The 269,968-nt window shown below is 39.9% G+C and overlaps 2 protein-coding genes across 7 annotated transcripts; both read right to left on the bottom strand.

Annotated features, from left to right (window-relative positions):
- Positions 1–55,980: 55,980 nt before the first annotated feature.
- LOC124718958 lies at positions 55,981–134,753 on the bottom strand. Its single transcript, XM_047244626.1, has 10 exons — positions 134,585–134,753; positions 107,962–108,097; positions 104,605–104,737; positions 98,499–98,647; positions 89,051–89,293; positions 80,629–80,832; positions 71,930–72,118; positions 61,176–61,341; positions 60,798–60,963; positions 55,981–56,270 (listed from the first exon to the last, which is right to left on the bottom strand). The coding sequence occupies exons 1-10, from the start codon at positions 134,662–134,664 to the stop codon at positions 56,144–56,146; spliced, it is 1,593 nt and encodes a 530-aa protein (XP_047100582.1). The 5' UTR covers positions 134,665–134,753; the 3' UTR covers positions 55,981–56,143.
- A 15,604-nt stretch (positions 134,754–150,357) lies between these two features.
- LOC124718888 (1,5-anhydro-D-fructose reductase-like) lies at positions 150,358–250,222 on the bottom strand. Of its 6 annotated transcripts, none has more exons than XM_047244528.1 (8): positions 249,981–250,222; positions 246,602–246,809; positions 214,157–214,324; positions 206,261–206,461; positions 191,674–191,930; positions 169,878–170,037; positions 161,309–161,406; positions 150,358–150,572 (listed from the first exon to the last, which is right to left on the bottom strand). In XM_047244528.1, the coding sequence occupies exons 2-8, from the start codon at positions 246,674–246,676 to the stop codon at positions 150,530–150,532; spliced, it is 1,002 nt and encodes a 333-aa protein (XP_047100484.1). In that variant the 5' UTR covers positions 246,677–246,809; positions 249,981–250,222; the 3' UTR covers positions 150,358–150,529. The 6 variants fall into 6 exon arrangements, with proteins under 6 accessions (XP_047100484.1, XP_047100489.1, XP_047100486.1 ...); XM_047244533.1 differs by having other exon boundaries at positions 246,602–246,766; XM_047244530.1 differs by lacking the exon at positions 249,981–250,222 and adding an exon at positions 249,876–249,952.
- Between the last annotated feature and the right edge of the window lie 19,746 nt (positions 250,223–269,968).

Raw genomic sequence — 269,968 nt, 5'->3', positions numbered from 1 at the left:
TGGTGCTAGGCAGTAGCCATGGGCGAGGTGTAGGCCCTCAGTTGGAGGAAAGTGTAGGGGCAGCATACCAGGCCACAAATATCTTCAAGCAAAATGCAGGGCTAAGTCAGATGACCTAGGGTCTTTATGTAAGGACTTTACAAAAGAGGACAATGTAGTGGTAGTGGGTGGGGCAGGAAACAGTTTGGACAGGGATGGGGAATGTGACATAGGTGGGAACCGGGACAAATAGCTTCCCTCACTCATGGCACCAACGTACACTTTGTTGAGCTGTTCCGGCGTCATGATCGACCACACCTTGATGGAGCTGTGAGGCGAATCAGCGTGGGGATAGGGATGGCTCTGACGACGGCCAACATTGCTCATGTTTCTGTGGTGCCTGTAGGGACTATCAACAGATGGGGTTTCACTAGGCATGGCCTGCACTTAAACAGGACTGGGAAGAGAAGATTAGTACAGCTGATTCATGAAAGCATAAGGGGTGGATCTCAGTTCACACATGGTCAAATACCTGTTGTCTTAGGTAGGAAAAGTAGGTCTTTTTAGGATAAATCCAGACAACAGGTTCCCCTGCCTAAAGAGTATCTCCAGCAATTTAAAAAATACTGCAACAATCACTCACAAGACAGATTGTAACACTTCAAATATCACACATACCAGATGTCACAAAGAAAAACAAACTACTGGAAAGAGTAACATGGGGCATTTTACAGACTTAACAATCCTCCATCAAAACATGCAATCGATAAAAAATAAAATACAACTATTAGAAGTTGAGCTCCAATCTTTGAACTGCTCAGTAGTTTGTATTACTGAGCACTGGTGTAGAGAGACAGAAATCCAACACGTAGTATTATCATTATGTGAGAGGACAAACTCTTACTGCAGAACTACTTCAAGAGGTGGGGGATAATTAATTTACATCAGAAAAGGAACATAGTTCAAATCAAGACATGACCTCAGTACAGTAAGTGAAGACAAACTCTTTGAAATATCAGCTATTGAATCAATAGTGCTTGATACCACCAAGAATTTAATAATTTGTGTGTGTATAGATCTCCCAGTGGTAGTGTGGACACTTTTTTCAATAAATTAACGAGAGTTCTAGGTAAAGTCTCAAGTACAAAGGTCAACATAATTTTGTGTGGGGTCATTAACATCAACATTAATATAATAAATGAATCCAGCAGCACCTTCATAAACATCCTTCAAAGTTCTGGCATGTCCCTATTGGTCAATAGTGCAGCAATGGTTACTACAATGAATGTATCAGTAACTGACCATGTGGCCACAAATATGGACAGGGAAAAATGTGATGTAGCTTTAAAAGATCTCGGACTATCAGACCATCTCTGTCAAATAACAACAGTAAAGTCAGGCATCAAATCATTCCCTGTTGTTATTCTTATGGTTCTTTTGTGCATTCCGCTGGGATGAAGTGTATCAGGAAACCAATGTGAATATGAAATCTCTAAGTTCTCCACATTGTTTAAATTGAACTTTGAAAAGGCATTTCCAAAAGTATGCAAGTCTGTATCAACATCTCACAAAAACAGATGGATAACAGCAGCTATTAAAAGGTCCTCCCAAGCACTTAAACAGCTAAGTTTCATGAAAAAGGTTTGCATGATTCAAAAATTTCTATCATATCTATAGGAAGGTGATGATTGCTGCAAAAAAGTCATTTAATGACAAAATAATATATAATGCAGAGAATAAATGAGAAGCTGTCTGGGATTTTATAAAAAAGGGCATGGGGAGTGGCAAACAAATGCAGAAAAACATGTAGAAAGACAGTAAGCTTAGATAAAGTACCAATGTGTGTACTGAAACAGCACATAGGGATTATACAAGGCCTCTTAAAAGAAATATAATAAATGAATCCTTCATGTCAGGGACATTTCCAGAGCAGTTAAAATAGGTAAGAGTTGTACCTTTGCTTAAGAAAGGTAATACAGAGGACATAGCAATTACTTTCCCATTTCCCTACATGGATACTCTGCAAATCACATTTAAGTGCCTGGCAGAGGGTTCATCGAACAACCTTCACAGTTCTCTATTATTCCAATCTTGTATAGCGCGCATTTGTACTCTCTATGTCTCACAGACTTGGAATTGTTTAAACTGAAGAAGATTTATTATTTCAAATGTCGCTCTTCACTTGCGACAAATCTGTATAATTGCAAAAGTTATTCATAATGCTTCGAATTTATTTAATAGAATCTTGTGATCAACGATATCAAAGTCCTTAGAAAGATCCAAAAATATGCCTGTGACACTCATCTTTATCAAGAGCATCAAGTACAACTTCTATGAATTCTACTATAGCTGACTCTGTATTTTTTCCATGTGGGAAACTGAACTGTGATTCGCTTAAATGATTGTATTTATTCAGGTAATTCATTAATCTCTCTTTCATAATTGCTTCTATTGTTTTTGAAAATGGTGACAGTAGATGTAGATGATTTTACCTTATTAAGAAAGATGAGATCAGTGCTTTAGAAACTATGATTCATTCGCAAAGCTAGTCCAATATTTCGTTTTTTGTTCATTAGGTAATAGTGACGAATTGTATCGAATGTCTTCTGTAACTCAAGGAACACCTCAGCACTGTCATCTGCTCCGCAAAGGTCAATGACAGCGAGTCGCGTTTCACAATATCGGAATCCATGTTGACTCCTACACAGGATCTTCCCCAAAAAGGGAATATGACCAATGCTCTTTTTTCTGATCGCTTTAAATCTGCCTTTGTTTAAAAGAGGAGACATCCCATCCAAGTAATCTATGTAGTGTTATGCAGCTGTAGCAACATGTCGAAATGCCATTCCTCTCTTGAGCGAGTTGAACAGATTTTCTATTCCCCTAGCATTTGCCTCAACATATATGGTATCTTTTTGAGGTTCTTGTTATGACTGAAACAAGAAATCTATTCATGATATTAATATAATCTGCAAATTCTAAGTTATGTTAGACACTAGATTCATTAGAGACAAGATAACTGTAATCATCAATCAGAGTGTCCTGATCACTGTCCGACAAAACCAGATCTATATCGTTATGCTTCAATGGAGTTAGAATTTGCCCTGTCTCAGGTCGACCATCTGATGTATCAAGATTGTGGTCAACTGACGCTCTTTGGCTACCTTCCGACGGGAATATACACTGTATGCAAAAATATCTTTGTACAGCTATTTACATCCACCTTATACAGGTTCCTTTGATCACTGCCTATTGAATCTCCTCAGTAGAGTTTGCTGTATCAGTGAGCCCTGCTTCATAACTTGGCTCAAATCAATCAGCACAATGGTCAAAAAACTTGGTAGATGTCTCGATAACACAGTGTAATGCCTTCCTAATAACCGCAATTTGACGAGGGAGAGATTCCACTACACTCCATAACGAACAGTGTGTTATTTTAAGGAGGCAAGTAATATTTTGACCAGTGAGCTTACGTTGCTATAAGGCACAGCCATGTGTGGAAATCGCATGCTACATGGCAGACGTCAAGCAGCATACATCTGTATCCGCACTACAGTACAAATGCTGAGTGTAATCGAGAAATGACAAGAAATGAGTGAGAAAATTTGATAGCGCGCTGTAAGTGATCGCTAAAATTTATTGAATAAACCAAGTGGTGTGTGTTACCTGTGTTGAGAATTACTCCTTACTTCAAATAAGAAAGTAAATCAAAGATAACAAAATGGAAGTTATTAGAGTGATATGATTTCACTCGTCAGTTCATATGTATTTTTAGCGAATTTTGAACTTTTGGTGAAGTTTACGTCGTTAATGAAACAAAAACACGATTTAGACCCTGCTTTGATTGGTAAAACCGTCAGACCCATCACTGCAAGTTAGTCATTTTTACTTACATTATTTCTGCAACATCTTTGTATGCTGTGGCCTAGATACCATCACAGTTCACAAATTCCATTAATAAGACAGAATCACATCCTTTGTTTCAATAATAACTTCACATAGAGTAATGACATAGATTCATAGTTTGTGTATATGCAATGTGGCCATGCTGACTCAAGCCCACTTTAGCTCGTGCCCTTCGGGTTCTTAACATGAAGGAGCAAGGAACTGTCTGCATGCAGAGGCAATGACAATACCAAGATGTTGGGGAAATAAAAAAATGTGAGATGGCTGTGGCAGGAAATTAAATAATACAGCAATATTATAGTCACTGAGAAAACAAGAGAACTCCCTGCAGAAAAAGCAAATAAAACTCTCAAGGAAGATTATGATTGGTCAATAAGCAATAAAGTGACATTGAACATAAAGAAAACTAATGCCATGAATTTCAGTTTGAAGAGGAAAAATGACAATGTTAAATTAAGTGTAGATGGCACCTCTGTAGACTGTGTAACAAATGCAAAATTTCTAGGAATGAATACTGATTCTCAGTTGAAGTGGTGTCATCACACAAAGGTACTTGCAAACAGAATGTCATCAGCATGTTATGCCGTTAGAATTCTATCAACAGTGTTTAACATGCACTGTCTTTTAGCTACATATTATTCATATGTACACTGAAGTCTTAGCTATGGCATTCTTCTTTGGGGAACAAATGCACAAAATATGAACACAGCTTTCAAACTCCAAAAAAGAACCATAAGAATAACAACCAAAAATACTAGTAGAGCTTATTGTAAAGATCTGTTCAAAACACTGGGGATTTTAACTGCTCCATGTGAATACATTTCCAGTCAGTTGTACACATCAAAAATAATGTTGTTAATTACTGCACAAACAGCTCTGACCATGACCATGACCATGCAACAAGGGATAGACTCAACTTACATTTACCAAGAAAAAATAAACATAAAACTCAAAACAGCATTTTCTACCAAGGAATAAAACTGTACAATAAATTAACAAAAGAGTTTAAAGAAATTGCAAATATACACTTATTTAAAAACGATAAAACAGAGTAGGTGTTTGATAAAAAATGTTATACAAATAAATAATAATAATAATTATAAAACATCCAACATTCCACATAATATCTTCACTTTATATTTTTTTCCATGTTTTTTCCGTTCTGGAAATACTTAACCCCAAGCTATGGATAGCACAATACTATCACCTCTTCCACTTTCTGAGCTCAACATCTCACTCATTATGGAGGGATGCTGACTCAATTTTTCAGTGTGTGTGTGTGTGTGTGTGTGTGTGTGTGTGTGTGTGTGTGTGCTGTGTGCGTGTGTGCGTGCTTGTGTGTGTGTGCCTTCTACTTTACTACTAAAGCAAATCAATCATTTGATGTTTTCATCACTGATATCTGCAATTACAAAAAGACCACATGTTACTGCATTCAGCCAGAAATTTTGATCATACAGATGATCATTTTTCCTTCCTTCGTGCTCTAATTTTACTGATGAAGATATGAAGCCAACTCACACTATCATATCATGACATGTCGAAACATTAGCATTTACACAGGTCTTCAACATTATGTGACACACATGATATCACATCACATCCCTGTCAAGATTTCTTAGGAAGAAAGTTTTGATAGTGATGTTGATGAAGCAAAGAGTATTGTCATCTGCTGGCATCAGTCAGTCAATTAATCTCGTTATTCGCCCATTGCCGATATATGTTGTTTGGATACAGTCATCAGTAGTTAACCAATCTCCCCTGTCTGCACCCAGTAGCTGAATGGTCAGCATGATGGATTGTAATTTCCTCTGGGACAGGGTTCGATTCCTGGGTGGGTCAGGGAATTTTCTCCACCCAGGGACTGGGTGCTGTGCTGTCCTCATCATAATCCTACCATCCTTTTTGACTGCAGGTCACTGAAGTGGCGACAAACTGAAAGACCAGCACCCGGCGAATGGCCTGCTCAACGGGGAGCCCTGAGCGTATGGTTAAATAAATGGAACCAATCTCCCCTGTACTCACCTTAGTTCTGTAAGTTATTTTGAGTTTTATCTCTTCTTAATCTTTATTTTATTATTTTGCTTTATTTATGTGGCAAATTACAAATGTTGCATGACAACTTGGATATCATGTCATGTCATGTCATTTTGTTTAGGCCAGTACCAAACAGTGAAATTATGTTCAGAGACGCCATCCATTACACAAAAAGTGTGAGTGCACTATCGAAATTGAGAAAATAACAACGAAAGAGTTTATTAATGACCAAAGCAAACTTCATAACATATATACTAATGATTTTGTGTGGTAAACTGCTTAGAAGTGAAACATCATTTCAAAACAATGACTTGTATTTGTCTTTGAATATGTATACTTATATACACATCAAACAATATGTATAAGAGGTAACTAGAACCTGTGTACCTTATGCATAATTTTTTCAAGAGCACCTAATACCATCATAAACAATTGTATTTTTTCTTCCATTAGAGCTGACATTTTCACTTTGAAATGTTATTTTATACAAATTGCTTCATCAACTTATGTGGTTATTTATGAATAGTGCAGGGGTTATCTCAGGATTTGTATTTGTATTTCTTTATTTATCCTGTAAATTGTGATTTAGTATATACTTTGTACAAACAACACAGGTAAGTGAGGTTTGATACAAGTTTTATTTTGAAAAATCATTCAATAGATGTTGAATATTGGTAGCATAATTATAAAAACAATAAGATGATTGAAAGAATACTAATGTTAATGATATGTGATCAGTTACATTATATTTTCTTGGTATTCCAAAAAGTCAGAAACAGCGTAGAATCAGTTATCCGACACATATTCTTTCCATTTCACTTTAAACTTACATAAATTCTATATCTGTTTCAGATAGGATGGCATATAGTTATACAACATAATGCCAGTATGATACACTCCTCTCGTATAAATGTTTGTACTTATTTTATTGAGATGCATGTAATGCTTCTGCCTAGCATCGTTAGAATACAGTCCACAGTTATGCTTGAAGGTATTTTCTCATTTCAATGTGCTTTCTTTTATGAAGATCAGTACTTCGTGAATAATAAAGCCAATTCACACTGCCGTCATGGTTTGTCACCTTTTGGTATTATCACATCAGAGTGTATTCACATTGTCCATCACATCACGGCACAATAATTCAATTACAGTAGTGTTACTTCTGGCATTTCTAGATTTTTTTGGAATATGCCATTCATGACTGATGAGTTGAAAATATCTGTTAATTGTTCTATGATAAATACTACACTTGATTTCAAGATAATATCTGGTATATCATCAGATTCAGCTGAATATTTATTGGGTAGTCTATTTATTACTATAGATAATGTCTCAGGTGTTGTAGGAGATATCAATAGTGTTCTCATATAAATTATTGAAATGGAATGTAGTGCATTGCTGTTGGTTGTGAGTTGTGATGTTTGGTAATTATGTATTGTGCTATGTGTGAAAAGTACTTGTTCAATTTACTAGCCACTACTGTAGGTTCAGTTATTTTAGTATATTTTCATGAAGTTTTATGTTGTTGTTGTCTAATTATAGAGAATCTGTTTCTGTTGTGATGATATTCCAAGTTGTTTTGATCTTGGTCCTGGCCCTGGAATTTTCTATTTATTTGCAATTTTTCACCTCCATTGCTTTGTATATAACTTGTCTAAGTATTAGTTTGTATTGTTTAAACTAGTAAAAAACAAAATTTGTGGCTTGCTTTGAAGTTTCATGTAATTTCCTTTTATTCTAGCATGATATTTCTATTCCTGTTGTGATTCAATTAATTCGACGGCCCACAGAATCTATTACTGATGTTTGTTTAGAAAAGGCTATTTAAAAAAGTTTGTATGTGGCCCTAAAATTTAGCAAACTTGTCATTTGTGTTGTTTGAAGTGTAAACATCGTTCCAGTTTGTTCTTATCAAGAAAGAACACAAATAATCTACTTATTTATCATAGAAATTCTTGACATTACCTCTAGTTTTCTGGAGTCCATTACTGTAAAAACTAAATAATTTTTTTGCTTTTATATATCTGAACTTGTTAATGAAAGAATACACAATCCAAAAATTCCAAATCATCACAGAACATTAGTAGTTTGCGACTAAAGCAAAACAAAGTAACAAAATGAATAAATTAAAATCAATAAATACAAATAAAACTAATAGAAATAATTAATAAATCTTTTGAAGAAGACCACTTTCTAGATGCCCTAAACTATGTAGATGTAAAACATGTGTTTGGAAAAGTTGAAGAGAAGAAGTGGTAATGCAAGAAATGGTTATTGCACAGTTTCATGGTTAACTGTGAAATTTGAAGTATCAGTAACAGATTTACATTTATTAGTTTAATAACCATATTTTCAACAGAAATTTAAAGTCTGTGTTCAAAATGTTCTCCGCCAACATCCAAGCAAAGTTGTGCACATCGAAGCATGTTAAGGAAAACACTTTTCAGTACTCTTTGAAAAATGTTCGAAATTTCTTCATATATGTCGTTTTTTAATGTGTCAAGTGTTCTGGGATTGTTGCGGTAGACTTTAGCCTTTAGAAATCCCCAGAGGTAAAAGCCACATGGTGACAAGTCGGGAGAGCAGGGTAGCCACAAGCCCTTACTAATGGTCCTCTCTTATGTAAAAATCAATATGTATATGAGCTAAGGACATATCCAATGTATGAGAAGTTGCCCCATCTTGCTGGAAACATGCACAACATTTTTCGTTCACAGTTAACGGAGCAGAAAATTCATCATAGAGGTGCAGGTAAATATGTGTGTTGACAGTTTGATTGAAGAACAATGGCCCGATAATTCTGTTACCAGATGCAGAACATCATGCACCAATTTTTAAATTGTGTAACCGAGTTGCAGTATGCTATGGGGATTCTCTGTAGCCCACTTTTTTTTGTTTTGTGAATAAACTTAACCCGACAGATGAAAGCAAGCTTCAACTGTCGAAAAAAGGAGGAACGGATCAAGATGCCCGTTAGCGACATTTCCAGCAACCAATTACAGTAATGTGCACGCTTACCCTTGTCTGCTTCTTTACTCACATGATAAGGTTTCATTTTTAAGCCATGAAAGACGCGTTGACATTACCTGTGTGATATTCCACATTGCTATGATAATCGTCATGTTGACTTGTAGGGACTTCATTCAGTGTGTGCAATCACCTTTGCCACAACTTCTGGTGTATGTACAGTTGGTGCCTTATTTCTCTTTGAACTAAGAACACTGCCTGTCAAACACCACTTTCTCACTAGATCCTGAATCGTCGATTTTGCAGGAATATTACATTCAGGAATCTTTTCATGGCAAGTGTATGAACAACTTGATTGGATTTAGATTGCACATATTCTTTGACAATGAACACTTGTTCTTCAGTGGAGTAGGGCATGACAGTGAAGTAATGGTTTATAAAGACTACTTTCCATATGTACTACTTACCATAATTATCACCTTAACATTGTGGGTCACTATTAAATCAACATTAATTATCCTAGACATAACAATATTTATAGACTTCTTCAAAAATACCGAAACTATAATTCAAGCAATTACCAAGAAATAACAATATCCTTAGAAAAATTATATAATATACCAACATTCAATATTATATTAATAATAATTATTATTTATTTATTGTTAGCACTATTAGCAGTAATTACTATTATTAACCAGGGGCCTTTTCGTAAAATAAGATAATTTACTAATGAATAAACCCTTATGATTAAGACATGCTTTAATTACAATTATTAACAACTCTTTAGTTGATTTACCCACTCCAACAAATATTTAATTTTGATGAAGTTTTGGGTCCCTACTAGGATTGTGTTTGGTAATTCATATCGTAGCCGGACTATTTTTAGCTATACATTATACATCAGATATTGAAATGGGATTCAGTAGTGTAGTACACATCTGCCAGGACATAAATAACGGTTGAATTATTCGAACTTTACATGCAAATGGAGCATCTATATTTTTTATTTGCATTTATTTGCATGTAGGATGAGGAATTTACTATGGATCTTATATATATATATATATATATATATATATATATATATATATATATATATATGAACACCTGAATAATGGGTACAGTAATTCTATTCTTAGTTATAGCAACTGCATTTATAGGATACATTTTACCTTGAGGCCAAATATCATTCTGAGGTGCAACAGTAATTACTAATTTATAATCAGCATTCCATACTCAGGAACATATTTAATTCGATGAGTGTGAAGAGGATTTGCTGTTGATATCGCAACATTAAATCGATTCTTTACATTTCATTTTGTATTATCATTTATTATTGCAGCTATGGCAGCAATTAACTTACTCATCCTCGATCATACAGGATCTAATAACCCATTAGGGCTAAACGAAGATATCGAAAAAATTCCATTTTACCCATACTTCACTTTCAAGGATTCTATCACATCTGAAATAATAACATCGTTATTAATTATGTTATGTATAATTAACCCCTAACTTCTAGGAGACCCAGATAATTTTGTACCTGCCAATCCATTAGCAACACCAGAATGATATTTCCCATTTGCATATGCAATTCTATGATCAATTCCTAAGAAGTTAGGAGATGTTATTGCACTATTCTTATCAATTAGAATCTTAATAATTTTACCATTCTATAACAAAACACCTCTCCGAGGTATCCAATTTTATTCTATCAATCAGATCCTATTCTGAATTATAGTAGTTGTTGTATGTTTATTAACATGAATTGGCAAACGACCAGTTGAAGAACTTTATACCATAACAGGACAGAACATAACAATTATCTACTTTACATACTTATTAATTAATGTCCATGTTGCAAATGCATGAGATAAACTAATTAAGGAATAAATAAGTTAATTAGCTTGGGAAAAGCATATGTTTTGAAAATATAAAACTAAAAGATTAACTCTTCTATTAACTTCTCTTAAAAAATTACACTAAATAAATGAGATATTTAAAATCTTTAAACCAACAAAGAAAATAAAAAATTTAAAGATAAAAGTAGAAAACTTTTTCAAGCTAAGTATATCAACTTATCATAATGCAACTGTAGTAAAGTACCTCTGACCCAAATAAAACCAAAAGATATAATAGCAAGGTTAATAAAAAATATAAAAGAAAAAAATCACCTCCTAAAAAATTAAAGCTAACAATATTCTTATAAAAACAAGTGTAGTACACTCAGCTAAAAAAATTAAAGTAACACCACCTGCACCATATTCGATATTAAAGCCTGAAACTAACTCAGATTCACTTTCAGCAATATCAAAAGGGGTACGATTAGTCTTGGCGAAACAAGAAGCAAAACAAGCTAAAGCTAAGAGAAAAGAAATAATAATATATCAGCAATAAAGCTGATAATTTATAAAATCAAACATGTTAAAACTACCAATTAAAATAATTAAAGACAACAAAATCGAAGCTAAACTAACTTCATATGAAATTGTTTGAGCAACAGAACGGAGGGAGCCTAATAACGAATAATTGAATTAGAAGATCATCCAGCAATTATAACAATATAAACACCTAATCTAGTACACCATATAAAAACAAAAGCCCTAAGAAAAAAACATATATGGGTTAAATAAGGAAAAATTACTCGAACAGCCGAAGAAATCATTAAATTAAAAGCAGGAGAAAAATAATAAAGTAAATAATTAGATATAATAGGAATAGGCTGCTCCTTATTTAATAGCATCACTAAAGGGCTGTGGAATCCCTACAAATCCTACTTTATTTGGGCCCTTACGAATCTGAATATAATCTAAAACCTTTCATTCCAACAAAGTTAAAAAAGCAACACTAATTAAAACACTAATAAGTAACAAAAGAAAATTTAAAATAAACATAAATAAATCAAAGTATCAATGCTATTTGTGGAAAAATCTACATAAATTAATTCTAAATTGAACACAATAAACTGTCAAAATAGTAAATTAATTAATATTAAAAATATATTTGAAAATATTTTAACCATATGGTCTTTTCGTACTAATATGGATTAATAGTCTTAGGATAGAAACCGTCCTGGCTCAAGCCTGTCTAAACTCAGATCATGTAAGAATTAAAAGTCGAACAGACCTAATCACTGGGCTCCTACACCCAAAATGTTTCTTAATCCAACATCGAGGTCGCAATATGCTTTGTCGATATGAGCTCTCAATAACAAGTATGCTGTTATCTCTAAGGTAACATAACATTATGATCATAAATTATGGATCAAAACAACAAACATATATTATGAAACGTCCCCTTAGAACAATTATACAAGACTGTGCTTAAACTGACACACAATATTTTTAGCGCAACGCAATCTGTCTTTCAATAATCCCTACAAAAGAATGGCCCTGACTAACATTAACCTATAGATAGCAAATGAAAGATTTTAATAGAGAACAAACAATGTATTTACCTTAATAGTCATAATATATATAGCAGTTCATGACATCCAGTCTTACAAATTTCAAAACTCCGCCATCTGTCTCCCCACATCCACCACTACTGGCGGCTCACCTCCAACTGCGCAACACTATGCGCTGCTAACATCCAGCTGCCCAACACTACAATGGCAGACAACAATGCAAACTAGCCACAGACAGCACACAGCACAGCCAGTGATTTTCATACAGAGCACTGCGTGGCGTTACCAATAAGAAAACCTAAACAGCCTACTTACAATATCAATGATATAATAATGAAGAGTTTATTTATTCTTCATATCACCCCAACAAAACATCATCAAATATAGAAAGGTAAACAAAAAACCATATAAAAGTAGAATGTTAAGCTCTATAGGGTCTTCCCGTCCTAAAGAAGAGTTTAAGCCTTATGACTCAAAAGTTAAATTCAAAAATTTATTAAGATACAGTTGATTTCTCGTGAAGTCATCCATTCCAGCCACTAATTAAGAGCCTAATAATTATGCTATCTTCACACGATCAAAATACCAGGGCTCTTTAAAAATGAACTCAGTGAGCAGGCCTGACCTCAAAATATTTTCAAGAGGACATGTTTTTGATAAACAGGTGGAAATAAATTTTGCCTAGTTCCTTGTAATAAATTTACAAGTTAAGAATTTTATGCAAATAAATATACTAATTCTATTATTATTACAATGATTTCAAAATTAAATCAAGAATCTTAATAAAAAAAAACCTAAAACAGTTATAAAATCAAAATATAAAATAATGAACTAAAATGTAATCGTAAAGATAGCTGGTTTAAAGCTTACTATTATATTTTTAAAAAATAAATTATAGGTTAATAACTCCAAAGCTTATCCCTTAAAAAATAAATAACTTAATATTTATAGTGAAAAAATTAAATAAAACCAAATAACCAAAAAAAACTTAAATTTTTTTTTTAAGAAACAAGATATCTTAGGAAACGATTAACATCTCAGTTCTATAAATAATTTAATAATAATTATGATACATTAACAATAAATTATTTACAAATCAATCCAAATCAAGACAAGTAAAATAAATACTAAAAATTTGATAAAGCCTGATTCAAAAGGTACAATAATTAAAATCGACTTTAAAAAATTTTAAATAATATTTCATAAAACATTTACATTGGCAATATACAATAATTTTAAAAATCAATTCTATATAATGCACTAAGACAAAACCAACAAATTTATTTATATTAAATAATTAAATAAACAAAAAATTAATATAATAAAATAAGTAATCAAGACATCCTGTTTTGCACAGAAAAATTTTCTGTGTAAGTGAAACACTTTACTAGTAAGTTATATCTTGAAACTCTTCCTAGATACACTTTCCAGTACATCTACTATGTTACGACTTATCTCATCTACATTGAAGCTACTTTAAAATAATCAATACAGAATAATCAATAATGAGAGCGACAGGCGAAGTGTACACACCTCAGAGCCAATATCACTTAAATTAAATAAATCAAACTACTATCAACTCCACCTTCATCAACAGTATTTCACCATCAAATCCGTTATAAACAAAAATCAATTGTAACCCACCTCCTCTTAACTATAACCTGCACCTTGACCTGAAATTTTTATAATTATAAATCTTGATAATTATAACTCTAAAAAGATTCTCTGATAACGGAGATAAACAAACAAATAAATTAAGTAGAGTAAATCGTGTATTATCAATCATGGGGTAGTTTTCTCTGAATGGAATGTGAAACTGCCAAATTCTTTGGGTTTAAAGACCTTAAGTAATAGTACCCTGTTAAATATAATTAACATTTAAAATAATAGGGTATCTAATCCTAGTTTATTATTTAAATTTCACATACTCATAAAAACAGCGACAAATAAATTTTAACAATTCACAGTAAAAATTTATAATTTGACCCTAATAATATAAACAACTCTTTAAACCAATAATATTCACTTGTATTAATCGTATACCCACGGCTGCTGGCACGAATTATGCCGATACTAAATCAATTGCTAAATCAAAAAACACTTAATAATTAAATCAAATTACTGTAAAAAGAACAGAACTTACATATAATACTAAGAAATACATAAAGAAGCAAGAATAAAACCTTTAGGAACAAAAAATAATCAAGTTAAAGATTAATCAAAATAGGCAAAAAGAAAAGGTACAAAATATTTAAAGAAAAAGAAAGAAGAAACTTACAAATAATAGCAAAAGAAGAGAAACAGACCCCCTTTCATGACCACAACAACTTCTCTATTATATATATATGAAGAAAGATATGGAACACATATACCAATAAATGTATTGTATTCTTTCTTATTTAATCTTTCTTTTCACTAATATTAAAGAAAGATTGAATAATTAAAAAAATATATTTGATACAGTATGTAAATTAATGTAATAAGTTGTTAATATAAAATTAACGATATTAAGTTACCTTAAATATTAATTAATTAAATAATCTAATTATAGATAATTATGTCATTATTTTATGATAATTAATATAATTATTGATATTAACATGAGATATTATACTTAATATTATTTATCTTATGTATTATATCCAATTTTAATAATATTTAATATTAATTTATATTATTATTATATACTTATAATACAATAATTTATTTTAAGGTAAAAAGATAAGTATCTATAATCCCCAGTAAATAAATGTATTAAATTAATCACTTAATAATAATAAGATAAACTCATAGATATTTATATTTAATTATATGTAATATATTAAATTAAACTATTTATTCTATACATATTTATATGTACTAAACGAAGAAAATATGCCTAAATCGAAACAAGTAAATTCAAAATTACCAAAACAACACACAACCTAATTAAAAATAAAACTTTTAATTTATATATTAAATAAATGAAGTGCCTGATTAAAGGGTTATCTTGATATGGTAAAATAAGTAAATAAGAATTTCCTTCATTAAACAAATTACAGAAGTAAACTACCTCCTTTAGTATCAAAAACTAATGTGCATCATACACCTTAATTTAACATGGTAATCTAATCAAGCTAATGGGTTCATACCCATTTACAGGGGTATCAATCCTCTCCTTTTTAATGACCAACAACTCTACAAAACTTCACTTCCTATCAACATTAATGATAGGAACGATTCTGTCCATTTAATCAAATTTCTGTTTTGGGGTTTGAATAGGACTTGGGATCAACTTACTTTCACTTATTCCACTTATAACTTATGTAATATATTAAATTAAACTATTTATTCTATACATATTTATATGTACTAAACGAAGAAAATATGCCTAAATCGAAACAAGTAAATTCAAAATTACCAAAACAACACACAACCTAATTAAAAATAAAACTTTTAATTTATATATTAAATAAATGAAGTGCCTGATTAAAGGGTTATCTTGATATGGTAAAATAAGTAAATAAGAATTTCCTTCATTAAACAAATTACAGAAGTAAACTACCTCCTTTAGTATCAAAAACTAATGTGCATCATACACCTTAATTTAACATGGTAATCTAATCAAGCTAATGGGTTCATACCCATTTACAGGGGTATCAATCCTCTCCTTTTTAATGACCAACAACTCTACAAAACTTCACTTCCTATCAACATTAATGATAGGAACGATTCTGTCCATTTAATCAAATTTCTGTTTTGGGGTTTGAATAGGACTTGGGATCAACTTACTTTCACTTATTCCACTTATAACGAGAAATAAAAATATAAATATAAATATTTTACTGTCCAAACAATAGATCCGACAATAATATTATTTTCAATTTTGTTCATTCAAATAAAGTACCCAGCAGGATGGGAAACAATCAGATCTAGATTATTATTAAAGACTGGAGCTGCACCCTTTAATTTCTGATTTCCAGAAGTCATAGGCGCTTCAAGCTGAACTAACTGTTTAACATTAATAACATGACACAAAATTGCCCCAATAATGGTACTATCACATTGTATTCAACTAAGAACCTTTATTTGAACCATTATCATTTTAAGAATTGTTATTGGTGCAATAGGAGGTTTTAATCAAACATCTTAACGACAATGTCTAGGATAATCTTCAATTAGACATTTAGGGCAAATAATCAGATCCTTAACAGTCATAGAAAACATCTGGGAACTATACTTTATTATTTATTCTCTACTAAGACTAATCATGGTCTTATTATTGAAATAAATAAATTTATTGTTTATAAATGAGATTTAGTCAGTTAGAAACATAAAAACTGAAATTAAATTCATAATATTTTATCCCTACTATCTCTAGGTGGTTTACCACCATTTCTTGGATTCCTACCAAAATGAATTGTAATACAATCATTAATAGAAAAGAACACAACAACGATTATAACTATTATAGTGGTATTAACTACAATTAAACTTTATTATTACATACATATTAGATTCTCGGCTCTAATTATGTCATATACCGAAAATTCATGATCTACAAAGATAAAGTCTCAAAAATAGAGAATTATTCTTCCTATAACCGTAATAGTTTCAACAATAGGATTGATTTCAACATCAACCCTAATCTCATTGTACGAAGAAGTTAAGTATATCAAACTAATAACCTTCAAAGTTATAATTAAAAGAATAATCTTTTAGGCCTTAGTAAAACTTAACACCTCTAGAATTGCAGTCTAGAATGATAATTGAATATAAGATCAGAGTATAGATAGAGTGCAAATGTCTCATAAGTAGATTTACAGTCTACCATCTAAAATTCAGCCATCTTACTGCAAAAATGATTATTCTCAACAAACCATAAGGACATTGGCACTTTATACTTTCTGTTTGGAGCATGAGCAGGAATAGTAGGAACATCAATAACAATACTTATTTGTGCTGAACTAGGTCAACCAGGATCTCTAATTAGAGATGACCAGATTTATAATGTTATTATTACAGCCCTCACATTTGTAATAATTTTCTTCATAGTAATGCCTATTATAATTTGTGGATTTGGTAATTGTCTTGTACCATTAATAATTGGTGCACCAGCTATAGCATTCCCACGAATAAATAATATAAGTTTTTGATTAATACCTCCCTCATTAACCCCTCTTCTTACATCTTCTATAGTAGATAATGGTGCTGGTACAGGATGAAAAGTTTACCGCCTCTAGCAGGAGCTATTGCACACGGAGGTGCATCTGTAGATCTATCCATTTTTTCACTACACTTAGCAGGTGTATCATCAACTCTTGGCACAGTAAACTTTATTACAACAGCTATTAACATACGATCAGAAAGTATAACTTTAGACCAAACACCTTTATTTGTTTGGTCTGTAGCTATTACAGCCCTTCTTCTTCTTTCACTTCCCGTTTTTGCAGGAGCTATTACTATATTATTAACAGACCGAAACCTAAATACATCATTCTTTGACCCTGTGGGAGGAGGAGATCCGATTCTATATCAACACCTATTCTGATTCTTTTGGCACCCAGAAGTTTACATTCTAATTTTACCAGACTTTGGTATTATTTCACACATTGTATGTCAAGAAAGAGGAAAAATTGAATCATTTCGAAGGTTAGGTATAATCTATGCCATGTTATCAATTGGATTAATAGGATTTATTGCATGAGCACACCATATATTTACAGAAGGAATGGATGTTGACACACGAGCATACTTCACATCAGCAACAATAATTATTGCTGTACCTACAGGAATTATGGTATTTAGATGATTACCTACATTGTATAGGACTACATTCAAGTTTAATCCACCATTATTATGAGCTCTAGGGTTTATTTTCCTATTTACAATTGGTGGACTAACAGGGTTAGTACTAGCAAACTCATCACTTGACATTTTATTACATGACACATATTATGTAGTAGCCTCCTTCCATTATGTCCTATCTATAGGAGCAGTATTCGATGATACCCACTATTTACAGGATTAACTACAAACAATAAATGATTAAAAAGTCAGTTCACCATTTTATTTATTGGAGTAAACTTCACATTCTTCCCTCAACACTTCTTAGGATTAGCAGGAATACCACGACGATATTCACACTACCCAGATGCTTATACATCATGAAATGTAGTATCAAGAATTGGATCTACAATTTCTATTGCAGGAATTATTATATTCATTGTAATTATATGAGAAAGAATGATTACAATCCGACCAATTATATTTAGAACTAATATAAGAAGATCAACAGAATGACTACAAAATAACCCACCTGGAGAACATAGTTACTCAGAATTACCATTAATCTCTAGATTATAATATGGCAGATTATTGCAGTAGATTGAAGCTCTACAAATAAAGGTTTGACCTTTTATTAGAAAAAGCATTAATGGCAACATGATCAAATTTATCCCTTCATGATGGAGCTTCACCATTAATGGAGCAACTATCATTCTTCCCTGATCATACTATGGTCGTATTATTATTAATTACAGTAATTCTAGGTTATGCCCTAAGTTATATGGTATTTATTGTCTATAAAAACCGAAACATACTTCATGGACATTTAATTGAAACCATCTGAACAGCATTACCAGTAATTACCCTAATTTTCATTGCTCTCCCATCGCTACGACTACTTTATTTACTTGATGATTCAGTAGTTGCAATAATCACAATCAAAACAATTGGACGATAATGATACTGTAGAAATGAATATTCAGACTTTATAGACGTAGAATTAGACACCTACATAAGAACAAGATCAAGATTTAGAAAACGACGGCTTTCGACTTTTACATGTAGATAACCGAACCATTCTGCCAATAAATACAGAAGTATGAGCATTAAGAAGAGCATCAGACGTTCTTCATTCATGAGCAGTACCTGCTTTAGGGGTTAAAATTGACGCCACGCCAGGTCGACTAAATCAAGGAACATTTACAATAAACCGACCTGAACTATTTTTCGGCCAATGCTCAGAAATTTGTGGGGCAAATCACAGATTTATACCGACTGTAATTCAAAAAACTTCAGTAAATTTATTTATCAAGTGATTATCTAAGGCGTTAGTTAAAATGTATAACATTAGAGTGTCAATCTAAAATAACTAAACAATTAGTATACCTTGAAACATCAGATGACTGAAAGTAATGGTCTCGTAAACCAAACAATAGTAAATTAACTACTACTTCTGATGGGGAAATTTAAATCTAAATTCCTCAAATATCTCCTCTCATATGATTCTCCCTATTCATTATATTTTCAGCTACCTTATTCCTACTCAAGCAAATAAACTTTTTCTCATTTAAACCTAACCTCATTAACAGAGCAGAAAAAAGATGAATTGAGATAAAAAACCTAAATTGAAAATGATAACAAAAGTATTCTCAACATTTGATCCACCAACTAATATCATCAACTTGTCATTAAATTGAACTAGAACATTCTTAGGACTATTATTAATCCCATCAAAGTTCTGACTTACGCCATCACGGATTAATATTATCCGAAATAAATTAAACCTAGCTTCACACAACGAATTTAAAACATTACTAGGACAAGTATTATTTAATGGTACAACATTCATCTTCATCTCAATCTTAATTATAATATTATTTAATAATTTTATAGTACTATTCCCTTACATTTTTACTAGAACAAGCCATTTAGCATTAACATTTGCAATCGCTCTGCCTATATGATTAAGATTTATATTATTTGGATGAATTAATCATACTAACCATATATTTACACACCTTGTACCACAAGGAACACCACCTGCATCAATATCAATTATAGTATTAATTGAAACAATTAGAAACCTCATTCAACCATGTATACGAGCAGTACAACTAGCAGCAAACATAATTGCAGGACACTTATTATTAACCTTATTAGGAGACACAGGACCATCTATAGCAATAAATTTAATTTCACTACTAATTATTGGACAAATACTTCTATTAATTCTAGAATCAGCAGTAGCTATAATTCAAGCTTATGTTTTCTCAATTTTAAGAACTTTATATTCTAGAGAAGTATACTAAACCTATGTCTACAACTCACTCAAATCGACCATTCCTTGACCACTAACAGGAGCAATTGGAGCAGTAGTCCTAGTATCGGGATTAAAAAATGATTCCACCTATTTAACATTAATTTATTTATGATTAGATTCGGAATTACCTTATTAACTATAATTCGATGATGACGAGATATAGTACGGGATGGAACCTAACAAGGATTACATACAGGAATTGTATCAATTGGATTATGATGAGATATAATCCTATTTATTGCATCAGAAATATTGCTCTTTGTACTATTCCTCTGAGCCTTCTTTAGAAGAACACTAGCACCAAGAGTTAAGCTAGGAATATTATGACCCGCAATAGGAATTTAACCTTTTAATCCTATACAAATTCCATTACTTAATACAGCTATTTTTTTAGCCTCAGGAGTAACCGTAACATGAGCATCACAGTTTAATAGAATCTAACCACACTCAAGCATTACAAGGATTATTCTTCACATTACTATTAGGATTATATTTCACAATTCTTCAAGCATATGAGTATTGAGAAGCACCTTTCACTACTGCAGACGCAGCATATGGATCAACATTCTTCGTTGCAACAGGGTTCCATGTAATTATTGGAACAATCTTCTTAACAACATGTCTACTTCGACGCTCAATAAACCAATTCTCACCAAGACACCACTTTGGATTTGAAGCAGCAACATGATATTGACACTTTGTAGATATAGTATGACTATTCTTATATATTTGTATTTATTGAGGAGGTAGATAATTGTTTTTCTAGTATAAATAGTACATTTGACTTCCAATCAGAAAGCTTGATATAAATCAAGAAAAGCAAACTTAATCCTATCTACAAGAGTTTTTATTAGTTTTATTATTCCAATAATTGTTACAATCCTTGCAACAACGTTATCAAAAAAATAAATCTATGACCAGGAAAAAATCAACATTCGAATCTGGGTATGATCCAAAAAGATGAGCACGAATACCGTTCTCCCTTCGATTCTTCTTAATTGCAGTAATTTTTCTAATCTTTGATGTAGAAATTGCATTAATTCTACCAATTGTAATTATTTTCAAAACTTCAGACATTATAATCTGAACAGTACCAACAATGTTTTTTATTTTACTTCTATTAGGCAGACTATACCACGAATTATATCAAGAAGCCTTACAATGAGCAGAATAAAGGGTTGTAGTTAACTATAACATTTGGGTTGCTTAAAAAAGTATTGATATAATCAACCAACCTTAAGCAGAATGAGAAGCAAAATATTGCAGTCAGTTTTGACCTGTAAGTTCGGTAAATAATATGCTCTTATTCTTATTAATTTAAGCCAAAAAGAGGCGTATTACTGTTAGTAACTATTAAGTTCCAATTAAGGAAATGTATAGCCAAAATGAAAGCTGCTAACTTATATTAGCGGTTAAACTCCATTAACATTTCTAAAATTTATATAGTGTAAATAAAACATCATATTTTCACTGTAAAAATAATATATTCATATTTATAAATACCTAAAAGTAAATATACTTCCTTAACATCTTCAGTGTCATGCTCTAATTATAAGCTATTAAAGTTAAGAAAAGTAACATCACTAAAATAAACACTCAAAAAGTAAAAGTTAAAGCATTAATCTTAAAGTTAGAATCATATCAACCCTGGATATAACCAATTAAATAAATAAATAATCTATATAAACCCTGACCACCAAATAACACCTCAACCATAGTCACATGATTTTGATGAATAATAATTCAACTTTAAAGGAAAAAATCTTGCAAACTTAGTTGAAAGGAAATGTATAAATCATATAGAACCAGCAAATCTAACAAAAGAAAGCATACTTAAAGAAAATAAATTATGAGATAAATCAAACTTAGACATAAGATAACCTAAATAAGCACCTAAAACAACAACTGTAATCGTCAAAAACTTTAAACAATAAGGCAAAGCATTCACATGAGGAATATGGAATATCAACCAAGATAAAAGACTACCACCAAAAACAGCAACAAATAATAAACCAATCATACCAAATGAAATATAATAACTCTCATCATCAAAAGAAAATCTAGAATAATAATTATTATCCCCAGATATTGAATAATAAAGAAAATGAAAAGAATAAGAAGCAGTTAAACCAGTAGAAAAAAAATTAAGCAATTAATTCATCTTAAACAAACCATTTTAAGAAAGAAGTCCTTTGAATAAAATCCTGAAAAAAAGGTATACCACATAAAGACAAACTAGAAACATTAAAACAAACATAAGTTAAAGGTATAAAATTAACAATTGAGCCTATAAAACGAATATCCTGAGAATCCTTTAAATCATGAACTATTGAACGTGCACACATAAATAATAATGTCTTAAACAAAGCATGAGCCAATAAATGAAAGAACGCAAGCTTTGGATAAGCTACAGCCAAAATTTTTATTATTAAACCAAATTGTCTTAAAGTAGAAAGAGCAATAATTATCTTTAAATCAAATTCAAAATTAGCACCCAATCCAGCCATAAATATAGTTACACATTCAATTTAAAGTAAAACTCAACCACAATTATAAGTATCTAATATTTGTCTAAAACGAATCAATAAATAAACTCCAGCAGTAACAAGAGTGGAAGAATGGACTGAAGCAGAAACAGGAGTTGGAGCAGCCATAGCAGCAGGAAGTCAAGAAGAAAAAGTAATTTGAGCTTTTTTAGTTATAGCCGCCAAAACAATTAATATAGTAATAAGCTTTATTTCAAAAAATTAGAAATAAAATCATAATAATAAATATAATTTCAACCACCAAAAATTTAATATTCAAGCAATAGAAACTGAAATAGCAACATGACCAATACGATTAGAAAGAGCAGTCAATATACCAGCACTATAAGATTTTACATTTTGATAATAAATAACTAAACAATAAGAAACCAAACCTAAACCATCCCATCCTAACAAAATTCCAATCAAATTAGGACTAATAATTAAGAACCATATAGAAAGAATAAATATTGAAACAAAAATAATAAAACAATTTCTATTTTTTTTTCTCCTGATATATAATCCTCTCTATAGTAAATCATCAAAGAAGAAATATGCATAACAAAAGACTTAAAAATAAGAGATATTCAATCCAAAATTATAGTTATAACAACTATAGAGCCATTCAACACAAACTCTATAATCAATTATTAAATAATAAATCCCTAAATTAAAAATTACAGTTCTTGGAAAAACAAAAAATCTCAAAGAACAAGCAGAAAATAAATTCATGGCCTAAGATGAAAAACTTCTAATCATTGATTCCACAAAACAATATTTTAAATTAAAATGCTTAAGCTATTTATATAAAGAAATACTCACCTGTCAAACAAAGAATATTTAAAGGCAATCAATAAAAAAGTAAAAGATGATATTCCTAAAAATAGCCAAGAGAACAAGTATAAATACCAGAATAATAATTTCCATGCTGAAAATAAGAATATATATACAAAGTATAAACAGCTCTAAAAAAAATAAAAAGATTAAAGCAAAAATTCTAAAACAAGATCAAGACAAAATTCTATTTAATAATCTAAGTTCATCTGGCAAATTCAATGATGGAGGAGCAGCTATATTTGATAATAATAATAGATAAATAAAACAATCCAGAAGAACATAAACCATGACCAACAAGTAAAGAAAGTGAACCTATACGACCCCATCAATTCATAGTTATCAATCCACCAATAACCATTCTTATATGAGCACCAGAAGAATATGCAATTAGAGGCTTCAAATCAACCTGATGAAAACAAATAAATTTAACCAGAAAAACCTAAAGGCAATCAAAAGTAATTAAACTTTAAACCAAAATAAGAAATAACCTTTATAACACGAAAAATTCCATAACTTTAATAAAACATCAGTAAGAATTATTCTACCTGAAATAGGAGCCTCTACATGAGGCCTAGGAAGTCATAAATGAACCAAAAATATTGGCATGTTAACTAAAAAGGCCAGAATTATAAACACACAAAATATAAAATAATAAGAACCAAAATCAACCAATAAAGGGAAATATAAAATCATAAACCTTAAAGAAAACCAACAATTAAGGCATTCCAGCAAAGAAAGTATAAACAATTAAATAAACAACAAGCTGCAAACACTCAGGTTGATAAGGTCAACCTAAAATCAAAAGCAAAGTAGGAACTAATCCAGCTTAAAAATAATATAAAAAGAAAGAAGACTTTATCTAGCAAATGAACAATAGAGCATAATTACTAAAATTAAAACCATAAAAACAAAAAAATTTGAATGATAAGAACTTAAGATAAACTGAACCTCTATCAGCAATTATTAAAGAGCCAACTCAAAAACTCAACAAAATTAAACTAAAACAAAAATAATCAATACCAAAATAATATCTAATTATATTTAAATCGGCATACGAATATACACAAATTATAAAAACAAAACTCGACAAAAACATTAAAGAATGAACCAAACACCTACAATTAGTTAATAAACAAAGAGGGATCAAATATAGTTATAAATAAATAATTTAGCATAAAGATAAACCAAAGGAATTAGAAAATCATTACCATGAGACCGAATTATTGAAACCGAAATAGAAAGAAACAAAACACCTTCACAAACAGAAAAAACTAAAAAAGTAACAGAAAAGAAATAATCATAATCAAATTCAATAAGAAAAACAATAATTAATATAAATCAAGAAAGAACAATATACTACAATCTCAGAAGAACCATTAACAAATGCTTACGTTTAGAAGAAAAAACATTGACACCTGAAAAATATACCAACAAAGAAGTAAAAACAGAGAAATAAACAATAGTTTTAATGGTAAAAAAACAGTCTTGTAAACCGGAAATAAGTCTAGCCCCCACTTTTAAAACTTCAGAGGTGGAAAGGTTCCCACAGCTGCCGTTCTCTGGGCCAGAACATCGAATAAGGAAACAGTTGTACAAATCTTCAATAAAAGTTATCTTATGTAAAAATGCTGTTTCATTCTACCTCATACCCGAGCCAAGGAAGAACCCACCCTGCCCACATGTTATTAAGAGAGAAAAAGTAATTAATTTAGTATTTTCACCCTGACAGAATGCTTTAGAATCAAATGCCCTTTGCAGTAATCCTCATCCTGGCAATTGACTAGCATCAAAAGGGAAAACCCAGTTAGTTTTAGTGACAGAAGTGTTACAATTCTTAGTTATAGCAACTGCATTTATAGGATACGTTTTACGTAGAGGTGAAATATCATTCTGAGGTGCAACAGTAATTACTAATTTATAATCAGCAATTCCATACTTAGGAACAGATTTAATTCAGTGAGTGTGAAGAGGATTTGCTGTTGATAACGCAACATTAAATCGATTCTTTACATTTCATTTTGTATTATCAGTTATTATTGCATCTATGGCAGCAATTCACTTATTCTTCCGCTATCAAACAGGATTTAATAACCCATTAGCGCTAAATGGAGGTATCGAAAAAATTCCATTTCGCCCATACTTCACTTTCAAGGATTCTATCACATCTGAAATAATAACATCGTTATTAATCATATTATGTTGAATTAACCCCTAACTTCTAGGAGACCCAGATAATTTTGTACCCGCCAATCCATTAGCAACACCAGTTGACATTCAACCAGAATGATATTTCCCATTTGCATATGCAATTCTACGATCAATTCCTAAGAAGTTAGGAGGTGTTATTGCACTATTCTTATCTATTAGAATCTTAATAATTTTACCATTCTAAAACAAAACACCATTCCGAGTATCCAATTTTATTATATCAATCAGATTTTATTCTGAATTATAGCAGTTGTTGTATGTTTATTAACATGAATTGGCAAACGACCAGTTGAAGAACCTTATATCATAACAGGACAAATCTTAACAATTATCTACTTTACAAACTTCTTAATTAATGTCCATGTTGCAAATGCATGAGATAAGCTAATTAAGTAATAAATATGTTAATTAGCTTAGGAAAAGAATATGTTTTGAAAACATAAAACTAGAAGTTTAACTCTTCTATTACCTTTTCTTAAAAAATTTCACTGAATAAATGAGATAAATAAAATCTAAACCAACAAAGAAAATAAAAAAAATTAAAGATAAAAGTAAAAAACTTTTTCAAGCTAAGTATATCAACTTATCATAACGAAACCATGATAAAGTACCTCTAATCCAAATTAAAACCAAAAGATATAATAGCAAGGTTAATATAAAATATAAAAGAATAAAAATCAACCTCCTAAAAAAATTAAAGCTGACAATATTCTTATAAAACCAATTCTAGTATACTGAGCTAAAAAAATTAAAGTAAAGCCATCTGCACTATATTCGATATTAAAGCCTGAAACTAACTCAGAGTCGCCTTCAGAAAAATCAAAAGGAGTACAATTAGTCTCAGCCAAACAATAAGCAAAACAAGCTAAAGCTAAGAGAAAAGAAATAATAATAAATTGCTGCTGTTTGAAGGTAGCAAAGAGACTGACAAGCTAGTAATGCTACTCACACATTCGCAGTCTGGTTTGGGCCGGTTTTATGTGCAACACTCTGTATATTCAAAAATGTACAGCATATGCCTGCCCTAATTTTTGTGACATTTATGTAACAAAGAAATTAAAATCGTCAGAAAGTTTTCGAGATTTTTGCTAAAAACACTTCCATATTAGTACGATATACATTAAAAATGTGTACTCTATCTGAACTTTCATACGAGTATTGTGTAAACATCTGAAGTAAATAGGTCAAGAAACATTCAAGATTTTTGTAACAGTGTCAAACTGCAACTTGCCTCTATACATGCATCAAAAAAAGTTTTGCATTCCCGATTCCCCAAACTCCTGCAGACGTTGACTGTGGATTTTGTATCACAGACATAGTCCCTTTCACCTTTCTGAGATGTCACTATACCCGCCCAAAGATGTAAACCACTCTGCATGAGTAGTACCTATTAGACAAAGGGGGTGCGACAGCCGATCAGTTCCTGTCATTCCACCAGGAAGGAGGTACACGGCTGATGTTGTCTGTAGTTCAACCATGCCTGTACGGTCAATACCGTGGTTCGATCGCGTCCGCGTCCTTACTTTGTGCTAGAAAAGGCTCTCAACAAGGGAAGTGTCCAGGCGTCTCGGAGTGAACCAAACCGATGTTGTCCAGATGTGGAGGAGATAGAGAGAGACAGGAACTGTCGATGACATACCTCGCTGCTTCTGCTGCAGTGGATGACCGCTACCTCCAGATTATGGCTCGGATAATCCCTGACAGCAACGCCACATTGTTGAATAATGCGTTTTGTGCAGCCACAGAACATCGTGTTACGACAAACTGTGCACAATAGGCTGCATGATGCGCTACTTCACTCCCGATGTCCAAGGCAAGGTCCATCTTTGCAACCAGGACACCATGCAGTGCGGTACAGATGGGTCCATCAACATGCCGAATGGACAGCTCAGTATTGGCATCACGTTCTCTCCACTGACGAGTGTCACATGTTCCGTCAACAAGACAATCTTCGAAGATGTGTTTGGAGGCAACCCAGTCAGGCTGAACGCCTTAGACACACTGTCCAGCAAGTCCAGCAAGGTGGAGGTTCCCTGCTGTTTTCGGGTGGCATTATGTGGGACCAACGTACGCTGCTGGTGGTCACGGAAGGCGCCGTAACGGCTGTACGATACGTTAATGCCCTCCTCCGACCGATAGTGCGACCCTATCGGCAGCATATTGGCGAGGCATTCGTCTTCATGGACGACAATTCAGGCCCCCTCATGCACATCTTGTGAATGACTTCCTTCAGGATAATGACATCGCTTGACTAGAGTGGCCAGCATGTTCTCCAGACATGAATCCTATCGACCATGCCTGCGATAGATTGAAAAGGGCTGTTTATGGATGACATGACCCACCAGCCACTCTGAAGGTTCTACATCGAATCACCATTGACGAGTGGGACAATCTGAATCAACAGTGCCTTGATGAACTTGTGGATAGTATGACACGACGAATACAGGCTGCATCAATGCAAGAGGACGCGCTACAGGGTATTAGAGGTACCAGTGTGTACAGCAATCTGGACCATCACCTCCGTAGGTCTCGCTGTATGGTGGTACAACATGCAATGTGTGGTTTTCATGAGCAATAAAAAGGGCGAAAATGTTTATGATGATCTCTATTCCAATTTTCGGTACATGTTCCGCAACTCTCGGAACCGAGGTGATGGAAATTTTTTTTGAGGTGTGTATAATAGTATACATTACTTATTCCATAATTTAATGGCAGCTTATACAAAAATTGGGCTAAAAAGTGTCGAACAGTTACCAGTCAGCAAAATTATGCGAGACCATAAAAAAAAGCGAAAAATAAATACACAAATATAATGTAATGGATGGTATTTTCACTAAAATTTGGCAAACTATGTTTTCCAGGACACTTTCAAAGGCAGTGGGCTACCATCTACTCGTTTTACAACGCCTACAAAGCTATAGATTATTAGGACAGCTTCAGCAACAGAAAAATGATGCCATATAAATCTGAAAATTAGCACTGATTGTAACACAAATAAAAAAAAAGGTAAATTGAGCTATGACACTTGTCTGAAAAACAAAAAAAATGGGCCTTATTTTTTATACTCAAAGTGAAGAGTCTAGTTTTTCTGGGTATCGAATACAAATTTTATGGTGTCTACAACATGCCTGTACCAAATATCATCACTTACGAAGGGAATCAGTCTGTACTAGTGATGTAATGATATTCTAAATGTACTGGGCGCTTTACAGGCAAACTAACACTGTTCCAAAACCACATGAACATGGTACCAACGTATGTTGACAACACAATATTGGCCTGTGCCTCAGAATGCTCACTCCAGAAATATTTCTACTGTATGGTCGATTCCATGGAAGATGACACTACAGACTTATACGGTACTTTGCTTTGAAGCCAGCCCTGCAATGTTAACTATCCCAAAACATTAGCAGACAGTTGCTTCCTGCTCTTAATTCCTATCATGTGCATGCAACAGCTGTTTTAAACAGAAAATGATACAGTGCTTTTGTGAATAAAAGTGTCCGAAAGGTATTTTGTGACGTTTCTCTGCATTGAAGTGCATATTTCATTCCGTAATAAGATGTATTTCACGTCGTTTTTGTTATATATTTAGGATAACCAATAAGAGAAGTGTGTGATGCTTAAATGAGTCCACTTAAGGGAGGATGTACATGAAAAACACATACTGTGTTAATATGCATCAAATCCACAATTTTCAAGATATGGTACTTAAATTTTGTACCATGCTTCACATGAAATTAATATGTTTACTGTTAAGTTGTTTGGATTATATATAATTATCTTTTTTATAGGGTTTAAAAATTTTATTTTCAGTAAATAATGTTCCTCACACCATTCAAGAGATTTCTACAAAATTTTAGCAGCTTAATCTCTTTGAGGTTTTTTTTAATGTATCAAACAGGAGAATTTTAATAATTAGTATTATATAACAGTCAGTGGTCTTGTGGCATCAGTAACGGTGGTTCCCATCAGATCTCAGAGGTTAAGCAACATCAGATTTGGCTAGAATTTGAATGGCTGTCTGGCCAGGTCTGTCGAGCACTCTTGGATGACACAGCGGCCAGTCAGTGCCATCTGGCCTTCCGAGGTCTGTTCGGATGGAGTCAATTGTAAACAACATTTAGTGGATTTGCAGAAACAAGTGTACAAAATTTCATAATTGTAACCATATATTCGAAGGAAAAGGTATGTAAACACTAAAAAATTAATTTTCTGGAAATGCAATATGTAGTTTTTTCTTAGGTCAGCTCTTCAGACGGACGCCAATTTGTACTCGGGATCCTCTTTCCCTTCAAGACCTCTGTTTTGATTTCTTATTTTCTGTTTTCTTTGCCTTACCAGATCTCATCTACTTTTTAGCTACAGAGTGGCCCTGTTAATGTTTTTTTCAATATGTCTTGGGTGAAATTTCCTATCTTAAAGCACATTCTCTCTAATACCTTCAAATTCTTTATTTGTGTGGCCATAGTTGTTTAAAATTCTTGATTGTATTTTTTTCTGTCATTGCAACTACAAAAATGCGTGATTTTTTTCACCAGAAACATTTCGCTTTATTGAGGTAAAAAAAGATCATGCATCCTTGTGGTTACAATTGCAGAACAAAAATACCTTCAAGAACTAATACCTTCAGCTTCCCTACATTCCCACCATTAAAAACAAGAGCTCCATCATAAATTGCAATTCTGGATGAAATCCATCAGTAGCGTAGCCAAAACAGGAATTTCTTCTTCATAAACAAAGCAGCTGGTTTGTTATTATTCCTAAGATGAAGGAAAGAGTCATGCGTGATTTATAAAACCAAAGAATATTATCACAGCAACCAGATAGCCATAGAATGCTTGAAGGTAGTCCTTGGAATTATTGTTCACTGAGCTAGTATTAAAGTGTTGCTTCAAAAAGCGAGTGTGGCATGAAGGTCGCATCACACAGTTGTTTTTCAGGTACTTCAGATGCGATTTCATTACTGAAATTTTGAGATCTTCTAGTCCATTATATTTTCGGTCAGTTTTATGAATGTCCTCTCTTAAGAATGAAATGTGAGACCTTCACAGTTTAGACTATATTTAGAACAATTAGTACATTCATAAACGACACAGTCTGGCATTTTTGATCGAAACACTTCCACCAGAACCTAATGTTCAAAACAACTGACATGGCAGATGTCACCTTCAGGTTTGTGACACGACAACTCATATTATACCTCCATGGTCGATTCCATAGAGTAGAAATGACTTTGGAGTGAGCATTTCGAACAGATTACACAACACCACGATGAAAAAAGTATGTGACATTTGAAAGAGTTCTCTTAAGTGAGGACACTCATTGAAAACACATATTATTTAAAAGATGCACCTTATCCACACTTTTGAAGATACAGCAGTGAAATTTTGTACTATGCTCTACATGACAACACATTTACTGTTAAGTTCCTGTAATTATATAATTTAACTTTATGGAAGTTAAAATTTTATTTTCAGCAAATGTAACACCATTTGTTCGAAAGCAAGGCTGCGAAAAAGCTGGAAACACCCATAATCTCTCTTAATTTCGAATTGAGAATGAAGCCTAATTGAATCGTATGTATTTGTATTCTATAGAAGTACGATATTCTAGTTGCAGTCATTTATTTTAACAACGTATCTCACATAGCTTTACTTGTACAGCACAATTCCATTTCTCTTCAGAACAATTTTGCAGCCATTTCGCGCTCCTGTTTTCCTATTTTAAAATTCTATATAGCTTGATGCCTTTTGCTGAGTTGGTACAACAGTTTGGTGCAACATGTAGGAATCTTGATGAAAACAGTAACGAACACAGACCTTGATAACCGCCAAAAATTTCATTTTCGAAGATAATACCCAAATACCCACAATACCTTCAACTTGATGTGCTAACGATTGTGTATTATGTCACTTCCTGTGTTTTGTTGCAGGAACAGTCTTGTTCAGTGGCCTGGATATTAGAGATCCATGAAGATATAACAAGGAATATTGTAGATGTCAAAAAGTTTAAGCTGACATCCACCATGGTAGTCCCCCAAACATTAGCTCTTTGGGGAAATGTGTTGATTGAAAATGCCAGCTTGCGGCATTTACTGTTGTACTAATAATTCTCGTTATAGTCTAAAGTGCAAATTAATTACATTTCAATAGTGAGTGGACTTTTTCCAAGCGTTATTTGCTATTATATACATGAAATTTGGCTGTGCTGTGTCTTTTTAATGTAGCAGTTTTGTTCTTGTTATTTGGCTTTAGACTTAAAATCAGTTCATCTCGAAAAGCTCCCTGGATGAACTCTGAGAAGGGAAGATTGGAAACTGGCCAAATAAAGCGAAATACGATCTCACCACTTTCGGCAAGAGGGCATAAACTGAGCATCAGCTTTGGTAAAACGTATTAAGGAAAATGCTGGATTGTGGAAGTAAACTTCTCGTATCACATACTTCTCTTCCTTGTTATTCGACACTTATAACGAAAAGAAAGTTACATTAACGAAGCGAAATGTGTCTTAGTGAAGGATCAAATATGGATTTAAGACTAGAAAAAGTCTTAAAATTTCTTTCTGGATTTTTATTATTCACAACAGCACTATTAAAATTTCTAGTCAAAATATTTAGCATGTACATCACAAACATCCATGCCTGAGGCAGAATTCGAACCTGCGACATAGCGGTCTTGCGGTTCCAGACTGCAGTGCCTACAACCGCTCGGCTACTTCGGCCGGAAGTAGGATTACTATATGGTGCTGGAATCTCAGATTAATCGGTAAGAATTTTATGTTATTGTTGATTTCCTTGAATTTCCAGTTTGCTAGAATGTATTTTTCAAATGCGTTTGTCTCAAAATGACTTCACATTTGCGTGCAGTCTAACTCAAAGTATAAAAGCGATCATTATGAAAATTTATAGTATGATTCTTTATAAAATTACGTATTATATAAATCAACTTGTCAGATGATATCATGATTTAAGGGTATTTTTCTTTGCATAATTAGAGGTGAAAATCGAAGTAAATTGTTCCAACTCCAGCAAAATTTTTAATTTTCATTATGTTCACCTGTATTTAGGTTCATATTCATAGAAAATAAGTTATTAATGTAAAATCAATATCTTTTCGGTTTCAGATGAAAATTGGAATGGCTACACTGCACGCAATTGGAGAACTACACTCACAACCTGAAGTAGACAGCACAGCATAACTTATTTTTAGCTGAAATTATTCAAAAAAATTCACAAAAACTGTTCGAAATATAAATTAAATGTCAAAATTTGATTAAATTCTAATTAAAATTTGATTAAATTCTAATTAAAATTTGATTAAATTCTAATTAAAAATCAGTGTCCAACTGCCTCCTGATGTGGTTTTCCCCATTAAGGTAATGTACAGCATGCGGCTGCATTTACACGCACAAGAAAACCATTGCAGTTGCCAGTTGGAGCTCCCAGTTTTTAGTGGCGCAACTTCAGCCACACAACTTTTGTCACGCCACAAGAAGTACAGCTTGGATATACACTCCTGGAAACGGAAAAAAGAACACATTGACACCGGTGTGTCAGACCCACCATACTTGCTCCGGACACTGCGAGAGGGCTGTACAAGCAATGATCACACGCACGGCACAGCGGACACACCAGGAACCGCGGTGTTGGCCGTCGAATGGCGCTAGCTGCGCAGCATTTGTGCACCGCCGCCGTCAGTGTCAGCCAGTTTGCCGTGGCATGCGGAGCTCCATCGCAGTCTTTAACACTGGTAGCATGCCGCGACAGCGTGGACGTGAACCGGCATCATGGTGTGGGGAGCGATCTTCTACACTGGCTGTACACCACTGGTGATCGTCGAGGGGACACTGAATAGTGCACGGTACATCCAAACCGTCATCGAACCCATCGTTCTACCATTCCTAGACCGGCAAGGGAACTTGCTGTTCCAACAGGACAATGCACGTCCGCATGTATCCCGTGCCACCCAACGTGCTCTAGAAGGTGTAAGTCAACTACCCTGGCCAGCAAGATCTCCGGATCTGTCCCCCATTGAGCATGTTTGGGACTGGATGAAGCGTCGTCTCACGCGGTCTGCACGTCCAGCACGAACGCTGGTCCAACTGAGGCGCCAGGTGGAAATGGCATGGCAAGCCATTCCACAGGACTACATCCAGCATCTCTACGATCGTCTCCATGGGAGAATAGCAGCCTGCATTGCTGCGAAAGGTGGATATACACTGTACTAGTGCCGACATTGTGCATGCTCTGTTGCCTGTGTCTATGTGCCTGTGGATCTGTCAGTGTGATCATGTGATGTATCTGACCCCAGGAATGTGTCAATAAAGTTTCCCCTTCCTGGGACAATGAATTCACGGTGTTCTTATTTCAATTTCCAGGAGTGTACTTTGTTGCGCCACTTTCCTACTACCACTGCTCCCTGGTGGCACTGTTTCGAAACACGAGCATTCTGTCGCAGTTACCGTGTAGTAATTGCTGTTTTACTCCATTAGATTTTCGCGTGTTTTATTTTGTTTCTGTAAAAAATGGAAAGTATAAACCAATATTTGAGTAATACACTTGAGAGAGAGAGAGAGAGAGAGAGAGAGAGAGAGAGAGAGAGAGAGAGAGAACATATAGCCAGAAACGCGAGTCACAAAAACTTCGTAATTTGTAAAGCCAGACATTGGATAAATTGTTAATTACATGGAGGAAAAAGCTGTAGTGTGTCATGTCGCAGCTGTTAAACCAAAAATTAGTTATTCGAAATACCTATATCAACGAATAAATAGAGTGTAAAATCCTGGAAAATTTGCGTGTCTGCAAATTATATTTACATGTCAGCTATGATGTTGTCACTGCAGACAGCATTTAAATCTATGAGAATTATTTCTTTTATAAATGTCTTTTTGTTTCCCCCCAATTTATTCCTGTGTGGATCTATTTTCAGATCCAGCATTCGGATTTCGTCTTCCTTTTATTTAACTCTTGTCGCAGCACTAAGGCACTATAACGTTCATACCCGCGCGTATGATTTTAGTTGATGTCGCTTTGCAAGCTGTGCAACCACGTAGAATTTGTGGCGTCCTGTGTGAACGGTAGCTCACGATGCCACTACACCAAGCTACAAGCTGTGGCGCCACATTAGATGCGTGCGTGAATCTGGCTTATGTCTGTAGCACTGTGCACCATTATTATATCTCCATTAAACATCACATCTGCATCTCGCAGATGTCAGATAATTCGTTGCTCATTGGCTGGAAAGGAGAGGGAGGGGCGAGAGGGAGGGGCGAGAGGGAGGGGCGAGAGGGAGGGGCGAGAGGGAGAGGCGAGAGGGAGAGGCGAGAGGGAGAGGCGAGAGGGAGAGGCGAGAGGGAGAGGCGAGAGGGAGAGGCGAGAGGGAGAGACAAGAGGGAGAGACAAGAGGAAGAGACAAGAGGAAGAGACAAGAGGAAGAGACAAGAGGAAGAGACAAGAGGAAGAGACAAGAGGAAGAGACAAGAGGAAGAGACAAGAGGAAGAGACAAGAGGAAGAGACAAGAGGAAGAGACAAGAGGAAGAGACAAGAGGAAGAGACAAGAGGAAGAGACAAGAGGAAGAGACAAGAGGAAGAGACAAGAGGAAGAGACAAGAGGAAGAGACAAGAGGAAGAGACAAGAGGAAGAGACAAGAGGAAGAGACAAGAGGAAGAGACAAGAGGAAGAGACAAGAGGAAGAGACAAGAGGAAGAGACAAGAGGAAGAGACAAGAGGAAGAGACAAGAGGAAGAGACAAGAGGAAGAGACAAGAGGAAGAGACAAGAGGAAGAGACAAGAGGAAGAGACAAGAGGAAGAGGCAAGAGGAAGAGGCAAGAGGAAGAGGCAAGAGGAAGAGGCAAGAGGAAGAGGCAAGAGGAAGAGGCAAGAGGAAGAGGCAAGAGGAAGAGGCAAGAGGAAGAGGCAAGAGGAAGAGGCAAGAGGAAGAGGCAAGAGGAAGAGGCAAGAGGAAGAGGCAAGAGGAAGAGGCAAGAGGAAGAGGCAAGAGGAAGAGGCAAGAGGAAGAGGCAAGAGGAAGAGGCAAGAGGAAGAGGCAAGAGGAAGAGGCAAGAGGAAGAGGCAAGAGGAAGAGGCAAGAGGAAGAGGCAAGAGGAAGAGGCAAGAGGAAGAGGCAAGAGGAAGAGGCAAGAGGAAGAGGCAAGAGGAAGAGGCAAGAGGAAGAGGCAAGAGGAAGAGGCAAGAGGAAGAGGCAAGAGGAAGAGGCAAGAGGAAGAGGCAAGAGGAAGAGGCAAGAGGAAGAGGCAAGAGGAAGAGGCAAGAGGAAGAGGCAAGAGGAAGAGGCAAGAGGAAGAGGCAAGAGGAAGAGGCAAGAGGAAGAGGCAAGAGGAAGAGGCAAGAGGAAGAGGCAAGAGGAAGAGGCAAGAGGAAGAGGCAAGAGGAAGAGGCAAGAGGAAGAGGCAAGAGGAAGAGGCAAGAGGAAGAGGCAAGAGGAAGAGGCAAGAGGAAGAGGCAAGAGGAAGAGGCAAGAGGAAGAGGCAAGAGGAAGAGGCAAGAGGAAGAGGCAAGAGGAAGAGGCAAGAGGAAGAGGCAAGAGGAAGAGGCAAGAGGAAGAGGCAAGAGGAAGAGGCAAGAGGAAGAGGCAAGAGGAAGAGGCAAGAGGAAGAGGCAAGAGGAAGAGGCAAGAGGAAGAGGCAAGAGGAAGAGGCAAGAGGAAGAGGCAAGAGGAAGAGGCAAGAGGAAGAGGCAAGAGGAAGAGGCAAGAGGAAGAGGCAAGAGGAAGAGGCAAGAGGAAGAGGCAAGAGGAAGAGGCAAGAGGAAGAGGCAAGAGGAAGAGGCAAGAGGAAGAGGCAAGAGGAAGAGGCAAGAGGAAGAGGCAAGAGGAAGAGGCAAGAGGAAGAGGCAAGAGGAAGAGGCAAGAGGAAGAGGCAAGAGGAAGAGGCAAGAGGAAGAGGCAAGAGGAAGAGGCAAGAGGAAGAGGCAAGAGGAAGAGGCAAGAGGAAGAGACAAGAGGAAGAGACAAGAGGAAGAGACAAGAGGAAGAGACAAGAGGAAGAGACAAGAGGAAGAGACAAGAGGAAGAGACAAGAGGAAGAGACAAGAGGAAGAGACAAGAGGAAGAGACAAGAGGAAGAGACAAGAGGAAGAGACAAGAGGAAGAGACAAGAGGAAGAGACAAGAGGAAGAGACAAGAGGAAGAGACAAGAGGAAGAGACAAGAGGAAGAGACAAGAGGAAGAGACAAGAGGAAGAGACAAGAGGAAGAGACAAGAGGAAGAGACAAGAGGAAGAGACAAGAGGAAGAGACAAGAGGAAGAGACAAGAGGAAGAGACAAGAGGAAGAGACAAGAGGAAGAGACAAGAGGAAGAGACAAGAGGAAGAGACAAGAGGAAGAGACAAGAGGAAGAGACAAGAGGAAGAGACAAGAGGAAGAGACAAGAGGAAGAGACAAGAGGAAGAGACAAGAGGAAGAGACAAGAGGAAGAGACAAGAGGAAGAGACAAGAGGAAGAGACAAGAGGAAGAGACAAGAGGAAGAGACAAGAGGAAGAGACAAGAGGAAGAGACAAGAGGAAGAGACAAGAGGAAGAGACAAGAGGAAGAGACAAGAGGAAGAGACAAGAGGAAGAGACAAGAGGAAGAGACAAGAGGAAGAGACAAGAGGAAGAGACAAGAGGAAGAGACAAGAGGAAGAGACAAGAGGAAGAGACAAGAGGAAGAGACAAGAGGAAGAGACAAGAGGAAGAGACAAGAGGAAGAGACAAGAGGAAGAGACAAGAGGAAGAGACAAGAGGAAGAGACAAGAGGAAGAGACAAGAGGAAGAGACAAGAGGAAGAGACAAGAGGAAGAGACAAGAGGAAGAGACAAGAGGAAGAGACAAGAGGAAGAGACAAGAGGAAGAGACAAGAGGAAGAGACAAGAGGAAGAGACAAGAGGAAGAGACAAGAGGAAGAGACAAGAGGAAGAGACAAGAGGAAGAGACAAGAGGAAGAGACAAGAGGAAGAGACAAGAGGAAGAGACAAGAGGAAGAGACAAGAGGAAGAGACAAGAGGAAGAGACAAGAGGAAGAGACAAGAGGAAGAGACAAGAGGAAGAGACAAGAGGAAGAGACAAGAGGAAGAGACAAGAGGAAGAGACAAGAGGAAGAGACAAGAGGAAGAGACAAGAGGAAGAGACAAGAGGAAGAGACAAGAGGAAGAGACAAGAGGAAGAGACAAGAGGAAGAGACAAGAGGAAGAGACAAGAGGAAGAGACAAGAGGAAGAGACAAGAGGAAGAGACAAGAGGAAGAGACAAGAGGAAGAGACAAGAGGAAGAGACAAGAGGAAGAGACAAGAGGAAGAGACAAGAGGAAGAGACAAGAGGAAGAGACAAGAGGAAGAGACAAGAGGAAGAGACAAGAGGAAGAGACAAGAGGAAGAGACAAGAGGAAGAGACAAGAGGAAGAGACAAGAGGAAGAGACAAGAGGAAGAGACAAGAGGAAGAGACAAGAGGAAGAGACAAGAGGAAGAGACAAGAGGAAGAGACAAGAGGAAGAGACAAGAGGAAGAGACAAGAGGAAGAGACAAGAGGAAGAGACAAGAGGAAGAGACAAGAGGAAGAGACAAGAGGAAGAGACAAGAGGAAGAGACAAGAGGAAGAGACAAGAGGAAGAGACAAGAGGAAGAGACAAGAGGAAGAGACAAGAGGAAGAGACAAGAGGAAGAGACAAGAGGAAGAGACAAGAGGAAGAGACAAGAGGAAGAGACAAGAGGAAGAGACAAGAGGAAGAGACAAGAGGAAGAGACAAGAGGAAGAGACAAGAGGAAGAGACAAGAGGAAGAGACAAGAGGAAGAGACAAGAGGAAGAGACAAGAGGAAGAGACAAGAGGAAGAGACAAGAGGAAGAGACAAGAGGAAGAGACAAGAGGAAGAGACAAGAGGAAGAGACAAGAGGAAGAGACAAGAGGAAGAGACAAGAGGAAGAGACAAGAGGAAGAGACAAGAGGAAGAGACAAGAGGAAGAGACAAGAGGAAGAGACAAGAGGAAGAGACAAGAGGAAGAGACAAGAGGAAGAGACAAGAGGAAGAGACAAGAGGAAGAGACAAGAGGAAGAGACAAGAGGAAGAGACAAGAGGAAGAGACAAGAGGAAGAGACAAGAGGAAGAGACAAGAGGAAGAGACAAGAGGAAGAGACAAGAGGAAGAGACAAGAGGAAGAGACAAGAGGAAGAGACAAGAGGAAGAGACAAGAGGAAGAGACAAGAGGAAGAGACAAGAGGAAGAGACAAGAGGAAGAGACAAGAGGAAGAGACAAGAGGAAGAGACAAGAGGAAGAGACAAGAGGAAGAGACAAGAGGAAGAGACAAGAGGAAGAGACAAGAGGAAGAGACAAGAGGAAGAGACAAGAGGAAGAGACAAGAGGAAGAGACAAGAGGAAGAGACAAGAGGAAGAGACAAGAGGAAGAGACAAGAGGAAGAGACAAGAGGAAGAGACAAGAGGAAGAGACAAGAGGAAGAGACAAGAGGAAGAGACAAGAGGAAGAGACAAGAGGAAGAGACAAGAGGAAGAGACAAGAGGAAGAGACAAGAGGAAGAGACAAGAGGAAGAGACAAGAGGAAGAGACAAGAGGAAGAGACAAGAGGAAGAGACAAGAGGAAGAGACAAGAGGAAGAGACAAGAGGAAGAGACAAGAGGAAGAGACAAGAGGAAGAGACAAGAGGAAGAGACAAGAGGAAGAGACAAGAGGAAGAGACAAGAGGAAGAGACAAGAGGAAGAGACAAGAGGAAGAGACAAGAGGAAGAGACAAGAGGAAGAGACAAGAGGAAGAGACAAGAGGAAGAGACAAGAGGAAGAGACAAGAGGAAGAGACAAGAGGAAGAGACAAGAGGAAGAGACAAGAGGAAGAGACAAGAGGAAGAGAGAAAGGAAGAGAGAAAGGAAAAGGGAAAGGAAGAGAGAAAGGAAGAGAGAAAGGAAAAGAGAAAGGAAAAGAGAAAGGAAAAGAGAAAGGAAAAGAGAAAGGAAAAGAGAAAGGAAAAGAGAAAGGAAAAGAGAAAGGAAAAGAGAAAGGAAAAGAGAAAGGAAAAGAGAAAGGAAAAGAGAAAGGAAAAGAGAAAGGAAAAGAGAAAGGAAAAGAGAAAGGAAAAGAGAAAGGAAAAGAGAATGGAAAAGAGAATGGAAAAGAGAATGGAAAAGAGAAAAGAAAAGAAAGAAAGAAAGGAAGGTAGGTGTGCTCTGTGCCACCTGTTGAGTTAGGTAAAAAGAGCTCCACTGGCATGTAAACTGTTAACTGTCTTCTTAGCTTCTGGCTTAACTGCACCTTCATAACTTGCAACAACCAAATATCCTTAAAAGCCTTTGCAGTTTCACGTTTTATTAGTTCATTCCTAAGAGCACAAATCTAATATTTCAGAACATATTCATACTACAATAACAATAAAGTCCCAGAATCTATTACAAATGTGAAGACGGAAAACATGTATTAGCAGGACGTGAAACTACCATCGGCCCACAGCTCTAAGCCTATTCATTGCTTTGTGATGAACACACGATATTTTCTTTCACCTTACGTTGTCCTGAAGGTTTTTACTATCGCTATGTCAATAACTGACATGTGAGTAAAACAAATCGTACTAAGAGTTGCCTTAAAATGGCATCATAATACGAAAACAGCAAAATACATGAAACTAATATCGCTTCATCACATTTCGTGGTCCCACTAAGTTGCAGTACAGCATCACTCATTTATGACAGAATATGATCACATAATAATACCCATTTTTGGCTTTCCTAAACTGTTTTTCGCAGTAATTGCGCACCTTGGGGCGGTTGTACAACGCCCAGTTAGCAGCCGGTTAAGCTCTAACCCCGGAATAGCGCGAGAAACGCGTTGTACGACCCCGAGCTAACGCCTAACCTGAGAATAAACTCGGGGATGGCTTAGGCGGTGATTTCTGGCCGGTCAGCGAGCTTAACCACGGAATAAGTTTTAAAGAGGGCAGGAATACCCATAGATTCAGACAGCGGTGACGAGTTTTTGGCTGAAGTGTTCATAACAATGAGGAAGGAGAAGAAAGTGAGACGCCGCCCGAATTATTTTGATGAATTCGACGACTCAGAATTTATCAGTAGATTTCGCTTGTCAAAGGAAGCCGTGCTTCGTCTTTTCAATCTTGTACGTCAGAAACTGGAAACATAGGGTGGAAGGTGAAACTATTTCGCTGTTTTCTAAGATAATACTGTTAAACTGTGTAAAATGTATTTCCTTTCCGTACTTCGTGAATTCCACTGTGTTATTTCTCTAAATTAGGTACATTAAAACGACTATTCGTGCCAAAATAGTCTTGCATATCTGGCGTGTGTTACAGTTGTTGCAGTAGTAGAAAGGATTGACTCGTTTTATTGAGAAGACAGTCCCATAATAGACTTAACGAAATCGAAAACCCACACCACTTATGGGTACTATTTGTATGGCAGTTTTAACAAAACGAAGATTCTCATGTTGCAAAACGCTTTGATAAGACGGTAGTGTCCCAATTTCAGACACATGACGTCAATATTTATACACAATTTTTTCTATTGGAAATGATTCTTTTTGTAAATATCACAGCAGTGTCAGAACAACTTTATTTTTTTATTTATTTATAAGTTAATAAGGGAGACGAAAATTTAATAGTCATGGGTGACTGGAATTCGAGTGTAGGAAAAGGGAGAGAAGGAAACATATTGATTTAAGTGTCAGGAAGTCATTTCTGAAAGTATTCGTATGGAGTGTAGCCATGTATGGAAGTGAAACATGGACAATTAATAGTTTGGACAAGAAGAGAATAGAAGCTTTCGAAATGTGGTGCTACAGAAGAATGCTGAAGATTAGATGGGTAGATCACATAACTAATGAGGAAGTATTGAATAGGATTGGGGAGAAGAGAAGTTTGTGGCACAACTTGACCAGAAGAAGGGATCGGTTGGTAGGACATGTTCTGAGGCATCAAGGGATTACCAATTTAGTATTGGAGGGCAGCGTGGAGGGTAAAAATCGTAGAGGGAGACCAAGAGATGAATACACTAAGCAGATTCAGAAGGATGTAGGTTGCAGTAGGTACTGGGAGATGAAAAAGCTTGCACAGGATAGAGTAGCATGGAGAGCTGCATCAAACCAGTCTCAGGACTGAAGACCACAACAACAACAACAAGTTAATAAGAACAACTTCAGCCTTTAGTGAATATATTTGGATGAGAGGCCCATTTTTGCTTCAGAGCAACAACATTGAATCCCACCATTCTTCACTGAAGTCTGAACTATTTGCGCTTACTCAAGCCAAGTTGAACACACTAATATTATCAGGAAACTATGGAACATAGCTGTTGTGTTTCTCAACATTAGTATTATCCACACCAGCCCATCTGAAAACATCTTGACTTCTTCAGTTTATCTGTATATACTTTATATGACTTCCAGATGGGTGAAGATAAGGTAGCTGTCAACAGCTGTTACGTATTTGAAACAATGCATTTTCTTGCCATCAGCTGTACATTGTAACTTTATTCTCTGCTAGATTCGGTTTTTTCAACCATCATCAAGGAATAAAAGTAATACACACGGATGGTTGAAAAATACATTGTGTAATTACTGTGTTGTTATTACAAAATCTGCAGTGGTCAAACAGCTGATCATCAAGAGTAACAAACACTGCAGATTTTATAACAACACAGTCATTACACAATGTATTTAAAAAATTCCATTCCAGATGTTAATTTCTAAATTAAACTCCGTGACGCCTGTGTTGTCGGTGGTTATTGCAGTCTCTGAAAAGATGACATGACGTTCATTATTTCAAGAAGCTGCTTGCCTTTCAAAATAGTTGCTACATTATCTGCCTACGAAAAATTCATCATCTACCATATTGGACGGAATATTCTTATCTAGAAACGTTGCATCAGAATCAAAATGACTAGTGCGGCCATCTGAAGAAAGTTTAATTAAATTGTGTATTTTTGTATACACAACTACAAATTTATGTTCGACAAAAGGTCCACCGCCAATCTGGAGCCTATGCTGCCTTAATGCAGCACAATATTTTCTGGTCTCTTTCTTTAGCGTGTCATTTCTGTCGCAGCTGATCACTGGTTCTGCATGATGATGATGATGATGATCGTTAATTATAGAGATCGCATACTTTCTCCCCTGCTTTGTTCTGAAATTTGGAAAGATATCTTATTGGTCAAACAACGAAAACCTAATCATTTAACCAGTTTCAAGAGATATTTCATTATACACACATCACAAGCTTAGTTAAATGTTTTGACTGACCTTTTCACTACAAGATACTGCATGCGTTTTCTTGTTCTCTATTATGCTTCTGAAATCGTGAACGATATCGACAAGCTTTAATATATCTTCCAGGGAATAGTTTTGGGCTCTCGATCATTTTTCACTAATTTTAATCGAGCTCTTTTTGCAGATGACTAGACGTAAATAAACTTCAAAAACGCGCGAAAACACCCAGAGTGTTCTCCTGCTGTCGCCAACTTAACTGAACGAGATCGCTATTCCAGGGTTAACCAACCAGAGAATAAAAAGGCATCGTACAACCATGGAGGTAAAAATAAGAGGAGATGTCATGACGTCGCAAACTTGAAGCCAACCCAAGTGAAGATCCGCCATGTTAGCTACCCCAAAGCATTCGCTACTGGTGGTTTGATTCCGTGTAGTCGTGAAGTGTTTTGATAAATGACTGCTACATCGCTTACGGGTGTACTAATCGTTCTAATTGCAGTCTAAAGTTTAAACAAATCACATTTCATTCGTAAGTGGACATATTTAAGCGTTATTTTCTTATATGTAGTACTTGAAATTCTGATGCACTGTAAATTTGTACAGTATGGTTTTATTTCTATGAATTGACTTTAGATTTCCTATCAATCCTACGCAAAGAGCTCTCTGGAGGTGAGCTTGGTTTTCATTATTTGGTTATTCCCAAGTAACTGAAAAGTCCTGGCAAGAAATATCCTGGAAATGGGGGCTAATGTTTTAAAATGCGATAATTTAATATAAATGTAATGTAACTACATGTAGTTAATTAAATCTTCAGTAAAATGTGTGGAACACCTGTTACAGTGGTTAAATTATAAGTACTTAAAGGGTTACATATTTGTTAAAGCAAAGTTCCCTATCTAAGTCCAGGCAATTTAGATAATGACAATCAGTGTGCGGTCGTGTTACCCTGTAAATTGCTGTTATTTGCCACACTGAATGTCACTTGGTAGGTACAATTTAAAAACCATGCAGATGTGTAAACTACAATGGGCCTGACAATCTTAAATTCCGTTCTTTTCCATCGTAATTTAACGAATCTTTCACTTTGTTGACGTGACAGCTGGCTTGTTTATATCATCCCTGCATACATCTATGGGACTTGCAAAGGAAGTAAGATAAGTTTCTTGCAAATTTGGACATTTAAAATTTGCATTTGACTTGGAAATGCAACGATTACAAATTGGTGCCTCTAAACTATCAATCATTGCTTTTGGTGTTCTGGCTTTATCAATCATCGACACAAACACAATGAAAATGAATTCAAATGGATTATGAAAGCACGCTTTCCATAGCTCATATTTCTCTTCTCGGTTATTCCAAGTGTATAAACAAAAAGGAATTACAGTACTGAGGACAGAAGCGACATATTTTCGTGTCGTATTACTGTATCGATTACGCATTTAAGACCAGAAAAACGTTTAAAGTTGCGTTCCTTATGCTGTGTCGTTCACTAAAACAGGTGTAACATTTACTATATAAAATAAATATCGCGTGCACACGACAGAAATAACGAAGAAGAAGCAATTGTAAACACTCGTCTGCTAATGTTTTGGGGGATCCAAGATGGCGGCAGGCCCCGCCCACTGGCTTCAAAACAACGTACAGCGTAAGTCTGTAGCGCCATCTCCCCTTATTCCACCTCCATGCGTACAACGCGCTGTCGAAGTTATACCGTGGTTAGCTAACCTTTGATTTAACCGGGCGTTGTACAACCGGCCCCTTACAAGATATTTCTCAACCGTTATAACATACGAAGCACACTGAAAATTTAATTTACACAGAGTGAATTATATAAAACTTGGACCGCAAACATTGCAGAAATGGAAAGTGCTATTCATGTGCGATTTCCACAGAACGGATTGCTAGTCAGAGGCTTGTATTGTTAGCCCGTAGAGTGTCTGTAATAATTCTTGGAAGTGTATTTTTCGTGCAAACACACACTTTTTTTGAATGGAACAACGAACACTGACACCAACAAACTAAAAGTAGGGTAAATTGGAATTTCAGTGGTGTTTGTTGAAGGATTCTAGTGCGAGTCATTTACGAGATACCGTATTTTGAAAAGTTCCCACTCCAACACCTACCTAGGGTAACCAGCGTATTTTGAGTGAGGATCTGCACACGCGACATGTTGCCACTAAATTTGTCGCGCCTTCCCACATGACAGAAAAAAAAAACCGCGCATGAATGTGTCAGGACTTCAAAACAGAGAAAGTAATTAAAACTTTTTGAACAAAGCCATTACAGGTGATGAGAGTTGGTGTTACGGATATGACACGAAAACCCAGCAAGCGACAGTTTGCGGTCGAATGTTCAGACGATGGTCGTAGTACCTTTTATGTACATGAAATTGTGCATCGAAAATTTGTACTTCCTGGCAGAATGTCAGACTTAAGTATTTTTTTCGAAGTTTTAAAACATCTGCAAGAGGATTTGTGGAGGAATGCTGGAACTTATGGCTATCAAGTGTATAGGAGCTGCCTTTATCATTTATAACTTTATTCCAATTGGCCCCAGTGCTTTTCCATTTTTCACAGCTTTACAAATTTCTTGCGAGGTTATCTGTCGTGGACATGGATATTTATCTTCTTCCATCAAGTTTAACATGTCTTGTATAAATTGGCTTCTTTTCTCTGTGAGCAGCGCTTGGTAATACTTAACCCACTCCTAAGCTTATAAGAGGAATCTCAGCACTTTTCGAACCATCACCACCATCACCACCACCACCCTGCTTGCTCTACTACCATCTAAGTTTTTGTTTATATCCTCTCTGACTTTCAGCACACCTCATTTTATGCTTTAGTAATGGCCCTTTGTGTTTCTTTCTGTTTAGCTTCATATGTTTTATGGACTTCATCAAACCAAGTGCTGAGCTATTTATTATAAGCCTCCTTTTTCATTTTCACCAATTTCTCTCCTATATTCCACCATTGATTCCTCCTTTCCCATCACCCCCCCCCCCCCCCCCACCTTTACCAGTGCTTCAAAGGCCACCTCAAGTATAATTACTTTGGCAGACCAATACATACTTTCTACAGCATCATCCTTGATGTGTAATACCCTGGCTGCCAATCTAGGTTGATAGAGGAAATGTGTTGATCTTGCTTCAGGCAGATTCTTCACAGTGTCAAGTTGCTAACATTCTACACCTAGTTACTGAATTAAAAGTAGTAAATTACCTGGCTCAGCTTGAAAAATAAGAGCCTTATTAAGTGTCATGTTTCATTTTTAGAAAAAATGTGAAAGTTTTATGTAAACATTTTTACATTCACAGTTAAAAAAATTATTAAAGTTATCTTAAAAACTAGTTGCCAAATCAAACAAACGAAAGAACATATGAAATAAAAAGCAATGGCTGCTCGTTTAATTGGTCAACATAAAACAACTTTCCTCTGATAAATGATGTTCTGCAGTCCATCAAAATGACAGAGATATGTAGAATTCTCTTCATGTTTCCAGAAAAATATATATGTATTACATACAAGTTAATTTTTGTATAAAGTACATAATTTAAAAAATTGACATGGAACGAGTGACTATACAAAAAAAGAGCAAAACCAGTCAAGTGAGATCGAGGCGAGAGAACGAGACTAGCTGAAGTGAACTGTGAACAATGTTCCACAGAATGAGACCAGACATGACAGAAGAGAACTACGAAAGAACATCTCCCTAGTTGTTCCTTTGGACCCATTTGTTCGACTCTACTGGATGCCTTTAGACATTGCGTGCTACAGGAAATTTTGATTCCTGTACTTAACAGAAATTTAAATTTCGTGATCCAAAGCTCAGATAATAATGCAATTTGCACCAAACTACACTCACACATATTATGTTTCTACCTCCTTTGTCATCACTGCGAACTACTATGTTCCCAGAACTGTTAGATACTACAAATAATCTTGCCGAGACACCATTTGAACTTGGTATCTACAATTGGAAGGTAAACATATGTTACATGCCGCACAGAAACGTTCCTTTTATTTTTCTTTCTTCACATTTTTAGACATAACGCATATCAACAATCCCATGCCTCACAAAAGAGGCTGAAAAAAATGGTTTTAATTTCCAAGGACAAAACACTGAGGACCATCAAGAACCAGATTGACTGCTTAAGATGAAGGAAAAAGATGAAAACATTGAAAGTTTTGTTAAGCATGCTTGCTTTAATTTTAATAAGCAGGTTGATAGGGGGGAATTTTGTCTGCTATTCAATTATGAATATGCTCAGTACTTACAATTCGTAACTGAGCAGAACTATTATTTTGAGAAAACAATTTCTGCCATATCACTGACAAATACTGAAATGAAATAACACACTTCAAATCAAGCAGTATCCAAGAAGTCTTTAATACTGATTACAAAATAGGAGATGCTGATTTCGACTTTCAATGTACCAATATATCCACAGCAGAAGAAGAATACAATTCATTTGGAGACGACAGTGACAATAAAAGGATGCACAGCAGACTAAAATCACCGAGCTCCTATCAAGATTCCACTGAAAAGTACAGAATGCATGAAGTTTTTTTTTTTACTTCTGAGCATCAACTATTGAAAGAGAACTGTCACATGGATTATGATCAACTTTTCGTTCCAACTAGTATCAATGATGACAAAAACTGGGCCGCCAAATATTATGTAAACAATAAGGGAAAGAAGAAAACCATCCTTCCAAACATAAGCATATATAAAGTTCATTAAATATTTCAGACCAAGAGTTCTTGTATATAAAAAGTATTAAGCCAACCACGTAAAACTGTATTCAAAATTGTTTACAGAAGAGGGCAGGATATTGATGGTTTCTAATTACTGGAAGACAGAGGATTTGTCTAAGCAAACATGAATATATCGTAGGCCATACTGTTGAAATAAAACATCAGTAGAAGTATCCTAAGAAAGACAAAGGATAACCCTTGTTTATATTTTTGAAATAATGGACAACAACTGAGTGTCTGAAAGTTTTTATTACATGCATGCTTTGATATTAACTGACAATTCAACTTTGAAAAAATTAAAGGTGAATCTGCAGTAGATCTTCGGGACAAACAAGATAATCCTTTCTCAGTTGGCGGCAATGCTAAAAATTACATGCACACACCTATTAAATCAGTCCCATGCATTGAGAATCATTATCTACCAACGCAGAAGTCCCACAAGTTTATAGGAGGAAGAACTATAGCAATTATCTATGGGGACAATGCTAATCTCTCTACATTTTCAAAAATATTCAAAATTAAATTCAATACATCTTTGTGGCCAACACAGATTCAAGCGAGTTTGCAGAACTTACAATATCACAATATTTGACTATAAAGTGAAACAAGGAACTTGCTGTATGTGGCATGCGGAAGATGGAAGTGAAGGGAAATTTCAACACCCATGTACAAATTTATTGTAAAGATGGTCAATTCACATTTAGGAGATTATGCAGACTTTATATTTTACTCAGACAATTCTCATCCTTTAAAAAACTAAATACTTCATGAAAGCAATATAATGGAAGGAAACATTCCACGTGGGAAAAATTATATATAAAAACAAAGATGAGGTGACTTACCGAACAAAAGCGCTGGCAGGTCGATAGACACACAAACAAACACAAACATGCACACAAAATTCAAGTTTTCGCAACAGACTGTTGCCTCATCAGGAAAGAGGGAAGGAGAGGGGAAGACGAAAGGAAGTGGGTTTTAAGGGAGAGGGTAAGGAGTCATTCCAATATGTCTTTAAACATGTCTGCTTGTGTCTGTATGTGTGGATGGATATGTGCGTGTGCGCGAGTGTATACCTGTCCTTTTTTCCCCCTAAGGTAAGTCTTTCCGCTCCCGGGATTGGAATGACTCCTTACCCTCTCCCTTAAAACCCACTTCCTTTCGTCTTCCCCTCTCCTTCCCTCTTTCCTGATGAGGCAACAGTCTGTTGCGAAAGCTTGAATTTTGTGTGTATGTTTGTGTTTGTTTGTGTGTCTATCGACCTGCCAGCGCTTTTGTTCGGTAAGTCACCTCATCTTTGTTTTTATATATAATACTTCATGAAAGAGCGTACAAGAAATGGAGATGAGTATATTTGCCAAATGAAATGGACATGAAGTTAGGAAGCAATGTCTGTTTCACATCACTGTTCAGTAGATTACAAGCATGAAGAAAAATCCACAATTTCATGATGTCTTTGCATCATCATACGATTTCACTGATTTTAAAAACCTTTTGCGTAAACTAGAGAAGCATTTCATGATGAACAGAGATCTTAAAAAAAATCCCGTTGAAAATTTAAAACAGTTCATGATTCATGAAGACCCCTTCAAGTTATTGTAAAATTTTTTTAGTGAAGATTATCAAGCCGCAAAAATATTCCAAAGAGAAGTCGACAGAAAGAAAATTGAGTCAAACCATGAAAGGCAGAGTAAACTGAGGAGATAGTCATGAAATACAAAAATATAATCTGCTGGAAAATAGAAAATCATTTATTACTGGAAAGTTGTGCAAGCCTCCAAAATACCAACAGAAATATCTAACAAAAATAATGACTTAATTTCTCTAGTCAATGGAAAATATGTTCAAACTCTTCATTTTAACTTTTCTGGTCCTCTCAGTGTCAACAAAAACTATTTTTTCTTATTAATTGTACAAGCAATGTCACCAAAGTGTTCAAAAATTTTGTCGAATTTATAACATTTAAAATGTGCTGTAATAGTAAGGAAGTTTTCAGTTTTTATACTATAAAAATTTTTGTACTTCAAACATTATCTGTTTTCACCAGCACACCAGGCAGCAGAGGTTGCGAGATCGATCGATAGGGGCAAAACACAGACTCAAGAAATGCGCCGCCAGTGTAGATCAGTCAGTTCCAGTCTGTCATCTAGTGAGTCACCGAGCCAACAGTCGCAGCCCAGGGGGAGTCGCAGTTGAATAGATTAGTACTTGTTTCATAGATCATGAATATGACACTTCGTAATGATGTGGAACATGTCAGGTTAATAAAAGGTGTCTATACAAGATGTTTCATTACACAAAAAATTACATGACACTTAATATTTTTAATTTTTTTTGTGGGGGTTGGGGAAATTACCCGCTTGCTATATCCAAAAATTCATCTAATGAATAGAAAGAGCTGCCATTAAGAAATTCTTTTAATTTCCTTTTAAATGCTATATGGCTATCTGTCAGACTTTTGATGCTATTAGGTAAGTGACTAAAGACTTTTCTGGTAGCATAATTTACCCCCTGCTGAGTAAAAAAAAAAAAAAAAAAAAAAAAAAAAAAAAAAAAAAAAAAAAAAAAAAAAAATTTATATATATATATATATATATATATATATATATATATATATATATATATATATATATATATATATATATATATATATATATATATATATATAATGGAAGGAAACATTCCACGTGGGAAAAATTATATATAAAAACAAAGATGAGGTGACTTACCGAACAAAAGCGCTGGCAGGTCGATAGACACACAAACAAACACAAACATACACACAAAATTCAAGCTTTCGCAACAAACTGTTGCCTCATCAGGAAAGAGGGAAGGAGAGGGGAAGACGAAAGGAAGTGGGTTTTAAGGGAGAGGGTAAGGAGTCATTCCAATCCCGGGAGCGGAAAGACTTACCTTAGGGGGAAAAAAGGACAGGTATACACTCGCACACACGCACATATCCATCCACACATACAGACACAAGCAGACATAATATATATATATATATATATATATATAAAAAACACAGATGATGTGACTTACCGAACGGAAGTGCTGGCAGGTCGACAGACACACAAACGAACACACAAAATTCAAGCTTTCGCAACAAACTGTTGCCTCATCAGGAAAGAGGGAAGGAGAGGGAAAGACGAAAGGATGTGGGTTTTAAGGGAGAGGGTAAGGAGTCATTCCAATCCCGGGAGCGGAAAGACTTACCTTAGAGGGGAAAAAAGGACAGGTATACACATATTGTGAGTCTACAGTGAAGATCTCTAGCTCTTTAAATAAGTGTCTGCAGGATGATCTCGGATGAGCTCCAACAATTATTCTGATTACACGCTTTTGTGCAATGAACACTCTTTTACTCAATTATGAGTTGCCCCAGAATATGATGCCATACAAAAGCAAAGAATGAAAATAACGCCTATTTTCATTCTTTGCTAAGCTAATTCACTGAGATGTATATCGCCAAAATTTGCAATGACCCTAATAGCATAAGTAGCTGAACTCAAACATTTCAGCAGATCTTCAGTGTGTGTGTTTTCTAGTTCGACCCCTCATCAATGCATACACCTAGAAATTTTGAATATTCTACCTTAGCTACAGATTTCTGATCAAAGTCTATATTTATTAATGGTGTCATTCCATTTACTGTGTGGAACTGTATGTACTATGTTTTGTCAAAGTTTAATGAGAGCCCATTTGCAGAGAACCACTAAATGATTTTCTGAAAAAACATCGTTTACAATTTCACCACTTAATTCTTGTCTGTTGGGTGCGATAGCTACACAGGGTGGTCCAAAAGTTAGGAAACACCCTCACAACATTCAAATGGAGTAGCAAACAAGGAAACAGAGTCCCTACACACGAGGAACAGGAAGGGGGAAACTTTATAGGCTATGCCACAAACATGGCGGCGATCTTGAAAGCCGCCATCTTGGATTCAACTCCAAAATTTCAAATGGGAATGTGGTCATGTGACATATCAAACAGATAGAGAATTTCACCAGAAAAGCAATGCCGTTGTTATTTTAAACATAGCTCTATTCATTCTCGGGTTATAGCCCGTTACATGTGGCTGCGGTGGGACGCTCGGCAGCGTGTGTGTTATGTGCCGAAGAGACATTACGCCGATGCTACATAGTCCTGAGAGACCACCAACAGTCATAGGAATGGCTCGATATGTTGTCCATTATGTTGGATTGTTAATGCTATCCTCTGAACCCAGTCCTGATGAACTTTGACCAACACATCTGGCTGAATTTGACCACACGCATCAACAACGCGCTGCTTTAGATGATGCAAATCCCGTATTTTCACAGAATAAACCAGTACTTTGACATGATCTCAAAGATAAAAATCCAAAGGAGTCAAATCTGGTGAACGTGGTGGCCACTCCACAGCACCCCTACGACCATCCACTTTTGGGCGAACAGCATATCCAGGTATGCTCGCACATTGTGCCCATAATGCGGTGGGGCTCCATCATGCTGGAAGAATTCCGGAAATGTCCCGTCCTCCATTAACGAGGGAAACACTTCTTCAACCAATAACCTCAGATAATCGTTGGCTGTTAACGTACCATCAATAAAAGAAGGTCCAACGACTTTGGTACCCTACACCAGACCATCACTTTTTGAGTCGACCGTTTTGGAAGCATCAATCTAGTGCGGATTTGTGTGGGACCAGTATCTGTGATTCTGCTTGTTTACTTCACCACCGCCGGCCGCGGTGGTCTTGCGGTTCTAGGCGTTGCAGTCTGGAACCGCGGGACTGCTACGGTCGCAGGTTCGAATCCTGCCTCGGGCATGGATGTGTGTGATGTCCTTAGGTTAGTTAGGTTTAAGTAGTTCTCAGTTCTAGGGGACTGATGGCGTAAGATCCCATAGTGCTCAGAGCCATTTGAACCATTTATGAACTTCACCTGATAGGGGAAACGTGGGTTTATCTGCCCTGCTGTGTCACCCAGTCTGCGAACTGTACCCAACGGTCTGGGTCATCCTTGTTCAGGTGTTGGAGCAGCTGAATTCTGTACAGGTGCCATTTGTGCTGCGTTAAAATTCGCAGTATGGAGGTACGGCTAACCCGACATTCTTGTGACAGGCGACGAGTACTCTGTTGCGGACTCTTGCTAAATGATGCCAACACGCTCACTGTTGTTGCTTCATGGGTGGCAGATTTTGGTCTTCCAGCCTTAGGTTTATCTGTGACAGAACCTGTTGCTCGGAATTTGGCCAAAAGCTTGGGAACTGCTCTGTGAGTGACGGGCTGTCTGGTTGGGTGACGACTGTTGAAATCCTCAGCAATGACCTGTGTGCTTCTTTCTCCTGATATCAAGATGATTTCAATGCGTTCTTAATGTGTTAAGGACATTTTGTAACCTGTAAATAAGGAAACAATGATTAAAACGTTAGCACGAGTAAATTATGCCTAACAGTTAAACACATGTAACATATGGGACAGTCACTTTGCAATGTTTCAGACTCCATTTTATGACTTCTCAGTACGTAATACTCACGCTGCCGAGCGTCCCACTGCTGCCGCAAGTAATTGGTTATAACCCGAGAATGAATAAAGCTATGTTTAAAATAACTGCATTGTTTTTCTGGTAAAATTCTCTATCTGTTTGGTATGTCACATGACCACATTCCCATTTGAAATTTTGGAGTTGAATCCAAGATGGCGGCTTTCAAGATAGCCGCCATATTGGTGGCATAACCTATGAAGTTTCCCCCTTCCCGTTCCTCGTGTGTAGGGACTCTGTTTCCTTCTTTGCTACTCCACTTGGATTTTATCAGGGCGTTTCCGGACTTTTGGACCACCCTGTACTTGTATCATCGGCAAAAAGTATCAGCTCCGCATCTTCATGAATATAGAATGGAAAGTCATTAATATATATTAAGAACAGCAGAGGACCCAAGACCGAACCTTGCGGCACCCCATTCTTGATTGTTCCCCAGTTTGAGAAATCACCAGTTTTTTGCATATTATGTGAACTGCTTATTTCAACTTTCTACACTCTTCCAGTTAGGTATGATTTAAACTATTTGAGCACTGTCCCATTCATACCACAGTACTTGAGCTTATCTGGAAGTATTCCATGATTTACACAGTCAAAAGCCTTTGAGAGATCACAAAAAATCCAAACGGGTGACTTCCAGTTACTCAGAGCATTTAATATTTCGTTAGTGAAAGTATATATAGAGTTTTCCGCTGAAAATGCCTTTCTGGAAACCAAACTGACTTAGCTCAGCCTCTACCTAGTGACCAGAGCAGTGTATATAGCGGACTTTTACGTCACCAGCAGCGAAACTAATGTGGACTATTGTGGAGAGCTTGTACCACAACACCTGGACTATCTTGAGTTGAGTAATTTTCTATTCTTTTGAGTAAAGAACCCAACTAATACTTGTGGACAGTTTGTATTACAGAAGAGGATACCAGCCACCAAACAATATCCCCTCCTTGCTTCCCACGGTATGTGCCTACAGTGAGAATGAGATGACACAAAAAATTTTATTTTAACTGTTATTTTCAAACTGAGATAAATTATGTAACTTCCATATTAATATTACAAATTCTGAAAAATGGTGAGTATACTTACTTGTTACAGACAGAGGGGCCACATTGGCAAAATCGACCAGTGCTACTGTTGTATTCATGTTTAGGATAAACAGTTGTTTCATTACATTAGAAAGTCTCTCAATTATTTTGTAAAGTCCCATAGTGCTCAGAGCCATTTGAACCATTTTGAACCAATTATTTTCACATTACAATTAAAAATGTATCAGGATACTGATTTTTTCATATTACACAGTAGTCAGAAAAACAACAATGGTTATTTGAAATTCTCTTTAATACAGTTGTGGAAATCAAGTGGTTTAGCACTTCAGCTCTTACACCATCCAAAATTTTAGTGAAACCGTTACAGAGAGTTTCAAAGTTTTGTTCTGCTGAGCCTATCAATTTATTGACGGGGAAAAGTTACAACCTCTAAAGTTTTAAACTTCAAATAATCCATCCATATTACAAAAACTTATGTATACACATATGTATATTCCACATCTCCTAAACCACTGGATCAGTTTCAACCAAATTTGGTACACACATCCCTTACTGTCAGGCAACAATTGCTGTGTGGGTAAGAACCACCTACCTATTACAGTTCAGGAGTAAAATGCCATACACATTGAGATGGAAAAACGGTCACATCATGCATGACGTTTAAATTTATTATAACTAAATAGCTGAACAGATTTCATAAAACTTGATAACAAGATAGCTCAAATCCTGAGGAAGGACAAGCCTTATTTACAAAGTTTACAGTACAAGATACTTACCGACTAAGAATCTTACGTGAATTAGGGGAAAGTATTTACTCTTTCACTTTTGAACTTTATCATTTTTGTGAAAATGCTTGTGTTAATCAATTTGTGCTACTTGATAAAATTGAAAGAAACGAATACAGTGCTTATACAATATTCGATGTGTTTAATCCATACTTCCAAACTATTTGTTGCATAATATGTAGCTACTATGCTTGCTATCCAGTATTTGCCAACGCGAGTACTTAGTGACTTGCAACAAACTTTATACTTAATTTCAAACCGTTACTCAATTTTTTCTGACTTGCAGCCCTCACAAAATTATGAGACGAAAAAAGTTATCACATACTACATTTTGCAGTTCATGCAGTTAAAATGTCACATCAGGCATGATGTTTAAATTGATTACTACTTTGCTGCTAACTCTATTACCAACACATTTAGCAGACAGTATTCACATTTGCTGCTGAATGTACCACAGAGGGAAGGGAGGGGGCAGACAAGGACGGGGTGGAGGCGACAGATGGACGGAGAGGGGTGGGAGCATAATGAGTCGGTGTGTGTGTGTGTGTGTGTGTGTGTGTGTGTGTGTGTGTGTGTGTGTGGGAGGGGGGGGGGTTGCATACACAGGCAATGCCACATACTCAGATACTTACATATATGAAATCACAGTTGTGCATCGGTGCATTGCAAAGACCATTACTATGTAGTAGTATATGAAGAAAGTAGTTTATTTTAATTTACATATTGCACAGATAAATGTATAAAAAGCTATAACTCAACCAGGTTCTTGCAAGTTAACAGAGCAACATAACTTCATATTGTTTTAATACTTAACAAAAGTTATCTATAAATAAATTTGTAAATCCTAATTTTCAAATATGATTTCCCCACAACTTATTCCTTCATTTGCTTTCTTTCCAAGAAAGCTGTTACACGATCCCAGTGTGCTGTATGCTGCAATATGTTCTTTCCATTTACAACCATATCTTCTGGAACACCTGTCTCAAATGGTTGTTGCCACCTAAAAATAGAAATAAAGTGCTTTTTGTGTTGATTACCCACAGCAACAAACAGTGGATGTAAGTGATACAATCAGCAAAGAACTACAAGCACAGATTCACAGGACATCACTGGCAGAAAGAGACTTATGACACTGATATCCAGCTACACATGTAACAATAAGGACAAATAAGATTAGGCATTAACTCACATGTACATGAATTTTTTATTGGATAGTCAGTTCACTAGAAAGGGAATCACATATTAAATAAACTGATAACATTCATCTACTTTTTCAAACAGACTGTCAGTAAATTAACGTGTCCATTAAGTCTAAACACTATCTAATTCCTATAATGAAGAACAAGTACAAATACATAACCACTTAAGATGGATACACATTCATGTTCGGTGAGGAAAATCAACCAAATTTCACAGTAATCAACTACAGTGGAGTCACGCAAGGAGATCGCTGACAGTGGCAACTGACTTGGTGCACCTGCTTTCCGCATGTACACAGTACCTCCGTGTTGTCAGTGCTCTACAGACGATTATGCTCGGATCACAATTACTCAATAGTTGACGTCTGTCACTTGCTGCTACAGTTTTGCCACATCGGTTGCCGGCTACCGCTCTGATACAGGCGGCACAGAAACACAGCGGGCTCGCTTCTCGAATGCTGTTATTGCGTAACGTAGGGCAATGTCTGAAGCGGTTGGCACGAGATAAGACAGCAATAGGAGATGATCTGTCCACAGCTGATTTTAAGTGACACACGACTTAATTGCACCAGAAGGATCATTGTACAGCCCTGAATTTAAACTTGTGTCCTAAACTAAACAAAACCCAGTGATTTGCAATGTAGCCAACAAAGTGGCAGTCAACAATCTACAGCAGAAGTAAAGTCACAATCACTTTTTTCACGGCTATTAGAGTTAACCTCTACAAGCAAACTCTAAGACCGAAAAACTCCAGTTTCAGTGCTAAAAGCAAATTGTAAGTTCTCTCTCTGACTGATTATCTGAAACCATCCTCTCACTGCCTACACCAGCTGCCGTATTACCAACTGATGAGCAGTCCTGTTTGGCACTCAGTTGCAGGTTATAGACAGCACAAGCAGATTTCAATGAAAAGGGAATGATAGGAAGAAAAACAAGTGCAAATAGATTAAGTGCAGTCTTCAAAAATTCTGCTTCATGCAATGTCACGCGAAGCTTGTCTAACATAAGCTCGTCTCTAGGATTATAAAAACTGTATACGTAACGCTGAATTGCGCCTTGTGTATCAGGTATACTGAAATACAAAATAAGAGGGTCAGACTCAGGATTCGGGATCTGAAAACACCATCAGGAAAGAAAGCCAGACAAGCACTTGGAAGTGAACCAATTGCTGTTGCAGTTTGGCAACAGTGAATGTGTGTGACATTGAGCACTCCGATTTCAGGAAAGCAGATACAAAGCCAGAAGTGTCAACTAACACATAATTTTAATCATACTATAGTTTCCACCAGTAGTTCCCATGGAAAGCTGGCAACAGTCCTCCCAGCAATCATCTGTTGCCAGCCACTCAATGCCTGTTGTGTGTGGTGAGTAGCACTATCTCCTTTCATATTGTCCATGTTCCATCCTGGGTTTTCTATCCTTTGAAAATTTGCTCTGACTGAGCTATTTTGCACAGATGAATTTGTATCCTGCATCAAACTGTAAGGAATCTGGCTATTACTTATACATCTTTATCCAAATGATTTGAAGGTTTCTCTCTAAATTACAATCTGTCTATCATACATATAAAACGCAATGTCGTGAATGACTCATCACACCCAAACCAAACTGCTAAAGACAGGATCTTTAAATCTGGAGAGACTGTTGATCTTATACTGAAGGCATTGTTTAGGAAGGGATTTTTGAAATCCCACGCATAATAGAAGGAAAGCTTTTTGAAAATATTAGCTATTAAGTCGATTTCGAAGATAGCTCTAAAGAACTCCTGAAGTTTCTTTGAAGCTACAGCTATGAAAATTGGTATTTGTCTTCTTGGTTATAGACATTTTTTTTAACAAAATCTGTGTTACAGTGTTTTTGGAAATTACAATGCTAATGTGGCGAAACAGAGAATGAGATTTTTTTTACGCAAATATTTCATTATGAACATATTTTAAAGCTAAATCTCAAAACTGCAATTTGGCTTCTCAGTTAGAAATTAAAAAAAATAGCTGTTACACTGTTTTTGGAAATTCAACTCCTTAGGGGATGAAACGAGAGATAAAAGTGTGTAAGAAAATATTTTCTTGTATTAAAAAAACATTTTAAAGTTAAAAATCTGAAAATTGGTATTTCACTTATCAGTTACATATAAGAAATGTGTCTTAGGGATGAACATTTATATGTAAATGTCTCCACAAGAATGCAAAAGGCATGATTAATGCCCATCTTTGACTCCAGCTAAAAGAATCACTTTTTGGTAAGAAGTACATTTGGGAAAGACCATGCTTCTATGGCCTTAATTAGCATGAAAAGTTTAGAAGTTAGTGCAATTTGTGAACATAAAAATTCAGTTTTAAAAAATCTGTGCAGAGCACACAGCCTGAGTGAGTGAAGCGGCAAATGCTAAGCTGGTAATGAATAAAACTAACTTTTACATGTAAATTATCTTTCCTGCAGAAGTTAGAATGGGTTAGACTTCTGAATAACTTAATCATGGGACTTTAAATTTAGATGCTTCATTACCAATATGAAAAAAATGGCAAAAAAAATTTTATCCTCCGAGTTTTCTCCTAAATACCCAGGTTTTTCTCAACCCTGTAGAAGATGTCACCAGCAAGGAGCTGGAAAGAAAGGAAGAAAGAAAGAAAAAAGAGAGAGAGAGAGTGAGAGAGTTATGGAATCATTAGGTTAAATGGTAACCTAACAGGAAGCAAACCTTACAAGATGGTTTAAAAACCACTGAGAACAAACACGTGGGCCAGGACTGTTTTTTAATATTAATCACATTATAAGGCTGCTGCACAACCATGCCACAATAGTTTGGAATAAATTTAGTAGAATGACAATATCAATTGGGAATTCTATCTGCTGTAGAGAAGGAATGCAAAGTTTGTAAATGTCTCGGAAAGCACTAGCACATGTTCACGCAAGTAGGACCATCTAACCAGAGCTTCATAAAAGATGCCTGTGAAACATGTCCTGTTACCTTTAGTTGCTACTTGCTGAGAATTTCCTCACTCATTGACAGCATTTGGGAGATTCAAATGCATTATTAGCAAGTTTCTTCTTCTGAGTGTATTGTACCAGAGTTCTTGAGAATTTTATTTTCTTACAAATAAGTGTACATATTGTGAGTCAGAATAGCAAAATATGAATAGAATGTGCTGTGTATCAGTAAGTTAGTGCATCCAGACCATACCTGAATAACAACAGAGAACTATAAACAGTGCAGATCCAGGTAAGGGTACACGTAATTCCAACAGAGCAATATACCTGTATGGTAATAGCTTGCTACCTATGCCACTTTTCCTGAGACTATTTTAACAAATGATACTGGAAATAATGTGTTTTGGACAGATCTTTAATGTGGGATACCAATCTGCACATTTCATTATACAAAAGCACAAGTAAAAAAAAAAAAAAAAAAAGGCACATTATCTTCGCATATATTTCAATTCAAATTCGGCACAGTTTGCTTCTGTCAGCCAAACACAGCACAGGACATGTGATAAAAAGTAACACCACTATTTTATCACACATACAGATTGAATACATGCAATGAGCGTTAAATGTGTAATTCAGGATCAAAAACTGCAAAACCTTTAAGATTGCAACAGAGTTAACATACACTGCAAAAGATCTCTTTGAAACATTTTCCGCACAGTCTACTGCAATGAAGTGTTGAGAAATGTGCTACCTGTAGATCTCATCTTGCAGTTAGGTCTTTGTATCAGTAGTTAGGAAAGCAGACACAGTCTAACCCATTTAGGGAGCCCTGAACCAAAATTACAAATGGTAAACGTCCCAAACCTTCCCTGGTGTGGCAACCGTAAGCAGCATCGGAGCTCTACTGGGCGGTTTAATGATTATGTGTGTGTTCTCTTCCTGTAGTCTTGGAAACTGTCATATTATACATTGGTTATAGAATACGAGCCATGTTGTAAGAATATATTCCAATCACAAGTAAATGAGATGAACAGTGAGAGCACACAAGATGCCACATATACCTCTCATAGAAATGAAAACAACAAACTGGTGAACAAAGGAATTCGAATCAAAACTTCCAAAACAAAACGCAAGAGTAATAACGTGTGATACTTGTGTAGAACAAATAGGATGTACGTACTCCTGGAGGTCCCTTCCTCACAGCTTGCTGTTTCAAACTGACATTACACCATGACACTGCAATAAATACTTCTAAATATGTATGTTACAGTTTTTGTATTCTGTAGCATAGCAGCCAGTCAGTCCACGAAGATATGAATTTTGTTATTTCAATTATTTAAATCAAGATTATACACTGGACATCAATTGAAATATAGAAACATACATTTGCTGGAACTTACCATACAGCAATGAGGTCTCTTAATGATTGAACCAGTTGATCATTATTAGACAGTAAAGCATCCATATGTTCATTCCACTCACAGGTATTTGAGAATTTGTTGGAACTTTCAGATTCACGTGTTTCATCCGAGTGCATGCCAATGAGATGCTCTAAACGAGGATCGTCTGAAAATTATTTTTGTTTCATAAGCCACATCAAAGTTTCATCATCCTAATGATTTTACAGGTGTCACTTTGTTCTATTTTATTAAAAATGCAGCATTTTGCAGAAATTAATTCAGCCAGACCATCGTGAACACAGTTCTTACAAAGTTCTGGCACATAAATTGAAAGACCAATCATTATTTGCAATGTTTTTCCAAGTTACCATTTCTTACCTGCGAGGGTAGACATTTCAGGTAAACTTAGTGTCACATGTCTTGCCATCCTCTTTTGCGCCACAAGATCCAGTATATAGAACAAGTCATTATATGCTATACCAAAGTCCAATGACTCTTGTAAAGTAGAATCTCTGTTCATCAGTGATACCATGGTTTCATGCAACTGCAATCAAAGAAAGATTGGAGGCACAGTTTGGATATTGCAGTTCTGTCATTAACACCTCAAATAATAATAATAATAATAATAATAATAATAATAATAGCTCCTGTACACAAAAAAATTTTAAAAAATGGCAGCCTCGATTCTAAGAGAGATGAAATCATTTATTACAGAAAATCTATTTCATTCACTACAGGACCCTCTTCAGTGCAAATACTAGTTTTAAAATTTGTGCAACAAAAGCACATATTATAACTTCAACATGACCTCAACACACAAACATAGCAGCCAGTGAACAAATATTTCTTCTGTTTCTGGTCACGTTGAATGAGGATGATGATGACTGGTTTGTGGGCTGCTTAACCGCACGATCATCAGTGCCCGTACAGTGTCCCAATCTTTACACAGTCAAATTTTAGCCACGGTCACAAATAATGATGATGATGAAATGATGGCGCAACACAAACACCCAGTCCCTGGGCAGATAAAATGCCCGACCCAGCCGGGAATCGAACCCGGGACTCTGTGATCCAGAGGCAGCAACGCTAGCCACTAGACCACGAGCTGCGGACGGCCATGTTGAAGTTGTTAGTATGTACTTTAATTACACGAGTCTTCAATACTTATTTTTGTACTGAAAATGGCCATGCAGTGACTGAAATCAATTTGCTGTAATAAATGATTTCAAATCTCTTACAACTGAGGCTGCCATTTTTCTTGTTTACAGTATTAATACCGTGGTAGTTGAGAACATGGTTCCCAGAGGAATCCAACCTCAATAAAATAATTTACACCTACAGAAACGAACTTACAAAAATGAATCTTAAAGGGGAAAAAAAAACATTTTCTCAGCTTCCGGAATGCGTTCGACACAATTTCATACCTTTGACAACAAAACAGGAGCATATGGAATATTGGACAAGCTGAGTGATTGGACTGAAGATTTTCTAGGTAACAGAAAACAACATGTCATTTTCAATAGGGAGAAACCTACAGATGTACAATAAATAAATGTCCAAATGTTGAAAGTACCTTGAAGATTTTCATGGAAAATACTGTTGTTTACAGAGATGTTGCAACACTAGGAAATTTAATCTAAATCCAACACAATCTGCAAATGATCAATGCTTGGTGCAGGGATTGGCAGGTGACCCTCAACGTAAAACAAATTTAATGCATTGCAAATAAATAGGCAGGAAGACCCACTGCTATGTGGCTGAACAACTGCAGAACACTCACTGGATGCAATCACTCCCATAAAACATCTAGGAATGTATGTATGGAGCACTTTAAAGTAGAATGAACACATGAAACTTATTGCTGAGGCTGACACCAAACAGACTCATTGGAAGATCCTGAGGAGGTGGAGGCGACCCACAATGCAGGCAGCTTACAAAACCCTTGTTCAACCAATACTTTGTGAACCTCATCAGGCTGGTTTCTGTATCAGATAGGAAAGACACAAGAACAAGGGCATACAAAGCAGAACAGCACATTTCGTTAAAGGTTCATTTAGTAAGAGAGTGAAGATGATGCTCAGCCAATCCCAGAGCGACGCTGCAAGAGAAGCATTCTGCACCACTGTGCACTTTACTGTCAAAGCTTCCAAGAGCATACATTCCTAGAATATATATATGAAGATAGTAATTGTACTCGAGAGAACAGATACCATTGATGACTGTGCAGCTTCTCTAGAATGAATGTTAATTAAAACCTTCAGCTGCCTACAGGTGTTGTTGGTATACCTCAATGGGGAATGCTGGAAATGTGTGCCCTGATCGGGACTCGAACCCGGGATGTCCTGCTTACGTGGCAGACACACATTTTCAGCTGTCCCCACCGAGGTATATCAACACCTGTCGGCAGCTAAGGGTTTCAATTAATTATCATTTATTCTAGAGAAGCTGCACGGTGATCAATGGTATCTGTTCTTTCGAGAACAATTACTATCTTCATATATATAGTTACAGGCTACCCAGCCATTGACCTCCGTCTGTGCGAATGCGCACAGGTTGCCTGAACTCTTATGGGAACCGACAACTTCGTGTGCGAGACTAATGAGCGAAAGGGCAAATACCTATTAGGTACATTACGTATATAGACGGTGGACAGTTGGGAATGTGGGTCTCACGGGAAGCGTGCAAGGGATAAGTCCCTGCAGTCGCACTATTCGTCTGTACCCTCGGTGGCTCAGACGGATAGAGCGTCTGCCATGTAAGCAGGAGATCCTGGATTCAAGTCCCAGTCAGGGAACACATTTTCAGCTGTCCCTATCGACGTATATCAATAACACCTGTCGGAAGCTGAGGGTTTCAATTAATTATCGTTCCTAGAAGAGTTACTAGTATATTGCTTCCTACAACATATACAGGGTGTACATATAGTCCAGGAACACTTTCAATTATTTATTGCACAAGAACCAAACATTGGACAGATATTATACATGTCATTTTGAAGAGAAACCCTGAAAGTTTTTTTTTTTCATGTATGCCGCCACAGCGTAGTCTGGTAAGTTGCTGATAATCAGTGCTAGTCACAAATGTAGCGCGTTCAGGTGCAGAGCAAGCTTTCTGTGTGTTGGAATTCGAGAAAAACAAGTGTGCTACAGCTGTTCAACGATTGTTTAGAACCAAGTATGGCAAGAAGCCACCAACAAGGAAGGCCATTTACCACTGGCACAACAAATTTGTTACGACGGGTTGCTTGTGCCCGACAGAGAGGCAGATGTCCCAGTGTGAGTGAAGTGAATGTGGAGCATGTATGAGAGACATCTGTAAAGAGTCCAAAGGAATCTGTCAATCATGCATCCCGTGAACTCTAAATCGCTCCTATGACAGTGTGGAAAGTCCTGTGACAGAAGCTGTCTATGAAACCATTCAAATTGGAGCTAGTCCAGAAGCTCAATGACGACAAAGACAAGTTTTGTTTACAGTTGCAACAATTGAATGAGGATGGGGATGGCATTGTTGATCACTTAATTTTTAGCGATGAAGCCACTTTTCACACTAATGGGAAAAAGTGAACAGGCATAATTGTTGAATATGGGGTTCAAAGCATCCACATGAATGCATTGAATTTGAGCGTGATTCCCAAAGGTAAATGTTCTTTGTGCTGTGTCGCATCAAAAACTGTACAGGCCACATTGTTCTTTGCCTAGAGCACTGTCACTGGATATTCCTACTTGGACATGTTGGGGCAATGGCTGATGCCTCAAATGCAATCAGACTCTCCGTTCATCTTTCAGCAGGATGGAGCTCCACCCCGTTTTCATCGTGAAGTTAGTCGGTACCTGAACACTGAGCTGCTGCATCGATAGATCGTCCTTGCTACAAAAGGGGACAGGTGTTTCGTGAAAGGGCCTTCCCGATCACCAGATCTCACTCCGTGTGACTTTTTACTGTGGGGACACATTAAAGATCTAGTGTATGTACTGCCTCCACCATGTGATTTAGCAGAGCTCTGGGAGAGAATACGGGAAGTGACTGCCGCAGTCGATAATTGAAAGTATTCTTGGACTTTATGTACACCCTGTATTTCGCGAAAAGACCATGGAGGTAAAATTAGAGAGACCCCTGACCTCACATGAAAGCTTATCAGCAATCTTTCTTCCCACGAATCATTTGCGAATGGAATGGGGAAGAGGGTGGGGTTGAGACATGATACATAACGTACCATCCACCCACACCTGACTTTGCTTTGTGAGTATAGATGTAGGGAATGGTGATAACCAGCTGACTGCACTTACTTCCATGATCTCATACATTACTGAAATAATTTCAACACAATTTAACCATTGTATCATAACGTAAGCGCATAATCCCTCCTCCATTCTAATATTTTTATTGAACAAATTTTTGCATGTCTTCATGTAGCTTAGTCTACCAACAACAAGTAAGGCACTCCTTCCTTTCTTTGGTGTATGAGGGTGGTTTGAAAAGTTCTCGGAATCACCACAAGAGGTCAGCACCAGCACAATGAGTGTTTCACGTGATATTCATTGGACTGTTGTCTGTAAACAGGTGTCATGCTCTTGGAAGAGAGCTGTGGCTGTGAAGTGGCTCTGTTGTTCCCACGTAGTGATTTGCAAAGATGGGAGGAAAAAAAAAAATAAAATAAAATAAAAAATGAAAGTTCAAGATTCGAGCAGTGATTAAGTACTTTGTAAAGAAATGTATGAAAGCAAAGGACATTCATGCCGATTTCCAGAATACACTGGGGGACAATGCTCCTTCATATACAACTGTTGCCAAGTGGGTAAACGAATTTACATTTGGTCGAGAGATCTTAGATGATTAGCACAGTGGCCGGCCAAGACGTGTCACTACTCCAGAAATCATTGCATAAGTGCACAAAATGGTTGTGGAGGTTCGCCCACTGAAAGTGCGTGAAATTGCTCACACTTGCCAGATATCATCTGAAAAGGTATATCGCATTTAAACTGAAGAATTAGAAATGAAAAAATTATCTGCAAGATGGGTGCTGCGACTCTTGACATGTGCCCCCACACGTGCCGGCGGCATGGCAAAATTACACGCACTAAGATATAAATTGTTGTCACACCTACTTTATTAACCTGATATGGCTCTGACAGACTTCCATCTGTTCCCAAAACTAACAATTTTTCTTGGTGGACGCAGATTCACTTCAAATGATGAATTGATAGCTGGAATTAACAATTATTTTGCAAGTCTGGAGGAAACTCATTTTCGAGATGGGATCAAGGCACTGTAACATTGTTGGACCAAGTGCATTAGTCTACAAGGAGACTACATTGAAAAATGAAAAAAGTTTCAGTGATGTAAGTACTTTTTTTCTATTCCATTCTGAAAACTTTTCAAACCATCCTCATATCTTAATTAAATTTCCAGCTTCTAATAAAATGCCAAGGTGTTCCTTCCACTTAGTGACACCTGCAACACTTTCTAAAATCTAACAATATTATGGAAAGGGCAGCTGCTTCTCATCATATAGCACAGGTGCCGAGTTGCAGAAAGGAACAAGAAAAAAACTGCCAGAAAATCAGCTTTCAGCCAACAAGATATTTATCAAAAATATGCTCCCCCTCCCTCTTCTCCACACACAAATACAACCTATGTTTGTGCCTATCTGCAACTCAGCATCTCCGGTATATGGTGAGAAGCAACTATCCTTTTCATAATACTGTTGCATTCCAACCTGGATTTTCCATTGCTTGACTTTCTACAATCTCTTCTTCATTAAGCACTAACCTCCATACTATTAGGTTGCTGCGTAAGTTCATAGCATTTGTGCCTAAGCTTATTAAACACAACAGATACACATAACAAGGATTTAGTCATCACTGACATATTCTTCTTCAATATTTACAACAGTCTGCCAATGCCAGGGTAACTTTTCAATTCAACTGTAGGAATCATGTGGCTATCAGGTGAAGAACTAGTCGAGCCATGCTCAGACGGCGTTTTCATCTGGAAAGGGAGTACCTTGAAGGCTGTTTGATAGAGCAGAGAATGTGGAAATCTGAGGTCACAAGATCAGGTGAATAAGGTGGGTGCAGAGTGACTTTCCAACCCAGCTACAGTACTACTTTTCAGTCCTGCAGAATGCAGGAGGACATTACTGTGGAGTAGCATCACATCACGCTATCTTCCTGGTCATTGTTCTTGGATTGCATTTGCCAGACATTTCAGTTGTTGACAGTAAATGTCAGCAGTAATGATTACACCTTAGGGAAGCAATTTGTAGTACACCATACCGTCATTGTTCTACCAGATGCATAACATTATCTTTTGTGGATGCATGCACATCTTGTACAGTGAGTAGATGCTGTGTTTTTCTTAAGTTAGCATAAAGACATCATTTCTCAACAACAACAACAACAACAACAACACAAGATACAAATGGTCAGTGTTGTTCATGAGCTAATTGATGACGCAAGCGGAGATGCATATATGGCCACCCACTCATTTTTGTGATTTTGGCTTGGGCCATGTGCTACCCAAACATCTAATTTTTTTACCCTTCCCCACTGCATGCACATATCTTCTTGTTGTCTTCAGTCCTGAGACTGGTCTTACGCAGCTCTCCATTCTACTCTATCCTGTGCAAGCTTCTTCATCTCCCAGTACCTACTGCAACCTACATCCTTCTGAATCTGTTTAGTGTATTCATCTCTTGGTCTCCCTCTACTATTTTTACCACCCATGCTGCCCTCCAATACTAAATTGCCTTGATGCCTCAGAACATGTCCTACCAAGCGATCCCTTCTTCTAGTCAAGTTGTGCCACAAACTCCTCTTCTCCCCAATCCTATTCAATACCTTCTCATTAGTTATGTGATCTACCCATCTAATCTTCAGCATTCTTCTGTAGCACCACATTTCGAAAGCTGCTATTCTATTCTTGTCCGAACCATTTATCATCCATGTTTCACTTCCATACATAGCCACATTCCATACAAATACTTTCAGAAACGACTTCCTGATACTTGAAATCTATACTCTATGTTAACAAATTTCTCTCCTTCAGGAACGCTTTCCTTACCATTGCCAGTCTACATTTTATATCCTCTCTACTTCGACCATCATCAGTTATTTTGCTCCCCAAATAGCAAACCTCCTTTACTACTTTAAGTGTCTCATTTCCTAATCTAATTCCCTCAGCATCATCCGACTTAATTTGACTACATTCCATTATCCTCGTTTTGCTTTTGTTGATGTTCATCTTACATCCTCCTTTCAAGACACTGTCCATTCCGTTCAACTGCTCTTCCTAGTCTGTTGCTGTCTCTGTCAGAATTACAATGTCATCGGCAACCCTCAAAGTTTTTATTTCTTCTCCATGGATTTTAATTCCTACTCTGAATTTTTTTCTTTTGTTTCCTTTACTGCTTGCTCAATATACGGATTGAATAACATTGGGGATAGGCTACAACCCTGTCTCACTCCCTTCCCAACCACTGCTTCCCTTCGATGCCCCTCTACTCTTATAACTGCCATCTGGTTTCTGTACAAATTGTAAATAGCCTTTCGCTCCCTGTATTTTACCCCTGCCACCTTCAGAATTTGAAAGAGAGTATTCCAGTCAACATTGTCAAAAGCTTTCTCTAAGTCTACAAATGCTAGGTACATGGGTTTGCCTTTTCTTAATCTAGCTTCTAAGATAAGTAATTGGAGTCAGTATTGCCTCACGTGTTCCATTACTTCTTCGGAATCCAAACTGATCTTCCTTTTCCTACTGTAGAATTCCAGTCACCCATGACTATTAAATTTTCGTCTCCAGTCACTACCTGAATAACTTCTTTTATCTCATCATACATTTCATCAATTTCTTCATCATCTGCAGAGCTAGTTGGCATATAAACTTGTACTACTGTAGTAGGCATGGGCTTCGTGTCTATCTTGGCCACAATAATGTGTTCACTATGCTGTTGGAAGTAGCTTACTCGCACTCTTATTTTTTTATCCATTATTAAACCTACTCCTGCATTACCCCAATTTGAGTTTGTATTTATAACTCTGTATCCACCTGACCTAAAGTCTTGTTCCTTCTGCCACCAAATTTCGCTAATTCCCACTATATCTAACTTTAACCTATCCATTTCCCTTTTTAAATTTTCTAACCTACCTGCCCGATTAAGGGATCTGACATTCCACGCTCCGATCCGTAGAATGCCAGTTTTCTTTCTCCTGAGTCCTCTTGAGTAGTCCCCGGCCAGAGATCCGAATGGGGGACTATTTTACCTCTGGAATATTTTACCCAAGAGGACGCCATCATCATGTAATCATACAGTAAAGCTGCATGCCCTCGAGAAAAATTACGGCTGTAGTTTCCCATTGCTTTCAACCGTTCGCAGTACCAAAACCTTCAGGAACCACATGTTTGTCTGGCCTCTCAACAGATACCCCTCTGTTGTGGTTGCACCTACGGTATGGCTATCTGTATCGTTGAGGCATGCCAGCCTCCCCACTAACGGCAAGGTCCATGGTTCATGGGGGGGATTTATTCCAATACTACAATATATATAACAGTACAACTGCCTACGAGAGCATAGGCTTTCACAGCCTTTGTCATCTTCAATAAAACAGTTCTGGGTGTAAAACTGTTATGTTGATGCCACTATACTCAGAACCAGTTTATTGAAGAAACAATAGTTTAATCTACAGCCAAAGATAGATTTCGTCTTATGTTTCCAAACACAAGCTGTAACATTTCTTCTGTAACAGAAGCAGTGAAACTAGATATTGCAGTTTTCTATTCATCGATGGATTTTGGACAGTTGCTTTTGCTAAACCCCAGAAGAAGGAAAAAAAAAAAAAAAAAAAAAAAGGTCAGGTGGTGTTACGTCAGGCGATCGTGGAGGCCAAAGTCCCTGTTAAATAATGCGATCACCAAAAACATCAGCAAGCAGTGACATTGAAACGCGAGCTGTATGTGAAGTTACACCATCTTGTTGAAAATAACTGGTTAACAATCATACGGCACTGCGGAGAGACTTTTTGAATGTTGCGAGAGTCCACTTGATGGGAAGTAACCCAGACAACAAACTGTGTGCGTCTGCACGCGCGTGCGCCCCCCTGTATGTGTACGCACTCAATTGAGTCTATCAGTTCTAGTGGGCGCCTGTATAACACTCGTCATGTGGTGCAAGGAAAGATGAACATGACAGAATAATATTAAGTAGTAACAAGTAAGCCGCAGAACATATACTGTGCATGGGTGCTTTCATGTTTGCAGACATTAAGCGGGCAGTGTGGAATACAAGGAAACGGCAAGAAGTGGTGACAAATTGCTTCACCCGCTGTGGGTGGCACATTTTACGTTTTGCGGTGGTGGCTTGACTGTCAAAGAGCAACCACACTCTCCAAAAATGAACATGAGAGAGAGGATGGTTTTGCAACAGTTGAAATATACTGCAATCTGGACTGTCATATTGAGCCTTCAAGGCATATGTCTTATGAAAGTTGTGTTCTTCTCTAATTCATGAATATCACTAATGAGCTGTACAACTACTCAAGGAAATATATGTCTGACACTAGAGGACATGCTTTTTATGATATGAGTCTAAGTTTTCTTCTTTTGCTTCAGTAACTTCAGAATGTTAAGAAGTCAAGCCTTTCCACAGGATTTCAGAGGCACTGATTAGCAGGACCCCTACTTCAAGAGAATCAACTGTAGCACTGGATTAAAAGGAAAAGGTAAATACTTCAGATGTTACGTCGGGTAACAGATCTTGTGAAGTGTTGTGACTCGGTTTCAAGTACAAGGTGCGAGCCAGCAGCTACATGAAACCCTAAAACACCAAGAAAAACACTTCAGTGTGCGTGCTCTTGTGAGATCAGACTGAAGTTTAACAATAAGGATGATGGGTGACCTGTTAAACACTTTCACTGTACATCAAACTTTGGCACACTAATGGTTTAGTCGAGTCATCACATGGATTTATGAGTGGGATCCTGAGAAAAAGTGGAAAAGTAAGGAGCGGCACACAGACATCTACTTGACCAAAAAAAGCTCAAATAAGCAAATCAAAGATCAAAACAAAGCAAATTTGCTTTTTTGACAGTAGGGCTATCGTGCATAAAGAATTTGTTCCTCCAGGACAAACTGTCAACCAAATGTTTTACAAAGCTAATGTTGAAAGGCTCAGGAAAGAGAGAATTATTAACTGAGACTGGACATTGCACACAAGTGGATGCTGTTCGTGACATCGCCCCATGCCATGCGGCCACTTCCATCCTGGAATTTTTGACTTCAAAAGGCTTTCATGTTGTTCTGTGGCCTCCTATTCACCTGAACTGAGTCCTTTTGATTTTTCCCCCAAAATTGAAAAAATGTCTTAAAATGACATCATTTTGGGATTCAGGAACATTCAGAAGAATGTGACCAAGAGCACTGCAACCCAGAGTGGAAACAATGACTACCAGTGTATAGTTGCCCAAGGGAGTTCCCTTGGGCAATATTATTGACTGAAAAAATAAAAACTATGGTACATAAAAAAATCAGTCTCATTACTTTTCTCCCACATCAAATATACAGAAATGATTGTGTAACTACATATGCATCATGCAACGTGAAAGCTATACAAGATCTGAAACTTCCTGGCAGATTAAAACTGTGTGCCCGACCGAGACTCGAACTCGGGACCTTTGCCTTTCGCGGGCAAGTGCTCTACCAACTGAGCTACCGCAGCACGACTCTCGCCCGGTACTCACAGCTTTACTTGTGCCAGTACCTCGTCTCCTACCTTCCAAACTTTACAGAAGCTCTCCTGCAAAGCTTGCAGAACTAGCACTCCTGAAAGAAAGGATATTGCGGAGACATGGCCTAGCCACAGCCTGGGGGATGTTTCCAGAATGAGATTTTCACTCTGCAGCGGAGTGTGCGCTGATATGGAACTTGCTGTGAGTACCGGGCGAGAGTCGTGCTGCGGTAGCTCAGTTGGTAGAGCACTTGCCCGCGAAAGGCAAAGGTCCCGAGTTCGAGTCTCGGTCGGGCCCACAGTTTTAATCTGCCAGGAAGTTTCATATCAGCGCACACTCCGCTCCAGAGTGAAAATCTCATTCTATACAAGATCTGCTTATCTGCATGGAAGAGGAGAAGGAGATACTTACAGCTTTAAGTTCCTCTGCTGAAGCTCTTCTCAATTTGTTCAATAGTTCTGTGAGACGATTTGGTGCTTCCTTGGATTCTATGTCTAGCTGTGAGCGTTTCCTTCTAGCTTTTTCCGCTGCTTCCTCAATATTGTGCCAGCTATGAGACAAATCACTAGCTAAATTCATTAATTCCTTTTGAGCACTTTTCTGGAAAAAAAAGGCCGTACATTAAAACAATATTCATTTCAGCTGTTGCAGGTATAGAGGAACAGGAGTTATTTCTTGGCAAGTATTACATTTCTTCAGCATCAATGAATGTTGATTCTATTGCACACACAGTGTGGCCTTTGTGAGAAAGCATTAACCACAGGACAAATAGCAATCACAAACTTTACACAGTTACATAAGACATAATATGGCTGATATGATTTTACTTCATTTAAAGAGTTTTGGGCAGATTGGAAAAATCCCTATCTTAAACAATGTAATATTTATTCATATAAAAGGTACCTTTTTTCAGCAATTATTGGGAATAAAAATTTGAAGAAAATATGCCTTGGGTTGCACATTTCTAGCCACTGACAGAGGTATTTCTGAAAGTATTGATTATTTTTAAGATAATTATATTTGTGAAAAGTAGACAAACTTTCTACACTTTTCAATGTGCATAAGGCTAACTTCTTTGAGATTTACAAAATACGAAAACCCCCGTGTTAAAATATGCACAATACTCCAATGAGTATACCCCATAATTTTGAACAAATTCTGGTTAATAGAAACTGAGAAAGTACACTTTTTTCTTGAAAAATACAACTTAAAGAAAACAGCCATTAAAGTTGTCAATGCCTCCCAGCTCCATACATTGGGTTGTCTGCATCCTCTTCCATTTCATCTTGCAATATCCTTTTTCCTGCCTGTCTTGCCATTGTTTCAAAGTCTCAAACAGTTCTCAGACACGAAAAGCCTTTCTTTATCTAAATTTAACATTTGTTTTACTGCAAAATGACGAAAGGTTTCTAGCAGCCTTTTCAGTACTTCATATCTTGTAACATTTCCTTCACTGAATGTTGTCACTGCATCCAAGACACCAAAATGCAGTATACTGATTGCCACCAACACTCTCGGGAATTCTCTCCCGGATTACACTGTTTATGGACTCATTAGGATTTTGGGAGTGATTTTCGTCAGTGGACTTACATCTGACAAATCCTTGGAAGTTTCTTTCAAGATTTCTACTAGCAAAAGAAATAGCTGGTTTGTAAATAGGATCACTTTCTGGAAGGCCTATGACTGGGTTTATGGTCTCTTGAAGAGGTGAAACAAAACTGCCCACACAGCTTTTCTAATATCTTCTATGCTACTGCTATGCCATAATAGTTTTGAATTCTTTCCACGACAGATTTTTTCATGTCTATTCTTACCATCTAATCGTCAGCCATCTTCCAATTTCTTTCCCTTATATGCAGTTTTCAGTCCTCATAGCCTCATACCCTTTTGCTTTTTTGCACTCCTGCTTGGTGATCGTTACATTTTCTCCACATAGCTCCTCTTCCTCAAGTGTTTTGAAAGCTACTGAATCACTACCTCCTAAATAATTGCTCTCAGAGGTGGGGGATTCAAAAATCAAATTTCAATCTGAGAACTATTACATACGAGGGGCATCTGAAAAGTCCGTGCAAAGTCCAAGAGATGGCACCACTGGCCTGTATCGAGGTCATGTTCAGTTAGTAGTATGTTTTCAGCCATATTGGCCTATTTCTTTGTGTTTGACATTCGTGTGAATCAAGGAAGTGGAGTGATTGTCAAAAAACGGACAAAATAATTTCGTGTGGTGATTAAACATTACTTTATGAAAAGCAAAACACCTCAGGAGACTAAAGAGAAGCTTGATAAACACTGCGGTGACTCTGCATCTTTGATTAGAACAGTTTATAAGTGGTTTCAAAATTTTCGGAGTGGCTATATGGGCACAAGTAATGCTGAACATTCTGGATGCCCTGTGGAGGTTACAATTCCAGAAATCATTGATAAAATCCATGATATGGTGACGGATGACAGAAGAGTTAAGGTGCGTGAGATTGCTAGTGCTGTAGACATCTCAAATGAATGGGTACATATTATTTTGCATAAATATTTTGACATGAGAAAGCTATCCGCAAGATGTGTTCAGCAACTGCTTGCGCTTGACCAAAAACTGAATTGTGTGAAGCATTGCAAGGATGATTTGCAGCCGTTCAGGAAGAATCCGCAGGACTAAGTGTCGTTTTGTCACTGTGGATGAAACATGGATACATTACTATACTCCTGAGCTCAAACAACAATCTAAACAATGGGTTACCAAGGGAGAATCTGCACCAAAAAAGACGAAGACCATTCCTTCGGCTGGAAAGGTAATGGCGACTGTCTTTTGGGATTCGACTATCTGGAAAGGGTAAAATTATTACAGGTGCATATTATTCATCGTTATTGGACCGTTTGAAAACCGAGCTGCAAGAAAAACGCTGGCGATTGGACCACAAAAAAGTCATTTTTATCACGACAATGCACCTTCACACACCTCAGCAGTTGTGGTCACAAAATTAATGGAAATAGGATTCCAACTCATTTCACATCCCCCCATTCTCCAGACTTGGCTCCCTCTGACTACTATTTGTTCCCCAATTTGAAGAAATAGCTGGCAGGACAATGATTTTATTGAAACAAGGAGGTTATTGCAGGAACTAATAGCTGTTTTGCTGACTTTGATAATTCCTATTATTCGGAAGGGATCAACAAATTAGAATCACATTGGATGAAGTGCATAAGTCTAAAAGGAGACTATTTTGAAAAACAAAGGTTTACCCCAAACACATAAGTAGCTTTTATTTCTGCACGGACTTTTCAAATGCCCCTCGTATACATGGTTACTCGCACAATGTTTTGTTGAAACGAATGAATAAACCAGAACTAAGGAGACAATGTGTGTTTTATTTATTATTGGGAATGGTAAATTCTGTAGACCATGACCAGAGAAAAAAAAATGGAAATTAAGATATCAACCTGTCTGGAGCCCCTTAAAATTATGGAAATGATAATTTTCTTATGCTCCTTCAGATATCGAAAAACAGTTGTTTACTGTGTGTTAGAGGATATACAGTCATTGACAACATATTCATTTCCAAGAAAGTCATACGTGGAAAACATGATCCATAATTAATCAACAAACTGAGGTTAGTGATATAAATATTCAGTGTGTAATCACAGGTTTTTCATTGTTCCACAGGTCTGTGATCAACTACTTTAAGAGAGGCTACAGGTATTATCTAATAGTTGTTTCATAATGTCCACGGGACCCTCATCCCCTCCTCCTGACTCTTAGTTTTCCATTCCACAAACGCTCCTGCTTACACATGTCACATGCATGTATGTCAATGTGTGCGCGGAAGTGAATGTGGAGAACATGTGATCTGAGTAACTGTTTATAACTCTAGAATTTTCCCATCTTCCATTTTTGTGCAGTTGCTATCTACAAATGATAAATTTGATCCATTGGTGGATTTCACACAGGACCAAAACTTATCCTTTGACAAACTGGCAATGCAGGTTTCACTTTCAAAAGCACTAAAGACATCTTGCACAGCTGATCTTATGTCTGCATGAACCTTTTTTTGGTTATGTTGCATTGCTGGCGACCCCAACAGGAAGAGGCACACAATCAGAGCTCCACAGTTTGTTGTTTTGAAGGGGGTAAACTCAGTCCAGTGTTTTGAGAATGAAAACATGGTCCAAGTAGATTGTATTCTTTTTATTATCCTTGGGTCATGTTCAAGCACCCATAACACATTCAGAAATGGTGACATTGAAACTTCCTGGCAGATTAAAACTGTGTGCCCGACCGAGACTCGAACTCGGGACCTTTGCCTTTCGCGGGCAAGTGCTCTACCAACTGAGCTACCGAAGCACGACTCACGTCCGGTACTCACAGCTTTACTTCTGCCAGTACCTCGTCTCCTACCTTCCAAACTTTACAGAAGCTCTCCTGCGAAGCATGCAGAACTAGCACTCCTGAAAGAAAGGATATTGCGGAGACATGGCTTAGCCACAGCCTGGGGGATGTTTCCAGAATGAGATTTTCACTCTGCTTCTGTAAAGTTTGGAAGGTAGGAGACGAGGTACTGGCAGAAGTAAAGCTGTGAGTACCGGACGTGAGTCGTGCTTCGGTAGCTCAGTTGGTAGAGCACTTGCCCGCGAAAGGCAAAGGTCCCGAGTTCGAGTCTCGGTCGGGCACACAGTTTTAATCTGCCAGGAAGTTTCATATCAGCGCACACTCCGCTGCAGAGTGAAAATCTCATTATGGTGACATTGGTTTATACGTCAATTGTTGACAAGATCTTGCACATACATACACTTCATAACCCAAGTTATTTACATATCTTATGCTTCCAGCTTCTTTTCACACTCCAATACATTGTTGATACATGTGAACAGGTGTGCTTCTTATTTTGGTGCGTATGTGGCACTAAGGCAATACAACAATGTATGTGATAACGTCCTTTAGCTGACAATAACAAACTTCCTATGTCATAGTATAGGCACAACTGTTATGGTATGACTGAAGATGTTTACAATCTTATCTGTGGATGGTCAATAACATTAGGTACTGGTGAAATATTCACTGACATAAGCTTGTTATTCTCTCACATGCTATCTTGTTGGAAGTAAAGGATTGAAACTCTTACATCAGATATTATGTCATGTGTAATATTAGAAATTGTGGTACAGTCCAACCACAGAGGCCTTTTAATGAGGTGTACCAGTAAGTTTAGGAAATAAAATAATACTGATGTACTAAAATAAATATCTCTCGCTCCCTCAACACACACACACACACACACACACACACACACACACACACACACACACACACACACACACACACACACACACACACACACAGAGTAGGTGAATCTTTTTTCACCATGCAGTGTTATAATGAAACTGGAGAACCATAGTTGGATTACACCATGTCATTAGTCATTTCAACAATATATTACAGTACAGATATTTGAACCTGCAAGTGTTATGTGAAGAAGGGCCCTACTTTGGATTGCCTGTATGGACCACCTAAATCACATTACAACTTTATGCGAAATGGAAGTAGTAGCTACAGTTTTGAGGAAAATATGATCCTCCTGTTAATAATTTACCAATGGAGATTTTAGTTTTTAGTGTGACTAATATGCCCCATGTCTATGCCCGGCATATTTTTAGAGGTATTAATATGACAATGAATGTTACATTTGTACATGTAACATGACATCATGTAAGAGCTATGAATCAGCTGGTACTATAAGACTTTCAAATATAAGCTGTAAATGAGGCTATCTTCCACAAAACAGTAGCTAATACTTCCTTTCTGCATTGACTTTTATAGTAATTTAGATTCCTCATATAGACAATCTAAAGTAGGTCCTCCTCCCTCAGACAACACTTGTAGATTCCAACATCGGTACTACAATATATTGTTGAAATAACTGTACTGACTATGGTATATAAAATTTGTAACTGGTTCTAATGTACCATTTGTTACTTAGTATTGCTTGCACCTTGTCCCGCACCTTTCACAGGGTTGGAATGGTGACTATCTGATTTGGCCGGAGGCTCTTCCTGCCGCCACCCCCGTAACCCCCCCCCCCCCAGGACAGAATCAGTGTACCCCAGCTGTCTGCATCTAGTGTAAATCATGAAAGAGTGCAAACACGTTTCAAATGTCTGCGAGTCTTAACTGAAGCGGGTCGTGGGGACCAGTCTGGTTTACACCTAGTGGGATGTGGAAAACCTCCTAAAAACCACATCCAGGCTCGCTGGCACACCAGCCCTCATCGTTAATCCGTTGGGCAGATTCGACTTGGGGCTGTTGCGCCTACCTGAGCCCAGGAAGCAGCGCATTAGCACTCTCTGCTAACCTGGCGGGTCATACCATTTGTTACTACATCAGTATTATTTCATTTTCTACACTGACTGGCACACCTCATTAAGAAGCCCAACATAATTTTCTGTAGATGGACTTTGTACTGTAGTTTCTAATATTACATGCAGCATGTCGTATGATGCAAGAGTTTCGATCCTCTACTTTTAATAAGATAGCACAAGTGAGAATAACAAATATATGTCAGTGAATATTGCACCAATAGCTTACCTAATATCATTGATCACCCACAAATCAGACTCAACATCTTTGGTCATGCCACAACAGTTGTGCCTATACTATGACGTGGCAGCTTCCCAGTTTTGTCAACTAAGGGACCTAATCATCTACACTATTGTATTGTCTGTGCCACAAACACACAGAAATGATGCCTACCTGTCCACATGTACCAGTGATATATCAGAATGTGAAATGAAGCCGGAAGTTTATAGCAAGTAAGTATCTTGGATTAGGAAGTATATGTATTTGCAAGAGCTTGTAGAGAATTGACAGATAAACCAACGACACCATTTTTGAATGTATTATAGGTGCTTTAAAATCACCCACGGTTGAACTTAGTCAGTTTCACAGATGATAAGAACACAGACTACTTGGACCACGTTTCCATTCTCTGATCACATTGAGGCTGTGGGGACTGTGTGTAGCTTATCTGATTTCTGTAACTTTTGAAGTCTGCTGTAAATGTATTTTAATATCTGATCACTATTTAAAGATGTGATGTTGCTTAGTACATGATAGGAATTTTGTGAAAAAGGTCATTCCAAAGACTTCTAAGAATCAGCATGTACTTATTACAGAACAACTGCAGTTTTATGCAACAAGCAGTATAATCATTGATATGTCAGAATCAGTACTGCAAAATAAAAAGCAAATTTCCATGATTTTTCTGTTACTTTTTTTAGACAGTCCCTTCTCTGGTTGGGACAAACAGTTGTGAGAGGTACAAATCTCTGTTTGAGAAAATGGAGGAGTATTTTGTAAAATCTGCATGAAAAATACACAATATAAAATATACAGGTGTTTGTGAGTTAGTTAAATGCTGTCTATTTCAAACCATACTCAATTCCCCCCATTATGGCTAACGTGGGAATAAGTACTGAAAGGAGTAATGATACAGTAGACCTTACAAGGAATCACAAAAAGCTAAAAAGTTGAATATTTCAATATTTACAGGCACTGGATTACTCAAGTGCATGACATCATCCCAAATCTAACATTTGCCGTCTATTCAGCAGGAATGATGAATAAATTCAAAAGTATCGGCACTGGTGCAAATAGCCTCTCACCTTTGATTTCTTTTAGATTTCATAAGCAGTGTAACTGGAGTAATAAGAATGGCAACATTGTTGATGGAGCGACAACACTTTACCCTCCACCTCCCATAACAACCAGAGGTAGCAGCACAGTGGATGCAAAAAGAGAGAGAGAGAGAGAGAGAGAGAGAGAGAGAGAGGTGAGGCAATACTGACCCTACGACATATCTCAGAAGATAAGTTAAGGAAAGGCAAACCTACATTTCTACCATTTGTAGACTTAGAGAAAGCTTTTGACAATGCTGACTGAAATACTCTCTTTCAAATTCTGAAGGTGGCAGTGGTAAAATACAGGGAGCGAAAGGCTATTTACAATTTGTACAGAAACCAGATGGCAGTTAAAGAGTCTAGGGGCATGAAAGGGAAGCAGTGGTTGGGAAGGGAGTGAGACAGGGTTGTAGCCTCTCCCTGATGTTATTCAATCTGTATATTGAGCAAGCAGTAAAGGAAACAAAAGAAAAGTTCGGAGTAGGTATTAAAATCCATGGAGAAGAAATAAAAACTTTGAGGTTTGCTGATGACATTGTAATTCTGTCAGAGACAGCAAAGGACCTGGAAGAGCAGCTGAACGGAATGGACAGTGTCTTGAAAGGAGGATATAAGATGAAGATCAACAAAAGCAAAACGAGGATAATGGAATGTAGTCAAATTAAGTCGGGTGATGCTGAGGGAATTAGATTAGGAAATGAGACACTTAAAGTAGTAAAGGAGTTTTGCTATTTGGGGAGTAAAATAACTGATGATGGTCGAAGTAGAGAGGATATAAAATGTAGACTGGCAATGGCAAGGAAAGCGTTTCTGAAGAAGAGAAATTTGTTAACATCGGTACAGATTTAAGTGTCAGGAAGTCTTTTTTCCTAAAAATATTTGTATGGAGTGTAGCCATGTACGGAGGCAAAACATGGACGATAAATAGTTTAGACAAGAAGAGAATAGAAGCCTTCGAAATGTGGTGCTACAGAAGAATGCTGAAGATTAGGTGGGTATATCACATAACTAATGAGGAGGTATTGAATATAATTGGGGAGAAGAGAAATTTGTGGCACAACCTGACTAGAAGAAGGGATTGGTTGGTAGGACACGTTCTGAGGCATCACGGGATCACTAATTTAGTATTGGGGGGAAGCACGGAGGGTAAAAATCGCAGAAGGATGTAGGTTGCAGTAGTTACTCTGAGATGACTACGGTTGCGTAGGATGGAGCAGCATGGAGAGCTGCATCAAACCAGTCTCTGGACTGAAGGCGGCAACAACAACAACAACAACAACAACAACAACAACAACAACATTTTGAAAGAATAGAAGTAAGTATTTGGAAATACAGACCACTCAGTGCTTTAGTAGTTACTTACTAGAACTATGCACTGCATATGTCCAATGGTATATTATTTCAGCTTACATATGTAATGTGTGTGTAGGACAAAAGCTAATACTTACATATCTTTCATCAAGTGCATTAAGTTTCTTTTCAGCATCAATTAGAACAACACGGAGGAAGTCTCTGTCGCAACGAAGTGAGCTACTACGAGCCGAAATGATTTCCTTCAGTGAATGGCAGACTATATCACTAGTCTGTCTCGTAACTTGAAGCTTTGCCCATTCTCGTACAACTTCTCTGTCTGCTGAATCTGATAATGCGTGCTGAAAATGGACAGAACATTTACATTGCAAAAAATTCAAGTATATAATTACAAATTGATTTGCTTTCTTTCCAGCTACCCTGCTAAATATCTGACAGAGTTGCAACATCCCTGGTGTAAGGACAGCTGTCACTGCCCATAAAACAGTCAAACAACAACCTTATCAGTAGTATTAGTCAAACAATATTATTGCACCTGAGAGTGACGGCACTGTAGTCAGCTTATCATGATATTTCATGAGGACATGCTGAACCACTTGACAGTATATGCACAACTGTCTTAAAGCAATTCACAGTGTGATGCACTTTTCTTAATCACGACTCTAGTTGTTTACTGTAACATCACTGCATGTTTCCGGTAATGCCTACAGGAGGTCAAGTGGAACAATTTCGTGGTCAGGTAGCATAATCCTGTAAAACTACGGTAATTTTAAAAGCTAGCCAGTTACGGTGCTGACCTAAAATATATCGATACTAAATATTATCAACTCTTGTTCTCAAAACTTAATCCACATGCACTACAATCAATCCTGTCTGAGGAACATCCACAACTGAGAATTATACCAGAGGTTGAAAATACTGCCACAGTTGCAAGGTTGTTTTATTTAACACATGACCACTTTTGGGCTCTTATACGCCTGTCTTCAGGTGTCGTACTGAAAATAGGAAGTTATAGGAGATAATTTTTACAAGCAGCAAACATAAAAAGTAAAACAAAAAAATCCATAAATTTGAAAACATTTATAAACTGTTGGTTGGGCTAGGTGCTGTGAAACCTAAGTCAATGCCAAAGTGACAAGACAGTACTATGGAACACTGCCTGGGTAAAGAAATATGCACAGAATACCAGAACACTTACACTCGGTGCAGTGACCCCGAGTGCCACAGTGGCGAGTACAAGATGCGGTGTGCTACCAATAAGCGCAGAGCTAGGAGTAGAGCAGACACGAAGGAGGAAGCAAACTGGTAAATCGGAGTGGCAAAAGTACTGCCTTCTATTGACGGGAAGAAGAACGCGAGGCCACTAGCCCAGCCATTCACAATCTGAATTGGTGATTTACATTAAAAAACATTACACAAAAAATGTTAACAGTGCATTATGCATGGTAAAGAAAGATGTTGACCAAGGCAGCACAGAACTGTAGTAAAACTGAGTGGAAACTGTGACATAAAATTTATGTAATGTATTACCTGCGCCCGTTGGTAGCACACCACGTCTTCTACTCGTCCAACACGGCCCTCGGGGTCACAGTACCGAGCATAAGTGTTCTGGTATTATTTACACATTTCTTTACCCAGGCAGTCTTCCGTAGTGCTGCCTGACGTCACTTTGGCATTGACTTACGTTTCACGGCATCTAGCCCAACCGCCAGTTTTTAAATTTATGGATTTTTTGTTTTCTTTGTGTTTTCCAAGTGTAAAAATTATTTCAAATCTCTTACTGTTTTCAGTATGACAACTGAAGATGGGCATATTAATAGCTCAAAACTGGTCTTGTGTTAAATAAAAGACTCTTACAACTGTAGCAGTATTTTCAACCACTGGCCACATGCATTAGTCATGACTGACAGTAATAATTGTTCAGTGACATGTTTTTATTATTTTGTATATGATTTCTCCTGTGAATTTGTGCCGACTCAGAAGAGCAGTACACATTAATTATTAATAATACAGGGTGAGCCAAGAGTCTTAACACTTGAAAATTCAATACTTCACAAAATAACATAGGTAGTGATGTAAAAATTTACACATGCTTGAAATGACATAGGGTTTTATTGAAACCAAAAAGTGTGCAAAATAACCAACAGATAGCACTTTGTATGATACAAAAGCAATAATTAGGTTGTTAGGCAAGGTTTCAGAGGCAGAGGCTGCTCCTCTAGGCAGACGAACTGAAGGGGAAGGAAGAGAGGTGAAGGAAAAGGACTGGAGAGGTCTAGGAAAAGGCATAGATTTGGGGAAAATCGCCCAGAACTGCACGCCAGGGAAGACTTGACGGACGGGATGGAAAGAAAAGATGCCGTGTTCCATCTGTGTTCTGCCATCGGTTGATGAGTAAATCTTATCTATTCAATTACATTACATTGTCAAAAATTGATTGTTTTCATTGTTATAAAAGCAATAATTAGCATAACAATTGATTTTCAGTAAAGATGATGATCTTTATAACAAGCACTCAAGATTAATCACATACAGTTTATGTTCCTCACCTTTATCTACAATAATGATATAGGCTGAGGCAGAAACATCAACTTACACGATGTACAGGCAGGATTAATCCCATTTCACTCACTGCCAAGGCACTATTCCAATATTGGAGAGCCTCTGCAATACTGATGCGAGTTTAGAAGTGGAATAGCAATGGGCTGAGGTGTGAACTGCAATTTGTATATGGGAGGGAGATTACAAGAGTATTCACTGCAGCTCTGGTAGCAGCGGCAACTGTGGCACAACAGTCAACACATCTGCGGAGTGAGCAGGAAACCCGGGATCGAATCCCAGTACTGGTAAAAATTTTAGTTCATGGCTTTAGCCTGCAACATTACTGTAAACGCTCAACATGTCAGCTGTCTCATCAACAATACCTGTGGTCGATGGACTGTGTCGTGAACAGCACTGTACAGCATATCAGTAGGCACGGTGAGAAATTGCCGTCTGATTGTACCACAGCAAATTATGAGGGTGGTTTGAGAAGTTCTCAGAATGAAACAGAAAAAAAGTACTTACATCACTGAAACATTTGTTATTTTTCAGTGTGGTCTCCTTATAGGTTAATGCACTGGATCCAATGATGTTCCAGTACCTTGATCCCATCTCAAAAATGAGTTTCCTACAGGCCTGCAAAATAGTTGCCAATTCCGGCTATCAATTCTTCATTTGAAGTGAATCTTCATCCACCGAGAAAAAGTTTCAGTTTTGGTAAGATATGGAAGTCTGACGGAGCTACATCAGGTGAATAAGGCAAGTGTGGCAACAATTCGTGCCTCAGTTCGTGTAATTTTGCCATGGCGATGGTACATCTGTGCGGATGCGCACTGTCTTGATGGAAGATCACTTTCTTCCTTCCTAACTTTCTTCCTTGGCCTTTTTTCGCGTATCTATTGTTGCAGTTTGTCCAGGATGTTAGCATAGTATTCTCCAGTAATTTTTTGCCCAGTGAGGAGATAATCTATGAGTACAAACAGGATCCCCTTTGCATCCCAGAACACTAATGCCATGACCTTTCCCACCGAAGGAATTGTCTTTGCTTTCTTTGGTGGCGGAGAATCAGCATGTTTCCACTGCTTTGACTGTTGCTTTTGTCTCTGGGGTATAGTAGTACACCCAAGTTTCAGCTGCGGTAACAAACCGGTGAAAAAAATCCTGTTCGTTTCTCCTAAAACAGGCCAAACAATGTTCTGATATGTCCATTCTCGTGCGTTTTTGATCCAGCATTAAGAGTCGCGGCACCCATCTCGCAGATAATTTTTTCATTTCTAATTCTTCAGTTAAAATATGATATGCCCTTTCAGATGACATCTGGCAAGCGTGAGCAATTTCACGCGCTTTCAATCTGCAATCCTCTGTGACCAATTTGTGTGCTTTTTGTACTGGTTGTTACCTATCTCGTTTCTTGATAACTGAATGATGTGGAATCTTACGCGGTATATTGTGGTAGGACCACATTCGCACCACGTGTTTGTAATTGATAATAATACGAGTAGTTCCAGCACAATTTCAGCAAGGCTTATTTATTAGTAGCTGCTGAAAGATTACACACTGCAGTTCTCGTTTGTCTAGGGGTTTTGTCTGCAAAACATTACTCTAACAAGCATGGCCTGGGTTCTCTTCTTGTTTGAAATAAACACTACCGGATTCGAATTACTTTCGGCTAAAATAATATTTATTCGTACTCTTTGTTTAGTAACTACAATATTTTCACTTCGAACATTGATACCCTAAAAATGCATTATACTGTACTGGTCACTTAAACACGTCCATCTCCCTCCAATACCGACAAAGAAGTGGCGGGCAAGCCAACATGTGCCCAGAAGTTGCAGACATTCCTGCATTCCAGATTCTTTGGTCTTCTGACCTTAATACACTCCAAAGACACATATAAATAAATATATATATAAATATACAACATTTATCATCTCAAACAAATCCATTATTTATCATAAAAGAAAATATTCATAAATAAATAAATTAAACACATTGTATGGCAACATAATGAAGTTACCTTAACTCTCTACTGTGGGCATCGTACTTTTCGCATGAGATAAAGTTTATCTCTGACAGTTAATTACATTACATTTTGCAATTATTTTTGGAGTAGTGACATCTCTGCCGACCACTGCGCGGATCATCTAAGCTCTCCTGACCAAATTTAAATTCATTTGTCCACTTGGCAACTGTTGAATATGAAGGAGCAGAGCCCTCCACTGTATTCTGGAAATCGGCATCAATGCCTTTGCTTTCATACCTTTCTGTACAAAGTACTTAATAACTGCTTGAACCTCAATTTTTCCTCTTCGCAAATTACTTTGCAGGAACAACAGAGCCACATAACCACCACAGTTATTTCCAAGAGCACTGATGTGGCACGTGTTTAGAGGCAGCAGTCCAACGAATATCATGTTAACAACTTGTTGCAATAGTGCTGACCTCTCGTGGTGATTCCGAGAACTTTTCAATCCTCCCTCGTATTATGAGTTGTCATCTTGCATTGAAAGCGTAGCTTGGCATGGAGCTGTGAGGAGAGCAGATTTTGTTTCTCACACACACTGGCTACTGGGCCATTTCGAGCCGTGTCCTTGACTAAAGCTGCATGCAATACATTCCTCATTCCTCATACCCTCTACGAATCTGAAGTAGTACTATTAAATATTAATCTATTCCATACTTTGTATACCAAATTCTATTGATAACAACGGTAGTGTTAAATTTTCAAATCGATAACCTCCATACTTCCGGAGATACAAATTTTTATTTAAAACAAACAATAATGGTGCTGGCATTGTGAAACTTAATTACGGACTGTAAAGTATTCATCTTTTGTATCAACTGAAACTACAGCCAAGAGGACATGTTCACATTATCTAATTTTCTGGAATTTTCTTTAGTTTCATTACCACAGATTTCTTACATAATTAAAAATACTTAAAAATATTATTATTTCATCGTGTTTTGGTTGTGTGCGTGTTTTGAGAAGGGGGAGGGGAGGGGGGGGGGGAGAGAGAGAGAGAGAGAGAGAGAGAGAGAGAGAGAGAGAGAGAGAGAGAGAGAGAGAGAGAGAGAGAGAGAGAGAGAAAGAAAATGGATGACATACATACGCTGAGAATGTGGTATTTCATTAGAACTATGCAAATAAATGCATGAGAAAGTTTGTGCAATAGGGGAATTTGCAACTTATGTCTGAGTGAGCTTGATTTTGTCAAAGGCAGCCAGAAGAAGCGTTGAGTATAAAGTTTGTTAATAATTTGTTTTGTGAAAAGGGATCATATTTTGTTTTCATTCAATTTTATTTAGTTGCCACCATACAACTGCGTTCTGAATGCGATTGAGTCAAACTGAAACGACAATTCAGAGAACAACATGTTATGAGGATATCTCTGCTGGGGGAGGGGAGCGGGGAGGAGTGAGGCAGGGGGGCGGCACATTTGGGGTTGATTTGGGGGAAGACACCAAACAGTGAGGTCATCGGTCTCATTGGATTAGGGAAGGATGGGGAACGAAGTTGGCCATGCCCTTTCAAAGGAACCACCCCAGTATTTGCCTGAAGTGATTTAGGGAAATCATAGAAAACCTGAAACAGGATGGCCGGACACAGGACTGAACTGTTGTCCTCCCAAATGCGAGTCCACAGTGCAAACCACTGCGCTACCTCAGATATCTCTGCCGGAAACATGTCACGTCTCACCAGTGCGATCACCGAGGACTGGGAACCTTCCTATCGAAAGATGTCAGGACTAGAGAAATATTACTGGAGGCGAGTTGGTGTGATGCAAATTGCCATTGACAACACTGTCGTTAACACGTGTCCAGCCAGCACCGCCAAATCTGTCGACTAGAATGGACACAACCATGGACAACTGCAGTGGAAGTGACTAGTTTTTTAAGGTTTTAGTTCTACCTAGACATTCTTCGTCGTTTTTGGAAGTATTACTTATATTGTAGTAATAACTGTTTTCAGTTACTCAAACATTAAGCTGATGCTTATTCCATTTCTTATAAGCTGCAGCTGTAAGCTGGCTGTCCTACGAGAAGGAGGTGGGGCTTGTCGCAACAGCCGATGTGCTACGAGCTGAATGCGAGCCTCTACTCCCAGCATTCTCCACTCGGGAGCCAAGTGAAAGTGTGCAGTCAGTAATTGCCATTTGTTTTATTTGCTGGGAATATGATCAGGTCTGGTATTATAATCTCCACAAAAAATTGCCACGATCTAGTTCACTTACATGCAATGAAGTCAAGTCATGAAACAGATGCAGGAGTATCACGTTCATACTGATAGAAACTGGTTGAAGTATGCTCCTTTCCTATGAGATTCACAATACCTTTCCTATTCCAAAGAACTGCATCTGTAGTACGATGAATGGAATAATGTGTTGTATACACTGAAGTATTTATTTCGAGACTCTAAATAGTCATAACATTGTTCCGGTGCCAAAAAATCACTCTCTCAGACTTTTGTAACATCTCAGACTCTTTCCCCTCTGTGAAACTATGTGTGTCTTCCTTAGCACAACTTATACTGCAGTGAAGTACTGAGTACATCACATTTCTTCTGTTTATAAACAATTTGTTTCTTGTCTGGGAGAAAGTGATAAATTTTTGGAAATAAAAAAGGAATTTCTTACGATTTAAGATAAATTTAAGGGTTGGGAAGTCTTTCCTGTACATATTCATCTGGTGTGTAGCATTGTGCAGACGTGTAATGTGGTTTGGACGAGAAGGAAGATTATGTGGGCAGATCAAGTAAGCGAGTAACTATGAACAAAATTGGAGAAACAAGAAATTTGTGGCACAACTTTACTAAAATACCGGATCAGTTGTGTCGTGTCCCACTAACGTGTCCTGAGAGGGAGTGGAAGGACTGCGCTGGTGCGCGTCAGAGAACTTACTTGGCATGAGGTCTCGGTGGTGTGGGCCGCCAACTCCTCACTGCTCCGTTGTAGAGAAGGCTGCAAGGTGAGATAGAGTACGGAACTCGGATAGGATCTTAGGGAAGCTTTCATGTATGAACACTCGATGTATAGAATGATTATACTGGAAGTACCCCTGGCACTTGTGATTTAAATAAGATTCTATATACAGTCTCCAATGATTGTCTGTCTGGCTATGCAGTTGCCATCCCTAACTTCCCAAACCTAAGTCCTAATACAGCAGAGGCGAGCGCACCAGACTAAGTGTCAGCTGTGTCGATTCAGCCTAAGTCCCTACTTGTTGCTGTGCTCAATACTTTCCTGCAACTCTTGCAGCATCCCGACGCAGACTAACGTGGACCAGCGTCCTAAGTACCTCACCCCGTCACTGTCCTTCGATCTAGTGGCTATCCGCTTTTATAGGGGGTAGTGCACCCGGCACCATTTGTTCTAGAAGGTTCTAGCACCCCCGAACTATGAGCCCTGAGTAGGCTAGTCACGCGGCAGCATGTGATGCCTACGTGATGAACTAGCCATTCTCCACTGTTTGCTGTGTCCAAGGGTTGCCACTAACTGTGCTTGAGCCTCGTGATACTGCATATTCCGCTCTTGTTAGTCTAGTACACATTACACATGAGATAGTCTGGTCACGTCCGCCTCACTTGATCTGTAGCAATAATTTTCCAGCCTACAGCCTACATGATTTTAATTCTATCTTCTACTATTCGCGACAGTTGGTAGAGCACATCCTGAGGCACGGAGGGATTGTCAATTTGGTAATGGAGGGAAGTGCGAGGGGTAAAAACTGTAGGAGAGAACAAGGGAGGACTACAATAAGCCGGTTCAAATGGATGGAGGCTGCATCAATTATTTAGAAATGAAGATGCTTGCATGGGATAGGCAGCTGTGGAGAGCTGCAGTAAACTTATCTTTGGATTAAAGACCACAACCATAACAGCACAAACATTTAAGTAATTTTTTCAGATTTTCAGTGACAGGGTGATAACATGCTCTCTGTTAATATGACAACTGTCCACATTTCTTTGGGAACTATTCACAAAAAGTAATGAATCTAGGAAGTCTCATAGTAACTTACCATAGTATTCTGCACCAGACTATCAATGGCCAGTTCAATATTAGATTCATTCTCTTTCAACTGCTTTTTCAGGGCTACATTGTGAACTTCTGCCTCAATCAGTTCAGTATACAATCCTACATCCGGTGTCGGTTCAGGTGGTGCCGAGATGTGAGACTTTGCAAGATCTGCAATCACCACCTCCTGTTCTGCTATAAATTTTTCGACCACGCAAGGAGTTTCTGATGGTGAAGACTGCTGCTCCTAGTAACAGAGAGTGAAGTATTATTGTAAGTTCACAGAATTATTAGTACGACAACAGAGACAATTATCCATATTTTTCTTCTTATGTTACCAGTTGCACGTATCACTTATATCAGGTTGTTCCAGGTCGTCGGCTCCGTTGTGAGCCGCGGAGCGCTCCCTGCTCCAGGGAGCCGTGTTGCTCGCTGTGACCATTCAAATGGGCCGGCACGTGGCAGGGCTGGCTGAGGCAGGCGGCAAGGCAAGCGTTCTGATGTGCCAGCTGCGTCTTACAAGATCGACAACGTCATACTTTAGCTGCTAAGACGTGGTGACATGCTACACCAGGAAATACGATGTTCAGGAAATAAATAAAGACTGCAAGCCAAGCATGTGCGGTGCTTTCGTCAAGCGCTAGCGAAAATGCAACAAAGCTCTGCGCCTTTTTCGTGAGCTGTGTCTCTAAATCCACTGCCATGTCCACAATTCGACGAGACATTGTTTGCTTTGACAAGCAAACCCCTTCAATTGCCTGCACCTCCCTTGGAAACAAACATTCTACAACTGCTACCATTCACGATTTTACGAGTGGTCCCACCGAAAATGGCTTGCCACTTGTCGCAATGATGTGGGCGACCCTGTAGCTTGCTTGAATTGCAGATTCAGTAGTGTTTTCTCCGCTCTCGTTCACCTGAAAATTATAAACGCATTACAGAACACGAATTATGTTGCTTGTTTTGATACCCTCCGTATTACGAAACCGTTTTTAAACTTAGATCTCCTGGTATGTCATTCTTAAGCCTGGCTACCAGTTCTCTACGTGCAACGCCTTCTAACTGATCGTAGTGCGCTGCGTGAAGACGAGTATAATGTCGTCGTATATTGTACCTCTTCGCAGAATTAAATACTTTATGACATACAAGACACTGCAGACGACCATCCCTCACAGTGAATAGAAAGGTATTCCCCAATAGAGGTACAGGGCTCCCGCAGCTAGTCATAGCTGTCATTGAACACGGATTATTGCGTCAGTTGCGGCTGCATGCAGCCAGGGGGCAGTGAGTATGCTTTCCCCCTCCACGCCGGCTCCGAGCTGCGGCAGTGAGCGCTCCGGCTCCATGGAGCTCGGTTGGAGCAGCCTGACTTATGTACAACAATGTACCAACATAAGGCCATTTTAAACGAGCGGTCGCCATAACTTCGGCTATCTGAACACACTTCCTGTCCAACCAAAACTCCCAGCTTGTCACTCATTACTGCTACAGCAGTTGAAATTTCAGGAATATTGATAGTTCTGATGTGAAAGCCATAAATCAATTGTTACCTGTGTTCTGCCTCAGTTAATTTGTAGTTAAATTAGGAATGAGTTGAAAGGGTACAGGAACCATAATACAATTACCTGAGATTCCCTTTTGCTTTGCTTAGGTCAGCTTACCTTAGCTTAGCTTCTTCACAAAACATTGTAATATTAATTGGATATTGCAGCAGGAAACACTTCTTTTACTACATTTCTGTCCATAAACATTAACATTGTTCACATTAAGTAGTCTTTCCAATTTATGAGATAGACAACGTATTTTCTGCTGTCCTTGTGATGTCATCCTTTTCTGTTACGAGCTTCAGCGTTCTCTGGGGCAGTGCTGTCTGAGAAGTGGTGAATCTCCACAGAGTGTTGTATTGTGGTAACCAGTTACTTGCGGAAACAAGATGTCCATCCTCCCGATTTCGTGCACGTATAAACGAATTCTCTACTTCTCACTTATTACCCACTTAACAAAATTCCTATGTGCTGATGACCATCACTCACGGGAAACATAGCAGGTGTATAAGTACTGTATGTCACTGGAATTTGGCTGCAATAATTACACATCTGTTTGAAACTGACTGACAATATTTCATTCAAAGTAATCTCTATTGCTATTTATCGATTTCTCCCACCTCTCCAGCAGGCTATGAATGCCACGCCAAAAAAAAATAGTTCTTTCAAAGAGAACCAGTCAGCGAGACATTTTCATTTTCATATGAATTGAAGCGTTGTTCAGTGAGAGTGTCCCAGTGATGCAAATAGATGTTAATAGGACGAAACCAAGTCTGAAAACTAAGCAGCATGCCCTAGTATTTCTCAACTGAATGCCTGGATCATTTCCCTGACCCATTTTGCTGTGTGATGGGGTGTTATCATGGAGCAATACGACTTGTCTTTTTCCCTATTCTGGTCATTTTTTACTTAATGCTCGAATTAAATAGATCATTTATTGTTGGCGGTGACCAGTGTGAATGGCTTCACCAGATTTTAGCAGCTCATAATAGATGACATTCTTCTGGTCCCACTAAACAGAATATTGTCTTTTTCCAAAGCGATTTGGTCTTACACTGGATGTCTATGGTTTGCCTGAATTCACATATGATTTACAACACTTACGATTCTAAAAATTATCCATTTTTCATCACCTGTCACTATTTGATGGAGGAACGACTTACTTTTTATCTGATGAGTAGTATTTCACAAGTGGTCTTTTGATCTGCTTTCTGTATTTCATTCAGTTCATGCTGAACCAATTTCCTCACTTTCTGCATCTTTCACACAGCTTTCAACCAAAGAGAAATGGCTTTCTGAGTCACATTCAATTGTTCTGTGAGTTCCTGTTGAGTTTGATCATCATCATCATCCTCATCATCATCCTCATCCTCATCATCCTCATCCTCATCATCCTCATCCTCATCATCATCCTCATCATCATCCTCATCATCATCCTCATCATCATCCTCATCATCATCCTCACCACCCCCACCCTCATCACCCTCACCACCCTCACCCTCCTCACCACCCTCACCCTCCTCATCACCCTCACCCTCCTCATCACCCTCACCCTCCTCATCACCCTCACCCTCCTCATCACCCTCACCCTCCTCATCACCCTCACCCTCCTCATCACCCTCACCCTCCTCATCACCCTCACCCTCCTCATCACCCTCACCCTCCTCATCACCCTCACCCTCCTCATCACCCTCACCCTCCTCATCACCCTCACCCTCACCCTCCTCATCACCCTCACCCTCACCCTCCTCATCACCCTCACCCTCACCCTCCTCATCACCCTCACCCTCACCCTCCTCATCACCCTCACCCTCACCCTCCTCATCACCCTCACCCTCACCCTCCTCATCACCCTCACCCTCACCCTCCTCATCACCCTCACCCTCACCCTCCTCATCACCCTCACCCTCACCCTCCTCATCACCCTCACCCTCACCCTCCTCATCACCCTCACCCTCACCCTCCTCATCACCCTCACCCTCACCCTCCTCATCACCCTCACCCTCACCCTCCTCATCACCCTCACCCTCACCCTCCTCATCACCCTCACCCTCCTCATCACCCTCACCCTCACCCTCCTCATCACCCTCACCCTCCTCATCACCCTCACCCTCCTCATCACCCTCACCCTCACCCTCCTCATCACCCTCACCCTCCTCATCACCCTCACCCTCCTCATCACCCTCACCCTCCTCATCACCCTCACCCTCCTCATCACCCTCACCCTCCTCATCACCCTCACCCTCCTCATCACCCTCACCCTCCTCATCACCCTCACCCTCCTCATCACCCTCACCCTCCTCATCACCCTCACCCTCCTCATCACCCTCCTCATCACCCTCACCCTCCTCATCACCCTCCTCATCACCCTCACCCTCACCCTCACCCTCCTCCAATAAAGCCTGCAATTGGTTCTTTTTTGATGGTTTCCCACACTCTTTTCTCACATTAAAAAATGAATCCTGTCCATAAATCTTAGTTTGTAAGCAAAAAACTCGATATGTTTACAGGTTTGAAACATAACAATGTATGGAACTTGGGTTTGTGTGTGTTGACATTCATCATCAGCTGTTACAGGAAGCAGACGGCTCTGCAGACGCGGTCTCACAGGCCCTACATTGATGCCTAGCACGATCTATAGGGGAATTCCTGTTTCATACTTCTACACCTGGTAGAGGTAGAAAGTTATCACTTTTATGAAGTGATATGTTATACTAAGAAAAACATCATTAGCTTTGTCCGGTTGCAGTTGTGCAGAGGAGAAAGAAACAGTAAGTGAAATGAAGGAAACATCAAGACTAAATGGGGATCTGCCCCATATCTTTGCATGTGAAGCAAGGCACTTATCCACATAGCCACACCACCTGTTTTTCTAAACAAGCATTTCTCTCTTACAACTGAACTAGATTCTCTCAGAAAATGCTCCCCGTAACAGAACTCAAAATACCGGTCCAGAATGCACTAGCCCTTGTTCCACATCCACAGGCTTGCTCGACTGACTGCATGCTCCACCTGCTACGGCCTATCTGCGACTTTCTCACTGCCTTATATTGTTTATCTGTTCTTAGTCTAGACGGCACAGAGTGAATTATTTACAGTTGTTGTTGTGGTCTTCAGTCCTGAGACTGGTTTGATGCAGCTCTCCATGTTACTCTATCCTGTGCAAGATGCTTCATCTCCCAGTACCTACTGCAGCCTACATCCTTCTGAATCTGCTTGGTGTATTCATCTCTTGGTCTCCCTCTACGATTTTTACCCTCCACGCTGCCCTCCAATGCTAAATTTGTGATCCCTTAATGCCTCAGAACATGCCCTACCAACCGCTCCCTTCTTCTGGTCAAGTTGTGCCACAAACTCCTCTTCTCCCCTATTCTATTCAATACCTCCTCATTAGTTACGTGATCTACCCACCTTATCTTCAGCATTCTTCTGTAGCACCACATTTCGAAAGCTTCTATTCTCTTCTTGTCCAAACTGGTTATCGTCCATGTTTCACTTCCATACATGGCTACACTCCATACAAATACTTTCAGAAACGACTTCCTGACACTTAAATCTATACTCGATGTTAACAAATTTCTCTTCTTCAGAAATGCTTTCCTTGCCATTGCCAGTCTACATTTTATATCCTCTCTACTTCGACAATCATCAGTTATTTTGCTCCCCAAATAGCAAAACTCCTTTACTACTTTAAGTGTCTCATTTCCTAATCTAATACCCTCAGCATCACCTGATTTAATTCAACTACATTCCATTATCCTCGTTTTGCTTTTGTTAATGTTCATCTTATACCCTCCTTTCAAGACACTGTCCATTCCGTTCAGCTGCTCTCCCAGGTCCTTTGCTGTCTCTGACAGAATTACAATGTCATCGGCAAACCTCAAACTTTTTATTTTTTTCTCCATGCATTTCAACTCTTACTCCGCATTTTTCTTTTGTTTTCTTTACTGCTTGCTCAATATACAGATTGAATAACATCGGGGAGAGGCTACAACCCTGTCTCACTCCCTTCCCAACCACTGCTTCCCTTTCATGTCCCTCGACTCTTATAACTGTCATCTGGTTTCTGTACACATTGTAAATAGCCTTTCGCTTCCTGTATTTTACCCCTGCCACCTTCAGAATTTGAAAGAGAGTATTCCAGTCAACATTGTCAAAAGCTTTCTCTAAGTCTACAAATGCTAGAAATGTAGGTTAGCCTTTTCTTAATCTAGCTTCTAAGATAAGTCGTAGGGTCAGTACTGCCTCATGTGTTCCGATATTTCTACGGAATCCAAACTGATCTTCCCCAAGGTCGGCTTCTACTAGTTTTTCCATTTGTCTGTAAAGAATTCGCGTTAGTATTTTGCAGCTGTGACTTATGAAGCTGATAGTTCGGTAATTTTCGCATCTGTCGATACCTGCTTTCTTTGGGTTGGAATTATTATTTATAGAAACCTTTAGAAAGCACCTGTCTGCACACAAATCCTTTTTATACTTTCATGTACATACATATTCAGGCCACTACAAGGTGTATGGTAGAGTGTACCTCGTACCAGGGTACTGCAATTGAAGTGCAACTACTCACAGAGGTCCAGTTTTAGCTGTAACTATCATATAGCAGTGAAACTTTGTTGCTATGCTAATGCAGAACCAATTTATATTTGAAAAAACTTGGTTCCATTTTTGGCCACCAGGTGTAAATCTGGCACTGTACCTTGTACAACAGTATGGCATCCGTGCCATATTGACGGGGTTGCTGTTTTTGTAACTGACCGTGCAGTATATGCCCCAGGTGGTGCTAGCACTTGGGCTGTGCCTCGAAAATTGTCTATCCCATGGTCAACAGTATGGAAAGTTTTGCATTCCATTTTACACTAGTATCTGCACAACATCCACACAGTGCAGTAACTGGAATCTCACAATCTGCAGCAACTTTCTGAATTTGCTCTTCGGTTTCTGGCACAGACCAAATTTTATGACATGTGGCCTATCATCATTGGAAGCGATGAGGCACATTTTACACTACAGGGTGCAGTGAACGCACGGCACTGCTGAATTTGGGGTACTGCTAAACCTTGTGTTGTACACAAGAGCCATTGCCCTTGTATGAGATTGTGTGATGTGGATTCATGAGTACCTATACAGTGACATCTTCACATTATCGAGATGTCCTCTTACAGCACGATTCCTGCTTTGTGAAACAACTCTGTGAAATCCACTGTTTTCATGCAAGATGGAGCAACATCTCATGTCGCTTGCCCGGTGAGAGATCTGCTTAATGCAACCTTCCATCATCGTTTTATGTCTAGAGGTTACCTACAGGGTGTTACAAAAAGGTACGGCCAAACTTTCAGGAAACATTCCTCACACACAAATAAAGAAAAGATGTTATGTGGACATGTGTTCGGAAACGCTTAATTTCCATGTTAGAGCTCATTTAAGTTGCATCAGTATGTACTGTACTTCCTCGATTCACCGCCAGTTGGCCCAATTGAAGGAAGGTAATGTTGACTTCGGTGCTTGTGTTGACATGCGACTCATTGCTCTACAGTACTAGCATCAAGCACTTCAGTACGTAGCATCAACAGGTTAGTGTTCATCACGAACGTGGTTTTGCAGTCAGTGCAATGTTTACAAATGCGGAGTTGGCAGATGCCCATTTGATGTATGGATTAGCACGGGGCAACAGCCGTGACGTGGTATGTTTGTATTGAGACAGATTTCCAGAATGAAGGTGTCCCAATAGGAAGACATTCAAAGCAACTGATCGGCGTCTTAGGAAGCACAGAACATTCCAGCCTATGACTCGCGACTGGGGAAGACCTAGAACGACGAGGACACCTGCAATGGACGAGGCAATTCTTCGTGCAGTTGACGATAACTCTAATGTCAGCGTCAGAGAAGTTGCTGCTGTACAAGGTAACATTGACCATGTCAGTGTATGGAGAGTGCTACGGAAGAACCAGTTGTTTCCGTACCATGTACAGCGTGTGCAGGCACTATCAGCAGCTGATTGGCCTCCATGGGTACACTTCTGAGAATGGTTCATCCGACAATGTGTCGATCCTCATTTCAGTGCAAATGTTCTCTTTACAGATGAGGCTTCATTCCAACGTGATCAAATTGTAAATTTTCACAACAGACATGTGTGGGCTGACGAGAATCCGCACGAAATTGTGCAATCACGTCATCATCACAGATTTTCTGTGAACATTTGGGCAGGCATTGTTGGTGATGTCTCGATTGGGCCCCATGTTCTTCCACCTACGCTCAATGGAGCATGTTACCATGATTGCATACGGGATACTCTACCTGTGCTGCTAGAACATGTGCCTTTACAAGTACGACACAACATATGGTTCATGCACGATGGAGCTCCTGCACATTTCAGTCGAAGTGTTCGTATGCTTCTCAACAACAGATTCGGTGAGGAAGACCAATTCTGTGGCCTTCACGCTCTCCTGACCTCAACCCTCTTGACTTTTATTTATGGGGGCATTTGAAAGCTCTTGTCTACGCAACCCCGGTACCAAATGTAGAGACTCTTCGTGCTCGTATTGTGGACAGCTGTGATACAATACGCCATTCTGCAGGGCTGCATCCGCGCATCAGGGATTCCATGCGACGGAGGGTGGATGCACGTATCCTCGCTAATGGAGGACATTTTGAACATTTCCTGTAACAAAGTTTTTGAAGTCACGCTGGTACGTTCTGTTGCTGTGTGTTTCCATTCCATGATTAATGTGATTTGAAGAGAAGTAACAAAATGAGCTGTAACATGGAAAGTAAGTGTTTCCGGACACATGTCCACATAACATATTTTCTTTCTTTGTGTGTGAGGAATGTTTCCTCAAAGTTTGGCCGTACCTTTTTGTAACACCCTGTAGATGCGTGGCCTTCAAGATCACCTGATATGAAACCATGTGACTTGGCTCTGGGAAGATCTAAAATAATGTGTTTACCTGGGACACATTTGCTCTATACGTGCTTTGAAGGCCAGTATACAGAAACACGTTGCTCAGATTTTACCAGAACTGCTGCGGCCAACTGTCGATCGCATCATTACACAGACACAGCATCTCGATGTCTCTGGCGCTCATATTGAACAAATTGTGTAACTGAGATTAAAAATAAAAACAGCATTATGATTTTCTCACTTGTTTGACATTTTCTGACCATGTCTCATTCCTAATGCATTACATACGGATATATTTCTATACATCTTTCTAACATTAACACCACCACATTTGCGTATGGTGGCCAAAATTGGAACTAATTTTTACAATGCATAAATCCATTCCATCTTAACACATTAGCATATCTACCAAGTTTCACTGCCATATGATGATTACAGCCTACACTGGACCTCTGTGGATAGTTGCAATTTGTTAAGTCATTCCCTTTCTTCTTGCACTCTCAAATGGCGGTAGGGGCAAAAAACTGTTTCCGTACAAGCCCTGATTAACCTCCTCTTAGTGGCACTTACACAAGAGGTATATTGGGGGCAGTAGGTTCATTCTCCCATTTATCACAAATTCCAATTCTATAATCTTTCTCAGTTGTGATTTGGTGAAAGAATGCCTCCTTCCCTCCAGGTATTCCAATCTGAGATCACAGAACACTTCCATAATACTTGCCTGTTAATGGACCGATGTCAAAGAATAGCCATGTGTAAGGTTCTATCTGCATATGAAATCTCTCTGCAGTGCAGCCTAATTTTATATAATGAAATTGCTCTATGAATCTAAAAGATATGGAGGGGGGGGGGGGGGGGGAAGGGGAGATTTCTTTTGTGAAAGTACCCTCTGCTGGCACACTGAATGTGCAAATAACTTAATGAATGCAGCAAGGTGATACCCTCAACAACCAAATACGTACAGTTACATTAATAACAAAATGAATGCTACAGCAGACCTCTTCACTTACCTGCTTAGCATTCTTGCTGTACGATGTGATGCAATTACTGTCACACATTAGCTTCATGCCATTCTTAAGCTGCTGAGATGCTGCATTCACAGTCAAAGTTAGGTTGTTCAGCTCACGAATTTTATGTAGCAAACTTGAAGCTTTTTGATCTGAAATAAAACGGATGTCTACTATGAGTAACTGGAATCTGTAATACTGTGTGTCCTATAATAACCACACTTCCTCCTAGACCAGCATCATCTACCCCAGGATTCTAAACTCTACACACATCAATCATGATTCACTCATGTTGTGAATGAAATATGCTGTTTAAGGAAAAGAGAGAAATGCTCTCTAACTTAGCTGCTGAACAATTGCAGGAGGAAGCAAAATTTCTTTTACACATCACAATGTTACTGGCAAATGAAGACAAACATTTTTGGCAGGGTAGGTTGATAATTACAGGAAAGAGGGAATAACTAAGTTTATGACAAACAGCATCAGTATTGCATGAGGTTATTTAATGATACTAGCATACAAAGATAATGATAACAGAACATTTCAAACATGACCTGTGTGAAAATAATTGATGTTAATCTACTCAATAAGAACCTGGTTGTCATGTTCTCTCAGAAGACCTCAAACCCACAAACATTCCTTGTGTACTCACCTTTCCTCATCCACATATTCTGTTCTCCTCAACTGCACTTCTTGGGGATGTCTCTCCATTCTCTTCTCATCTTTTGTCCAACATAGCTGACCACAAGACTGTCTCACTAAAGGAATTCACAGTTTTCAGCACTGGGATGTCTGTCTAACTGACATCTATCTAGTGTTACCATCTAGTGACAAGTTTTGGAACTTAGGAGAAAATACCATGGACCACAAACTGTTTATGAAGAAGGCAATGAGTGATGAAGTTGTTGTTGTTGTTGTTGTTGTTGTGGTCTTCAGTCCTGAGACTGGTTTGATGCAGCTCTCCATGTTACTCTATCCTGTGCAAGCTTCATCATCTCCCAGTACCTACTGCAACCTACATCCTTCTGAATCTGCTTAGTGTATTCATCTCTTGGTCTCCCTCTACGATTTTTACCCTCCACGCTGCCCTCCAATGCTAAATTTGTGATCCCTTGATGCCTCAAAACATGTCCTACCAACCGATCCCTTCTTCTAGTCAAGTTGTGCCACAAACTTCTCTTCTCCACAATCCTATTCAATACCTCCTCATTAGTTACGTGATCTACCCACCTTATCTTCAGCATAATTCTGTAGCACCACATTTCGAAAGCTTCTATTCTCTTCTTGTCCAAACTGGTTATCGTCCATGTTTCACTTCCATACATGGCTACACTCCATACAAATACTTTCAGAAACGACTTCCTGACAGTTAAATCTATACTCAATGTTAACAAATTTCTTTTCTTCAGAAACGCTTTCCTTGCCATTGCCAGTCTACATTTTATATCCTCTCTACTTCGACCATCATCAGTTATTTTAATCCCTAAATAGCAAAACTCCTTTACTACTTTAAGTGTCTCATTTCCCAATCTAATCCCCTCAGCATCACCCGATTTAATTTGACTACATTCCATTATCCTCGTTTTGCTTTTGTTGATGTTCATCTTACATCCTCCTTTCAAGACACTGTCCATTCCGTTCAACTGCTCTTCCAAGTCCTTTGCTGTCTCCGACAGAATTACAATGTCATCAGCGAACCTCAAAGTTTTTATTTCTTCTCCATGGATTTTAATACCTACTCCGAATTTTTCTTTTGTTTCCTTTACTGCTTGCTCAATATACAGATTGAATAACATCGGGGAGAGGCTACAACCCTGTCTCACTCCTTTCCCAACCACTGCTTCCCTTTCATGCCCCTCGACTCTTATAACTGCCATCTGGTTTCTGTACAAATTGTAAATAGCCTTTCGCTCCCTGTATTTTACCCCTGCCACCTTCAGAATTTGAAAGAGTATTCCAGTTAACGTTGTCAAAAGCTTTCTCTAAGTCTACAAATGCTAGAAACGTAGGTTTGCCTTTTCTTAATCTTTCTTCTAAGATAAGTCGTAAGGTTAGTATTGCCTCACGTGTTTCAACATTTCTACGGAATCCAAACTGATCTTCCCCGAGGTCCGCTTCTACCAGTTTTTCCATTCGTCTGTAAAGAATTCGCGTTAGTATTTTGCAGCTGTGACTTATTAAACTAATAGTTCGGTAATTTTCACATCTGTCAACACCTGCTTTCTTTGGGATTGGAATTATTATATTCTTCTTGAAGTCTGTGGGTATTTCGCCTGTCTCATACATCTTGCTCACCAGATGGTAGAGTTTTGTCATGACTGGCTCTCCCAAGGCCATCAGTAGTTCTAATGGAATGTTGTCTACTCCTGGGGCCTTGTTTCGACTCAGGTCTTTCAGTGCTCTGTCAAACTCTTCACGCAGTATCTTATCTCCCATTTCATCTTCATCTACATCCTCTCCCATTTCCATAATATTGTCCTCAAGTACATCGCCCTTGTATAAACCCTCTATATACTCCTTCCACCTTTCTGCCTTCCCTTCTTTGCTTAGAACTGGGTTGCCATCTGAGCTCTTGATATTCATACAAGTGGTTCTCTTATCTCCAAAGGTCTCTTTAATTTTCCTGTAGGCAGTATCTATCTTACCCCTAGTGAGACAAGCCTCTACATCCTTACATTTGTCCTCTAGCCATCCCTGCTTAGCCATTTTGCACTTCCTGTCGATCTCATTTTTGAGACGTTTGTATTCCTTTTTGCCTGCTTCATTTACTGCATTTTTATATTTTCTCCTATCATCAATTAAATTCAATATTTCTTCTGTTACCCAAGGATTTCTATTAGCCCTCATATTTTTACGTACTTGATCCTCTGCTGCCTTCACTACTTCATCCCTCAGAGCTACCCATTCTTCTTCTACTGTATTTCTTTCCCCCATTCCTGTCAATTGTTCCCTTATGCTCTCCCTGAAACTCTGTACCACCTCTGGTTCTTTCAATTTATCCAGGTCCCATCTCCTTAAATTCCCGCCTTTTTGCAGTTTCTTCAGTTTCAATCTGCAGTTCATAACCAATAGATTGTGGTCAGAATCCACATCTGCCCCTGGAAATGTCTTACAATTTAAAACCTGGTTCCTAAATCTCTCTCTTACCATTATGTAATCTATCTGATACCTTTTAGTATCTCCAGGATTCTTCCAGGTATACAACCTTCTTTCATGATTCTTGAACCAAGTGTTAGCTATGATTAAGTTATGCTCTGTGCAAAATTCTACAAGGCGGCTTCCTCTTTCATTTCTTCCCCCCAATCCATATTCACCTACTAAGTTTCCTTCTCTCCCTTTTCCTACTGATGAATTCCAGTCACCCATGACTATTAAATTTTCGTCTCCCTTCACTACCTGAATAACTTCTTTTATCTCATCATACATTTCATCAATTTCTTCATCATCTGCAGAGCTAGTTGGCATATAAACTTGTACTACTGTAGTAGGCGTGGGCTTCGTGTCTATCTTGCCCACAATAATGCGTTCACTATGCTGTTTGTAGTAACTTACCCGCACTCCTATTTTTTTATTCATTATTAAACCTACTCCTGCATTACCCCTATTTGATTTTGTATTTATAGCCCTGTAATCACCTGACCAAAAGTCTTGCTCCTCCTGCCACCGAACTTCACTAATTCCCACTATAACTAACTTTAACCTATCCATTTCCCTTTTTAAATTTTCTAACCTACCTACCCGATTAAGGGATCTGACATTCCACGCTCCGATCCGTAGAATGCCAGTTTTCTTTCTCCTCTTGAGATCCGAATGGGGGACTATTTTACCTATGGAATATTTTACCCAAGAGGACACCATCATCATTTAACCATACAGTAATGCTGCATGTCCTCGGGAAAAATTACGGCTATAGTTTCCCCTTGCTTTCAGCCGTTCGCAGTACCATCACAGCAAGGCTGTTTTGGTTAGTGTTACAAGGCCAGATTAGTCAATCATCGAGACTGTTGCCCCTGCAATTACTGAAAAGTCTGCTGCCCCTCTTCAGGAACCACATGTTTGTCTGGCCTCTCAACAGATACCCTTCCGTTGTGGTTGGACCTACGGTATGGCCATCTGAATCGCTGAGGCATGCAACCCTCCCCACCAACGGCAAGGTCCATGGTTCATGAAGTAGTATGTGCTAATAACTGTTACAGTGCATCTGTTTCATGAAAATGAAATCATCATCTCCGTTATGGAACTGCCTGAAATAACTAATTGTGTTTCTTTATACATCACTGACATTGTTTTGTAACATTACTACTGTCCTCCGATTCTGCTGGTTTATCACTGAGGTAGCCGAAAGTACATGCCCAGCAAATATGATAGAATATAAAAAAACAAATATCGGTAGGTGCTACAGCAAAGCAATCTTCAAATTATACGTTGACAATTTTTATGCAGTGTGTCATGTTTTTCATTTTCCTGAAAACAAATGTCTTGGTACGGTCCTATTAAACAACCAGCTCCAAATTACTAACAGAAGACAAAGTTACAATCAGAATAAGACATTGCTGCATCACCATTTTGTTGCCAACTTCTGAATATTACTCTTTCAAAGAGTGCTAAATACTTAGGCACTGTTTCAACAATTTTATGAGCCAGTGCAAATGTAAGCTTGAACTGCATACACCTTTTTGTTCACATAACACTGAATAATTTTCTTACTTTCAAGCAACAGGTGAAACTGCTAGCCAATCACGCAATATTCAGATCAGGCAACCAACAAATAGTGAAATCACAATGTGTAGACTGCAGAGCAAGACTGTTTTTACCTTCAAAATATGGCACTTATAATGCTTTTATGGGATCTCAGGCTTTGATTACGAAATTGCAGACAACAAGGCCAACACAAAAATGACAGATTGCGTTTCCTGAGGACAAGCTGACATTGCCACCTTTAATTCCCATGGCAAACAGATATTATCTGCTGCATCATGCTGCAGGGAAAAGGGAGGGAGGGAGGGGGGGGGGGGGGGGGACTCAGCACCATAGCCAACTGTGCGATTGTCTTTGGCACTCCTCACAAAAGTGATACTGTTTGCCTCAATGACACCTTGGAGGTGGGACATAATTGGGCATTATATTCTTTTGAAAATTTGACTAGAATACACTATTTGAAATACTGAAAGCTGCAGAATTAAAAAAGGGAGCCAAAGACTATTTACAACTTTTATAGAAACCAGAATGCAGCTGTGAGTCAGAGGACACTAAAGGCAAGCAGTGGTCAAGAATGGAGTGAGGCAGGTTTGTAACCCATCCCCAATGCTATTCAATAGGTAGACTGGATAAGCAATGGAAGACAAAGGAAAAATTTGGCAAAGGAATCAAAATGCAGGGAGAACTCAAAAATTTGACATTTGCAAGCAACACTAATTGTCACACAGCAAAGGACTTTGAAGAATGGTTGATCACAATGGATATCTCTAAAAGGGGTTGTAAAATGAAGAACAAAGGATGCATTCCTGGAGCAAAGAACTATCTAGATGTTGACATGGGACCACATCTGTTACAGTGCTGTGGATCTGAAAGCAACTATATAACTCCTATCATCCAATTGATCATGGCAGGGAGGATAGTTTAAATATAGAACACTGAAAAGGAAACATCTTTGAAACATGTGTATTTATTATGCATGTGCTTTTTACTACCAATGTACTACTAGTTCCTTTATGGTTGATCACAACAAATCATGAAATGTTAGTCACGTGTTCTTTACTGACAACCTTCAGTCAGTCAGTCTCTCTCTCTCTCTCTCTCTCTCTCTCTCTCTCTCTCTCTCTCTGACCCCCTCCCCTCCTAATCATCATCATGCAACATGTGGGAATCCATAACACTGGAAATTCCTGGATGGAATAATACATATATGTGGGTAGCACACTCTCAAAAACAGTTTATGACAACATTTGAATGATCATTACATATGGCCAACTCTAAAACTGGGACCAAACTTTAGCAGTATGGTGGTATAAACACTGAAACACTACTAGTAATAGTAATATTAATAATAATTAAAATCAACTAATGCATATTACAAGGCATTAACCAACCAACATTGGAAAAGACGTACGTTTTTCTTTAATCTCTCTTTTAAGAGATTCTATCCTCTCCTTTTGTGCTAATTCCTTTGCTTTCTTCTCCTGGACTTCCATTTTTAATGCTTTGTATTCTCTTAGCAATGCTAACCTTTTTTCTCCCTCTGGCTGCAAGAAATAAAATGCAGCATTGTTAATAATTAGTTGTTATTTTTGTGGTTTTGGCTTTAATGTAATGACAACTGGACTGATAGACCAGTGTCAGTCATCAGATAGCTGTTTATGGAAGACAGACATACTGTACAAATATTTTTAATAAATTTAGTAAACTGTCAGTTGAGAAATATGGAAAACAATCAACATGAAAAAAAAGCTCAAGGTGGTGACTCATCATACGATTTCTGAGATTTCTAGGTTGAAATTCCAAATTTTCCAGAAGTAATTTTTTTTTGTATGTGAGAACAAGCTATATTTATTTAACCTCCATGGCTGCTAATTAAACACTTTTAGTTGCCACATGATTTAATGGTGGTTATTACACATTGAGCTAGCATTGTAAACAAGTTTGCTAAGAAATATGAATACAGGGTGTACATCAAGTCCGGGAACACTTTCAATTATTTACTGCACAAGAACCAAACATTGTACAGATATCACACATTTGTCATTTGAAGAGAAACTCTGACAGATGGAGGACAGCAATTAGGGAAGATCGAGGCCTGGGGGTTACGGGAGAGTGTTCTAACTAGTGCAGCTATGATTAAAACAATTTATTATAGAATAACCATTTGACATAATAATTTACTAATATATAAGAAACTATCAGCCTTGATTGCGGTAATGAAATCAACCTTTACCTAGGTTCCAGCCCAAATAATTTACCCGTCTTCAGAAGATATACCTGAATCTATAATTTGTCTAAGAGGGCATGGTCTTATTTCTAGACCATGCCCTCTTAGACAAATTATAGATTCAGGTATATCTTCTGAAGAAGAAGGCTCAATTATTTGGGCTGAAACCTAGGTAAAGGTTGGTTTCATTACCGCAATCAAGGCTGATTATCACGATTGCTGACTGTGCTGCAATGTTGAAAGTACATAATAATTTTCATTTGATGCTGTTACATAGTTACTAGTTTTTTTTTTAGGACCACTTATGTTAGTAAACCTCAATGTGAGCTCCCTCAGTAGCTTGGAGAATGCCGAGGCGGTATTCCCGTTCCTGCCACGTGTTTCGTAACATGTATTCTGTCATGGTATCCACAGCAACTTGTATCCCAGCCTTCAGTTCATCAATGTCAGCAACTGGTGTGACGAAGACTGTCCTCAATATCGCCCCAGAAAAAAAAGCTCAAGGGGCGTAACATCTGGAGAGCGGGGTGGCCAGGGTGTTGGACTGTTCCTTGCAATCCACCGATCCGGAAATGTTTCGTCCAGGAAATCACTCACCATCAAAGCCCAATGGGGGGTGCTCGATCTTGCTGGAAAAGTATCCGCAGTTGATATTCTTTTAACTGTGCAGCAATGAACTGTTGCCAAACATGTAAGTAAACGTTAGCAGTAATGGATTTTTCCACGAAGAAAAACAGACCAAAACCCTTGTTATGCACGAGGCCACACCAAACATTCATTTTTTCACTGTCTCGCTGTAACTGTACAGTAGCATACAGAGACTGAACCCCATATATGGACATTATACCTATTTACCATTCCACTGACACGAAAGGTGGATACATCAGTAAAGCACATGCAATTTAAGTAATCATTAGTGCCATCAATCCTGTTGAGAATCTCAGTTGCAAATTCAGCACGTGTCAGCAAATCATTCGGTTGCAAGGCCTGCACGATTTGCACTTTGTAAGCGTGCAACCTAAGACTTTTGTGAAGAACCTTCATCACACTTGCTTGTGATATTTGAAGTTCACACGATGCTCGACGAGTCGATTTAGATGGACTGTCGAAACGATTGCCAAACACGATCGACAGTTGCACCACTCACACGAAGCCCGCCACTTCGAGGACGATCTTCAACGCTGCCTCTTTCGTTAAACTTTGCATCCCGTTGCTTTACTGATTTAACGTCAGGAGATCTGTGTCCATAAGAAGCTCACAATTTACACCAAACACTGATGGGCGATTTCATTTCGTGAAAAGGAAGCACACACTGCACTTTCTCCTGCTTCGATGCCGTTTCGCCAGCAACTAACGTGACCTAACAGACCCACATTGGTGTTGTGGAGCACTAGTGCCGTCTATTGGTTACAACAACTAGCTACACTACCCTATGAAATGGCATCAAATGTAGCTTATTATGTTATTCTGTTATAAATTTTTATAATCAGGGCAAGACTTTGTGCTCACCCTGTATTTCTTCTGTTACCCAACATTTCTTTATAGTCACTTTCGTTGCCTTTATGTCTGTCCAACTTAAGTGACTGCCCTTTTTTGAAAAGTTCATTCCTCTTCAACTGAACTGCCTACTGTGAATTTTTTTGTCACAGTATCTACAGCCTTAGATAACCTCAAACACACCTCGCCCATCCTCAGTACTTTGGTATCCAACTTCTTTCCACTTTGATTCTTCCAGAAGATTATCTTACACTTCTCTCTACTCTTCATTACTCAGTTGTGATCTGAGTATCTGCAGCTGGGTGTGCCTTAAAACCCAATATCCGATTTTGGAATCTTGTCTTACGCTCCAGGTGCGTCTCCTCCTCTAATGAATCATTAACAGTGTGTTCGCTATTACCAGCTGAAATTAGTTGCAGACGGAGCTATTGAAATAATAGTCTGCTCACTCAGAACTTGGCATACAGACTGTTATGAAAAATACCCAGTCACTGAGACACATTAACATTTCACTGTCACACCGAACACTGAAGTGGAACCGAGGCTTGCAGCAGAAAGTAACTGATTACAATCTGGCAACAACCCAAGATTCTTGGATTTCCCAAATCTTAACCACACCATTATGGCTCACCTATATTACCATCGAGGGAGTACATTCAGGTTATGTAATTAACATAAGAACAATGAACAACTGGAACCAACTGAATGAAGCATTGCAGTCGTACAGACACCGACTTCATATTCTGTGTGCATGTGTACTGGAGCTACTTGTATCCATAGTGTTATTGTGAGACATCTTACACCATCATGACAATTTCTGGGTTAAATTAGCACATACATAAAAGAGAATGATAGACCTGGTCTGCTGCTATCTGCTCAAGCAGTCTATGAATGATAAAGTACAGAGGAAAATCACAGATGTATCAGTAATGGTAACGCTAATGCAAAAAGAATGGATACGAACATCTGTTACGACTAGACCTCTAGCAATATATAACAGCAAATAATCACCACAGAGACTTTTTTAAAATAATGCGAACTTACATTTTTTTCATTGGATTCAGACTTCTTTTTCATTTCACTCATAGCCACACGTCTCCGTATCATCTTCACCTCTTCTTCTGGACGGATGCGCACCATCATCTCTTCTATGATTGGTCGTATTTGTGGATTACACACACTGGATAGTACAACATGCTATTACAATTGGTTTGCCGTGTTAAAAATAAAAGTTAAAAGTCAAAGAAATAATATAAATACAAAAGTTACAAGATATCAGAAAATATCAGAGTACTTACAAATATTTAGCAAATTACACAGCACAGTAGTGTCACCTAGTGAAAAGCACAGTTACCACTGTTTTAAAAGTTTTTCATTTGTTACTGTTAGAAAAAACAGCTCAGAAACAGACGAATAACTAGAATGACAAAAGCACAACCAGTGTTCGGCTGTAGTCAACTGTTTAAATACAAACAAATATGAACCTAGACTATACTAGATGCCAGTCTTACAACCACCTTTACTTAGCAGTCACATTCATTGCCTTCATCAACTCGACCAAGTTATCACCTTTCAGCCTAAACTAGACTTCAGGCTACTGCTACAGAACTGTGTCGTCACAACCAATCAACCCCATTTCAGCACGACTCCAGTTGTACCATACTCATTCTAGCAGCTCACCAGAAACTGGCTAAGGTTTTTCAGCTTGCATTTAAGGAAACTTGCGAAAAATGGAAATTGTGTGCGACAGATTTGTTAGACGACTTTACAATTTTTGTAATGGCCAAAATCAACAACCGTGCCTCAAATCCTATTGTTCAACTTTTGATAATCACCTTCACAGATGGCTGTTTACAATTCATCACAAACATGATTCTGTGAGAAGTAAATTATGTTAAGATGACACCGGAAAGGACTGGCACATGACTTATTGTGATACAACTCAAGGCACGATGAGACTGCAACGTATTTGATTTTGCATTAACATCTAGCTATGAAAAAGATCTGTTCCCAACAAATGCCACAAAACTTAAGTGTCAATTACTGTAAGGAAATGCTTAAAAAATTCTATCAATGGGAAGCAAGATGTCGATACAAAATCCTAACAGGAGACAAAACTGTCATATTCCAGAAACTAAGTAACGATCACTTGTTCGTGTGCCCAAGTCAAAGTGAGACCGAAAGAGGTTTACGATAATGATTGAAGTAGAAAAAATAAATTAGACACTAGAATGCAGATTACCATGGCTGGCTGATCATGAGAATAGAAAGGAGAAGCAAGCCACTCTGCATTACATTAAAACCACCACCCTGAAAGCCGTACAGTGGAGGACACAGAGGGACAAAGGACATACCCTAAAACTCATATCAAATGATAAAACACACCCTCACAAATAGAACATAGAACTAAAGCTACTGTTGGAGCATTGTCGCCTAACACCGAAGGTAGTGTGCTGGGAAATTTAAAAGTCCACCACAGAGCGGCTAAAAGTGGGCAGTCCAGCAAGAGGTGGACGACTGTAATTTGGAAGCCACAGCGATATTGAGGTGGGTCCTCGTGATGGAGGAGGTAACTAGGTGTGAGCCACGTACGGCCAATACGGAGTCGACAAAGAACAACTGATTCTGTGCAAGAGGCCCGCAGGGAAGACTTCCACACATTCGCAGTCTCCTTAATGACACACAGTTTGTTGTGCATACTGTTATGTCACTCCGTCTCCCAAAGCTGAAAAACCTTGCGGCATAAGACAGAACGCAGGGCAGTTTCATCAGAGATACCCATCTCCAGGGGAGGTTTCCGCATAGCCTGTCAAGTTCATTACCTGGGATTTCAACATGTCCTGGGATCCACACAAACACCACTCAACAAGTGGACCGTTCCCGGGCAGACGTGGCCTCCTGCATGTTTGCTACTAAAGGATGGCAAGGGTAGCACTGGTCGGTAGCTTGTAAGCCGCTCAGGGAGTCAGAACAGATAGGAAACTGATTACCAGAACAGGAACGAATGTACTAAAGTGGATGAGATATGGCCACCAGCTCTGCAGTAAATACACTGCAGCCGGCAGGCAAGGAATGCTGTTCAATATGGTCTCTGAACATAGGCGAAGCTAACATTACCGTCAGCCATCGAGTAAACATCTTCAGAGCCCCAGTACACGTCAAGAATTGAGAGGAAGCGACAGCGGAGAGCGTCGAGGTTAAAATGGTCCTTAGGGCCGTGCAAAAGGTCCAGACAACGCTTCGGCCGAGGTATACACCGTGGAGGTGTACGTGAATGGACCTCAAGCAGATATGGTAAAGGGAAGGACTCCAGTTCAGAGAGAAGGGATCACATGCGAACCGAAATCGTGAGCCCTAATGTTGGCCGCCGATGCGGGAGAAACTGCTGCATGCGGGAAAAGAACACAGTAATTCAGATGCTCAGAGGAGCTACGAATGTGTACAACAAAACTGTCAAGCAGTTGTGCACATCGGATCCACAATCTAGTGACTCCGGCCTCCACCAGGACACTGGTCACCGGACTCTTTCTAAAAGATCCCGTTGTTAGGCAAATGCCACAGTGGTGCACTGGGTTGACTAAACACAATGCTGAGGGCACCACCGAGCCGTAAACCAGACTCCCATAGTGAAGGCAGGATTGAACAAGGGCGCTGTAGAGCTGCAGCAGCGTAGAGCGATCTGCACCCCAGTTGGTGTTGCTCGGGCAGTGGAGGGCATTGAGATGCTGCCAGCACTTCTGCTTAAGCTGACGAAGGTGAGGAAGCCAAGTCAATTGAGCTTCTGGATGTCCTAAGAATCGCTATATCTCCACTACAGTGAGTGGGTGGATCATCAATAAGATAAAATTCAGGTTCCAAACGAATGGTATGACGCTGACAGAAGTGCACGACACACGACTTTGCGGCAGAAAACTAGAAGCTGTGGGCTAGAGCCCATGACTGTGCCTTGTGAATGGCACCCTGCAGGTGCTGCTCAGCAACACCAGTACTGGAGGAGCAGTACAAAATGCAGAAGCCATCTGCATACAGAGAAGGCGAGACCGACAGCCCTACAGCTGCTGCTAAGCCGTTGATTGGCACTACAAAATTGAGATACATTCAATACAGAGCCCTGAGGAATGCCATTCTCCTGAATATAAGAGGGGGGTGGGGTGGGGTGGGGTGGGGTGGGGTGGGGGGGGGGGGGGGGAGAATTATGGGAGGCACCAACCTGGACACAGAGTACGGAGCGAGAGGAAGGTTTGGATAAAAATCAGGAGCAGGCCCCGGAGACCTCACTTATACAATGTGGCAAGGATATGATGTCACCAGGTCATGTCAAATGCTTTATGTAAGTCAAAAAAGACAGCAACCAGATGTTGGCATCTGACAAAGGCTGTTTGGATGGCAGACTTGAGGGACACAAGATTATCAGTGGTAGAGCGACCCTGGCAGAAACCGCACTGACACGGAGCTAGTAGGCCATGTGACTCCATCTCCCAACCCAACAACCAACACACAATATGTTCCAGCAGCTTATAAAGAACATTGGTAGGGCTGACGGGCCGATTACTATCCGCATCAAGTGGGTTTTTACTGGGTTTGAGCAGTGGAATGACATTGTTCTCCCACCTTGCGATGAAAAGATGCCATCACAGCAGATCTAGTTGAAGATGATGAGGAAATGGCACTTGTAGTCAGAAGAGAGATCATCTGACTGTGGATCCAATCCGCCCCACGAGCTGTGTCGGGTCAATGTGCAAGTGCGCTGAGGAGCTCCCACTCCATAAATGGAGCGTTAAAGGGTTCACTGTGGCGTGTAGTGAATGAGAGGACTTTCCTTTCCACTCGCCGTTTCAGGGTGCAAAAGGCTGGGGGGGGGGGGGGGGGGGGGTTAGTTCTCCGACACAGAGGTTCAAACATAGTGCTCGGCATTCACGTTTGTGTCGGTACAGAGCACGCCATTGATGGTAACACCAGGGACACCTGTTGGGGTCTGGTACCCAAAAAGACATCTGATCTTTGTCCAGACTTGGGAAGGTGACATATGGCACCCAATGGTCGACACTTACCTCTAACACCACTCCTGTTTCCGTCGTTTTACAAGCTGGCATACACGGGTACGGAGCCGCTTAAAGGCTATCAGATACTGTAAAGAGTGCCGCTCGTGTCACTGTAGAGCTTGCCAACTAATTGCCTCAGTAATTTCCGGCGACCACCAAGGGACTGTCTTTTGCCAGGGGGCACCCTAAAGAGCGAGGGATCACCTGCTCAACCATCATATCGATGTTACCATGTCAGGGAGAGTCAACAGTGACATCAGAGGTTAAAGTTTCCCAATCCACCTTGTTTAAAGCCCATCTGGGCATGCATCTGTGGGCCTGACGCTGGGGCAGTGACAGGAAGATGGGGAAGTGGTCACTACCACACAGGTCGTCACGTGATCTCCAGTGAATAGATGGGAAAAGTCCTGGGCTGTGAATTGATAAATCAATGGTAAAGTAACTAACTCTAACCACACTCAAATGTGTGGCGGGCCCAGTATTTAGGAGGCAGAGATCGAATTGCGTCAATAAATTTTCGACATCCCTGCCTCGGCCAGTAACCACGGTGCCACCCCAAAAGGGGTTATGAGCGTTAAAATCTCCCAAAAGTAGGAAAGGTTGATCTAATACATTCAAGGGTACTGCACCATCTGGAGGGAGATATACGTTGCAGACAGTTATTTCCTGTGTCATCCATATTCTGACAGCCACAGCTTCAAGAGGGGTTTGAAGGCACACATTTTCACTAAGATGAGTTTACGACAAATGTGAACTCCACCTGATACTATTATAATAGCTACGGTTTATGTAATATCCCTTATAGTTGCAGAGGGCAGGGGTCTGCACTGCCGGGAACCAGGTTTCCTGCAGGGCACTGCAGAAAGCAGGTGTAAAGCATAACAGTTCCCATAGCTCGGCCAGGCGGTGCAAAAAACCGCCGCAATTCCACTGGAGGATGACATCATCGTGCGACTGGGAAGGCATGGAATGTTCAATGAGGCAGTTTATGCCTCAGGGTCACCTGCTGCCACCGACTTTTTGCCTGAGCAGTCTATATCCATTGTGTCTGAGGGTCCAGCAGAGCTTTTAGGAAGCAGTGGTGTGGGTGCCACCACAAGTTCCTTGGTCTTGGGGGTCGTCTTTTCTGATTTCTCACACTGTTCCTTGGGTTTCCCTGGTTGGGACGACTTCACTGATTTAGTCTCTGGGACTGAGGATGAGTGTGAAGCCCTACAACCAGCTGCTTTTGGGCTCTTCAGCCACTGGCAGGTGTCACCTTTCCCACTAGTTTCACCACCACCACCACCACCACCACCACCACCAATTATTCTTACGTTATACCATTTTCTGCTGCTGTTGGTATTACCATATACTCATATGACCAAAAATCTTTGTCTTTTTCATTTCCTTTCACCCACCACCACTACTATATTCAGATCGAGCCTCTGCATTTCCCTTTTCAGTATTTTCTAGCTTCCATGCCACATTTGAACTTGTGAAATTCCATGCCCCAACTCTTAGAATGTTATCCTTTCGTTGATTATTGAATCTTTTTCTCATGGTCACCTTCCCCTATGGCAATCCCCTCCCAGAGATCTGAACAGGGGACTAGTCCAGAATCTTTTGCCAATGGAGAGGTCATCATGACACTCTCACTTACAGGCCACATGTCCTGAGGATACAAGTTAGAGGATACAAGTTATGTGCCTCTAATACAGTGGTTTCCTGTGCCTTCTGCATCCTCATGCTGTTTATCATTGCTGATTTTTCTGCCTTTAAGGGCAGTTACCCACCCCAGTTGCCCTGAACCTCCGTCCACTCCTCATCCTTTTGAGAAGGCCGGCCATTGAAAGAATGAGGGTGACTTGTTATGCTGGAAGTCTTTGGCTGACAATCATGATTATTAATCAAATTTAAGTGGTGGCATGTTTCGAACCTGGGACCATGGACAGTGATTAGTACTCACAGGTACTACCCCTAGACCACAAGTGCACCACATATGTCCCATCATTAAGCAGACATGCCATCTTGCTATTGCAATGACAAATGATTACATGTATTGTCATGTTAAAGCTTCAAGATACGGATTCTTATGCAACAATCTGGAAGTGACAATACAGGAAATAAATTTCCTGTACAAGTCCATGATCATTGTGAATATTCCACAAATAAAAACATCAGCATCACTTAATATATTTATTTATAATGCCATTTCAGCTAATGCTACCATAAAAACTAACTCAAATTAAAAGAACAGAATTGCATGTCCATTACAAAAAATTGTAGAAAGTAGCTGAAGGTTTCGTGACAGACCGCTGACTGACAAACAGACCGCTGACTGACAAACAGACCGCTGACTGACAAACAGACCGCTGACTGACAAACAGACCGCTGACTGACAAACAGACCGCTGACTGACAAACAGACCGCTGACTGACAAACAGACCGCTGACTGACAAACAGACCGCTGACTGACAAACAGACCGCTGACTGACAAACAGACCGCTGACTGACAAACAGACCGCTGACTGACAAACAGACCGCTGACTGACAAACAGACCGCTGACTGACAAACAGACCGCTGACTGACAAACAGACCGCTGACTGACAAACAGACCGCTGACTGACAAACAGACCGCTGACTGACAAACAGACCGCTGACTGACAAACAGACCGCTGACTGACAAACAGACCGCTGACTGACAAACAGACCGCTGACTGACAAACAGACCGCTGACTGACAAACAGACCGCTGACTGACAAACAGACCGCTGACTGACAAACAGACCGCTGACTGACAAACAGACCGCTGACTGACAAACAGACCGCTGACTGACAAACAGACCGCTGACTGACAAACAGACCGCTGACAAACAGACCGCTGACAAACAGACCGCTGACAAACAGACCGCTGGGTTTGCTGTAGTTATTTCCGGTGCAGTTCTCTCATTACTACCTGTGCAACAGTCATTCACTGCTTCAAGGGAATCCAGGGTCTGTTCACCTTGAAGCTTTCTGCTTTCTTCTTTCTTGTTGAAGCTAGTGCCATGTTGCGTATTTCTATGGCGTCTCTGAACAAGGTGGTGTGATAGCTATTCTCTACACCAGTAAGTTCTGTGTCAGCAAATTTTACTATGTTGCTGGCCTCACATAGCACATGCTCTGCCACGGCAAATTTCTGCACCTGCCCCAACCTGCAATGTAGCTTATTTTACGTGGTCCTGGTGTTCATTGATCATCCTGTCATTCCAATACAAACTTTTCCACAAGTACATAGTATGCATTGTGTGTGACTGAGCACAGTAAAATTCATCGAAATGGAAGTTACTGCTGTAGACAAGAGCTATCACACCTGCTTGATCAGAGCAGCTACAGAAATACACAAAAAGGGCAATAACTAACAAGAATGAAGAACACCTCAAGGTGAACGGATCCTGAATTCCCATGCCGCAGAACAACTGCTGCACGTAGCAAGCTAAGAACCACACCGGAAATGACTACGGAAAGAGGGCCTTTGACATTAGCACGGAAGGTACATAAAATCTACGGCTGCGAGCTCGACTCTACTACACTCTGCCACCAGCAATGGAGAATGAAGCTTTGACAATGCCAGCCACTTGTACTGGCAAAACATCAGAAAAATTATCAATCATACATCAGCTGAAGAACCCAATACAGAAGCCAACAGACAGCATGTCATGAAATATCATGCTACAAGGACGATATATTAGATGTTACAAGTTTTACACTACTGGCCATTAAAACTGTTACACAAAGAAGAAATGCAGATGATAAACAGATATTCATTGGACAAATATATTGTACTAGAACTGACATGTGATTACATTTTCAACCAGTTTGGGTGCATAAATTCTGAGAAATCAGTACCCAGAACAACCACCTCAGGCCACAATAACGGCCTTAATACACCTGGGCATTGAGTCAAACAGAGCTTGGAAGGCGTGTACAGGTACAGCTGCCGATGCAGCTTCAACACGATACCACAGTTCATCAAGAGCAGTAACTGGCATATTGTGATGAGCCAGTTCCTTGGCCACCATAGACAACACGTTTTCAAATGATGAGAAATCTGGAGAATGTGCTGGCCAGGGCAGCAGTCTAACATTTTCTATGTCGGGAAAGGCCCATACAGGACCTGCAACATGCGGTCATGCATTATCCTGCTGAAATGTAGGGTTTCACAGGGATCGAATGAAGGGTAGAGCCACAAGTCGTAACACATCTGAAATGTAATGTCCACTGTTCAACCAATGGTTGGTTTAAGGATTAAAGGGACCAAACTGCAGAGGTCATCGGTCCCTTTTTCCAAAATACTAAAAATACCCACAGAGAATAAAAAATGTTCAACAGAATAGGAGACAGACGACACAGAACAAAAGAAACATCGACAAGGACCAGACAAAACGAAATAAAATCACACGGAGTGTGACGGTGGTTGGCCGACCAGAGGAACAAAAAAAATGGAAAAGCAAACCACCGAAAACACATTAAAAACTTAGTGTAAAACCGTAGGCCAAAGGCCAGAATCAACACAAAACAATAAAATAAAACAGAAACACTCAGATTAAAGAATAAAAACTCCCTGCCCTAATAAAACGTAAAACTAAGGCAGCCATAACAGGGTCATCAGATAAAACGGCAGGGAGCGTATCAGGCAGTGCAAATGTCTGCCTGACCACAGCTAAAAGGGGGCAGGCCAACAGAATGTGGGACACTGTCAAAGCCGCCCCGCAGCGACATACAGGAGGGTCCTCCCAGCGCAGTAAATAACTATGTGTTAGCCGGGAGTGGCCAATGCGGAGCCGACAAAGGACGACTGAGTCCCTGCGGTTGGCTCGCATGGATGACCGCCACACAGTCGTCGTCTCCTTAATGGCACGGAGTTTATTGGGTGTGATTCAATCGCGCCATTCAGCGTCCCAAAGCGCAAAAACTTTTCGGCGGAGGACTGCCCAGTCTCTGGGAGGCCAACATCCAGAGATGGTTTACACGTGGCCTCTTTCGCCAGGCGGTCAACATTTTCATTGCCCGGGATACCGACATGACCGGGGGTCCACACAAAGACCACAGAGCGGCCGCAATGCGCAAGAGTATGCAGGGACTCATGGATAGCCATCACCAGACGAGAACGAGGAAAACACTGGTCGACAGCTCGTAAACCGCTCAGGGAATCGCTACAGATCACGAAGGACTCACCTGAGCAGGAGCGGATATACTCTAGGGCTCGAAAGATGGCGACTAGCTCAGCAGTGTAAACGCTGCAGCCAGCCGCCAAGGACTGTTGTTCGGAATGGTCCCTTAGAGTTAGCGCATACCCGACACGACCAGCAACCATCGAACCATCTGTGTAAACAATTCCAGAGCCCTGATACGTGGCCAGGATGGAATAAAAGCGGCGGCGGAAGGCCTCTGGAAGGACTGAGTCCTTCGAGCCCTGTGCCAAGTCGAGCCGAAGGCAAGGGTGAGGAACACACCACGGGGGTGTACGCAGAGGTGCCTGGAAAGGAGGTGGAACAGGGAAAAACCCAAGCCCGCAGAGAAGCTCCTTGACGCGTACGGCGATCGGACAACCCGACCCGGGCCGACGGTCCGGTAGATGGACGACCGACTGCGGGAACAGGACACGGTAATTTGGATGCCCGGGCAAGCTAAAAACATGGGCAGCATAAGCAGCCAGTAATTGTTGGCGTCGTACCCGCAGTGGAGGGACACCTGCCTCAACAAGGATGCTGTCCACAGGGCTGGTGCGGAAGGCACCAGTGGCAAGTCGGATCCCGCTGTGTAGTATTGGGTCCAGCACCCGCAACGCAGAGGGGGATGCTGAGCCATAAGCCAGGCTCCCATAATCCAGACGGGATTGGATTAACGCCTGGTAGAGCCGCAACAGGGTAAATCGGTCGGCGCCCCAGCAGGTGTGGCTCAAGCATCTCAGAGCGTTTACATGCCGCCAACACGCCTGTTTAAGCTGCCGGATATGAGGTAGCCAAGTCAACCGGGCATCGAAAACCACCCCCAAAAACCTGTGTGATTCCACCACTGAAAGAAGTTTGCCGGCAAGATAAAGCCGCGGCTCCAGGTGGACAGTGCGTCGCCGGCAGAAATGCATTACGCAGGTCTTGGCTGCCGAAAACTGGAACCCATGAGCTACAGCCCAAGACTGCGCCTTGCGGATAGCACCCTGTAGCTGACGTTCAACAGCTGCAATGCCAGTAGAGCTGCAATAAAGGCAGAAGTCGTCAGCATCCAGGGAAGCAGAGACAGAATTTCCCACGGCCGCAGCGAGCCCGTTAATGGCTATTAAAAACAGGCAGACACTTAAAACAGAACCCTGTGGCACACCGTTCTCCTGGACGTGGGTGGAACTATAGGAGGCTGCGACTTGCACGCGGAAGGTACGATACGACAGAAAATTTCTGATAAAGATCGGCAGAGGGCCCCGAAGACCCCATCCATGATGCGTAGAAAGGATGTGATCACGCCATGTCATATTGTACACCTTCCGCATGTCGAAAAAGACAGCGACCAGGTGCTGACGGCGGGCAAAGGCAGTACGGATGGCCGACTCCAGGCTCACCAGATTGTCGGCGGCGGAGCGGCCTATACGGAACCCACCCTGAGATGGAGCCAGAAGGCCCCGAGACTCCAGTACCCAAGTCAAGCGCCGGCTCAGCATCCGTTCGAGAAGCTTGCAAAGAACGTTGGTGAGGCTAATGGGGCGGTAGCTCTCCACCTCCAAAGGGTTCTTGCCTGGTTTCAGAATGGGGATAACGATACTCGCCCGCCACTGCGACGGAAACTCACCCTCGACCCAAATACGGTTGTAAAGGTCGAGGAGCCATCGCTGGCAGTCCACTGAGAGGTGTTTCAGCATCTGGCAGTGGATGCCATCTGGTCCAGGAGCGGTATCAGGACAAGCGGCAAGGGCACTGCGGAATTCCCACTCACTGAATGGAACATTGTACGATTCTGGTTGGTTGGTGCGAAACGAAAGGCTCCGACGTTCCATCCGCTCTTTAATGGAGCGGAAGGCCTTAGGGTAATTCGCAGAAGCGGAACTCATAGCAAAATGCTCTGCTAAGTGGTTTGCAATGACGGCGGAGTCAGTACAAACCGCTCCATTCAGTGAGAGCGCAGGGACGCTGACAGGTGGCCGATAGCCGTAGACGCGTCGAATCTTGGCCCAGACCTGCGATGGAGTGACATGGAGGCCAATGGTGGACACGTACCGCTCCCAGCACTCCTGCTTGCTTTGGCGAATAAGGCGGCGGGCCCGCGCACGCAGCCGTTTGAAGGTGATCAGGTGTTCAATGCAGGGATGTCGCTTGTGACGCTGTAGCGCCCGCCAGCGATCTGTAATCGCTGCAGCGATCTCAGGCGACCACCGAGGCACAGTCCGCCGCCGAAGGGACCCAGAGGAGCGGGGAATGGCAGATTCGGCGGCAGTAACGATGCCGGTGGTGACCGATTGAACCACCGCATCAATGTCGTCATTAGAGAGAGGCTCAAGAGCGGCAGTGGAGGAGAACAAGTCCCAGTCAGCCTTATTCATAGCCCATCTGCTAGGGCGCCCAGAAGAGTGACGCTGTGGTAGTGACAGAAAGATCGGAAAGTGGTCACTACCACACAGGTCGTCATGCACACTCCATTGGACAGACGGTAAGAGGCTAGGGCTACAGATTGAAAGGTCAATGGCGGAGTATGTGGCATGCGCCACACTGAAGTGTGTGAAGGCACCATCATTTAAAATCGAGAGATCGAGCTGCGGCAATAAATGCTCAACGATGGCGCCTCGACCTGTTGCCACTGACCCACCCCACAGAGGGTTATGGGCGTTGAAGTCGCCCAATAGCAAGAAAGGTGGCGGCAATTGGGCTGTCAGCGCAGCCAGGACATGCTGCGAGACATCACCATCCGGTGGAAGGTAAAGACTGCAGACGGTAACAGCCTGTGGCGTCCACACCCAAACAGCGACAGCCTCTAAAGGTGTTTGGAGAGGGACAGACTCGCTGTGCAGAGTGTGAAGGACATAGAGGCAGACGCCACCCGACACCCTTTCATATGCTGCCCGGTTCTTATAATAACCCCGATAGCCACGGAGGGCGGGGGTTCGCATTGCTGGAAACCAAGTTTCCTGAAGAGCAATGCAGAAGAAAGGGCGAAGGCTGATAAGTTGTTGGAGCTCAGCTAGATGGTGGAAAAAAACGCCGCAGTTCCACTGGAGGATGATATTGTCCATGGCTAAGAAAGGCGTGAAAGGACTGGGAAGGCAATTTACGCCGCTTGTTCACTCACTGCCACCGATTCAGTACCCGTACAAGAGGCATCCACGGCGTCTGAGGGACCAGCGAGATCAAGGTCCTCAGCGGACGCCAGAATCTCGACTTCATCCTCAGACGCAGAGCGCGAAAGGGGCGGTGGGGTTGGTGCCAGCGCAAGTTCTTTGGCCTTAGAGGTCTTTCTCTTGGACTTCTCTCGCTGAACCTTGGGTTTCACCGGCTGGGAAGGCTTCACCGATTCAGTCTCCGGGACAGAGGAGGATCATGAAGCCCTACGCCCGGCCGCTGGTGAGGACTTATGCCACTGGCGGCCGTCATCCTTCCCACTGGTGGAACTATGGGAAGGGAGGGTCCCAAGGGAACTCTTACGGGCGAGAGTAGCCGAAGAAGTTAGATGCTTCTCCGGCTGAGAAGCGGGGACGGACGTCCCCGACGGGTGGGAGGAGGTTGCTCCTGAGGTAGGTGGTGCAGGAGCAACCGGCTGGGTAGAGCCCCCCACGGGCAAGGGGGCAGGAGGAGTCTTACTGCTTATCGAGCTGGCTGGAAGACTCGAAACTGATGGGGCTAGCACAGTAGTTGTAGCAGCTGCATAAGAAGATGTCATTCTCACGGGATGGAGTCTGTCATATTTCCTTTTGGCCTCAGTATAGGTCAGCCGGTCCAGGGTCTTATATTCCATGATTCTGCGCTCTTTCTGAAAGACTTTGCAGTCAGGCGAGCAAGGGGAATGATGCTCTCCGCAGTTGACACAGATGGGAGGCGGGGCACATGGAGTATCGGGATGAGATGGGCGTTCACAATCTCGACATGTGATGCTAGAAGTACAGCGAGAGGACATATGGCTGAACTTCCAGCACTTAAAGCACCGCATCAGGGGAGGGATGTAGGGCTTGACGTCACAACGGTAGACCATCACCTTGACCTTCTCCGGTAATGTATCACCCTCGAAGGCCAAGATGAAGGCACCGGTAGCAACCTGATTGTCCTTCGGACCCCGATGAACGCGCAGGACGAAATGAACACCTCGACGTTCTAAGTTGGCGCGCAGCTCGTCGTCAGACTGCAAAAGTAGGTCCCTATGGAAAATAACTCCCTGGACCATATTTAAACTCTTATGTGGTGTAATGGTAACGTGAACATCCCCCAACTTGTCACAAGCAAGTAACCTGCGTGACTGGGCGGAGGATGCCGTTTGTATCAGTACTGACCCAGAGCGCATTTTGGACAAGCCCTCCACCTCCCCAAACTTGTCCTCTAAATGCTTGACGAAGAACTGAGGCTTTGTGGATAGAAAAGACTCCCCATCAGCTCTCGTGCAGACTAAGAATCGGGGCGAATAACTATTACCTCCATCCTGAGACTTATGCTCCTCCCACAGCGTGGCCAGAGAGGGGAACGTTTTCAGATCGTACTTTTGAGCATTAAATTGAGCCCGAGAACGCTTAGAGACTGCTAGCGGCTGGCCGCCAGCGAGAGATGATGTACCACACTTCATTGCGGGTCATCCGCCCTGATGCCACCTACTCCGACCAAGGGCCCTCCCCACGGGCGCCACCCAGCCACAGCAAAGGCCACCTGGCAGGATGGCCGTTGCCGGCAGTCTATATACCCCAGGAGGATAGGCATCTACTCCTTGGCATACGTAGGGAGTTAACGGCGCAGGCATCAGTAGAGCTATCCCTGTGTTGTCAGGGGGTTACAACCAAGAGGGTACATGGCGGCCCCACCACAACGGACTGGCTACCGTGCTGGATCTGAGGTGCAAAAATGTCCAAGGTCGTCGTCGCAGTTAAAAGAAACACTGCAGAGAGCAGCGTGGTAATCGCACCCAGGGACGTATCCTCGCTCAAGAGATCGAAAACGAGCGGGACACCATTGCAACGACGAGAAAGCCGGCTAAAGGTCTAATTGCACGACGGATACAGTGCACCATGTAAGGCACCCTTCCCCAATTGGCTCGCTCTTCGGAATAATTTAGAAAGATGGAGGTCAAACCCGAGAGGGTACCATCACGTAAGGCCGAAACATTTGAGACTCCTTTTAGTCGCCTCTTACGACAGGCAGGAATACCGCGGGCCTATTCTGATCCCCGAACACGCGGGAGGGGGGGGGGGGGTGGGGGGTGGGGGGGGGGGTGATCAATGGCACCCCATACAATCACGCTGGGTAATATGCCAGTATGGCAATGACAAATGTGCGTTCACCGCGATGTCGCCAAACACGGATGCGACCATCATGATGCTGTAAACAGAATTTGGATTCATCCGAAAAAATAACGTTTTGCCATTCATGCACAAAGGTTCGTCGTCGAGTACACCATCGCAGGCGCTCCTGTCTGTGATGCAGCGTCAAGCTTAACCGCAGCCACGGACTCCGAGCTGATAGTCCGTGCTGCTGCAAACGTCGTCGAACTGCTCATGCAGATGGTTGTTGTCTTGCAAACGTCTTCATCTGTTAACTGAGGGATTGAGACGTGGCTGTATGATCCGCTGCTAGTGATAAAAGGCCGTTGGGTTCCAGCACGGCATTCCGTATTACCCTCCTGAACCCACTGATGTCATATTCTGGTAACAGTCATTGGATCTCGACCAACGCGAGCAGCAATGTCGCGCTACGATAAACTGCAATCGCGATAGGCTACAATCCAACCTTTATCAAATTCGGAAACGTGATGGTACGCATTTCTCCTCCTTACACGAGGCATCACAACAACATTTCACCAGACAACGCCGGTCAACTGTTGTGTATGAGAAATCGCTTGGAAACTTTCCTCATGTCAGCACGTTGTAGGTGTCGCCACTAGTGACAACCTTGTGTGAATGCTCTGAAAAGCTGATCATTTGCATATCACAGCATCTTCTTCCTCCCCCCAATGAAACATGGACCTTGCCGTTAGTGGGGAGGCTTGCGTGCCTCAGCGATACAGATAGGCGTACCGTAGGTGCAACCACAACGGATGGGTATCTGTTGAGAGGCCAGACAAGCGTGTGGTTCCTGAAGAGGGGCAGCAGCCTTTACAGTAGTTGCAGGGGCAACAGTCTGGATGATTGACTGATCTGGCCTTGTAACACTAACCAAAACAGCCTTGCTGTGCTGGTACTGCGAACGGTTGAAAGCAAGGGGAAACTACAACCGTAATTTTTCCCGAGGGCATGCAGCTTTATTGTATGGTTAATGATGATGGCGTCCTCTTGGGTCAAATATTCCGGAGGTAAAATAGTCCCCCATTCGGATCTCCGGGTGGGGACTACTCAAGAGGAGAAAGAAAGCTGGCGTTCTACAGATTGGAGCGTGGAATGCCAGATCCCTTAATCGGGCAGGTAGGTTAGAAAATTTAAAAAGGGAAATGGATAGGTTAAAGTTAGATAAAGTGTGAATTAGTGAAGTTCGGTGGCAGGAGGAACTAGACTTTTGGTCAGGCGAATACAGGGTTATAAATACAAAATCAAATAGGGGTAATGCAGGAGTAGGTTTAATAATGAATAAAAAATAGGAATGCGAGTAAGCTACTACAAACAGCATAGTGAACGCATTATTACGGCCCAGATAGACACGAAGCCCACGCCTACTAGAGTAGTACAAGTTTATATGCCAACTAGCTCTGCAGATGACGAAGAAATTGAAGAAATCTTATAACGAAATAAAATAAATTATTCAGATAGTGAAGGGAAACGAAAATTTAATAGTCATGGGTGATTGGAATTCGGTAGTAGGAAAAGGGAGAGAAGGAAACATAGTAGGTGAATATAGATTGGGGGTAAGAAATTAAAGAGGAAGCCGTCTGGTAGAACTATGCGCAGAGCATAACTTAATCATAGCTAACACTTGGTTCAAGAATCATGGAAGAAGGTTGTATACATGAAAGAACCCTGGAGATACTAAAAGGTATCAGATAGATTATATAATGGTAAGACAGAGATTTAGGAACAAGGTTTTAAACTGTAAGGCATTTCCAGGGGCAGATGTGGACTGACCACAATCTATTGGTTATGAACTGTAGATTGAAACTGAAGAAACTGCAAAAAGGTGGGAATTCCAGGAGATGGGACCTGGATAAACTGAAAGAACCAGAGGTTGTACAGAGTTTCAGGGAGAGCGTAAGGGAACAATTGACAGGAAATATATATATATATAAAAATGCACTAAATGAAGCAGGCAAAAAGGAATACAAACGTCTCAAAACTGAGATTGACAGGAAGTGCAAAATGGCTAAGCAGGGATGGCTAGACGATAAATTTAAGGATGTAGAGGCTTATCTCACTAGGGGTAAGATAGATACTGCCTACAGGAAAATTGAAGAGACCTCTGGAGAAAAGAGAACCACTTGTATAAATATTAAGAGCTGAAATGGAAACCCAGTACTAAGCAAAGAAGGGAAAGCAGAAAGGTGGAAGGAAATGGAAGACGATGTAGATGAAGATGAAATGGGAGATACGATACTGGATGAAGAGTTTGATAGAGCACTGAAAGACCTGGGTCGAAACAAGGTCCCCGGGGTTAGACAACATTCCATTAGAACCACTGATAGCCTTGGGAGAGCCAGCCGAGACAAAAGTCTACCATCTGGTGAGCAAGATGTATGAGACAGGTGAAATACTCTCAGACTTCAAGAAGAACATAATAATTCCAATCCCAAAGAAAGCAGGTGTTGACAGATGTGAAAATTACCGAACTATCAGTTTAATAAGTCACGGCTGCAAAATACTAACGCAAATTCTTTACTGACGAATGGAAAAACTAGTAGAAGCCGACCTAGGGGAAGATCAGTTTGGAGTCCATAGAAATATTGGAACACGTGAGGCAATACTGACTCTACGCCTTATCTTGGAAGCTAGATTAAGAAAAGGCAAACCTACGTTTCTAGCATTTGTAGACTTAGAGAAAGCTTTTGACAATGTTGACTGGAATACTCTCTTTCAAATTCTGAAGGTGGCAGGGGTAAAATATAGGGAGCAAAAGGCTATTTACAATTTGTACAGAAACCTGATGGCAGTTACGAGTCGAGGGGCATGAAAGGGAAGCAGTGGTTGGGAAGGGAGTGAGACAGGGTTGTAGCCTCTCCCCGATGTTATTCGATCTGTATATTGAGCAATCAGTGAAGGAAACAAAAGAAAAATTTGGAGTAGGAATCAAAATCCACGGAGAAGAAATAAAAACTTTGAGGTTCACCGATGACATTGTAATTCTGTCAGAGACAGCAAAGGACTTGGAAGAGCAGCTGAGCGGAATGGACAGTGACTTGAAAGGAGGGTATAAGATGAACAGTAACAAAAGCAAAATGAGGATAATGGAATGTTGTCGAATTAATCAGATGATGCTGCGGGAATTAGATTAGGAAATGAGATGCTTATAGTAGTAAATGAGTTTTGCTATTTGGGGAGCAAAATAACTGATGATGGTCGAAGTAAAGAGGATATAAAATGTAGACTGGCAATGGCAAGGAAAGCATTTCTGAAGAAGAGAAATTTGTTAACATCGAGTATAGATTTAAGTGTCAGGAAGTCATTTCTGTAAGTATTTGTATGGAGTGTAGCCATGTATGGAAGTGAAACATGGACGGTAAATAGTTTGGAAAAGAAGAGAATAGAAGCTTTCGAAATGTGGTGCTACGGAAGAATGCTGAAGATAAGGTGGGTCGATCTGGTAACTAATGAGGAGGTATTGAGTAGGATTGGGGAGAAGAGAAGTTTGTGGTACAACTTGACTAGAAGAAGGGAACGGTTGGTAGGAAATGTTCTGAGGTATCAAGGGATCACCAATTTAGTATTGGAAGGCAGCGTGGGGGGTAAAAATCGTAAAGGGAGACCAAGAGATGAATACACCAAGCAGATTCAGAAGGATGTAGGTTGCAGTAGGTACTGGGAGATGAAGAAGCTTGCACAGGATAGAGTAGCATGGAGAGCTGCATCAAACCAGTCTCAGGACTGAAGACCACAACAACAACAACAACAACAACAACTGCATCTCCTTCCTGTCAGTTAAATTTCACGGCTGTAGCACGTCATCTTCGTGGTGAAGCAATTTTAATGGCCAGTAGTGTAAAAACCGGATTAAACAAACCTTACAACTTGCAAAATTCAATATCAAAAACAAATGCCTAATCAGGGGACTATCTCATAAAATGAAATAAATATATTAAGTTCCAGCTGACAGCTTGTGGCAGTGTAGGGATGTTGCCCCTCAGAACTAACATTTTTATACAATTTTTGCAAAGACTGTAATTAACACCCCAATTAGGCATATATTTTTGATGCTGAACTGAACCTTGTTTAACAAATTCTAAGATTTGGTGCATTAGCTTTTTACAATCATTTAACTTTTAATTATTTACCTTTTGTACCTTGATACTGAGTAATGAACACTTGTCATTCTTTATGCGCATATAGTCTGAATTGCAGATCTGATGATGGTAGAAGCAAAAAACTATTATAAAGGAAGAAATGTTAAGCAACCAAGACTGTTTTATTCACAAAAATATGGAAGTGCAGCAGATAACCCTGAACATATCAAATTAGTAATTTAACTAAAAAGAAACAAATTACCTCCACTGCCTTACAATAACATGAAACATGTCTTTTTTACTGAAAGCATTTATACTTTTTTATGATGATATAATAGTATCAAACAGGACTCAACTTCATACAGCATCTGACCCAATTATCTTTCAGTTAGAATGAGCAATCTTATCTACTGCTGCGTACTCTACTAAAAAACTTATATATCACTCACTCATATCACAAATGGCATTGTATATTGTACTTTTGTTTTATCACACTTGTGGGTGAAAGTTATGAAGTACCACCTCCCCCCCCCCCCCCCTTATGTTTTTTGCAGTTGATACACAAGACATGTACACAATGTATCAAAGTACTCTAAAGCCTGCCCATTACCTAAAACAGGTTTTCTGAATTTATCATACTGTTTCAGTTTTCATGACCCAACTTATGATAAACAGGGCATAGTATTTTAAATATGGCACAAATATTGGGCTATGCTACATAGCCACCTGCACAAATACCTATATTTAGCTTTCAACTTTGTTGGCTACATCAACTCTCAACCAGAGTAACACCTTGCGACAAACCGAGACCTCTTGCTACGCTATTACACTGTGTTGATTTTTGGTTTGGGGTAGGGGTACGTACTCTATCACACACCAACCCACTTGGGATATATATAAAATTGTAAATAAATTTCATACAGTGAGTCTGTTTCAGTCTTTATTTTCATTTTGCAGCCAGTTCTAGCTCAAAGAGATATCACAAAAAATAAAACTGATTAGAATATGTACATAATTCTGGCTTATTATGAGAAAGTACATACAAGCAACATATGGAATTTTGAGATGTACAGAAACACAAAGTGTAAGTAGAGATTGCAGAATGTTTATCGCTAACAAGATTCTTTAGGGATGTATGCTGATCCAAAGGTAATTGGAAATTATCAATTTAGGAAATACGGAAGCGTCCGATCCCGCCCATCTGCTATGACCTATGACGTCACAAATATGACGAAAACGACTATAAACCACGATTCCAATATGGTGCGTATAAAGTCGTTACATACACATTATGAAGATGAAAATACATCGGGGGGGGGGGGGACAAACACACACACACACACACACACACACACACACACACACACACACAAACACACACACAAACACATTCCACAAAAAGCCTAATGACACTAATGGGACAAGCACGGGAAATTGGGGGTTTTTGGATGGGGACAAACTAAATATAAGCAAATTTAGACACCCACACCCATACAATACCACGCAAAACTACCCAGTATCATCTGGAATCTGACACTTCCCTTGACCTATATAGCTCAACAGCAGCTCCCGATCCCATGAACTAAGATCAAACGCTTCCCTTCACCTATATAGCTCAAAAACATCTCCTGATCCCATAAATTATGATCAAACACTTCCCTTGACCTATATAGCCCAGAAACATCTCCCCATACCAATACCAAAATTCACAGTCACACATTTCAATAAAACACTTCCTTCGACCCCAACACATAAACTAGCAACAAAAAAATAAAAACTTACCACAAAAACGTTCCGGCGCCACAAACTAGGTGGGTCACCACAAACACACACACACACACACAAACACAAACCCACACACACACAAACACAAACCCACACACACACAAACCCACACACACACACACGCGCGAACACAAACCCACACACACACAGACACAAACCCACACACACACACACACACGCGCGAACACACACACACACACGCGAGCACCCACCCACACACACACACACACGCGAACACACACACACACACACACACACACACGCGAACACACACACACACACACACGCGAACACACACACACACACACACACGCGCGCGCGCGAACACACACACACACACACACACACACACACACACGCGCGCGCGCGCGAACAGACACACACACGCGCGCGCGAACACACACACACACACGCGCGCGCGAACACACACACACACACGCGCGCGCGAACACACACACACACACGCGCGCGCGAACACACACACACACACGCGCGCGCGAACACACACACACACACACACACACACACGCGCGAACACACACACACACACACACACACACACACGCGCGAACACACACACACACACACACACACACGCGCGAACACACGCGCGCGAACACACACACACACACACACACGCGAACACACACACACACACACACACACACACACACACACACACACACACGCGAACACACACACACACACGCGCGAACACACGCGCGCGAACACACACACACACACACGCGAACACACGCGAACACACACACACACACACACACACACACACACACACGCGAACACACACACACACACACACGCGAACACACACACACACACACACACACACACACACACACACACACACACACACACACGCGAACACACCAAAATAAAAAACCCATTAAAAATCCAACTGCAACATGAAAAATTTCAATCACACACTACAACTCAACAAAAACTTCAACAAAATAGATCCTCCATAAGTCAAACACAAACCAACACCACCCCCCCCCCCCCTCACATACACCATGCACCCCATACTGAGATGCAGCCACCCAACCACTTACCCAAACCACCCTAACCAACCACTTTAGGCCTATACATTTTACTAACAGCCCTTTAAAAAACCCGAAAAACACAATAGCCCTCAGGGACACTCTTTCGCCAACAGTACTCATCTAAAAGAGACTGAAGGTTGGAATAGCACCTCTTCCCCCCCCCCCCCCCCCCCAAAGAACTGACTTAACAGTCCCCCCACATCCCCTCTATTGTATTTGTCTCATAATTTTTCAACTCTAACAAGAGAACCTCCCCATCGCACCCCCCCTCAGATTTAGTTATAAATTGCCACAGTGGATAGACCTTGAAAATCTGAACACAGATCAATCGAGAAAACAGGAAGAAGTTGTGTGCAACTATGAAAAAATAAGCAAAATATACAAACTGAGTAGTCCATGTGCAAGATAGGCAACATAAATGACCGACAGAACACAGGAGCGCCGTGGTCCCGTGGTTAGCGTGAGCAGCTGCGGAGCTAGAGGTCCTTGGTTCAAGTATTCCTTCGAGCAAAAAGTTTACTTTTTTATTTTCAGACAATTATGAAAGTTCAGGCAGTCACACATAATCAACTTCGCTCTCCAAAATTCCAGGACATGTTCAGATTTGCTTGGACATATGCAGGACTTGACGGTCTACATACGGAAAAATTTGAAAACGTAAAAAACATATGTTTTGACAGAGCACAGGGAAAAGTGTGCGAGTGTGAGACTTTTGGATTCATTTGTTGCAGTTTATGTGACAAACTCTTATGTTTTCATCACTTTTTTGGGAGTAATTATAACATCCACAAGAAAACCTAAATCGGGCAACGAAGAAGAATCTTTTTACCCATTCGCCAAGTGTACAAGTTAGGTGGGTCGACAACACATTCCTGTCATGTGACACACATGCCGTCACCAGTGCCGTATAGAATATATCAGACATGTTTTCCTGTGGAGGATTCGGTTGACCTATGACCTTGCGATCAAAAGTTTTCGGTTCCCATTGGAGAGGCACGTCCTTTTGTCTACTAATCGCACGGTTTTGCAGTGCGGCCGCAAAACACGGACACTAAACTTATTACAGTGCACAGAGACGTCAATGAACGAATGGATAGATCATAACTTTGCTAAAATAAAGAAAAATTTTTCGCTTGAGGGGAGACTTGAACCAAGGACCTCTCGTTCTGCAGCTGCTCACGCTAACCACGGGACCACAGCGCTCCTTATCTCGAAATGTCCATGATATTACCTATCTTCGCGTGGACTACTCAGTTTGCATATTTTGCTTATTTTTTCATAGTTCGACACAACTTCTTCCTGTTTTCTCGATTGATCTGTGTTCGGTTTTTCAAGGCCTATCCACTGTGCCAACATACAACTAAATCTGAGGGGGGTGCGATGGGGAGGATCTCTAACAAAAATAATAAGTCACCAGTACAATCTCGCACATGCCCAACCTAGACTTCTCGAACCAGGAACCACGCCATATGGAACGGCGAATGTCATCCTTTCGACAGTGCCACATATAACCGTCCCTGGTCCGAGATGCCAGAACTATAGCCAACTTCATTTCTTCGCTACAAATAGAGCACTTCACGACCCTGGCAATTCAACCAAACAGCTGCAAAAACTATCAGTTCCAAAGCAGTGTTTCCCATCATTTCCCTCAGATGCGCGCTATTAATTTTATCCGCCATGTCTATTCCTGAACAAAAACAACAACCGATTAATTTATTCAAATTACCTACAAATGACCTACAGTGAACAACACTAAATTAACCTTCACACAAAACCACTAAATCGTTAACTCACTGAAACGAATTCCACTACAAACACAGCCAACACTAACAATTCTGTATAATGAGCAAGAGTAAACTGAGCCCATTACACCACACAAACGTAAACCCAGAACATACACCAGAGGGCACAACAAACCACAACACGATGACATCTACAAACACACCACACTCGCAAACCAAACTCCACACCGTCATGACGTCACACACCACAACACCCTTACGTCATGGGTCAAAGCCGATGCGTGGGATCGGACGCTTCTGTCGACCCTCAATTTACAGTCATCTGAAGCAACTATCATCAGTATGCTATGCAGTTTCAGTAATAATAATTCAAGTGAGCAGTAGTTTACACATTAAAACAGATATTGGATTGTCAATTCTGTCTATTTATGGAAAATATTCCAGGAAACAAATGTACTGAATATAGTAACAACATCTAAGCTGCAATAAGAGGCTATAGACATTACAACAAAGTGGGAAGAGAACTCACTGTACTGAATTTTTTATACACGAAGGAATCTTTATTGTTCCAAGTGAATAGTTTGCAAACAATGTCCTGCATAAAGAGACTGACAAGCACCAAAGAAATAGGTCTTTACATGAACATGGGAACAGATGCAGCCACCAGTTACACCTCAGCAGGAAATAAAATAAAATCTTGTGCCGTATAATGAAATAGAGTTATGCAATTAAGTGATCGAAGACAAACATGAAATATACATGTCCAGTAATACTGTACACTCAAAATTATTCATTAAATAGCAGTTTTGAAACTTCAGGATTACCTGAAATATGTAAATTATATAGACAACTGTACTATTGCTATTACTATGACTGAGGGCTTTTGCAATACATTCAACTGAATAGTGAAAAATGCTGTACAAACGTGTAACAGCAAATATTGCAGACCTATTTATGTAACTGTGTGTACTTGGGCACATATTTATGACATACATACAACTTACATTGTCTACACATGGATAAGTATACAATAGTATAGAATAGTCAATCATCAGGTTCCCAAATCAGAAGACATCTGAATTCTCGGGTCTGCTCAGGCCAAATTCAAACCTTTCTCTGGTACAATCAACATTACTTCACTCCTAAATCCAAAAAAGCTCTACAAATTAGGGGAAACAGTTAAGAAAAGTCAAATTTTAACCATGCTAGAAACAAGATTGCAAAGTGAGAATGCCACCACGTAGCATGGATTTTGGAAATTACAGACTATTCAAAAAGCAAAAAAGGCAAAATAACACCAATCAATATACCCCATGTGGTAGATAGTATTAACAGTTTCATAAGACATTCAGAGATTCATAATCAAAGTGAAGAACAAAATTAATGACAATTTACTTTGAATGTGCAAATAAAATTTAAACAGTAATTAATGTAAATCAACCAGGGGGGAGGGGGGGGGGGGGGGCAGGGACAGAAAAGTAAACATGCGATGGGGGGTGTGATAGAAAAATTAATCTCTAAAATTCCACAAAATGATGGGAAAATTTTGACAGAGTATTTTAATGATTAGTTAGTGCAAGAGAAAATGCAAGGAAATAATTTGTGACTTCCTTGTGCACAAATGGAACAAGCAAAATGGATACTTGTCTAACTGTGTAGAAATCGTAACCACAAAACTGTCAACACATTTCAAACAAAACAAAAAATATTGCTATCACCTGACAAGAATTTAGGTGAAATCCGTACTGATCATATCACAATCTCACAGCCACATCACAAGGGGATTTTAAATATGTACAAGTACACAGATGTCCAAATATTTACAGATCACTACCTAACCACAGTGAAACTAAATTTAAAGCCTCAAAAGTTCAGCAAACAGATACAGGTAATACCGAAAATGATACTGATTAACTCCAAGCAATGCTATTAGCAAATGAACTCAAAACGCAAGCACTAAACTCCAAAGAAATCTGAACAGAAACTTACCGAAACTGCATAAACTCAAATTCCTCTACAAAGATGGAAAGAGACATCCATGGTGGAACAAAGACTGTGCAAGCAGTAAAATCTTGACAAAGGGCATTCAACTCATGAAATAATAAACTGGAAAAAAAGTGCCAAGCAACTCTAAGCAGCTTGAAAATTGAACAAAAAGACATTATGAGAAGTGATCTTCAGGCTTATAAAAAACAGGGATTCTTATATGAAACACTTAAAACAAAGCTAAATGGATACCAGCCCCAAAAACTGTTTCATGAAGAAAGTGCACACTTTGCACATAACCAAGAAATAGATAATTTAAAAAACTTCCAAACTGCCCTAAACCCAAAGAAAGATTTCTATCAGAAATTCTAAAAACCAATTCAGATTCACAAGCATCAAATGAAGGGGAAATTGCTGGATAAGAGGTTAAAAATAAGCATTTGGTTAGGACGGAACTGTTGCGGAAGTCCTAAAACCTCCCACAAAAATTTTAAAAGATAATTACAGTGATCATGCAAAATATCTGACAGAAAACCATACAAACTGGAAAACTGCACTGATACATCCACTACATAAAAAAGAACCATAACCAATAATACCTTTAGACGGGCCTTCAGTTTGTGCCATACAAAATTGTCTTAGTACACAACACCAACACCACCACCACCACCACCACCACCACCACCACCACCACCAACAACAACAACCTGAATTCAAATTCGGTGAATATCAAGAAAATTCCAGACCAAACGGATCTTGTCTAAAACAAATTTTAGCTATGAAACTAATTCCCACATCAAAATATTTATAATAAGAAGGTATCTTTATAGATTTTAAGTAAGCTTATGAGGAAAAGTAATCCGAAAGTGGCGAAAACTGAAATTACAGTTTAAAATTGATGAACCAATCAAATTCAAGAGTGATTCTCAACCCAAATATATATGTTAAACTATTCAGTGACAGCTTTCTGACTAACAAATGACATCCGTGACAAAAAAAATGCATACCAAAATACACAAAACTGAGGCACTACAATACAGCCACAAAACCAGTCTGTCTACATGGGACTGAAGGCACTGAAGAAATCCAATGTGAAAAACGAAAATAAAATTATTAGTTTGAAATCGCATTTAGGAATGAAAATACTGTACACAGAAATTGAACGGGCAGAAATTGCGCTTCAGTGTACTCGTCCTGGCACAAAAATCCAATGAGACCATTACAGTTTGATCCTATGAGCGCAAAAAGGAGCTATTCTGTAAGACAACGTAATACAAACAATAAGAAAAGGTAAAACTAAAACATAAAATGCCCCTAGTTGTACATGGCGTAGTCAAGTAGGTCCCAAACGTGATAATTATTATATTACATTATGTTTTCGTTACAATAATGAAATGAAGTATTCAGCAATAATCCAGCGAGAAAACGAAAAAATTGCACTATGGTTACAGGTGGCTGTCGGGAAAAGCGGATATAATTGAATAGCTCAAACCTTCGCAGTGTTTCCTCGTCTGGTGGAGGAAGACCAAGCCCTGCTCTCCAACTGACGACTTTTAATTTAAACTCTTCCATCTTCTATTGAACTCTGTTAACACTAACTCACTGTATGTCACGCCGATTTCCTCTTTCAACTCGCGCAGAAATTTTCAAATGTCAACAGTGTACAATTCGATTATCGACACTTGTTGTCGATTACATCAAGGTCGATTAAAAGTTAACAGAAAAAATTGGCCTTTCAAAAATTGTAATACACCACCCCCGTTTTAAGTTAAATGAGGGAATTAATCGCGATTAAAGTTAACTGAGGTTGTAGACTCGTTTACCTTGAATTCATCGCAGTTAAAACGAGGTAAGCAGGTGCCGTATGAAGATGGCGGCCCGTTTTGATGTTTTATGGGCCAGTTGTACAATCTTGGGCTGTAAATCCAGGGATGGCTAACCGCGGAACAGGCTAATCACGGGTTGGAGAGTGCGTTGTACGACACCTTCTTATTCCCCGATTTGTTATTCCCGCAACTGCGTTCCCGTTCAGTTAAGTTGGCAACAACTTAATATCACACTGGCTATTTTCATGTACTTCATTTCTATTACTTTAAATGTCGTCTGCAGAAATAGCAAGTCTAACGTTAGCAAAATTATTCGTTTGATGGTGGTAGATACTGTAGAAGGATTCAAGAGTGTAGTAGAAAACTTCAAGGAAGACATTAGTGCAAAACATTTAACTGAGTTTGTAGGGTGCTTGCATGTACAACTTGTAACGATCTATCGAAAAATTCGTTAAAGGATCATCAGGTATTTGTTGCTTACCAGTAAGAGATCTTTCATGGTTTCCAAATAAAGTATGAGAAAAAGTATGCAACAGTTTCCATTCAACTTCATAAATATCGACAGAGCAGCTACAGCAGACGTACGATTTGTTTTCTCCCAAAAAAGAAACGCATAAATATTACACCTAGGCGAGAGATCGCTGGCGCCTGATACGTGAAATCTAAGCTTCACGTTCTATACGATGAAATTTACGATTTGATAAAGTCAATGGAAGGACATCACAGTTTAAGTAGGGACATAATATAAAAGCAACTGCGAAATACGGTCAATCATAATCAGACCACGAAAATAAATAACTTTAATTTAACTGACTAATATGTCAAAATTAGATATATGATGATTAAAATCTTTATCTTATCTTAAATCTTTGAAATTTTTTTCTTCATACATTCTTTTTTGTTACATTGCTAAATAATGTCTCTTTTGTTGTTCTAAATCTTTATCAGCTCTTTTCTTCTTTATAACTGCTTTTACAATTGCTGCAGATGGGAATGAAGTTAATAATAATGGTAAAAATCCACTTCATTTTTCGTTTCTTGTTTGTTCATTAAATATTCAACAATTTTTTCACAATAGGAATACCTAATCTAATAATTAAATTTCCAGCAATTTTTTTTCCTCTTCTTCATTTTTGTGCATCTGTTAAATGCTGATGAATGTTATTTAATTATTCATTATTCAATTAACTTTTACTGATTTTGGTTCTATTTTGCCATTTGAATGTCTAGCATAATGAATAATAAAGTTATTCATTCATATAGATTAAAAATTAATAAACAATATTTTTGTACTCCTCATTCATTTTGATCAACATTTAACCCAAGTCCTAATTTTCGTTTTCCATACATTATTCTTCTAACTGCAGTTGAAGCTAATTCTCCACCAACTGGAGCACCTACATCTACATGTACATGGATACTCTGCAAACGACATTTAAGTGCCTGGTAGAAGGTTCATCGAACCACATTCACAATTCTCTATTATTTCAGTCTCGTATAGCATGCGAAAAGAATGAACACCTATATCTTTCTGTACGAGCTCTGATTTCCCTTATTTTATCGTGGTAATCGTTTCCTCCTACGTAGGACGGTGTCAACAACATGCTTTCACGTTTGGAGGAGCCAGTGATTGGAATTTCGTGAGAAAATTCCGTCGCAACGAAAAACGCCTTTGTTTTAATGATATCCATCCCAAATCCTGTATCTTCAGTAACACTCTCTCCCATATTTCGCGTTAATACAAAACGTGTCCTCTTTGAAATTTTTCGATGTACTCCATCAATTCTTTCTGATAACGATCCCACACCATGGAGCAGTATTCTAAGATGGGCAAGTGTAGTGTAGGCTGTCTCCTTAGTACATCTGTTACATTTTCTAAGTGACCTGCCAATAAAACGCAGTCTTTGATTAGCCTTCCCCACAACATTTTCTATGTGTTCCTAACCAATTTATGTTGTTTGTAATTGTAATTCCTAGGTATAGTTGAATTTATGGCCTTTAGATTTGACTGATGTGTCTTGTAACCGAAGTTTGACGGATTCCTTCTGGCTCTCATGTGGATGACCCCACAGTTTTTGTTATTTAGGTTCAAATGCCAATTTTCGCAACATTCAGATATCTTTTCTAAATTGTTTTTCAATTTGTTTTGATCTTTTGATGACTTTATTAGTCGATAAACGACAGCGTCATGTGCAAACAACCTAAGACGGCTACTCAGATTGTCTCCCAAATCGTTTATATAGATAAGGAACAGCAAAGGACCTATAACACTACCTTGGGGAGCTCCAGAAATCACTTCTCTTTTATTCGCTGACTTTCCATCTATTACTACGAACTGACCTCTATGACAGGAAATCACAAATCAGGTCACATAACTGAGACATTATTTTATAAGCACACAATTTCACTACAAGCCACTTGTGTGGTACAGTGTCATAAGCCTTCCAGAAATCCAGAAATACTGAATAGATCTGAAATCCTTTGTCAATAGCACTCAACAATTCATGCGTATAAAGAGCTAATTGTGTTTCACAAGAATGACGTTTTCTAATCCCATGTTGATGGTGTGTCAATAGACCATTTCCTTTGAGGTAATTCATAATGTTCGAATACAATATATGTTCCAAAAACCTTGCTGCATATCGACGTTAATGATATAGGCCTGTAATTAAGTGGATAACTCCTACTGCCTTTCTTGAATATTGGTGTGACCTGTGCAAATTTCCAGTCTTTGGGTACGGATCTTTCATTGAGCGAACAGTTGTATATGATTGTTAAGTATGGAGCTAATGCATCAGCATACTCTGTAAGGAACCTAATTGGTATACAGTCTGGACCAGAAGACCTGCTTTTATTAAGTGATTTAAGTTGCTTCACTACTCTGAGGATATTTACTTCTATGTGAGTCATTTTGGTAGCTGTTCTTGATTCGAATTCTGGAATATTTAATTCGTCTTCTTTTGTGAATTCATTTCGAAAGGCTGTGTTTAGTAACTCTGTTTTGGCAGCACTGTCTTCGATAATATCCTTATTGCTAGTGCGCAGAGAAGGCATTGATTGTGTTTTGCCGCTAACATACTTCATATACGACCAGACTCTCTTTAGACTTTCTGCCAGGTTTCGAGAAAAAGTTTCGTTTTGGAAACTGTTGTAAGCATTCCGTACTAAATTTCAAGCTTTGTAAAAGATCGCCAATCTTGTTGACTTTGCGTCTGTTTAAATTTGGCATGTTTGTTTCGTTGTTTCAACAACAGTGTTCTGACCCATTTTGTGTACCAGGGAGGATCAGCACTGTCGTTTCTTAATTTAGTTGGAATAAATCTTTCAATTTTTGCCGATGCTGTTTCTTTGAATTCAAGCCACATCTGGTCTACACTTATATTATTAATTTGGAAGGAATGCAGATTGTCTCTCAGGAAGACGTCGAGTGAATTTTTATCTGCTTTTTTGAATAGCTATATTTTTCGCTTATTTTTGGGGGATTTGGGGGTAACAATATTCAGTCTCGGTACGACAATCCTATGTTCACCAGTACCTGTATCAGCATTGATGCTTGTTATTAATTCATGATTATTTGTTGCTAAGAGATCAAGTGTGTTTTCACTACCATTTACTATTCACGAGGGCTCATGGACTAACTGGTCGCAATAATTTTCAGACAATGCGTTTAGCACGAATTCGGATGATATTTTATGTGTGCCTCCACAATTAAACATGTATTTTCCCCAACATATCAAGGGTAAATTAAAGTCACCACCAACGATAATCGTATAAGTCGGGTACATGTTTGAAATCAAAGTCTAGTTTTCTTTTAACATTTCAGCAAATGTATCATGTAAATTGGAGGGTCCAATAATTATATTATTCCGATTGTCAACAATGACATCTTACCCATACTAACTCACAGGAACAAACTACTTCAATTTCGTGACAAGATAAACTACTTCTAACAACAACAAACACCCCACCACCGACCATGTTTAGCCTATTCTTTCGGAATACCGTTGAGTTCTTCCCAAAAATTTCGGCTGAGCTATAACGATTTGAACATCAGTGCTTTCTATTAGCTCTTGGAGCTCTGGTACTTTCTCAATACAGCTACGACAATTTACAACTGTTATACCAAAGGTTCCCGTATCTACATTCTTCCTGTGTTCAGCCGCACCCTTTGTGACTGAAGCCCTCCTTGTGTTTTCCTGAGACTCCCTAACCTAAAGCATATGCTTTTTCTTTTGCAGCTACTTGTAGTTCTTTATCAGTATCATAGTTTTTCTACTTGTTTTTCATCTCTATACAAAATATCATATTCTTACATTCTTTATCTAATGGATTTATTCCTTTATCTCCACGTTCTAATCTTTCATTTACTTTAGTCCCAGGGTCATAACAATTACGACCAGGTTAATGCATTTCAGATGGTAAATTATTAATTCCATTTCTTTTGGATTGTTAATCATTGAATTCATTAGTAAACTTTTTTGATATTCGTAATTTTTCATTGTGATAATTTTTCTTTCCAGCTAATTCTTCTCTGAGGATTGTTGTTCTGCTATCAAAAAAATGGTTCAAATGGCTCTGAGCACTGTGGGACTTAAAATCTGAAGTCATCAGTCCCCTATAATTCAGAACTAATTAACCCTAACTAACCTAAGGACATCACACACATGCATGCTCGAGGCAGGATTCGAACCTGCGACCATAGCAGTAGTGCGGTTCCAGACTGAAGCGCTTAGAATCGCTTGGCCACACTGGCCGGCTGTTCATCTATCAATTAATTAACTTACATTATTCATCCACATATACTCAACTGGTTTTTCTGAATATTTTTTTTATTAAATCTTCACCAACATTTTGAAATGAATTAGTAAGATTCTTTCTGAAAAACTAGGAAAATAATCGTCAACAATTTTTTTATCAAATAATTATTCTTATTTTCTTTAACCCGATTTTATTTTATTTGGCTTATTCTCAGAATAAGCAACATTTGAGTCATATAAAATTATAGCATAAATTTATAAATCAAAAGAATGGAATTCCTTGCCTAAATCATCCAAAGTAATTTGTTTTTCAGTTCAAATATTCGTCAATCCATCAGTAACTAAATATTCTTTTTCATCGGTTTTTAATTTATCTTAACTGAATTCAACTGAATATTCACAGGTTGCAATCCAAAAAGAGTAGATTTACTACGATTGATAAATTTTAACATTCTTTCACTTATTTTTTTAATAGCTTTTTTTTATTTTTTCCATCATTAACTTCTTCTTCATATATCTTAAATAAGTCATGTAATTCTGATTCACTTATTGGATAATGTCTTTGATCACTACCTATTGTTCAATTAATGGAATATCGTTGAATTCTTCTAAATATTGTTGACTATATGGAACATTTGTTTTTCAACTCATATATTTTGTTCACTTGCTTTTATCACATTATCATCCATCCTTTCCTTGTTTAACTTGTTCAGTTACATCGATAACTGGTTTTAACTTTTTCACAATCTGTTCTTGGTTGTTTCTTACATTTTTTAAACTCTTCTTTTAATTGTTCTTTCACTTATCTATTTCGTTTAGCTTTTTTAACAATTGCTGGGTCGTATTCTGGAAACATTTATTTAGCATAAAAATACAATAATCATTTTTTATTTATTGTCCATCTTTTATGTTCAACCTCTTTATGTTCAACTTTTATTTAACATTTCAAATTTAAACAATTTTTAAGTTTTTTTCTGTATTTACCATTATTAATTTTTCTTGTCACATCTATTGTTATAATCCAGATTCATCATTATTCCAACATTTGCTTCACATTTCTTTAAAAATGTCAGTGTTTAAGTTACCACCAACAAATTCATGATAAATTTGTGTCATCTTGCCTGAAAATAGTTAAAAAGTTTAGATTATCTAACCTATGTTTTGATATTATTGAATAAGTTTGAGCTAAGTAAACACAATCTACTCCTTTAATCTAGTACAATATTCTCTTACTACATTTTGATTTTCAGGAATGAAATCATCATAAACTAGAACTGAATTTTTTTGCGTTCATCTAATGGAATAATTTCATCATTATTTTCAAGTAGCAATTTTTAATTCATCTTATCTTCAATTTTTTCACATCTTTTTATAAATTCTTGATATTTTGCCTCATTGAAACTTTTTGAACAAACTTACAAATGATTAGTTTATTTTCAGTTTAACCATCCTGGAGCTAGAATATACTTATCATCCATTAATGTTGTTTTTACACAACCACTTGGTACTATCACTGATCATCGAATTGAGTGTGGCACAAGTTCATCATGTTTGGTTTTTTTTTTATTTTTTCACGAATTCTTATTTTTGGTTTCCAATCTGAAATTTATTTACATAATTTTTATTAATATTAATGAGTAGATTATTTCGGCTGATTGATAAATCATCTGTTCTGAAGAAAAGACTATATGTTCCATTGAAAGAAACTTATAAAAATGTTTCACTGGTTGGTTTATATTTAACTTTTTTAACTCCAAATATTACAACAAAAAATAGTAAATATACTAATGAAGAAACGACAGAAATTCCAGTTGGTCAACACAGTTCGAAAAATTAAGAAAACTTTATACGGTGGAAAAAAATACAACATACATACTGAGGAAGATAATATTTTGAATAGAGTTGTTTGAAAGTTAAATTATTTATAGATAAGAAGATTGTATTGTACAACTTTTACGAGTTAATAATCAAATTACTGAAGCTAATGTATAAAACAATTGCTAATAATGTTCCTAAAATTAGTTCATTTGAATTAAGAAATATTAATTTTGATCTAGCTAATGGAATGTTAGTTAAACACAATGATCATTTTCATAGAGAAACTAATATTATTTCTGCATTTAAACCAAATTCTGAATTTGGAGGACCAATCATTTATGAACCAAATTATCCTATACATGTAACCAATTTTTGACACTATCAAAAATTTAATAACTACTATTACTGATGAGAATTTAATTGACTTCAATGGTGCTCATGTAACAGCAATTTTAGAATGAATTAATAATTTTTTCCTTAAAAATCATGAACAAAATCGAGCATTATCAGTTTTAGTCATTTCCTGTAAATGAGAAGACAAAAAGTAGTTTAAACCTTTGTAACAAGGAAACAGAAATTAATATTAATATTAGTGATACATGTATTCATTCTAATTTTTCACAACTTTATATGACATTTGATGTTATTCATACAGATGAAACAGATTTTTCTGCATATGATTGTAAGTTGAATATTAAACTAATTTATAATTATGTGTTAAAAATGTTTGATGTTATTACAGTTAAAAAGAAGGAAACAATACTTTATCTAGAATAGAACATCCATTTATTCCTTCACCAAATCTTATTCCATTAACTTCATTTCTGTCCAATGACTTTACTACTGAAGGACATATTATTGACAATGATGAAATTAAAAACTAACAAAATGAATTGCTTCATCAATTAGAATTACTTGGTGGATTTTTAAGGAGTTTAAAGAAATAATTTTGTAAGGTGATCTAACACTAAATTTCACCTGGGGTTCAAGAAAATACCAAGAAGATTCTATTCTTCAATGGGCTATTAATAATGAGAGTGGTACACCACCAAAAGATGGCAAAATTGTTGTAAAAAGTATGGAAATTCGTGTTCCTATTAATAAATATGAACCAGAATATTCCCTGAACTGGAACAAGAAAGTCTTAAAAAACGCAGATAATCCCATTTCTTTCCTTGAACTACAAACAAAAGTTTGTTGCATTACAGGGAAAAGAAATTTTGAACCAGATACTACTAATTATTGTAATTTTGCTGAATCTTGTGTGCCAAAATTTATTTTTTTACCAAAATAATCGAAAAAATAGTCAGTTTTATGATTCTTCTTTATTGTATCATGTTAAATTACAAATACTTAAGTTAAAAAATTGAAGACTTGAAGTTTTTCCTCAAGAATAATGGATTCTTGATCCTCCAAACAATTTTTAAAAGCTTTCAATGCTTTTGAAGGTATTAAAAAAATAATGCAATTAAATAACGATGTAAATGTAAATATTCAATTTTATTCAAAATTATCCTATCTATGTCATAAATAGAAAAAGAAGAATGAATGTCTTAACTACTGAAAAAACAGCAATGAAATTATGTGCACTTCTTATTGAAAATATACCTAATCATACAATAGCATATATAATTATATATGCTAAAAAGAATTTAATTTATGATTCACAACATACAATTTTAACTGAAAATTTTTAATTACGCAAATAAATAAAATTTTTTAACAAGTTATAAAAGTGTTATCTTTATTTTTCATTTCCTTTTGAAATGTTATCAGAAGATTAGAGAAGACAAAAGCTGAAAACATTACGGTTTTAATTCTTGGAAACCAGTTTTTCTATATACATAAAATCAAAACCAAGTGCACATGAATGGTAGAGTTAAAATTCTTGTAAATCAACTTAACAGTTAAGCAATGGTTGTTTGTAAGTGTTCACTAAATTATAAGAACTTAAAGTAAATAAATCTTACAATATTTAAAAAGCTGGAAGTTTAATAACTAAATATGGTGAAAAAATTCTGTTTCTTTTAGTTTGTTATACTAAATATTTTCAGACACGATGATAAATTAGAGAAAATTGTTAGATTAAATTTTGTTTATTGGGGTGAAAAACAAAACAAAGATTGTTTGGTTCTGTTACTGAATTTGAATAAATTTTAAAATTTGTATTTTTTTTAAATTGAATGATAATTTTGTTTGCAGATATAGACAAATTTTTAAATGGGGGAAACAGCAAAACTAAGATCTTGGCTTCATATATTTTCAGACACGATGATAAATTAGAGAAAATTGTTGGATTAAATTTTGTTTATTGGGGTGAAAAACAAAACAAAGATTGTTTGGTTCTGTTACTGAATTTGAATACTTTTTTAAATTTATATTTTTTTTTAAATTGAATGATAATTTTGTTTGCAGATATAGACAAATTTTTAACTGGGGGAAGCAGCAAAACTAAGATCTTGGCTTCATATATTTTCAGACACAATGATAAATTAGAGAAAATTGTTAGAATAAATTTTGTTTATTGGGGTGAAAAACAAAACAAAGATAGTTTGGTTCTGTTACTGAATTTGAATAAATTTTAAAATTTGTATTTTTTAAAAATTGAATGATAATTTTGTTTGTGGATATAGACAAATTTTTAAATGGGGGAAAAAGCAAAACTAAGATCTTGGCTTCATATCGAGAAATTTTAAAAAAATATTCTCTTTGGTCCAGATATCCCATACATATACTACTGACTATGGTGTCATCAGCATATCTTACTAGATGTGGCTTTGAGGGTTGTGTCATGTCATTGATGTAACAAAATTAAAAAAAGAAAAGGACCAACAATTGACTCCTGTAGCAACCTCTAAATTGCTGTACCCGTAGAAGACCGGAACTCTATGAACATATTACCTACAGCGGTACAGCATGTGTCACAGATGACTAGGGTGAACGGTGGCTGTGGAGATGTGTACGGGTGAACAGATGTTCCACTGTTGGGATGCCTCCTAAACGGCTGTTTAGCAAATATTGGTGTAAATCAACCTCTACAGCAGGCGCTTGGTTCATGCATTCTAACTGCTGTTCATCAGTGACAAAAGCTGGAATTTGCATGCCAATACTGCAGCTGGATGTCCATTGAGTGGTGACAGGTGGCCTTTCCAGATGAATCACGTTTCATGCTGCACCAGACAGCCAGACATTGGCGTGCATGGCATGTAAACATCTGGAAGCAAACACCTTGCAACCAGGAGGTAACATTATGGTCTGGGAATTGTTTTCTGGCATTCCGTGGATGACGAAGTCATTCCGGAAGGCGTGATGGATCAACACAAATACGCATCTATTCTTGGGGAACATGTCCACCATTACGTGAAGGTTATATTTTCTTGGTATGAAGGCATCTATCAGCAAGATAATGCAACATTTCACACAGCTCGCAGTGTACACGTGTGGTTCAGAGAGCAGCAGGGTGAGCTTATCATACTCTTGGTCGTCAAACTCTCTGAATTTAAAGCTAGTTGAGAATCGGTGGGACCATCTCAATCTGGCTCCTTGTGCCATTGATTCTCATCCGAGAAACCTAACGCAGTTGGCCACTGCACTTGATTAAGTATGGCTCCACATCCCACTTGGAACCTTCCAGAACCTCACTGTCCCTCTTCTTGCATATCTAGTATTGCAAAAGATGGTTACTCAGGCTTTTGATGGGTGCTCACATTAATGTAACTGGACAGTGTGGATACTTACAGGTCTAGTATGAGAAGGATATGACACGTAGTTGTACATGACCTTATAGTAGGGAACATCTCGGCTTCTGCCTGAAGTAATTTGAGAAAACCTGGGAAACCAAAATCAGGATGAAATCAAAAGAGTTTTATAATCAATAACTGTTTATAGAAGTCGTTGATTTTCAGCTGTTTTGCCATACAACTGTCTCACTTGTACAAATTTAGATAAAGTACACAATAGAAATATTAATATTAGTTAAGGTGCTGAACAGTTCATATAACAACAACAGGTATGTTGATTCAAGTATTGCAATAGTAGTAGAATAATTATTGCTAAACTAACATATCATAAACACAGAGTTCACTATTTTGTCATATGTTGTTTAGATATTTTCTCACTATGTCATAGACGGTGACTCTCCAAGAGGTTGCTACTGGAAAGAGGGACATGTACACGTTTCTGAAACAGATTCTTCAGTAATTCTTCATGGTGAATCCTTAATAGGGAGCAAATAAATGGGAGGCAGTGCACATGAGCAACTGTTTCATTTCCTCCTCACAATAAGCTGCCTTATTAAGACTGAGGAGGTACAGCTGGTCTGGTAATTTCCCATGAGATAACCTCAACTATATTAAAATGGAGCTCCTTCTTCTCCTGTAGTTTGTTTTGTGGAACTGACGTCACAATGGGATCTTGAACTTCTGTGTAATTACCTTGATGAAATCTAGTCTTCTTGCCAAAGGATATTGATGCTGGATATGATGATGTAAAATTCTGTATGAAGTAATTTTATACTTAAAAGTATCCCTGTTGTTAATACTGCCATTGCAAGTCCACTTTTTCATTGTTTCTGACTTCTCTGTGTGCTTTTACCCAAGGCATCTCTATGACTGTTTTACTTTTCTGTTACACTGAATACAGTGTTCTATTCTATTGATAGTACAATTATAAAAAATTGAACTCCAGTTTCTTGTTGACATAGAATTTAAGAGAGACATTGAACCATTTACCATCAAAACTACATTTGGGACTATGTGCATAGCATAATTTAGTTTTTCAATTATAGTGAATGATTCTGGAGAAAAAATTGAGGTGTTTTCTGCTAACTGATATTTTCTATCATCTCTTAATCGTGGGTACTGAAAGACGCATCCTAAGTAGTCATTTAAAGTTTGCTTAGATCTAGTATAGTTGAAGAAATAACCTGACCATTTATTGAGCATCTCCCCATACATTTTTGAGTAAGTATTGACATGATTTTTTTATGGACTAACAATAAGACGCATAGGTAATTTGTACATTATAACGGGACATAATGCTTCTTGATGACAATAATTTTCTTTTTTAAATAATTCCGTAACTTGTGATTATGGTACAAAGTTTGGGTGATTTTTCTTCTACAGTTACCTTTGGCCACAATAGAGAAGGGGCTTGTACATGTGATTGCTGGATGCTCACAAATGGACAGTCGCTTTAAGGTCAGTTGCTTGTGAATCTACATAAAAAATATATTTTTACTTTTTCCTCTTAAATCAAAGTTTAAAGTATTTTGAAAAATTGGTAGTTAAAAGAATCTGGCTTCAAAAAAACATTTCAAGTGTCTGCTCTTTAATTACCTTGATGAAATCTAGTCTTCTTGCCAAAGGATATTGGTGCTGCATATGATGATGTAAAATATATTTTTACTTTTTCCTCTTAAATCAAAGTTTAAAGTATTTTGAAAAATTGGTAGTTAAAAGAATCTGGCTTAAAAAAAAACATTTCAAGTGTGAAAGCAGTGGAAACATAGATATGGCCACACACAGGGATCTTCAAGCTGGTTTTTAAGCAACCCCCACCCCCAGTGTCCAAAGTACAACCATGTTGAACTTCTTGTGGCACAACAAAATTTACATCTCTTAAGTTGCACTACTGAAAATTGGGAGTTCACAGAAGCAACTGCATTGCAAATGCAGTACGCCACTAGCTGTGGAGACCCTTTTTTTGCGTATGTGAAGCTGACTTAAAGACGACATTTGAAGTGTGAAAGCAGCGGAAACACGGGTACGGTCACACAGTCGGAGATCTTCAAGTTGGTTTCCAAGCAACTCCCCAGTGTCCAAAAAGAGTGGCACCACAGCTACAGCCCATATCACATAGGACAGCACATCCGCGCATAGAGGTGAAGCGGTGAGAAAGCACGGAGGGATGAGAACTGCGCATGTAGCTGCAGAGAATGGGCAAAGTAAGTCCATTGTGCCAAGCTGCACTGCTGAGGACAACAGTTAGACTCATTTGCCTACGGTACATCGTATTATACGTTCAGATCAATGAGGGGAATAGTAAATATTAAAATCAGTTCCGATCAATCATCATGAGAGAAATATTAACACTTACCATGCTAAGCCCTTAACTGCATGCCACTCCCTGTGTGCTGGCTGATTTTTTCTATTTTCAACAGATTTTAAATAGCTGTAAAGGACGTTAAGTTAGAGATACATAAAAACTACAGGTATGGTTTAAAACTTTAAGGTTTCAACTTTACATGGGTTAACAGTCATGTGTATGGGGCATATACTGTTTCCGAGAAGTGATGCGGATTTCTCCTCGATTTTGCGAAAATAAATTTTTGTCAAAAATTTATTTTTACTACTTTATTCAATTTAAAGAAGAAATAAATTTTGGAAAGTGATCATTTGACACAGAAAAGACGTTTGTTATACCATTTGCACATAAAGCATAGCTACATACACATAAGCTATTTTGCATAGTGAACCACAGTGTGATAAAGCTTGAAGCACGGGGTGACACACAACCTACATTACACTCACTGCACTCATAAGAAGTATCTTTCCTCCCAGCTTTCCCAGTAATGTTCTTTTGTTTTCCACTACACACTACACAACGCCTTTGTGCTTTCTTCTTTCCTTCTGCCATTTCCACACGTTTCGGAAAATGTTTCTGCGACAATCAAGGAATCGATGCAGATCCATGAGAATCCTCAATTCTCTCTCCTCTCTGTAACACTACTGCAGTACAGACCTCCTGTACAAACTTAGGAGTGCTCAGTTTCTTCTCATTGATGCAATTGTGCAAAATACAACCATTGGAAACTGCCATAATTATACAGTGGAAGGCAAGCTTTCTCCACCACTTCACTGTTTTGTGATCAAAAAGGTCTACACCAGCTTTATGTTTGTTGTAATCCAGCACTGCCACTGGTTTCAACTTCTCATTGCCTTCTCTTGTAGCAACAGGCAACATTGAGGACGTGTGCCTGGTACTTATCACCCACACATCCCTCTTGTCTTTCCATCGCAATGCTAGCACATAATTCGTGAGGCGAAATATTTGTTCACCCTTTTTGAGTTTACCCTCTTTGAGGGTCTAGCCAGTTCTTCGGCTAGCTGAACACTGGTGTAAAATCTGTCAACATATACAGTGTGGCCCTTACCTTGGAGTGAGCCGAGCAATCTCTTTACCACTGCAGAAACACTGTTGTCCAGCTTATCGTCCCTTCCGTGGTAAACTTCAAAGTTGTATATGTACCCAGTTTTGGATTCTGCAAGAATGTATAGCTTCATGCCATATTTGTTTGGCTTATTAGCCATATAAACTTTGAAACCTACACGCCCTCTGAAAGGACACATACCTTCATCAATGGTTAACGCTTCACCTGGCTGATAACTTTCTTTGAAATTCCTTACCAAATCATCCAGAAGAGGCCTGACCTTATGAAGGGCATCAAAGTCTACTTCACCTTTCTTTTTTTGCTTTGAATTGTCATTTATGTGGAACATAGACAAAATACTCAGAAATCTGTCCCTTGGCATAATATTGGGGCAAAAATTGCAGCTAACCACTGGATCACTACACCAGTGACTGGCCATACTTGGCCTCTCACTGATTGACATGTGGAGGATAATAGCCAGAAACGTCTTTGTTTCAGCAATTGTTAGCGTCCTCCACTGCTTGAATCTAGAATTGGGCCCTAATTTGTTTTGTGCTCTCAGTGTGGCCAGCTTCTGTCTAGCATATAGGTTTGTTTGTTCCTTCATAATTGAAATTGTCATTTATAAAATGAGAAAAACAATCTAAATATTCACTAGACTGACCGAGTCCTACATTATTTAGCACACCATGAGACCCTGTAAATAACTAAATGTTTGGTGTTTGATCCACAATAGTCCAGTCATCCTTTGAAATGTCACTCAATCTTGACCTCTTTCTATGATGAGTGGAGGGGGGGGGGGGGGACACAGGCGCTGGCTCGCCTTCATCTGAAGGCAAATCTGTGTCTGAAATAATACAGAACGTAACAGAACAAATCGCAACATGAACTGTCTTGTTCTGCATCGATTTAGTAAGATGTTAGACTTACCTCGACTATCGTTATTTTCCGGCATTTCGTAATCACTGTCACTATCGAAATCCGAAAAATCATCATCAGTAGGTTCAGCAAGTACTTCTTCAATCATTTTTCAAAGTTTTGCATCCTCATGACTCGCCATTGTGAGTAAAAAGAAGATAAACCAGCTAAAACCAAAATACTAGCGCCAAAATCAACGGTAAACAAACGACAGGATACCACAGAACGCGTAACATACGCCTGAAAAACACACGTGAATTCGTTCGGAAATACATACGGATATATCGCATTATCTCACTAGGTGCTGCGACCTAGCGCTCATATGATGAACTACAAGCATTACAGAACCTACAGGTTGTAGCGGGAACGCTAACAATGCGTTTGAAACACTAAAACAATGTGGAATGCGGCGGGACGTAATATTACGGCGGCCGCATTTTCTTCGTTTCCGCCCGCGACGTAATATTACGGCAGCCGCACGGTAAGTGTTAATTCACATCTTGATGACATTGTATCCACTGCTCCACAGATTTACTCTGCATGATGTTGGGAGGTGAGAACAGCTGACACAGCTTTGTGAAGATGTGAAGTACAATTTTTCTCAAAATGACAATTGTCTAATGACAAGATCACTGAAACTGCTTGCAATAATTATCATTTATTGCTCTAAGCTCTACAACCATGTTATCTGAATAACAACTTACATCACACAGTCAAACATGAAAATATATATAGGTATATGAGTTGAGAAGGGATATAGTGGGAAATATTCAGTCTTCTCAAATAAGAACAGCAATTTACTAAAAACACACTTTTGTATTTTTCATTAGAGAATATATAATCACAAAAATTTTGTTATAAATGTCTGCAGAAAAGGCAGCAATCACATATGCTGCCAAGAATTAATTTCATGAGACGTCCCTGATAAAGCTTCCAATACATTGTCTAGTGCTGCAAGTACTGAAGTATCAGTATCTCTCGTGGAATGGATACTCTGGATGTTTTGTTCTTCTGGAATAGGGAAAAAGAAAGATGAAAAAGCAATCAATAATACAAACACCAACTAAATGAAGCTATGAGGCATATTATAAAATTAAAGGCCATTTGCTAATAGTAAAATTTAAACTTTTACATCCATAAAAGACACACTTCTTAAAATATTCCGGGCTATTATGCTGTTGTTTGATATATTTCTTGTTAGCTTTCAACAAGAAATTCATCTGACCACAACATAACAGTTGTAATACTTTAATAAGGGTGATATTTGTTAAAATATAACAGCATTCAGCTCAAAACAATGTTGCAGTGCCATGTATTAATTATTTACAGAGCCACACAAGTCAGTATTTTGAAACAGTGGAAGAATGGAAAAACAGTTAGAAGCTGAGCTCAGGAAAAGTCAGTTTATGTTCCACATATAGAAAGGGACACACAAACAAATACTGGTCCTGATGTATTCTAGAAGATAAGTAGAAGAAAGGGAAAACCATGGTTATAGCATTTGTAGATTTAGAGGAAGCCCGACATACTGTTAACTGGACTACATTCTTTGAAATTCTGAAGGTAGTAGGGGTAAAATACAGAGAGTGAAATATTGTTAGAACTTGTACAGAAACCAGATGGCAGTTATAGGAGTTGAGTGGCATGAAACAGAAGCAGCGGCTGAGAAGGAAGTGAGACAGAGTTGTAGTCCATCTCCGATGTTATTGATTCTGTACATTGAGCAAGCAGTAAAGGAAACCAAAGAAAAATTGTGGAGTAGAAGTTAAAGTTCAGGGAGAAGAAATAAAAAATCTGAGGTTTGTCAATGACACTGTTATGCTGTCAGGGACAGAAAAGGACTTGGAAGAGCAGTTGAATGGAATGGACAATGTCTTGAAACGAAGATACAAGATGAACATCAACAGAAGTAAAATAGGGGTAATGGAATGTTGTTGAATAAAATCAGGTGATATTGAGGGAATCAGATTACAAAAAGAGATGAGTTTTGCTATTTCGACAGCAAAATAACTGATGATGGCAGAAGTAGAGAGGATACAAAATGTAGAGTGGCACGAAGAAGACAAGTGTTTCTGAAGAAGCGACATCTGTTAACACTGGAAATTAATTTAGTTGTTACTAAGTCTTTTCTGAAAGCATTTGTCTGAAAGCATAGCCTTATATGCGAGTGTAACATAGATGATAAACAGTTCAGACAACAGCATGGATGATAAACAGTTCAAACAAGAGGAACCTTTTGAATTGTGGTGCTACAGAAGAATCGTGAAAATTAGAGGGATGAGATGGTGGTGGTGGTGGTTTTCAGTCCAAAGTCTTGTTTGAAGCAGCACCCCACACTACTTTATATTGTGCAAGCCTCTTCATCTCTGAATAACTACTGCAACATACATCTGCTTACTGTATTCGCCTCTTGGTCTCCCTGTACAATTTTTAACCCCTCAAACTTTCCTCCAATACAAAATAGATGATCCCTTGTCATCTCAGAATGTGCCATATAAACCAACCCCTTCTATTAGTCAAATTGTCCCATAAATTTCTTATCTCTCCAGTTCTATTCAGTATCTCATTAGTTACGCTATCTACTCATCTAATCTTCTACATTCCTCTGTAACACCACGTTTCAAAAACTTCCATTCCATTCTTGTGTAATTTGTGTATTGTCTATGTTTCACTTCCACATATGACTACACTCCATACTAATACCCCAGAGGAATGGGGGAAAAAGGAATTCATGGTAAACTTTACTAAAAGAAGTGATTGGCTGACAGACTACATCCTGAGGAATCAAGGAATCACCAGTTTTGTAATGGAGGGAGTTTCAGGGGGTAAAAATTGTAGAGGGAGACGTAGGGATGAATACGGAATCAGGTTCAAGTACATGTAAGTGGCAGTAGATATGCAGAGGCATACACGCGGCACACTAGCGCGGAGTCTTTGGTCTGAAGACCACAATAACAACAGTCCTTTGGCTGCAAGTGAAAGCAAAAAAGAATGCCTTTGAAAACTGTTGATTCAACCAGGTGTGAAGGGTGCACTGTGATTCAATGTTTATGTGCAAAAGGATCTCGAGACATTCAGATTCGTCAAGAATAGCGACTGGTTTATGGGCTTACAGTAATGACTCACAGGGAACTTGAAAAACCAACAAAAGGTTGGACATAATTTCCAGCCTAAATACCTTGGTGTCACACTAGATTGGCTCTGACATATAAAAATTACTTGGCAAAAACAAACCAAAAACAAAAGACCGAAAACAATGTTGCAAAGAAACCAGCTGGTACAACACGGGGTGCCGACGCATCGACTCTACGTACTACTGTACTTATGCTGGTGTACCCAGTTGCTGAATACTGCATTCCAGTGTGGCAACATAGTGCCCACACAAAGAAGCTGTACATACACCTGAATGAGTCAGTGAGGATTATTACAGACACATTAAAATCCCCTTCAATCCCCTGGCTGCACCCAGTCAGTAACATCCCACCACCTCAATTGCGACACCAAGAAGCAATCGATCGAGAATGGAGGAAACTACACCACACCAGCTACCCACAAGACCTCTCAATTCATACAGTCTTGAACAATCCTCCCCCAGACTCCTTAAAATCTTGCAATCCACTGTGGCATAATGAAAGGAACAGTAAGAGGTTTGACATTAAAGAAGTTGTTGTTGTTGTGGTCTTCAGTCCTGAGACTGGTTTGATGCAGCTTTCCATGCTACTCTATCCTGTGCAAGCTTCTTCATCTCCCAGTACCTACTGCAACCTACATCCTTCTGAATCTGCTTAGTGTATTCATCTCTTGGTCTCCCTCTACGATTTTTACCCTCCACGGTGCCCTCCAATGCTAAATTTGTGATCCCTTCATGCCTCAAAACATGTCCTACCAACCGATCCCTTCTTCTAGTCAAGTTGTGCCACAAACTTCTCTTCTCCCCAATCCTATTCAATACCTCCTCATTAGTTACGTGATCTACCCACCTTATCTTCAGTGTTCTTCTGTAGCACCACATTTCGAAAGCTTCTATTCTCTTCTTGTCCAAACTAGTTATTGTCCATGTTTCACTTCCATACATGGCTACACTCCATACAAATACTTTCAGAAACGACTTGCTGACACTTAAATCTATACTCGATGTTAACAAATTTCTCTTCTTGAGAAACGATTTCCTTGCCATTGCCAGTCTACATTTTATATCCTCTCTACTTCGACCATCATCATTTATTTTACTCCCTAAATAGCAAAACTCCTTTACTACTTTAAGTGTCTCATTTCCTAATCTAATTCCCTCAGCATCACCCGACTTAATCCGACTACATTCCATTATCCTCGTTTTGCTTTTGTTGATGTTCATCTTATATCCTCCTTTCAAGACACTGTCCATTCCGTTCAACTGCTCTTCCAAGTCCTTTGCTGTCTCTGACAGAATTACAATATCATCGGCGAACCTCAAAGTTTTTACTTCTTCTCCATGAATTTTAATACCTACTCCGAATTTTTCTTTTGTTTCCTTTACTGCTTGCTCAATATACAGATTGAATAACATCGGGGAGAGGCTACAACCCTGTCTTACTCCCTTCCCAACCACTGCTTCCCTTTCATGTCCCTCGACTCTTATAACTGCCATCTGGTTTCTGTACAAATTGTAAATAGCCTTTCGCTCCATGTATTTTGCCCCTGCCACATTTAGAATTTGAAAGAGAGTATTCCAGTTAACATTGTCAAAAGCTTTCTCTAAGTCTACAAATGCTAGAAACGTAGGTTTGCGTGGTGCAAATGTGGAATGCTGCAACAATAGCACACCAAGGTGTCCGAGATCCAACTGACAGCCTACCAGGATTTCATCTGCAGAGAAGTGAGTGGACAAGGCTGAACAGAATAAGAACTGGCCACGCCAGGTGCAATGCTATGGTGCACAAGTGGGGACTCCGAGATCCATCAGCCTGTGATTGTGGGGCCTAACAACAAACTATTCAACATATGTTAGAGACTGTCCTCACAGGAAGAGTCCTGGGCCATATAATAACTTTGTTAATGCTACTCCCTGTGCTGTTAGTTGGCTTCAATCATTAGATATTGAAATATAATTAAATCAAACAATGGAAAATCCAGATGGAATGTAACAATACAAGAGAAGAAAAGTTGCTACTCACCATATAGCGGAGATGCTGAGCCGCGATAGGCACAATAAAAAGATTCACACAATTAAAGCTTTCGGCCATTAAGGCCTTTGTCAGCAGTAGACACACACACACACACACACACACACACACACACACACACACACACGCTTTCGGCCATTAAGGCCATTGTCAGCAGTAGACACAGTAGACACACACACACACACACACACACACACACACACACACACACACACTCATGCAAGTGCAACTTGCACACACATCTGCAGTCTCAGAGAGCTGGCAGAGTAGTTTCAGCTCTCTGTGACTGAAGACGTGTGTGCAAGTTGCGCTTGCGTGAGTGTGTGTGCACGTGCGTGTGTGTATGTGTGTCTACTGCTGACAAAGGCCTTAATGGCCGAAAGTTATGACTGTGTGAATCTTTTTATTGTGCCTATCACGGCTCAGCATCTCTGCTATATTGAAATATGATTAAATGTATCTGGCTTTTTAAACTTGCAATTATATCAGTTAAGTAGTCAGTAATATTAAGTTAGTAATTTTCACAATTTAAAAATGTGTATAAAATTTGTGCCAAAAAGTAAAACTAGACTATATGTAAATACTTAACTAGTTATACATGTATAATTAAATTTTATGTACTTGTCACTGTTTGCTGTTGTTCCCATATGATAAATAAATAAAGACTTGGAAAGTGGTAGCTTAACTCCGCATGATAAACAACCTAGTGTCAGGCATAGTATCCAGACTGACAAATCGTGCAACTCGTGGAGGAGTGGGCCAGAAACAAAGATCTGATCAACAGATGGCCATCGGAGCTGTGGCTTACGAATTTTCTCACGACAGATGCTCCATTATTTGCACAATTATCACAAAACTCAGATGTAGTGAGTTGTAGGCAACATGAGTACTGAAAATGGTTACCGAGTGACACACTGTCACAATGCAAGTGGAATACAGGGCTGTGGAGTAATTCTGGAACACAGTGATCCTCATACTGTCTGAAGGTATGTGGTTGATCACACACCTGCCCTGCTAACTGCCCTCTGCATTACGTCGATGTGTGGACCACTGCCATAACAATAAGTCGATACAGCATTTCATCAATCGGCTCTGCGCAATACCTTGCCGGACAGGAAAATAACTCGACACAGGGATGCTACAAAGGGGTATGCTCGACAGTTTACCAGCAGGTGAGAGTACTGCGATAGAGTGCAGATTGGAGGGGACCTTTGTGTCAGGTCAGACAGCCTCTACCAGGCAGCTGTCTGCCACACTCGTCTAGTCCTGAGGTTCAACACTGCCGGGCTGCCCACAAAACCTTTGCCAAGTTGACACAAGTTGTAGTAAGTGAAGTCACTGGCACACGAGGGCACTGCACGGGTACCGGCCAATCACCACAAGTGCTTTGTCATCACACAAACTCCCAGCAGAGTATGCGGCTTTACAGCACGACCATCCTCTCTGCTCCAGATAGGAAGCTGTCGTGAACCGTCACCGATCACACCCGACAGAGGAGACCAAGCACCCGTATCGGCTCCTGCTCGACGTAACGATAAATAGTTTTACTGCGACCTATTGGTCTCGCTGCAGCTACCTCTGACAGTCTCGAGCCCTGCCTGCTGACCAAACCCACAGTACGTGGACAGGAGAGCAGCTATATCATCCTGACAGACCGAAGCAATGTTCTCCCACCTCACAATGATGAACTGTGACACCCATCCATTACAGCAAAGAGCAAAGAATGTCCACTACCGACAACATGGAGAGAATTTGTCTCACACTGTTACAGGCAACTAGATTCAGATGCCCTACACTGACATAGTATCAAAAGAGCAGTCAGTGCAGTTTTAACATTTAAATTTGCAAAGAAAAATAATTGCGTACTCTTCTTACTCGAGTTGCAAATTATGGCTGCCACTTTCTGGAATGAGAAAGGCATGCTTTAGGTTGATTTCATGGAATGCTGCTCAATAATTACAGCTGACACGTAATGGGCAATGCACACCAAACTGAGACATACCATCCAATATTAACGGTGTGAGGAAATTGTCATATGCGGTAGTATTCCTTCGTGACAAAGCGTGCCCACGCACTGTTGCCTGTACTGATGAAAAGATTCATTGTTTGTGTTGGGAACTTTCTGATCATTCACCCTACAGTTCTGACTCTGCACCAGGTGGTTATTACCTTTGGTTGCATTTTAAAAAATGGATTGGTGGTCAATTATTTGAACATGACAAACTCAAAACTTGTTACTAACTGGATCAACTGACAGGTAGAGAACTTCTAAAGCAGACAGGTTGAAAAATTTGATCCAACATTACATAAAATGATCAGCAACATAAAATGAATAGCAATTATCTAGAACAGCAAAGAAGGTATGCAGGAAATAAAAGCCACTAAAAAAACGTTTTTTCTAAAGAAGAAAGAAATGGAATCAAACAATGGAAAATCCAGGATGGAATGTAACAATATTCTGAGAAGGAAAGTTGCTACTCACCATGTAGCAGAGATGCTGAGTTGCAGGTAGGCACAACAAAGAGATTTTCACACTTAAAGCGTTTGGCCAATGGCCTTTGTCAACAATAGACACACATACATACAAACCACACTCACGCAAACGCAACTCACACACGTGTCCGCAGTCTCAGGCAACTGAAACAACACTGCAGCAGCAGCACCAGTGCACGATGGGAGTGGCAACAGGGTGGGGGAAAGGAGGCTGGGGAGGGGAGGGGGAGGGATAGTATGGTGGGGATGGCAGACAGTGAAGTGCTGCAGGTTGAGCGGCGGGCAGGGAAGAGGTGGTGACGGGGGAAGGAAGTAGTAGAAAAGGAGAGAAATAGGCCGCAACCTCGGTTAGTCGCCGTCCTCACCCATCCAGCCCCTTCCCTGCTCCCATTCCAGCACTACACAGCCATCACTCCACCACCGCACCCAGTCATTTATTTTATTTTATTATTTTTTTATTTATTTCTCTCTATTTCTCTCATTTTCCCCCGCCCAACCTGCAGAAATTCACTGTCGGCTATCCACGCCATTACTATCCCTCCCCCTCCCGTCCCAGACTCCTTTCCCCCACCCACTCACCACTCCCATCATGCACTGGTGCTACTGCTCACAGTGTGGTTTGGGTTGCCTGAGACTGCAGTCGTGTGTGTGAGCTGCATTTGTGTGTGTGTGTGTGTGTGTGTGTGTGTGTGTGTGTGTGTGTGTGTGTGCGTCTATTGTTGACAAGGGCCGTTGGTCATAAGCTTTAAATGTGAAAATCTTTTTGTTGTGCCTATCTGCAGCTCAGCATCTCCACTTCATGGCGAGTAGCAACTTCCTTCTCAGAAGAAAGAAATCGAAGATTCCTAGACAATGCTTCACCAGTTCTATGACCAAGCATTACAGAAACATAGAATAAAAAATAATTATTGCTACACTTATTAATAAATATGACTGTAATGTGATACATTATGCAACTATAAAGCAGTTTTTAGACCATTTTCATAATTTTCAATACCGTACTGTGACTAATTTTACTTTTATACGATCTTCATAACGTTGTTGTTGTGGTCTTCAGTCCTGAGACTGGTTTGATGCAGCTCTCCATGCTACTCTATCCTGTGCAAGCTTCTTCATCTCCCAGTACCTACTGCAGCCTACATCCTTCTGAATCTGTTTAGTGTATTCATCTCTTGGTCTCCCTCTACGATTTTTACCCTCCACGGTGCCCTCCAATGCTAAATTTGTGATCCCTTCATGCCTCAAAACATGTCCTACCAACCGATCCCTTCTTCTAGTCAAGTTGTGCCACAAACTTCTCTTCTCCCCAATCCTATTCAATACCTCCTCATTAGTTACGTGATCTACCCACCTTATCTTCAGTGTTCTTCTGTAGCACCACATTTCGAAAGCTTCTATTCTCTTCTTGTCCAAACTAGTTATTGTCCATGTTTCACTTCCATACATGGCTACACTCCATACAAATACTTTCAGAAACGACTTGCTGACACTTAAATCTATACTCGATGTTAACAAATTTCTCTTCTTGAGAAACGCTTTCCTTGCCATTGCCAGTCTACATTTTATATCCTCTCTACTTCGACCATCATCAGTTATTTTACTCCCTAAATAGCAAAACTCCTTTACTACTTTAAGTGTCTCATTTCCTAATCTAATTCCCTCAGCATCACCCAATTTAATTCGACTACATTTCATTATCCTCGTTTTGCTTTTATTGGTGTTCATCTTATATCCTTATATCCTCCTTTCAAGACACTGTCCATTCCGTTCAACTGCTCTTCCAAGTCCTTTGCTGTCTCTGACAGAATTACAATGTCATTGGCGAACCTCAAAGTTTTTATTTCTTCTGCATGGATTTTAATACCTACTCCGAATTTTTCTTTTGTTTCTTTTACTGCTTGCTCAATATACAGATTGAATAACATTGGTGAGAGGCTACAACCCTGTCTTACTCCCTTCCCAACCACTGCTTCCCTTTCATGCCCCTCGACTCTTATAACTGCCATCTGGTTTCTGTACAAATTGTAAATAGCCTTTCGCTCCCTGTATTTTACCCCTGCCACCTTTAGAATTTGAAAGAGAGTATTCCAGTCAACATTGTCAAAAGCTTTCTCTAAGTCTACAAATGCTAGAAACGTAGGTTTGCCTTTCCTTAATCTAGCTTCAAAGATAAGTCATAAGGTCAGTATTGCCTCACGTGTTCCAGTATTTCTACGGAATCCAAACTGATCTTCCCCGAGGTCGGCTTCTACCAGTTTTTCCATTCGTCTGTAAAGAATTCGTGTTAGTATTTTGCAGCTGTGGCTTATTAAACTGATTGTTCTGCAATTTTCACATCTGTCAACACCTGCTTTCTTTGGGATTGGAATTATTATATTCTTCTTGAAGTCTGAGGGTATTTCGCCTGTTTCATACATCTTGCTCACCAGATGGTAGAGTTTTGTCAGGATTGGCTCTCCCGAGGCCGTCAGTAGTTCCAATGCAATGTTGTCTACTCCGGGGGCCTTGTTTCGACTCAGGTCTTTCAGTGCTCTGTCAAACTCTTCACGCAGTATCGTATCTCCCATTTCATCTTCATCTACATTCTCTTCCATTTCCATAATATTGTCCTCAAGTACATCGCTCTTGTATAGACCCTCTATAAACTCATTCCACCTTTCTGGTTTCCCTTCTTTGCTTATAACTGGGTTTCCATCTGAGCTCTTCATGTTCATAGAAGTGATCCTCTTATCTCCAAAGGTCTCTTTAATTTTCCTGTAGGCAGTATCTATCTTACCCCTAGTGAGATAAGCCTCTACATCCTTACATTTGTCCTCTAGCCATCCCTGCTTAGCCATTTTGCACTTCCTGTCGATCTCATTTTTGAGACGTTTGTATTCCTTTTTGGCTGCTTCATTTACTGCATTTTTATATTTTCTCCTTTCATCAATTAAATTCAATATTTCTTCTGTTACCCAAGGATTTCTACTAGCCCTCGTCTTTTTACCTACTTGATCCTCTGCTGCCTTCACTACTTCATCCCTCAAAGCTACCCATTCGTCTTCTACTGTATTTCTTTCCCCCATTCCTGTCAATTGTTCCCTTATGCTCTCCCTGAAACTCTGTACAACCTCTGGTTCTTTCAGTTTATCCAGGTCCCATCTCCTTAAATTCCCACCTTTTTGCAGTTTCTTCAGTTTTAATCTACAGGTCATAACCAATAGATTGTGTTCAGAGTCCACATCTGCCCCTGGAAATGTCTTACAATTTAAAACCTGGTTCCTAAATCTCTGTCTTACCATTATATAATATATCTGATACCTTTTAGTATCTCCAGGGTTCTTCCATGTATACAACCTTCTATCATGATTCTTAAGTTGTGCTCTGTGCAAAATTCTACCAGGCGGCTTCCTCTTTCATTTCTTACTCCCAATCCATATTCACCTACTATGTTTCCTTCTCTCCTTTTTCCTACACTCGAATTCCAGTCACCCATGACTATTAAATTTTCGTCTCCCTTCACTATCTGAATAATTTCTTTTATTTCATCATACATTTCTTCAATTTCTTCAATCTTCATAACAACTATTCAAAATGGACATGCTCCCACAGGAACAGAGAAAATATTTTCAAGTTACTTTAAAGAAATTAATTACACTCATATTTATACCAATGATGAACAATAATTAAATGTAATTGAGAACAAATTATAATCTCCCTAGTGTTAAATACATTAAAACATCGAACTTATATATAAGAGCTTTGCAACAACTGTTTGAAAGTAATGTGAACCGGAGGTATCACGAAACCTTTACTAATTTATTTAATGACAATTACATGCAGTCATAGCCACATACACCGCACATAAGATAAAGTGAATAGCAGCAGAAGGCATCATGAAACCATTCAATAAATTCATTGCACCTGAAGACCCTATTGAAATGAAAATTATAGATTTTGTGTCTTTTCTTTTTGTGACTGAATAGTGCTTAGTTTCTGAATACGCCTTGTACTATTATATAAAGGTAGAAAACATACTTGCTAGGCTGCCATAGACTCACAACCAACAAATACACAGTAACGAATAAAGCAATGAGAAGAGAGAATACTTACTCTGGTGCAATAGCATCATTAAACATTCGGCCCTTTGGTCCTTTGTCAAGAGCATCTAGTTCATACATATCTTCTTGCGTCAGTTCAAAATCGAAAATCTGAAAATTTCCTGAATGGTAATGTTATTGTATCACAGGTATATGACAGGTTTTCATTTAATACCTCAGAAACTGTGTACAGGTGCGTGCAGCAGTTTGTTTGGAAGGGCGGAGGGGGAAGGGGGAGGGGGGGAAGGAAAGTATGCCACAATACAAACAATCGAAACTCCAGGTTGGAATACCCATGATACAATGAAAAAATAGATTGCTACAGACTGTAAAGATGACACACTGAGCTGCAGAAAGGCACAACGAAAAGACACTTACACAACAACTTGCAACCAAAGCCTTTGTCAGACACGTGCATTCGTGCAAGCAAGTACACCTCACGTACACACGGCTGTCATCTCCGGCGGCGTTAGCTGAAAGCTATTGTGCATCTTTTTGTTGTGCCTGTCTGCAACTCGAAGTGTCATCTTTATGGTGAGTTATCTTTTCCTTACATTGCTGATATGCCACAATACAGGTATACTAGTAAGGACTGCAGCAAAGGCACAATTTCTGGGAGTGGGCAATAGTGTATTTGATTAGAGCTATCACAATAAGGTGCAAAGGAGGGGAAATTAAAGAGATGGAATCTGGGCAAGCTGAAACAACCAGAGATAGTTGAGAGTTTCAGAGGATGTACCATGCAATGACTAAATGAAGCAGAGGTAAGGTATATGGTAAAAGTAAAGCCAGAAGCTAGTTTACATATCCTGCCTACTTATGATGCCTATATGTTACAAATAATGTGCACAATTAGACAGACACAATTAAATGACATATCAGACTACAGATCGGATTTGGAATTTTCATTCTTTTGTGGAGCACACACATCAAACGAAAGAAAATTCTAGAGTTAAACATTTTCCTATCATACAAAAGTATTTTTCAAGTATTAACCTCGGTTGTTGGATACAGCATACAAATTATTGGAGTAATAATGTGTTTATGTGCTGTCATGATTGTACATAGAAAGGTACAATAATATGATGGTGAATGAAATGCAATCACATTCAAGAAAACTGTGACTCTGGACAAAAGTTTGTTAAATGTAATTAAAATCTGCCTGTGTAAACAAAATACATTAACAAATAAATAGTATCACTTTATGTTTCCTGCGAGCTCTGCTGTCACTTGATACACATGAAATTCTCTTTAGCTGGATCACAATATAAAACTGTTTGAGTTGTAACCCTGCCTACAGAATATTCATCCACTTTCTAGATGTAACTGTTTGTTGTGCCACAGACATGTACACTCTGGTTAGCCTTGGAAGGACTGAACTATGCCTGAATAGACATCAATGAGAGCAACTGAAGTTAAACATGATTTTGAAGAGAAGAAAAATGTTGGACATAGTAACAGTGGTGATTCTGGATAAGTATATGTAATTAAAAGTACCATTTATGAAACTCATAGGTAACCACTATAAATGCAAACTTATTTTTTTATCCCCCCCCCCCCCCCCCCCCCTCCCCACCAAAGTTATAACTTGTTTGCAGAAATCTGTGATTGGAATTCTTTCTACTTTAAATACTGTTATTCTGGTATTGTGGTACAGAAACATAAATCAATTTAATTTAGTTGTATTTACTGAATTAAAGAAACAAAAAGAATTATTGTATTCAAATACAACAGCAAACTGATGAAATTTTGATTTAAATTCCTTTCATAGCCAATTTATACATATAAAACACAACATCAAAGTGTAGATCTGCATCCATAATGCAGTATAATGTCTGCTTGTGCAATTTGATGTCTACGAAGTGACAGTAGTAGGTGTTTGAGTGAACAGACATTTTTACACCAATTCCAGCTGCTTCTGACATCTGGTGTTCAATGTAGAAGTTGCGAACTTTCTAGACCACCACAGAGATTCACAAGAGTTGTAAATATATTTTCAACATTGCGGTAAAACATGTCAACTGAGCTGACATGATGTAAGGTTACATCCAATGCACTTTCTGGCACTTCCTCATTTTCTGTTACCACCATAATATCATGTGAGCTGCACACTAACTGTTCAAAATTCGTAACTATTTTTTGTGCTGTCCTTTTACTATTGAACACATATTGTATTAAAGTAGATGTTAAATATATTTAACACATACAACTGTGAATATCAAGAACTTTTTCAGATTTAGCATTATTACGTTACAACTAAGACACACTGTCATGAACATTTGAAGCCAAAGGTATTCACATTTTTGAAATAAAATTATGATAAATCTACAGCACTTTGATGCCTATGTGACAGACTACAAGTTCACAGGTTTGGGATTCTATCCTCGGAGTGTTGTAAATTTATTCTTGTAGTTAATGTGGCTTTTATCTTTGGCAACACCACATATGGGAAAAATCTAGATGCATTACTATTTTAATTCCACATTAAACTGTAGGCCTCCTAGAATGATTAAAACAGTTGTAAAGATGGAGGAAGATCTCTAATTGGACAAACCGATCTTAAGAGAGATGATGATTACTTTTTGGACCTGTGGTACTACATTTACGACACTGCAGGCAAGTATATCTTAAGACAATAAATTAAACTATAATCATACTGAATCTGAGAATCATTGCCTGCTGCTCTAATTTACTAGATAATTCACCAAAGACAAACACTGAATATATGTTCTGAAGCTACATCTGTAAGTTATTTACTGTTTTCACCAATTAGAATGGGGATCACAAAGTTAAGGGGACTGCTGTACGAACACATGCGGAAATCTTGCAAAATTTGTCAGTTTTCTAAATAGTGAAGCTCAAAGAATAAGAATTGTAAGTCCATGTAACGCCTATACCATCTTTTAACAGATCTTTGGAGAACATTCATACAAGTGGTTCTCTTCTCTCCAAAGGTCTCTTTAATTTTCCTGTAGGCAGTATCTATCTTACCCCTAGTGATATGCGTCTCTACATCCTTACATTTGTCCTCTAGTCATCCTTGCTTTGCCATTTTGCACTTCCTGTCAATCTCATTTTTGAGAGTTTGTATTCCTTTTTGCCTGCTTCCTTTACTGCATTTTTATATTTTCTCCTTTCATCAATTAAATTCAATATCTCTACTGTTACCCTTGGATTTCTATTAGCCCTCATCTTTTTACTTACTTGATCCTCTGCTACCTTCACTATTTCATCTCTCAAAGCTACCCATTCTTCTTCTACTGTATTTCTTTCCCCCATTCTTGTCAATCGTTCCCTAATGCTCTCCCTGAAGCTCTCCACAACCTCTGGTTCTTTCAGTTTATCCAGGTCCCATCTCCTCAAATTCCCACCTTTTTGCAATTTCTTCAGTTTTAATCTACAGTTCATAACAAATAGATTGCTGCCCCTGGAAATGTCTTACAATTTAAAACCTGGTTCCTGAATCTTTGTCTTACCATTATATAATCTATCTGAGACCTTCCAGTATCTCCAGGCTTCTTCCACTTATACAACCTTCTTTCATGATTCTTGAACCAAGTGTTAGGTACGATTAAGTTATTCTCTGTGCAAAATTCTAGCAGGCAGCTTCCTTAGGCCCATTCCACATTCACCTACTATGTTTCCTTCTCTTCCTTTTCCTACTATGGAGTTCCAGTCACCCATGACTATTAAATTTTCTTCTCCCTTGTCTATCTGAATAATTTCTTTTATCTCATCATACATTTCTTCAATTTCTTTGTCATCTGCAGAGCTAGTTGGCATATAAACTTGACTGAGACATGAATGTGAGCTCACTGTTATGCTCCTCAAACCACTGTAGCACAGACGTTACCCTGCTGGAAGAAGCCATTACCATCAGGGAAGACATCGAGGGCAAAGGGATGCTGGTGCATTGCAGTAATATTCACGAAGTCCACAGCTGTTACTGTGTCTTCAATTGCTATGAGTTGCTCCACAGACCTATATCTGTGGCACGATGCACATTTCGAGCAGCCGTTCACTGGACAATGGTGTATCCAGACAAGAATATCGACCTGGTGTGACAAAGAATGTGATTCATCCAACCGGGCTAAAAGTTTGCACTGATCCACAGTTCAATCTCTGTGGTCTAGTACCCACAGCAACTGCAACTGATGATGACGATGTGTCACACGTGCCGCAAAAACCCACATTCGACGAAGTATGCGGGATGGCGTGCTCCGAAACAGTCGTGCCTCCTATGTTACTGTACTCTGTCATTAGACACCGCTTTCCAGAGCAGCAAACCTCCGACCTCCACATCCTGTGACTCGAGATGTGGAAGTCCGACAGCTTGTTGCCTACTCACAGTTTCACTGTCCTCTATCCACAACAGTAGCACACTAACAGCTTCACCATTTTTGAGGTGCCTGTTCCCTGGGGCCAGACTGTAACAATGTGTCCTTTGTCAACATTTTTTACATCAGCAGATGTCCGCATTTGTCAGTAGAATGATTCCTCACTTGTCTGCTCTGCTTGTACACTATCCTTACAGCATCACATGTCCACAATGCCACCAGGAGGGACTCTATCTCACAGTTTGGATCATCAGTGTACTTTTAAGGAGGATAGTCCCTAAGTTTGCACTCACAGGTATCAAAACACCGACAGTATTTGCGCATCCTCATACTGTCTCCCAATATCCACCATTGCAAGTAGAAGCACAAATATCAGTGTATTCATTTATAACAACAAATGTTGTCATTTTGATAGTAAAAACATAATTGTGCATAAAATACAATAATGGTCACTGTTAACACATTGCATGCACTTTCAAACTGACAAACAAACTGTCAGTGCTGTTCATGTGGAAAGCAAACTGACAGGGAGACCATGCCTATTTGTCACCACCAGTTTCCTCCAAATTTATGGTGGCCTCGGCTAGAAATAAAACTGACTAAGGGTGAGCTCTACATGGCCATGCATTTAGGAAGAATTGTGGCACAGATCTGGTGAGGCACAAGCCATTTGTGTTAGCATAGTTTCCAGGCTGCAGTCGTAATGTTTGAATACTCCATTAGTAGTGTAGCACTTGACACAGTCATGTCGATTAATTATTTGGGCGTAACATTGCAGAGCGATATGAAGTGGGACAAGCATGTAATGGCAGTTGTGGGGAAGGCAGATAGTCATCTTCGGTTCATTGGTAGAATTTTAGGAAGATGTAGTTCATCTGTAAAGGAGACCACTTATAAAACACTAATAAGACCTATTCTTGAGTACTGCTTGAGCATTTGGGATGCCTATCAGGTCAGATTGAGGGAGGACATAGAAGCAGTTCAGAGGCGGGCTGCTAGATTTGTTACTGGCAGGTTTGATCATCATACGAGTGTTACTGAAATGCTTCAGGAACTCGGGTGGGGGTCTCTGGAGGAAAGGAGGCGTTCTTTTCGTGAATCGCTACTGAGGAAATTTAGAGAACCAGCATTTGAGGCTGACTGCAGTACAATTTTACTGCTGCCAACTTATATTTTGCAGAAAGACCACAAATATAAGATAACAGAGATTAGGGCTCATACTGAGGCATACAGGTAGTCATTTTTCCCTTGTTCTGTTTGGGAGTGGAACAGGGAGAGAAGATGCTAGTTGTGGTACGAGGTACCCTCCACCACGCACCATATGGTGGATTGCAGAGTATGTATGTAGATGTAGATGATGTAGAAAGAGTACAGAACACTAATCCGTGGGTCGCGGGGTGGTTCTCTATGTGGAAGCTTGCTTTATTTTCAATTTTCGCATTTCTTATACTGCAAATAAACAAAGTAACCCAGTAGTTTACAGTGGAATATGCAGTGGAATATGCTATAACCTTTCACAAAATAATAATGCCCACAGTCTTTGTATGCCTACAAGGAGTACTGGCTCCATTGGACTGAGGATTCAAAGAACACTAGATCAGTGCAAAGCAAAATGGAGGAATCTCAACATTACTTGTCAAAATCTCGCAAACTTATAACAACCTCATACAAAAATTTTTTAACTGATGTGATGAAACCCAATTTATAACTGACTCTTGGGGAAAATAAAAATAATGATACAGGATGAGATTTTTCAAGATGAAGAAGGACTGATATCGTGCGGCATTAAAATGATTCCCTTCAAATCACCTCCACTAGTGCAAGACTTGTAATGTCTATTTTTATTCTACATCTACATACATATTCCAAAAGCCATCATAAGATGCAAGGTGGAGGGTACCAAGTAGCACTTGTAATGGGACACCCTCCTCTAGCATTGCCTTTTTTTTATGTTGGAGTAGCCAATAGCAGGATTAATCTCGAATCTAGTATGGGTTAACATTATCTCAGCTGTTTCACTAAATGAATTTCATATGATTTTGTATACAATGTATTATATTTTGGCTAAAATGTATAAAAAGAAATTAATTTGTTACAATCGATATGTACAGCTAAAATTACTCTCATTTTAGAAATATTTGAAACCAAAAAATATCTGGCATACTTAAAATTCATTTATTAACTATGCAATCTAATGCTAATTATAAAATTAATTTCTGGCCTCATTTATAAAGTAATGATATAACTTGGTGAAGATTCTTCATTCGTCAAAAAAGTTTGTACACTCTTTTGCTTTGTAAACTCTTTGGAATACTCTGAGGACTGCAGAATGTAGGTAGTAGTGAATATGCCTCTGATGGAAATGCACAAGTTTTTTAGTTTTGTCAATAACAAAGTAATTGTTGGTTTTATGAAAATGGAGATTGTGAAGTCACCGTGATATAGAAGAATGGGATAAAATACATTACTGGCCATGAAAACTGCTACACCACGATGACATGCTACAGATGCTAAATTTAACTGACAGGAAGAAGATGCTGTGATGTGCAAATGATTAGCTTTTCAGAGCTATCACACAAGGTTGGCGCCGGTGGCGACACCTACAACGTGCTGACATGAAGAAAGTTTCCAACCAATTTCTCATACATAAACAGCAGATGACCGGCATTGCCTCATGAAACGTTGTTGTGATGCCTCATGTAAGGAGGAGAAATGCATACCATCACATTTCCAACTTTGATAAAGGTCGGATTGTAGCCTATCGTGACTGCGGTTTATTGTATCGTGACGTTGCTGCTTGCATTGGTCGAGATCCGATGACTGTTAGCAGAATATGAAATCGGTGGGTGCAGGAGGGTAATACGGAAAACCATGCTGGATCCCAACGGCCTCATATCACTAGCAGTCGAGATGACAGGCATCTTATCCGCATTGCTGTAACGGATCGTGCAGCCACATTTCGATCCTTGAGGCAACAGATGGAGACGTTTGCAAGACAACAACCATCTGCACGATGCCATTTTGCTGCAGCATGGACTATCAGATCGGAGACCGTGGCTGTGGTTAACCTTGACGCTGCATCACAGACAGGAGCACCTGTGATGGTTTACTCAACGACTAACCTGCACGAATGACAAAACGTCATTTTTTCGGATGAATCCAGGTTCTGTTTACAGCATCATGATGGTTGCATCCGTGTTTGGCGACATCACGGTGAACGCACTTTGGAAGCGTGTTTTCATCATCGCCATATTGGCGTATCACCCGGCGTGATGGTATGGGGTGCCATCGGTTACACGTCTCGTCACCTCTTGTTCGCATTGTCGGCACTTTGAACAGTGGATGTTACATTTCAGATGTGTTACGACCAGTGGCTCTACCCTTCATTCGATCCCTGCAAAACCCTACATTTTAGCAGGATAATGCACGGCTGCATGTTGCAGGTCCTGTACGGGCCTTTCTGGATACAGAAAAGGTTCGACTGCTGCCCTGGTCAGCACGTTCTCCAGATCTCTCACCAACGTCTGGTCAATGGTGGCCGAGCAACTGGCTCGTCACAATATGCCAGTCACTACTCTTGATGAACTGTGGTATCGTGTTGAAGCTGCATGGGCAGCTGTACATGTACACGCCATCCAAGCTCTCTTTGACTCAAAGCCCAGGCATATCGAGGCTGTTATTACGGCCAGAGGTGGTTGTTCTGGGTACTGATTTCTCAGGATCTATGTGCACAAATTGCGAGAAAGTGAAATCACATGTCAGTTCTAGTATAATATATTTGTCCAATGAATACCCATTTCTCATCTGCATTTCTTCTTGGTGTAGCAATTTTAATGGCCAGTAGTGAAAAAGAAAGTCATAGCAACAGAAAGTACTACATTAACTATCTAGTCATCTGGAACCCCCACAATTAACATTTCAGCTTCAAGAGTCTACCCCTAGATGCGAGAACTGCAGCCAACAACAAGAGAAAATGAAGATAAGTAAAAAGTCTTGTATATCTTATGCCTCTCTAAGCTTTCGACACTTTTGCAGAGACAGAGAAATTTAATGGTGATGTGTGGGAGGGTAATATTACACACTATTAGTCACGTCCTTTCCTGTTCAACTCACAAATAGTGAGAGGAAAAAACAACTGTCTATATGCCTCTATATGAGCCCTAATATCAGGTAAAGAGTAAAAATAAAGTGTGACCAAAAAGCTTCAAAACTGACTAACAACCAAAACATGGTATGATCACTTACATCGAAGTTCTGCTTGATGCGATCAGGGTTGACACTTTTTGGGATGACCACAATGCCTCGCTGTACGGTGTGACGCAGTAACACTTGAGCAGTCGTCTTCTTGTACTTCTCTGCAATACGTGACACTACCGGATCTGTCATGGGGCTCAAGCTTACTAACCTGAAAAGGGAAGCAAAGGAAGGACATCCACCCATTAATCTCATTTAACTCTTGACTCTAAAATATTCTGCTTTCTTACAGTAAAGTTATAACAGTGACACTAAAGCATTGTCAATGGGTGTGTACATGGGAGTTGAATGCTCAATAAGCCACTGCAGATAATTGTAAAGGCAGAAAGGCTTCAGTAATGAAGTCTTCTTTGGTTATTAGCTGAGTCAAGATGTTACTCTGCCACAGAACAACACCTCGATTTGGCTGATAATCCGAGAAGATTTATCATCAAAATTAGTTGAGAAACGTGGCATTTCCATAAGGGCTTCAGTACTCAATTCTTCCTCCTAACCATCACTCCCACCTCAAACTAAAGCTGCAAATGTTTTTTTTTTCAGTTTTTATTCCATCACATCAACAATTTACTGGAACATGTATTTCATGCAATGCCACTAGGAAGAAGAGTGTAAAAAAACTTTAACTATAAGTGTAAAATTATTTAATTGTATCTAAAAACAAAGATGATGTAACTTACCAAATGAAAGTGCTGGCATGTTGATAGACACACAAACACAAACATACACACAAAATTCAAGCTTTCGCAACCAACGGTTGCTTCATCAGGAAAAAAGGAGAGGGAAAGACGAAAGGATGTGGGTTTTAAGGGAGAGGGTAAGGAGTCATTCCAATCCCGGGAGTGGAAAGACTTACTTTAGGGGGGGGGGGGGGAAGCCTGAATTTTGTGTGTATGTTTGTGTGTCTATCAACATGCCAGTGCTTTCGTTTGGTAAGTTACATCATCTTTGTTTTTAGATATAATTTTCCCACATGGAATGTTTCCCTCTATTATATTCAAATTATTTAATTGGATAGATAAGAATTCTACTCACCAAGCAGCGGCAGAACACAGACATAAAAGACTGCTGTGATTGGCAAGCTTTTGGAGCCAGTGGCTCCTTCTTTACACAGAAGGGTTGAAGGGGAAGGAAGAAGGGTGAAGGAAAAGGACTGGAGAGGTCTGGGAAAAAGGGTAGATTTCGGGAAAGTCACCCAGAACTGCATGTCAGAGGAGACTTATAGTATAGGATGAGAATGAAAGACTCCTTTTCCTTCACCCTTCTTCCTTCCCCTTCAATCCTTCTGCCTGAAGAAGGAGCCACAGGCTCCAAAAGCGTGCCAATCACAATAGTCTTTTATGTGTGTGTTCTGCTGCCACTTGGTGAATAGATTTTTTATCTGCCCAATTAAATAATTTGAATATAATAGAGGGAAACATTCCACGTGGGAAAAATATATCTAAAAACAAAGATGATGAGACTTACCAAACGAAAGTGCTGGCAGGTCGATAGACATACAAACAAACACAAACATACACACAAAATTCAAGCTTTTGCAACCAACGGTTGCTTCGTCAGGAAAGAGGGAAGGAGAGGGAAAGACGAAAGGATGTGGGTTTTAAGGGAGAGGGTAAGGAGTCATTCCAATCCCGGGAGCGGAAAGACTTTCCTTAGGGGGAAAAAAGGACGGGTACACACTCGCACACACAAATATATCCATCCACACATACACAGACACAAGCAGACATATTCAAAGGCAAAGAGTTTGGGCAGAGATGCCAGTCGAGGCAGAAGTGCAGAGGCAAAGATGATGTTGAATGACAGGTGAGGTATGAGTGGCGGCAACTTGAAATTAGCGGAGATTGAGACCTGGTGGATAATGGGAAGAGAGGATATATTGAAGGGCAAGTTCCCATCTCCGGAGTTCTGATAGGTTGGTGTTAGTGGGAAGTATCCAGATAACCCGGACGGTGTAACACTGTGCCAAGATGTGCTGGCCGTGCACCAAGGCACGTTTAGCCACAGGGTGATCCTCATTACCAACAAACACTGTCTGCCTGTGTCCATTCATGCGAGTGGACAGTTTGTTGCTGGTCATTACCACATAGAATGTATCACAGTGTAGGCAAGTCAGTTGGTAAATCACGTGGGTGCTTTCACACGTGGCTCTGCCTTTGATCGTGTACACCTTCCGGGTTACAGGACTAGAGTAGGTGGTGGTGGGAGGGTGCATGGGACAGGTTTTACACCGGGGGCGGTTACAAGGGCAGGAGCCAGAGGGTAGGGAAGGTGGTTTGGGGATTTCATAGGGATGAACTAAGAGGTTACGAAGGTTAGGTGGACGGTGGAAAGACACTCTTGGTGGAGTGGGGAGGAATTAAATAATTTTGTCAATAATTGATTGTTTACATTGCTCTATTAACTATAAGTGTGTAGCATTCTGCGCAATATTAGCGATGGTGCTAGATTACTCTTTCTCCTCAAATCCATTTTTGGTTTCTCAGTTGAGGCCCCATGGCATGAACAGCCCAATCAACATGGTGACACATATTCTTGATTGGGTTTAAATCTGGGTTGTTTGGTTGCCAGGGGAGTACAATAAACTCATGCTGGTACTCCTTGAACTTGCTTGTAGTGGTGACATGTTGCCCAGGGATATATGCATACTTTTCTTGGTCCATCCTGCCTTCCAGATCTTTGAGATCACCACGTACAGAATGCTGAGTTGGGGATTTTCTCCACTCAGGGTCTAAGTGTTTGTGTTGTCCTCATCATTCAGGAATCAGTGAGACTGGAAGGTGAAAAGACTGGGAATTTGTACAAGTGCTGATAACTGCACTGTTGAGTGCCCCAGAAACCAAAATCATCATCATCATCACCACTATTGAGGAGCATTTAGTGACAAGGTGATTACAGATCATCGTCCAGGGCTGACTTAGACAGGGAAGTCATTTAGTGAACTCTTAGAGACAGTTGTTGTAAATTGCATTTGCTATGTACTGTGAAGTTTACCTATGATTATTTGCACTCAGCCATTGAGGGTCTTTTTTGTGTTACATTAAATATAGTGTTGCAGACTTCATTATTCGACAAATCACACAGATAAGTAAACCTTTTTAACTCATTTGTGTGACTTTGGTCCTAATTTGTTGCAGTGTTCTAGAATCTTCATTCTCCTATCCTGTTACCTGACCCTGGGGCATGGCTGTGTAATAGTGGCAGGGAGAAATTGTTTTAGGAGTGTACTGCACCAGAAGCCATTTTACGGACTCACAACCTTGGCCTACTGTAACAACAGTGGCAACTTGGCCTCCACAGCAGTAGCGACGAGGCCTTTACAAAACTGACAATTAGGGTTTACAAAACTGGTGACGAGGGTATACAAAATGAAGCAAATATTTAATAAGGCTCAACTGCAAAAGGCAACACTTCTGGATCGGGAGAGGCGTACTTTTGTTTTTGGCACTCTTAAAGACAGGCTGCAGAGTGGAAGGAAGAAGACACAAGATGAAAGAAGTGCCGGAGTCTCTGCTACAATTGAACAATCTCCTACAAAATTGACATGGAAATGTGCCTCAGAACTTGGTATACTGAGGACAAAAATGTGAGATCACATGAAAAAAAGTCCTTAAGGTGAGATTTTTCTGAATGGAGTTCGTAAGTAAGTTACCAGATGAGTGCCCTTTAGCATGCCACATTTTATACTTAATTTCCAAATGCAGTGAACTGTGCCAAGGTCATGTTTTCAGATGAATGTGTTATATATTACACCTCACTTACTATAAATACAGGGTGTCCACAATGAGACTCGAACATTTTAATATCCTACATCTTTTTCATTTCAGATGGTGGACCTGTGAATCCTGAAAGGGCAGACAGAGCAACTCAACAAGTTTCAATTGTTTTAGCAAAATGGAGGATATGAAGGAGTGTGCACAAGTGGTCTGGTGGTATGCAGAGACAAAATCGGCAACACAAGTGCAAAGAAACTTTCGTCGAGTTTACAACAAAGCGCCCCCATCGTTGAAGACTATAAAGAAGTGGTCTGATCAGTTTTTGGCTACTGGGAGTGTTGCGAAAGGGCACGGTGGTGGTAAGCCTGGGATCAGCGAACATCATGTGGAACAAGTGCAGCGGTCATTTGAACAAAGTGCACAGAAGTCAGTGCGACAGGCAGCACGAGAACTTCGTATGAAATGTTCAACAGTGCACAAAGTGCATCAGAGATTACGTTTGTACGCATATAAAGTGCAGGTTGTGCAAGAAATCAAGCCTGATGATCGATCAAAGCGAGAAGAATTTGCACGTGTCATGTTAGATTGCATTGCTGTGGGCGAGACATTTTTATCACGCATGATGTTTACTGATGAGGGAACCTTTCACGTATCAGGGGCAGTCAATCGTCACAATGTGCATCTGGGGTCTGAAAATCCACATGCACCTAGGGAACACATGTGTGACAGTCCGAAAGTTAATGTGTGGTGTGGTTTGATGATAAATCGCATTGTTGGGCCATTTTTCTTTCAGGAGCCGACTGCGGATGGAGCCATCTACCTGGACATGTCGGAACAATTTGCCATGCCACAGATAACAGACCTGCAGCCAAATGTGATGTTTCAACAGGACGGTGCACCACCCCATTGGAGCCTTGGCGTCTGAATATTTTTAAATGACACATTCCCGCAACGATGGATTGGCCGTGGAGGTCCAATTCCTTGGCCGCCACGTTCGCCCGACATAACCCCCCTCGATTTTTTCTTGTGGGGTTATGTGAGATATCGGGTATACGCTACACCACTAAAGGACCTGCAAGACTTGAAACAGCGCGTAAGAATTGTCATCAACTCTGTCACAGAACAGATGCTCCGCAACACATGGCACAAAATCGATTACAGACTTGATATTCTTCACGCTACCCGTGGTGCCCGTGTTAAAGGGTACTGAACCGTCCACCTGTGTATGAAAACTTGATGAGCTGCAGTATGATTTCCCTGTATTTGTTCGTCAATAAATTGTGTTTCTCCTCAGATTTTATGAGTTCAAATGTTGGAGTCTCATTGTGGACACTCTGTACTGTCATTTGGGTCAAAGGGAATCCTCATCACATAGTCGAGTTAGAAAGAAACCTGCCTCATGTACTGATACAGGCTGCAAAGACACTGCAACATCTGCTTGGACCGCAGTTTATGGAAGGGACTGTCAATGGTGCAAATTATTTGCACATGCTACGAATATGATTAATACCTCAGCTAGAGGAAAAGGGGCCTCACAGTACACACACAGTTGGAGCAAGATGGTGCACCTCCATACTATGCTTTTGCAGTGCCCGAGTTCCTAAATGAACACTTCCAGGATGTGGATAGGTCGTGGTTCAACAGTAACACCAGTTCCCTCGAAATGGCCACCAAGAAGTCTGTCCTCACCACACCTGACAGCTCGTTAGGGGAGTCATTAAAGTGCATATGTCTGCTCGTCGTCATGCTATGAACAAAGAATTGCACACACTGTTGATGATGTATTTCAGACTATAACACCAGACATGTTCAAGAATACGTCAAGAAGAGCATGGAGGCATATGGAAATGTGCTTAAAGTGTGATGGGGGACATACCAATATCCTGGAAACTTAATACGTAAGTAAATACTTGTGCTAAAACAAATCAAATCAATGAGCATTTGGTACTAGGAGGTATGCGGTGTCTCACACACTGTGTAGATGTAAAAGTCTAGTGAAGATGCTACTGTTCCACAGAGAATAGCAGTTGATATTTGTCCTTTATTCATTTTCATTTCTTCTAGAACAGTGGTCAGCCTGGGGGCTGCACGGACCAATTTCGTCTATCCAGCAGAGCTATCATCTTTTCAGTCACAATACGTACAACAAAGCTACCAGAGATGAAATGTTCTCGGGTGATCAGCTGAGAGGTGGCATCAGCTTGTCACAACATTTCAACAAGTTTCGTACACACGGTCCTCGCTTGATGGTGGGAATGAAATTCATCGAAATGTTGCGACAAGATGACGCCACCACTCAGTTCATCACTCTAGAAGACAGTTGTTTTCAATTTTATTTCACTACTCTGTTCAAGAATTCATGCCCTCAACACTGTATTGGGTAAGAAATGTCAAAGCACTGTCAAGTTGCTTTGTTTTGTGGACATCTGTAAGCATTTTCAGAATACAATGGAACACAATTTGTGAAAATTTAAAAGATACGTGACAATCCCATGTAAAACAGTTTTTGAAATTTGTGGTAACTCATCACAAAGTATTCTTATTGTGAACCACCTGTTTTCACAAATTTTCTCATTCACTTTCTCAACTAAACCACCACTGACAATGGGACCCTCCATACTGTAAATCATGGATTTTGAAGCTCTTCCAATATGTTGTAGAGGCACTTACGCTGAGTACCTGGCTATCCGCTTTTTTAGTGATGGGCCTCGGTTTTTGAGAAAATCAATTTTGAAGTTTATTGCGCCCTTTGTATACCCATAACATTACGTATATTCCAAGCAAGTCAGTGTAGCACAATGGTAAAGGGTCACGGCTACTGTGCTGAAGGTACCATGTTCAGATCCTGCTTTTTTTCCAAAATCAATCAAATTTTTCAATTTTATTTCAAAGAATATCAACAAACAGTGTAAGGTGTGCAAAATTATGAAGATATATTCAGTTATTAATTTTTCCAAATATTAATTCCATTTGTGGTTCGCAGTTGGAGTTCCAAATGTTTGTACAACGGTCGCTTCTTGTATTACCTGAGATCGATCTCCGCCCATTATCGTCCCCTCTCCCACGAAGAATGTTTGTCATAACAGGAACCCCAGCTCCTAGCGGCAGCCAATGACGATGTAAATTGCTTTTCTTTACGTTCACATCTAACTTCAGTGTCAGTTGCTCACAAAGCATCTCTAGTGCCGTGTGTTAGAAAAATTCTGTGAAATGGAAGAACCAAGTGTTTCTGCGGTAGTGCAGCCAGAAGAAGATCCACAAGGAGATGAGTTGAATGAAGGATCAAAAGGCGAAATCACAAATGCCATTAAATAGGCCGAAAATCTACTTCGCGATTTGAATCTCATAACGAATACACCGCCTAGCATGATCTCTGCCAATTCTGTTGCAATTGGCAAAGAGATATGTATCGCAATACAGGATCTCTTGGCTGAAAGACAGATCATTATTGATGATGAATTGATAGATTTCATCGAAGAAGATGAACTAGGAGACTATGTTGCGAACCACAAATGGAATGCATATTTGAAAAAATTAGTAACTGAATATATCTTTATAATTTTGTACACCTTACACTGTTTGTTGATATTCTTTGAAATAAAATTGAAAAATTCAGTCGCTGTTATCAAAAAAAAGTACACGAGCAGGATTAGAACACAGTACCTCCATCGCAGTAGCCATGAACTTTTGAAAAGTTATGTGTGCTTCACTGTTTTTTTTTCTTTAACTAATTTGTGCCTGATTTTATTCTGAGAAGCTCAGTAATGTATGTAAATACCGTAAATGTAAATGTGATTCAAAAAGTAATTGAAGTGAAGTGAAGCACAGCTGGACAGCAAGAAACTCTTTTGCGCACAATCCCCGCAACGATAGTATTAGAGAACCTTTGAGTATGGACTCTAAAAAAAAAAAGCAAGACAATTGATTTTATTTAAAAGAAGACTGTTAATCTGTATCTTGCGAAAAGAGGACGTGTTGCTAGGCCATCACTCAGAACGTATTGTTACATTCAATGAAAATTGATATTTTAGTGATAGAACCAAGTAAAGTACGAGGGCTATCCAAAAAGTACATTACGTTTTCATTTGTGTCCGTTAGGGGCGGGGCTAGTGCGGCCATCTTGGTGTCATGGCATTCCGCCGCTCAGTCAGCATCCTGCCGTGTTAGTGAGAGGTTCGTGCTGTACTCTGTTGAGTTACTGTGACAGTTTGAAATGTCAGCGTTAATTGAAAATGCCGCAAAGTGTGAAGCGCGTGCTGTAATAAGGTTTCTGACTGCAAAAAACTGTACACCGATAGAAATCTATCGGCAGCTTTGTGAAGTGTATGGGGACAACATAATCACTGAAGGTGGAGTGCGTCAATGGGTCATAAAATTTAAAAATGGCCGAACTAACGTTCACGACAAAGAGCGAAGTGGAAGACTCAGCATAGTGACTGCCGAACTTGTCGAAAAAGTCGATGTCGCGGTTTGTGAAAACCGTAATTTCACAATAATGGAACTCTCTATGAGTTTTCCACAAATTTCACGAAGTTTGTTGCACAAAATCATTACCGAAAAGCTTGGTTACCACAAGCTTTGTGCAAGATGGATACCAAAAATCTTGACAGAGATTCACAAAAATCAGCGAATGGCTGCAGCGTTAACGTTTTTGGACGCTTACGAGAAAGATGGCGACTCATTACTCGATCGCATCGTTACTGGTGACAAAACATGGGTTAAGCATGTGAACTGTGAGACAAAATTGCAGTCAATGCAGTGGGGGCACACAAATTCCCCCCAAAAGCCCAAGAAATGCGTGCAGACAATGTCGGCAAGGAAGGTGATGGCGACTGTCTTTTGGGACAGAAAAGGTGTGATTTTTGTGGATTTCCTGGAAACAGGCACTACAATAAACTCTCAAAGGTATTGCCAAACTCTGCACAACCTCAGAAGAGCAATACAAAACAAGCGCAGGGGAAAGTTGGCCTCAAAGATCTTGCCGATTCACGACAACGCCCGGGCCCACATGACAAATGCCACTCGTGAAGTCCTCGAATCTTTTAAGTGGGAGTTGTTTCCTCATCCACCGTACAGTCCCGACCTGGCACCGAGCAACTTCCACTTATTCCCAGCAATGAAGAAGTGGTTGGCTATGCAGCATTTTGATGACAACGCACAGCTTCAAGAAGAGGTAACCACGTGGTTGAAGGTGCAGGCGGCCGAATTTTACGACGAAGGAATTTCCAAGCTCGTCCATCGCTACGATAAGTGCCTTAATTTAAATGGCAACTATGTAGAAAAGTAGTATTTAAGTATGGCTTTCATCTGTATATAATAAAAAAAATTTCCAATACTTTATTTATTTTTAATTCCAAAACGTAATGTACTTTGTGGATAGCCCTCGTATGTGTAAGAGTTGCCAAAAATTTATGTATACAAATTTTCTGGTAACGAAGAACAGAGATATCTTGTTTTTGGAAAAGGAGGTGAACTTCATTGTCGTCGCCGTCTATCAATCGACAGAATTGTAAGTGTACAAAGTTCACTAAAATACAGGAAAAGAAATACATTCTCTATAGTTTTCATTCAATAAGTAACAATCTCTCATAATTTCTTGATTACAGTAATTGGATTATGTCCCATATCCATCCACACATATACAGACACAAGCAGACATCAATGTCTGCTTGTGTCTGTATATGTGTGGATGGATATGTGTGTGTGTGTGTGTGCGAGTGTATACCCGTCCTTTTTTCCCCCTAAGGTAAGTCTTTCCGCTCCCGGGATTGCAATGACTCCTTACCCTCTCCCTTAAAACCCACATCCTTCTGTCTTTCCCACTCCTTGCCTCTTTCCTGATGAGGCAACAGTTTGTTGCGAAAGCTTGAATTATGTGTGTATGTTTGTGTTTGTTTGTGTGTCTGTCGACCTGCCAGCACTTTCATTTGGTAAGTCACGTCATTTTATACCTTTACTACTGCGCTACACTGACTTCCTCGAATTATATGTAATGTTACAGGTATACAAATCATGCAATGAACTTCAAAATCAATTTTCTCAAAAACCAAGGCCCGTCACTAAAAAACCAGATAGCCAGATACTCAGCGTAAGTGCCTCTACAACATATTTGAAGCGCATCAAAATCCGTGATTTACAGTATGGAGGGTCCGATTGTGAGAACAGGAGACCACCCCCTCTGTGCTTCGTCATGAACACACCCTGAGGAGCTGTCACCAGAGTTATTGGGGGAGGTTATTATTTTTCAAAGATCGACCTGGCAGAGGCGTATTTACAGCTGCCACTTGACGAGGAATCTAAATGCCTTCTAGTTATTAATACCCCATTTGGATTTTATCAACACCAGCATTTGCCTTTTGGTGTGGCAAGCATGCCAGCTATACTTCATTGCTTTTTGGAGCAACTTATTGCATCAGTTCCAGGCTGCATCAATTATTTTGATGACATGGTAGTGTCTGGTGACTCCACAGGGGAGCATCTGCAGAACCTTCATGCTCTGTTTTCTGTTTTACAGCCTGAGGGTGAAAGTGCAGGTTGCACAAAAGACAGCTTTTTCAACTGCCAATCATTTATTTGGGTTATGAAGTGTCATATACTGGCATTAAACCATTGTACCAGCATAGTGATGCTATTACCACCCTGCCACACCCCACATCCATCAAGAAATTACAGGTTTTTTTAGGAAAAATTGCATACTATCACAAATTCATACCAGACGCTGCTGCTGTGCACAGCCACTCCACGAATTATTACGTGGGTCACTCCAAAAGAAATGTACGCTATTTTTGTAAAAGTACAGTTTTCATTCTGCATGTGTGAAAGTTTTACAGTGTGTAGATACATCCTTCCCACTTGTTTTCAAACTTAGTTCAACCTGTTCCCATGAATGGCGCTGTCACAGCATGTCTTCAACATGGCTGCTACACTTGACGTTCGTCAGAAGCAACGTGCTGTCATAGAATTCCTGTGCTGTGAAAAACGAGACAGTGGGAAACTTCCAGAAGAGGTTGGAAAAGGTGTACGGAGATGCTGCTGTCGATCGCGGTACAGTTAGTCGGTGGGCAAGCAGGTTACGTGTTACGTGATGAAAGCAGAAACAGCAATATTGAGGATTGTCCTCACAGCAGCAGGCCTCGTACTGCACACACTCCAGACAATGTGCAGGGAGTTAATGAATTGGTGACTGCTGACAGATGCATCACAGTGAACGAATTGTCATGCTACGTTGGGATAGGGGAAGGAAGTGTTTGCAGAATACTGAAAGTGTTGGCATTAAAAAAGGTTTGTGCCAGGTGGGTTCCCAGGATGTTGACAGTGGCTCCCAAAGAAACGAGAAAAACGGTATGCGGCGAACTTTTGTAACAGTACGAGAATGGTGGAGATGAATTTCTTGGTAGAATTGTGACAGGTAATGAAACGTGGCTCCAACATTTTTCACCAGAGATGAAGAGGCAATCAATTGAGTGCCATCATGCAAATTCACACAAGAAAAAAAAATTCAAAACCACACCTTCTGCTGGAAAAGTTATGGCTACAGTGTTTTTTGATTCCGAAGGACTCTTGCTTGTGTACATCATGCCAAGTGGAACCACCATAAATTCTGATGCATACGGGATGACACTGAAGAAACTTCAAGCTCGGCTGAGTCGCGTTCGACCAAATTGGCAAAAGCAGGATGTTTTGCTGTTGCACAACAATGCACGGCCACATGTCAGTCAAAAAACCATGGAAGCGATCACAAAACTCGGATGGACAACACTGAAACACCCGCCTTACAGTCCTGACCTGGCTCCCTGTGACTATCATCTCTTTGGGAAACTGAAAGACTCTCTTCACGGAACAAGGTTTGAAGATGATAACTCCCTTGTGCACGCTGCCAAACAGTGGCTCCAACAGGTCGATCCAGAATTTTACCTTACGGGTATACAGGTGCTCGTTCCAAGATGGTGTAAGGCAGTTGAGAGGGATGGAAATTATGTGGAGAAATGAAAATATTGTTCAAGGATGTATCTACACACTGTAAAAGGTTCAAACATGTAGAATAAAATATGGATTTTTAAAAAAACAGTACATAAAGATGCTCCTTTCCACTGGGCCCCAGGTTGTGACCAGGCATCCAAGCTGTTGAAATCTAATCTGCAGTTGGCCCCTTGTTCGGCACTTTTAAGCCAGGCCAGTAACTTGTGTTAGCAACGGACATGTCTCAGTCTGGCCCCGTGTCATCCATGTTCATAACCGTGTGGATAGAACTGAATGCCCTACTGCATATGCCTCTGAATCCTTAAATTCAGCACAAAAGCATTACCCTCAGACAGAGGACGAGGCTTTGGCAATCGTATATGCTCTAAAAAAATATTAATGTTTTTCTATACGGATCCAAGTTTCACCCGAGCACAGCCCACAAACTGATGGTTGTCTCTTTTTAAGTCTCTGTTTTAGAGGTCCAAACACATAAAAGTCACACAGTGAAAGGTCGGGACTGTACGGTGGATGTTCCAGCGTTTCCCACCAAAACTGCGGCAATGTCATCTTCACCGCTTTGGCTGTATGTAAGAGGCATTATCGTGCAGGAGGATAACGCCGCTGGACAACATGTCTCGGCATTTCGACTCGATGGCTCGTCTGAGGTTCTGTAAGGTGGCTTGATAACGCTGGGCATTGATGGTGGTTTCCTGTTCCAGTAACTCGACAAGCAGTGGGCCCTTGTGGTCAAAAAAGGAGGACATCGTGGCCTTACCGGAACTGGTTGCACGGCCTTTGATTTCTTTGGAGGTGGGGAATTTGCATGTTTCCACTGTTTGCTCTGATGCTCGATTTCCTGTTCAAAATGGGGACACAACATCTCGTCACCTGTGACAATATGCAATAGAAAGCCATATTCCTCCTGACGATAACATTGCAAATGACTCAAGACAGTACCATTTGAGTATTGCACTGTTTGGCTGTCAGTTGGTGGGGAACCCTCTGTGCACAGATTTCTCAAAAGTTCAAGTGTTAGTGCATTACAGTGTGGGCGGTGCTCGCGCTAATACCCAGTAACCGATGGATCTCCTCCACAGCGATTCTGCAGTTGTCCGAGACTAAAGCATTCACTTCCGCAACTATTTTCAGTGTGATGACACGAAGATCCTGTCTGGGACGAGCATCGTCTTCCAGTGACTCGCGACCCTCGAGGAATTGTTAGCGGCATTCCACAACACTTGAACGAATCGGACTGTACTCACCCTACATGGCCTTCATCCGTCGATACATTTCATGGCCTCCAACTCCCTCTGCCACCAAAAATCGAATCCCTCCTCATCGCTCCTGCTTACTCGCCTGCACGTTCGGTAGTGGACAATAACTTGTGTGATCACCTCCTATTTGGCATGAGACCGCACTGGCACTATGCAACATGAAACGGTGTGCGCGCGTCAATCTCTCTGCCGATAGATGGCGCCACCGTACCCGCAGTTATGTGGTGCCACCTTACGGGTGAGGCAAAGGTAGACACATTGACCAGGTTTCATTTGAATGAACCTCATAGTTCAAATGGTTCAAATGGCTCTGAGCACTATAGGACTTAACTGCTGAGGTCATCAGTCCCCTGGAACTTAGAACTACTGAAACCTAACCAACCTAAGGACATCACACACAGCCATGCCCGAGGCAGGATTCAAACCTGCAACCGTAGCAGCTGCGCGGTTCCAGACTGTGACGCCTACAACCGCTCTGCCACTCCGGCCGGCTGAACCTCACAGTTCCCTTCTACAGCTGTAGACTGGTTGAGTCATCATTCCCAGTCTTGTTAGCAATGCTGGAAGGCTTCAACTGGTGGAGCCTTTAACATGTCAGTCACATTCTTTTGAATGTACTACAGAGTCCCACAATTATGTCGTTTTAAGGCATTTTTTCAATTTTGGGGAAAGAGAAAAGTCATAGGGACTCAGATCAGGTGAAAAGTGACTGTGGAATAACAGGAACGCCTTTTGAAGTCAAAAATTCTGTGATGGAAGTGGGCGTGTGACACGGAGTGTTGTCATGATGCGCCATCCACTTGCCTGCAATTTCCGGTCTCACTCAGTTCACCCTCTTCCTGAGCCTTTCGAGGTCATCTTCGATCTTCGTAAAACACCTGGTTGACAGTTTGTCCTGGAGGAACAATCTCACAAGAGGATGCACACATTCAATGTTTTCATTGGTTTTTAAAGCTGAAGGTCTCCCTGAGAAAAGTTCATCTTCAGCGTGTTCTCGGCCTTCGTAAAATGATTTGTACCACAGAAAAACTTGTGCTCTTTATGAGAAATTTTTCCCCGTAAGCCTGATTCAACATTTCAAGGGTCATACTTGTGAATTCCCCAAGTTCGACACAAAACCTGATGGCATAACATTGCTCTAAATTCCGCTATTCCATTTTTTGTACCACACAACAAAATACAGCTTTGGTGATGGCACTTTCAAAACCATGCAATGACTGCATGGAACTGAAACTAAGACTGAACATCAGGAAGGGATGAGCATACCAGTCTACACAAGTAGAACAACACAGCATTGCCATTTCTCTCACAGTGTAGTCAGTCTTATTGTTTTTCTCGTACACCTCATAAATTTGTGAGAATGTACATTTGGAGCACAGAACTGTATGGCACTGTGGACTCAGAAAACTGGAAAAGAAGAGGAGTGAATCATTTTAGATGTGGTACTACAGAAGGATTTTGAAAATTAGGTGAAGTGTTAAGATGAAAAATGAGGTGGTTCTCTGCAAAATCAGCAAGGAGGTGAACAAATGGAAAATATTGACGTAAAGGAGGATGGGACGAAAGGACATGTGTTCAGCCGTTTATGAACAACTTCCATGGTACTTGATGGAACTGTAAGGGGAAGACAGATTTGAATACACCCAGCAAATTTTGGAGGAAGTTGAATGCCAGTGCTACTCTGAGATGACGATGTTGGCACAGAAGAGGAATTCACAATGGGCTCCATGAAACCAGAGAAAAAAACAAAAGGACAAGTCTAATTAGGACTAGTGCTGTGGAGTTTTTGTACAAACTTAATTATGTACAAGATTTTCAGAAACAGACTGAAAAGCTTGTAATGGTGTTGTAGGGTAGATTGTGCTGAGAGATAATTGTTAAGAAAACAGTTTGATAAGTTGTAACATTACTCATTTAATTAGCATTGCTGCTAGCCAGTCAGGTCATTGTACACCACTGGCCATTAAAATTGCTACACCATGAAGATGATGTGCTACAGACGCGAAATTTAACCGACAGAAAGAAGATGCTGTGATATGCAAATGATTAGCTTTTCAGAGCATTCACACAAGTTTGGCGCCGGTGACAACACCTACAATGTGCTGAAATGAGGAAAGTTTCCAACCGATTTCTCATACACAAATAGCAGTTGACTGGCATTGCCTGGTGAAACGTTGTTGTGATGCCTCGTGTAAGGAGGAGAAATGCATACCATCACATTTCCAACTTTGATAAAGGTCAGATTGTAGCCTATCGCGATTGCGGTTCATTGTATCGTGACATTGCTGCTCACGTTGGTCGAGATCCAATGACTGTTAGCAGAATATGGAATCGCTGGGTTCAGGAGGGTAATACGGAATGCCGTGCTGGATCCCAACGGCCTCGTATCGTTAGCAGTCAAGATGACAGGCATCTTATCCGCACGGCTGTAACGGATCGTGCAGCCACGTCTCAATCCCTGAGTCAACAGACGGGGACGTTTGCAAGACAACAACCATCTGCACGAACAGTTCAACGATGTTTGCAGCAGCACGGACTATCAGCTCGGAGACCGTGGCTGCGGTTACCCTTGACACTGCATCACAGACAGGAGTGCCTGCGATGGTGTACTCGACGAAGAACCTGGGTGCACGAATGGCAAACCATCATTTTTTTGGATGAATCCAGGTTCTGTTTACAGCATCATGATGGTCGCATCTATGTTTGGCGACATCGTGGTGAACGCACATTGGAAGTGTGTATTTGTCATCGCCATACTGGCGTTCACCCGGTGTGATGGTATGGGGTGCTATTGGTTACATGTCTCGGTCACCTCTTGTTCGCATTGAGAGCACTTTGAACAGTGGACATTACATTTCAGATGTGTTACAACCCGTGGTTCTACCCTTCATTCGAGCCCTCTGAAATCCTACATTTCAGCAGGATAATGCACGACCACATGTTGCAGGTCCTGTACGGGCCTTTCTGGATACAGGAAATGTTTGACTGCTGACCTGGCCAGTACATTCTCCAGATCTCTCACCAATTGAAAACATCCGGTCAATGGTGGGCGAGCAACTGGCTCATCACAATACGCCAGTCACTACTCTTGATGAACTGTGGTATCGTGTTGAAGCTGCGTGGGCAGCTGTACCTGTACACGCCATCCAAGCTCTGTTTGACTCAATGCCCAGGCGTATCAAGGCCGTTATTACAGCCAGAGGTGGTTGTCCTGGGTACTGATTTCACAGGATCTATGCACCCAAATTGTGTGAAAATGTAATCACATGTCAGTTCTGGTACAATATATTTGTCCAATGAATACCTGTTTATCATCTGCATTTGTTCTTGGTGTAGCAATTTTAATGGCCAGTAGTGTATTTGAGCACTTGCACATGGTAAAATGCGGTAATGTACAGATATCTGTAGGTTCTTGAGTTACCATGTGTTGAAATGGTAATTAAGAGTTAAAATGTGCCCATTTCATAACTGATAAATTTAAGCCAGGTACATTTCTTTGCTTTGAGGAAACCAAACGAAGAACATATTTGGTGACACTGTCCTTGTCAGGCTGCTTGAATTTGCATGTGCAACAACCTAATTGGCTAACTTCAATGCTAATTAAATTGGATACCACTACATATCACATTTTTCTTAGCAATTATTTATCAGCACACCCTACCTTGCAATGCCCTTACTTTTTTTTTTTACTCACTGACCCCGTGCACTTTTTTCTATTCGCCACCATTTCAGCAACTTGTGTGTCCCTAATCAACCAAAGTTATCCAATCAGGGAAATGGGGTGTATGGTTTAACGTGGTATCCAAACTGCGTGTTGTTTCTGGTGAATCCTCACATCATTGAGAGCTTAAGTCTACGTTCAAACAATACAAAAAACCTTTGGTCAGATCGGGATTCAATCGCACGACCTCTCAGTTTCCATTACACCCCCCCCCCACACACACACGTATACTCTTTACTACTCAACCACCTGGCCCAAGATGGATATAAATAGTTCATCTGCAAGTTTTGATGACTGAGTTTGTGAGTATCAAAACATTTGATGTGTATGGCCCTATCTTTTGATTGCATTGACTTGGTAGAAGGTAAAGTTATTTACGCTACCAAGGGACCACAGACCTTAGTATTTGATATAGATTTCAACTTGATATATCTACCCTTTTCTGACTTAAACGAGTCTTAACAGATGGATGACAAATGGCGAAATAAATATTTTTTAGGTGACATAATTGCAAATTAACAACTTCTGATGTTTTTTTAACTTGCGCTGTGAAACTTTGCTTCTTGCTAAATTTTATTATTGTAGGTCAACGGGAAGTATCCTACAGGTTCTGATGAGTAAGTTTTCGAGTATCAAAATATGGGATATAAACTGATTGAATAGCGTTAAGAGCTTAAATTTTTTTTGCCCCGCCAAAGGACTATAGACCTTAGTACCTGACAAAATTTCAACTTATATGCATACCCATTCCTGAGAGAAAGGGTTCTTGATAGATAGACAGATGGACAACAAATGGACAGAAAATATTTTTAAAGTCCATGTTGGAGTATCAAACAATATTGTGAAAAGGATAGATTGCCACTCACCGTAAAGATCACCCACTGAGTTACTATTCACCATAAAGCATAAAGACAGCCCATTGAGTTACAGTCTTTCATTGTGCCTGTATACAACTCAAAAGGTCATCTTTATGGTGATTACAATCTACACTTTCTGTAATACTGCGGAAAATATTTTTTTAGTGTGAATTAATTGCAAATTGACAATTTTCAAATTTTTTGCTTTACTTGCACTGTGGAACCTTGCTCCTTGTCAAATTTCATGTGTGTATGTCAACGGCAAGCGCTCTATAGGTTTTTATGAGTGACATACACGAGTTCAGTGTCTATATTTGATGGTGCCTGTATAGTCCAGTGCAGTAGTTCTTCAGACATGCATGCGTACATGTCAGTAGGAAAAGAAACCTCTGGCAGTTAATAACTGTATTGAATCATGAAATGTATAGACATGAAACTTCCTGGCAGATTTGGCAGATTAAAACTGTGTGCCGGACTGAGGCTTGAACTCGGGACCTTTGCCTTTCGCGGGCAAGTGCTCTACCATCTGAGCTACCCGAGCACGACTCACACCCGTCCCCACAGCTTTACTTCTGCCAGTATCTCGTCTCCTACCTTCCAAACTTTACAGAAGCTCTCCTGTGAACCTTTCAGAACTAGCACTCCTGAAAGAAAGGACACTCTGCTGCAGAGTGAAAATCTCATTCTGGAAACATCCCCCAGGCAGTGGCTAAGCCATGTCTCACCAATATCTTTTCTTTCAGGAGTGCTAGTTCTGCAAGGTTCGCAGGAGAGCTTCTGTAAAGTTTGGAAGGTAGGAGACGAGATACTGGCAGAAGTAAAGCTGTGAGGACAGGTGTGAATCGTGCTCGGGTAGCTCAGATGGTAGAGCACTTGCCCGCAAAAGGCAAAGGTCCCGAGTTCGAGTCTCGGTCCGGCACACACTTTTAATCTGCCAGTAAGTTTCATATCAGTGCACACTCTGCTGCAGAGTGAAAATCTCATAGTGTATTGACAAATTATGAATATGGCACAATAGCTAAGCAGTTTACCGGAAACAAGTGAAAATTTGTGTTTGACTGTGAATCAAACCAGATTTACCGATTGTCATGAGTGGTCACCTTAACAACTTTGGCTATCGCTTTCAGGACTGACCCAAATCTCCGTGTCCCACTGTCTCCTTCTCATAGTGCTCACACAATTCTGTGATTCCCACACAGGAAGAGACGTATTTATGAGGTACTGGGAGAGACTTAATGCCTGGAAATTAAGTCATGTTTTGTTCTACTGCCACCGCAGCACTGGTTTTGCTGTGCCATTCGTATGCACTCGCCTCTCCACTACATTTCCTTCCCAGTGATGCCATTACATATTTGACAACCTCTGAGCCTACTGACTATGAATTGTGTTTTGTAATATGGTTTTTTAACATAGAGAATGTTAAGCCAGCTGAAATTTATCATCAACTTGTAGAGATTTATGGCGAAAATGTAATGACTGTTAGATTGGTGAGAAAGCAAATGAGACAATTAAATGATAGAAGAAACAATGTTCATGATGAAGCACAGAGTGGACAACCATCTATTCTCAGTGGTGGTTTGGTTGAGAAAAGTGACCGCCGATGAAACTTCGGTTTGTCTATGTACCGACTTGACAGAAAATCCTAGGAAGTTCTGGTCTTACGTTAAATCAGTAAGTGGCTCGAAACAGCATATCCAGACACTACGGGATGATGATGGCATTGAAACAGAGGATGACACGCGTAAAGCTGAAATACTAAACACCTTTTTCCAAAGCTGTTTCACAGAGGAAGACCGCACTGCAGTTCCTTCTCTAAATCCTCGCACAAACGAAAAAATGGCTGACATCGAAATAAGTGTCCAAGGAATAGAAAAGCAACTGGAATCACTCAATAGAGGAAAGTCCACTGGACCTGACGGGATACCAATTCGATTCTACACAGAGTACACGAAAGAACTTGCCCCTCTCCTAACAGCCGTGTACCGCAAGTCTCTAGAGGAACGGAGGGTTCCAAATGATTGAAAAAGAGCACAGATAGTCCCAGTCTTCAAGAAGGGTCGTCGAGCAGATGCGCAAAACTATAGACCTATATCTCTGACGTCGATCTGTTGTAGAATTTTAGAACATGTTTTTTGCTCGAGTATCATGTCTATTTTGGAAACCCAGAATCTACTATGTAGGAATCAACATGGATTCCGGAAACAGCGATCGTGTGAGACCCAACTCGCTTTATTTGTTCATGAGACCCAGAAAATATTAGATACAGGCTCCCAGGTAGATGCTATTTTTCTTGACTTCCGGAAGGCGTTCGATACAGTTCCGCACTGTCGCCTGATAAACAAAGTAAGAGCCTACGGAATATCAGACCAGCTGTGTAGCTGGATTGAAGAGTTTTTAGCAAACAGAACACAGCATGTTGTTATCAATGGAGAGACGTCTACAGACATTAAAGTAACCTCTGGCGTGCCACAGGGGAGCGTTATGGGACCATTGCTTTTCACAATATATATAAATGACCTAGTAGATAATGTCGGAAGTTCCATGCGGCTTTTCGCGGATGATGCTGTAGTATACAGAGAAGTTGCAGCATTAGAAAATTGCAGCGAAATGCAGGAAGATCTGCAGCGGATAGGCACTTGGTGCAGGGAGTGGCAACTGACCCTTAACATAGACAAATGTAATGTATTGCGAATACATAGAAAGAAGGATCCTTTATTGTATGATTGTATGATAGCGGAACAAACACTGGTAGCAGTTACTTCTGTAAAATATCTGGGAGTATGCGTGCGGAACGATTTGAAGTGGAATGATCATATAAAATTAATTGTTGGTAGGGCGGGTACCAGGTTGAGATTCATTGGGAGAGTGCTTAGTCCATCAACAAAGGAGGTGGCTTACAAAACACTCGTTCGACCTATACTTGAATATTGCTCATCAGTGTGGGATCCGTACCAGATCGGTCTGACAGAGGAGATAGAGAAGATCCAAAGAAGAGCGGCACGTTTCATCACAGGGTTATTTGGTAACCGTGATAGCATTACGTGTTTAATAAACTCAAGTGGCAGACTCTGCAAGAGAGGTGCTCTGCATCGCAGTGTAACTAGCTCGCCAGGTTTCGAGAGGGTGCGTTTCTGGATGAGGCATCGAATATATTGCTTCCCCCTACTTATACCTCCCGAGGAGATCATGAATGTAAAATTAGAGAGATTAGAGCGCGCACGGAGGCTTTCAGACAGTCGTTCTTCCCGCGAACCATACGCGACTGGAACAGGAAAGGGAGGTAATGACAGTGGCACGTAAAGTGCCCTCCGCCACACACCGTTGGGTGGCTTGTGGAGTATAAATGTAGATGTAGATGTCACTGCAGAATCGGAATGACAGTTGATAGATGGATTTTTTTTCCTCATTACACGATACATTTTCAACATACAGCACAATGTGCAAATGCTGACACTTTATCGTGTTTACTGATCGATCTGGATCCAGAGATTGAAAAAGAGGATTTGCTATGTTTTTATTTAGGTGTTACGCTTACCGCTAATGTCAATCCTGTTACTCCTTTATTACTTATGTCTCTCTTCATTTCATTCTCAATCTATAGTGAGTGCTCTTAGGCTGTTTACTCCATTTAACAGATCCTGCAGGTCTTCCTCCCTTCCAATGAGGTTAGTGACATCATCGGCGAGTATGGTCACTGACATATTTTCACCGTGAATTTTAATCCCACTCCTGAATATGATACTGGCTGTTGTTGTTGTTGTTGTTGTTGTTGTTGTGGTCTTCAGTCCAGAGACTGGTTTGATGCAGCTCTACATGCTACTCCAGTGCCAACTGCAACCTATATCCTCCTGAATCTGTTTAGTTTATTCATCTCTTGGTCTCTACTCTAAGGTTTTTACCCTCTGTGCTGCCCTCCAATATTAAATTGGTGATCCTTCATGCCTCTGAATATGTCCTACCAACCGATGCCTTCTTCTAGTCAAATTGTGCCACAAATTTCTGTTCTCCCCAATTCTATTCAATACCTTCTCAAGAGTTATCAGCATCCTTCTGTAGCATCAAATTTCGAAAGCTTCTATTTTCTTTTTGTCTAAACTATTTAATGTCCATGTTTCACTTCCATACATTGCTACACTCCATACAGATACTTTCAAAAAAGACTTCCTGGCACTTAAATCTATGCTCGATGTTAAATTTCTCTTCTTCAGAAACGCTTTCCTTGCCATATGGTCATACTGGCTATATATGCAATAAACTTACTTGCTGGCATCACCGCCTCTTGCGTGGAACAGGTTGGGCATCTGAGGAGACCCCAATGGAGCGAATGCGCAGACCGTCACGTCGAGTGCTTTGCAAAAGGCTGCCAACTCCCGCTGCTGGAAGTAGATGTGCAGCTCCACCTGCAGGTTGGCCGGCTTGATGCGAGCAGCCTGCCAGATGCGTTTTATCTGGCCGGAGTTGAAATTCGACAGCCCGACGGAACGGGCTCGACCGGCGTCCACTTGTGCTTCCATCGCCTGTGAGATGGCAAAAAATGTACAAAAATTATTGAGACACAAATGCCGAAGGAACATCTTTCACTTTTACAATACACTGCTAAAGTAAAATCAAACAATGGAAAATCCAGGATGGAATGCAACAATATTTTGAAAAGAAAAATTGCTACGCTCCATATAGTGGAGATGCTGAGTCACAGATAGGCACATCAAAAAGTCTCTCACAAATATAGCTTTCGGCCAGTAAGGCCTTTGCCAAAATTAGACAAAAAACACACACATACACACTCATACAAACGCAACTCACACACACACGACTGCAGTCTCAGGCAACTGAGGCCACACTCAGTGTGGCCTACTATGACTCAGCATCTCCATTATATGGTGAGTACCAACTTTACTTTTCACAGTATTGTACTTCAGTAAAAATTATTCCATTCCATTGTGACACGGTGTTACGGCAACAGTTTCAAAACCCGCAACTAGTGATTCTATAATCTGTGCTTCCTCCTGCTACCCTCATCAGTGTAAGTTGAGCATTTTTAAATCTATAGTGTGCTGAGAGAAATAAAAACAATAATATTTTTTTATTTTTATTATTATTTCTCTCCTTTCCGCTACTTACCCCCTCCCCCCTCCACATCTTCTCACCTATCCTCAATCTAAACTGCAACACTTCACTGTCTGCCACTCCCACCACACTATCCCTCCCCCTCCCCGCCCCAGCCTCCTCCTCCAGCCAGTCGCCACTCCCATCATGCACTGGTGCTGCTGCTCGCGGTGTAGTTTCAGTTGCCTGAGACTGCAGTCGTGTGGCCAAGTTGCGTTTGCGTGTGTGTGTGTGTGTGTGTGTGTGTGTGTGTGTGTGTGTGTGTGTGTGTGTGTGTGTGTGTGTGTGTGTGTCTACTGCTGACAAAAGCCTTAATGGCCGAAAGCTTTGATTGTGTGCATATTTTTATCGTGCCTATCACGGCTCAGCATCTCTGCTATATGGTGAGTAGCAACTTTCCTTCTCTCGTATTATTAGACATATACAGACATCTTAAATTGTGCCCAGGTTAAGCTGACCCAATATGGGTACTTATGTTACTTCTTGTTAAGCATGTCTCTTTAGAGGTACTTTAGTGATGAGGGAAACCATCTTGAAGCCCACCAAAAGGTCATCCTGGTCTGGTCGAAAGTTCTGAACCTGCTGGATTAGAAAGGCAGTATTTCATACCTGGTGCATGCATGCACGCATTTGCCAACAGAGGGGCTAAGTATCACTGTCAGGTGTTTTACCAGCTCATACATTCATGTACCAATACGGCATCAATGGGAGGGAGTGGAGTCCGTCTGTTATGGAGTGTACATAATCCATGAAGTTTACAGGGGGCAGCAACTTGTGGACAAATGCTTTTCCTGTGTTACTTCAGAAAGCATTCTTGTGAAGTTGAATGGTCTTTCTTTTCACATGGTTGGTTGGATTATCATCTATTCACTTTCTTGCAGACGTCATCCTCTAGTGGGTTGTAATGGGAATTTTTTAAAATCTTCTTGTTGCGTATGTTCCTGATGTATTTCTGCATTTTCAGCTGTTTTGGACATTTGGTTTATAGTTGACAGTAGAAAAGGTTACACATATTTTTGATTGCATGACAAATTTTTACTTGCCAAAAAGATATATCACAGAATTTACATTAAATTTTGCTTGTAAAGTGGAATAAGATCCAGCACCGCATTCGAAATGTTGATTGTAGCTTTTGGCGAATCTGCTATGAGTAAGACAAGAGTTTATAATTGATATAAATGTTTCAAAGAGGGTTGAGAAGATGCTGAACCAAACAGTGAAAAGACCAGGAAATTAGTATAAATCATAAAAGTGAAGAATTAACAGAAGTGCATTCTGCCAAATTTCTAGGTCTGCACCTCGATAAGAATTAAAACTGGAACACACATATTGAGTACCTGTGCAGCAAACTGGGTAGCTTTGCATATGCCATGCATAAATTATCAAGTGCTGCAAACATGTCCAATCGCAAAGTAGCATATCTAAGTTACTTTGAATCAGTGATAAGATATGGCATTATTTTCTGCAGGAGCTTCAATAATATATCTCGTGCACTGAAGCTTCAGAAGAAAATCATCAGAAATATGTGGACTGCACAGCAAAGAGAATCATGTTGTCCATTATTACAGAAACTAAAAATTTTGACTGTCCCCTCTCTATACATATACGAGCTAATGATATTTTTACACAACAAACCAGAATTGTTCATTAAAAACCAATTTGATCATCCATAAAGTACAAGAAATAAAGATAATTTTATGCTTCCTGCCCATAGATTGAAATTATATGCTCAGACATGGGCATGGAAGTCTACAACAAACTTAAAGGCAAAAACATTCTAAACATGGAACTAGGGATACTAAAAAAGAAGTTACATGAAATTCTTATACACAAATGTTATTACTCGTTAGAAGAGTTCATGGAAGATGAACTGATAATTTGAGCAGAATCCAACCACAAATTAGCATTATATAGTGAAAAAAAAGTCCATTATCGAGAAAGATATTTACCTATGCTGGAAAATAAAAAAATATAGATACTGCTACATAGACTAAATATAGTTCTAAAAATTAATATTAGATTCTAGTTTTTTATTTTTGATGTGTCTCCTGTACCATAATCACATGATTTGTAAGTGTATGTTATGAGACTAATAAATCACAATTCACAATTCTCAATGACCGCACTGGATGCCGTAGCACATCAGTTACTGATGACAATGTGGAAGAAGTAAAGAAAATGGTTCTTGAAAATCACTGAATCACCATCAGAGAAGTTGCTGATGATGTGGACATGTCCTTTGGCTCAAGCCAAGCAATTTTTTTGCACGTAGCGGCAAAGTTTGCTTCGAAATTGTTGAATTTCGGACAAAAACGACATCGCACAGGCACCACTCGGGAGTTACTGAATAAAGTCAGCAACGATCCAGACCACTATACAAGGTTATAACAGGTAACAAAACATGGGTACACGGGAATGACATCGAAACTGAGGCCCAATCATCCAAATGGAAACTATCTGAAGAGCCAAGACTGAAAAAAATTCAAGTTCGACCACATGTGACGGTTGTTCTCACTGTTTTCTTTGATTACAATGGGATAGTGCATCAGGAGTTTCTGCCTTATTGTCATACAGTCAATAAGGAATACTACGCGTAAGTTGTGTGTCGCCTGCATGAAGCAATCCAGAGAAAACAAGCAGAAATGTGGCGCAACTGCTTGTGGAAGTTGCATCACAATAATGCACTCGCTCACACCTCAATGCCTGACTGCAATTTCCTGGCAAACAATGAAACCGTTATTTGCCTCAGCCACCGTATTCACTGGACATGGTCCCCTGAAGCTCCTTTCTATTCCTGAGGCTGAAGAGAATGATGAAAGACTGTCGCTTTGCCACCACTGATTTGGGGGGGGGGGGGAGGGGGGGGGAACGGGGGGGGGGGGGAGGGAAGGGGGGGGGGAAGAGTGTGAGAGAGAGAGAGCTGAACATTACAAAAAGTGAGTTCTGGAAGCGCTTCCAAGACTGGAGAAAGTATTGGCACAATTGCATTATATCAAAGGGCAATGACTTTGAGGGAAACACAGTTGATGTTGATGAAAAATAAATATTCTTTAAGAAAAACAAAAATTCCCATTACTTTGTGATCACACCTCATATACGTCTACCATAAATCACAATATATTAGCGATCTGTATCACCCGCAACTGTAAAAATAAGTACAGGGCTATTACAAATGATTGAAGCGATTTCATAAATTCACTGTAGCTCCATTCATTGACGTATAGTCACGACACACTACAGATACGTAGAAAAACTCATAAAGTTTCGTTCGGCTGAAGCCGCACTTCAGGTTTCTGCCGCCAGAGCGCTCGAGAGCACAGTGAGACAAAATGGCGACAGGAGCCGAGAAAGCGTATGTCGTGCTTGAAATGCACTCACAGTCAGTCATAACAGTGCAACGACACTTCAGGACGAAGTTCAACAAAGATCCACCAACTGCTAACTCCATTCGGCGATGGTATGCGCAGTTTAAAGCTTCTGGATGCCTCTGTAAGGGGAAATCAACGGGTCGGCCTGCAGTGAGCGAAGAAACGGTTGAACGTGTGCAGGCAAGTTTCACGCGTAGCCCGCGGAAGTCGACGAATAAAGCAAGCAGGGAGCTAAACGTACCACAGCCGACGGTTTGGAAAATCTTACGGAAAAGGCTAAAGCAGAAGCCTTACCATTTACAATTGCTACAAGCCCTGACACCCGATGACAAAGTCAAACGCTTTGAATTTTCGGCGCGGTTGCAACAGCTAATGGAAGAGGATGCGTTCAGTGCGAAACTTGTTTTCAGTGATGAAGCAACATTTTTTCTTAATGGTGAAGTGAACAGACACAATGTGCGAATCTGGGTGGTAGAGAATCCTCACGCATTCGTGCAGCAAATTCGCAATTCAGCAAAAGTTAACGTGTTTTGTGCAATCTCACGGTTTAAAGTTTACGGCCCCTTTTTCTTCTGCAAAAAAAACTTTACAGGACACGTGTATCTGGACATGCTGGAAAATTGGCTCATGCCACAACTGGAGAACAACAGCGCCGAATTCATCTTTCAACAGGATGGTGCTCCACTGCACTTCCATCATGATCAGCAATTCATGTCACGGCCTCCACACTCTCCCGACTTAACCCCATGCGATTTCTTTCTGTGGGGTTATGTGAAAGATTCAGTGTTTAAACCTCCTCTGCCAAGAAACATGCCAGAACTGCGAGCTCGCATCAATGATGCTTTCGAACTCATTGATGGGGACATGCTGCGCCGAGTGTGGGAGGAACTTGATTATCGGCTTGATGTCTGCCGAATCACTAAAGGGGCACATATCGAACATTTGTGAATGCGTAAAAAAACTTTTTGAGTTTTTGTATCGGTGTGCAAAGCATTGTGAAAATATCTCAAATAATAAAGTTATTGTAGAGCTGTGAAATCGCTTCAATCATTTGTAATAACCCTGTATAGAGAAGACACTGCAATTACAATATGGAAAAGTTGTTGCAAAACAGTTTACATCATTTAGTAGCTCGAATAGAGCAGAGCTCTCTTTCAGCACCAGCCTAAACCGCAAATGATGAAGTCACATGGTAAGAACTAGTAGCACACCACAGCAAGTCCACTCAAGCATTTACCTTCAAGAATGGCAACTGTGAATTATTCGTAAGGTAAAGGTGGCACACACGTGCAATGAGGTGCCAGATCGTGTACGGAGTGGAGCCCGACCCGTAACACTCCGACATATATTATCCATCTAATTGTAACTGAAATACAGGGTCGGCATCAATAAAACCAACAAACTGCAGGAACAGATTACTGACAGGAAATGGTGGAAACGAGGTCCTAAGAACATGTGTCCAGAAATGGATGGCATGTTTGCAATGAAAAAAATTCCTCCCAGAACACAGTACACAGCTGCATCGCATTCACAACACAATAGAAGCTCAGAGAGGCCTCTATGAGACTGCAGGTGGTGGTGGTAGTAGCAGTAGTATGGTATTCTGCCTTATGGCAGGTCTTGTCATGGGTTAAGCCTCTTCCACTTTTGTCTGTCCATAGCCAGTCTTTTCATTTCTGAGTATTTGCCTCCTTTGATATTGTCCAGCATTTGATATCTTCTTTTTCCTCTTCCGCTTTTTCCCTCCACCATTCCTTCCTTCAATAAACAGTCACTCCTCAAACAGTGTCCAATCCAGTTCTGTTTTTTCTTTCTGATGACTTTCAGCATGTTTCTTTCTTCTCCAACTCTTCTTAATACTTCTCCATTCCTTACTCAGTCTTCCCATTTCACTTTTTCCATTCTTCTCCATATCCACATCTCTAGTGCCTCCAACCTTTTTTTCATATTCGTTCCTCAATGTCCAGGTCCCTGCACCATACAGTGCAACGCTCCAGATGTAACATTTGGCAAGTCTTTTCCTCAGATCTTTATTTAGTGGTCCACAAAGTAATTACTGTGAATCCTTCTTTTGTCATTGCAATTCTTTTCCTAATTTCTGTTGAGCAATACATACCATCCATTATTACACTTCCCAAGTAATTGAAGTTATTCACTTGCTCTATTTCCTCTCCCCCTATTTTCATACGGCATTTTCTCCCCTTTCCTCCAATTACCGTGCTTTTTGTTTTCTTCTCGTTAATCTTCGTTCGTAGGACTTGGAATGTTTTAACCCTTCTCCAGGAAGGGAAATTAGGAAACACCAAACGTGAAATGACAAGAAACAAATTGGATGTACTCGGAATGTGCGAGGTGAGATGGGGTGGTTGTGGAGAACTAGAAAGTGACGACTTCCGATTGTACTACTCAGGTGAAGATAAAAATGGAATGTATGGGGTTGGAATTTTGATAGGTAAAAGACTGAAGGACAAGGTTATCGAGGTTGAATATGTTAGTGGAAGAATAATAATGATGAGACTGAAAGGGAAAAAGAAAGACTTGGTTATCATCCAGGTCTATATTCCAACAAGTAATCATCCAGAATGTTATGAGATGATAGAAAACTTAGCAGAGAGAGAAAATAAATGCACGTATTGTTATAATGGGTGATTGGAATGCAGTAGTTGGCGAAGGACGAGAAGGAAAAGCTCTGGGAAAATTTGGACTGGGGGAAAGAAATGTGAGAGGGCAAAGATTGTTGGAAAACTGCAATGAAAATTTCATGGTAGTTGGAAATACTCTATTTGATAACCACAGAAGATGACAGTATACTTGAATATCTTGATTTGACAACAAAAGATATGAAACTGATTACATAATGATAAAACAAAGATACCAAAGTTGCCTAAAGAGTGTCAAAAGCTATCCAGGGGCAGATATTTATTCAGATCATATATCAGTAATAGCTGAGGTCCTAGTTAAATTGAAAAGAACCTGGAAATGACAGAAGAGAGAGCACATTAACTTTGAGAAACTGAAAGAGAAAGGCAACTGTGAAAAATTAGAGAGTGCATATTGTGAAATCATGATGAAAGGACAGGAAAACGGAATGCACAGAAGGAAGATGGGATCATTTTAAAAATGGGATCTAAAAGGCAGCTAAGGAAACTCTTGGAATCAAGGAGAGGAAAAAAGTAAAGAAAGACTGGGTAACACCAGATATGATAACAGGATGATTGCAGGAAATGGAAAACTGTAAACACAGAAGAAGGGAAGTGCAACAACAGGAGGTTAAATAATCAATTAAGAAGGGAGTCAGAAAAAGCAAGGGAGAAATGGCTGACAGAAAAGTGTGACAAGATAGAGAAGTTAGAGAAAGAAGGAAAATATTATTTTATGTACAAAGAAGCAATGGATTTGACATTCAGGGAAAAGAGAAACAACAATGGACTAAAGGAAGTAGTGGCAGCAGACGGTAAAATGGTGAGTGAACCCCAAGAAATAATGAGAAGAAGGGGAACAATATATACAATGGCTATACACTGCAGACAGCCGACCAAGTGAAGAAGATGTTGGGATAGAAGAAAAAGATCAAGTTGCAGATGATGACAAAGGAAATGCAATACTAACTAGTGAGATTGAACAATCTATGAAGGGCGGTAACAGGGATGTTGTTGTTGTTGTTGTGGTCTTCAGTCCTGAGACTGGTTTGATGCAGCTCTCCATGCTACTCTATCCTGTGCAAGCTTCTTCATCTCCCAGTACCTACTGCAGCCCACATCCTTCTGAATCTGCTTTGTGTATTCATCTCTTGGTCTCCCTCTACGACTTTTTACCCTCCATGCTGCCCTACAATACTAAATTGGTGATATCCATAATCATTATTTGGCTTACATCATGTTTGCTGGCCACTTGTCTGGAGGTTGTACTAGAGTTCACCTCAATAAAACCAGTCCTCCAATTCTGGTGAATTCACAGTCCACTGTCCCTCTGCACGTTTGTCTGTCTGAAAGGACCCACAATCATGGAAAAGCCGAAAAAGGGCTCGAAATGTTCTCTGATGCGGTGCGTGTCTGTGAGGATACTCGTTTCAGTACGGCCGTGCTGCCTCTCGGCAGTTTTCATCTGCTCAGATGTACACAAACACCATCTCAGCTTAATTCTGACATGAATACCAGACCATTCTGCTGCTTACAGCATGCTGGATCAATCACACAGCCCGCAACATACACGAAATACACAGCATGTGTTCAGAGAAATCGTCATTCATCAGCGCCATCTACTGTGGCAATGACACATTTCCGGACACGTGTTCATAAGACTTTCTTCCTCCACTTCCAGTGAGGGAATCTGTCCTGCAGTTTGTCAGTTTTATTAATATTAACCCTGTATATTGCTCCAGATTGTAACAACAACAATGTAATGAGAAGAGACTGCTGGTTACCATTAAGATGACATGTTAAGTTGTAGACAGGCACTATGAAAACACACTTACACATTAACTTTCGGCCAAAGCTTTCGTCTGAAAAGGAAACACCCACACAATTATTCACACAAGCTAGTACACCTCAAACACACACACGATCATCATTATTGGGAGCTCAAACCGGAATGCAACCGTTACATACATTATGTGATCAAAAGTATCCGGATACCTGGCCCAAAATGACTTACAAGTTCATGGTGTCCTCCATCGGTAATGCTGGAATTCAATATGGTCTTGGCCCACCTTTAACCTTGATGACAGCTTCCATTCTTGTGGGTATACATTCAATCAAGTGCTGGAAGGTTTCTTGGGGAATGACAGCCCCTTCTTCTCGGAGTGCTGCACTGAGGGGAGGTATCGATGTTGGTCAGTGAGGCCTGGCACGAAGTCAGCATTCCAAAACATCACAAAGGTGTTCTATACGATTCAGCTCAGGACTCTGTGCATGCCAGTCCATTACAGGGATGTTATTGTCATGTAACCACTCCGCCACAGACCGTGCATTATGAACAGGTGCTCAACGGTGTTGAAAGATGCAATCGCCATCCCCGCATTGCTCTTCAACAGTGGGAAGCAAGAAGGTGCTTAAAACATTGATGTAGGCCTGTGCTGTGACAGTTTCACGCAAAACAACAAGGGGTGCAAGCCCCCTCCATGAAAACCACAACCACACCATAACACCACCACCTCTCAATTTTACTGTTGACACTACACACACTGGCAGACGACGTTTGCCAGGCATTCACCGTACCCACACCCTGCTATTGGACTGCCACATTGTGTACCATGATTTGTCACTCCACACAACATTTTTCCACTGTTCAATCGTGCAATGTTTACGCTCCTTACACCAAGTGAGGGATCGTTTGGCATTTACCGGCGTGATGTGTGGCTTATGAGCAGCCGCTCTACCATCGAATCAAAGTTTTCTCACCTTTTGCCTAACTTTAATAGTACTTGCAGTGGATCCTGATGCAGTTTTGAATTCCTGTGCGATGGTCTGGGTAGATGTCTGCCTATTACACACTATGATTCTCTTCAACTGTCGGCAGTCTCTGTCAGTCGACAGACAAGGTCAGCCTGTACACTTTTGTGGTGTACATGTCCCCTTCACATTTCCACTTCACTATCACATCGGAAACAGTGGACGCAGGGAGGTCTAGGGGTGTAGAAATCTCACATACAGTTGTACGACACAAGTGATACCCAATCACATGACCACGTTTGAAGTCCACGAGTTCTGCAGAGCACCCCATTCTGCTCTCTCACGGTGTCTAATGACTATTGAGGACAGTGATATGGAGTACCTGGCAGTAGGTGGCAGCACAATGCACCTAATATGAAAAATGTATGATTTTGGGGGTGTCAGGATACTTTTGATCACATAGTGTAGAATAGAAGCAGCAATGTGAAGGGGGGCGGGGGCAGGGGGGGGGGGGGGGGCAGGGCAACGGGATGGCAGAGCACAGGTGGAGGGAGATAGAGGTACTGTCTGGCAGAGAATCAGGAGGCTATGGGGTAAGGAGGTGAGGAAGGGGAAATGGGGAGCGAAAAGGAAAGGAGCAGTGAAGGGGGAAGCAGCACACAAAGAGCCTGAGAGGTGAGAATAGGGAGGAAGTGACAGGACAGAGGGGGTGGAAACTGTAGGACTGATGATGTGGGGACAGTAGGTTGCCACAGGTTGAGGCCAGGACAATTTCAGTAGTGGAATATGTGTTCTAAGGTAACTTCCATCTGTGCAGTTCAGAAAAACTGGTGGTGGAGGGGAGAATCCAGGTAGCTGAGGTAGCACTTGCTTGGCTAATGTGTGTGTATGTGTGTGTGGGGGGGGGGGGGGAGGAGAGGTGGGTGCACGTGCATGTTTGTTCTTTTTCTGACGAAGGCTTTGGCTGAAAAATCATGTGCAAGTGTCTTTTCATGGTGCCTGTCTGTAGCTTAATGTGTCATCTTCATGGTAAGTAACAATCTATCACTAAGTAGTGAACAGGCACACTTAAAAGCAGGCTATCGGAATAAGTCTTTCGTCAGATGAATGGATACAAGTGCATGAACACAAAACCACACATGCTTATGAGCACATGCACGTGCCAGTGCCCATGCTCATGCTCATGCTCATGTCCATGCACACATGTGCACATGCACATGGGTGCATGCGCACAGATGCATGCATGTACATGCACATGGGTGCATGCGCACAGATGCATGCACGTGTGCGTGCACACAGATGCATGCCTCCGCGCGTGTGCACACACAGATGCATGCATCCGCACGCGCGCACACACACACACACACACACACACACACACACACAGACACACACACACACACATTACTTAACACATATGGCCACTGTTGTCTCAAGACACTGAGGCCCGGCTTGGGTTAAGCAGCAATCTCCACTGGGGTAGGCAGTAGGTGTATGGAAGAGGTGAGGGGGAAGGGTAGCAGGGCATAGGTGGAGGAAGATGCTGTAGTACTGCCTGAGGGAGTGTGCAGGACAGGGTGGTGGGCTGCGAGGTGCAGCACCGGGAGGCTGTGCTTTTGGGGGGGGACGGGGGGGGAGGGGGACAGAAGCAGAGAAAGGACTACAGAAGTGCACTGAGCAGGGGAGAGGATGGAGCGAGATGGAGGACAGGGACTGACAGAGGTTTGCGACAGGGTGGTTGCAGGGACAAAAGATATATCGCAGGGACAGCTTCCCCCTGTGCATTTCAGCAAAGCTGGTGTCAGTGACAAGAACCCAAATGGCACACGCTGTGAAGCAGTTACCACAATCGAACACAACGTGTCGTGGGGCACACTCGGCAACTGGGTGGTCTGGCCACCGCTCGGCACATTTTGGCAGTGATCACCTGTGTGGACTGACAGCTCAGAATGCAGCACAGTGATTGGAGCAAAGTTGGTAGGCCACATTGCAGCTTTCAGGGGTGGCTCTGCCTTTGATGGAGTAGGAGATGCCTGTGAAAGGACTGGTCAGTGGTAATAGGAGGGAGTACAGTAACAGAAAGCTCAATCGTGTTAAAAATGAGCAGCGAGGCAAATTCTGAGCTTTAACTGAGGCATCCTGTTAACTCTTTTGCTGCTCCAGATGTGCTCTGTGCATACCGTGCCGAGCGAGACTGTCGTCACTGCACTCCTCGCCAAATGCTGTGACCTGTGCTCGGAGATGGCATTCCAGCTGTGATGAAATACTTATTGTTCAATTTTAAGAAAAATCTTAGGTGAAAAAATTATATTTTTGCAAATCTTACAGTCTGATATCTTCTCTCGATCGAGGGCTGAATTTACTTTCTTATTTGTCGTAATTACTGCACTGCCTCAAACTAAGTAAAACACTGCACAAAATGTTAAAGAGCTTGCGAAGGTAAAAATGACCTGTGTAAACTTTGCTTACAGTTGCTCATACATTGCTGTGTGTGAAATGCAGATAAAATATCGAAATTTTGTTTAAAATTGAGAGCAACAAATCTCATTTCATTCTCGAGTTACTGGATTTTATATCCAGTGGATGGTCACATGTGAAATGCCCAATTGTGTGGTCATAACAATTGTCATATTTTATAAGCAGTTCAAGATTTTGAAATGAGTTTCTTCACGAATGATAGCCCATAGAGAGGGACATATGTTGTGTGACATATACTTTAAAATGTTTTTTTTTTTCACCAAGGTATGGAAATAACTTATGTGTGGCAGTCAGAAGTCAGTGGAACGAGACTTGTTAACACCTCAACAGCACTTAAGGAAAACCCAGGGGCCAAATTTAAACACATCCTCATCATCTGGGTGCGGTGGAAAGTGAGGTGTTAACTCATCCACAGTAGTCGAAGGGTTAATCCGTCCTAGGTTTTCCATCACTTGATTGTAGTTACAGTCGCAACAACAGAGAATGAAAATGTGTATACAGTCAAAAAGTTGTATAAATTATCACAGCTACAGCCGTGTGACTCAGTTTGACTCAGTATGTCTCTGGTCGAGCTCAGTGTTTGTCTCAGTGCTGACTTTGTTAACAGCCAAGCTGTCTGTTATTTAAAACCTTTTGGATTTTTGTGCAGGTCAGGTACTTTTATGTCTGATACAAGAAACAGAAAATTGTAACCAGGCTCTGCCACATTACTTCTGCTTCATGGAGCCACAACCAGTTTATTTATGATGGAAATGACATAAGTTCTGGAGTCATTGTTTCTAACATTGCTACTTCCATTGATAATGTACAATGATATTATTAGCACACTTGCTAAAAAAATCACCTTCTTGAATAAAATTTGTTTATTAAAGTAACCAATTTTATATATTTAAAAACAAAGATGAGGTGACTTACCGAACGAAAGCGCTGGCAGGTCGATAGACACACAAACAAACACAAACATACACACAAAATTCAAGCTTTCGCAACAAACTGTTGCCTCATCAGGACAGAGGGAAGGAGAGGGAAAGACGAAAGGATGTCAGTTTTAAGGGAGAGGGTAAGGAGTCATTCCAATCCCGGGAGCGGAAAGACTTACCTTAGGGGGAAAAAAGGACGGGTATACACTCGCACACACACATATATCCATCCACACATATACAGACACAAGCAGACATATTCAAAGGCAAAGAGTTTGGGCAGAGATGTCAGTCGAGGCAGAAGTGCAGAGGCAAAGATGATGTTGAATGACAGGTGAGGTATGAGTGGCGGCAACTTGAAATTAGCGGAGATTGAGGCCTGGTGGATAACGGGAAGACATGTCTGCTTGTGTCTGTATGTGTGGATGGATATGTGTGTGTGTGTGTGTGTGTGTGTGCGAGTGTATACCTGTCCTTTTTTCCCCCTAAGGTAAGTCTTTCCGCTCCCGGGATTGGAATGACTCCTTACCCTCTCCCTTAAAACCCACATCCTTTCGTCTTTCCCTCTCCTTCCCTCTTTCCTGATGAGGCAACAGTTTGTTGCGAAAGCTTGAATTTTGTGTGTATGTTTGTATTTGTTTGTGTGTCTATCGACCTGCCAGCGCTTTCGTTCGGTAAGTCACCTCATCTTTGTTTTTATATATATTTTTTCCCACGTGGAATGTTTCCCTCTATTATATTGAAATCAATTTTATATATTATTTAATTGGATCGATAAAAAATCTACTCACCAAGCGGCGGCATAACACACACATAAAAGACTGTTGTGATTGGCAAGATTTTGGAGCCAGTGGGCCCTTCTTCAGGCAGAAGGTTTGAAGGGGAAGGAAGAAGGGTGAAGGGAAAGAACTGGCAAGGTCTAGAAAAAGGGGTAGATTTTGGGATAATTGTATGTAACAGGTGGGAAGGGGGTGGTGAAAAATAGACGGGAAAGACAATAAAAGATGAAGAAAACTCAAATGGAGTGAAGCAGAGATTAGTTACAGTGAAGAAAGCTGAGACAGAAGAAATTAACATAAATTAAGGCCAGGTGGGTGGCAAGAACAAAGTACATGTTGTAGTGCTAGTTCCCACCTGCTGAGTTCTGAGAAACTGGTGTCTGGGGGAAGAATCCAGATGGCGCATGTGGTGAAACAGGTGCTGAAGTCACAAATGTTATGTTGCAGAGCATGCTCTGCAACGGGATACTGTGAGTTACCAGTATCTACCCCTTTTCCTAGACCTCTCCAGTCCTTTTCCTTCATACTTCTTCCTTCCCCTTCAACCCTTCTGCCTGAAGAAGGAGCCACTGGCTCGAAAAGCTTGCCAATCACAACAATCTTTTATGTGTGTTCTGCCACCACTTGGCAAGTCGATTTTTTATCCATCCAATTAAATAATTTTATCAGTAATTGGTTGTTTTCATTGTTATAATTTTCTATATTATATGATGGAGTAATAATTTGTCAGAAAATGCATGTCTTCAAGACTCTCAATGCAATGGAATTCACAATAATTGTGTAACAACAACAGCAATGAAACTTACCTTCCACAGGCTGATGATGTCAGTATTCATGTCCAAGAGAACTTTTCCATCCTTGTCTCTTGGGAAAGTATCACCACCCACATCCTGGAAGCCCACAGGTTGGTGTATCAGGTACAAGTCGACGTAATTCAACTGCAGAGCTTCCAGAGATTTTTTTAGGTACTTTTCAACAGACTCTGCACGGTTTGCAATAGCTGGAAGCTGAAAGACAACAAGGATCATACAGTTAATCCCTCATCATCATTAACATCTTTGATAAGGAACAAAATATGTGCAATTATTCAGTTGGTGGACAAGTTCATAGCATTTTTGTTTGCATGTTGCTATTCTGGTAGCTGTGGGTTTATTTATCGATTTCATTTTTTAATTTGTAGTTCACTGTTGCTATTGGTGTTTACATATTGTGATTTTGTCATTTGGAGATAGTGAGTGGAGTTGTGGACACTACAAAATGGAGAACTGAGTGGAGAAATCAGAACTTTTCCGACATATTATTCTGTTTGAGTTCAATAGAGGGGTGATAGCAGCAGAGGCAGCCATAAACATCTTATGCCATGTATGAGGATAATGCCATTGGGAAGAGCATGGCAAGAAAATGTTTTTCTCATCTTAATGATGATTGTTTTGACATTAGTGACTCTCCACATTCAGGAAGACCTTCGTTGTTTGATGAACATCATTTAAACACATTAACCTACAATGATCCACGTCATTGTATTTGAGAACTGGCACATGTGATGAACTGTGATCACTCCTCCATTTTGTGACATTTGCATGCAAAGGGGAAGGTTCAATAATCAGTTGTATGGGTATTGTGTGCTATAAGCCAAAATCACAAAAACCAGTGAGTGGTCATACGTGCATCAATTGGCTCTTGAACAAACCCGATCATTCCAACCCTGTATCATTACTGTGATGAGAAATGGTGTCTTTATGCTACCATAAGGAAAAGAAACGAATCATTGAGCCCAAACAGAGCAGCAACTCCTTGTACCAAGATTAGCATGCATTCAAAAAAGATAATGTTGTGCACCTGATGGAACAACGATGGTGTGGTGTACTATGAACTGCTTCCTTGTGGTGTACCCTTCGCGGCTGGCAATTATTGTCAACAACTGAGGTGCCTTGTAGACATAATCCAAGAAGAACAACCAGGAAGACTGCAAGAGGTGATGCTACTCCACGAAAATGCCTGCCCTCATTCTGCTAGACTGGGAGTCATTCCGTACCCATCTTAATCACCCGGTCTTGTGGCCTCAGATTTTCAACTTTTCCACTCTCTATTGAGCAACCTTCAAGGAACTTCCTTTCCAGATGAAAATGTGCCCAAAACATGGCTTGATGAGTTCTTCATCTCAAAACCATGTGATTTCTACAGTTTTGGAATCAAAAAGTTATCCCAGCATTGGCAGACTGTTGTAAATAGTGAAGAAGGACATATTATTTACTACTAAAGTCTCTGTTATGTGTATCTGTTGTGATTATTAAACTTATGGAAAAACTCTAAGAATTAGTGCACCAACCCAGTACATAGACAGGCTTAAGTACTGGCAGATTGCTTCATAAGAATTCCAAGAAATTACTCATTGCATTTCTTTTTTGTGACATATTCCCTGTCGGCCTTTATCCCAGGGTCTTCAGCTGACAATTGTTTAATGATATTTTTATGTTTTGCCAGCACGAGCAGCTAGTACTCTTAAGGACACATCTGAATTGCATGTGGCAGAATATATTTGAACCCACAGCCAGAGATTGTACACCCTTGTCATGCAAACATCTGAAAGCCTTTTCCTGGTCATTATTGCTTTGGTCCTCCCCATGTTACTTGCAATGGTCATTCACAGCAGCACATGAATGCAGGTCAATTTCCCCTTTCTGTCATGTGACTGAATTTCAGTGGCTTCCCCAACTGTGTGTTTTTATAGGGTGCTCCGTCTCAACAAATGCATGTTGTACCACAGCCAATATCTCCTCCTGTCAATATCTCCTCCTGCCCACCCTGCAATAGAATTTATGTTTGATGATGCTGGTATTGATAGATTGTCCAGTTATTTCAACATAAAACTTTTTCCCATGTACAATGCAATCAGTATACTCCTGACATTACAACTGGAACCCTCTTCAGAATGAGATTTTCACTCTGCAGCGGAGTATGCCCTGATACGAAACTACCTGGCAGATTAAAACTGTGTGTCGGACCGAGACTCGAACTCGGGACCTCTGCCTTTCGTGGGCAAGTACTCTACCAACTGAGCTACCCAAGCACAACACACACCCCCTCCTCACAGCTTTACTTTTGCCAGTACCTCATCTCCTACCTTCCAAACTTTACAGGAGCTCTCCTGCGAACCTTGCAGAACTAGCACTCCTGAAAGTAAAGATATTGCTGAGACATGGCTTAGCCACTGCCTGGGGGATGTTTCTAGAATGAAATTTTCACTCTACAGCGGAGTGTGCGCTGATATGAAACTTCCTGGCAGATTAAAACTGTGTGCCGGACTGAGACTCGAACTCGGGACCTTTGCCTTTCGCGGCCAAGTGCTCTACCGGCTGAGCTACCCAAGCACGACTCACGCCCCGTCCTCACAGCTTTACTTCTCCCAGTACCTCGTCTCCTACCTTCCCAGTGCTCCACCCCGTGAAAGGCAAAGGTCCCGAGCTCCAGTCTCGGCCCGGCACACAGTTTTAATCTGCCTGGAACCCTTTTGTCCTTTGCTCATCTGTCGGACCAAGACTCGAACTCGGGACCTCTGCCTTTCGTGGGAAGTGCTCTACCAACTGAGCTACCCAAGCACGATTCACACAGAAGTAAAGCTGTGAGGAGGGGGTGTGAGTCGTACTTGGGTAGCTCAATTGGTAGAGCACTTGCCCGTGAAAGGCAAAGGTCCCAAGTTCGAGTCTCGGTCCGGCACACAGTTTTAATCTGCCTGGAACCCTTTTGTCCTTTGCTCATCTGAGACACTTTTTTTTGTCATCTTGGTTAGTTCTATATAGTCTTTAAATTGTCTGGTCATATACAGCTGATTTTGTCTGTCACCCTGGGGACGAATGGCAGGAAGGACTTATCCAACATTTCATTTCGCAGGGTGTCAGGTTTCATGACACTTTTTGTGTCAATGCAGAGGTACTCATTGTTCCTTAGAATTCACTCCAGTTGTCGCATCTTGAATTTGAGGTTCTGTGGTTCACATATTCATCTTGCACATGTAATACTATATGAATCACACCTCTTTTCTGAAGCCGCTGAAATTTATGAACATGACAATAGTTTTAACAATAAAGAAGTGGATGACTGTTGTAAATACTAATGGAGGAGCTACAGTGGCAGTTAATAGGAAAATGCTCCCCCCCCCCCCCCCCCCCCCCCCTCCCCCAGGGGATATTTGTGTGTACAGCAAATATAACCTCCAGCTGTGGGCTCAACTCTGGTCCATCACCTTCAATGGAGAGTGAATCTTCATGAATGCCTACCACTCTTGCTGGTGCAAGGTCAGGAAAATCATTAAATAAATCTCAACTGAAGCTTCCAAGATGAAAGCCAATAGGCAATATGTCAACATGTGGCTACAAAAACCTCATAAATTTTGTCTCCATTTTTAGGGTTCTGAACATCAATCAGTGAAAATGGAACCCTTATAGGATCACTTTGTTGCCTGTCAATATATCTTTTCCTCAAGAACAGGGAGAGGCATCAAACTGAAATTCGTGTCAAATATTAAGATCCACGATCCCTTGGCAGTGTAAAAAATTTAGGCTTCTAAGTCAATGTAATCAAAAGATGTGACCATTTATGTCAAATGTTTTGATACTCAAACTCTCACCCATCAAAACATATAGGATACTTCCTGTTGCCCTAGAGTTATGAAATTTGGCAAAAAGCAATGTTTCTCAGTAGTAATAACTAAAAAAATCAAAAGCTGTTAATTTGTAACCAATCACAAAAAAATATTTTATGCCATCTGTCATCTGTAGGTTAGGAACTCTTTTCTCAAAAACTGGTAGAGGTATCACATTGAAATTTATTTCAAATACTAAAATCCACGGTCCTGTGGCAGTGTAAAAGAATTTAAGTTTCTAAATAAATGAAGCCAAAAGATGCAGCCATTTGTGTTGCATATTTGGATACTTGCAAACTCACTCATCAAAACCTGTAGATGATCTATCTATATACATAATTAACTTTATATAGAATCTTCAGAGAGCAATGCCTACTCCCACTTATCCAGCTATTTACTCATGTCTACTCTTCTAAGTCAACTGGCAGAATTTGTTTTCAAATGATCACGATTTGTCATCTGTTCTAAACTGACACTTTATATGCTCTATTTACTATTTATAAAAAAAAATAAACATTTTTTAGTGATTCAGTGCCTCGTTTGGAGTGCTGTTGCCGATTGTATAAAAAAAAAAGCTTTTTGTGTGTATAGTCTTTCCTATTCACCTCAATCCCTGGAATTCTTCCCTTTACTCCCTTCTGGTCATCAAATACCCTTAATGGGTTTCGACACAGAAATAAGTTAAATATAGGACTATAAAACTCTTTCTTATGCTTATCCTATACAAAAAATGCTTGAGATGGCAGAAAGATGTGTAACTGCAGGGAAAACTTAGTCTCTCTTGAAAGCTCTGTTAGAGTACAACAGAATGGAAATCTTAGGTATATGGGTATAGCCATAACAAATTATATATCTGGGGAACTATAGTCACAGCAGAAGAAACACAGATGCACCACTACAAGCTGGAATACAAATTTCAAAGTGTGGAGAGGAATCTACGCACAATAGCTAATTATAAGTGACCAAAATGGGTGCTATAAGGGGCAGTCAAATGAAAACCAAAAACCTGTCACAAAGGGACCATAGAACGGTTCCATTCAAGTTCGAAAGAATGATAGCATTCTGACAGCCTGAGAGCACATGGCAATGTCTACAGTGGAAACATCTCACATCTCCCCCAACAAAGAAATCCACAGCTGTTCACATAAGTCTGCTAAGGTCACATGAACCTTCTTCGTTGACTGGAGGGGTCCTGCGCTTGTCAAGTTCCTCAAGTGCACAATCATTGCCCAGTGCTGCAACAACATTTTGCAGAAAATGTGATGTGCCACAAAGTCAAAACACCCAGGAAAGTGGTCAGATTGAATCATCCTGTTGTGCAATAACACATGCCACCACACTGCCAATTGGACGAATGCTACACTTAAGCGATTTGGTCGGGAAACACTGCAATATCCTCCACAGAGCCCATATCTATCGCTTCTTTACTGATGTGAAGAAAGACGAGTGGATGTTGGTTTCAGTCAGACAAGTCTTGTCTTCCAGTCGATTACATATCTTAACACATGTGGGGATTACTTTCAAATGGAACCTTTTCATGCTGCTGTTGTGGCAGGTGTTTGGTTTTCATTTGACTGCCCCTCATAGGTGACCATCTGTGGGATAGGTGACTGCAGCTGTGTTTTGCAAGTGTAAAATTCCAGAAAAAACTGAAGCTGTTCCTTACCTATATAAGTGATTTGGGAGACACTCTGAGCATCCGTCTTAGGTTGTTTGCAGATGACACTGTCATTTATCGACTAGTAAAGTCATCAGAAGATCAAAACAAATTGCAAAATGATTCAGAAAAGATATCTGTATGGTGTGAAAATTGACAATTGACCCCAAATAATGAAAAGTGTGAGGTCATCCACATGAGTGCTAAAAGGAATACTTTAAACTTCGGTTGCACGATAAATCAGTCAAATCTAAAGGCCATAAATTCAACTAAATACCTAGGAATTACAATTACAAACAACTTAAATTGGAAGGAATGCACAGAAAATGTTGTGAGGAAGGCTAACCAAAGACTGTGTTTCATTGGCAGGACACTTAGAAAATGTAACAGATCTACTAAAGAGACTGCCTACACTACGATTGTCCATCCTCTTTTAGAATACTTCTGCGCAATGAGGGATCCTTACCAGATGGGATCGATGAAGTACATCGAGAAAGCTCAAAGAAGGGCAGCACATTTTGTATTATTGTGAAATAGGGGAGAGAGTGTCACTGAAATGGTACAGGATTTGGGATGGACATTATTAAAACAAAGGCGTTTTTCGCTGCGAAGGAATCTTCTCATGAAATTCCAATCACCATCTTTCTCCTTTGAATGCGAAAGTATTTTGTTGATGCTGACTTACATAGGGAGAAATGATCACTATGATGAAATAAGGGAAATTAAAGCTCATACAGAAAGATACAAGTGTTCCTTTTTATCTGCACGCTGTACAAGATTGAAATAATAGAGAATTGTGAAGGTGGTTTGATTAACCCTCTGCCAGGCACTTACATGTAATTTGTGGAGTATTGATGTAGATGTAGGAATATTATAAATCTTTGGACCTTGGCTATATATTTATGAAAAGTATAAAAAGTACATTACAGAAACTTACTTAGTTTAGCAGGTAGTTAGTAACTTATTTGGAACTGATGACTGAAATTTATCCTGAAAAAATAGTTCAATTGCTGAAAATTACTGCCATGAATAAAATAACAGATGCATTATCTTGTTGAAACATTAGACTTTTGTCCCTTAGATCCTCATACAATCAAATCAGTTCTGTCTCTAAAATCTCAATCTCCATGTTAGAGTTCATTCTAGTCACCCAAGTAATGCGTGACTTACCTTTAGCACAGATGGCTGCCCAAATCATAACATTTCCACCATCAAAACTTCTGCTCATTTTTACTTGTTGCTCTGTTCTCAGATCATGCCAGTAATACTGAAACCCATCCGGCCCATCTAAATTACACTTCTTCTCATCAATGAAGATCACTTTATCCTATCCTGAAGTCCATGACACGTGTCTTTCAGCAAACTCCAATCTACTCTGTTTACTTTTGGGGGTTAGAGTAGGTTTCTGCAGTTGCTTCTTGAATGCAAAATGTTTATCATTTGAGGAAATTTGTCATATACATCTGGGAGATACTGGTAACTGTAAATCAGCAACAAGTTGAGAAGAATAATGGTTTGCGGCCACTTTTTTTTGCAAAAGTAACCCTGAAATAATTTTCTGCTGTGTTCATATTTTCCATTCTGTCCATATCGAGTGCCCAATCTAATGAAATTATCAATCACTGTACTTGAACAGCACAACCGCTTGGTGGTTTGTCGATTACAGAGAACCATTTCCTTGTACACACCAATTTTTGACTTTTGGTCATATAATAACTGTTTTCTGTGTGGCATTGTCACAACCATGGTTTATGTGCACAACACACACTGTCATTATTGGTGTCTTTTTCCTATCTGAGTAAAGGCCTGTACGCATGCACTAACACCACACAGAGCTTCCTCCCTCTATACCAAGTTCCACCCTCTACCACGTGGTCCATTGACATCTTGTTATATACTGTACGACTGACATCAAATGTTGTACCATTTGACTGCATTTTTTTGGTATACTGGAACTCATACTATTGTATGTACACTGGGCACACCTATTTCAACTGACAATGTTAATTTTTGCACAAATATCCATACCTTTATACATTTTTCTACTAGCGTATGTTCTGTGTATCAGAAGACATTACTAGGCATCAACTTTCACATTAAACAACATAATCGTGTTTACCTTCAGTGTGTATCCACTAGTAAGTACAAGTCAAGAATTCTGCTCTTCTCTGCAACGAAATCCCAGAAAATGCACACTGCTGGACTGACCAATGAAACGTTATGTCAGCTACTGGTGAATTACTATATGATCACAAATCAGTAATTTCTAACAGTGACAATGAAAATGAAATGATGGCACGACATAATGCTACAGTCAACACCAGCAGACACCAAGGACATTGCAAAAAGTATAAAGAGTTTGAAGATGTTTGTGCACATGAAGCTACTATGTTGACTACTCACCTTAGTTACAATAAAAAGGTCTTCACGTTTCAGTTTCCCCGAGTCAAACCATTTTTTTAGAGCTTGCCCTATTTCTGCTTCATTTCCATACAGATATGCTGCATCAATGTGTCTGTAGCCAGTTTCCAAGGCAACATCAATAGCACGCCCAACTTCACCTTTAGAAGCCTGTAAAAGCATATCGGATTCAACGTTACTACAACAAAAATGTTCCCATATTTTAATGTTACCCCCCCCCCCCCTCTCTCACCACACACATACATTTTATATTGTCCGCACATCAAACTACTTGCCCATAAAATTTGTATCGACAAATATACTGACTCAAAATCTGAGTCGTAAAAACATATTATGAGAAAGAAAGTTGCTACTCACGACATAGGGGAGACGCTGAGTCGCAGACAGGTACAACAAAACGATTTTCACACTTAAAGCTTTCAGGCAACGGCCTTTGTCAACAATAGACACACATACGCACACACACACTCACTCAAATGCAACTCACACACACAACTGCAGTCTCAGGCAACTGAAACCAGTGTGGTTTCAGTTTTTGTGTGTGTGTGTGTGTGTGTGTGTGTGTGTGTGTGTGTGTGTGTGTGTGTGTAGGCGCGCGCGCGTATGTGTGGTTTCAATTGTCTGAGACTGCAGCCGGGTGTATGAGTTGCATTTGCATGAGTATGTGTGTGTGCGTATGTGTGTCTATTGTTGACAAAGGCCATTGACCAAAAGCTTTAAGTGTAAAAATCTTTTTGTTGTGCCTATCTGCGACTCAGCATCTCCGCTATATGATGAGTAGCAACTTTCCTTCTCATAATATTGTTACAGTCCATCCCAGATTTTCCATCGTTTGAGTCATAAAACCTATACTTTTACATGCAGTAATTCCATTTTGCATTCATTCAATTCATTCATTCATTCATTCATTCATTCTTCATTTTCTGTTGATCCCATGAGGAAGGATGAACCTTCAGGCATGTGGAACAAGTCAAAGCATACACTGCAATGAGACAAAGACATTGCATAAACATCATCATTACAGCTGTATTAAGGTGTCACTCTCCTGTTTAATGCTATTCATAGTTGTGGCATATAAATTTAATCCAGTAAATTAGAAAGAAAGTTGTTAGTTTGAAAAAAGCTGCTGCCTCCTTAATTTTTTCACATAGATGCTGTTAATTCACTATTACTACATTATTATTTACTTAAATACAACAGTATTTTTCCAAGAAAATGTTTTCATACCTCTAAATTCTGAGTACGATTTATAGTACACTAGCCTTTTACCTGCAACTTCTCCCACAAATGTGTTCAACACATATATTGAATACACCTCTGTCACCCCCTCTCTGTGTCTACCTCTTCTTCCCACTCCCTTTGTCTGTCTGCCTCATCCTCCCACCCCCATCTGTATACCTCTTCCTCCCCCTCTCTTTGTCAGTTTCCTTCAACCCCACTCTCTCACTGTAGCTTCCACCCCATCTCTCTGACCATAATCTCCTCCCCTCTCCATTTCCATCTCTATCTTCCTCTCTTCCTTTTCCATCTGTCTCACTATCCCTCTACGCATTCCACCTGCCTCATCCGTCTCCCTCTCCTCCTCCTCCTCCTCTATCTGTGCATTCCCATCTCCCCCCTTGCTTTGTCCATCCCCTCCTCTACCCACCTCAACCTGCCCCTCATCAGCATGTAGCCCCTGCAATACAGTTCAATAAAGCACGTCAAAATTACTCCCACAACATGCCTACCATGCTGGCCAGGCTACATATCTGGGGCTTGACAAGATATGTGGTATGTGGTTTATTCATCTCATTAAGTACAATTTTCAAATCATTTGACTTGATGTACAGGAGACATGTCAAGGTTTACAAAAGAAACTTTTTTTCACTTTTTTAAGAGAAATACAAAAGTTTACATTATATTTTACATTTCTAAGTTAAAGCTACACATGTACATAGAATAATACACTCCTGGAAATGGAAAAAAGAACACATTGACACCGGTGTGTCAGACCCACCATACTTGCTCCGGACACTGCGAGAAGGCTGTACAAGCAATGATCACACGCACGGCACAGCGGACACACCAGGAACCGCGGTGTTGGTTGTCGAATGGCGCTAGCTGCGCAGCATTTGTGCACCGCCGCCGTCAGTGTCAGCCAGTTTGCCGTGGCATACGGAGCTCCATCGCCATCTTTAACACTGGTAGCATGCCGCGACAGCGTGGACGTGAACCGTATCTGCAGTTGACGGACTTTGAGCGAGGGCGTATAGTGAGCATGCGGGAGGCCGGGTGGACGTACCGCCGAATTGCTCAACACGTGGGGCGTGAGGTCTCCACAGTACATCGATGTTGTCGCCAGTGGTCGGCGGAAGGTGCACGTGCCCGTCGACCTGGGACCGGACCGCAGCGACGCACGGATGCACGCCAAGACCGTAGGATCCTACGCAGTGCCGTAGGGGACCGCACCGCCACTCCCAGCAAATTAGGGACACTGTTGCTCCTGGGGTATCGGCGAGGACCATTCGCAACCGTCTCCATGAAGCTGGGCTACGGTCCCGCACACCGTTAGGCCGTCTTCCGCTCACACCCCAACATCGTGCAGCCCGCCTCCAGTGATGTCGCGACAGGCGTGAATGGAGGGACGAATGGAGACGTGTCGTCTTCAGCGATGAGAGTCGCTTCTGCCTTGGTGCCAATGATGGTCGTATGCGTGTTTGGCGCCGTGCAGGTGAGCGCCACAATCAGGACTGCATACGACCGAGGCACACAGGGCCAACACCCGGCATCATGGTGTGGGGAGCGATCTCCTACACTGGCCGTACACCACTGGTGATCGTCGAGGGGACACTGAATAGTGCACGGTACATCCAAACCGTCATCGAACCCATCGTTCTGCCATTCCTAGACCCGCAAGGGAACTTGCTGTTCCAACAGGACAATGCACGTCCGCATGTATCCCGTGCCACCCAACGTGCTCTAGAAGGTGTAAGTCAACTACCCTGGCCAGCAAGATCTCCGGATCTGTCCCCCATTGGGCATGTTTCGGACTGGATGAAGCGTCGTCTCACGCGGTCTGCACGTCCAGCACGAACGCTAGTCCAACTGAGGCGCCAGGTGGAAATGGCATGGCAAGCCGTTCCACAGGACTACGTCCAGCATCTCTACGATCGTCTCCATGGGAGAATAGCAGCCTGCATTGCTGCGAAAGGTGGATATACACTGTACTAGTGCCGACATTGTGCATGCTCTGTTGCCTGTGTCTATGTGCCTGTGGTTCTGTCAGTGTGATCATGTGATGTATCTGACCCCAGGAATGTGTCAATAAAGTTTCCCCTTCCTGGGACAATGAATTCACGGTGTTCTTATTTCAATTTCCAGGAGTGTACATGTAATACAATCCCTGTGTTCAGACTGTGAAGCTGTCCTCAATGAATTCATCGACAGACTAATAACACTTTTCCACCAGAAGAGTAAAGAGCAATCTTTTCAGTGAACCAATCTCCATTTTAAATATATTAGTGCCTTTTATTTTATTGAAAATTTTTAACCCCATATTCTCTGGCATTTGGGAATAAAGTTTTAAATGATGTGTTGGAAGTTTGAAGTTATCTCTGTGGCGAGTGCTGTAGTTGTGGTCAAAACGGAAAGTGTCTCGTGTATGTTGATTTTTATATAGGAATACCACCATCTCATATATGTAAAGCAAGGGGATAGATTTAAAAAATTTTTAACAGTGGTTGACAGAATTCCCGTTTTTTTGCAACACACATGTTTCTAATTACTTTCTTTTGTAATACTAGGAGCCTACATACATTTGCTGAATTTCTCCAGAAGATTATGCCATAACGAATAACTGACTCAAAGTAGCAGTGATAAACTATCTTTCTGGTATCCACGTTTGTGGTACCTGACAAAATACACATTGCAAATGCTAAGTTGTACAGTTTATTTGCTAAGTAATCTATGTGTACCTTCCAATTTACATTAATCATTATGCTTTTAGTTACATTTAGTTTTAGTCCATTTTGATAGAAACAAGATTCAAGTTTTCTAAAGTATTTTTGGCTTTTTCTGGAATATTTTCGGATACCTCATTTTCAATTAGAACTGATGTATCATCAGCAAATAAGTCATTTACGTAAAAAAGAAACAGATAGGGACCCAATATCGGACCTTGTGGTACTCCTTGGGAACTGTTTTCCAATCTGATGAATAATTGGTTCCATTTGAAGTTGAAATTACTCTTTGTTTCCTACCTGACAGGTAAGAGCTAAACCATTTTAAAGCAGTGTCCCTGATTCCATACATCTGTAATTTGTGGAGGAGTAATGCATGGTTCACTGAATCGAAAGCTTTAGTCAGATCACTGAATATACCTGTGACCTTTCTACCTTTATCTAACATGGTGCATATTTTTTGGATAAACTCATTTATAGCATTCACAGTGCTTTTACGCTGTTGGAATCCGAACTGGTTTTTAAAAATTATATCATTTATGGTAAGAAAGTTATTAATTTGTTTTGCTGCAATCTTTTCAAACACTTTAGAGAAGACCGGCAAGAGAGAGAGATAGGGCGGTAATTCCCCATTTGTATTTGCCCCTGACGTACAGGTCACCATTCAAAGCAGGTCAATAAAGCAGGCTGAAACAACTTCAACATAACATGCTTGTCATGCAGGGCAGTCTACATGCTGAGGCCTGGAAAAGCTGTTTTTTGCCCCTGAAAAGCAGGCTGCCCTGCAAAGCAGGCTGATTGTTTTCACACAACATCCCTGATGTGCAGTGCAGCCTACATGCCAGCACCTGAAAAAAGACATTTTTGCACATGTCTCCGCTCCTACTGGAGCTATTGGGTTGTGAACCCCACAGTGCTTATACTCATAAGGCCTGTTGCTACTGTGCTAAATTTAGTTGAAATCGATAGATCCTTGACATACACACATATACTCTGCTTTATATATATACAACAGATTATTACTTATCAAACAGTTTTGTAATGAACACAGGTGCTTGTCATCTAGCTAACATAAATGTTCAATCCCTTAAGATAGATATCTCGATAATTTGCAGAAAGAGTAGTTAATGAGGTACATTTTTAATTTTCTTTTGGGTTGGAAGCAATTCGCAATTTCTTGCTGCATGTTGTTGGAGAGTTTGTTGAATACCTTGTCACTGACATACGTAACTAATTCTGAATGGTGGAAAGAGTGCAGAGTCAAAAGTCTACATGTGAATTATCTGAGTGTCTCGAACTGTGATTGGATAAATCAGTCCAACTGGAAACTGATTTTTTTTATTCTCATCAACAAAAATCTTTAAGGAGTAAATATATTGGAAAATGAATATAAGATTTCAAAGATCCTTGTGAAGGCTTCTGCAACACATACAGTTATCTAATTTACATATTATTTTTATGGTGCACTTCTGCTGAATGAACACTTTATTTACTTTAGAAGCAGTGCCCACCCCAAAGACAATTCCATAAGACAACAAGGTGTGTTGTGTAACAATTACTGATGGTTGCACTCGTGTCTTTCCCACCTGAAAAATGTCCAATAAATATTTATCAATCTTTATTTCATTGCATCCGTGTTAGCTTTATTTCAAAACATTCACACGATTTTGTTTGTTTTCTGATTCATGTGAAGTTTATGGTGACAAAGTGGCATCACACTTCTCTGTTGACCTGACACTTTGCTATGCTGGTTGCCATGACAATTTATACGATGAAAACCAATTGCCTTGTTATGTGTTCGTACAATACTTAAAAATAATTGAAACTGATAGTTTTCTAACTGCACCTATAATTAATGCAATGAAAATGTTTAGTATCAATTAAGAGCTGGTTAACTGTGGATGTGGTCTGTTCACTCTGCTAATATTCATATTGTATATAGACATTGAGTAATTTATCAATGCAACAAACATGCAAGATTTATGAAGGATAAGGTACACTATGTGATCAAAAGTATCTGGACACCTGGCTGGAAATAACTTACAAGTTTGTGGTGCCCTCCATCGGTAATGCTGGAATTCAGTATGGTGTTGGCCCACCCTTAACCTTGATGACAGATTCCACTCTCACAGGCATACGTTTAATCAGGTGCTTGAAGGAGTGCTGCACTGAGGAGAAGAATCGATGTCGGTCGGTGAGGCCTGGCACAAAGTCAGCATTCCAAAATATCCCAAAGGTGTTCTACAGGATTCGGGTCAGGACTCCATGCAGGCCAGTCCATTACACGGATGTTATTGTCGTGCAACCACTCCACCACAGGCTGTGCATTACGAACAGGTGCTTGATCGAATTGAAAGATGCAGTCGCCATCCCAAAATTGCTCTTCAACAATGGAATGCAAGAAGGTGCTTAAAACTTCAATGTAGGACTGCACTGTGATAGCGCGACGCAAAACAACAAGGGGTGCAAGCCCCCTCCATGAAAAATATGACCACATCACAACACCACCGCCTCAGAATTTTACTGTTGGCACATCGGATTGCCACGTTCTGTACCATGATTCATCACTCCACACAATGTTTTTCCACTGTTCAATCATCAATGTTTATGCTCCTTACACCAAGCGATGTGTTGTTTGACATTTACCAGTGTGATGTGTGGCTTATGAGCAGCCGCTCAACCATGAGATCTAAGTTTTCTCACCTCCCGCCTAACTGTCACAGTACTTGCAGTGGATCCTGATGCAGTTTGGAATTCCTGTGTGATGGTCTGGATAGATATCTGCTTTTACACATTATGACACTCTTCAACTGTCGGCGGTCTTTGTCAGCCAATAGATGAGGTCGGCCTGTACACTTTTGTGCTGTATGTGTTGCTTCACATTTCCACTTCACTATCACATTGGAAACAGTGGACCTAGGGATGTTTAGGAGTGTGGAAATCTCACTTACAGACGTATGACACAAGTGACACCCAATCACCTGACCACGTTCAAAGTCTGTGAGTTCCGCGGGGGCCCCATTCTGCTGTCCCACAATGTCTAATGACTACTGAAGTTGCTGATATGGAGTACCTGGCAGTAGGTGGCAGCATAATGCACCTAATATGAGAAATGTATGAACCATGGACCTTGCTGTTGGTGGGGAGGCTTGAGTGCCTCAACGATACAGATAGCCGTACTGTAGGTGCAACCACAACAGAGGGGTATCTGTTGACAGGCCAGACAAATGTGTGGTTCCTGAAGAGGGGCAGCAGCCTTTTCAGTAGTTGCAGGGGCAACAGTCTGGATGACTGACTGATCTGGCCTTGTAACACTAACCAAAATGGCCTTGCTGTTTTGGTACTGCGAACGGCTGAAAGCAAGAGGAAACTACAGCTGTAATTTTTCCCGAGGGCATGCAGCTTTACTGTAAGATTAAATGATTATGGCGTCTTCTTGGGTAAAATATTCCGGAGGTAAAATAGTCCCCCATTCGGATATCCAGGCGGGGACTACTCAAGAGGACATCGTGATCAGGAGAAAGAAATCTGGCATTCTACGGATCGGAGCGTGGAATGTCAGATCCCTTAACCAAGCAGGTAGGTTAGAAAATTTAAAAAGGGAAATGGATAGGTTAAAGTTAGATATAGTGGGAATTAAGACTTTTGGTCAGGTGAACACAGGTTTATAAATACAAAATCAAATAGGGGTAATGCAGGAGTAGATTTAATAATGAATAAAAAAATAGGAGTGCAGGTAAGCTACTACAAACAGCATAGTGAACGCATTATTGTGGCCAAGACAGATACGAAGCCCACACCTACTACAGTAGTACAAGTTTATATGCCAACTAGCTCTGCAGATGATGAAGAAATTGATGAAATGTATGATGAGATAAAAGACATTATTCAGGTAGTGAAGGGAAATGAAAATTTAATAGTCATGGGTGACTGGAATTCGAGAGTAGGAAAAGGGAGAGAAGAAAACATAGTGGGTGAATATGGATTGGGGGAGAGAAATGAAAGAGGAAGCCACCTGCTAGAATTTTGCACAAAGCATAACTTAATCATAGCTAACACTTGGTTCAAGAATCATGAAAGAAGGTTGTATAAATGGAAACCCTGGAGATACTAAAAGGTTTCAGAGAGATTGTATAATGGTAAGAGAGAGATTTAGGAACCAGATTTTAAATTGTAAGACAATTCCAGGGGCAGTTGTGGACTCTGACCACAATCTATTGGTTATGAACCGTAGATTAAAACTGAAGAAACTGCAAAAAGGTGGGAATTTAAGAAGATGGGACCTGGATAAACTGACTAAACCAGAGGTTGTACAGAGTTTCAGGGAGAGCATAAGGGAACAATTGACAGGAATGGGGGAAAGAAATACAGAATGGGTAGCTTTGAGGAATGAAATAGTGAAGGCAGCAGAGGATCAAGTAGGTAAATAGATGACAGCTGGTAGAAATCCTTGGGTAACAGAAGAGATACTGAATTTAATTGACAAAAGGAGAAAATACAAAAATGCAGCAAGTGAAGCAGGCAAAAAGGAATACAAACGTCTCAAAAATGAGATCAACAGGAAGTGCAAAATGGTTAAGCAGGGATGGCTAGAGGACAAATGTAAGGATGTAAAGGCTTATCTCATGAGGGGTAAGATAGATACTGCCTACAGGAAAATTAGAGACCTTTGGAGAAAAGAGAACCACTTGCATGAATATCAAGAGCTCAGATAGAAACCCAGTTCTAAGTAAAGAAGGGAAAGCAGAAAGGTGGAAGGAGTATATAGAGGGTCTATACAGGAACGATGTTCTTGAGGACAATGTTATAGAAATGGAAGAGCAGGTAGATGAAGAGGAAATGGGAGATATGATACTGCGTGAAGAGTTTGACAGAGCACTGAAAGACCTAAGTCACAACAGGGCCCCGGGAGTAGACAACATTCCATTACAACTACTGACAGCCTTGGGAGAGCCAGTCCTGACAAAACTATACCATCTGGTGGGCAAGATGTATGAGACAGGCAAAATACCCTCAGACTTCAAGAAGAATATAATAATTCCAATCTCAAAGAAAGCAGGTGTTGACAGATGTGAAAGTTACTCAACTATCAGTTTAACAAGTCACAGCTGCAAAATATTAACACAAATTCTTTACAAACAAATGGAGAAACAGGTAGAAGCTGATCTCGGGGAAGATCAGTTTGGATTCCGTAGAGGCAATACTGACCCTACGACTTATCTTAGAAGAAAGATTTAGGAAAGGCAAACCTACGTTTCTAGCATTTGTAGACTTAGAGAAAGTTTTTGACAAGGTTGACTGGAATACTCTCTTTCAAATTCTGAAGGTGGCAGGGGTAAAACACAGGGAGCCAAAGGCTATTTACAATTTTTACAGAAACCAGATGGCAGTTATGAGTCGAGGGACATGAAAGGGAAGCAGTGGTTGGGAAGGGAGTGAGACAGGGTTGTAGCCTCTCCCCAATGTTATTCAATCTGTATATTGAGCAAGCAGTAAAGGAAGCAAAAGAAAAATTTGGAGTAGGTATTAATACCCATGGAGAAGAAATAAAAACTTTGAGGTTCGCCAACGACATTGTAATTCTGTCAGAGACAGCAAAAGGACTTGGAAGAGCAGCTGAACAGAATGGACAGTGTCTTGAAAGGAGGATATTAGATGAAAATCAACAAAAGCAAAACGAGAATAATGGAATGTAGTCGAATTAAATAAGGTGATGCTGCGGGAATTAGATTAGGAAATGGGATGCTTAAAGTAGTAAATGAGTTTTGCTATTTGAGGAGCAGAATAACTGATGATGGTCGAAGTAGAGAGGATATAAAATGTGGACTGGCAATGGCAAGGAAAGCGTTTCTGAGGAAGAGAAATTTGTTAACATCGAGTATAGATTTAAGTGCCAGTAAGTCGTTTCTGAAAGTATTTGTATGGAGTGTAGCCATGTATGGAAGTGAAACATGGACGATAAATAGTTTAGACAAGAAGAGAACAGAAGCTTTTGAAATGTGGTGCTACAGAAGAATGCTGAAGATTAGATGGATAGATCACACAACTAATTAGGAGGTATTGAATAGAATTGGGGAGAAGAGGAGTTTGTGGCACAACTTGACTAGAAGAAGGGATCGGTTGGTAGGACATATTCTGAGGCATCAAGGGATCACCAATTTAGTACTGGAGGACAGCGTGGAGGGTAAAAATCATAGAGGAAAACCAAGAGATGAATACACTAAGCAGATTCAGAAGGATGTAGGCTGCAGTAGGTACTGGGAGACGAAGAGGCTTGCACAGGATAGAGTAGCATGGAGAGCTGCATCAAACTGGTCTCAGGACTGAAGACAACAACAACATGTTTCTGGTGGTGTCTGGATACTTTTTATCATATAGTGTAATTCAGAATGGAATTACTCTGCATGTTAATACTAAATATGAGGTAATTATAATTATAATTCCATTTTCAAAATGTTGTAAAGCACATATCATTGTTCAGAACAATATCAAATTTGAGAGAATTTTATAGAGGAAGGGGGAAGACATTAAGGAAACTAAAAAACTTCATGAAAATTTTATCACTACATGGCAGAATGTGCAAAATAAAAGATGGGGGTACACAACTGCCCCTCAGTTTGCATCTGAGATGCTAGATGTGACTGTCTCAATGTAAAATCACCTGCTGTTTGTAAAGTTATTTTACAAGAATGGTGATTGTGCGGCAGTAGCTCTGCAGTGGTTCATGACACTCAAGGGTATGAAAAAAGGTGTTGGTCCAATTTCTGGCAAGCGTCTGTAGAAAATGATTATAGAATTCAAAAAAGAAAGGTTCTTTTCAAGTGCAATGTGGCAAAGGAAGGGAAAAAATAATTCTGCATCAGTAGAAGATGTGGCCATACCATTGCAGGAGGGATCGAGCAGTGGTGTGCTAACATGCAGTTTGTGAGGAATTGAGCAAATTTTGGAAATGCCTGGGAGTACAGTATGTGAAATTCTATGAAACATACTCCATTGCTATCAGTACAAAACCACCTGTGTTCAGGGCTTGCTTCACCCTGACCTTCCAGTAAGACAAGTATTTGGTATACAGTTTCTTGCTCACATTGAAATCGACAATGAATGGCCATCAAACATTCTGTGGACAGACGAAGCCCATAGCCATTACTAACAAGGGAACCTCCCCATCGCATCTCCCTCAGATTTAGTTATAAGTTGGCACAGTGGATAGGCCTTGAAAAACTGAACACAGATCAATCGAGAAAACAGGAAGAAGTTGCGTGGAACTATGAAAAAAATTAGTAAAATATACAAACTGAGTAGTCCATTCTCAAGACAGGCAACATCAAGGACAATGGGAGTCAAGGAGCGCCGTGGTCCCGTGGTTAGCGAGAGCAGCTACGGAATGAGAGATCCCAGGTTCAAGTCTTCCCTCGAGTGAAAAGTTTAATTTTGTATTTTCAGTTTATGTGACAAACTCTTATGTTTTCATCACTCTTTTGGGAGTGATTATCACATCCACAAGAAAACCTAAATTGGGCAAGGTAGAAGAATCTTTTTACCCATTCGCCAAGTGTACAAGTTAGGTGGGTTGTCAACATATTCCTGTCATGTGATGCACATGCCGTCACTAGTGTCGTATAGAATGTATCAGAGGTGCTTTCCTGTGGAGGAATCGGTTGACCTGTGACCTTGCGATCAAATGTTTTCCTGTGGAGGAATCGGTTGATCTATGACCTTGCGATCAAATGTTTTCGGTTCCCATTGGAGAGGCATGTCCTTTTGTGTACTAATCGCACGGTTTTGCGGTGCGGTCACAAAACACAGACAGTAAACTTATTAGAGTGAACAGAGACGTCAATGAACGAACAGACATATCATAACTTTGCGAAAATAAAGAAAGTAAAATTTTGAGTCAAGGGAAGACTTGAACAAAGGACCTCTCACTCCGCAGCTACTCACGCTAACCACAGGACCACGGAGCTCTTGCTCTCACATTCTCCTTGATGTTGCCTATCTTACGCATGGAGTACCCAGTTTGTATATTTTACTAATTTTTTTCGTAGTTACACACAACTTCTTCCTGTTTTCTCGATTGATTTGTGTTCAGTTTTTCAAGGCCTATCCAGTGTGCCAACTTATAACTAAATCTGAGGGGGGTGCGATGGGGAGGTTCCCTTGTAAGGACATGTCAATACACAGCATTGTAGAATATGGGCACTGGAGAATCTGCTCACAGGTAAACTGGTACTGCTTCATTCTGCAAAAGTAAGTGTGGTGAAGGTTGACCGCATCATTTATCATAGGGCAGCATTTTTTCATGGAGATGATTCCTGCAGCTCCTGTTACCTGTACCCTCACTGGTAAATGCTATGAGAATCTTTTGCACACCAACATCATTCCATCCCTTCAACAGTGTGGATGTATGGGTAGGATCATTTTATGCAATATGGGGCTCCTCTGCGCATTGCACAGCCAGTGAAACAGCTGCTAAAGAGGCACATTGAAAATGCAAGAATTATCAGCCATCATTTGTCTACAGACTGGCCGTCCAGATCACCTCATCCTAATCTGTGTGACTTCTGGCTGTGGGTTTATATGAAAGATGCTGTGTTCAGTGCTCCAACAATAACTGAATTGAAGGCACACATTGCACAACACATTCTGAACATGACTGCTGAGACACTCCCGATCTGTCATGAAACGTGCCGTTTCTCAATTTCAGCTAGTGGAAGAAAATGGTGGATGGCATATTAAACCTGCCTCATGCAAATCTCACGACAATTAAAACTGAATGTCATTGTTTTTCTTGATGTAGTTTTTGGTCTCAGAACAATTAAAAACCGATGCCGTTGTAAGTTTTTATGCAGTTTTTGGCTTCAGGGCAATTAAAAATCGATTTTCTCCATCCAATGTGCTATGACATTCCCATGGTGGATGGGCTTACATAATTAACAGTGCCACAGTAGCTGAATGCCACACTTGTGAGGTGTACACTGCACATTGATTTAAAGTGCAACCCACACCATAGCTACTGTATTGCCATTCGTCTGTCATCTGCTGCCAAACCAATTTACGTTATGGCACTTATACAGCAACACCTAGAAGGAAAATTTAGAATAATTTTTCTTTGTTTAAATAACGTTTCCCCCTTCTTTGATTATATTCCATTCAAATCTGATGTCATTATTGCGATATTGGTCACTATCCAGCTGGCCACACTTTCAAATATGTGCGCTGCCAGTTACGCCACCGCATTTCCTAAGCCACTATTGCAGCATGAAGATATTGCCACAAATGATTACATCACTGCCAATGAGATACCAGCATCCCCTCTCCGGAGTTCCGCAGTAGGTGTACTTAAGATGATCATTCATACACTGACCCCCATTTTGTGTGTTTCCCAGCTGAATAACATTTACAGACTTTCATAGTGACCAGGACTCGATGTATTCTGAACAGACATTGTACTGAAAAGTGACATATTTATAAATCTCTTTTGTCTTATTTACGCTGCCATTACAGTAACAAAGTTATATATCATTTTTACTGTTTGATGTTAAATGTAGAATAAATCATTATCTGAATTCTCTGTTCATGAACAGCATCCATTCCTTGCTCCTGTATCCACTAAAGAACTACAAAGTGTGCTAGGAAGACATAGCAATTCTGAACTAATGCTTCTTTTTTCACAGCGTTCGAAAGTGGTACTTTACCTGGACATTGAATGCAGGTATTATTTGCAGATATCACTGAAATCCATATATACCATCAGTGAATGATAGTAATATCTGACTTAATAATTAGAAACTTTGGTCTACTAGAGAAAATCTTGAGGTTATGTACTTTTCTCTATGTACAATGGTCAGCAAACCTACATATTTACAAGAAAAGTATTTCGAAGCTTTAAAAGAGCTAGAATTTTTACATAAAGAAAAAGAAAGAAAGAGAGAAAGAGAGAGAGAGAGAGAGAGAGAGAGAGTAAAAATAAAACTATAATTATACAATTTCATTTTTATACAATTTTATACAATTTTCATTTTTGTCTGTCTTTTACAAAATTTTATTGTATTTTTGGTTTACCAGTCTATTTTTTAATACTACTGTTCCTGTTATATAATTTTAATTTTAATCAAAGATTATGTCGTGTGATACCATGAAAATTACTGAAACAACCATGACCCTCTGTTCTTTAGGGGAAATAATACCCTCTTTGCAATACTTTGCTGAGAGAAACAGTACATTTAGCGTGTGAACCTGCAGTCTGTTACGTAGTACTCCATCAGTGTCTCATAACATTTAACTTCTTTGTTGAATATTGTAATATCTTGATGTATTTCAAATCACAGTTTAATTTCGTTGGCAGTTTTTTTTTTTTTTTTTTTTTTTTTTCCATAGAACACCAGACGAGGAGTATAATATCTTTAAAACAGCGTTGTGGCACTCGACAATGTGCTTTTAAATAGAAACTTAGCTTGTGTGAAATAAAATTTTGTGTTGCCTAGTGCAATTATTTTCAAGGTTTCACCCAGAAACCACAGTAAAACAACACACAATGTTTCAAAAAAATTCATCCAATTTCAAAAGACTTCATGTTCCACGTGAATGAAGATAGAATACATTTGTGACTCACTCTACTATTGTCAAATAATACAAAGATGGCGCCATTCAATCCATTATGGATGAGCCTGAATATGGGACAAAGGGTGTTGAGATAATAGGTGCAATGCATTATGTACGTGGCAGGAACAGTGAATCATTTCACACATTACATTTAAGCATGAAGAGTTTCAACTGTTTATTATTAGCATGGTGTTTGAAATAACATAAAAGAACATGTCATTTCTTTTGTAAATCAGGTCCTTCAGACAACAGTAACTGTTCACAATGCAGTCTTCAGCACAAGCAGGCCCACCGCCTGTAACCTCTTAAAGATGTTATTCATTCATTCATTCCACATGTTCCATAAATTCCATCAAGTAGGAGAACCTTCAAGGACATAGAAAGGGTCAGGGAAATCATAGACTTAATCTGTATGCAATATTAACAGAAAATCACAACTAAGGTGCATAATGCTATTCTTGCTTATGACAGCTAAATTTAATCGTTTAAATTTGAAAGAAAGCTGCTACCTTGTAAACAGCTATACTATACCAATAAACCCAAGATTCCAGAATTAAATTTTCACTCTGCAGCAGAGTGTGCACTGATTTTGAAACTTCCTGGCAGATTAAAACTGTGTGCCGAACCGAGACTCGAACTCAGGATCTTTGCCTTTCGTGGGCAAGTGCTCTACCAACTGAGCTACCCAAGCACGACTCATGACCCATCCTCACAATTTTACATCCGCCAGTACCTCGTCTCTTACCTTCCAAACTTCACAGAAGTTCTCCCACGAAACTTGCAGGACTAGCACTACTGGAAGAAAGGATATGGTGGAGACATGGCTTAGCCACAGCCTGAAGGATGTTTCCAGAATGAAATTTTCACTCTGCAGCAGAGTGTGTGCTGATTTTGAAACTTCCTGGCAGATTAAAACTACGTCCCGAGTTTGAGTCTTGGTCTGCCAGGAAGTTTAAAATCCATGATTATTTACAAAATCAAACTCCCACTTATAAAACAGCTTCAAATGTATGATTACATTACAAATGAGTTAATGTGTTAAATATAAGGTTATTAATATGGTCATATGATTTTTCAGTTTGTACGTCTGTGCTGCATACATGTGACCATATCGATTTCTGGTGTCAGTGCGCCTTTATGCAAAGAAAAATTGTTCTGTGGTCAGAGATGCCAAACATGGATAGCAGATTTAAGCACATGTCGCGTGAGCCTGTGTTGATTGGTGGACTGAATGACAGTGGGCAGAGTAAGCCGTGTAGCAAGAGCCAGCTGCATGCTAGTCGTGCATTGCAGGCACGGGAAGTGCTACGGCGTTGTCTGAGTGATGGGTCCATGGCCCATAGGTTGCTGTTTAGTTGGCGGTGGTGGGAAATCCGTCACGTCAAAACTAGTGCCTCACTTTCCTACTAACTTTGGTGAGCGTCAGCATTCAGTTAGGAATTTGAACTGGGTCATTCGCCTTGGCTGGAACAGTAATTCATCCGTCTATGATCGACTCCAGTCGCATGCAGATTTGTTTGTATAAATTAAATAGTTTTCAAACAATGGAAAATCCAGGATGGAATGTAACAATACCACAGAAGGAAAGTTGCTACTCACCATATAGCGACCGAGCGAGGTGGCGCAGTGGTTAGCACACTGGACTCGCATTCGGGAGGACGACGGTTCAATCCCGTCTCTGGCCATCCCGATTTAGGTTTTCCGTGATTTCCCTAAATCGTTTCAGGGAAATGCCGGGATGGTTCCTTTGAAAGGGCACGGCCAATTTCCTTCCCAATCCTTCCCTAACCCGAGATTGCGCTCCGTCTCTAATGACCTCGTTGTCGACGGGACGTTAAACACTAACCACCACCACCACCACCATATAGCGGAGATGCTGAGTCGCGATAGGCACAATAAAAAGACTCACACACTCATAGCTGCAATCGCAGAGAGCGGAAACTACACCAGCTCTCTGAGACTGCAGACGTGTGTGTGTGTGTGTGTGTGTGTGTGTGTGTGTGTGTGTGTGTACTGCTGACAAAGGCCTTAACAGCCAAAAGTTATGAGTGTGTTAATCTTTTTATTGTGCCTATCGCGACTCAGCATCGCAGCTATATGGTGAGTAGGAACTTTCCTTCTCTGCTATTGTTAAATAGTTTTCAGTTAGCAAGTCTCGGGAGCAATTTTCTTATGGGACACATCACATTGGATGTTATGCCGAAGAGCGAGTTGGCCTTATCATTGACAGCAGTGGCAAGAAATTGTACCGAGGCAGTGTTCTGCAAATTTCCATGTACATGTTGCTAATCTGATGCCCTTGTGTTGTAGACTTTCCGGGGTGTGTAAATCATGGAATATGTGCATAATATTCTACAGAAGTGATGTCAGCTTCAGGGCACTTTGTGATTGTGAATACATGTTCGCGGGTCCCACTGACCGAAATTTGTATTTCTGTGATTACAACACTGTCAATAAATCCTATCAAAGTTTAACTGTATTGTTCCATATTGCCTCATGTTCAAGAGGCAAGGTGAATATACAGTTGTTTAAAACTGATAGTGATAATGTGTCATTTGCAGAGTTTGTTCTTAGCCTGGGGCTGCAGTAAAGTGAGCCCTGTAACCTTAGTTTCCAGATAACCTTTGTATTTATTTTCATTGTATTATGATGACAAATCTTATATCACTGTGACACAATTCCTCAACGAATGAATGTGTTAATATATAATGTGTCTGGCGTCACCTTCAGAGTGAGGTCCCAGGTTACAGTTGATACCTCACGACGGCACCACAAGCTAAAGACAGTCACTGCCAGACACATTTACGAGTGAGTGGCGTCGACAGTCCCATTTGCTGTTGCTGTCACAAGACTATTAACGTCAGAGCACAGTCCCATTCACCCCATTTTGTGATCATCAATGAAGACTGCATCATCCACACGGTTAAGTTTCAGCAGCGCTCCTATTACGAGGGTCACTCCCCAAGTCACGGTAACTATGGTGTATTGTGCGAACATGTGGCATCACCATAATTGTAGCAAATACACTTGAAATCCCATGGCAAACAGTACCAAAAGCAACTGACAGATTGTGACCGCATGGGAGGATGCTTCGGCAAGAAGAGTGGAACAGCGAGCAAAGGCCTAAGTGAAAATTGCCTTTCTCGCTGGCAGTGTCGTGCGGAACTACGAGCAGCTGTGAGTGACAGGGCACTGCCCTATCTCTGGTTGGAGATTTTCCAATGTGGACATGCACCAATGACACAGGCTCTCCACAATGTCAGCATCCCACACCTGCCTGTACTGACCCATCCGTGGCTGTTATCAAAAAGTGTTTAACTTCAATCTGTGTGACTTCCACCTCATTCCGCAACTGAAGAAACCATTGTGTGGGAGGCACATTACAAACAGGGCAGATACCATCAAGGCATTTTGGCAAGAAGTGGCACACACTGAAGGCAATGACAATCGCACTGAATACCTTCCCAATCACTAGCACCACTGTGTACACTGGGGGACTATTTTGAAGGACAGTATTTGATTCGGATTCATTTTTGTTGCATTTGCACTCGTGCACTATAAATTTACACAGAGTTCCGATGCACATGTTTCATTTCACCCTTTGCAGTGACTTCAGAACTGGAACTCTATGTTGGCATTCATATACACGTTGCTTTACTGGTTTAATGAACATCATGGAATTCCCATGTCATCACATTATCACAAAACACCACATTTTACGGACTATAGGACACACTTTTTCCTTCTAAAAATTGCCTCCAAAATTCAGGTGCATCTAATTTTCAAAATTAATATAAGAAATGTACAGTGTCTGATTTAAAATTCCTGCCAGTCTTAAAAATGGCCATATATTCAATGCCGCAGGAAACCTCTCTCTATCTGGCAACATTGGATTCAACTGGCAGCAGCAATGTACCGATGTGACGAACACAAGTTGCGGGGATTCGCAGTCTTACTTAGAAGTCTCCCTCCCATCTCGCCACTAGAAACCCTAAACACTGTATAACCTATGATGTGTCATTGCACAGTCTGTGGTGCCAGTGGACTTGAACTGAAAGTTATTTCTGTTATTGGTAAGAGTACAATATTTTTGTTAGTAGCTAGTTTCACAAAGGATAAAAATAAAAGGTATTCTTATGATGTCGGCTACAAATTGAGAGTAATAGCATATGCAGAAGAACATGGAAACAGGGCAGCTTAGTGGCATTTTGACCCTCCACCAATACAAAAAACCATCCTCAACTGCTGGTCTAGTAAAGAAAAACTGAAAAAAAGAGGAAGAATAAATGTGAAAATAGAGGACTGAATGTAAAATGGCTGAAACTAGAAGACGATGTATCGAAAAGGGTTCAAGGACACTGTCGAAATGGTATTGGAATTAATACAAAAATGATTCAAATACACTTTTGTAAGCTAGCACTACAGTGAAACGTAAAAGACTTTAAGGGTGGAAACGGTTGGTGCTACAGATCTATGGAACATCATGGGCTTAGCATGCGAACCAAAACCAAAATATCTCAGAAAATGCCACAAGAGTATGAAGAGAAAATGTTATCTTTACACCACTTTATTATTCAATATCAAAAGAAAACCAGTGTGGAAGGGCACCAAATAGAGAATATGGATGAAACTCCTGAATATTTTGTGTGCCTGGTAACACAACTGTTGCCATGAAAGGTACCAAAACTGAAACTATAAAATCAAATGAGTGGACATGAAAAAATGCACTACACTATTGTCCTTTCATGTTGTGTAGGGGCTACTAAACTTAACCCAATGATAATTTTCAAGTGCAAAACAATACCAAAACATTCTGAAATTCCATAGCCAGATGGATGAGGCTGGTACAACATTACGGATTAATAAGAAGAGAAGGAAAGGCGCTTTATTGAAGAAGAGTTCTCTTCTTGTGCTAGATCAGTTTTCGTAGTCATTTGAAAAAATCCGTGAAAGAGAAATTCATACAGGGAAATACAAAGCTTGCTGTTATTCCAGGAACATTTACTTCACAACTGCAACCTCTTTGATGTCTCAGTAAATTAACCATCTAAAGTATATATGAGAGAGAAATGGAACAAATGTTTGATGGGTGAAACCCAACACGAATTCACGCCAATGAGAGCTTTAAAACAATCAAACAAGTCTGTCTGTGGATAAAACAGTCATGGTTTAGACTTTAGAGTGAGAGAAGGCACTGTTGTTAAATCTTTCAAGAAGTGTAGCATAAGTGATGCTCTCAATGGCAGTGAAGACCTTCTTATATACGAAGAGGAAGACAAGAAGAGGTAGGAATAGAAAGTTCATATGACAATCTTCAGGGGTTTTAAAGGTCAGTTCAGTTTTATAAACAAAGAATTTTTTTAGGCTGGCTTTGCAATCTACTAATAAAAATGCTAAAATTGTTATTTTACAAAATTGCTTAAAAATTAAGGTGTATCTTATAGTCTGTAGTGTCTTATAGTCTGTAAAATATGGTGTACAATAGTTGCCATGAATTACTGAACAACTCTTGCGTTAGTCAGAACTGTGTACCAAAGTTTGAAGTTAAATTACGTGACTGTCCTACAGTGCTAGTTACATATAAATAGTACTCTCATACTCGGTGACAGCAATAAATATATTGTGATTCAAGTGGACCTGAATTGCATCCAAGTTAAGTATTAGATATTAAAGTGTTTCATGAAAGTTAACTTATCTTTTACGTGTGTTGTAATAAGCTCTCGACTTCATCCTGAAGTAAATCCAGGCTTGCTACAGTGCATAGGTATGCTGATGAGAATGTCTCAAGTGTTCTTCTTCTTCAATTTTTTTCATTCGCCAAAGAAAGGGCAACATTGATAGTTGTTTTTCTCATGCAGCATTCTCCCCTAGTCCGCCAGGCAAAACAACAATGATGTATGCATGTGCCATAGTCTGCTTTGTGGACCTTGTTACTGTTCTGCTGGTCCCAAGGGCCAAAATAATATTTCTGTTACATTTAATATAAAGTGTTTAACCATGGCAGAGTCTCCATGAGAATTGTCTCTTAACAAAGTTGTTAGGTTTCAGTTGTTGCGGATTGATCTGTGTACAACAGACGACAAACTTACTGTTGCATTAAATAGCACCACAGCCAGTTGTTGCATTCGAGTTTCACCAGTTTAACAGCAAAGAAGATGACTGGTGCAAATACCACATTCAATTGGAAGCTCAGTTCACAGTATACACTATTAAAGGTATGGCACGCATTGCGCGTATTTTTGCTATCAACGTCGGAGCTGACACTTACAGACTGAGCATAAAGTTATCTCCAGACTCTTGTCTGGAAGAAGTCGGTTATGAGGAACTAGTTTGAAAAATCGATGAGCATCACGAGATACAGGTTCCCGTCACTGCACTGAGATTTAAATTTTTTCATCTTAAGAAGCATCCTGAACAGTCATTAAAACAGTGGATTGCAGAACACAAAGGGCTAACAACACATTGGAGGTTCAAATGTTCTTGCAGACTGGGTTATATGAGTAGTGATGTTATGTTACGTAATGCAATCATGCAAAATGTGCCAGACACACACTTACATGCTGCTATCCTAAAATTGGCAAATACAGATCTGAGAACAGTTTTGTCAACTGCGGAGCCTCAAAGTATTGTGGACACAACTGAAGTTGATTCTGAAGCTCCATAAACGAGGGTGGTTTGAAAAGTTCTCTGAATCACCGCAAGAGATCAGCACTAGAGCAACGAGTTGTTCACATGATATTCGTTGGACTGTTGCCTGTAAACACATGCCACATCAGTGCTCTCGGAAGAGAGTTGTGGTGGTGACGTGGCTATGTTGTTGTTCCCGCATAGTGATTTGCAAATATGGAAAAAAATCGAGATTCAAACATGGTTGAGAACATCAAGTAAAAAAATTTGCATTGCCTTTTGGTTTTCAGTTGCTCTACAGCAAGACACTGAAACTTCATAACAAGAAGAAAAGGAATCTACTGGACATACACTATGTGATCAAAATTATCCGGACACCCACAAAAACACACGTTTTTCATATTAGGTGCATTGTGCTGCCATCTACTCCACATCAGCTATCTCAGTAGTCATTAGACATTGTGAGAGCAGAATGGGGTGCTCCATGGAATTCACAGACTTCGAATGTGGTCATGTGATTGGGTGTCACTTGTGTCATATGCCTTTAAGTGTGATTTCCACATTCCTAAACATCCTTAGGTCCACTGTTTCTGGTGTGATAGTGAAGTGGAAACACGGAGGGACACATACAGCACAAAAGTGTACAGAACAACCGCATCTGTTGACTGATAGAGACCACTGACATTTGAAGAGGGTCGTAATGTGTAATAGGCAGACATCTATCCAGACCATCACACAGGAATTCCAAACTCCATCAGGATCAACTGCAAGTACTGTGACAGTTAGGCAAGAGATGAGAAAACTTGGATTTCTTGGTCGAGCGGCTGCTCATAAGCCACACATCATGCTGGTAAATGCCAAACGACACCTCAGTTGGTGTAGGGAGTGTAAACATTGGATGATTGAACAGTGGAAAAACGTGTGGAGTGATAAATTACAGTACACAATTTGGCGATCCGATGGCAGGGTGGGGGTATGGCGAATGCCCGGTGAATATCGTCTGCCAGTGTGTGTAGCGCCAACAGTAAAATTCGGAAGCGGTGGTGTTATGGTGTGGTCATGTTTTTCATGGAGAGGGCTTGCATTCCTTGTTATTTAGAGTGGCACTATCACAGCACATGCCTACATTGATGCTTTAAGCCCCTTCTTGCCTCCCAGTGTTGAAGAGTAATTCAGGAATGGCAATTGCATCTTTCAACATGATCCAGCACCTGTGCATAATGCACGGTCTGTGGTGGAGTGGTTACGTGACAATAACATCCCTTTAATGGACTGGCCTGCACAGAGTCCTCACCTGAATCCTATGGAACACCTTTGAGATGTTTTGGAACGCCGATTTTGTGCCAGGCCTCACTGACCAACATCAATACCTCTCCTCAGTGCAGCACTCCATGAAGAATGGGCTACCATCCTCCAAGAAACCTTCCAGCACCTGATTGAACATATGCCTGTGAGAGTGGAAGCTTGATCAAGGCTAAGGGTGGACCAACGCCATACCGATGTAGGGCGCCATTTTCAGCCATGTGTCCGGATACTTTTGATCACATAGTGTAATGAAATATATGAAGCCAAAATACAGGCACTTTTATGAAAACCTGCAGTATGATAACTGAGTTTAATGTACGAGATCTGTGTCTCAACTTGATGTCAACGCCATGTTCTATTACTTTTTTTGAGACCAAAATGATCAGTTTACAATAAATATTATTTTGTATCTTGTTATAATTTTCTTACTTACATCCCTTGATTCTAAAGAACGTTACTATAACAGCAGAGTACAGAGCGCTCTGGAATAATGTTGTATATCCATTGCTACACAGCATTTTTCTCTCGTAATATTTGGTTATTTTTTAAAAAACACTATGCTTAGCACATTTAGAAAGCACAAACAAGTATTTTCAACAGTATGTATGCACAAACAATACATATCTGCAATTACATCATTATTTTGCATTAAATCTCTGGAACTGACAGTTTTTGTCAATTTCCTAAAAGCTGCAAAATGAGTTGTACAGCATAATTCATGCAAATTCTTAAATTGTTGAACCACTTGCACCTTGCAGGGATTAAATTTAATATCGAGACGTCACACCTGTTGCACACTTCTGTCTGGTATGTTGAGAGCTTGTGTATGCTGACAAATCACTCAGCCAAAAGCAGTTCACTCCTGCAAGTTTAACAACTGTGTGGTGCCTGTCCAGTAGTTTCTTGTCATTCTGAACTACCTGACATACTTTTGCATCACCTTCTTCCATTGAGCTTTGTCCATTCTGACGCACGTCCAAGAGTTGCTGTTTGTAAGGTGTTTGACATTCATTTGGCTAGTAAACCAAACTACCTACCATGCGAGTTTCACTGCAACTGCTTAAGGCAGCCAGACACTGTTTTTAACTTATATCACCTCTCCACCTTTTGCTTAAATTATACCTTTGGCTCTCAGATGTTGGAGGTGATTTGTTTAAAAGTATGCATGATGCAGTAATTCTTTCTAGTTTGTGTCACCATTCACAATGTGTCTCAATAAATGTTCATAAGAGGGCATGCTGGAAAATAGTTCATCTGAAATTTTTATGTGACAACTTTACAGCTTTTTAAATAAAACAAACATTATTAACATTCTATACCTTTATTCTTCATGTCTACATATTTGCAACCTTCTGCCGCTACAGGGCTCCAAATTATTGTCCGTAACATGGTGGTGTCTAATGTAGCTATGTCAGTACACGAGAAGCAGCATGCTGTAATCAAGTTTCTAATTTGAGGATTTCATCCCCACACGGAACACCCTCTCGTCCTGCACGACAATGCCAGATCACACACGAGTGCTGCAACATCTGCAACAACCCGATGCCTCCAGTTCACTGTCATCAATCATCCTCCATATAATGTCAACTTGTGCCCACTCAATTTTCATCTGTTTCCAAAATGTAATGAACATCTTTGACAGCTTCACTTTGACAGTGATGAAGTGGTGCAAGCAGAGGTGAGGTTGCAGCTTCGTCAAAAAAGTCTAACATTCTGCAGCTTCGTCAAAAAAGTCTAACATTCTGCAGCTTCGTCAAAAAAGTCTAACATTCTCCAGTGACAGTATCAACAAACTAGTCTCTCGTTGGAAGAAATGTGTTCATCACCTGGGAGACAATGTTGAGATGTAAATATGTAGACATGAAGAATAAAGATGTAGAAGGTTAAGAAGTATCTGAGATGGGAACGGGAGGCACAACTCACTCAATCATGATAATTTCAGGTATCTCAGCAGCCTGGTGCAAGTTTTTCAACTGGATACCACATTAGAGATTGCATTTCTGTAACCTATCCCAAAAATCACACTGGGAAAAATCCAAACCATATGATGTTCTTGATGGATCTTCACATCACTGACAGGTGAAGGCTATGTTTAAGACAGACTGAATAGATTCACAGCCCGACCAAGAATTTATCCAATGATCTTTCAGTTTCCAAGCATGCACTTTACTGCTAGACCGTACCTATATAACACAATTTCTGGTGTTTCCTTTGTGTACGAATAACATCACAGTGGTCTGACAAAATTTATCTTTAAAATTTCGGTCCAAATACCTTGTGTAAAATTTTAAGCTGTTTTCTGTGTTGATTGTGTCAAAATTTGTGAATGTATCATGATATAGGTATTATGTATTTTCCTACAGTGTGCGCAGTGAAATGTGTATCCTGTGTTACAGCATCAGCTGAAATCTGTAGTTGTGCTTTATACATTTTTAGCAGCAGTAACCTCATTCAAAGAGCCATTCACCACAAACATCAGTGTATGTCAGCATGAATAAACTTAGATTTTTGAGAATCTTACAGAAGCTAAACATGTTGTACACAATATATTTCATACCAAATCAGTGTTTGTGATATAGTTACAGTATCACATAGTTATAACTAACATATCATGCTAAATTCAGTTTTTCCCTCCAACAGGAGCGTGTATTGTCTGTATTTATTACAAATTAAGGCTATTTTTGAGTTAGTTAGTGACTATAACCTCAAAAAATTTCAGGAAATGAGTAACTTTCATTCCAGATTTTTCTGTTGCCTTAATTGAAATCACATTTACTACTTCTAGCTTAACAGGTTCAGAAATTAAAAAGAGAGTCAAAAAACATATTTTAAAATTATTTGTTTACTGTTCTGTGCAATACTGCATCAGCCACAAAGCAGATGCTGTTCTCGAACAATGGACGAGTTAACTGATATTCATAACTGCAGGAAACAGCCCTGATTACTATCAAATAGATGCAGGAAGATGCTGTGGAGGGGTATGTTTGGAAGACTTCTGAGGGACATGTAACAGAGATGCCAAAGGGACCTTAAGTACTATCCTCTCATGTGGATCCTGTCTCCACTACAGAAAGTACAGGATCCATCACTACTTGTCCACTCAACTGGGCAGGCACTGGCTGACGTCAGCTGCACAGAGAGGAAATTCGCAAGCAAACAATTCTTCTGATTATGACAGATAGCCACGAGCTCTTTTTCAGAAATCTTTCTGGAAGGTTTTGCTATTACTGGGAGGTAAGAAATTTTGTACTAATACTTTCAGCAGACAAATTCAGTACATCATTTCTGTGCAAACAGCTGGTTTGGTGGATTGGTACTTGTTTTAATAAAATGACAATACGCATCCATTAACTGCAGCAGTAAAGGTCCACAATCAAATTGCCACATCGATTCACTATGTCCAATAGGTTATTGTGCTAACAATGTATGTGTAAAAGAAATTGTCTGCAACGACATAACTAGGCTGACCAGAAGTCCCAGTTTTGTCAGAACCAGTCCCGTTTTCAGATAAATGTCATGGTGTTCCAAGAAAATCATTCGGGACACATAACTGTCCCACTTTTCAATCAAGAAACAAAATGTGCACAATAATATTTCTCATTAATTTAGTATCTGTGAAAAACAAGTTTCTTAGAAGCAGAACATTATGGAAATATATATATTCAAAATATACAGGCTTGCTGCATTTGGTTTAATTAGTCTTATGTTTGAAGGAAAAGAAATAGATACACTGAAAAGAAAATCAGATATTACCTACTCCGGTCTCTAACTTGCCGACCTTCCACTTTGTGACCCTCGGGACAAGTAAAACCAAAACCAAAGGAGGTATAAAGAAGCATCACTTAAACTACTATTCCTAATGAGTCCGTAGCTATATGCAAGTCAATTTGTAAAGAATGTGAGTGCTGAGGTGAGTGTTGGGAGTTCTTATTGAATACTGTTTGGCATGTGTGCACACTTGCCCTAACAAACTACAATCAAACAAAATCTGAAATTTTGATGTGAAATGTATAATTTGTGTCTGATTAGTGATTAGTAATATTATGTAGTTTTAAAGATTAATGAATTGTACCTACGTATTTAGTAAGTGACAAAACATTGCAGAAAATACATCCAAGCTGCTACTTTAAAAAATATACATATCAATCTTTTTTTATTTCTGAAGAAATATATATGTGTAATGTACCTAAATTTTCATTTCAAATTCACAAAATGAAGATACATTCTTATTGACTATTTTCCGTCCTTGTTTAATGGTACAAAAAAAACTTAAAGCACTTTTGCTTGAAATTCGTCTTTTGCTGCTTTTGATATCGGTACAGCTGGTATCTCACTTCTTGTTTCCCGTAAGCTGTAGTAAGGATATATTTCAGTTCACAATATGTCAGTAGCACTATGTGTCTGCCTGTAACACTAACAGACAGTAAAGTCCTGTAGTTAGTATAATGTGACAGCAAAGAGTCCCACAAAATTATGTCACTGACTATGACTCACAATAATTGGCTCTGATTCTTCACGCTATTTAGTTCCATGTTCTCTAGGTATTTTCCATTATAACATGCTATGATATAATTACAGTTACGAACAACTTAAATTGGACCACCACATAGAAAATATTGTGGGAAAGACATAACAAAGACTGTGTCTTATTGCCACAACCCTTAAAAAACTGCCTACACTACAATAATCTGTCCTCTTCTCGAGTGTTGTTAATGCAGTATGGGATACTTACCAGCTAGGTTTGATGGAGGACATCAAAAAGGTTCAGAGAAGGTAGCTCATAGATATGACAAATGAGTTGCGGGTGGCAATAATTAAAACAAAGCCTTTCATCATTTTGGTGAGGGCTTCCCACGATATTTCAGTTACTAAGTTTTTCGTCCGAATATCAAAATAATTTGTTGAATGTACATACACACAGAGAAATGACTTGGTGATTAAATGAGGGAAATCAGAGCTTGCGTGGAAAGATTTAACTGTTCATTTTCCCCACATACAAATGTGCCCAGAAAAATGTGGACACTCTTTGATAGCTAATATCTTTGGAACAAAATGACATATTGTTCCAAATTTTGTGCAGTAGCGTAGTCCATTGTTTTCTCAACAGATCTTAGTGCGAATTTTCCAGCAGATGACAGTGCAGAAATGAATGAAGTAAGACTGTCATCTGAGCAATGCAAGACTGTACTGAAGTGGTACTGGAAGTACGAAAACATGATGGAGGAACAACGGCAATGGTGTCATGTGTACCTAACTCGGCCACCAACATGTACAACAATTTATCATAATTGGGATAAATTTGAAGCCGATGGTACTCTTCAGTACGTGCATAAGGAAAAGTCTGATTGACCATAAACATCAACTAGTCCAGCTTCCAGTGCTGCTGTGTTGGAACATTTTACTATGTCACCTCAAAAATCTGTGAAGCAGGGTGCATGTGAAAATGGGGTAAGCCGATCAAATGTGCAACGAATTGTGAAGGCTGCAAAATGGATCACTGTGTGCTATGAATGACGACGACCCAGGTCGAAGGATGGAGTAAGGCGACCGGTTTGAAGGCATGTTTCATAAGGATGAACAGTTTGCATGGACGGTTATCTGGTCTGACGAGGTGCAATTCCAACTGAACAGGTCTGTGAACCGCCACAACTGCATGTACTGGGCTCCTGGAAATCCTCATGTACACATGGACAAACTTGTTAATCTACCGGATGTTAAAGTGTGATCTGGTGTGGTCTCTCATCACGCAGTTTGACTGGCCCACTCTTCTCCGAAGGTATCGTACCTGGTGAATTGTATCTTCAAATGCTGCAAAAATCAATTTTACCTGCCATTCAATAGGTATGTGAAAATGAAAGATTTAACCTACGACAAGATGGCGCTCAGCCTCACTACCGCAGAGATGTCAGAGCCTACATGGATGAAAATCTATCTGGACAATGGATAGGTTGTAGAGGCGCTGTTCAGTACCCATCACAGTCTCCAGACCTTACACCTCTTGATCTCTATGGGGGACATTGCAAAATGAAGTTTATCAACAGAAGCCAGCTACACTGAATGAGCTATGATAAATCATCGAGGCATCTTGTGCAGCTATCACACCGACAGCACTGACACCAATAGTTCCGTCAACAGTTCAGTGACATCAACTAACCAACTCTCCTTTTGCAGCGATGTGCGATGAAATAGCACATTATTAAATAATTTGTAAATTTGGCACAGAGAATGTTGAGGGTTAACTGTTACAAGTTGCTTTACTGCCTTCCACTTAGGATCAGTATCTAGGAGTGCAAAAAGTACTTGTGATGCATCGGATCCTTCATGAGTAGAATTCTGTAGTTGGACATTTGCTCAATTAATCCACTGGTATTAGAAGATCCTTCAGGCATTCTCGATAAGGTGTCAGCCATTATATTGTCTTTGCCCTTTATATGCTCAATTTCGAAGTTGTTCTCCTGAAGAAATAGACACCAACATGTCAATCGAGGGTGAAATATTTGGTATAACAAAAGAAAACATAAAGCTTGATGATCAGAAAAAACTTTTATCTTGCGTCCGTATATACAATAATTAAAATGCCTGAAAGCCCAAACAATAGAAAGAGCTTCCAATTCTGTCACAGAATAAGATTGTTCTGCTTCAGTAAGGACTCTGCTTGCAAAACTGATATTTCAGATTTCTTTTTGTTCATTCCTTTCCTCGAGTTGAAACAAGACTGAACCGATGGCCTGGTTACAGGCATTTGAAGCGATACAAAATTCCTTGTTCATATCAGGATGACGTAAGATGGGACTATTTACCAAAGCATTCTTGATTGAATCAAAAGCTTGTTGACAATCGTCAGTCTAGTTCCAATGGACACTTTTCTTTAGCAATGATAATAAAGGTGTACTATTTAAAATTTGTCCAGACAAAAATTTTTGAAAAAAATGAGCACATGCCAAGGAATCCTTTTAGCTGCCTTTGGGTAGTAGGTCTTGGAAAATTTCTTATGGCACTAATCTTTTGAGGATCAGGTTTTATTCCAGAGGGCGAAATTTGATTTCTGATCGGGCAAACCGGGACTTTTGAAGATTTGCAGTCACTCCAAATTCTCTGAATTTCTGAAATATACGCTGTATAAGGTGAAGATGCTCTTCCCAAGTTTTTGCGGCAATGACGAGATCATCAGCGTAACTTGATCAACTAAGTCATCTCCTAACACATGATCCAAAGCAGATACGAATACACCTGAACTAACGTTCAATCCAAAGGGCATAACTCGGAATTGGCAAGAACATCCGGCAAAGAGGAATGCAGTATATTTTCTAGATTCTTTATGTAGTTGCACCTGCCAATATGACACTTTTAAGTCAATGATGGTCAGATATCTCACATTATAAAATTTCTGTAGGTGTTCGTCTATGGCTTCAGGACGAGTTCTGACTGGTACAATAATTTTGTTTATATTCCTAACATCAAGAACTAATTGTACAGTATTATCAGTCTTGGGTATAGTTAGCAAGGGGCTACTATACAGCGAATTGGATGGTTCAATCACCTTCCACCATACCATTTTTCTAATTTCAGTTTTTACAGCCTCCCTTCTCGAAAATGGTATCGAATAGGTGGTGCAACAGAAAGTGAGGTGGGGTATAACCTCCATTCTGTATTGAAAGTCTGAAATTATTCCAGATCTCGTCGAGAAAACGGATATCAAGTCAAAAAGGATTTGAAATAATTCTTGTCTCCGTTCATCTGTCAAATTGGTGGATTCTGCCACTTTAGTTGTAATTTTGTTTCTGTCTGGCATGTAATCTGGTTCACCTGGTCCTTGTATGTCACAGTCGGAACTGTTCCAGCCGTTGTGTATTGGTATGCTTTTTCTAATAAGTTTATGTATTCTAAAAATGTTTCCAGAGAGATAATTACGTACTTTTTCATGTGTGAGTCTAATAGTTATTAGGCCTACTTGTTCATTTACATTTAGAGTGCAAGTTCCTTCGGCAAAATCAATCTTGGCCTTCATCTGTTTGAGAAACTCAATACCTAACAAGCAGGGTATTGACAAGTTCTCTACTACCAGGAAAATACATTCAAGTATTAATGTTTGTATAATAACAGGGATCAATGCTTGCATCGTGTGTGAACTAATAGCTCCTGTAATGCAACATCCTTGTACGGGTAATGTGGGTATTTTTTGTGTGGCTGTTATCTGTTTGAAAAAACGTAGTGAGATTGCATTTATGTTTGCACCAGTATTCAGTACTGCTGTAGTTACATATCCTACTAGTGTGATTTGGGTTGTCACCTGAATTGTCACAATGAATACGTAAAATAACCTTCCCTCGTGCAAGAATTGTAATGGTATGTCATTTTGTTCCATTCATATTGACTATCAAAGAGTGTACATTTTTCTGCACTCCCCTATAGTGTTCAAGAAAGGGGGGGAGGGGGGTTGAGTAATAGTCTGAAAGTGGTTTACGAAATCTCTGCCAAACACCTAAGTGTGATCTGCAAAACAGTCATGTAGTTGACAACAAAAGACTGTAGACACAATTAAAGAGATTGTAGAGACAATTATTGTCATGTGTGTTTTTATAGCTTTGTAAATTGGCTAATGATTCCTGTTTAAAGAGTGCTCTATAATATAAAAGGCACTGGCAAGGAGAAACAACTTTAATCTACATTTGAAAACACTGCTGTTAACTGTCAGACATTTTGTTCCAGTGTGCAAATTATTAAAGTGTTTTATAACTGAGTATTGCACTCCTTTCTGTACCCAAGTTGGATTCACTAGAGGGAAGAACAGGTCATTTTTCCTTCTAGTATCTTGTTGGCCAATATGTCTATTACACTAAAATTGCAAAGAAATGTTGATAAAGTTCATGAGTGAATAAATCTACTTTGATGCTGTGTGTCACTTTTTATGCCACACCTTGTAGTAGCTAGATCACTTGTCATTTCTGTGTGGAAGTGAAGAAAATAGTGAAGTGTTTGCTAAACTTATAGTACCACCACTTTTACATTATGTGCTGCCGTTGTTAGTGATTACCATGACGCATGATGGGAAGAGGAAACAGCGAACTGTAAGTCAGATGTGGATAGCAAATTGCATTTATTGTGTATAATTCCGTAAGATTTGTAAATGAAGTCTGCTGGTAACTCAACATAACAGCCCAACATAACAGCCACCTCAAAAATCACAATACATTCAAAAAAGTAGAAAAGCACTTATAAGAACCAAAATTATAAGAATGGGCTAGCCTCCCTCCTATTTTATACTAACACCTGATTGGCTACGAACAACCACAATGAACAGCCAGCAGCAGCACACAATGGAACAGCTGTGGTACGCTTTAAGTGCACTTTAGCCAACTGTTTTCCAAATCACTGTTCTATCATTCAGCTTTTGCCTCACACATGTAACTTTACTCCAAACTGCATTCAGTCAATAGCTATGGAAACTGGCTTCATATCAATTGTATAACAACATAAGTTACCATAACTAGTCTGAAGAACACCAAACAAGAGTTACAGCCATAACGAACAACATTAACTACAGGAAGTATAAGGAGCTGCACCTTTTCTTTAATCACTTTCTTTATTTATAAAACGTGGAAAAATTCTAACAATAAGGGTTTCTGCAGTACTGAAGAAAAGAGACACACATTATCTTCTCATTTGTACCATATTATTTATAAGTAATCAAGATATAATGTACTTTTGTAAATGTTCTTATAAACTTATATTACATGTTCATAAACCAAAAGAATCTTGTAATTTTCTGTGGAAAATAAATGAATAAAAACCAAGAAAAGAGAAATTAGAGGTTACACCAGTTTTAGACAAACATTCACAGACTTTTTTTTATTTTTCTAAGCTGAAGACAATATAATAAAAAACTTGCAGGAGTAAGTTAGTAGCCTTTAAAAAAAAATTAAAAGAAAGAAAAAAATTTAAGTCCCCTCACCTGCCCTGTTCCTAGTCCAACAATAGGCATTTTATGCCCATTAAAGAATGTCACAGCCTCCAGTTTTGGTGTCATCTTTTTTACGCCAAATTTGGTGCTCCAAGAAATGCTGGAAAATCCACCCCTCACTGCTGCAACTTGTGAACAGCAACTGAATTTAGCCCACTGCAAGATAACAGCTTACAGCAGGACCCACTCGACTGCTAATCTATATGATAGAAGAAGTTGTCAGCCTTATCATGTTTACTGAGGGAGTAACTTGTGTTACTGCACAGATTTAGAAGTGGAGTAACCCCACAAGTACACACATTTTAGGAACCATCCCCCACACTACGTCCAATCTGAGCCAAATTTTGCACAATGCCCCCCTAAAAATGAAATAAAACTGATAAAATTCGAGTCTGAGGGGGGGGGGGGGAGAGGGGGAGAGAGGGAGAGGGGGAGAGGGGGAGAGAGAGAGAGAGAGAGAGAGAGAGAGAGAGAGAGAGAGAGAGAGAGAGAGAGAGAGTTTTGTGTGGGATAGACTGTCAGGTCGAAAAATTTCATGCAAGCTCAGTGATAGTTTTGGCAAATTTAGGGCAGCTTAAACTTGAAACTAGTGGTCATCTACGGGAGATATTTGGATAATATACACAGCTTTTTGTGCTCAACATAACAGCTCAAATTTCAATGCTATGTTGTTCACTATTTTTATGCTGCACCAGACCAAAGCGACAATTTTTCAAACATTGGTGCCTGCAATAATTTGACTAATGTAGACTGAGTGCCCATTAGCAGCTCTGGAGAGAATTTAGCAGGTTTCAGTTGTAACAAGCTGCAACAGTTATTTGTGTATATTACAGAAGAAATATTTTGAAAAGGAATTAAAATTCTGGGAGAAATTCTAAGACTTGCTAATAACATTGCAATTCTGTCAGAGACAGCAAATGATTTGTAAGAGCAGTTGGAAGAATGGACAGTGCATTGTAAAGAGGTTAAAAGATGAACATTTAAAAAAGTAAAACAAAGGTAATGGATTGTAGTCTAATTAAATTGAAGGAAATTAGGCATAGTAGGGAAGTTCCTCTATTAGGGTAGTAAAATAAACGATCATTGTTAAAGCAGAAAGGATATAAAAAGCAGACTGGCAATAGCCAAGTAAGCATTTCTGGGAAAAGGATTCTGTTAACACAAAGTTAAATGTTAAAAAGTAGTTTTTGGGAGTGTACCCATGCACAGAAGTGAAATGTGCATGATAAACAGAGCAGATAAAAACAGAAAAGCAGATTTTTAATCATGTTGCTACAAAAGAATTTTTTTGAGTTAGATGGTTCGATCATATAAGCTAACAATGAGGTACTAAACTTAACTGGGGAGAAATGTATACCTTGAATAAAAGGATTCATTTGATTGGTCACATGGTGGGGGTGAGGATGGGTGAAAGAAACTGCAGGACACCAAGGGTTTTCTAAGTAAGCAGATGAAGTTGATGTTTTATTGTTTGCAACAGCAGTTGTATTGAGATGAGGCTTGCAGAGGCCACATTAGCATGGAGAGCTGCATCAAACAAGTCTTCGAACTTAAGACCACCACAACAACAACAATTCCACAGAGAACAAAACTGTGCAAAATTTCACTCAAAATGCAGATAGTCAGTTGGGTACCACTCAGTTTCCCTACATGGAATGACCCAATAAAGTACTCTGTCATCCAATCAAACAAGTCTACAAAACCCTTAACGCAAATCTTTTACATAAAGTTAATTTCAGCCTCACTTCCACAATTTTAATACCCTAGACAGATTACTATTTGAATCTACACTTTTCTAATTCAGAGTAAAACACGGAAACCTCCATTGCAACACAATGTGTGCTACAAACACTGCCACCACTTTTCCCACAAAGCAGCATCAGTTCTGTTTTATTTATGAAAGTTATTCCTCAACTAGGAAAGAAAGAACAAGTGAACAATGAGACTTTCATGTCTCATTAAGAGTGAGGCCAACACTTTAATTAATATATAACCTACAACCAATGTTTGTACCTCTTTTACTGTGGTCTCAGGCATTAAATTTATGTCTTCCTTCTGTTTATCATTATCTATATGTTCGGGTAATTTATATAGGTGACCAATGACAGTTGTTGTCTAATTGGGGCAGGAAAAATAATTTAAATATCACCCCAAAGTGGACTTCTGGTACTTTGATGTCTAGCTTGCCACAATTTTTTTGATGCATAACTAGGATTTAACCCGTTTCATCTTTTCAGATTTGTACTAACACAAATGTATTATGAAACTTTAATGTTTCTGGCTGTCATTTCAGAACTTTATAGGATTAATTTGAAAATTATTTGCTTGTATGGTAGATTACCCCCAGTCAAACATTTCTACTGACCAGATAGCAAAAGAAAGTAACAGTGCACTTTACAGAATTCTAAATGGCTCATAAATAGATGATTTGGTACGCAATCATGTCAGTGTGCAATAATACATCCTTTATTCATACTCTACTCTTCCTCAGCAAATTCTTTCTCGGCACCAACAGTTTTATTACCCAGGACAATTCCTTGACTTCTGTCCGGAGATATTATACGTAATAAAAATTACTGGTTACTCTCACTGGCCAAGTAAATCAGGTGACTGCTGCAGTCTAAGCAGAAAGATAAAAAAAGTGTCTAGCTTTTCTAGTAGACACTCAAGATTTATCTATCTATCTCAGATTATACCTATTACAATTAAAATCGCTACATGCGCTAAGACATGGCGTAAATACATAAATATGGTTTTCCCAGATTTCTTTTGTCACTACACAACCTGTACACCACCAATTACACATTATCAGAATAGAGTTCAGTGTCAAACAGCATGTTCTCTTCAAAAATAAAAAAGTTACATAACTGTTCGCCCATGTGGGGATGTCGCATTAGGAATTCATTCAGGCTGCCTAAAAATTCCTCTTATGTTACATGATGCTTTCAGTACAACAACCGAGACTATACATCATGCTAAACATTTGCAGTGTTGACAAAAATTAAGCCATTTCAGAAAAGAAGTCGGTGTTGTATCAAAACAAATTCCGAAGGAAGTGCAACCAACATTTTCAAAGCGATAACCAACGCTATTCACCCATATCTGATATTTTACTTTCAAATTGTTGTGCCATTCACTATACTTATGGAGCTTAGTGTTAGCGGCTATCAGCTACCAACGTAACGAATGTGAATCTAAGCGTGGTAGCGAAATTTTGCTGGCCTCTTACAATTACTGTGGTGACATTAACGTGAGGATTACTAACGATTATCGCGTCTTCGCAATCTGCAGCCACCTCTGCACTTAATATGAAAGAGCTTGGCAACTGAGTTATTACAATGCAAAATCAGCATTTTTATAGGTTACTTACACTGTATAAACAATCGCGTGCTCCTCAACTGAAGTAACAAGTATATAGAAATGTAAACAAGTTGTCTGCAATTGCGAAAGACGTAACGTAAGCGATCTATAGGCTGTCAGTAATATTGTGCAATGTTTTATATAATGCAATATTGTTGACCGTCTGTAGATAAAACTGACGGCGCTAATATAATTAGATATGCTGAGCCATGGCTGCCTGGTTATCTCTCAGCATCCCCTCTCCGACAAAAAACGCACACACAATTAGTACTAATATTCGCCACCAGTGGGCTGGAGCTTGCAAGCTTCGACCGTATCGAAGCCTGCAAGCGTCTCTTAAAAGGCTGGTCCACACGCAACGATCTGTCTGCGCAAATGTCTGCGCACATGTGATGTGCGCAGACAGATCGTTGCGTGTGGACAGAAGATTTGCACCAACCTGAGGTGTGTGCAAACCTGGAAATTGGAGTTGGAGGTTTGAGCGAAACGTCTCAAATCTGTGGGTTCAAACCACATCTGCGCAGACAAGTTGGAGCGTGTGGACAGGAGATCGCCGCAAATCTGGCGCGAAACAGCTGTTTGCTCAGTCTAGTGTTTATATTTGTGCGCACAGGGCATTAAAATGGCTGGTACTAGTCAGTGATCTCGAGAGTTTGTAAGTGAATTCATTGAAATATATAGAAACCACCCATGTTTGTGGAAGATTAAAAGTAAAGAATATAGTGACCGAGACAAAAAGACAGCCGCATGCAATGCTCTAATTGAAAAATTGCGGGCAGTTGACGTCTCGGCAAACAGAGAAACGGTAATAAAAAATAAAAAAATTCGTTGCGAACTGGCGAAATTATTTGCGAATGGATGTCGAAACTTATAATTATCTCTTAAAGCTTGTAACCTCTCATATTATGAGAAAAAATACTTGTATGAGAAGGGCAATTTCTCCTCATGAACGGCTGGCGGTAACATTAAGATTCCTAGCAACAGGAAGGAGCTACAAGGATTTGGAATTTTCATCTGCAATATCGAAATAAGCATTGAGTGAAATAATACCCAACAGATGTGAAGCTATTTACGCTTTCCTGAAGGATGAGTTCATGAAGGCAAGTCAACTAAATTAAGTCCGTCAGCGAATTGTTTACCGAAAAGAGTTATCCAAAGTTCAGAAATCTAGAAGATCTGGTGTAGGAGTGGATCAAGTATACCAGCCAACGTTATGGTATTTTGATGTGCTTGTCTTTCTTAGTGATCAAGAAACGCCAAGACCAAGCAGGAGTACAATTGAAGATGAAATTGGAGTGCCAATGTGCGAGGAAATGGAACACGAGGTAATGTAAAACAAAACTGGTTCACCCTGTAACTCTCGCAGTAAATTTACGTGAGAAAACTGCTTTCGCTTTAGCAGCCACTGTCTACACCATTTTGACCGCTTTCTCTGTTTCCCGCGGTTGGTCTGAATGTTTTTTGCAACACAAGTTGCGACCACAGACCACAACAGAACTTCCTCCATTTCTATATTTCAAAATAACTGATTTAAATTTTGACGTTTACGGGGAGCGTAGTCGCTTACCACTGATATTTCATTTCTACACCGACAGATGGCGGGCGAGTAGTAGATTGGGGTTTGTGTCGTGTGAACACACCACATTTGCAGCGATCTTTTGCATGTACAGACATCTGCGCCGATAGATCGTTGCGTGTGGACCGGGCTTTATCATGGGCCAAACGGTTATTTTGGAGTAACTGTTATCACGGTTAAAGTTATTTTTATAACCGTTATTTTTAACGGTTATAAATAAGAAATATTTTTCAGCAACGAATACTCCAGACGGGGTTACAGTCACAGTCTTGTGGTTATGGTTAACTAACAAAGTAGATGGAATCCATCAGTTCACTTATCAGTGTAACTGCGAGTAGATCAAAGTGGCAGGAATGTCGTACGAATCGTGCCCTAACCTTGACTGATTAATTGTCCGGTGCATTTCAGTTGATGTATGGACGGTTACTGGTGTTTCATATTATATGTATGTAGTTATCGGTCGCTATTAGAAATATTAACCTCGCAGCTGCGATAGAAAGTACGCTGAACTTCGCCACAGCACTGTTTAAGTGAAATAGTAAAAACGTGCTTTTTTAAGTATGCACTAAGACGAAAACTGTATACTGTAGGCATTCGAAGCTTAATCTATTGTGGTATCACTTAATACACACATAAAAAAAGTTTTACATCACCTCGGTTCCGGAACCCGCATAATGGAAATGAGCATACGGCATTGTGGGCCGGGAGTCCCCCATTCGAGGATGTTCGGCCACTGAGGACAAGTACTTATTGCATTCGACGCCACATTGGGCAACTTGCGCGTCGGAGATGGTGATGAAATGACGATGAGGACAACACAACACCCAGTCTGTGAGCGGAGAAAATCTCCTGCCCCAGACGGGAATCAAACCCAGGCCCATTGGCGTGGCATTCCGCTTCGCTGACCACGCAGCTAATGGGGGCGGACGGAACCTGTACAGAAAATTGGGATAGAGATCAACATAAACATCATTTCCGCCCTTCTTATTGCTCGTGAAAACCAAACATTGCATATTGTACCACCATACAGCGAGACCTTCAGAGATGCTGGTCCAGATTGCTTTACACACCGGTACCTCTAATTCCCTGTAGCAAGTCCTCTTGCATTGATGCATGTCTGTATTCGTAATGGCATACTATCCACAAGTTTCTCAAGGCACTGCTGATTCGCATTGTCCCACTCCTCAACAGTGATTCGGCGTAGATCCCTCAAGAGTGGCTGGCGGGTCACGTCGTCCATAAACAGCCCTTTTCAATCTATCCCAGCCATGTTCGATAGGGTTCATGTCTGGAGAACATGCTGGCCATTCTAGTCGAACACTGTCGTTATCGTGAAGGAAGTCATTCACAAGATGTGCACTAAGGGGCGTGAATTGCGGTCCATGAAGATGAATGCCTTGTAAATATGCTGCCGATATGGTTGCACTATCGGCTGGAGGATGGCATTCACGTATCGTACAGTCGTTACGGCCGCTTCCATAACCACCAGTGGTGTACTTCGTCACCACATAATGCCACCCCAAAACAGCAGGGAACTTCCACCTTGCTGCACTCACTGGACTGTGTTTCTAAGGCGTTCAGCCTGACTGGGTTGCCTCCAAACACGTCTCTGATGATTATCTGGTTGAAGGCATATGCGACACTTATCTGTGAAGAGAATATGATACCAATCCTGAGCAGTCCGTTTGGCATGTTGTTGGGCCCATCTGTACTGTGCCGCATGGTGTCATGGTTGCAAAGATGGACCTCGCAATGGACGTCAGGAGTGAAGTTGCGCATCATGCAGCCTATTGCGCACAGTTTGAGTCATAACACGATGTACTGTGGCTGCACGTAAAGCATTATTCAACATGGTGATGTTGCTGTCAGGGTTCCTGTCATCTGTATGTACTCCATGTCTGAACAACATCACTTTGGTTCACTCCAAGATGCCTGGACACTTCCCTTGTTGAGAGCACTTCCTGGCACAAAGTAACAATGCTGATGTGATCGAACCGCAGTTTTGGCCATCCAGGTATGGCTGAACTACAGACAACATAAACCATGTACCTCCTTCCTGGTGGAACGACTGGAACTGGTTGGCTGTCGGACCCCCTCTGTCTAATAGGCGCTGCTCACGCATGGTTGTTTAGATCTTTGGGCGGGTTTAGTGGCATCTCTGAACAGTCAAAGGGACTGTGTCTGTGATAATATTCACAGTCAACGTCTGTTTTCAGGAGCTCTGGGAACTGGGGTGATGCAATACTGTTTTTGATGTATGTAGAATACGTGTACAGCCTTATAATATAGCACAAAAATAAACGTAACATGATAGATCCGTTTAGTCTTGTACAAGATAGTCCATTTGAGCACGCTAATCCAAGTTTTATGTGAGTTTTGGAAGATACTCGGTTTCTTCAGCTACAGTGAGGATCCAAATTTTTTGGTTGGATAATGACTAAATCACATTTCTCCAAGCCTTCAGTTTGTTGTGGCTGTTACTTTTGGCATTATTTTACGCAGAATTCCAGTGGATGATTGGTTGTGTTGACCACGTAACAGATTTAAATGCCTCAGACGTCATTACGATACGTTTTTACTATGTTTATCGAATTCTTCTTTCGGTATCCAGATTGTGAGAGTCTGACTTAACACTATTCATGATGGGAATATGATTTACATTAAGCTTTGGGAAATTTCTCAATAACTAAATTTCCTGTCCTGAGGAATACTGTGCTAAACACTGTGTAGAAGATCTTTCAATTCAATAGCCAAAAACTAATTAAATAAAAAAAGCCCATTTGTAATGGATGTGTACAAATTGAGAAAACTCATTTTTCTTTTAGTAAAGCCATGAAGCTATGTTTCAGCAAATTTTGTACTCAGGTTGATAAGATACAACACTTTAATGAGATTGATCTGATACACCACCGGCACTTTTTCATCATAATGATGCAGCTAAGGATTAGGGATATGGTATACTTTGAGAAGATACTAAATTATTTTCCATTTTTAGATCATTTACAATACTCAGATATTTCAGTAAGTGTAAAACCCTTTAAAAATATTAACATGTTGCGTACTCTTTACAATATTTTATAGCTTTCGATGTAATATAACTGCTGCTGGTACTAACAGCCTAGTGCCAACAACACAGAGAAAAACAAGAACACGAAACGGAAGTCAATACCCTCTAACGCAACCAAAGGGTAGCATTCATCTCTCACTAGTATGATGATGCGTGCCTACATCACTATGATCTGGCTCTCCTCACCTAGCGTGAGATGAATGCTAACCGCAACGGGTAGAGGACAATGAAAGCATACAAACAAATAACGATGCAGATTCAAGATGCACACAACAGTCGATATATACAGAATGCACACAACAGTCGATAGGACAAGTCGGGAAACTCATGACGACGCGTGCCTACGTCATTATGACGTAGGACATTCCTCAGCTAGAGTGAGATGAATGCTACCCACAACCAAAGACCTGAAAGAAAGTGACAAATGTTCCGCAACTACAAGAAATTGAGAGAATAGAATTCTGTTATTTCTCAACTCTCTGGAACCCCCGATGGCCAGCGGTTATTTCCGTAGCAGCAGGGAAAATATTTTGTTCACTCCAGTAACTATTCTCTCTGGAAATATCAACGGGTTCTACGGCCTTTAACTGGAGTCATGAACACAGTTACCAACTTCCAGATTATCTGTTGAGGTAGCCTGTGAACTGCAAGAGAACAAGAACTATGAGCGAATACAACAACTGTCAGAGAAGAATACCGTCCTCTGACAGTCATTTCCATAGTCGCTCGAACTCCTTACGATAACTATTTGCACTACCCGTGAGACTCCCTGCTTAACCCGCAAGGCAGGACAGGTAGTATAAATTGTGGAATGGGACAAAAATAAGGGGCTGTCAGTTACACTCGAACATACTACTTTATTATTTGATCAAACATTACAAGAACCCAATTTTTTTTAACACACAGCTTTAATCTTTGGGACTTAATTTCCGGCTGAAAGCCACTTTAATTTAAAAACGGCTGAAGGCCAATAACTTAAAATGTAAGCATAATGAGAAATTTAAGAGCCAAGCCTTATCTTAAAACAGTTCTTCAGTTAGGCTGAAGTAAACAAGTTAAATTCAAATCAGCTGAAGGCCTTAAGAGCAAAACAACTCTAATTAAAAAAAATTGGCTAGTAGCCATAAAGGTACAAACAACAAGAACAAACTGAAAAATAAAAGCCGGCCGAAGTGGCCGTGCGGTTAAAGGTGCTGCAGTCTGGAACCGCCAGACCGCTACGGTCGCACGTTCGAATCCTGCCTCGGGCATGGATGTTTGTGATGTCCTTAGGTTAGTTAGGTTTAATTAGTTCTAAGTTCTAGGGGACTAATGACCTCAGAAGTTGAGTCCCATAGTGCTCAGAGCCATTTTTTTGAAAAATAAAAAAAAATAGGGCAGTACACCCAAGGACACTCAGATGTTCGAGGGTCAGCCTGGAGTTCAAACACTAACGCTCGCTTAGGTGATACAGGCAGTCGGGCCAACCATTCACGATCCAACAACCCAACCGACCGGCAGTCAACGGACCAGTGACCAAGATCAGTTCCACTCCACAGTTGCACCAAAACGTAAACGATGCTAACAGCAGAGACTGTGGAACAACAACAAGAACGGATCACAGATAACCCATCAGCGGTGGACAACCCAAATAAATACACGTCGTCTAATCAGACAACCGACCAAACGGTGAAGCAAGCTCGTTGCCATTCAAATGTGTGTGTTGGCAATCGTCGGGCGAGAGATGGCTATCCTGTCCTTTCTCGCTACTCCACGCCAGCCAACCAACTCAGAGCCAGTATGCCGACAACATTTACATTAACTTGTCAGTCAAAATCACATAAATTACACACAGTTTCATGAACACTTGCACGATGAACTAGATGATGCTAAAGGCAGTGACTGAACAATAACGAGGACGAATCAGGAGTTGGCACACACAACCAACCCATAAGTGATTGCTGGCCAAATACACGTCGTCCGACAAGACGACCGACTGATGATCAACCAAAGTTGTCCCCGCTCAAATCACACGTGTCGGCAATCATTGGAGAGTGAAGGCTAACTGCAGCCCCCTGGTGCTGCATGCCCCACTAGTGCTACGATGTGACTGCGCCAACTGACCAGCTGCTACATACCAGCACAGAGACAGCACTAAAATAACTGGGAGTCGACATCACAGGGTACACACAATTTCACAAACACTTGGACGAAGAACACGACCAATGTTAAAAGCAGTGACTGCTATCACAAGGACGAACCACGTGTTGAGACACACACCGCCAACTCACAAGCGATCGGCCAGCAAATACACATCGTCCAGTAAGACGACCAACCGACGATCAACCAAGACCGTCCCCACTCAATCCATGTGTGCCAGCAATGGTCGGGCGAGTCATGGCTATCGGAACCTCACTGCCGCTCCAACCCGACCAGACTTCTGCCACGTCCCAACTGTCCCACTGCCAGGTCAGAACTCCACTCCTGGCGCATTCCAACTGACTTCATTGCCCGGTCCGAACTGCACTGCTGGCGCATTCCAACTTGTTGGACGACACACGACAACCACGAAGAACAAGGCGGCAGTACGATAAAAACAGGGTGTTAAGTAAGAGATTGCACGAACACGAGCCATGCACGGCTCAACCTGCCCAAACTAAATTGACACACAAAGCGGTGACTCAAGGGAACGACCGTATATGTACAATGCCTTGATGATCGCTCCTATCAGCCATGACTCTGACATTGACTTTATTTAAATGTTTGTGCTGGAAGTAGTGAGAGCGCATGAAATAATACACAGTTGTACCAACAGATGGTGTGCATCCTCACAGTTATTTCCATGGCGTATAGAACACCTTCCAGATGGTCTATACCTCTCCACTGTAGCCAGATCTCAGATGAGTCAACGCGAAAGCGTAGTAAGATCTTCAGATGGCACGAGGCTTCCAGGGGTTCTGATTTGAGTTCCTGAAGCACCCCGTAACACCTACATGTTGTTCAAATTAACTGGTAACAAATCTAGCAGCCAGCCTCTGAATTTCTTTCATGACTTCCTTCAATCTCACCTGATGCAGATCCTAAACACTCGACCAGTACTCAAGAATAGGTCGCGCCAGCATCCTATATGCAGTCTCCTTTACATATGAACCGCTCTTTCCTAAAATTCTCCCAATAAACTGGAGTAGACCTTTCACCTTCCCTACCACAGTTCTCACATGCTCATTCCATCTGATAATGCTTTTCAACGTCACACCCAGATATTTAAATGACTTGACTGTGTCAAGCAGGACACTAATAGTGCTATATCCGAACATCACAGGTTTGCTCTTCCAATTCATCCGCATTAACTTACATTTTTCCACATTTAGGGATACCTGCCATTCATCACAACAACTGGAAATTTTGCCTAAGTCGTCTTGTAGCTTCCTATACTCAATCAATTTCGACATCTTACCATATATCATGGTATCATCAGCATACAACTGCAGATTGCTGCCCACTCTGACCACCTAATCATTTACGTATTTAGAGAACAGCGGTTCTATCACACTTCCCTGGGGTACTCCTCATGATATCCTTGTCTTTGATGAACACTTGCCATCTAAAATAACATAATGGATTCTATTATTTGACAAGTCATCAAGCCACTCACATATCTGTGAACTTATTCCGTATGCTCGTACCTTCGTTAACAGTCTGCGTTGGAGCAACGCGTCAAATACTTTCCATAAATCTAGAAATATGGGATCTGCCCTTCATCCATGGTTTGTAGTATATCATGTCCATTAGGCTACAGCACGATTCGTAATAATTCCTCTTCAGATTTACTTCACAGCAAAACCTCATTCACTGAAAACCTACAGGGAACGTTATATCAACTAAAGCAGTTACAACAATCGTCGTCCCAGGGGGGATCATTTCTTTCATTGTTCTGAATAACACTTCCTTCGTTCGAAATTCAGTGGTGGGCTCAAGGAAGCATTTATTCGACCCTCACTGATTTCCACAGGACACATTATTTCCTAAGATTTCGCTGCCTTTGTTGTGTTTCCTTTTCTACATCTACATCTACATTTATACTCCGCAAGCCACCCAACGGTGGCACCCTCTAGAAAACCTGGCGAGCAAGCTACACCGTGATGCAGAGCACCTCTCTTGCAGAGTCTGCCACTAGAGTTTGCTAAACATCTCCGTAACGCTATCACGGTTACCAAATAACCCTGTGACGAAATGCGCCACTCTTCTTTGGATCTCCTCCGTCAACCCGATCTGGTACGGATCCCACACTGATGAGCAATACTCAAGTATAGGTCGAACGAGTGTTTTGTAAGCCACCTCCATTGTTGATGGACTACATTTTCTAAGGACTCTCCCAATGAATCTCAACCTGGTACCTGCCTTACCAATAATTAATTTTATATGATCATTCCACTTCAAATCGTTCCTCGCGCGTACTCCCAGATATTTTACAGAAGTAGCTGCTACCATTGTTTGTTCCGCTATCATATAAACCTACAATAAAGGATCCTTCTTTCTATGTATTCGCAATACATTACATTTGTCTATGTTAAGGGTCAGTTGCCACTCCCTGCACCAAGCGCTTATCCGCTGCAGATCTTCCTGCATTTCGCTACAATTTTCTAATGCTGCAACTTCTCTGTATACTACAGCATCATCCGCGAAAAGCCGCATGGAACTTCCGACACTATCTACTCAGTCATTTATATATATTGTGGAAAGCAATGGTCCCATAACACTCCCCTGTGGCACGCCAGAGGTTACTTTAACGTCTGTAGACGTCTCTCCATTGATAACAACATGCTGTGTTCTGTTTGCTAAAAACTCTTCAATCCAGCCACACAGCTGGTCTGATATTCCGTAGGCTCTTACTTTGTTTATCAGGCGACAGTGCGGAACTGTATCGAACGCCTTCCGGAAGTAAAGAAAAATAGCATCTACCTGGGAGCCTGTATCTAATATTTTCTGGGTCTCATAAACAAATAAAGCGAGTTGGGTCTCACACGATCGCTGTTTCCAGAATCCATGTTGATTCCTACAGAGTAGATTCTGGGTTTCCAAAAACGACATGATACTCGAGCAAAAAACATGTTCTAAAATTCTACAACAGATCGACGTCAGAGATATAGGTCTATAGTTTTGCGCATCTGCTCGACGACCCTTCTTGAAGACTGCGACTTCCTGTGCTCTTTTCCAATCATTTGGATCCTTCCGTTCCTCTAGGGACTTGCGGTACACGGCTGTTAGAAGGGGGGCAAGTTCTTTCGCGTTCTCTGTGTAGAATCGAATTGGTATCCCGTCAGGTCCAGTGGACTTTCCTCTGTTGAGTGATTCCAGTTGCTTTTCTATTCCTTGCACACTTATTTCGATGTCAGCCATTTTTTCGTTTGTGCAAGGATTTAGAGAAGGAACTGCAGTGCGGTCTTCCTCTGTGAGACAGCTTTGGAAAAAGGTGTTTAGTATTTCAGCTTTACGCGTGTCATCCTCTGTTCCAATGCCATCAACATCCCAGAGTGTCTGGATATGCTGTTTCGAGCCACTTACTGATTTAACGTAAGAGCAGAACTTCCTGGGATTTTCTGTCAAGTCGGTACATAGAATTTTACTTTCGAATTCACTGAACGCTTCACGCATAGCCCTCCTTACGCTAACTTTGACATTGTTTAGCTTCTGTTTGTCTGAGAGTTTTTGGCTGCATTTACACTTGGAGTGAAGTTCTCTTTGCTTTCGCAGTAGTTTCCTAACTTTGTTGTTGAACCACGGTGGGTTTTTCCCGTCCCTCACAGTTTTACTCGGCACGTACCTGTCTAAAACGCATTTCACGATTGCCTTGAACTTTTTCCATAAACACTCAAACATTGTCAGTGTCGGAACAGAAATTTTCGTTTTGATCTGTTAGGTAGTCTGAAATCTGCCTTCTATTACTCTTGCTAAACAGATAAACGTTCCTCCCTTTTTTTATATTCCTATTAACTTCCATATTCAGGGATGCTGCAACGGCCTTTTGATCGCTGATTCCCTGTTGTGCACCTACAGAGTCGAAAAGTTCGGGTCTGTTTGTTATCAGTAGGTCCAAGATGTTATCTCCAAGAATCGGTTCTCTGTTTAATTGCTCGACGTAATTTTCGGATAGTGCACTCAGTATAATGTCACTCGATGCTCTGTCCCTACCACCCGTCCTAAACATCTGAGTGTCCCAGTCTATATCTGGTAAATTGAAATCTCCACCTAAGACTATAACATGCTGACAAAATTTATGTGAAATGTATTCCAAATTTTCTCTCAGTTGTTCTGCTGAGTCGGGAGGTCGGTAAAAGGAGCCAACTATTAGCCTAGCTCGGTTGTTGAGTGTAACCTCCACCCATAATAATTCACAGGAACTATCCACTTCTACTTCACTACAGGATAAACTACTACTAACAGCGACGAACACTCCACCACCGGTTGCATGCAATCTATCCTTTCTAAACACCGTCTGTACCTTTGTAAAAATGTCGGCAGAATTTATCTCTGGCATAAGCCAGCTTTCTGTACCTATAACGATTTCAGCCTCGGTGCTTTCTATCAGCGCTTGAAGTTCCGGTACTTTACCAATGCAGCCTCGACAGTTTACAATTGCAATACCGATTGCTGCATGGCCCCCGCATGTCCTGACTTTGCCCCACACCCTTTGAGGCTGCTGCCCTTTCTGTACTTGCCCGAGGCCATCTAACCTAAAAAAACCGCCCAGTCCACGCCACACAACCCCTGCTACCCGTGTAGCCGCTTGCTGCGTGTAGTGGACTCCTGACCTATCCAGCGGAACCCGAAACCCCACCACCCTATGGCGCAAGTCGAGGAATCTGCAGCCCATACGGTCGCAGAACCGTCTCAGCCTCTGATTCAGACCCTCCACTCGGCTCTGTACCAAAGGTCTGCAGTCAGTCCTGTTGACGATGCTGCATATGGTGAGCTCTGCTTTCATCCCGCTAGTGAGACTGGCAGTCTTCACCAAATCTTCCCAGATTTCACTTCACCAACTCACAACCAAACTGTTGTATTCCAACCTAACCTCGATCTCTGGCTACACTACAGATCAATCTGTCACCACAACTAGATTTTTTTCTGACAATTCATGCTGTGCTCTTATGTCCCTGGCTAACGATACCATAGGAAATAATGAGATATTCAGAAAATACAGTCGAAAACAGCTTAACCACAATCCTGGAAAACATGAACTATTCGTAGAACAGCAGTCAAGTATTTGTAGTAACAAAGAATATAAAAGTCACTGCTCACTCCCAGTAGTTTAACCCCAAATTACTAAACCCTCCTAGACTTTATGACTGCTGTGAATATCAATTCGTGGTTCCTGCCAATATTATGAGCAGTGCAGTTGTCATTATAGTGTGTAAAACAGGATATTTTGTACTCGTTTTATATATAACATACAACTGGAGACACTGTAATTAACTAGTGCATAAACAATAAAATTTGCAGTACCAAAGTTTATAAGCAATATCACAGTGTCCCCCTGTTTAATGTTGTAGAATTAAATTCTGGTATTTGCTCATATTCGTGTCGTTCTTAACCCCGGACGCATTATCGCGAGTATTCTGGTAGCCTTTGTTATAAGGTGTCCTTTTATGAACAAAGAAAGTATTCAGCTTTCTATCATATTGGAATTGTTGTTTCATAGCAATTTCATTCACTATCAAGGAATAAAATCTTAGCTTCTAAGATTAATCTTTTTTTTTACGAGGTTCATAGCTTTTCGCATGAAGTGCATCCAAATGGCGGGACAGTGTGCTCATAGAAGGCAACTGCAAGATATTTTTTCTAGCATACTTGTATGCTGTATGTGATACTGATTCCCACACAACACTGTTTTCTAGTATCTTCTGTCCATCTGGGAAAGGATTTCTTGAAATCTGTCATTTGTACGAGAAGAAAGCAAGATTTTGCATGTGATCGATCTTGCTCTGCTGTTTCAGTTATATGTGACAAAGCGTTGTGATATCTGTTATTATAAAACAACTCATTAGTGGTTTCATTGAGTTTCTTTTCGAGACATTTAAGTTTACCCCAAATTCTCCACAGTTTCAGCCAGAATTTAGTTTGCTCAATTTTGATCACCTTTTCGTCCAAAATCCCACACTATGAATTTACGTGGTATTCGAGCAGGGAGGCACCTGAAGTAAGACTCTGATCCTGAGTTTGCTCAGTGTTTTCATATTTTCGTTTTTTGTATGACACATTCACTATATGTTTGATAATAGGCCAACATTCTTGTTTGACTTGTCCAGCCTTACAACTTGGATAAAAAAGAACTGGATGCAGCATCTCCTTTACCTTCTTAGGTGGTTGAAACTCAGTCTTATTCCTCATTTTCCCAGGACTCTGCCTATTTTGCTGTATGTAGCACCGCAGGAAAGACCATAATTGAGTGAGGAAGGAGCAAAATTGAAGGTTCATCACATGATTATTCAACACTTTCATTTCTTGTAGAGTGCGGACCTTATATGACAGGCACTGTAGCCATTCGCTCAGAACTATGTACTTCAGATGAATAATTTCATAATCCAGGTGGTCCTCTTTGGGAAGAGCTGGAGCTCGGTATAGCAGTGTAATTAATGCAGCTCTCATCTGGAACCAGACGTGGGAACTCGACACACTGAGATATAAATTGGTGTGCATTGGCTTGCAGTACACAGAGCCACATTTCTGACTTTCATTGTACCAAAACATCTAAAGATTGCAACTTTCCTTCTCTCTCTTCTCAAAGACCAGTCGGTCTTCATTTTATTGTTATGTTGACAGAAGGAAAGTTGCTATTTCTACAGGTTTTGGTAGAACAAAAGTTGGATGAGCACCTCGCCCAGTCTGTGTACTGCAAGGTACAGAAGTGAGCCCTTTAAATACATTTATATACAGAGCTATGACTGTTTCAGACAAGGGCCAGTTGGGTTCCAAGGTTAATTATCTGAAGCACGTGTTCCGAAAGAATGGATTCTGTGCATGCACTCTTCATAAAATATGTAGCGGGACTTTGAATTTTGCCGCGCTACACTCTTTCCCTCAGATAAAAAATATCCCGTCGCAGCGGTATGAGCACTCGACGGCAGAGAAACTACTGAAATTGTAACTTTTTTTTTTTTTATTCGTTTCTTAATTGTCTCTCGATAGCCGAAGCTGAAGGCAGACGCGATCTGATGGAGACGTAAAAAAAAAACTTATTAGCTAGTCTTGATCTGATTGTAATGTGTAGACATTGTGGAATTGGTCCTGTCACGGTCGCCAGTTGTAGTGGTTAATAAAAGAGAAAAATAGGGAAGAAAAGAAAAAGGTTGAAAATGTGGGAAAAAAATGGAGAATAAAAAAGGGGTTTAGTATCGTAAATGACTGCGAAAAAAAAAGGGAAAGAATGAAAAGCAAATCAGACTTCGTATTACAGAAAAGCTACTGTTGGGGTGGTCCTTGTGGCGTTTTTGAGCAAAAGTTAAACCAATTTCCACTACAAAACTTACTGAAAAGAAACAGAGAATAACAAAATGTAACTGACAGGGGAAAGTGGCATAGATAAATCATCCTTTACCAGGTTAACTTGTCTTCTTTCATGCGGTGTCCAGGTCTTCAAAAATCTCCTACTTCATTTCTGTATGAAAAGTCTGCTCCGAAATCTTGCAATCGTCCAGGAATCACTAATTTATGCCAATTAAAATCATCTTGATACTGTATGGAATTTAATTTACTTTGCTACTTCCATCCTCCGAATTTCTTAACAACTTCCACAATATGTCTACACATTAAAATCAGATCAAGACTAGCTAATAAGTTTTTTTTACGTCTTCATTAGATCACGTCTGCCTTCAGCTTCGGCTATCAAGAGACAATTAAGAAACGAATAGAAATTAAAAAAAAGAGTTACAATTTTAGTAGTTTCTCTGCCGTCGAGCGCTCATACCGCTGCGACGGGATATTTTTTATCCGAGGGAACGAGTGTAGCGCGGCGAAATTCAAAGTCCCGCTACAAATAGAAAAAAGAAAATACTGAACAACCTTGTAATGAGCCACCAACTGAGTTCCTTTCTGCAGTGCTACATCTAGCATAACAGGCATTCCAGGGAAGACGGGGAATAGGACCTACTTTCCAACCACCAAAGAAGCTGAGGGAGTTGACAGCCTCAGCCTGAGGGTCTCTAGGATTTATAACACCCCCTCCGAGTGTAGAAGCAAGTACCTCAGTCCATTCATACCACTTTCAACTGCTACACACGATATCAACAGCCCATTAAAAGTTGGAAATTTGAGAAATCAGCAATTTCTGAGCACAGCCTCACCAATAAACACAAAATACTGTTTCAAGAAATAAAATATTTTTTACTCTACTACATCAGCTGTGGCACCACCATTTCAAACACTGACACTATGTACAGCAGTGTGAATAATGCTGACCAGTCAGAACCCATCTGAGGTCTATATAAGGCTGCCTCAGCTGCAGCCATGACAGTCATTTGCTCCTGACAAAGATGACAGAAGTAGTTGTCGAAAGCTCGAGGTTTTATTCAGAAATGATGCGGCAAGGAGTCTGCGAATATTTTATACAAGAGTGTCACTGTGGATAACTTCATCATCAGCTTGAACAGGAGACTGCCATTTCCGAAACCACTGTATATCATATCTAACACATCACCAGTTCCAGCCATATCGTGCTCTCATACACCAAGAATTGCACGAGGATGATTTTCACGAACTGTGTACCGTCCTGTCAGTGGCCACAGAAGCAAATCCTCACCGACCAAAACTACCTTTCTAAGATCCTTTTTACCAATTAATGTCCCTTTTCAAGCAAAGGACAGGTAAATACAAAACACAAGCATTATTGGCCCTGTGAATGTCACATTGGCTTAGAGGGAACATCAGTGTCAACGGAGATGTAATGTCTGGTACATGATGCAAGATACTAAAATTATCGGTCCTCATTTCGTCAGTGGTAACCTAAACAGCAAGGCATTTGGCAATTTTCTCACAAACTTTCTTCCTCATCTTCTGGCTTAATTGCCGCTAAGAACTAGAATGCTTGTGTCGTACCACCAACACAGTGGATGTCCAGTATATGACTCGGGTTGTGCACGTGGTGGTCTGACCCGAAGGTATCCTGACAGATGGACTGGTTGTGGAGGAACAGTGCATAAGCTTGTTTGGTCTCCCGACTTAAATTTCTCTAAACATTTTTCTTTGGGGATGCAGTCTATTACAATACTCCCATAACTGCAAATAACATTCATGGACATGTTGCACTTAAAGTCGCAATGTTTCTTGAAGCCACTGTCAAAACATGTTTTTATCTTGGATTTCTTAAAAAATTCTACTGACAATTAATGACACGCAGCATTGCTTTTTCTGAAACAAATGGAGCTACATGCTACACGTCTCGTCAATCGCTGCCTCGTACTCATGAACCCATCACAGAAAAAAACACAATAAGTAAAGTTTTGTGGCTACCTTGTTCATTGGACATGTCTGCTTACGAATTTTTAAACTATGGAGATATTTAAAAGGGAAAGTGTATGAAAACAACCCTGAAACAATAGGCCAACTGAAGGAAAACATACGTCAAATCACAAAACAATTGATGTTACAGATCTGCATAAGGTGAGTTTGAATGTGATTTCATGAGTACAAAAATGCATGCAAGTGTAGGCTAACCATTCTCACCATATCTTATAATTTTAAAAAGTATTTTCTTAGTTTCAAAAACTTGCGTTTTTCTTTGAGAATATGTATAGTTTTGATGTGATTCTTGAGTTATCTTACCATACTGTGTTAAACTGGTAACTTGAATACTCCAAAATACCAAGTCAGTAACTTTTGATGTAACTAATATATATGTTGTAAAAATTGTGGTGTAACATGTCTCTTTGGTAAAGTGATGTGTTTCCTAATGTCTGCCTAACTGACAACTGATCATGGCAGTTAAAAATATTCTTACTATTTAAAATTGCAAACTGTAGTTTTGTTATTGTTTGTGGGTATAAACTGGTTTGGATGGATGCTGCAAATCTTCAATGTGGGACAGAAATAGCTGCTTTGCTACACTTTACAGTAACTGCTGGCTTGGCAGTATTCTGTGCTGCAGTGTTCCAGCTTGGAGTTGCGGGGTGTGCCATGAAGACAAGATGTGCTGTGGCAGTGGTGCTGGTGTCATAGAAGACAAAGTTTAGTTAGCTGTCAATTTCATATAGAATTGTCATTCATTAACGTCTTGCAGAGTGAATGTAATGTCATAGCAAATGTATGAACACGACTGTTAAATGAAGTGTTGTCTTCCTGTAACAAAAGTAAAAATATAACTGAATTCACAAGAAGTGCTTTTTATTATTTAGTAGAAAGTTAATATTTCGACATGGAGCTGCAATTGTGGAAAAGTCCACATTAATGCAAACTGCATTGTTGGTATGTACATTATTTGAAGATACAGAAGTTCAGAATTTAAAGTAACACCAATCATAATCTGAACATTTGAATTTTTCACAAAAACACAACCAGGGAAGATTTCAAAGTTTTATTGCATATGTTGTATAGATACCGAGAAAACAGTTTTTTATATTGGGAAAGTCTTTAAATAACAACAACAATGAATAAAAGCCAAACATTATGTCTCTGCCCCACACAATTTGTATATTGAATGCAGTAAGAATGACAGATTAAGATAGTAAATGCCTCTTTGTGTAATGTAATTAGTCTAGTGTTATCTTCACTGTCCCTATAGTGATATTGTGTACAGGACTGTAGCATATTCCTAGAGTCCTCCCATTCTAGCCACGTGCAGATCAAGTTACTCACCTTTAAGTTCTTATTTGCCAACTGTAGTCTTCTTGTTGCAGTTCAAAGTTTTATAGCTTCCTAAGGCCTTCCTGCTACAGTTTATTAGATCCTTTCAACTATTTTGTAAGCAATGTTTAAACCTGCCCTGTACAATCTCTAAACATTGAAGTACTTGAGAGCTTAATTAAAAGTTGTAACTCATGTCCTGATGTACAGGCATTTTTATAAGAGGTCTGTACCAGACAATCTTCTAAGCTGTCCTGATAATGTTTATAATGTCAGATGGACAACTATTTCTGTAGACATTTAAAATAATTCTTGTTTAGTTTTCAGTCTCAGGCTCACATTTTTAATTTTATGACATGTTTCTACCACACTGGATAATCTTCAGATCTAAAACAAAGTAGAACTAAATATGTATTGCCTAATATCTCACAGTAAGTAGAAAATAATTGTACATAAATGTAAAATTTATCTAAGTGGTTGTGTTATCAACTGCTCTCACCTAATCATAACCTTGTATCAGAGTACTATGTATTGCAAATGTGGTCAATGTTTTAAATAGGTATCCATTGGGTGCAGGAGAGAATTGGGGAAGGGAAAATAGAGTGAGGGTGATTGGGGCAGAGGAAATCAAGCAGGGAGGAGAGAATGTAACAAGTTTAACAAGAGGGGGTCTTGCTAAAATCATGGAAAGCATAATTATGTAAACATTCTCATTAAGTTTGTGCAGAAGAATGTGTGTGTAAACTGTAAGCAGCATAAAATAGTAATATTATAAAATGAATTGAGGGGGATTGCCTGAAGGGAGGGAGAAAGGATGGCAGTGGCAGGGATGCTATGAGTTTAACAAGAGAACATCTTATACTCAGAATGAGATTTTCACTCTGTAGCGGAGTGTGCGCTGATGTGAAACCTCCTGGCAGACCGAGACTTGAACTCGGGACCTTTGCCTTTCGCGGGCAAGTGGTCTACCAACTGGTAGACCACTTGCCAGCGAAAGGCAAAGGTCCCGAGTTCGAGTCTCGGTCCGGCACACAGTTTTAATCTGCCAGGAAGTTTCGTCTTGTACTCACCTTGCAGGGAGACAATTTTGTAAAAAATTTTCTGTTAAAGAACTACAAGTATAGACCACTGGATGTGTAAAACAGTAAAAGAAGGTAAAGGAGTAATTTGTAAAATTGGATAAAGTAGATACAACAGAATTTTTGTGTTAAAATATCCAAACTTTGAAGTCTAGAAAGTATAAAACCATAAGGCCTTACTCTGCAAGTAAATCAAGTACAATCAACTTTATAAAAAGTCTACCCACCATTGCATTTTTATCTTTGCACACTCTTTGAAATTTCATGCAATGCTTTTACTCAATTTGATGCAACACAATAACTATGACAAACAACAAAAAGAAATTCAGTCTTTATCAAGTGAATACATTGGATGGTAAGATGAGCAAAAATCAATTTTTTTCCACCACAGTTTTCTTAAAATAAGTATTCCACAGCAGCCAGAATACCATCACTCAGAACAGGTACTAGCATTAGCCAAGTTATACAGTGACAACAAAGCCACACTCCGCACAGAATACAGATATTATGTCTGCAGCAGTAAAAGTGTTAATACATTTTTTCCTCATCATATCTGGACTGAAGCTGATACAATGCTAACTGATATACTTCTTTTACCACTTCTATGGCGTCTGTCCCCATCCACACACAGCCTTTCAGCTTTCGCTTTCCCTCATCCTCAGAAAACACGAGTTGTTCTCATCTGGGGTATGACTAACTGCTCTTCCCTTTAAACCTTCCCCAATATATCACTCTCCCTGACTGAGAAAGGAATAGCTCCAAAAGCTAGGATTGCGTCATCACTTTTGCTTTCATCTAAGTATATAAGCAGTACTAATATTATGATATTCCATTTCCTCAAGATACTTGTCTCTCATTATTTACACATTTTAATTAGAGGTACTAAACTTGATACTGACTTTTTAACAGCTAGAAACTTCCATGTTTGTTGCTGTAAACTCTGCCACTATGTTATCTGAATAACAGTGAACGAGCGGCGATCAAATAGTTTCTGTTTGAGGGCATTGCCACTCCATATATGCGATGAAGCGCAGCTCCGATGCAGGTGTATAAGTGCCAACATGTAGCCAACGGATTATTGCGGCATTTGTGCCTTTCTGACGTGCATGCAGTAAATTCGGAAAAGTGAACTACGATGATGTTATTACCAAATGTCTGGTACCGTGTGCCACGGAATTTGAATCCGCGCCAGACGTCAAACATCATCACGCTGTAACCCGTGGCGGCACACACCTCCTGGCCCACATTTAGTGTGATGGAACCACAGTGGAACACGTGGTCCCAGCAGCCAAAAGCGGTACCCCTGATCATGTATTTAAGCGCCTGCCTCTCACTCAGCCAGCGAGTGTAATTGTTGTTTGCATCTTGACATATCACCTCAACAACAGACAGAGTGTTTACTGTTCTTTGTTTTCATTACTAATGGACACCTTGGATTCGTTTGGTTGTCTCTGTCACTCCGT

The sequence above is a fragment of the Schistocerca piceifrons genome, chromosome 10, assembly GCF_021461385.2.
Source record: "Schistocerca piceifrons isolate TAMUIC-IGC-003096 chromosome 10, iqSchPice1.1, whole genome shotgun sequence".
NCBI lineage: Eukaryota > Metazoa > Arthropoda > Insecta > Orthoptera > Acrididae > Schistocerca > Schistocerca piceifrons.
This window is presented reverse-complemented; position numbering and strand designations above follow the sequence as displayed.

What these genes read in the sequence shown, in the direction of transcription:
- LOC124718888 (XM_047244528.1), bottom strand. Translation starts at nt 246,676, where the DNA reads ATGACACCAAAACTGGAGGCTGTGACATTCTTTAATGGGCATAAAATG. An exon ending in ACATCATCAGCCTGTGGAAG is followed by an intron (nt 191,931 to 206,260) that starts GTAAGTTTCATT and finishes GCCATCTCACAG; the next exon opens with GCGATGGAAGCACAAGTGGA. An exon ending in AATGATGCTATTGCACCAGA is followed by an intron (nt 150,573 to 161,308) that starts GTAAGTATTCTC and finishes TCCCTATTCCAG; the next exon opens with AAGAACAAAACATCCAGAGT.
- LOC124718958 (XM_047244626.1), bottom strand. Translation starts at nt 134,664, where the DNA reads ATGGAAGAGTTTAAATTAAAAGTCGTCAGTTGGAGAGCAGGGCTTGGT. An exon ending in GACGAGGAAACACTGCGAAG is followed by an intron (nt 108,098 to 134,584) that starts GTTTGAGCTATT and finishes TGTACTATCCAG; the next exon opens with TGTGTGTAATCCACAAATAC. An exon ending in AAGAGAGATTAAAGAAAAAC is followed by an intron (nt 98,648 to 104,604) that starts GTACGTCTTTTC and finishes GTTTTATTTCAG; the next exon opens with ATCAAAAAGCTTCAAGTTTG.